Consider the following 288,358-nt stretch of genomic DNA (forward strand, 5'->3'; position numbering starts at 1 on the left):
AATACCCAGTAGTGTGATTGCTGGGTAGGGTAGCTCTATTTTCAACTTTTTGAGGAACCTCCATACTGTTTTCCAGAGTGGTTGGACCAGCTTGCATTCCCACCAACAGTATAGGAGGGTTCCCCTTTCTCTGCATCCTCTCCAGCATCTGTCATTTCCTGACTTGTTAATTTTAGCCATTCTGACTGGTGTGAGGTGATATCTCATTGTGGTTTTGATTTGTATTTCCCTGATGCCGAGTGACGTGGAGCACTTTTTCATGTGTCTGTTGGCCATCTGGATGTCTTCTTTGCAGAAATGTCTGTTCATGTCCTCTGCCCATTTCTTGACTGGATTCTTTGTTCTTTGGGTGTTGAGTTGGTTAAGTTCTTTATAGATTTTAGATACTAGCCCTTTATCTGATATGTTGTTTGCAAATATCTTCTCCCATTCTGTCAGTTGTCTTTTGGTTTTGTTGACTGTTTCCTTTGCTGTGCAAAAGCTTTTGATCTTGATGAAGTACCAGTAGTTCATTTTCCCTTTTTCCCCTTGCTTCCTTTGCCTTTGGCAATGTTTCTGGGAAGAAGTTGCTGCGGCTAAGGTTGAAGAGGTTGCTGCCTATGTTCTCCTCTAGGATTGCAATAGATTCCTTTTTCACATTGAGGTCTTTCATCCATTTTGAGTCTATTTTTGTGTGTTTTGTAAGAAATGGCCCAGTTTCATTCTTCTGCATGTGGCTGTCCAATGTTCCCAAAACCATTTGTTGAAGAAGCTCTTTTTTCCATTGGAGATTCTATTCTGCTTTGTCAATGATTAGTTGACCATAGAGTTGAGGGTCTATTTCTAGGCTCTCTATTCTGTTCCATTGATCTATGTGTCTGTTTTTATGCTAGAACCATACTGTCTTGATGATGACAGCTTTGTAATAGAGCTCGAAGTCTGGAATTGTGATGCCACCAACATTAGCTTTCTTTTTCAAGATTCCTCTGGCTATTCGAGGCCTTTTCTGGTTCCATATAAATTTTAGGATTATTTGTTCATTTCTTTGAAGAAAAAAGGGGGGGTTATTTTGATAGGGATTGCATTAAACGTGTAGAATGCTTTAGGTAGATAGACATTTTGACAATATTTTTTCTTCCAATCAATGAGCATGGAACATTTTTCCATTTCTTTGTGTCTTCCCCAATTTCTTTCATGAGTACTTTATAGTTTTCTGAGTATAGATTTGTTGCCTCTTTGGTTAGGTTTATTGCTAGGTATCTTATGGTTTTGGGTGCAATTGTAAATGGGATTGACTCCTTAATTTCTCTTTCTTCTGTGTTGTTGTTGGTGTATAGAAATGCAACTGATTTCTGTGCATTGATTTTATATGCTGACACTTTTCTGAATTCCTGTACAAGTTCTAGCAGATTTGGAATGGAGTCTTTTGGGTTTTCCACATATAGTATCATATCGTCTATGAAGATTGATAGTTTGACTTCTTCTTTGCTGATTTGGATGCCTTTAATTTCTTTTTGTTGTCTGGTTGCTGAGGCTAGGACTTCTAGTACTATGTTGAATAGCAGTGGTGATAATATACATGCCTGCCATGTTTCTGACCTTTGTGGAAAAGCTCTCAGTTTTTCTCCATTGAGAATGATATTTGCTGTGAGTTTTTCATTGATGGCTTTGATGATATTGAGGTATGTACCCTCTCTCCCAACAGTTTGAAGAGTTTTTGATCAAAAAGGATGCTGTACTTTGTCAAATGCTTTTTCAGCATCTATTGAGAGTATCATATGATTCTTGTTCTTTCTTTTATTAATGTATTGTATCACACTGATTGATTTGCAGGTGCTGAACCAAACTTGCAACCCTGGAATAAATCCCGCTTGGTTATGGTGAATAATCTTTTTAATGTACTGGTGGATCCTATGGGCTAGTATTTTGGTGAGAATTTTTGCATCTGTGTTCATCAAGGATATTGGTCTTTAATTCTCCTTTTTGGTGGGGTCTTTGGTTTGGGATCAAGGTGATGCTGGCCTCATAAAATGAGTTTGGAAGTTTTCCTTCCATTTCTATTTTTTGGAACAGTTTCAGGAGAATAGGTACTAATTCTTCTTTAAATGTTTGGTAGAATTCCCCTGGGAAGCCGTCTGGCCCTGGGCTCTGGTTTGTTGGGAGATTTTTGATTACTGCTTCAATCTCCTTACTGGTTATGGTTCTGTTAAGGTTTTCTATTTCTTCCTGGTTCAGTTTTGGTAGTTTATATGTCTCTAGGATTGCATCAATTTCTTCCAGATTGTCAAATTTGCTGGTATATAGTTGTTCATGATATGTTCTTATAATTGTTTGTATTTCTTTGGTGTTGGTTGTGATCTCTTCTCTTTCATTCATGATTTCATTTATTTGGGTCCTTTCTCTTTCCTTTTTGATAAGTCTGGCCAGGGGTTTAGCAAACTTATTAATTCTTTTAAAAAACCAGCTCCTAGTTTCATTGATTTGTTCTACTATTTTTTTGGTTTCTATTTCATTGATTTCTGCTCTGATTTTTATAATTTCTCGTTTGCTGGGTTTAGGCTCTCCTTATTGTTCTTTCTCTAGCTCCTTTAGGTGTAGGGTTAGGTTGTGTACTTGAGACCTTTCTTGTTTCTTTTTTTTTTTCCTTTTTTCCTTTCTTTCTTTTCTTTTCTTTTTTTTTTTTTTTTAGAGAGAGAGTTCACAAGTAGGCAGAGAGGCAGGCAGAGAGAGAGCCCAATGTGGGGCTTGATCCCAGGACCCTGAGATCATGACTTGAGCCAAAGGCAGAGGCTTAACCCACTGAGTCACCCAGGGGCCCCGAGACCTTTCTTGTTTCTTGAGAAAGGCTTGTATCACTATATATTTTCCTCTCAGGACTGCCTTTGTTGTGTTCCACAGATTTTGAACAGCTGTGTTTTCATTATCATTTGTTTACATGAATTTTTTCAATTCTTCTTTAATTTCTGGTTGACCCATTCATTCTTTAGTTGGACGCTCTTTAGCCTCCATGTATTTGAGTTGTTTCCAACTTTCCTCTTGTGATTTAGTTCTAGCTTTAGAGACTTATGATCTAAAAATATACAGGAAATGATCCCAATCTTTTGGTACTGGTTGAGACCTGATTTGTGACCCTGGATGTGATCTATTCTAGAGAATGTTCCATGTGCAGAAGAACGTGTGTTCTGTTGCTTTGGGATGGAATGTTCTGAATATATCTGTGATTCCATCTGGTCCATTGTGTCATTTAAGGCCTTTATTTCCTTGTTGATCTTTTGCTTGGATGATCTGTCCATTTCAGTGAGGGGATGTTAATGTCCTCTACTATTATTATATTATTGTCGATGTGTTTCTTTGATTTTGTTCTTAGTTGGTTTTGTAAAGTTGACTGCTCCCATGTTAGGGGCATAGATATTTAAAATAGTTAGATCTTCTTGCTGGACAGACCCTCTCAGTATGATATCATGTCCTTCCTCATCTCTTATTATAGTCTTTGTCTTAAAATCTAATTGATATGATATAAGAATTTCCACCCCAGCTTTCTTTTGATGTCCATTAGCATGGTAATTTGTTATCCACACCCTCACTTTAAATCTGGAGGTGTTTTTGGGACTAAAATGAGTTTCTTGTAGACAGAATATTGATGGGTTTTATTTTTTTATCCATTCTGATACCCTGTGTCTTTTGATTGGGGCATTTAGCCCATTAACATTCAGGGTAACTATTGAGAGATATGAATTTAGTGCCATTGTATTGCCTATAAGGTGACTGTTACTGTTTATTGTCTCAGTTCCTTTCTGGTCTGTTACTTTTAGCTCTCTCTTTGCTTAGAGGGCCCCTTTCAATATTTCCTGTAGGGTGGTTTGGTGTTTGCAAATTCTTTTAATTTTTGTTTATCCTGGAAGCTTTTTATCTCTTCTTCTATTTTCAATTATAACATAGCTGGATATAGAATTCTTGACTGCATGTTTTTCTCTTTTAGTGCTCTGAATATATCATGCCAGTCCTTTCTGGCCTGCCAGGTCTCTGAGGAAAAGTCTGCTGTCAATCTAATATTTCTACCATTGTGTGTTAAGACCTCTTGTCCAGAGCTGCTTTCAGGATTTTCTCTTTGTCACTAGGACTTGTAAGTTTTACTATTAGATGACGGGGTGTGGACCTATTTTTACTGATTTTGAGGAGGGTTCTCTGTGCCTCCTGGATTTTGATGCTTGTTCCCTTTGCCATATTAGGGAAATTCTCTACTATAATTCACTCCAATATACCTTCTGCCCTCCTCTTTTTTTTTCTTCTTCTAGAATCCCAATATTGTTTCATCTTATGGTTTCATTTATCTCTCGAATTCTCCCCTTATGGTCCAGAATTTGTTTGTCTCTCTTTTGCTCAGCTTCTTTATTATCCATCATTTGGACTTCTATGTTACTAATTCTCTCTCTGCCTCATTTATCCTAACAGTAAGAGCCTCCATTTTTTATTGCAGCTCATCAATAGCTTTTTTGATTTCAGCTTGGTTAGATTTTAGTTCTTTTATTTCTCCAGAAAGGGCTTTTAGTTCTCCAGACAGGGTTTTTCTAATATCTTCCATGCCTTTTTTGAGCCCAGCTAGCACCTTGAGAATCATCCTTCTGAACTCCAGATCTGACATATAATCAATGTCTGTATTGATTAGGTCCCTAGCCTTCAACACTGCCTCTTGTTTTCTTTTCTTTTTTTTTTTTTTTTTTGTGGTGAGTTTTTCCGCCTTGTCATTCTATCCAAATAAGAATATACGATCGAGAGAATAAAATCGTAAAAAGGTGGCAAAGACCCCAGAAAAATGTATGCTAAGGAAATGAGAAAAGACTCCAAATTGAGGAGAGAAGAAAGGGGGTAAAAATAAATAATAATAATAAAAATATATATATGTATATTTTTTAGACTGGTGAATAGAACAGAGCCACCCACTTAATTTTGGGTCTATTTTCATCTCTTATAAGAAAATACCTCCAAAAATTTTAAAGAGAGAAGAACTTATATATATACAAAAATAAGGTAAATGCAATGAAAGGTGGAATATGGCTGTAAAGATGAAAATTTAAAAAAGTTCTAAAAGAAGAATTGATAAGTTGGTTGGAAAAAGAAAGAAAAAAAAAAGTGGAGAGAATTTGCTCAGTTTGGAGACTAGAACAAAGCCCTGTGCTAGAATTAAGGTATACTTTGATCTATTAGAATAAATTGTATCCCAAAATGTTTTAGGAAAAAAAAAAAGCCCTATATGTATACAAAAAATAAAGTTAGATACAGTGAAGGACAAAATATGACTATAATAATGAAGGTTTAAAAAGTTTTTTTTAAGAAAGGTATTGTTAAGATAAACTAGTTCAAAAATGTTAAAAGAGGAAAGCAGAAAAGTTAAAAAAATTAGTATAATAATAAAAATCAAATCAAAAAAATTTAATTAAGTTGCAAGACTAAAGAATCATGGGGAGAAAGCCATGAATTCCATGGTTTGCTTTCCCTTAGTCCTGGAATTCCACTGTTCTCCTTGTTAAGTGAGCTTGGTCTTGGCTGGATGTTCTTGCTGATCTTCTGGGGGAGGGGCCCCTTGCCATGATTCTCAAATGTCTTCACCTGAGGCAGAATTGCACTGCCCTTGCTGGGGCCAGGCTAAGTAAACTTCTCAGGTTTGCTCTCAGGAGCTTTTGTTCCCTGAATACTTTCTGTAGAGCTCTGGAGGATGGGAATGAAAATGGTGGCCTCCCAATCTCTGGCCTGGAGGAGATGAGAGCTCAGGGCCCCACTCCTTAGAGCACCCTTGGAGAAAAGTGCTCAATCACTCCCATCTCCTTGGTCTCCAGCCGTGCTCTGAGCTCACCTTGGCCTGTGACCAAGCGTTTCTGTCTCTGGCACAGAGCGCTGTTTGGAGTCTTCTCACCCAGCAGATCCCTGCTGCACTGCTCTTTCGGTGGAGGAAGGTGGGTCTCCCCACATCTGCTACGTGTGGGGTCCTTGCTGAAAGAGCAGTGGCCCAACAGTGCTGTGGATCACAGTTTTAGGTAATCCTGAACTGAGAGCTCACTTCTTGGCTCTGTCTCTGTAGTCGGCTTGCCCGCTCTGATACCTGTGAGATCTGCTACACTCAGACACTCCCATCCTTCTGTGGCCCCGCAGGAACTTAGACCACACTGTTCCTGCAAGGGTTCTACCCCAACTTAGTCTTTGGAGCAATGTCCCTCAGAGCGGACTTCTAAAAGTTCAGATTTTGTGCTCTGTTGCTCCACCACTTGCTGGGAGCTGGCCCCTCTCTCCATGGTCTATCTTCCTGTTGCTTGGGATTCATTTCTCTGCATGTCCTACCTTTCAGAAAGTTGTTGATTTTCTGTTTCTAGATTTGCTGCTCTTCTTATCTTTGATTTTCTCTTTGGTTTGTAGGTGTTCAGAATGGCTTGATAAGTATCTAGATGAACTCCTGTGACCTGATGTCATCTCAGTCTGGTACTCCTACACCATGACTTGCTTCAGTGCTACATTCTTTCAATTGAGGTCTTAAAAGACTCTATCCTTACTTAAAGATTAATTAAAATTTCTGAGGTGCATAAATAATCCTACTATTATAATTGTACCAATATGTTTGCTCCTTGGTGAGTTAGAACCTACACCAGGTTGAGCTGTAGCACAATGAAAAGTTTATTTGCAGTGGATAAGGAGATCTGGGGGAATGACTTCCACAGCTGTGACTCCCCAACAAGGTTGGATGGGTTCCTTTTGTTTAGGGTTATGATGAATATTTAGATGGGAATATTTGTTATCATATGTAGAAGCATATGATAAGCATGGGTATAAGACCATGCATGTGCCTTAGGGAAGTGTGCCTGTTCATACATTGCATGGTATTTAAATGAGGCTGAGAGTCCTGAGGTGAGGATTTTTATACTATAATGAGCTAAATGTAGTTGTCAGTCATTCTCGAAGTTACTCCATTGTCCATCTGCACAAGTGGAAGTCAAGTGTTCTGCTGAAACTGGTCTGGATGGTCTGGGCCAGCTGCAAGAGAGACAGTTTCACTTTCCATTTGCATGAGTTAAGAGAAGCTAGAATGAAGAGCATCAGGAAAAATACGGGACAAACATTGACAGGTACAAGCAGGTGGGCAGTAAAGGTCAGGTCTTGGTGTCTAGATGGTGACACTATGTCACATGGTATCTTCTCCTGCTAAAAGGGACAATATCGGGGCGCCTGGGTGGCTCAGTGGTTTAAGCCGCTGCCTTCGGCTCGGGTCATGATCTCAGGGTCCTGAGATCGAGTCCCGCATCGGGCTCTCTGCTCGGCAGGGAGCCTGCTTCCCTCTCACTCTCTCTGCCTGCCTCTCTGCCTACTTGTGATCTCTCTCTGTCAAAAAAATAAATAAAATCTTTAAAAAAAAAAATAAAAGGGACAATATCAGAGACACAGCTGTGATGCCAGAGAGGAACAAGGGTTCAGGTATCCTCTCTTGGATATCCTTGTTATGAATATTTTGAATACCATTTTCCAGTTGCAAACTGGAAACAGATCACTGTGTTCCCTGCTTCCAGCACCACAACCAAATCCTCAGAAGTAGTCTTTAGGAGGGCTGTGGACTCATTTTATCTCATCAGAGCCACTTAAAACAATCTGGATAATATGTAATATCTCTGCATTTGGTGAAGTGTGATGGTTAGTGGTGGTCACAACAAAAGGACCCTCTGGGCTCATGATTATATATCCTGACATAGTAAACATTACATTTCCTTGTCAAGTGTCCATAGTCTTCTGCATGCTTGGTAAACATTATCCACTACTCTCTATGCATTATTTTGAATATGGGGTACATTTCTTTTGCAAGGCAACAGTAATGTCTACTCTTAGACTGAGTCTGTCCCTTCTTCTTTAGCTGCAGCATTTGTCAAGAGGGTGACTGAGGTGGAAGTGATAAGTAGGGCCATGACAGCTCACACATGCTCTTCGTTCAGACAGGACACTCACTCTGCCTTTCTGCTGTTGGAGTCTCACACCACCTGTTCAGCCTTGTTTGCTGGATAGCACAAAGTACATGTTCTGTGACCTCTCCTTAGTTACCACACACCTTGAGAGGATTGGCCCAGAGAAAAGATTGTGTGCTTTTCCTCCATGAATATAAATGACTCAGAAGGAGTCATTTCTCTAAACAGAAACTTCTTCTTTTACAGAAATATTTCTTTGCAACTATAGGGGTGGATATAGGTTGCGCTGTGCAGTTACCTTTGGTGAGGTGAATGTTTGGGATATATCTCTAACAGATTAGTTTCCTTGTCAGTGTCCCAAATGTGAAGTTGTTTCTGTGAGATTCTAGGGGTGCACTGCCCAGGTTCTCCTCGTGGCCAGATCATGACTTGAAGTTAAAGTTTGTAGCAAAGGGGCTAGGAGTTAAAAGGATGAGCTTTCACATCAGCAAAAAAGAGAATTTCAGCCCTGCTATTTACTAACTCTTATTTTAAGCAAATTGCTTAAAGTCTTTATGCCTTAGTTTCTTCATCTTAAAGAAGACCTCCATAGAGATGTCATGAGGATAAGAGTGAGGTGACCAGTGTAAAATGCTTCATATAGTGCCTGGTGCCCCATGAACTCTAAACAAATAATAGTTGATCTTATAATTACTCTTGCTCTTAAGCAGGACATTTTCAGTGTCTGGGTGCCAAAATTATTCATACCAGTATAAAGCCCTCCTAATTTTTCTGTTTATAAGTTCAGAGAATTTTACTGAAATGCAGAAAATCTTACTTATGCATTTAAAACTCATCTCATTTATTTTCCATATTTGAGAAGCACCTGTATGTACTTGTCTAGATTTTATGCATTGTTTCTTTGGGGTACTAGTTCAATAGGCATTATTGAGGAATTTTCCAAAAAATAGGTAAAAATTGAGAGACTGAAAATTATTCATTCCAGATTATTTAGTGTGAAATCTTGAAACTGATACAACATTTGTGGACACAAAATCTTATAATCAATTAGTAACATGTTTTGAATAATGTCTCTTCATTTTACTCCCTTGCTTCCATCTTCCCTGAACACATTTACTACCAGATGGCTTTAGGATGTTTTTAGGCTATTGAACAGACTGGACCACATTCTGCTCCTGGAAGGCTGTTACCCACATGTAGGTGGTTCATGAAACAGAAGAGTAGAGTAATACATTGTGGCAAAACAATTTTATATTCAAGGCAAAGAATATGTCTTAATTTATTTGCATTCATTAAATTAACATTCTTCTAAGTAGACACATTTCAGTTGAAGGATTAGGCTATGGACCTTGTAAATGTGTTTGTGCCTATGTTACCCGCCCCCCCCCCCCCCCGCCATGACTTCTCTAGAAATGCTTCCATTTTGATGAAATAGAAGAAAGAATTAGCAGTACTTGCATTCAATGCAAGCATTTCGTATGGACTCTGGTGTATCTTTATAGGCAGAAAGCTTAAACGTATTGTATACATCAAACTAACTGTCAATTTTTTAAAAGTCACAGTTCCATGTAAAATATTGCTTCAAGAAGTTCTTTGGCTTTGAAGTGGTGTCTAAACCTTTGCATCTTTATGAGGTCATATTTTTCAGACTGAATTTTAAAATATATCTAATATATGTATGTACACATGTCAAGGCAGAGGGATGCTTTGTATATGAATTTAATTAAGCAATAGGCCACTTTGGGACTTGTTTTATGGAGCCATTTGTTTCATGTGAGTTCAACTGCCCAAGCTACCGTGCAATAATGGTCTCATAAAATTACACTCTGGAGGGTCTTATTTCTACTATAATGTGCTTTTACTTAAAATTTAGTTTAATAGCAACATTTTTCCTTGTATATCAACTGCATACAAGTAATAGCTATCAGAAAATTTAATGGTTAAAGAGCTCATGGTTTTCTCTATTTACTATTAGAAATTGTTCATTCAAAAAGAAAAAAAATGAGAAAAGGAGAAATGTACATACTATATTAGTAATAATCTTCGGATTTGCTGTCTAATTATCTTTTGAAATACTCTCATTTAAATCACTTGGGGCTATTTTGCCCTCAGCATGTTCATCGCATATATGTGCTTGATCTGAGCTTAACCTTCTTTGAAACAATGCATACTTTACAGCAGTATTTCCTGTGTGTGCCAGAAGATGGGCTCTTTTTTAGGAAGGACTATGGTAATCAATTGAGACCTGATTCTAGTTTTTAGTAAGCTTGTAGTTTAGTAAGAATCTTTAGTAAAAAATAAAGGTTTGTAAATTACCTGCAGTTTACAGCAGTGTGTACTGGATATATTTTCAAGCCATGAATTGGTAGACCACAAATATATAATTCTTTGTTTTTCTACAACTGAGCTTAGTCTCTACCTAGAGCAAGCCTCCCTTAGATCTAGGCAACTGTGGCCTTTGCCCAGAGGCACTGTACTCCAGAAGACCTTAAATGTCTTATATACAGGTACACATCAATTAAAAAAAAAAAAAACACACACACACACAAAAAACCATAGGTTTTTCTTTCACTTGGAATTTAACACTCAATGCTTGTACCCATATTATCCCAAATATCTGCTCTCTTGACTAGTATTACGCCTGCCCCTGGGTAATATTTTTCTTCATTTCTTGCAAAAGCAACTGTGTCCAAATGCTATAAAATTTGTGGGCTGTGCCACAGATGACATTTTTGGAAACAGGCTTTGCTTCAGAATGAGGGGAGGATCAGAGCAGGGGAAGGGTTTGGGTAAAAGAAAAGATCAATTATTGACCAATCAAATGGTTGTATAAATCCAACAGATTCTTGCAAAATATAGTGTTATTTCTCTGTAGTGCTGAGCATTTATTTTCTTGTTGTTTTTCACATTTTAATTGTGTTTCCAAAGACATTCACAAATAGCAAGTATTGTTACTGATTGTTGCTTTACATTGGTAACTAGATGGAAATTAAATGCAAAATTGTGATGAATTGTACTTTTATAAAATATTTGATAAGAATTAATCAACATTTTTAAAATTAAAACATTTGGCCTTATTTAATATTTTTTATTTAAAAGTTATATTCATAACTACTTCTTAATAGTTCTTTTGAAATTCCTTAAAAATAATTTGAGGGAAAAATAATTTTAGGGATAACATATGAGGAATATTTTTTATATTCATTTCATTGTGAGTAAAAATATATCCATATTTGTGTACTTTAAATTTAATTACAGTCTATTTTTTAACAATTTAAGTCATTGAGAATGAGTAAAGTTGAAGTTATGGTAGAACTACAAAATAGCACTCAGAAAAATCTAAGAAAGCAAAAATTCTGAAAATCTAAAAGGAAATTTTAAAATATCCTCAAAGAGGTGGTCTGCTTAAATTTTTAAAACTTGGGAAAAATTAAAGTAAGCAGGTGACTGCCCATTTCTTTATTGTAATTTATCATAAAATTTATTAGTAAATCAAAGAGACAATGGGAAACACTCCTATGTGATCCTAGAAAATGTACTTAAACTTGCTATGACTCAGTTTTTCTTCTGTGAAATGAGAATAATAAAATGCTTACCTCATAGGGTTGCTGTCTGGATTGAGTTAACATTTATGTAAAGTTCTTACAACTGTGCCTGACACACAGAGCGTTCTAAAGTTTTTCATATGTATTAATACTTTGGGACAGGTAGATGTGATTTATAGAGTTAAAGTCCAGATGAAAGGAAACAGTATGTAGGAGATTTTCTATTTATTTAAAAAAAATATTTTTTTTCTTCTCCTCCTCCCCCTCTTTTTTTTTTTTTTTAAAGTAGGCCATGCCCAACATGGAGCCCAGTGTGAAGCTTGAACTCATGACCCTCAGGTTAAGACCTGACCTGAAATTAAGAGTCAATACTTAACTGACTGAACCACCCAAGAGTCCCAATATTTATCTTTATTTGTGTCTCTTATTTGACTATATTTTGGATTCCATGTATAGGAAGGAGTTAATGGAATTAGAAAGGTTGTCAGTACAGGACAATTGGATAATGGTTGGAGCAAAACTCTGGGGATGGGTGAGAAAGTGTTAATGAAAGAAGTGCCTGGGGAAAAAAAAGAAATGCTTTTTCCTGTGACATGATGAAGGTGAACGTGATGGTGAGGAAGCAGATGAAGTACTTTATTCCCCTCTGTAATGTTAAGTTGAAATTGAGTCAGGTGGAGTCCAGCCCATGTATTAATGGGAGGAGATAAAGGGAAAGAGAGCTGCCCTGAACCATCTAAAAGGATCGGTGGTGGGTAAAGGCCAGGACTTGTTAGCATCATCAGTCCATATAATTGTCATATTGACATGGTTGGGTTTTCAGAAGTCTGGTGGTAGAGGAGAGCATGCAGATGTTTGGATTTATGGGATCATTTCTCAGGATGTTGAACTAGAAACATATTACCGTCAAGAAATTGAGGGTGCTGGAAAGTGATTGGGTAAGTTGGCACACAGACTTAGGATGGACAGTTAAGGAAGTAAGGTGCTAGATAGGGCAAAAAAGAAGGGACAAAGGAATCACGATACCTTGACGTCAAAGAACACACTTAGTATAGAGTGCACGAGAGAATCAGCTTGTCAGACAGGGCATGACGAGTTTCTGCTTTTAAGGGTGCAACGATTCTGACAGAGGCTCTTTTTAAGCTTTTCCAGAGAACTGTGTAAAGGAGTCAGGGTATCAGATAGAAATCTTGTCCCCTAAAGTGAAACAAAATAAAAACAGCAATCACTTATTCACCAGCCATACCTATTAATTATAAAAATTAAGCTTTTAAACCAGATGCTTGCTTCTAATGTATGTGAGAGAAAATGAGTAATGAAGGAGGCTTTGCCAAGGCAGCTTGCTCACAGACCTTTCAGGTGAGCAGCGCCACAAGTCCCCAAGAGCGCTGAATATAATTAACGGAAGAGGTGTTCTTCACTTGGATTGAATCACTCATCCAGAAGCCGGGAAGTGCTTTCCATCTTGAGAAGGTAACCGTGCTCATTTGCAAACAAGGACTTCAGTGAAATAGGACCAGCTTAATGCAGAGCGTGAAGTCGTGGCGTCTTTTCCTCACAGAATCCTTTGTGCCTCAGTTTGTGAAGTAAGGATAATAATCGTATGCACCTTAGAGGTCGTGATGAGGACCTAATGAGTTATTATTTGTAAAAGCACTTAAGACCGTGCCAGGCACGTGACAAGACTATGTAAATAGTATCACACAAAGAGGTTTAATAATAATAATCATGATAATAAAGAACATCAGCAAGTATCATTAGCAAGAATACTGGAGTAACTAAAGGTCATATGCACAGTTCTCTGGTCTCTCAGAGTCCCATAATGTTTCACATAACACTTAACTGCCCCGAAGAATATGACTTCAAGTTACCTTAGGTTATTGGAGAACATTTTCTGAGCCCAGAGCCCTGAAGTCTCTAATGCTGGACTCTGCCAGTGGATTTATCTTACTGTCCCTTCTGGCCGTGGCTCTACAGTGTGCTCAGTATTTGCTTGGTCAACACTGTCTAAAAGGGTCTGTTCAGCTTGCTGGGCGCTGCCATGCCTTCTCTGCTGAGCTCTTGGTACACTAATAATTACTTCATTCACTTTCACATCCTTCCAGTTCCTGCTGCATTTCTCTGCTCATTTTAACATCCCAGTTTTGGGCAGGCATTTTCTATGTAAGCTATCTTCAGTCTCTGATAGCCCAGTCACTCATTAAGCGATTGTAATTTTGTTTCCTCTCTCATCATGTCAGTGAATCTGTTCTTTTCATGATCACCAATAATGCCATACTCAATTTCTGTTCTTTTATCTAATCTCTCAGCAAAATTGATATAATAGCCCATTTCCTCTTCATCAAAAAAAACATTATTTCCTCTTCGTTTCCAGCATACTGTTTTGATTTTCATCCTTTATCTTCAACTTTTTCTCAGTCTCCCTTATAGGATTACTTTTCTACCCAAACCCTATGAAGCCCAGAGTTCTATTCTGTGTCTTTTTCCTTTATATCCTTTCTGAGTAATTTATTTCTTTCCATGGGTTTTCATGCTTCCTTTGAATTCATAGTTTTCAAATTTATTTCTCATACCCAAACTACTTTTTGACCCTCCAGACAGTTTGCCAATTTGCAACCATAGGGTTAAGGTAGAAAGGACTTGAGCTGGAGAACTTTCTATTTTGTGGGCCGTGAATAGATCTTCATCTCACTAATGATGACTGGCTGTCCTAGGCAATTTCATCATTTCCCTACCACAGAAGAAGGAATATTCGGGGCACCTGGGTGGCTCAGTGGGTTAAACCTCTGCCTTCGGCTCAGGTCATGATCTCACGGTCTTGGGATTGAGCCCTGCATCAGGCTCTCTGCTTGGTAGGGAGTCTGCTTCCCCTCCACCCTTTCTGCCTCTCTGCCTACTTGTGTTCTCTCTCTCTCTGTCAAATAAATAAATAAAATCTTTAAAAAAAAAAAGAAGAAGGAATATTCAATTTCTTGGTGACAATTTAGGGCTATCTGACGCACCAGAGGAGGCAATTAAATATGAATTTTATAACAACCTTTTGTTTCCAGACCTGGACGGAAAAAATTTCCTGCTGGGACATCTGTCAAAGGAAGAAGGGGAACTAAGTCATATAGAATTGCCTTACTTTTAAGTTTAGTTGCAGAATCTATGCAAGACTATATTGATTTCCTGTCATAATGAGTTCTAGAACCTCTAAATAAAGGTAGCCTGGAGTATTCTAAAATTTGGAGAGATCTTGCGCTTTATTACTTGGAAGGTGCTTGATGGTAGAGGGTCAGATGCCAATGAAGTTTCCTGAGGCAGGGGCTACTTTAGCAGGGGAAAGTGGTGAAGTAAGCTCTTCTGTATGGAGAGAATCTGGAGGCCACCAAAAGCTTTTCAAACTTACTACATCGAACCAGATTCTGCCCCGAATCTTTGTTCTTCTAGTTTTTCCCATTTTGAGAACTACATTCCAAATTATTCAAACCCAAATTCTTCCTCTCACTTGCTACATGCAAATGATTAGTAATTCCTTTGTTCATACTTACAAAATATATTCTGGATTTAGCTTTGCTCTCCATCTCCAACTGCTACCATTCTTGGTCCAAGAAGGCATCCCGTCTCATCCAAACTATGGCAATGGTCTTATTGATAGTCTCTCTTCTTCTCTTGGCTCCATTTTATTCTATATTTTACTCAGTAGACAAAGTAAACATTTTGGAGAAAATGAGAACATGTTACTGCTTTGCTTAAACTTTTTAATGTGTTGGTATTTCCCTTAAAATAAAATTAAAATTCTTCAGCATGGTCTACAAACCCCAGGGTGATCAGCCTGCTCTTGACAGGTCACTGTCATCCTAAGGCCTCTTTCCACTTGTCTATTGGGCCAGCCTCTCTGAACTTCTTTCAAGTCAAAACATGTCAAGCTTTTCCTAACCTGCTTTGTTGATATAACTTGTGACCGTATTTAATATTGTCTCATCATTCATTCACACATCCCTCCATTCATTTATTGAACAAATGTTGAGTAAGCTCCCACTGTGTGCCAGGGATAGCGATAAGAGCAGTTAACAAAAGGGTGAAAAAAGATCTGCTAATAAAGATCTTACCTTCTAGTGTTGGGGTGATAAGGAATAAAAAAAAATAGATTAATATAGATCATGTCAGGTGTTGGTAAGTAAGTGCTATGGAGAGCAATAAGCCTGGCTATAGGAGTAAGAAATGCTATGGTAGGGGAGGTTTCTATTTATAGGATAGAGTGGTTCCATTTCTCTGATATGGTTATATTTCAGCATACACTCAAAAACAGTGGCAGAGGGGACCATGAGATATCTGGAAAAAGAGCATCCAGGCAAAGGGAACGGCAAGTAGAAATGCCCCGTGATGGGAGAGGTTTTGAAATGTTTATGTAAGAACAAGGGGGCCAGAGGGGTAAAACAGAGTGAATGAGTGAATAAGTCACTGGAGATTAGAAGAGAGTGGAAGATCTATGTATGTGAAGACCATCAGATAAGGAAGGACATTTTGGACTTTTACATATCTATGGAGTTTTTAGTAAAAGCATGGCATGATAAAATAGTCGCTCTGATTTATTAAAATAGTCAATTCCGAGAGCTCTGCAGAGCACAGGCCTTAGGGAAATATAGGCAGAAGCAAGGAGACCAAATAGGAGGCTACAGCTATAATCTAGAATTGTTATGACAGGGACTTGGATCAGGTGGACAGTGCTGGAGATACTGAGAGATGCTGGATTCTGGAAATATTTAGAAATATTTAGAGCTGAGATAACCTTTTGATGGATTGGGTGGTGGTTGTAAAGGTGTTAAGGAAGATTCCAGAGTTTGTGGATTAAACTCAGGAGGAAGAGAACAATGTGCGAGAAGAAAATTTGGTGATATAAGGATATGAGGTCAGGAATTTATTTTTGGACGGGTTAAGAATGAGATGTCAATTAGAAATCAACTAATGATTTGAGTAAGCATTTTTACTTGGATTCTGGAGATGAGAGGAGGGAATCCTGACTGGACATATAAATTGGAAGGTCATTATTAGTGTACAGATAAGAATTATGTCATGAGATACGTTAGACATTGAAAAAAATTAAATCTTTTAAATGAGTTGAAGATTAAAGAGGTGCCCTCTATTTCTTTCATAAAAGAAAAGAAAAAATAAATAAATCAAGTAAGATTCTTGTATATCCAAGATACCAATATAAGTATATTTTGAAAAAGAAAAATAAGGGTACCTGTGTGGCTCAGTTGATTAAGTGGCCGCCTTTAGCTCAGGTCATGATCCCAGGGTCCTGGGATTGAGCCCTGCATTGGGCTCCCTGCTCAGTGGGGAGCCTGCTTCTCCCTCTCCTTCTCCCCCTGCTTGTGCTCTCTCTCTCTTTCTGTCAAGTAAATAAATAAAAGTTAAAAAAAAAAGAAAAAGAAAAATAATGAGACGATGAGACGAGACATAATTTAGGGAGCAAAAGAGAAACTTAAATTATCTTGAGTTGGAAAGAATTGAGAAAATATTGCAGTCTGTAAAGGGAGAATAGGATGCTATAAAAAAAGTGTAAGAGATAGTGTAAAAGCTGAAGGCTTGTTAAGTGTACATTCAGGTGTGCAAAAAAGAATCATCTGACACTGTGATATTTTAGAATACCAATGGTTAAGATATGATCTTAAAAGTTTCTGTAGATAAAGAAAAAATAGATTAAAAGAAACAAGTGTGGGGTGCCTGGGTGGCTCAGTGGGTTAAAGCCTCTGCCTTCAGCTCAGGTCATGATCCCAGGGTCCTGGGATTGAGCCCCACATCGGGCTCTCTGCTTAGTGGGAAACCTGCTTCCTCCTCTTTCTCTGTCTTCCTCTCTGCCTACTTGTGATCTCTGTCAAATAAATAAATAAAATCTTAAAAAAAAAAAAAAGAAAGAAACAGGTGATCCCAGAGCTCTGGGATGGAACCCTCTCTCGAGCTCTCTGCTCAGCGGAGAGTCTGCTTCTCCCTCTCCCTCTCTTTCTGTGTTCTCTCTCTCTCAAATAAATAAATAAAATCTTTAAAAAAAGATTTTTACCATCCACCTCCAACCTGGTAGGAGGTAGATGGTAAAAAAATAACAAACAAACATGCTCTTCCAGAGATTTGAAACTATTCTTGAATATCTGGAACAACTTAAGAGGATGATAAAGATAATTCATACATACACAGTTAAGCAGCTGGTAATTCTAGGAAAAAATAGAATCACTTAAAAAAAAGCTGTAAAAGAGAGAAATCTCATCATACTCAAGTATGGTGACCAAAACCTCTATCAACAACTACTCTTTATTGATTTTCAGCATTTAGAATCAATCTATAGCATTTGGAGAACCAACTATAAATATTATGAACTTTAAAAATATAAAAGTAGAGATGACCAAAATTGGAAGTTACAAGTCAGAGAAGGACAATTCTGGGGGGTGGGAGGAGACATGCCTAGTTTTGTTTTACAAGAGCAATTGTCAATATTTTTGAAGTAAGGTATAAGGTAATAAGCATATTATTTAATTATAAAATTAACCAAATAGAGGAACTAATGATACTAGTGTATTGGGGAGGGGAAAGTGAGCGATAATGGGTGATGGCATGAATGAGTTATGTTGTCATGTAGCTCAATAGGAAGGCAATAAATAAGATCTAAATTTGATGAATTAAAACCCAGTTGTATGAGTTGTGTTATTCATAAATATGGATCACACAGAAAACAAAAAAAAACAATAAACAAAATAAAATAAAAATAAACAAAACAGTAAAAATTGTTGAAAGTAGTGTATTATGAGCACTAAAATTAAATGCAGAATGTGGAAGGAAGGAAAAAAGCTTCCTTCTAATCATTAGTTCTTCTGCTTCTTTTGATTTTCATCTATGTGTATGTAATAGTTGAAAAAAGAATTTTAGGATACAAGTTGATTTTAGATACCTCAGTTTGAAATTTTTTTGTACAGTGTGGGTATTTTTATAATATGTATAAGAGATTTGATATTTCTGGTTTTTACTCCATATATATGTTGTCCTTTCTCTGGAATATTGTTTGGAGGTTTTGATATGTGTGTGTGAATGGCACAAAAGATAGCGTATCTTCTTGTTCTTGTTCCTTATTCCTCTAAATTGTGAAGTTCATCATCTCTAGTTCCCTTTTATGCAAGTATGGATTTATTGTCAAAAATGATGGAATATTTCCTTTCATATAGCATATCTTGTGATTTGCCTGGGAAATGATGAACAAATATAGTGGTGCCATATATATTCTAGGTTATATTTAGTCTATACAAACCTGGCTCTTAGGTTACATACACAGTTACACAGAGCTCTTCTTTGTTTAGAGTAGCTAATGGCTTAGTATTCGTTTGAAGGAAGAAGAAAAAAAATCACGTCTTCAGCAAATGTGGCTTGTGGTGGTGTCTATCGGGCTTGCCAGTTTTATTCTAGCCAAGATGTCATTGTGAAAAAGAGAAGGCTTCGGGAGGGAATGGTGTTCAGGGCTACTCTTCTATGTTACCCCCTCTCTCCATTTCTCATGTTACCTTCAGGTTGCAGCAATTTTATCCTGAGCAGTGAGAAAGTAAAAAATCTCATTTTTCCCCCCCATGCCTCTGGCAGAAGACCGTGAATACTCTTCTTTGCTGTTTTCGTGCTTTGGATTTCTGTCTCTCAGAGATTTGTGAGAGCAGATTTTACAGACTGTTTTCTGTGTTTCTAGTTCCGGTACTAGGTGTGCAGATATTCCCTTAAACACGTCACCAAAATATCCTTGTGCAATATATGATCATGATGTAATCTGACTATCACTCCTTTAAAGGGGAAATTAGTTCTGTTTATATTTCATTAAGCAGGTTAGTTGGTTAGGCACGCCCTGAATCCAGCCAAAGATAGATATGTCTGCTTCTATGAACCAATATACCCCCAAAATAAAATCTCTGAGAGTGAAATTCATAGAATTTAAATAGAGTTCTCACAAGAAAATGTGAACAGTAATCTGTTTTCTGATCTGTTTTACTTGTCCTTGCTGAAATTTCTCTCTGGATTTACCTGGAATCCTTAGCTTGAAGGATTCAAATACATTAAATGTTTAAAGATTATTCTTTTTAAGGGCTAAGAAAGGACCCAAGGCTGATGCCTCAAAGACCTTTGACAATTTTGACATTTAATCTTTGTGATCTCATGAGTCTCCCATGACAATTCTTCTTGTGTATTCTTTTTTTAAAATTATTTTTATTGGCATATAATGTATTATTTGCCTCAGGGCTACAGGTCTGTGAATCATCAGGCTTACACATTTCACAGCACTCACCATAGTCTTCTTGTGTATTCTAATCACCTAGAGAAGTGGTTAGTGGTCTCTTGTTTGTTATCAAGGTTCTGTGTGGGAATCCTCCTTTTGTCTTAGTCTGCACTGTGTCTTAGTCCCTTCAGGTTGCTACAACAAACTATTATAGGCTTGTAAATAACAAATTTACTTTTCACAGTTCTGGAGTCTGAGAAGTCCAGGAATAAGGCCCCAGCAGATCTGGTGTATGATGAGAACCTGCTTCCTGGTTTGTAGACTGCTGTCTTCTAACTGTGTCCTCACATCAGAGGGAGGGAAGTAGGAGAGAGAGAAAAGGAGAGGGAGAAAAGGAGACAAACATTTATTCTGCAGCATTCTGCCCCTGATCCCACAAAATTCATACTCTCCTCACATGTAAAATACACTAATTCCATCCCAAAAGTCTTAACTAGTACCAACATTAACTCTGAAGTCCAAAGTCTTAACTAAATATCGCCTAAATCAGATGTAGATGAGTCTAGAGATATGATTCATCCTGAGGCAAAACTTCTCTCCAGCTGAACTTTTGAAGCCAGATTAGTTATGTGCTTCCAAAACACAATGGTTGGAAGAGCCATAGATAGTTATCCTCACTCTCAAAGGGAGAAATAGGAAGGAAGAAAGGGGCATTGGTTCTCAAGCAAGTACCATATGTAGCAGGGCAAATACCATGACATATTAGGCCTCTTTGGTTTGATGCTCTGCCATCCAGACCCATGGGGCAGCACTTCACATTCTAGATATACAATGGGGGTGATGGTCACATCATGGCCATGACTCAGTGGGGTGGCCCTGCCTCTTTGCCCTGGTGGAGCTCTACGTATGCAGCTTTCTGCAAGGGCCTTGCCCAGGTGGCTCTGCTGGGCAGCGCTGCCCTTTGAAATCAAGGTGGAGGCAGCCTTGTCCCCTGGGCCTGTGATGGGAATAGTAGCCCTGATGATCTCTGAATCACCTTTGGGGGACTTTATTATCTTGAAGATTAATGCATATTTACAGTCGGCCTTCATTCTCCTATTTCTCTGTTTTCTTAATCCCAGCAGGCAGTGTTTCTTTTGGTGTAATCCCATGTTATGATTCTATTAAGTCCATGGTTCACATCAACATTAATCTCTCTGTCAGATAATTGGTCGGCCAAATTTGGGTGTTCTCTCCTGAACATATTTTCTTATCTTTTACACTATGGACAGGCTGAGGATTTTCCAAATCTTTGTTTTGGTTTCTTTTAATGTAACAATTACTTCAATTAATTTCTCTTTTCTTACATTTAGCTGTGAGCAGTGAGTAGGAACCAAACCTCTCCAGCAACACTTCACTTAGAAAACTCTTCAGCTGAATACCCAGTTTCATTGTTCACAAGTTCTATCCACAGAACACTAGAACGGAGTTCAGTCATGTTCTTTGCCACTTTATAATAAGGATCGCCTTTCCTGTAGTTTCCAACAACCTCAATTCTGTCTGAGACTTCACCTTCAGAATCTCCCCGTTAACATCCATATTTCTAGCATGAACTTCAAAACTCTTTTAGCCTCTACCCATTACCCACTTCCAAAGCTGCTGCCTCATGTTTAGCTATTTGTTATGACAACACTCCATTCTTAGTACCAAAATCTGTATTAGTGAGAGTTCTTGAGAAACAAAATCTACATATGTATGAGATAAAATATTATTTTTAAGATATTGGCTCATGAGTGATTATGGAGGCTGGGAAGTCCCATGATATGCAGATGACAAATTGGAGACGTGGGGGACTCAGTAGGATCATTTCAGTCAAAGTCCAAAGGCTTAAGACCCAGGAGAACTGGTGATATAATACCATTCTGAGTCCTAAAGACTGACAACCAGGATAGCAGATGATATAAGTCCTAGTCCAAGGGCAGGAGAAGATCGATGTCCCAGATCAAGTAGTCAAGCAGAGAGAGAGAGAGAAAGAGAGAGGCAGAGAGACAGAGAGAAACAGAAACAGAGACACAGAGAATTCTTCCTTCCTCTGCTTTTTAAATATTATTCAGGCACTCAGCATATGAGATGAGGCCTGTCGACACTGGGAAGGGTATTCTGCTTTACTCATCCTGTGGATCCAAGCACTAATCTCATTCAGAAACACTTTCACAGATACACCAGGAATAATATTTAGCTAAATATCTGGGTACTCTGTGACTCAGTAAGTTAACACATAGAATTCATCATCACAATTATACATTTTATTAGACCAAATAATTCCGAATCTACCATTGACAATGAAGTTCTATTTTTAATTTTTTTTTATTTAGTACCTAATCTTTCAGAACTATTTCCTCTCCTAAATTCTTCCCATGAGGCAGGCCTTGATTGTAGAAAAGGAAGTGTAAAGTCAACCATGCAGACTTCTACACCAATCCTGACTGTAAGCTTCTTTAAAATATGCTTCTTTTGGAAAAGTTGATATTATATCAATAGCTGTAGAAAACCAAGAATGCTTCAAGATCCTTGTAAATACATCAATTTAATAATAACTATTAAGCTTTTCCAGGACTATTTTTGGATAGTTGCAACATTCATTACCCTTCCTTTGAAAACATCAAATTCTAAAACAATAGCATAATGGTTTTGTGAAGATTTATTTCTAAGACTAAATGGTGAGGCCCTTCTCCCTTTGCACATGTGTGTATATTATTTCTTTATAGCATGTAAATATGTGCCCATATTGAAATACCATACAAATCAAAACTCATTTTTTACTAAAGCAGAAGTGGTAATAAAATCACTACCTTTATGTGTACCAGCAAATAAAAGAGAGTATTTATTGGGTATGCATTTGTATTCTGTGTGATGTTTTTGTGCCACATCACCAACTGTGTTATGCAAAAATTAGTATTTCACATTTTAATCATTGACTTTGATAAAATAATGGCATTAAGAGTTTACTTAAAATAGTAATTTAGAGAAACAGTAAAAAATATACCTCTCTCAAACAAAACAATAATGAGCATGTTATAGGTACAGGAAATTTGGAATGTTTTAGATTTTCCCCAATAAATGGCAGACATTTAGAAAGGATTGCAGTTGCGACATGGGTATCCCAATTTTATTATGCCACCTTTCTAAGGGCAGTGAGCTACTGCTTCCTCTTTGACCTTGGTGTTTGCTGTAAAGGCATTTAGCTACTGCTCTTATGTGATGGCAGAAATACCTGATTTGGCAACTGTATACTTTATGAAATGTGATATGGCATCAATCATCATTAACCCAAATATCCCCATCACATGCAGGGACTGACCCCATCACATCTGGTTTCCTGTTTGAAAATCCTTCACTTTGTGGAGGTTTTGCTGATAACAATGCTCAGAATGATCTCTAGGCAATGGAAACTGACAGAAGATGAATTATCTGCCACTCAGGGGGATGCCCCGACCATGGAAACAATCAAGTACAACTGTCCATTATTATTGTTTTTTCCCCTTGGCTTTCTTTATTTCATGGATTAGTTTCGAGCTCAGCATCTGCTTTAAAAGCCTACTGAAAAATCTCAAGAGCACATGTGAAATAGAGGACTCTCAGTGAAATTATTCTTGGTTGATAGCAAATGCAATCTTCTCCTCTTTGTTGTCCAAATAATATTTTGAATCGTGACACATTAATTTTTCCAAAAGAGCACTTAAAGTTACACTTATACTATGCGTGGGCATCTCAACACAAGATTTTTTTTGTTAACTATTAAATTTCTGGACAGATTATACATTTGTGGTTAGGAATCACTGGTTTTATTCTCCTGGAAAGTCTTAGGTAATTGATGATGTGGTATCAGTAGCTAAAGCCAGCGGCATCTCAGATATGAAATATTTTTATCATTTAGAATTGACCAAAAGTGTTATTTTAATATATCTAATCATTTGCTCACTAAACGCTGATTCTAGGCTGTTTTACAGAGACTGAAATCTGAACACAGCTTCCTCTTCATCGAGAAGCAGCTTCACAGCAGGCAGGTAGCAGATAATCCTCCTTCTCTTTTTGGCAATTCAAGATTTCCAGATGTCTTTGAAGTAAAGGGGAATGAGTTCAATGTTAGGTAAAAGGATCAAATCAGAAAGCGATTTTTGCAACTTTGTGCATGAGCAAAGAGGACCATTTGAAAATTTAAGTCACTAGACAGAGAGTTAAATGGTTGTGGAAAGGCCAAGGGATTTTGAGGAGTTGGGAGAATTGTAAAGGCAAAGATTTCTAATAGATTTATATCTAGATTGTGGCGCTGAACTCAGTTGCCTATAGAGGCCAGACAGGTAGTATCAGTTAAGTGAGTTATGGACAAGCTTTGTTTGCACATTAGAAATCCAGCAATAGAATTATACCTTCACTTAACCACATGAGTGAATCTCACAATCTACTCAAAAGAAGGCAAACGTGGGGCGCCTGGGTGGCTCAGTGGGTTAAGCCACTGCCTTCGGCTCAGGTCATGGTCTCAGAGTTCTGGGATCGAGTCCCACATCAGGCTCTCTGCTCTCTGCTCGGCGGGGAGCCTGCTTCCCTCTCTCTTTCTCTCTGCCTGCCTCTCTGCCTACTTGTGATCTCTCTCTCTCACTGTCAAATAAATAAATAAAATCTTTAAAAAAAAAAAAAAGAAGGCAAACGTACAAGAATATATTCTGGATGATTCCATTTGCATAAAGTTCAAACAGACCAATCAAGTCATAGGCTTTCGAAGTTAGGATAGCAATTCCTTTTTGGAAACAGTGAATGGCAGAAGGCACGAAGGGGCTTCTGGGTGCTGATAATGTTCTCTTTCTTGATCTGGGTGCTGGTTGCATGAATGAATTCAACTTATGAATTGAGCTATATACTGAAATGGTTGTGTCATTTTATGTATATGTCTTACATCAATAAAAAGTTTAAAAAGTATGTCCCAACAAATATTCAAATTCACAAATTTGTCTTCTTTTTTTTTTAAACCTATAGCCTAAAGTTCTGATTTCCTTATTTTAGCCGTTAGAAAAGGCATGAGTATTGGGTGCCCAGGTGGCTCAGTTGGTTAAGTGTCGGCCTTTGGCTCAGGTCATGATCTCAGGATCTTGGGATGGGTCCCGAGTTGGGTTCCCTGCTCAGTGGAGTCTGCTTCTCCCTTTCCTTCTGCCCTTATCCCTACTTGTGCTTGTTTTCTCTCAAGTAAGTAAAATCTTTTAAAAAATTAAAAAAAAAAAAAGAGCATGAGTACTAAGAGTTGTTTCTTGCCCCAAAGAAAATAATTTGGTACATTGTGACAGTAAATGGTGACTGGTACTGGGCCTTGGTATGAAGAGAAATAATAAAGTGAGGTGAGGGCCATGAGAACTAGGGGCTTGCCTTTCTATAGAAGACATCCGCTTTTATATTTCAGCAGATTCGTGCCATGTGGTTATGTGTGCTGAGGGCTACCAGGTGTTCAAATTTTTAAATTAAGCCAGGAATCTTGATTTTATTTCAAAACTCCATATTTTCAGTTTTCCTTCTTTTTTTTCCCCCAGATCTTCAGTTTTTGAGTAATCTTTTTAAGTACTATGACACTAGAAGAAGCATAGCCACGGGTCAGATTTGACCTGCAGTTTGATCCCTTTGGTGTAGGAGGGTTGATTGACTTCTGGATTTTCTCTGTTGATGTTGACAAAACTTAAGAAAGGAATAAAAAGATGAATGGGGGCAGAAAGGAACGTATGTGTACTTTTTGTTTAATTGGATTTTGTGTGTGATTTATGACAGTGTTAATGGCAGTTTATTCATTTTTTCAACTTTGGGGGTCTAGAAAATGGGGTGTGAGTTACATGTTCTAGCATCTCGAATTTGAAGAGTAGTGGATTCTATGGCTCTCTTCATTTTCCAGACTGCTTTGAACATGTTTTCTCTTTGATTCTCCCAAATGTTCATGTATTGGTTGCTTCCCGTGTTCTAGGCACTGTGCTAAACATTCAGAATTCATGTTCTCATTTAATGCTCAGATACTGTGATTGTCCACAATTTGCTGGTGAGGAAACTGAAGCTTGCCTAAGTTTCCAGCAAGTTAGTGATGATTAGGATTTGAACCAGGGTTGTAGAGCTTGAACCCTTAACTACTAATCTATCACTGATCACTAATCTTATCATTTTACCTAGAGATATGCAAATCAAAGACTTCAAGCCTGTATTATACCTGACAAGACTGAGTCATAGAATCTTAAGAGACTTGTCAGAACTAGGGCTGCTATTTAGTGAAAGAGGTTTGCTGCAAGCATTTCGTTCTTGTTCCTGTCCCCCACCACTCCCTCCCACCCCCACCCCTCCCCCCAACACCCCCCACCACTCACCAAAGTCACCCAGGGAGGGAATTTCATTTTAGCAGATTTCTCTAACAGTGGATTCTTTCCTGTCACATAGCAGTATAATTATCCTTTATTTGTGAGTATAATCTAAATAAAATCAACTTAATCTTAGATGATAAGGTGTAGCCCAAACAAGAAGTACACTGATGTCTGATATGCATACTGAATTAATATTCTTGATGCTTAGGATAACAAGAATGGTGCATCTTCTTTCAACTACTGAATTAGAAAAGCCAGGCATTTGTCCAAATATGCAGATGTTTAGCCTTGTGTAGGTAAAATCTTTGAATTACTGATACAGTTTTCACTTTGAATTATATTCTTTGGTGCTACACAGTGGCAGAGTGTCAGGCAAATATGACTTTTAAAAGTATAATTTCAATCTTGACCAATAGCAGCCCCCAGATGAGTGGGGAAAATGTGTATTTTACGGCTTGACTTATATTATACTTATTTAAATTTTAATTGGTCCCTTTGAATTTTCTAGTTTTCCTCACTGAACAGTGATTAAGTTTCACAATTCTGTTTATTAGATGGAATTTAAGTGATCTCAACAATCAAAACAAAAATTAGTTTTGTCTGTTCCTCCTTCTCCTATTCAGTCTGGTCAGGAAGTCATAAAAAATTTAACGCAACATTTCAAATCCGAGAGTTGTAGAATTGTCTCTTGAAATAGGTTGGAATGTATCAAACAAAGCATTTTATTTGTAGTTTTGCTTCCTAAACGTTTACAAGAAAAATAGGGAGACAGCTTTATTGTATTTTTGCTAAATTCATTAGGACTTCTATTCAGTCTGTTAATTGTGCCCTCCTGTTGTGTGGTCCTAATGAAAAGAATCCATTTTTAACCAGCACCCTCCATTGTGGTCCTGACGTTTCCATGGAAATGAAATAGCTTGTTCTGACATTGTTTGCTGTACATATTTACAGCACATTAGGTAACACCTGGGCATTGAAATCTTGCAATATAATAGGTTTTTATTTTTAAAGAACACCAGCAATACCACGTTCTTGCCATTTGGGTGGATGAGCATGTGAACAATAATTACTAACACTGGTCTTAGGTTGGCAGTTCGATGAGATTTTTCATCAATATATATTACATTATATTATACATAATATACCATAACAAGTAAATGTACTAGAATCTTCACAACATAGAAGCAGAAAAGCTTATCTGAGTCTATTTTTGTTAAATCATAAAAATATATTCTTCTCCTTAGCAGGTGTCTCAAATACGTATGTGTAGTTGTGTCTGTAGTCAACATTTGTGCATGCCTACCAGGTATCAGATGCTACAATGATAGCCAGTGCTACAAATATGAATAAGATATATTTCCCTGACCTCAAAGAGCTTAAATTCAAGAATGTTGAATGACAAATCTGATTAATAATAATGTATAGTAAATATCTTCCAACTTGGGTAAGCCCCAGAGCTAAAACGCACTATCACATTTAGAGTCAGATGAAAGGTATAAAGATAAAATGTCGGTGATCACCTTTCTTTCTTAAATACAGTTTCTTAGGTGATTTCATGCCATGGCTTTGTATGGATACATTTTGGAGGATCAGAGAAGCCATAATCCCTGCCATCTACACATTCATGCTTATCTCTCCGGGCTACTTGGCAATACACACATAACTTTCCTTTATCTTTCCCTTGCATACCACACAACAATTTCCAAACAATTATTTAATCTCTCAAATTTATATTCAGTTCCCACATTGTGATAGGTATTTTTATCTATTTTCTGACAATTGTCTGACTCTCAGAAATCTCATTTCTTTTTTAAGGTTTATTTATTTATTTGACAGACAGAGATCACAAGTAGGCAGAGAGGTAGGCAGAGAGAGAGAGGGGGAAGCAGTTTCCCTGCTGAGCAGAGAGCCTGATGCGGGGCTTGATCCCAGGACGCTGAGACCATGACCTGAGCTGAAAGCAGAGGCTTAACCCACTGAGCCACCCAGGCACCCCCCAAATCTCATTTCTTAAATCAAAATTTCTACATATCTTTATTCTTTACATATTTTCCTCCTGCATCAGAAACAGAAGTAACTTTCTTATTCAAGGCTAATATTCTCCACCCATGGTCTTGACTCTATTATCTCTAACCTCTTTTAGGCTCCAAAGTCCCTTTGGCTGTGATAAGATTGTTTCTTATATGGTCCCAGTAGCACTTACAGCAGGATATAGGGCAATTCCAAAGGATTTACTCTACTTCTGGTAAGATTATGATTCCACAGCTTTGACACTGGCCAAAGCAGGATTTTAGGAAGCCCCAGAACTCCACATGCTTTTAGTAAAACTGTCACTTTCTATACCCATCACTAACCACAACATTTCTCTTAGTGTTACATAGTGTTGATGAGACCGTCCCAAGAATCAAGTTGATTCCTCACATTCCCTAAGAAACCATCAAGATTAATTTTATCATGCCCCCCTTTTTTTTTAAAGATTTTATTTATTTATTTGACACAGAGAGATAGGAGATCACAAGTAGGCAGAGAGGAAGGCAGAGAGAGAGAGAGGAGGAAGAAGCAGGCTCCCTGCTAAGCAAAGAACTGGATGCGGGCTTGATCCCAGGACGCTGGCAACATGGAAGTCAGAGGCTTAACCTACTGAGCCACCCAGGTGCCTCTGTCATGCCCTTCTTTGGGCACAAATTCAAGTCCAGGACTCCCAGGACATCCATTATGATTTTAGCTTCACATGGCTCAATTTGATCCTGAATCTAAATCAGTCTCCCTCCCCTCCCAGTTTGTCTATCCTCTTCCACTGTACTCTCAACAAAATTCCCTCTATCTTTTGCTCTAGGTACTTCTTCACCTTTTGTGCCAAATGGAGTCAAATATCCTCTTAGAAAATAGCTCTCTGAATGCTGACATCTTTTTCTTCCTTATTCTACTGGGACCAGAGGTAGATTGGATGTCTTCCATGTTTCCCATTATCTCTTCCAAATCCCTGTCTGTCCCTTTTTTGCCAAAACTCCCAGTTTGTTTGAAGCAAATGTCTATCACGTGCTCTATACTTCTTAAGCACTCATCCTCAAAAGTCCCACTTTTGTCTTCTCATAAGAGGACTGCTGTTTTATTAATTCATTCATGATGTCTGTTATTTTTCTTAGTATCTTGAACAGCGACATAAGCATTCTAACACCCTAGACCCTCAGTTTCCTGGCTGAATTATCCCTAATGATTATGTCCTCTACTTATCCTTAAGGCGTACTCTGAGCTCATCATTATGAAAAACTACAGTTTCCACAAAATCTTGATTTCAAGGATTCTACTCTCTCACTGCTAATATTTCTGGCTCACTTATTTCATTATGACTGCTACAATTCTTCTACCCTGGTGAGTACCTCTAAGGCATACCACCTTCTTAATCTACCTATAACTTCACAAATCTTCACTTTTCTTTTTATCTGGATTGCACTGCACTACCATTTTTATCACCTTGATACTCACTTGAATTCATTTCAACTCTGTTGTCTCTCTTTTTTTCCCAAATTGCCTCGTAGGAAACAAACACTGCATAGGTCCTCTTTTTAGGTATACGTGTACCATTGCAGCCAAAGGCAGCTGGAGGAGAAACATAAATATAGTCACTGCTTTCATTTTAAAATCATAATCGCAAGCTTCATGTGTTTCCTCAGGACTGCCTAGCTATCCTACTCCATTTTAAAATCAGTTCACCTTCTCATTCTTTGAGAAGATTATTGCACATCTTTTCCCCTTTCCTTAGGGTTTCAATATCCCTTTCACCTTCTCATTCTGAGTTGATGACTCTCTTTTTATAGCACTAAGAAAATAGAAATAATCACAATACAATACTCATATTTTTTCACACAAAACCTGCCCAGTCCACGCATCTGGACATATGATTATTGCTTATCTGCCTTTTGCCATGGATAAACTCTACATTTGTGCATTGGATTCCAGTCCTTCTGACTTACTAAAATTAATCCCACAATTTTCTCATTTCCTTTTTTTGTTTTGTTTTAAGTGGTATTGCTGCATAACAGATGGCTTCAAAACTTGGTGTCTTCAAACAAGCATTCTGTTCTCTCTCATAGGTCCTGTGGATCAGGCATTTAGGAAGTGATCAGCTGGGTGGTTCTGCCCAAGGATCCCTCCTGTGATTGGAATCCCATCATGGCTGGAACTAGCACAGATGGAGAAGTGTCAGGAGCAGCTGGGGATTGACCAAGTGTTTCTTTCACTTCAGATAGTCTTGAAACTATTACTATTACTCTGTGATATCTTTGCCTGGGTTGCTTTGAGTTTCCTTACAGTGCAGTAGCTTTAGGGCAATCAAAACATTACATAGCAGTTGAAGGCTATAATGGGAGTATCCCAGTAATCAGAGTACATTCCACTATCATTTCTGTCTTAGCCTCAGGACAACAATATGCTTCACACAGCAAAGATCTGCTGATCCTTTTGATTCTAAGATGGTCACAGACTACACAGATCTGGGAGAAGGGACATAACTCCACTTCTTTTTTCCGTTTTTTTATTTTTTAATTTTTATTTGTTTTTTATTTATTTTTTCAGCGTAACAGTATTCATTGTTTTTGCACAACACCCAGTGCTCCATGCAAAACGTGCCCTCCCTATTACCCACCACCTGTTCCCCCAACCTCCCACCCCTGACCCTTCAAAACCCTCAGGTTGTTTTTCAGAGTCCATAGTCTCTTATGGTTCACCTCCCCCTCCAATTTTTTTTTTTTTATAAACATATAATGTATTTTAATCCCCAGGGGTACAGGTCTGTGAATCGCCAGGTTTACACACTTCACAGCACTCACGATAGCACATACCCTCCCCAGTGTCCATGACCCCCTCCCCCTCTCTCAACCCCACCTCCTCCCAGCAACCCCCAGTTTGTTTGGTGAGATTAAGAGTCATTTATGGTTTATCTCCCTCCCAATCCCATCTTGTTTCATTTATTCTTCTCCTATCCCCCTAACCCCCATGTTGCTTCTCCATGTCCTCAAATCAGGGAGATCATATGATAGTTGTCTTTCTCCGATTGACTTATTTCACTAAGCATGATACCCTCTAGTTCCATCCATGTCTTCGCAAATGGCAAGATTTCATTTCTTTGGATGGCTGCATAGTATTCCATTGTGTATATATACCACATCTTTATCCATTCATCTGTTGATGGACATCTAGGTTCTTTCCATAGTTTGGCTATTGTAGACATTGCTGCTATAAACATTCGGGTACACGTGCCCCTTCGGATCACTACGTTTGTATCTTTAGGGTAAATACCCAGTAGTGCAATTGCTGGGTCATAGGGTAGTTCTATTTTCAACATTTTGAGGAACCTCCATGCTGTTTTCCAGAGTGGTTGCACCAGCTTGCATTCCCACCAATAGTGGAGGAGGGTTCCCCTTTCTCCGCATCCTCGCCAGCATCTGTCATTTCCTGACTTGTTAATTTTAGCCATTCTGACTGGTGTGAGGTGGTATCTCATTGTGGTTTTGATTTGTATTTCCCTGATGCCGAGTGACGTGGAGCACATTTTCATGTGTCTGTTGGCCATCTAGATGTCTTCTTTGCAGAAATGTCTGTTCATGTCCTCTGCCCATTTCTTGATTGGATTGTTCTTTGGGTATTGAGTTTCCTAAGTTCCTTATAGATTTTGGATACTAGCCCTTTATCTGATATGTCGTTTGCAAATATCTTCTCCCATTCTGTCAGTTGTCTTTTGGTTTTGTTAACTGTTTCCTTTGCTGTGCAGAAGCTTTTGATATTGATGAAATCCCAATAGTTCATTTTTGCCCTTCCTTCCCTTGCCTTTGCCGTTGTTCCTAGGAAGATGTTGCTATGGCTGAGGTCGAAGAGGTTGCTGCCTGCATTCTCCTCAAGGATTTTGATGGATTCCTTTCTCACATTGAGGTCCTTCATCCATTTGGAGCCTATTTTCGTGTGTGGTGTAAGGAAGTGGTCCAATTTCATTTTTCTGCATGTGGCTGTCCAATTTTCCCAGTACCATTTATTGAAGAGGCTGTCTTTTTTCCATTGGACATTCTTTCCTGCTTTGTCGAAGATTAGTTGACCATAGAGTTGAGGGTCTATTTCTGGGCTCTCTATTCTGTTCCACTGTACTATGTGTCTGTTTTTGTGCCAGTACCATGCTGTCTTGATGATGACAGCTTTGTAATAGAGCTTAAAGTCCGGAATTGTGATGCCACCAACTTTGGCTTTCTTTTTCAATATTCCTTTGGCTATTCGAGGTCTTTTCTGGTTCCATATAAATTTTAGGATTATTTGTTCCATTTCTTTGAAAAAAAATGAATGGTATTTTGATAGGGATTGAATTAAATGTGTAGATTGCTTTAGGTAGCATAGACATTTTCACAATATTTATTCTTCCAATCCAGGAGCATGGAACATTTTTCCATGTCTTTGTGTCATCCTCAATTTCTTTCATGAGTATTTTATAATTTTCTGCGTATAGATTCTCAGCCTCTTTGGTTAGGTTTATTCCTAGGTATCTTATAGTTTTGGGTGCAATTGTAAATGGGATTGACTCCTTAATTTCTCTTTCTTCTGTCTTGTTGTTGGTGTACAGAAATGCAACTGATTTCTGTGCATTGATTTTATATCCTGACACTTGACTGAATTCCTGCACAAGTTCTAGTAGTTTTGGAGTGGAGTCTTTTGGGTTCTCCACATATAGTATCCTATCATCTGCGAAGAGTGATAGTTTGACTTCTTCTTTGCCAATTTGGATGCCTTTAATTTCTTTTTGTTGTCTGATTGCTGAGGCTAGGACTTCTAGTACTATGTTGAATAGCAGTGGTGATAATGGACATCCCTGCCATGTTCCTGACCTTAGCGGAAAAGCTTTCAGTTTTTCTCCATTGAGAATGATATTTGCGGTGGGTTTTTCATAGATGGCTTTGATAATATTGAGGTATGTGCCCTCTATCCCTACACTTTGAAGAGTTTTGATCAGGAAGGGATGCTGTACTTTGTCAAATGCTTTTTCAGCATCTATGGAGAGTATCATATGGTTCTTGTTCTTTCTTTTATTAATGTGTTCTATCACATTGATTGATTTGTGGATGTTGAACCAACCCTGCAGCCCTGGAATAAATCCCACTTGATTGTGGTGAATAATCCTTTTAATGTACTATTGAATCCTATTGGCTAGTATTTTGGCGAGAATTTTTGCATCTGTGTTCATCAAGGATATTGGTCTGTAGTTCTCTTTTTTGGTGGGATCCTTGTCTGGTTTTGGGATCAAGGTGATGCTGGCCTCATAAAATGAGTTTGGAAGTTTTCCTTCCATTTCTATTTTTTGGAAGAGTTTCAGGAGAATAGGAATTAGTTCTTCTTTAAATGTTTGGTAGAATTCCCCTGGGAAGCCGTCTGGCCCTAGGCTTTTGTTTGTTTGGAGATTTTTGATGACTGTTTCAATCTCCTTACTGGTTATGGGCCTGTTCAGGTTTTCTATTTCTTCCTGGTTCAGTTGTGGTAGTTTATATGTCTCTAGGAATGCATTCATTTCTTCCAGATTGTCAAATTTGTTGGCGTAGAGTTGCTCATAGTATGTTCTTATAATTGTCTGTATTTATTTGGTGTTGGTTGTGATCTCTCCTCTTTCATTCATGATTTTATTTATTTGGGTCCTTTCTCTTTTCTTTTTGATGAGTCTGGCCAGGGGTTTATCAATCTTATTGATTCTTTCAAAGAACCAGCTCCTAGTTTCATTGATTTTTTCTATTGTTTTTTTGGTTTCTATTTCATTGATTTCTGCTCTGATCTTTATGATTTCTCTTCTCCTGCTGGGTTTAGGGTTTCTTTCTTGTTCTTTCTCCAGCTCCTTTACGTGTAGGGTTAGGTTGTGTACTTGAGACCTTTCTTGTTTCTTGAGAAAGGCTTGTACCGCTATATATTTCCCTCTCAGGACTGCCTTTGCTGTGTCCCACAGATTTTGAACTGTTGTGTTTTTGTCATCATTTGTTTCCATGAATTTTTTCAATTCTTCTTTAATTTCCTGGTTGACCCATTCATTCTTTAGAAGGATGCTGTTTAGTCTCCATGTATTTGGGTTCTTTCCAACTTTCCTCTTGTGATTGAGTTCTACCTTCAGAGCATTGTGGTCTGAAAATATGCAGGGAATGATCCTAATCTTTTGATACCGGTTGAGACCTGATTTGTGACCCAGGATGTGATCTATTCTGGAGAAGGTTCCATGTGCACTAGAGAAGAATGTGTATTCTGTTGCTTTGGGATGAAATGTTCTGAATATATCTGTGATGTCCATCTGGTCCAGTGTGTCATTTAAGGCCTTTATTTCCTTGTTGATCTTTTGCTTGGATGATCTGTTCATTTCAGTGAGGGGAGTGTTCAAGTCCCCTACTATTATTGTATTATTATTGATGTGTTTCTTTGATTTTGTTATTAATTGGTTGATATAGTTGGCTGCTCCCACGTTAGGGGCATAGATATTTAATTGTTAGATCTTCTTGTTGGACAGACCCTTTGAGTAGGATATAGTGTCCTTCCTCATCCCTTATTATAGTCTTTGGCTTAAAATCTAATTGATCTGATATAAGGATTGCCACCCCAGCTTTCTTTTGATGCCCATTAGCATGGTAAATTGTTTTCCACCCCCTCACTTTAAATCTGGAGGTGTCTTCGCGTCTAAAATGAGTTTCTTGTAGGCAACATACTGATGGGTTTTGTTTTTTTATCCATTCTGATACCCTGTGTCTTTTGATTTAGCCCATTAACATTCAGGGTAACCATTGAGAGATATGAATTTAGTGCCATTATTAGCCTGTAAGGTGACTGTTACTGTATATTGTCTCTGTACCTTTCTGATCTACTACTTTTAGGCTCTCTCTTTGCTTAGAGGACCCCTTTCAATATTTCCTGTAGCATTGGTTTGGTGTTTGCAAATTCTTTCAGTTTTTGTTTGTCCTGGAAGCTTTTTATCTCTCCTTCTATTTTCAATGATAGCCTAGCTGGATAGAGTATTCTTGGCTGCATGTTTTTCTCATTTAGTGCTCTGAATATATCATGCCAGCTCTTTCTGGCCTGCCAAGTCTCTGTGGATAAGTCTGCTGCCAATCTAATATTTTTACCATTGTATGTTATAGACTTCGTTTCCCGGGCTGCTTTCAGGATTTTCTCTTTGTCACTAAGACTTGTAAATTTTACTATTAGGTGACGGGGTGTGGACCTATTCTTGATGACTTTGAGGGGTGCTCTGCATCTCCTGGATTTTGATGCTTGTTCCCTTTGCCATATTAGGGAAATTCTCTCCAATAATTCTCTCCAATAGACCTTCTGCTCCCCTCTCTGTTTCTTCTTCTTCTGGAATCCCAATTATTCTAATGTTGTTTCGTCTTATGGTGTCACTTATCTCTCGAATTCTCCCCTCGTGGTTCAATAGCTGTTTGTCCCTCTTTTGCTCGGCTTCTTTATTCTCTGTCATTTGGTCTTCTATATCACTAATTCTTTCTTCTGCCTCATTGATCCTAGCAGTGAGAGCCTCCATTTTTGATTGCACCTCATTAATAGCTTTTTTGATTTCTACTTGTTTAGATTTTAGTTCTTTAATTTCTCCAGAAAGGGCTTTAATATCTCCAGAGAGGGTTTCTCTAATATCTTCCATGCCTTTTTCGAGCCCAGCTAAAACGTTCAGAATCATCATTCTGAACTCTTGATCTGACATATTACTAATGTCTGTGTTGATTAGGTCCCTAGCCTTCGGTACTGCCTCTTGTTCTTTTGTTTGTGGTGATTTTTTCCGCCTTGTCATTTTGTCCAGCTAAGAGGATATGAAGGATCAAATAAAATACTAAAAGGGTGGCAAAGACCCCAGAAAAATGTGCTGTAACCAAATCTTCTGATGAAGATTTCTGATGAAGATCTTCTGATGAAGAGACCCCAAATTGTGTGGGGACAAAGGGGATAAAAAGAGGTTCAGAAAAAAAAAAAGAAAAAAATTTAAAAAATAAAACAAATAAAGAAAAAATATAAAAAAGAAAGAAAAAATATATATATAGATAAACTAGTCAAAAAACATTAAAAAAGAAAAGGGTAAAAGTTTTAAAAATTTAGCAGAAGAAGAAAAAAGAAAAAAGAAAAAAAATTGAAAAAAGAAAAAAAAATTGAATTAGCCGCAAGACTAAAGAATCATGGGGAGAAAACCACGAGTTCCGTGCTTTGCTTTCTCCTCCTCTGGAATTGCACTGCTGTCTTAGGAATTGAACCTGCTTTCCTTGATAGATGAACTTCGTCCTGGCTGGATATTTTGTTGATCTTCTGGGGGAGGGGCCTGTTGTAGTGACTCGCAAGTGTCTTTGCCCGAGGCGGGATTGCACTGCCCTTACTGGGGGCCGGACTAAGTAATTGGCTCGGGTTTGCTTTGGGGAGCTTCTGTTCCCTGAACGCTTTCCGTAGAGTTCCGGAGGACAGGAATGAAAATGGCGGCCTCCTAGTCTCCGGCCCGGAAGAGCCGAGAGCCTGGGGCCCCCCTCCTCAGTGCGCCTCCAGAGGACAGCACCCAATCACTCCCATATCCCCAGCCTCTAGCTGCGCTCCGAGCTCACCCAGCCTGCGACCAGTTCAAGGTAACCCTGAGCTGAGAGTTCAGTCCTCGGCTCTGTCTCTGTAGCCGGCTTCTCTGTTCTAATACCTGCGAGCTCTGTGACACTCCGACACCCCCGATCCTTCTGTGACCCTGCGGGACCTGGGGCCATGGTAACCACGCGTGGGCTTCACCCTGGTTTAGCCTCTGGAGCAATGTCCCTCAGTGGAACAGACTTTTAAAAGTCCTGATTTTGTGCTCTGTTCCTCCGCCGCTTGCCAGGAGCCGGCCCCTCCCCCCACGGTCTATCTTCCCGTCGTTTTAGAGTCACTTCTCCACCAGTCCTACCTTTCAGAAAGTGGTTGATTTTCTGTTTCTAGAATTGCTGTTCTTCTTCTCTTTGATCTCCTGTTGGATTTGTAGGTGTTTGCAATGTTTAGATAAGCTATCGAGCTGATCTCCTGCTACCTGATGTAGTCTCAGCCTGCTACTTCTCCGCCATCTTGACTCCTCAACTCCACTTCTTGATAAGAGGAGTGTTAAGGTCCCATCACAGAATAGCATGTGGGAGGCGATCTATTGCTGTAGTCATTTTTGGAAAATAAATCTGCCTCATAGGTTAGGGAATATTTTCTTTGCTAATGAAGTATTACCATCCACACACAAATGTACTGTGAAAGCATCCATTAAAAAGAAAAAAAAAAATCCCTCTGTCTCCATTGGCCTCTCCCCCTGCCTGTATACCTTTACTCTCTTTTGTCGCAAATTTTTCAGAACAGTTTTTCGTTTTTCATCTTCTTATTTATTCCTTCAATGGAATCAGATTTCATTTCTGCCTCCACTAAAATACTCTTGGCAAAGTCATCCATTTTTGGAGGCCAATGGTTAACTCTCATTTGACTTCATTACTTCATTGTATTTGATATAAGTCATGATTCCCTATTGTTGGAATACTATTCTTTTATGATTTTCCACGCCCCACTGTGTCTGAGTTTTCCTCCCACTTTTCTGGTGATTCCCATTTCTCTCCTTTGCTTCCCTGATCTATTCAAGTTGGAGTGTACGGAGATTCAACCCTCAACCCTCATCTAGTTCCCTTCTGTAGCTGTGCCCTAGGTCTCGTCCAGTCCCCTGGCTTTAAACTGCATCTCTTAGTGATGACCTCCCAAATTTCAGTACCAGTCTCAAGCACTGTCTGTACTCTGGACTAATTTGTCTGATTGCCTTCTTCACATGTACACTTTGGTCATCAAATAGGTATATGAAATTTAATTATGTCCAAAATAAAATTCTATCACCACCCCACCCAAATATGCTAATTTCTCAGATTTCCTCATTGTATAAAATGGCACTATCCTTTACCCAGGGGCTGTGCAAACATCTAGGAATCATTCTTGAGTTCTTTCTTGTCCTCATCCTTGATAGCCTGTGTACCCAAATTCCTTCCAGTTACACTTTTAAAATACACCCAGACTTTGTGAAATCCTCACTATGTCCACACCTGTCATCCTAGCAAATATGTGTTAAGCTGACAGTACTTCTATATATTGGGGTCGACAGCAAATTTTGTCTATCCCACTTCCTTCCCCCCAATAACAAAAGTTATTATTATTATTTTTTAAATATTTTATTTATTTATTTGATATACAGAGATCACAAGTAGGCAGAGAGGCAGGCAGAGAGAGAGAGAGGAGGAAACAGGCTCCCTGCTGAGCAGAGAACCCGATGCGAGGCTCGATCCCAGGACCATGGGACCATGACCCAAGGTGAAGGAAGAGGCTTTAATCCACTGAGCCACCCAGGTGCCCCACAAAAGTTATCTTTAAAAAACATAACTAAAACATTTTTTTTTTTTTTTGCTCCTAATCCTTAAATGGCTTCTTCATGTATTGAAAATAAATGTAGCGTCCTTATTGTAACCTATGTATTTGTTCCTATCTGTGCTGGTCCCCATCCACCTTTCCTCCTCATTTCCTGCCACTCTTACCCTGCTTTCACCTTTCTAACCCCTGTGGCCTTCTTGTGCTTTGATCCTAGCAAACTCCTTTCCTCTGGCCCTTTGACATTAATTTTTTTTTCTGCCTTAACATTCCTATACATTTCCAGTCTTCTTTTACTGCCTTCACTGTTTTCTAGATTCTTCAAAGATCACAGAAAGCATAGTTTCTTTCAGTATCTAAGGAATGTAGCTATCCAGGTCACGAGACTGGAATTCTTTCAGACGTTCCCCCATCTAACTGCACCTGAAAATCATTCATGTAACTTTTTCTGAAGAACAGAATTTTAGGCTTTACCTTAGGCATACTGAATCATTACCTTCAAACATAAGTCCATGGATCTATACTTGAACTTGTCCTCCAGTGTTTCTTCTGTTGGCCAGTTTGTGGGTTTAGCACTTAGGAACCACCAGCAAAAGTCTAGGGAGTCTAAATTCTCTTTTGATGATATTCCATGTCTTGGCTTTAATTCCCTCTTACCATTATTTTTCTCATACTTCCTATTCCAACAGATGTTCTCCTGGAAAATAGAAAAAGGCAATAAAATAAGATATGAGACTGACATTCTTTCTGATATTCATTAATAGTAAGCCATTCACCAACTTCAGTAAATACCTTCTCTTTTATAATCTCATGTAAAGTGAAAAACACTTGTTTTGTCATAACACATTTCAAAAATCTCAACTTTTGTGACTTTTTATTTATTTCTGAAGTAACACATCATTTGGGTGCATTAACCATGTGTATTTTATATATTCTTTTAAAAATATAAGTTTGAATGTTTCCATATATTGGTACATCTGTTTCTGCATACAGGGATGTTTCTTCGTTTTACCTTACCAGTAGTAATTTGATTTCCATAGTTGGTTTCTTGGTCTTACATAACATTTCAGAATGCCAGACCATGAAAACATGCTTACTTCTTTGATTAAAAAAATATATGTTTCACCTCAATTTGGGACAGTGTTTTCAACTTTCCTGCATATAGGAACCCCTTTATAGCATCAACCTACCTAATGCACATCATGTTGTAAATGGTTATATTTTTACTGTTTGTTGGTTGAGAAAACCCAAATATGTCCATGCACTCATGGATCCAGTTGCTGTGTGCCTGTTATAGGTCTTTTAGAAACTGAGATATGAGAAACATAGCTAGTGTTTGGAGAAAACATGTTAAAATAATTGAAACATGCCACTTCCCCTGGCTGCTTACAGGGTTTCCCAAAAATCATAAAAATGAAAATGGAAATACTACTCTCTATGTAAATGACTTAGTACATATTGTCCCCAGTGAAAGTGTTGGTAAAATCTGGAAGCAAAGAACTATGTTTAAGGTTAGGTAAGTTGTCCTAGCATCCCCCAGCCTCTTTAATGGGATTGTTAAAACTAATCTTCTTCGACTATCTATATGCAAGAAACAAGGTGAAGATAGAACAACTGGTAGGACCTGTTAATGGGCAGATCTTAAGTTGGCTTATCCACATAACTGCCTAAAATAAAGGAGTAGAAAAAAAAAGGCGTGGCTGGGCATAACTAGAGGAGGCTGGTTTTGGCTAAGTTTAATTATCACATGAAGGGAGGAGTCAATAATTTAAAGAGAAAAAGCTTAATATAGGTTTGTGACTTCTTTTTTTAAAATTTTTTAATTAAAATATAATGTATTGTTAGCCCCAGGAGTACAGATCTGTGAATTGCCAGGTTTACACACTTCACAGCACTTGGGTTTGTGACTTCTTAACATGGTAACACTGCTCACAAATATCTGTCCTTCAAGAAGTGTCCAGGTAATAAATAAATAAGTAGCTTAACAAATGTGACTGCCATGTTTTCTGGTCAATACAATACTCTTCTTTCTAGCTTCTTTCCATTAGTAACGGCTTTATGACTCTTTTTCTAGGCAATGAATTACGAGTGGCTGTCACCTAGGTGGAGCTCACTGGCATGCTTTTAAATTCCTGATAAAATATGACATATTTACCAGGCATGCCGCTTTACCTCTGGTCCTTTCACTGCCTCCTCCCTGAAATGCAGATGTAGTATCTGAAGTTTCACAGTCATCTTGCAATTATGAGGCTCTGAACCAATAGGCTAACAATGGAAGAGCAGAAAAATAGGAAGCTTTTGGTTTCTTGTTGAAAAGAGGAACCAGTGCCAGCCACTATTAATCTCCAGACTTCTAATAATATAAGAGTAATGAATCTGTATTGGTTTAAACTACTGGTCGTTGGATTTTCTGCTATTTGGAGAACAAGCTCCAAGGGATGCAATCCTCCTACCCTATAGTAGGTGGAGCAAAGTTGGAAAGCGATGGGAGTAGAATCTGGTAAAAGTTACTCTGCTCCTACAAAAATTCTGGCCCTCAGTTTGCAAACAAGTTGTGATCTTATTTTCCCAAGCCAAATTCTTTTTTTTTTTTTAAGATTTTATTTATTATTTATTTGACAGACAGAGATCACAAGTAGGGAGAGAGGCAGGCAGAGAGAGGAGGAAGCAGGCTCCCCGCTGAGCAGAGAGCCCAATGCGAGGCTCCATCCCAGGACCCTGGGATCGTGACCTGAGCTGAAGGCAGAGGCTTTAACCCACTGAGCCACCCAGGCGCCCCTCCAAGCCAAATTCTTAAGAACGCAAATAACCACAATATCTTTGTTTTTATGTCCTATAACATAGTACCATACCCTGTAGGACATTATTCCTTTCTCTTTTTTCTTCCTGTCCAGATTGGAAAAAGAACCCTATTGATAATAGGTTCTGCATTCAAGGTGTTATAATAGGGATAGAAAGAGAATAGTGATAGCTCCTGCCTGAGGGAATTTCACAACTTAGTAGCAGAGACAAACGAGAACACGCATAGCTGTGACATGTCGTTATAGATGCATATACAGGGAAATAGTGGAGAAGAAAGGAGCCATATCTAATGGGCAAGTGAGAAGGGTTATAATGATTTCCAGATTTTTTGCAATAAATTACCAGGTTAAGAAAATTTCTTTTGTAACATATGTATAAGGAGATTAGACTATTTTTAGTGTTATGTGTCTTCATGAGTTGGATAAATTGCTAAAAAAACTCAATGGTAGAACAAATCTATTTGACAGGAGAAGTGATATTCATGGACCTTGCTAATATATATATTTTCTGAAGCATTCCAATTTTTTCTATGTGTGTGTGTATGTGTTATGAAATTAATGTCAGGCTGTATCATATAGTGTGTGTTTCTCTGTAACCTGCATGTTCACTATTTCTCATAAATATAATTTCATGAAAAAACATAGATATCTGCCTATTATCATTCATAATGAGTATAGACTATTTCATAATATGAATGTATGACAATTTATTTCAAATATTAATTTATCATATATTTAGGTTGTTTAAAGTTATTTGAATTCAACATGCTTGTACTTAAAAAAGTATCCTTTTACCCAATTATTTCACTAGGGCTTGAAAGAAAAGAATTTGCAGCAGTCCTGTGCCAATTTACTTTCTCCTGGAGATGTCCAGGCACAAAGAATGACTGCCTTAAAGCTTCTGGCAAACATGCTAATCACCCCCTGGCAAACATGGTAATGACCTCTGGTAAACAAACAAATGACCTGATAAACTCACTCATGATATTTACTAGCAGAAGGATAATGGCAACTTCTTGTCAATGAAAAGATTTTTAGCAGGGAAAAACAAAACAAAACAAAACTATTCTTTTGAAGCTGATTATTGTGAATAATCCGGCAACTTATAAATTTATGGGGGTTGGCTAGCTGAGGAAGGTCACATAAGCTGTAATTAATGTAAGATAGCCCAAATGGCTTCTTCTGTGTGAGTGATGTGTATGCACACATTGCTCAATTGCTTTATTTGTTAACCTGGAGCCAAACAGTGTCCTGTTGTAGGAGAAGAAGTCCTTTTTTTTTTTTTTTTTTTTATTGGAAGCTGTATCTGAGGTCTCAGAGTCCTCCAAGGAGAAATTTTTCTTCTGTGTCATTTAAATCATTGATGAAGTTTGATATTGGGTAAAATCTAAGATTTGTGTAGTTTGATTTGACAATATGATCTTCGTATCATCACAGATAAATTCCAGAATTGTCATTTCTGGGTGGAGGAGAATACATTATTTTAAAAACATATAACTGGTCTATTGAATAGTCTGAACTAGGTATGGTCAAATTTCCTTGTTCTGCGCTCTCTCAGATTTCCTTTTTTCATTCTTTGGGGGCATCTTGGACAGTTCGCTCAGCTTTCTTGTTACACTCAAGTATATGTAAGAAAGTCTAGTCAATTCAAGTCCATTTTAAAAGTCCAATTGCATATCCAATTTATTGCATATCTCCTTTGCTCCTAGTTACCCCCCAGGCTAGGCTTGGGGAACTTGGCGTAGAGATGAAAGTCTTCTCCTAAGACATCTATTCCACCTCTGTTTTCCCTCTTATCAGCTAGTAGAATGGGGAGGTATAATAAAAAGCAAAAAAGAGGGGCGCCTGGGTGGCTCAGTGGATTAAGCCGCTGCCTTCGGCTCAGGTCATGATCTCAGGGTGCTGGGATCGACCCCCACATCGGGCTCTCTGCTCTGCAGGAAGCCTGCTTCCTCCTCTCTCTCTGCCTGCCTCTCTGCCTACTTGTGATCTCTCTCTCTGTCAAATAAATAAATAAAATCTTTAAAAAAAAAAAAAGCAAAAAAGAGAGAGAAAGTGTTTTTTACTTAAAAATTTCTGTTGAGGTAATTTCTTGGATCTCCTGGTTGTTATTTCTCATGTGACAGGCATTTCATAGGCTGTCTCTCTTGTGGTGTTTGTGTGATTCTAGAAGGGGATCTCCTCAGTGCTCAGTTCTTTGACATGCGAAGTTGGCTCCATTGGTATCTCTATCAAACACACCTCAGGTCTTCCCTCTGGTCATCAACACAGCCTTTTGCTTCCGAGTTCCCCTTGCTTGATTGTATGCCTTCAAGACTTTCAGACAAACATGATGTTTCATTTTGTTGCTTTCTGTAATGTCCACTTTCTCTAAGACAAAACTGGTTGGAGTACAGATTACACCACTCTATTCCTCTTCTGTTCTACCTTCTCTCTCCACTTTTGTTTCCACTTCCATTCAAATATTCCTATATGCAGATCACTCAATATACTGTATGACAAGATCCCCAGCTAATGAATGAGACGCCAGTCTCTTTAATTGATTCTCTCAGAGATTCATGATTTGGCTTTAGGGGAAGAGCTGGGCATATCTCTCTCTTATATTAAATACTCAATACTTCCCTGATGTGCTGTGTTTATCAATAGGAAGAAAGTGAGGATTGTATGAAAGATAATTATTTGTTTACTTCTCAATAAATACCAAAAAATTACCTGGCCCACCAATGCTTTTTCATATTTATTGCCCTTGATTTTGTGCCCCTCAATTCTTCAGATATCAAGAAAAATCTCATTTGATGTCCTTATTCATATGAATAAATTATCTTCCTGAAAGTTACTACTTTTTGACATCTGTCTTTCTGAGAATTGCTTACCAACAATGTATATTATCATTTATTTTTTACTCATCAGATAGTTCCAGAACTTCCTTTATTGATGTTCAGTAAGAATTTCTTCAGTTAGAGTTTTTAAAAATGTGTTTATTGGCCATTTGTGTTTCTTATGTAAGTAGCATATTCATGGAGTTTAACCCATTTTTCTTTTTTTTTTCCTAAAGATTTTATTCATTTATTTGATATAGAGAGAGAGTGCGTGAGAGGGAGCACAAGTAGGCAGAGCAGCAGGGTGAGGAAGAGGAGAAGTAGGATCTCTGCTGAGCAGGGAGGCTTATGTGGGGCTCCAGTCCCAGGACCGTGGGATCATGACCTGAGCAGAAGGCAGCTGTTTAACCAACTAAGCCACCCAGGTACACCTAGCCCATTTTTCTAGTGGATTATTCATTCAATACTCTAGTGGAATATTCATTTGAATACTGATTTGTGGAAGTTCTGTTTATATTGAAGATCCTGAATATTTTATTGCTGTGTAGGTTGTGGATTTTCTTTTAAAGTTTGGTTTTTGTCTTTTCAATTTATTAATGATAATTTTTCCTTTAACATATTTTTAGTTTTTATATAGTCAAACTATCAAACCCTATGTTTTATCCTTTGAAATAGCTAATTAAAAGTAACTTCTCATTCTAATATATATATGGTTTCTTTTTGTTATTTAAATATTTAATCCATTTTGAATTCATTTTGGAATAAAGTATGATATCAGACTCTACCATGATTTTTTTTCTTTTTAAGTTTTTATTTTAATTCCCGTTAGTTAACACACAGTGTTATATTAGTTCCAGTAGTAAAATACAGTGATTCAACAATCCCATACATCACCTGGTGCTCATCACAAGTGCCCTCCTTAATCCCCATCACCTGTTTAACCCATCCCCTCACCCACCTCCCATCTGGTGACCAACAGTTTGTTCTCTGTAATTAACTCTGTTTCTTGATTTCTCTCTCTCTTTTTTCCCTTTGTTCATTTGTTTTGATTGTTAAATTCTACATATGAGTGAAATCATATAATATTTGTCTTTCTCTGACTTATTTTGCTTAGCATAATACTTTCTGGCTCCATCCATTGCATTGTAGATGCCAAGATTTCATTCTTTTTTATGGCTGAATGTTATTCCATTCTATATAAATACCACATCTTCTTTGTCCATTCATTGGTCAATGGATACTTGGGTTGTTTCCATAATTTGGCCAATGTAGCTAATGCTGCTATTAAACATTGGGGTGGGGAGTCCCTTTGACTCAGTATTTTTGTATTCTTTCGGTAAATACCTACTAGTGTGATTGCTGGATTGTAGGGTAGTTCTAATTTTAACTTTTGAGGACTCTCCATACTATTTTCCAGAGTGGCTGCACCAGTTTGCATTCCCACCAACAGTGCACAAGTGTTCCTTTTTCTCCACATCTTTACTAACACCTGTTGTTTCTTGTATTGCTGATTTTAGCCATTCTGATGGGTGTCAGGTGCCACTACATTTTTCAGTGTTCTCAATAACGTCTGTTTCTTTAAATTCACTGGCATGAGGAATTATTTTCTTCACTGGCATGAGGAATTATTTTATACATTTGCTTGTGTCATTTATTTATTTATCTACTTACTCACCCATTTATTTATTCAGGTTTTAATATATCATATGATGTCTTCTTACATTATTTTTACTTCCAAAAATTCTGTATTAACTATCCTCAAACATTTACATTTCATAATGAAGGGTATACCTTTTCCAATTTTCTCATTCCAAAAAAGTCTCTTTCTTTCCTTTCTTCTTATCTCCCTCCCCCCTCCCTCCCATCCTTCCCCTCTTCCACAATTATGAACACCATCACTCTGTTTTATTGACGTGTTCAAATAATTAGTTCTGGAGACATGTTTTTTAATGTGTTAATTTCTCATCTTTAATCAATAATCTTCCTCTAATTTTCTTATTATTACATTTTTCTTTTTTTAACATATTGAATTGAATGCCCAGTTCAATTGTTTTTATTCTTTTTTTCTTTAATTATAAAGCATACAGCACTAGCTTTAGCTATAACCTCAAGATTTGGTATATAATCTTCTATCGTTGCTAATTTCCAAATAGTCTATAATTTTGGTTTCATTTTCTTTTTACCAAAGAATATGAAAAATTTTCTAACTGCCTGGTCTTTTAAAAAACTATTCATCTGATATGAATATCAATTTACAGTCAGAGTATGGCTTGTAGTAATATGGGTCCTTGTCAGGGATTTTATTTTCTTCAAAACCAGTTCTATTGTTATTTTTTTCCTCCAGTATAGGTGGTTTATGCCTTTTTATTATATTTTAAACCTCATTGTAATTTTTAAAAAATTTATTCGTCTTCCATTTTCTTCTAATATTATTGCCTTTCCAACTGAGCAAGTTCCTTTCTCATGATTTTCTCTCCGATATATAGTAGGTACATTTTGCAAAATTAGAAATTCGGTTCAGGAATTTTCTTCTTGTATATGGAGCTACTTCAAAGGGTATGTCTTTCCTGTAGGTCTTCTAACTGCTCTTCTTAGATATAGAGAATAAATGACAAGTTTTATGGTTAGTTCAGGGCTTGGGTTTCATGGCCATGGAAAGATAAAGAGACAGGTAAGAAATATTTCTGTACTCTCCCTCAGCTCATCTGCTTCACTTAGGAAATTATGGTGTTCCATGGATTGTAGAAGGATTTCTTTAATCAGATACACATGTTTTAAAATAAAAAAAAATAGTCCTTTCTAAATTTTGACATTAGTTACTTGGCAGCATTAATTTAAGTTATTGCAAAAATTTGTCTTCTTTTCATTGAAGCAGAAGTATAAAATACTATTCCTAGGAAAAAGATTGACAATTTTCATAGTTTATTATTATTATCAGCATTGTTATTTTCTGCAAAAGACTATTCATGTTTGCATTTTAGCACCTTGTGAAGTGCTTTGTATATACCATGTCCTTAATAAATATTTAATAAATAAATAATCCACGATTGCAGAGAAATAAAGAAAAAAGCAAATGATATTTTAAATTGTTTTGGTGAACTTAGATTTTAATATTTCAAGATTATACTGCATGTGAATTAAGAAATTAAGCAGATGGTTTAGAAGTAAAATATACTTAGGAGTTTGTTTTTTCAGATACTAGGACTAGCCAAGAATATAAAATTTCCAGTGGCATAAATAATTTTACTTGTTCCTAGTTTAAGGGATTTTTTTTTTTTTTTTTTTGGTGCTGCCCATGAAATTTTTAGACTCTGCCTGCAATATCTATCACTTCTTTCTGTCTTTTTCTGTGTCATGGACATGTTTTTAGTTTGGTAATAATTAGCAATAAAGTTGAAAGAACAATTAAATGAAGCATATAAATTTTTTTTTTTCCACAAATGCTTCATTTTCTCTTAGTACTTCCAGGGAAAGTTGTGTCCCTTCCTCCTAAGGGACTGAACAGCGGTTGATCTCTGTAGGGCTAATGCTTCGAACTAAGGACCATGGAAATTGGGGACCAACTCCCAAGCTGAAGTAACAGTTGGAAAAAAAACAAAGATAGAAAAGAGTGGAATCACTTGATAATTCAGATAAAGCTAACTGCCCATGAAAGTAGAAGGTGTTGGAGGTCTTAAGTACTTGGTCTATTTATTCCTTAGTCTGATCTGGACTTAAGGCTGAGCAACTCCTTAGTCAAGTAGCACTTCTCTTACTGTCCTAAGAAAACATTGTGCACCTTACACTGTGCTGGGAACTATGAAGGTGTGAAATACAAACATTATCTTTGAAAAGGAGACTCACTCGGTGAGTGGAAGAGTGAATATTTGTTATCATGAAATTCTAATAAAGTAAGTATCAGAAATGTGAGCAAAAGAATGAAACCTTCATCATGTGGTACCCTGAATTCTGCCCACCCGACTCATAGGTGGTACTTTCAAAGCTTCTGGTGAGTTGTTGAGTTTGTGGAGTCTAGACTGGAGTTTGAGCAAAGGGGCTATAAGAAATATTTACTATCTTTTATTCTTATTTTTTCATATCCCGTCAGAGCAGAGGACAGAAAAAAGAAAAAATAGGAGAAGTAAAATAAAAGAAGATGGTCAAGGGATATAGAATAATGACAAAGTGAACTTTAAAGTATAGCATTATTTAGTAGTGAATTTTGGCTATTATTTTGCATTTCATGCTAGGCAAATGAACGCTTTCTTTGACCTGTTTTTATGGAAACATAATAAAAGAATTGTGTTCCAAGTTTGAGTCCATAGTGGGATAGAGATAAAGGAGAATAAAAGACAGAGTAGAGCACAAAACTCTGGCAAAAAACAAGTCAGAGAGGGGCGCCTGCGTGGCTCAGTGGATTAAGCTGCTGCCTTCGGCTCAGGTCATGATCTCAGGGTCCTGGGATCGAGCCCCGCATCAGGCTCTCTGCTCCACAGGGACCCTGCTTCCTCCTCTCTCTCTCTGCCTGCCTCTCTGCCTACTTGTGATCTCTCTGTGTCAAATAAATAAGTAAAATCTTTAAAAAAAAAAAATGAAAACAAGTCAGAGACAAGGAAAGGGAACCAAAAGTGACCAGGGATTCGTGAACCCACAAACTGACAGTTATCTTATCAAAGGCATTGTACCGTCTGTAGCACATGGAAGGTAAAATATTATCTGGCTCTTACATTGGGAAGAAAACCACAACTGATATTTAGATAACATAATAGGAAAAGGAAAAATTTGTATGGCACACATAATAAATCAACTGGGAAAGTAAAATGGGCAAATAATTGGGAGTTTCAGTAAATAAAGTCATGAGACCTTAGTATTCAAATGGTGATTTGGATACTAAGAGATGACACAGAATTATATGAAAAACATAAAAAACATAAAGGCGCCTCTAATTTGTACCAAAAATACCATAATTTAGAACAACGGCAAAGGCAAGGGAAGCAAGGGCAAAAATGAACTATTGGGATTTCATAATTTAGACAAATAAATGAGGTAACAGGTATGAAAATAGAGATGGTCCCCTACCTACAATGGTTTGACTTTTGATTTTTTTTTTCTTGCTTATAATAGTGAGAAAGTGATATGAACTCAATAGAAACCATACTTCAGATTTTGGAATTTTGGTTTCTTCCTGGGCTAGTGATAAGCAGTATGATGCTTTCTCATAATGCTTTCTCAGCAGAAACTACAGGGGCAAGTCAGCCCCCATGATCATGAAGGTCAACAATCAATAAAATTCCAACCATTCTGTACCCATATAGCCATTCTGTTTTTCACTTTCAGTACAATGTTCAATGAATTACATGAGATATTCAGAACTTAATTTAAAATAGGTCTTGTGTTAGATGATTTTAGCCCAACTGTAGGCTACTACAAGTGTTCTGAGCATGTTTAAGGTAGGCTGAGTTATGAGGCTCAGTAGATTAGATGTATTAAATGCATATTTGACTTATAATAGTTTCAAAGTACAATGGATTTATCAGGACATAACCCCATAGGAAGTCAAGGAAGATCTGTATAATGACATTCAGAGTTGATTTCTGGGCATTTAATATCAGTTGCTGCCTAGGGAATATGATTTGAAGAATGTCAGAATAGTTCTTGTCTTCCCATCATGAATGCCTTAAATTCTAGTTAGATATTAAAAATTATTATCAGTTCTTATAAGTGACATCCCTCTTCTCTGTCTTTAGAGGCAATTGAGAAACAGACGGAGTTAGAGAGATAGAGAACAGATTAGGTCTTATAGATGTAATTGCAGCCCAGTATGTGCTAGATCGATCTGATCCTACTCCCAGTTTTCCTATTCCAGGCCTTTGAGGAATAGACACCATTGCCTATTCACCTAGGGATAAGAGGACAGAAGGTGTATGAAATCCTTTTTTTTTTAGAGTTTGTGATGGATTAGTTCAACCAGTCCACCAAGTGTCACATTCTATCCCCATACAGAGGAGTAGGGGAGAAACTCTAAGTCAGGAGTATTTAGATAGGATCTTTCTCATGGAAAACAAAAGGGTATCAGATAAATCCCCAAACTTCAATCCCAACTACTTTGTCCCTTTTGAACTCTATACAGCCGTTGGAGGAATAGAACATGCAGTTATTATAACTTGATCATACATTGGTGTCAATTACTTTATCAGTTCTATTCCAGTGTGGTCCCTAATGATGCCGTGCAAGCATCTGCAGCCTTCGTAGTGCATCTGTACCAGGAGAAGGACACCATTCTCTGCCTGGTTCTAAAACAATGCTCTTGTTCTTGCTCCATGGACCCTACCTTCTGTCCTGCTGCATTCAATTTTCCTGACTCCACTCCTGTCATGGTGCCACCCATATGGGTAGGGGAGATCTTCTCATTTGGTTTATTTAACAGCTAAGAAAAGCTTTGGTAATCAGAGGGTAGAGAGAACATGAGATCACTGGAGATAGATTTTCTAACATGAAAAAGGCATTGACAGGAAAAATGGGAAAGGAACTGAAAGATGAGATGAGAGAGATTCTGCTGAGAGCCTCTACTTAATTATTTTGCCTCAGGGCCAGTTTTATGACATTAAATTATTTTTATTTGAAATCCAGATAGATGAGAACCCCATAGAAAATATTAAGAAGTGCAGTGATAAGGACAACGTGAATATGCTTCATTCTAGATATCAATTATTGTGAATAATGGACAGTCAACAACTGTGAACAAAATGGTTTAATATAAAAATGTGCATACTTAATATAGCCAATCAAAGGAGATAACTCTCTCTCTCTCTCTCTCTATATATATATATATATATTTGTGTGTGTGTGTGTGTGTGTGTATGTGTGTGTATATATTCTTTTTTTCAAATCTAAGTAGGCTGAGAAGATCTATGAGCCTATTTACCTAACATATAGAATTCTGGAATAAGAAGCTTTTCAACTTTTTGTCTTCTAATGTCATTAAAAGATTACATGTTTGTGCTCTCTGTGATGTTATTGATGACTTGAATGGTAAGACATTTATATAAATAAGTGAATGCAGTTAGAAAAAGAGGAGAGATATTGAGGGAATCTGCCTGTTTTTTTTAAAACATTTGAGCTGAAAATATTCTATATGTTACAGCTCTTTCTCTACCATATACACATACAGACTGTCCTATGGTTGAAAACTCATCTCATCCTCTTGGTGGTTGGCTGGTATTTTTGTGAAAGCAGCCATTTCATTTCAGCTGGACATTAGCTCGAGCCATCTGCTGTAAGGGTTTCCCAGTGGTCTATAACCATGACAGTGTTTGAAGTTAGGCTTCAGGGTATCTTTAAAAACATTCTGCTTCTGGGGCGCCTGGGTGGCTCAGTGGATTAAGCCGCTGCCTTCGGCTCAGGTCATGATCTCAGGGTCCTGGGATCGAGCCCCGCATCGGGCTCTCTGCTCCACAGGGAGCCTGCTTCCTCCTCTCTCTCTGCCTGCCTCTCTGCCTACTTGTGATCTCTCTCTGTCAAATAAATAAATAAAATCTTTAAAAAAAAAAAAAAACATTCTGCTTCTAATCTCTGTTTGTAGATACCCTACTTTGCTCCTCATCCATAAGGTGCTTGATTATCCTGTACACATCTATCCTCCTACTGATTTAACTTAGCAGATCAACGAAGCAGTCCATATTTATTGAGCTCCAATTAAGTGCAAAACACAGAGAGGTGGCTCTGTTGTATCAAGTGTCAATGTATGTTGGCTGGCTGCATTCTAAATCCACCTTGTTGGTAATTCTAACTGCCATTATGATATGTAGAACTTTTAGATGCTGCTAATGAACTGTCAAAAACAGAAAGGTTCATCTAGAAGAGATATATGAAAATTATAGAAAATAATTAAATAATATAGAAAATAATTAAATGCAAGATTTTTTTTCTGGGAAAAAAACAAAAAATTATTTTGATGAGAATCAGAATTATCAAAACTATTATGGTAATTACATGAACTCTAGTTTTCTGAGACAAAAATATCTAAAGAGCTTTTCAGGATGAGAACAGTACTTCCACTTAGGTGCCATAAAACACTTAATCCTTTTGCATTTCAAATTTTTCCAAATTATTTTAGGGTTACATAGCTATGATGAGGCTTATGAATTAAGTATGCAAAAAGCACATCATAATTATGGCTTGAGATATGAAGGTAGATAAACATATTTAAATAGTCTACCATTAGGATAAAGTTAAAGTTTGTATGAGTTTACTTTCTGGGGTGTTACAGAGAGATAAATTATTAGAGATGTCTCAGATTTCATCTATATCAATATATCTATATGACATAGAGTTGAGGTCATGGATGTCAGAGCCTGACACATGCATCGATAACTGCCTCTTATACTCAATAACCTTGGCAAGGCACTGCTAGTTTCTAAACCTCATTGTAAAACTGGGGATAATAATACCATGACTTCATTCAGTTGTTTTGAAGCTGTTCTCAGACAGTAAAAGTACTTCGTATAGTTCTTGACACATAAATGTTAAGTAGTATACCTATTATGATTCTTACCGTTTTTGAAAATTACCGTTAAAATCGGTAAAAAAAGGTACTAAAAAATAGTAGATACATAAGCACATCATGCTCAGTAGTTACAGTGAACAGATTAAAAATAACAAACACTATTCATTACAAAATGACTGATAAACATCAGATGAGGAGTAGAAAATACCTGACATTATTAATGATAATAAAAGTGGTGGTGAGGGCCACCTAGGTGGCTTAGTGGGTTAAATGTCTGCTTTGGGCTGAGGTCATGATCTTGGAGTCTTGGGGTTGAACTCCTTTCAGGCTCCTTGCTCAGTGGGGAGTTTACTTCTTCCTCTCCCTTGCCCCCCCCATTGTGTTCTCTCTCTCTCAAATAAATAAATAAAATCCTCAAAAAGAGTGGTGGTGGAAAGAGCAAACTCTGTGTTCTTTGAAAGTTTATTAAAACTTGATAGTCTCAAATTTATTTTATTTTTTTAAAGATTTTATTTATTTATTTGACAGACAGAGATCACAAGTGGGCAGAGAGGCAAGCATAGAGAGAGAGGGGGAAGCAGGCTCCCTGCTGAGCAGAGAGCCTGATGCAGAGCTCGATCCCAGGACCCTGGGATCATGACCTGAGCCAAAGGCAGAGGCTTAACCCACTGAGCCACCCAGGCACCCCTGAATGTCTCAATTTTGATGTGAGACTATAATTGTAGTCCCTACCTCATAGACATATGACAGTGTGGTGAGTTAATACATGTAGGTCAGTTATGGGCAGCATAGTGTTTGGTACGTGGTTGGTGTCAAAACATGCAGCATCACCATCGTCATTACTGGCATCATTATCACTAGGCTGAATCTTGTGACGAGGTATCTCTTTTGATTGACTTAAACTACTTGATAGGATACTCTGTAGAAGTTTTGAAGTGTCCATCATATGTCTCCTTCTATTTTCTGAACCAGTTGAAGGGTAGTCATAAAAGATGACCAAAACAACAGCTTCATAACTAATACAGCTCAGGGGGAGGATTCTACTTAAACCTGTAGCTGAAATCAGGATTCCTGCTCTTTCTCCAGCTGAATTGACTTCTCCACCCTAAAGTGTAGGTTTCTATCCTTTCTAAGCAGAGCCTACTCTGACAGACTCACCACCTGGAGCAGAGCAGAGCATTTATATTCAGAAGAAAGCTACAGGAGAGTTCTACACCTGCTCAGAGCCTATTTCTCAATCTCATCCCTAAAAAGAGCCATTCCTCTTCTCTAGCTAAATTGTGAATGAGAGGACATGGAGATCTTTCCTTCAATACCATTCCCTCCTGGGAGGACACTGTAAGTTCCTTCCTCCATGTAATTGGGGGATAAAAGGAGGTAAAGCCATACATATCAGTCTGGACCAACACAACACACTTCAGACAAGCAAGCCTCTCCTAACCCCCACCCCTTTTCCCTGGATCATTAAGTAAGACCTAAATTTCTTGCACTTGAGAATTTACTGTCTGGAAAATGGGGCTTTGATGGACAGCACTTCTCTCTCTTGCTGCAATAGTTTGGAGATTAAAGAAGATAACTGCTTTGGAGATACTCCAAGAGCCTCACATAAAAGGGACCATTATGTTCAGGTATCATGGACTAGATTATGGGTCTTGTAGAATGCTAACAATTTTAATAGCTAGTTTGTTTTTCTTAAGCAGTGATTCCTTCTGATATTTTCCATTTTTAATCAGGCAGAAGTTACCTCCAAATTTCCTTTGTTTGTCGGAACCTTGTTTTCTCAAAAAAAAAAAAAACAAAAAAAACAAAAAAACAAAACTGAAGCATCTTTCAAGATTAGAAAAATATAGTCTTTAAGATTTCTTGACATTTATTCCAAAATAGCAATGTAGCTGAAATCAAATGGGAACACTTAGAAAGCTAGAATGATAATTGCAAAAAAGGAGAGGGAATGAAACAATTTTCACCGCTTTTGTTAAAAAGTTTATACTTGTCATACTATGCTACATCTTATTTTTGAAATGCATTGAAAGTTGTTGCTGGTTTGATCTCAGATAGTATGGCTGCCAATTCCTTCCCCAGCACTCTGCCACTTGGCTTCTTTCCAGTGATGCCATGTGTAGTTTTCCCTTCCCTCCTCCTTTTTCTAAACAGAGAGGAAAACAAGTCCATTCGGTATTAGCCTGCAAGCTGTATAATTGGAATTAAAATTCAAGACATGAATATCTTTTTAACTCGGAGGGCCAATTGCATTCACAGTTCCTCATGTTTCCATTTTTAAAAATGTAACTTTATCTTTAAACGTGATAGTCTTAAAGTTTATAAGAGTATGGTCTGTGTTGAAGCCAAAATTGGAGTGATTTTTCTTTATCAATTTTTGGCTTATTATTTTATTTTTTTTTCTTAGCTGCCTGAAAAGTGAGATGTTATTGCACTCTTCACTGGTTTCTAATTTGTCAAGTTCCCTTTTTAAAAAAATATATGATCAATTTACCAGATGATCTTTATATACTGTATTTTATAAAAGTTATTTCCTAGTATGTGAAACTTAGAGAGGGAACTCAAATTTTCTGTCTTGATGGTATCCACATAAATCTTTCCTCCAGTGAACAGAGCATTGATTACTAGGATATTAGGAGACAATAGTGTTTCATATTTTTTTCTTCTAACCTTGTCATTTATTCTTACATGTTAGTGAGAAACCATCTCATCTATGGGTCAGTAGCTATATCCACATATTATGGGTAGGGCTGTTGGCTACCTGCTAACTTCTAAGGAAAATTAATGTACTTATCACATGTCCTTCCTTCTAAGGAGCTTGAATTGATCCAGACTTATGTCATTAGTCTTCACCAAATCTTGGGGGGAGAGTTGGCAGATGTCTTTATGTTACAAATGGTTCCTCATCCAGCCTCACTCTATTCGCCACCTGGAAAACTTGCAGTGGCTACAGTGCATCTGTCACCAAGACAGAGGTACTGTCTGTAAACCTTTGGGGATGGAGGAGGGCAATGAGCACAATGGGGACCCATTTTCCCTGGGTTTTGCAACCCCTTTGCGACATCTGTTCTTATTTAATGAACTGAACCACTGATGCTCTTTATTGGAAGAATTTCTGGGTTTTAAGAAGGGGAAAAAGAGGTAGATAAAACAGCTTCTAGCTTTTTCCTCTCTCATTTATTCTTTGTCTTCCCCTCCCCAAGGGTAAAGGCAAAGTAGGAGAGCAAAGTAAATGGGCATTCATTCTTGGATACTGTAGAATGTACACCACAATGATGAAGGTTTGGGTCTGTGAGATGTTGGCCCTTTTCTTTATAATGCCTTCCTTATATTGAGTCCAGTGCTCGCAGTGATCTTAAGGGCAGTGAGTCAGAGTACATAACAATCTCCTTGAGCATAAAGATGTCAGAAATTCAGTCCACAGTAGTTGATCTAATAGCTGATGATCAATAAGCATATTAGCCAAGTAGACTCTTCCTAGACAGTTCCTATCAGTGACTGGATGCTCCTGCTGCCACTCACTGAATAAGTTTATGGATGTTTTGGCTCCAAATTTTTGAAAATTAACCCCTCTGGATGCCAGAATTGCTGGTCTGCCCCTGCATGTTACAGGTAGGAGACGGGCTGTCTGTAGATGTAAGTGAATTTGAGAAGCAGCGAAGTGGAAGGGACTCGAGGACTGTACCAGCTTGCTGCTTGGAAAGTCTCCAACACAATGTCAGAACAGCAGGGACTCTCTGTGCACCTGCCCAAGCTGCACTTAAAATTAATGATTATTTGTGAGAACAGACAAGAAGGAAAATGTACTTCGTTCACAAGTTTGTGGTGTGGATTAGCTTCATTGGTATCTAATGGCTGACTGCCACTGAGCTGATCTTTTTTCGTACTTTCTGGCTCCTTCCTCAGGATGCCAGAAGCTCTTTGTTTAGCTAGTGCTTTATCTAATTCTGGCACAATCAATTCCACCTCATTCTCTTTCAGCACAATTGGCAGGACTCTATTGTTTATAGGGAAGGTATTTTCCCTCTAATTTAATATCTGGAATCTTTCTATGTTCCTTCCATTAAAAAAATGTTTCTTTGTGTCCCTTTCCTATTTTCTTTTTTTCTGTCTCTCCTTCTTCAAGCTATATAAAAATCTGTCATGTAACTGGATTCCCAACTCCTATTGTTCTTTACCTTTTGGGTCTATCTTTTTACTTATTTTTCAAGTAAAACTAAAAAAAAAAAACAAAACCTCTCTCATCTCAATGTGTTTCTTTTGCTTTAAAACACATGGTGAAACAGTGATTTATGCATAAACATACAGCTTGTTCATTGTTTAGTAATAAATATATAATGAGGCTGGTGTATAGAACATTTTAGTGATACAAATTAAAGGCCCCATAGTAAGTACAAAGTTATCTATTATAATGTCCCATAAAAATATTTTTATTGCAAGTCTAATGGGAGTCCTGCTCATCACTTTTATTTTCATAGTTGTGCTTATCTTTAGTGAGAACTTGCATGTTCCAGAAGACCAGATAATAATCTGTCTCAGTACCCTTTAGGGTTGTTGCCTCCAAAACCCTTGGCTTGCAGTTACCTCTCAGTTAAAATTTTGAAAGTATGTCTCCTACAAATCAGAATGGCTAAAATTAACAACACAAGGAACGACAGTTGTTGGTGAGGATGCAGAGAAGAGGGGAGCCCTCTTACACTGTTGGTGGGAATGCAAACTGTTGCAGCTACTCTGGAAAATAGAATGGAGGTTCCTCAAAGATTTAAAGGTAGAATTACCCTTAATCCAGCAATTGCACTACTAGGTATTTATCCAAAGGATACGAAAATGCTAATTTGAAAAGATACATGCACCCCAGTGTTTATAGCAGCATTATCTACAATAGCCAAATGATGGGAAGAGCCTAAATGTCCATTGACTGATGAATGGATAAAGAATACGTGGTGTGTGTATACACACACACACACACACACACACACACATTTCATTTTATATATGTGGAATATTACTCAGCCATAAAAAGAATGAATTCTTGCATTTGCAATGACATGGATAGAACTAGAAAGTCCCATGCTAAGCAAAATAAGTCAGTCAGAGAAAGACAAATATGATTTCACTTATATGCGGAATTTAAGAAACAAATGAAATGATCAAAGGGGGAAAAATAGAAGCAAACCAAGCTACAGACACTTAACTATAGAACAAACTCATGGTTACCAGAGGGGAGGTGGGTGGGTGGACAAGTTAAATAGGTGATTGGGATTAAGGAGTGCACTTGTAATGAGCACTGGGTGTTTTATGTAAGTGTTGAATCGTATGTTAATTAACCGTAACTTAGATAAAAAAAGAAAGTATGCCTCCTATATATATATTCTAATTTATAAATCTCATACCTATATATATCCATATATACACCTTTATATATGTGATTACTACTGTAACATAAGGTACATTGTGAAATATACATATAGGCAGACATTTAAAAATCTACAGTGGAACGAATAGCAAGTTTTGCTTTTTTTTTCTTGCATTTCAGTAGATTATATTCTGCATACCCAGAGGTGCACACTACTCTAGTTTTGTGATTCTCATATCTGAGTGATCATTAGAAGAGTCTGGAGAAATTTTAGAATTTACATTGCCTATCTCCCTCCCCATATCTACTCATTTAGAATCTCTAAGATTGGAAGGTACTGGTGTATTTATTTGTGAACACTTAGTGATTCTGATGATCTGCTGTGGATGGGACTCACTGCCCGAGGACAGATTTTTTTTTAGAGTTACGGTTTGGAGCGTTGACATGAAATCCATCTGGATGCAGTGAGTAGAATGTTGGGATTCCCAAAGGTTTTTCGACATGAATGAGGTACGAGGCATTGAATTGGCTCACCCAAAAAGATACTGAAGTTCTAACCCCCAGTAGCTGTGAATGTGACCTTACTTATAAATAGATCTTTGCCAATGATCAAGTTAAGATGAGGTCATCAGTGTGGGACCACCTAATCCAATATGACCGATATCCTTGTAAAAATGAGAAATTGGGACACAGAAGTGGACATACATATAGACACCATATGAAGACTGTAATTATGCTGCTGCAAACCAAGAAACTACCAGAACACATCCTTCTCTGCCACCCTTAGAAGGACATGCCTTATTGTCCCCTTGACCTTGGATTTCTAGCTTCCAAAATTATGAGACAATAAATTTTCAGTGTTTGAACTACCCATTTGTGCTACTTTGTTATGATAGCCCAGGGAAACTGATGCAGAAGGAAAAGAACCGTTTGCAGCCAAACCAACCAAAACAGTTCAAATGCCAAACCACCTTGCTCTCTACTTTTTTTCTACTCCTTTTTGTGTGTCTTTGCAACATGAAGACATGAGAGAGTGTCTACTTTTAGGATGAATACTTTAAATATAAAATATTCTAATATAATTGTGCTTTAAGGAACAATATAAATTATATTCCAATATGAAGGCAAACATGCACGACTTCAAAAACTTAAAAAGAAATAAAAATGAAAAAAGAAGATGAGCAACTATACCAGTACAACCACTATAGACATTTGGTATATTTCCATAACTTTTACCTTTATGTACTTTTTAAAAAATATATTGAAGAACATCATTGAAAATGATGTTATCTATATTCATATATTTTACAAAATGTCTATGGACTTTAACTAAACATATCTGTTTATCTATGTTCCCTAAGAGTAATAGAAAAGAAAATAAATCCACATGGGCAAAATGAATGGGAGAAGATGGCAGCAGAGAAGATGTATCAATAAAATAATGGAAAGGAGAAAACAAAGAACAAACGGTAATTGACTTAACATGTCAGAAAAAAGGGAAGTCGGACTGCCTGCACTGGAGGAGGACAGTGCAATGAAGTGAGTCATTTCCTTCTGAGAACATCTTGAAATAACAGGAATTAGAGCCAGCAGGTATATCTAAAATTGGAGGAAGGACTTCAAACAGGAAAACAATAGTTGAAAATTCTTATTCCTTGTGGGCTTCTCATAAAGAAAGTGATTCTCTCTCTCTTTCTTTCTTCTTCTTCTTCCTCTTTTTTTTTTTTTTTTTTTTTTACAAGGCACTGGTTCTGATAAAATGAAATCTTGGCTTAACTAAAACGATTTATAATCAGGGCAGTTGAATGTCTTAGAAAAGGCCCCATCATTTTTTCTAATTCTATTTCTGCCTGCTTTTAAAGTTGATTTTTTCCCATCATCTGGTGAAACTTATTAATATGCAAATAGTGATTTTGTAATAATTTTTTCTCTTAGATATTAAAGGGATAATGTAGAGACTAAATTTCATTTTATCAGGAAGAAATTTTACAAAATATAAAATAACAAAATGATATATTTTTTATAGGATAAGCCATGCCTCAAAACACTGAAGTGTACTTGTTAGAATAATGAATGCAAAGTACAATATGACCTTTTATGTGAATTAGATAAAATTAATTCTATCTTAAAAATAACATTACCCCTATTTAGAATAATGCTTTTAGGTAAATAATCAACTATTAAACAAAGGATGCTTACTTTGTGCACAGTTAAAATATCCTAATGCCAGTATTTGCCAATAATTTAATACAGATAATGCTCAGTTGGTTTTGTCAGATTTGGTTCAACCTAAAGACATTCCTTGGGAGAATAGTATTTTGGTTGTTGCAATTTCAATTATGTGTTAGAATCATTAATTGACAGATCTTGGGTAAACTTTGCTCGAGGTAAACTCTTGCGGTTTGTTCTCTCTGATTGTACAGAGATGAAGTTGTAGTAATACCTATCATATACAGGGATATAGTTAGTATGATTATAATGATGATTAAGTTATAAAAGAGTTTGGGTTGGGATTTAAAAATAAATGAATCTACATGATTTAGTATATCCAAAGTTCAACAACTCCTTAGAGATACTCCATCCATTCTGATTTTAACAAATATTTTTTTAGCATCAAGTATGTACAGTGCTTTTCTAAGAGATTGGGGTGTCTAGGAGTGACCTGCATAACATGTAGTGACTGTCAAATAGTGAATTAAACCAACTAACATTATGAGCTTACTTTCAAATAATTCAATTCAAAATAAATGGATGGTCTTATACTTCCCTGATAGTTTTTTTTTTTTTTTTTTTTTTTTTGATAAAGAGAGGGAGAGCTGCAAACGGGGGGGTGGGGCATGGTGGGGGAGGGGCAGAGGAAGCGAGAGCAAGAATCTCAAGCAGGCTCCACACACAGGACTCAATCTCACAACTCTGAGCTCATGACCTAAATTGACATCAAGAGTTGGAGCTTTAACTGACTGAGTCATCCAAGTGCCCATATTTCTCTAGTTTTCCTAATGGTCTTTTAGAGCAGAGCTATCTGAAGCTGATGAATTTTTTTTTTTAAGATTTTATTTATTTATTTGACAGAGAGAGATCACAAGTAGACAGAGAGGCAGGCAGAGAGAGAGAGAGGGAAGCAGGCTCCCTGCTGAGCAGAGAGCCCGATGCGGGACTCGATCCCAGGACCCTGAGATCATGACCTGAGCTGAAGGCAGCGGCTTAACCCACTGAGCCACCCAGGTGCCCTGATGAATTTTTTAATTGTTGAGTATCTGAGTTCCAGATAGGAACTGAAATAGGCAGAGATGATAAAGTATAGACGGCTTCTCCTATGGACTGTATGGGTTTTGGATTCCTTTGCATTGATTAAAATTGTTGGAAATGTTACAAATGACATTGGAATTTGTCTAGAGGAAATATCTGTTACAAAAAGTAAGAATCAGTCATTTCCTTGGAAATACTAGTTCCTCTTCCTTTTTATTTAAAATTAATTTTTTTTTCAAAATATGATCAAGGATGTCTGCTTGGATTAATTCTATATTGATACACTTCCCTTTTATATTCTGATGTAGAATTTAAAATCTTTTAACGGGTAACTAATTCCTAGCAAAAAGTCATTGATATTTGATACTATTTTTATTTTAAGATACTTTGTGACCTATACTTTTTCCCTCCTTTCTTGTCCTTTCTTGCTCATCATCTAGGTAAAATATGTATATTATTATGTTAAAATTCAACCAGGTTTGCAGTTTTTTAGTAAAAACTCAATTATATAGATATTATTTAAGAAAGCAAACATTCTATTGTTTTTGTCTATAAAAAGAATACACTAAAGGATATGCTCCTGATTATTACAGTCTTAAGATATTTTAAGTGGATTATTTGGAAAGCATAATATAAGAAAAATGATTGATCAGGCACTAGGACCAAACTTTATATTTGAGTGTAGTTTGTGCATATTTTATAATTTCAATGAACTAAATTTATTGGGGGAAGAATAAATTGTGAAAGGAACTATTTAAACCTTCTCAAAGCCAATTGCCTTGAACTTTTTCACCAAGTATGTCATTTATCATTCATACTGAGTGCGTGGAAGGGTAGAAAATTGTTACATTGGTGTCAGCACTGAGTAAATTTTTCTGAGGAAGAAGATTAAGCAATTATTCAGCAAGGAAAATCTAAGATAGCAGATTAATACATATTCAAACAGAATAGGTTTCTAAATATTGCAAATTCATTTAAAAATACTTAGTTATGATCATTTAGGGTTGTTCTGCTGTGGCTTGAAAATGAACAAAATAGACATGACCTCTTGCCTTCTATCACATTCTAATAGGAGTAACAGACTATAAAACAAGGAAACAACAACAAGAAAAAATTAATGAACTGCAAATTGTCATCAAGAGCTAGTTAGAAAAAAAAGCAAAACGGAGTATTTTTTATTTTTCCTTTCTCAAAACTTAACTTTCACTTTAAATAAGGGTAAGGAAGATAGATCTTTGACAATGGCATTCCAAAACTGGTGGAATGGAACTAGATATGCAAAGAAAAGGGGGAAGTACTTTCCACAGAAGGAGCATCCTGTTCAAAGACTCCAACCAGAAAGAGCTTGGTGTGTTTTGGCAACAGGAAGAAGAAACATGCAGCTGTAGCTGAAAGAGAAATGTGACATTCTAGGGGCTTGAAAACTGAGGACAAGTTAGTGGTTAGAACAGATGGGTCCTACAGGCCAAAAAGAAGGCTGTGGGTTTTATTCTAAGTGCAAAGGAAAAGCCTTTAAGTGAAGTAACATTATCCAATATTAGTTTTAAGAAATTCTTTCTGCTCTTTGGAAAACAAATTTGAGGGGAGTAAGAATGAAAGTACAGATTTAACAGGGTCATTTGCTAAACCTTGGCCAGAGACTTTGGTAATCTGGACTAGGGAGGTTTGATTGGAAATGAAGTAAAGAGGATGAAATTGAGACGTTTTAGAATCAGAATCATAAGTAGGAGTCATTGATGTGTTTGGTGTGATGCAAATAGGATGAAGTAAAAAAGAGGAACCAAGGATGATTTAAGCTTCAGACTTGTCAAATTAAAGTTCGGTGTGAATTTCTAAATTGGGAAAATATTGAGGGGCAGGTTTTAAGAAAGGAAGAATAAAAAAAATCTATTTGGAACATGTTATGTTTGAGATATATGAAACCTTTGAATAGAAAGTTAAGGAAGATGGTGAATACACACATTTGGATCCCAGTGGATGGGTTTGTCTCAAACTCATGTGAATGAATGAATTTGCTTAAGAAGACTATAACAGGAGAATATAAGAAAGTCTAGGATCAAGGACTTTCCATCATTTCAGATTGTGAAGATGAGCCGGAGATAACAGAAGGGCTGAACCACAGTAGGCAATGCAGGAGAAGAACCCTTGGAGAGAGTTGTGTCATAAAAGCCAAGAGAAGAGATTATTCCAAGAAGGAAGTGGTGGCCATCTTTCATGAGAAGGCTGCAGACAGAACAAGGGAGATAAAGAATATTTGGTTACATGAAAGTGACTTTGACAAGAGCTGTTTTGGTGCCATGTATTTTTGCCATTCCACCGAGTCAGCTTTAGTCATCTCCTTACTAAAAATGATAGCAAATAGTATCCTTAAGTGAGCATATGGAATTGCCATGGGAAGCTACAGATTCGTGTGAAAGAGAAATAAACTTGATTTTATTTAAATATAGCCATTTTTTTCCAGAAATTTGGATGCAAACAACTTATGAAATTTTAACTCAGTTGCTCTGAATTCATAGGCCTTTTCCTAACTAGTTTGCTAAAATATTTGAGATTGTTACTAATACCATGTTGATCCCATTTTTAGATATAGAGATGGCAAAGAGTCAAGAAATAGTCAATGCTTGGTTGGGTTATTGTTTTGTCTGTATCTATTTACTAGGTTGTAAAGAGAAGTAGAATTTATCTCAAGTGGCTCAAATTAAGACAGCTTTGTGAGCAAATTATTTGCAGGAAGCACATATTAATAGCAAGACACATGAAGACCTACAAATATGGGAAATTTTTGCTACCCCTAGAGCTCATGGGAAAAGAAGAGGAAAGGGTGTCATTGGCACCCAGAGAGCTGGTATTGCGGATGAAGACAGCTCAGTGGAAATGACAGTTGTGGAATGCCAAATTATTGCCAGGGACATTGCAATGAAAGGGAGGGGGAGTTGGGAAAGAATCTCTTCTGCCTCTCATCTCATCCTCTAATTTCCCAACTGTGTCCTCTCTTTGACCAAATGTAAGCAGAGACAACTATCATGATGATAAAGTCTGGGGAGTTCAGCCACTTAGAATTCAGCTCAAAAGAGAAAAAATTAGAAAAAGAAGGTGGGTGGCTTCCAGTTTCTGGTCAGCGTGTAAAGTCTGTGGAAGTCATCACTTGATCCTAACAATAAGTAAACTGCAGAACAAAGTGAAAATTAACAACACTTCTTAGATCCATCAGAGAATTGAGGTCACAAGGCAAACCATTGCTCTCCATATCAGAAAGCAGACAGATATGGAGAGTAACAAGTTACCAGAGCAGAGACCCATGAGCAGAAACGTCTGTGGGAACCTCTGCTGGGGTGAGAAAACAGAAACTGTAATTGACAAATTGCAGGAGGCTTAGTACAGACAAACTGGAGAGTTAAAACTCCAGGTGGGCAAGTCTTGGGAGGGAACACCTAGGATTTTGCTAGTTTTACTTCCAGGATGTCTGCCACATTATAATAATGAAGGTTGGAGAAAAATCCTCTTGGGCTTCCAGGAGAGGTAGGGGGAACTATCTGAAATACATCAGAGCCTTCTTTTCTTAACAAAGCCAACATTCAAGAGAAACTATTTTACCAGAGCCTGACTTACTAGGTTTAATCAGAGCCTAACTTACCTAGGGAAGGGAAATACTCAACTCTAGCCCCTCTGGCCATCCTCTTCCATGTTAAGGGTGGGTGAACACTGAGAGGTACTTGTGAAGTGCAGTCCAGTACAGGCTTATTACGAGATTGAGACCTAATAAATGTACGATAGATTGCTTCCCCTCCCCCACACCTCACTGCCATGTTGCTAAAGGCCTATTTACCACAATGCCTTTCACCCAGTATGTTGTGTCTAGTTTTCAAAAGTAAATCACAAGGCATTTTAAAAGGCAAAAATCATAGTTTGAAGAGACAAAGCTAGCATCTGATCCAAACTGCAATATGAAAGGAATGTTAGAATGAGCAGACCAGGAATTTAAAACAACTATGATTTATCTACTAACAGCTCTAGTGGAAAAAGTAGGCAACAAGCAAGAGTAGAGGGATAATATAAAAAGATAGATGGAGGGTGCCTGGGTGGCTCAGTTGGTTAAGCTACTGCCTTTGGTTCAGGTCATGATCCCAGAGCCCCAGGATCCAGTCCTGCATTGGGCTCCCAGCTCCATAGGGAGTCTGCTTCTCCCTCTGACCTCCTCTCCTCTTGCTCTCTCTCATCTTCTTTCTATCAAATAAATAAATAAAATCTTTAAAAAAATGGATGGAAATTCAAAGAAAGAATAAAAAAAGAAATGCTAGAGATAAAAAATACTATAACAGAAATGAAGGATGGCTTTGATGGGTTAATTGGTAGACTCGACATGGCTTAGGGCAGGGTCTCTGAACTTGAGGACATGTCAACAGAAACTACCAAACCTGAAAAGCAAAGGAAAAAAAAAAAGATAAAAAAATGGAATATCTAAGAACTATGAGGCAACTTGAAAGGTATAACACACACAATGAGAGTATAAGAAGGCAAGGTAAGAGAGAAAGCAACAGAAGAAACATTTGAAAACGGAATTTTCAATTAGCAATAATCGCGCCTCGGATAAACCTCATTGGCTACGATACTGCCACTGCGCAAAGCTTAAAAAACGGAATTTTCAGTTGGGGGACAGCAAATTGAGAATAACTAGAATACTGAGTTATTTTACTCCTATTTTTTGCAAGAGAAAAATAGCAAAAATATCTTCTGCCTTTCGACTGCTTGTGGTTTGGCATGGGAGGTTAAAAGGAAATCAATACAATTTATGTATGAGATAAGGTAGAGAGTTATTTGCTATATTTGGTGATAGTAGAGAAATGGAAGGAAAGAGAAAGTGCAATAGAAGTAATGTGATAGTGAAAGATAGGGCAATGTCCTATGTCACCCTTTGTCGCAACCCTTAAATCATTAATAAAATGTGAAATTCTTGAAAGTATTGGTGTTAGGGGGTCATTTCTGTATAACTGTGACAAGATTGAGACTTGCACTTGGATAGCACTAGGTAGACACAATTCATAGAGGAAGGCATTAAGAAAAAATAGAACCATAAGAAAGTCAAGCGTAGGGAATGAACCCAAATTTTGGGTTTGGTCTGGAATTCTTTAGTTCGCAAATTGCAGGTTAGAATTTCATTTACCTAATTCAGATGATTCTAGGTTCCTTAAGTGTTACAGCCTTTCCTAGATACCAAATCCCTCCGTAAATTGCGTCAGTATTCACAAACCACGTTTGTTTGTTTATCTTAAGTAAGGAGATAAGAACCCATTGGGAATTAGAAAATTAAATTGGGTCCTGGGACTTTATACTCAAAGGAAACAATTTAAAGCAAAGCAAAAAAAAAAAAAAAATCAACAGGTTTGGTGAAGCTGATTATTATTAAGTTTTTGTATCTTTATCGGTAGAGTTTAACCCATGGGTTAAACTTTGACTAGAACAATATTCAGGTTTTTTTTTTTTTTAATTACTTTGTTCTTTTCATATTGGGCTGGTGGGTTGGCATGAGGAAGGAGGAATGTTACTCTGTTAAGTTTTGTCATTCTCGTCTTGAAAGTTTTACTGTGTTTCCCGAAAGTGTATATTAATTATATGGCTAGAAATATAGCAGTAGTTCTTGGAAATCACTTCAAACCACCCATTCATGGGATCACCTATCTGTATTTATTATATAATTGTATCATCGCATTAGCTTCTTATGGACAATTCTGGAGATTTGTGCTCATTCATCTAGATGTTCTTTCCATAAATATTTATTACATCCCTATGGTGTCTGAGGCACAGTTTTCAGTGCCATATTGCCATGGGCAGATATGCCATATTCATGCCTAAATGATAATACAAGAATTAAAGCGAAATACTGAAGACATATCAGTGAAAGAGAAAGAAAAAAGGAGTAGATTAATGAATTTCTCATCCATTTTCCTGGAAAGTTGACTCCTAAAGGTATTTCCAAGTTGTGTTTGTGATTTTTAATTCAATTTTTTATTTACAGTGAGGTTATTGATGACTTGCATTTATCTAACTAAATTATGGTTTTTAATATTAATGGCTATATTTTTTCTGATCTACATAAAATAATAATTTCATTATAAGAAGATACAAACATTTAGAAAATACATAAATCAAATGCAGCAGTTCACATATTCTCCCTTTGTAGATTTAACATTTAGCAAAATGGAATTTTAATAGTACATTAGTTAGTAACACAGTGAATATTTGAGTTAAATTATTGTGGGATAGTTTTATTATAAACATTTTTTTTCTTTTGTGTCTATGATAGTAATGGTTTGCAGGCTTCTAATTCTTCAAAAATATTTGTTTATGCTGCTGGATACTTGCTTTTCTGGAGGAAACAGAGGCTTTCTCTCCTCTTACAAAATTGTTGACCGTGTTAAAATTTCAGTTTGAGACTGGAACTAGCCTATATACTTTATCTCCTTTAGGGCTTTTATTGCTAGGGTTTGGCATGACAGTCCATGGTAGTAATACTCAATTCACGTCTAGTTGGCAAATTAACACATCAGCTAATTACACCGGGCTTTGGGCTGCAGCTCATGTTAGCAAATTTATACAGATTTTCATTAACTCAAGTGGAAAGATAGGGACAGACATGATTACGGGCACCAAGGTCAATTCCTATTTGGTACTGGAAATGTGAGAAATTATGATTTACTTCTGTCAATTGATTTCTTCAGAGTACCTCACATACACAAATTTTTCCTTTATTAATCATTTTTCTACTATCGTTTGAAAGATAATGTTTTTAAATATTTTTTACATTCTGTAAATTAAACTCAGTGCTATATTTGTTTAATGGTCTATTATTTTCTCTCTTTTAAAATGTTAAATAAATGGAAAATAAGAAGTGAATTCTTCTCCCCAAAGTAATTCATATACTTGCAGTTCTTAGCTATATTGATAGCACTCCTCAATATTGTATAATTAAGGACTTATATTATCATTGTTCAGTTGAGAATTGTTTACTTGCCTAATGTCCCTCTCTTTCTCTATTTCTAGAAAGATGTTATAAAATGACTTATATTTCATATGGGTAAATAATTACTGAAGGTGCTTCAATATAAAGTTCCAATTCCAAAATCAAGTTTTTCTTTAAGCGGCTTTGAAATTTTTGGATTTCTGTCATGAAAATCATGGCATCTTATACTTTCTTTTTGTCTGTACTCATTTCAAATAAATTTCTTAAACTTGTATTCTATTCTAGACTGTATGTTAGACTGAGTTCTGTGGAATCAGACACTATATTTTATTCTTCATGTGTTCCCTAGTATTTTGCTCAGTTTCTACACATGGCATGAAATGGAAAAGCATGGGAAGTACACTTAAGTCCAGTAGTGGAATTGTGTCAATTAGGCAAAAAAAAAAGTACACCTAAACCACACTTTGGATTTGAAGTGGACCAGAAAAGATATCCTGGATTAGGACACACTAGAATTGACCCTTAATGATTTAATTCAAAAAAAGAGAGTGTGGGAGGATAATTTGGGTACTTAGGACAAGCTATTTGAAAGCACTGATGTAAAGAAGACCATTATTATTGTGTGACTTGCATAGCATCCAATATGACTATGGTGTCAAATGAATAGAAGAGGCTTGAAATATTTGTTGAGGAATGATTGCAGACGGCTTGTATACCATGCTCGTAGAGCTTGAATTTTATCCTGAAAGCAATGCACAATCACTGGTTTTATGCAGATTGGTGATAATCAATCTCCTTCCCTCCCTTTTTCCCTTCCTCTCTCTCTCCCTCCCTTCCTCCTTCCCTTCCCTCCTATCTTCCTTCCTTCCTTCCTTCCTTCCTTCCTTCCTTCCTTCCTCTGTCTCTTTCTCTTTAATGCTCAATGCCATGCTAGGGTGTATATATTAGGGCTGTGTAAGATTGAAGGAGATAAGCCTTTACAGAAGACCAATTTCTGCAATTCATGAAATAATGATTAGAACCTAAAATAAGGTATAGGTTATGGTAACATAGAAAATGGGCAGATTTGGGAGATGTTAAGATGTTAAAATTGAGAGATTTTGGTGACAGGATATGGAGAATAAGAGAAAGAGTAAAATCTAAAATGGTACGCAAGCTTTGTTTCCCAGTGTGGATGTTAGCGCTGTTTTTTGATATCAGGAATATTAAAACTAGATAGCTAGAGAAGGTGAGCTTGATTTTGTGCATTTTGAATTTTAGTTGCCTATGTAACATCCAGATATAGAGGCCCAATAGATAGATATTTAATTGAAACTTGGGTTTGAATACCTGGAGTATTTGAAAGCATCATTATTTCACTGGTAAGTATTTCATTTATGTGTCTTAAAGTGTTTAAGTAGTTTATTTGGGGATCAGTTTCAGGAAGCACTGGTAGAGGAGAGCAGTGAGAAAGGATAAGTAAGTAAGTAAGTAAGTTAGTAAGAGTGTGCTATTAGCAATTTCCTTGGGTGATGCAACCGAGATTTTGTCCCACTGGGCTCTTATGACAGACTGTGTAGAATGTGCCTCAGAGTAGTTCCACCTGAAAGGTGAGGCTGCTGGATTACTTACCTACTAACTATGGTCTGTTTCTGGTAGAGGCTGCTTCCTTGGAGCTACCTTACCACCCTTATGTCCTACCCTCCGTGCAGGACTCTAGCATACTCCTGCAAATAGAGTATGCCCTCAGACAGAGTCACCGATCCTGGTGGTAAGAAGCTATGCCAAGGGGATACAGCTATCGGAGGTATAAGATCTTGTCTGGAAAGCTGGCTGTGAAAGCCATCAGCATTTAAAAAATAATTAAAGCTAACACAGTATCATAAGATCATATAGAGAAGACGGTCTAGAATGGAAGCCTAAAATATTTTTTTATATAGTTTAAATTTATTTATTTTTTTCAGCGTAACAGTATTCATTGTTTTTGCACAACACCCAGTGCTCCATGCAATACGTGCCCTCCCTATTACCCACCACCTGTTCCCCCAACTTCCCACCCCCGACCCTTCAAAACCCTCAGGTTGTTTTTCAGAGTCCATACTCTCTTATGGTTCGCCTCCCCTTCCAATTTTTTTTTTTATAAACATATAATGTATTTTTATCCCCAGGGGTACTGGTCTGTGAATCGCCAGGTTTATACACTTCACAGCACTCACGATAGCACATACCCTCCCCAATGTCCATAACCCCCTCCCCCTCTCCCAACCCCACCTCCCCCCAGCAACCCCCAGTTTGTTTTGTGAGATTAAGAGTCATTTATGGTTTGTCTCCCTCCCAATCCCATCTTGTTTCATTTATTCTTCTCCTATCCCCCTAACCCCCATGTTGCATCTCCATGTCCTCATATCAGGGAGATCATATAAAATTTAAGGGAGAACATGGGGAAGGAGAAATCTGGGAAAGAGAAAGTTTACTATCTTTATGCGCTTAATATGTCCAAGAGACTTTCCTTGAATATGCTTAAAACAAAACAAAATAAGCAGACCAAAAGCTAGTGGAGTCACCATTTACCCACTTAGTATTTCTTGGATTGATGTACCCACAAATATATTTGCTTCATAGCAGCTGTGACCACATGTAACTCATCAATGCATCTTATTACCTTGTATGTATCTTTAGTACTTGACCTAGATTATATACCAAGTATTTTTTCTTTTAAACAAGTTATTTAGGATTACTAAATTTACATATTACACATTTTAAAATAAAATTAGAAAATGCAGTTTAGGATATGTTTATATTATCGAAACATACATATTTTAAAAAGAATATTTTAACTCCATATTTTTGTTTTCAAATACTTGCTTTTTGCTCTTATATTTTCTTTTAAATCAACAAACTTAATTTTTTAGAGAAGTTTGAAGGTCACAAAAAATTGATTAGACAATGTGGAGAATTCCCATATACTCCCTATCTCCACAAACACACAACTTCTGCTACTATGGTCATTCTATAGCATATTTATTAAAATTGATGTACCTGAATTGGCACATCATTATTATTCAGATTCCATAATTTACAGTTGAAGTTGACTTTTGGAGTTGTACATTCTGTGGGTTTGGACGAATGTATAATGACATACTACCTTTATAGTATCATACAGAGCAGTTATATTGCCCTAAATATCCTCTGTGCTTTATTCATCCCTCCCTGCCCCCTTCAGTTACTTTTCAGAAGGCAGAAACTGATGAACAGAGACTTACAGGGATTTATTCACCTAGTTCCTTTTCATAGATTTATTTCATAGTCTTGAGGATTTGTTCCAAATTGAGAGCACAAAAATGAAGACATAAGAAAGAAAACATATGTTTAACCTGTAATGAAGTGTTGGTTTCCTCAGTTCATTTTTGTATTTTTGATAATATGTGTTTCAAGTTATTTCTCCAAGCCAAAATATTTAAGTCAGAAAACTGCCAAGAATGTTTCCAAATATTTCTGGCACAATCGATCATGGCTTTTCTGCCAAAATATTTCTTTTCCTTAGATGTATGTTCTTCGCATCATTTTGCCTGCATTCTGCTTCAAGTCATGAGTTGTATTTATGTGTAAGGTCTTTCTGTGATTTGCTTAGTAGCAGCTGGTGAGCAGGGAAACCCCTCATGATGATTTCTGTGATTATTATTATTTTTGAAAATGACTCAGAAAAGAAAAATATGTACTGATAAAAGACATGACTCAAATGAATTCTTTTTTTTTCCTCCCCAGAGAGCTTCCTAGCATTGTTGTTACATTATGAACACACATGGAAATCTTCTCCATCCGGGGGGACTGGCTATGGAATATCAGGAAATATAAACAGAAAATTTAGAAAAGGATTGTGGTTTTGAAAGGGATTACATCCTACTTTTTACTGAGGGTCAAATGAAAAATGGCATTTATAGACTGCAGCAAAAATCATTTTGGAATGTGTGTGGCATTTTGAGATGGGGTGGACATTCTGTGTCCCCATTTCCTTTGTTCCTCTTCCAAGTGAGCGTTCTTCATAGTGTAGTCTTCTGCAGTCTTTACACACCTTTTTTTTTTTTTTTAAGATTTATTTATTTGACAGAGATCACAAGTAGGCAGAGAGACAGGCAGAGAGAGAAAGATGAGGAAGCAGGCTCCCAGCTAAGCAGAGAGCCCGATGCGGGGCTCGATCCCAGGACCCTGGGATCATGACCTGAGCTGAAGACAGAGGCTTTAACCAGCTGAGCCACCCAGGTGCCCCTTTACACACCTTTTTAAAGGAACAGTTCATCTGCACCTGTTATGTTTGACAACAACAACAAAAGCTTAAAAAGTCTTTGTATTTTTTTCTTTTACCTAACACATTTGCTGTGTATTCTCACTTCCTTTTATTTTTTTAACCTTTCGCTAAGAATGGAGATGATTATGTTAAGTAAATATTATTACTATTGACTTCTAATTTTTTGTAGAACATAGCAGTTTGATTCTTAATTTCTGTACAGTCCTTCACAATGGTGTCTCATTGACACTTGATTTAAAAAATTTGACAGCCCAGAAAAAGTCTTCTGAGAGCTTATTAGCATGAGCAAATGCTTCTGCTTTCCTATCTTTTAGAGATATGAAAGCTCATCTACCAATTTTTCCCTCTTGAAAGTTAAAGAACTTTAGAATGAGAAAATCATCACCATTTTTTGAATAGTGACACAATTAAAAATTTTCATTTTAACTTCTGTGAGACTTAATTTCCTCACTGTAAAATTGGGATAATGATCATTACCTTGGGGAGTGATGGTAAAAAAAAAGAATGTATGAAGTACCAAATGCACTACCTAGTACACATAAGATTTCGTTAATGTTGGATGATACTCTTTTTCTCCTCCTTAGTCTTTTCTATACATGTTTGATCTAGATCAGTGGTTCTTAAAGTTCAATGTAAATCTAAATCACATAAAGTGCTTATGAAAACACAGATTACTGGGCCCTGTCTCCAGAGTTACTGATCTAGTAGGTATAGGGTAGAGTTGAGACTGTCTACGTCTAAGAAGTTGCCAGTCTTGTTGAGTGAAGAGAACACTTTGAGAGCCACTACGCTGGAAAAATAATGCAAATGTAGTGAAGAGAGCTTTGCCGCCGTCAATATATATTTTCTGTAGTATCTCTGACTAATAAATATTATCACTTTATATTTTGAAAATTAGTATGCACGCACTATAAAATATTGACTTATCTATTTCTAAATAACTCTCCCCATGTCTTCATTTATGGAGACAATAGTGTCAAGGTTGCTCTTCTGAAATTATGGAATATTTTTGTAAGTGTTAGGATTCAGGTCAAGTCAATTAAAAAAAAAAAAGGAGGGGCGCCTGGGTGGCTCAGTGGATTAAGCCGCTGCCTTCGGCTCAGGTCATGATCTCAGGGTCCTGGGATCGAGCCCCGCATCGGGCTCTCTGCTCCGAAGGGAGCCTGCTTCCTCCTCTCTCTCTGCCTGCCTCTCTGCCTACTTGTGATCTCTCTCTCTGTCAAATAAATAAATAAAATCTTAAAAAAAAAAAAAGACGCCTTTCCTCAGTTGGGCATGTTTGAGACAAAATGAGAGTGGTGGAGTTTTTTTGTTTTGTTGGAGCAATTGACTGAGCAACAAGCAACTGCCTGAAACTTGAAAAATCTGTTACCTATATTTCATATTGATGTAAGGAGACCTGCTCACCACAGTAGGTATTGTTATTACACTTGGATATAATTTAGAGAATATTTATTTAAATTGAATGATACTTCCATTTTCATTTTATCTGTCGGATTTATTTTTCTTGTTCAGTGACCTATCATGTCACTGGTAATGAGAATGTGGATAACACAATTACCATCATAACTAGCAAAAAGGAAAGATGTCCACTTTAAAAGATCACATTTAATCAGAAATATCTTGTCATAAGTTAACAAAATCCTTCACTCTTTTATTCAGTCAATAACACTGTGAAGTGTCCCAAATCTAAATGTAGTACATGACACATACACAGTGTAGCTGCAAATAAGAATAATTCCTGGTGGAAAAATAGATATCGCAAATGCGAGTGTCAACTTATGTCTTTGGTATCTTCTGAGTCAGCTTTTATGATGTAGTGTTAGTGTACTCTCAAGCTACATGTTAAAATATTGTTATGGTTACAAAAGAACACATGTAAAACTCTCGTGATGTGGTTGGACTCTGGTTAACATCAGGGACAGATTTTCAGAATTCCTCTTTTCTCTATACTCACACCCTGGGTAATCTCATATTACTTTATCATTTTAAATACCATGTACAGGCTTATATGTATGGCTTGGATTAGATCTAGGTCCTGAACACCAGATTCTTGTAACTAATGGTATATTGAGCATCTCCAATTGATTCTTGAAACGGAATCTCCATTATGACATGTCATAATCTGTTCTTTCTGCATACTTTCCCAGAAGACACTTAATGGTGGCTACTCTCTTTAAACCACTAAGTTAAAAACAATGACTGCCACCTTTGTCTCTGTATTTTTCTTCTACTTTATATCCTCTCCACAAACAAATATTATCAGTTCTACTTCAAAGGAGTAAGCAGAATCTGACAATGTGTCACTCTCCATTGTTACCACATGAGTTCAAGCCCCATCATGTCTCACCTAGATTACTATAATAACCTCTCTACTTATCTGTTCATATATATAACTTCCTCCATACTGTATCTTCCAAAGAGCTGTAGAAAGAATGTCTTAAAACATATGGTAGATCATGTACTTTTCTTCTCAAAAGCCCACAGTATATTCCCATCTTTCTCAGAGTAAAAGTTAGTATTTTACACATAATTGAGGCCATCAGTAAGTATGTGAGCTCAGCTCCAGCTACTATGATGTCCTTGAAGTTCTGATGCCAAAATCATAAAAAGACATTACAGAAAAAGGTAACTATGAAACAGTATGTTTCAGCATACAGATGCAAATATTCTAAACAAAATTTTATGAAGTAAAATCCACTAATATATGAAAGGATATTAACTGATGCCAAGTGGAATTTAGCCCTGAAATGCAAGCTCATTTTAATATTTAAAATAACCAATCAGTATAATTTAACAGATCAATAAAAGAGAAAAACCTATTACCATCTCAGTAGATGAAGAATAATATTTGATAAAATGTAATATCTATTCCCATCAAAACCACACAGTAAACCAGAAATAGAAGGCAAGCCTCCTACACCTGATAAAAGGCAGCAGTGAAAAACCCATAGCTAATATCATACTTCATGGTAAAAGACCAAGTGCTTTCCCTCTAAGCTTAAGAAAGACAGGTATTTCTGATCTCACCACTTCTATTCAACATTGTACAGTAATTCAAGTAAAAGGATGAAAAAACACCTAGATTGGAAAGAAAGAAATAAAAACTCTCTTTGATGGCAGATGACATGATTGTATATATAAAAAAGCCTATGGAATATACAAGGAGGCTAGAACTGATAACCGAGTTTACAAGGTTGCAAGATATGAGATCAATATACAAAAATCAACTGTGTCCATATACTAGCAATGAACAATTAGAAATTGAAATGATAAAATAATGCCATTTATTATAGCATCAAAAAGAAGAAATATTTAGTGATGAACCTGACAAAAGGTGTGGAATCCATATGCATTGAAAATGATAAGCTATTGCTGAGAAAACTCAGTAAAGATCTGTATAAAAAGAGATATATACACTGTTCATAGGTTAAATTGATCTTTGGATTTAACACAATCTCAGTAAAAATCCCAGAAGTCATGATTTAGGGGTAAAAGCTGCTAAGTTGATTTTAAAATCATATCAGAATGCAAAGCATGTGAAATGCCAAAACAACTTTGAAAACAGATCTTGAAGCTGGAGGTATAACACTCTACAAGACTCATTATAAAGGTACATTAATCAAGGCAGTGTGAGATTGGCATAACGACAAGCAGATAGATCAGTAGAACAGAGACGAGAGTCCGAAAATATATGTAATCGGACAGCTAATTATTGACAAAGATAAAAAAAAGCAATTTCACGGATGTCATAGTGTTTTTTTTCAACCAGTGATTCTGAAACACTCGCATATCTATATATGAAACAAAACAACACACTTCATACCTTACACTATAGACAAAAATTGACCAGAACTGGATTATCTACCTTAATGCAGAATCTAAAACTGAAAAGTTCCAGGAGAAAATGTTTGTGACCTTTGTTTAGTCTAAGATTTCTTAGACAACACATAATAATATATAGCAACAAAAATTGATAAACAACTTCATCAAAACTGAAAATGTCTGCTCTTTGAAAGACACTATTAGGAAAATGAAAAGGCAAGCCATAGACTCAGAGAAAGTATTTGTGAATGACGTATCTCACAAAGACCTGTGTCCAGATTATATAAGGAGTTTTTGAACTCAAGAAGGTTCAACAGCAACCCAATAAAAATATGAGTTAAAGGTTTGAATACACACTTCAAAAAAGAAGATACGTGAATAGTTAACAATCCCATGAAAAAATGTTTAATCTCATTAGTCGGTAGAGGCGTGCAAATTAAAATCACAATGAGAGACCATCAAAAAATTACTAGAATGGCTAAAATTAAGAAGATATCAAGTGTTGGAAAGGTTGTGGAGGAATAGTACTCTCATCCCCTGCTGGTGAGAATGTCAAATGGTAGACACCTTGAAATATAATTTGGCACTTTCTAGAATTTAAACATGCCCCTATCATATGATCCAGTCATGTCCTTCTTAGATGTTTACTCAGGATAAATGAAGGCATATATCTATTCAAAGACATGTACAAGAATGTTTATAGAAACTTTACTGGTAATAGCCATATATCTGGAAACAACCCAAATGTTTATCAGCAAATGAATGCTTGAATAAGTTGTGATACTTCTGTACAATAGAATACACTCAACAATAAAAAATATGAATTATTGATACATGCAAATATATGGATGAGTCTTAACATAATTATGTAGACTAAAGCCATATAAAAGAGTACATGCTATATTATTTATATAAAATTCTATAAAATGCAAACTAATCTGTAATGGCATAAAGTTGGTTGGTGGTTGGCTGGAAATGGGGATGGGATCAGGAATGGAAGTGGAGACATTACAAAAGGGCACAGGAAACTTTTGTAGGTGGTAGATACATTATTTTCTTTGATTATTGTGATGAATTCACAGATATATACAAATGTCATATCTGCTCAGACTGTAAATGTTAAATATGTACAGTTACTTTGTTAATTGTGTCTACTATATGTTGTTAAAACAAGAAATAGTCAATGTTTGAATTCAAAGTTTTTTTTGTTCAGATGGCCAAATGTAAAAATTGAAAAATTATTTAGGATTATACACATTGTAACCAGTGCCAATCTCAACTTTTTAGTGTTTTTAACATTTTGGTTTTAAGAAGCACATTCTTCTCATGATTATTATGTAAATCATAAGCAACAAGGGCTTACAAAATTTTCCTTTAGTTGTGTTTTTTCCCCTAACTGAAATGTAATTTTAGCAAAAACAATGTGTTTTTGCAAGTGAAGCATACCAATAATCTATCCACAAAGCATGGGCATGTCCAAAAACCACGAGTGTAGGAGGCCAGGTCGTCAGCTTCTAGTTCACCATCATTGGTGACTAGTCACTCCAATAACAGGGTAACCTGAGGAGGGCCATTTAACAGTGTCCCTCGAGGTTTAATAAGGACAGCGGGGCTATATATTACTGGGCGGACAAATGTGACAACAGGTAAGCCTTTGGCCTTCCCTTCAAGGAAGGTAAATTTACAAAGGAGCTTATTGGATGCTAGCTATTTTCGGTTGCATGTTTGGCTAATTTAACCCAAGAGACTTAACCTAGGTGTGAATAGCTGCTGTCTTTGAGATAAAATGCACACACTTGTATTTCAATATGTTTAGTGTGACCTGTATAACCTTGAGGGGAAAATGTGATGGCATAGATAACTAATCTAAGAGATTCTTCATGCAATAAGGAGGGAGTAATGTAAAAAGAAAGCAAATTCACTCAAAAAAAGTAAACTCAATATTGGCTTCAAAGTCATTTTGATTCCTTTTATCATTTAGAATAATAGGGGCGCCTGGGTGGCTCCTTGGATTAAGCCGCTGCCTTCGGCTCAGGTCATGATCTCAGGGTCCTGGGATCGAGCCCCGCATCGGGCTCTCTGCTCCGCAGGGAGCCTGCTTCCTCCTCTCTCTCTGCCTGCCTCTCTGCCTACTTGTGATCTCTCTCTCTGTCAAATAAATAAATAAAATCTTAAAAAAAATAGAATAATAGATACGTGGTTAAATAATATAAGAAGAACTATCCTATGCGGTGCCTGGCTGGCTCAGTCAGAGGACCATGTAACTCTTGATCTTGGGATTGTGAGTTCAAGCCCCACATTTGGGTGGAGAGATTATGTAAAAATAAAATCTTAAAAAGAAAAAAGAATAACTAGCCTATAACATGGACACTGTGCCCCTGGATAGTTCAGCCTTGGAGTCCTCAGGTTGATGAGGATCTGGAACACTGCACTTTTCTCTAACCCTTCTTTCTCCTCAAGCTATACACCTGGAGAAGGTTCAGGTTTCCCTGCGTATGCATTTAACCCTTTTGTTGCTCCTCCATGAATTCTTTTATTATTATTATTGAGGTATAATTGACACATATTAGTTTCAGGTATACAATATGTTTTGATATTTGCATATATTATAAAATAATCATCACAGTATCTAGTTAACTTTGTTACCATGCATCATTACAAAATGTTTTTCTTCGGATGAGAACGTTTAAGTTTGCACTTTCAAATATACAGGATCATGTTATTAACGATAGTCGTCATGCTTTGCATTGAATCTCTATGACTTGTGTATTTTATAACTGGAAATTTGTATCTTTTCACCTTTTTCTCCAATTTCTCCCACCTGCCATCTTCCACCTCTGCCAACCACCAATCTGTATCCACAAGTGTTTTTGGTTGTTGTTGTTGTTTGTTTGTTTTTTCAGATTCCATATATAAACGAGGTGATGCGAGCGCCCTGGGTGGCTCAGTTGGTTAAGCGACTGCCTCCGGCTCAGGTCATGATCCTGGAGTTCCAGGATAGAGTCCCACATCGGGCTGCCTACTCTGCAGGGAGTCTGCTTCTCCTTCTGACCTCTCTCCTCTCATGCTTTCTCTCTCTCTCTCAAATAAATGAATAAAATCTTTAAAAAAAAAACTCTTCTTAAAAAAGAAATAAATGAGGTGATGCAACATTTGTCTTTCTCTGTCTGAGGTATTTCATAATGCCCTCAAGATCCATCCATGTTGTTGCAAATGACAAGATTTCATTCTTTTTTTTTTATTATGCGGATGAATAATATTCCACTGTGTATTTATACCACATTTTCTTTATCCATTCATTCATTGATGGATACTTATGTCATTTCCATGTCTTGCCTATTGTAAATAATGCTGCAATGAACATGGAGATGCAGATATCTTTTTGTTAGTATTTTCTTTTTTTCCTAAGAGAGTGAAAGGGAGAGAGCACACACATGAGTGGGGAGTGGGGAAAGGGGCAGAGGGAAAAGCAGGCTCCCTAGTGAGCAGAGAGCCCGACACAGGGTTCTATCCCAGGACCCCGAGATTATGACCTGAGCTGAAGGCAGATGCTTAACCGAGTGAACCACCCAGGCACTCCTAAGTTAGCATTTTCATTTCCTTTGGATAAACCACCAAAAGTGGAATTTTTGGATCGTATGGTAGTTCTATTTTTACTTTTTTGAAAAACTTCCATACAATTTTCTGTGGGGGTTATGCCAATTTACATTCTCAGCAACAGTGTACAAGGGTTCCCTTGTCTCCACATCCCAGCCAAAATTTCTTTTTTGTCTGATAAGCTTCTTAATGCATGTGTAATTTTAGTCTGAATCTCTTGTACGGTCTTTGTGAGGTTTTTTTTTTTTTTTTTTTTTTTTTTAACCTATAGTTCCCTTTCATTACTCATCACTCACTTTGCAAATTGGACAGAAATAGGCCATTTCTAAGATATTTAGACCGAATTACACTCTATTAGTTGACAGTTTCAAGCCCCAAAGCATTTGATCAATTCTTCTTACTGGAGCTGCTAATTTTGAAAATGTTTTCCTATGATCACAGTTATTTCACGTAGTGTTGGATATGCATTGGAATAGTCACTGTGTTTGATGCTAATGGAAAGACTCTAATGTTTGTATAGTGAGGCTGTTCAGGCCGATCAGCCCAAATTCTTCCATTTTGACCTACATTTGAATCTGCTTTCAATTCTGATCTGTTTAGCGCAGTACTACACCCCAATCAGCTTAGTATAAGGTGCTTTTTGTTTATAGTTTTCAGTGATGAGGAGGTGTGATTTGCTTTATGGGGTGTGTGTGTGTGTGTGTGTGTGTGCACAATAATGTGCCACATTATTGTTGCAGCATTTATAGGATCATCTGTGTGTTTGGCCAAGTTTGTGGAATACAAGTACAAAAGTGTGCTTTTTTTTCAAAAAAAGATTTTATCATATTTAATGGATTTTGAAATTTTTTAAAATTCTGAAGTTAGAACAGGGGCTAATCCTTATGAGTGTCAAAGATGTGGAAATTGAAGCAAGTCCCATCAGTGCCTTCATTCTGAGAATAATTTTCCATGCTGGTTGCTATTCTGTGCCCTGCATGAGTGACTCAGTGTGTATCTAAGGACCATTTCAATGTGTGGCATCTGGATGGACACCTGGAAGCTGTGAAGCTTTGAACTAAGGAGCCATTAATGCTAAAAAAAAAATTAACATTAATGTTGATTATCCTCTTTAACTTGTTTCACCCACAACTGCTCAATCATTCTGCAACCAGATTACTGGCAAGTCCATATGTTTCTGTGTCACTTAGGCCTGACTAATTAAAATATTCCGCTGTCGGTGCTGCATAAATTTTAAAAGTCTGAAATGTCTCTCTAACCAACTGAAGAGACTTTTAATGTTTTATGAGAATTAATCTATACATTTCTTTTAACCTTCCAAATACTGAACATATGACCTAAAATTTTATGTTCTGTTTGGTTTTGATTCAGAACAAAAACAAATCTATGCATATCAGCTGTGTTCTAAACTTTGCTAAACTGAAATACTCTTTATAATCCTGATACAGTTTCCTTAATGTTTTCCTTTAGATTGACTCTTGCTAATGAAATAAAGATATTTTTTAGCCGAAGGTTCTATAAGAAAAAGATTAGTCTTCATTGGTAAGGAAAGAAATGCAAACTTAAACATCAATCAAATACCATTCCCTTCTTTCAAATTGTCACTGATATGAAAAGATAATAATCAGGGTTGGCATTCTCAAATACCGCTAATGTGAGTGCAAATTGGCAAAATATTTAAAACACAATTTGGCAGCCTAGACTGAGTGCCTTGATGTTTTCATTTTGTTGTTTCAGTTTCATTCAAAAAGTATTATGAGGAAATAATCAGATATGTACAAATATTCATTAAAAATACTTATCATAGTGTTATTTTTTGTCATGGTATTACTTAAAACAGCAGAACTTAGAAATTTGGATGAGTAATAATGCAAAAATTGTTCAATAAATCAGCTCTTCCCCATGACAGACAAATGCCTTGCTTAAAATGTTTTTGAAGACTAATGTCAAAGGAAATTTTCTTTTTTTAAATTTATTTAATTTGCTTTCAAATTTTAAATTTTTAATTGAAGTGTAGTTAACATATAATATTAGTTTCAGGTGTACCTCATGGTGATTTGACAATTACATTCATTGCAAAATGTTCACCTTGATGAGTGTGGTTACCGTCTCTCACTATGCAAAGTTATTACAGTATTATGTATTAACTGTATTCCTTATGCTGTACTTTTCATAACCATGACTATTTATTTTATTTTTATTTATTATTTTATAACCGAAAGTTATGCCTCTTAATCCCCTTCACTCATTTCACCTATTCCCCCACCGCCACAACTACCAGCTTGTTCTCTGTATTTATGTCTGTTTCTTTTTTTATGTACTTTTTTGTTTGTTTGTTTTAGTTGCACATATAATATAAATGATATCACATGGCATTAGCCTTTCTATGTCTTATTTCACTCATTATAATACCCTTTAGGTCCAACTATGTTATCACAAATGGCAAGATTTCATTCCTTTTTATGGCTCAGTATTATTTCATTCACACACACACACACACACACACTTTTTCATTCATTTATTCATGGTCACTTAGCTTGCTTCCATATTTTATTTTATTTTTTATTTTTTTAAATTTTATTTACATATTTGACACAGAGAGAAATCACAAGTATGCAGAGGCAGGCAGAGAGAAGGGGAAGCTAGCTCCCTGCTGAGCAGAGAGCCTGATGCAGGGCTCGATCCCAGGACACTGAGATCCTGACCTGAGCTGAAGGCAGAAGCTTAACCCACTGAGCCACCCAGGCACATTTAATATGTCTATTATGTCACTAGGGATTCTGGTGTACACAAAAGCTGAGTCAGGAGTTCCCCATTTCAATTTAATTAATGTTAGTGAAAGATATGATGCTATTACTTACTACCTCATTAATGGAAAGTATTTATTAAAACTTAGTTTGAGTTGGTTCAAATAGGTTCATTTGGATGCTGGTTCACACTGTAGGAATACCTTCGTATAGAGATTAATTTAAAAAATAGTTGTCTCAGTTCCTTTTGGAGGCTAATAGGGTATAAATAGATGCACAATAAAAATAATGTTTCTCCATCATTAGATTCCAAAAAAGAACCAATAAATTAAGTCAGGTCACATGTAATTTGTTTAAGAACATATGCCTTATTTTCATTTTCTGTTATGGAACAAGGCCATGTATTTCTGGATTTTTTTTTTTTTTTAACTTTTCATCCACTTCTTCCAGCATCACTAAAGAAAATAATTTCAACCTATTCTCTGATACTTCATAAAGTAGAGCAGCAACAAGAATCAACACAGTAACACAAACACTGAATAATTCGGTTATGACATTAATTGTTTGAAAACATACTCCCCAAACACACACACACACACACACACACACACACAGAGGTAATAAATATTTTTCCACTTTTGATAATTAACTGATTTGTGTTAGTAACAGTTGTCTGCTTATAGTTTCTGAACAGTCAGGCCCCGCTTCAGAGTCAAGCTTAAAAGACAGTGCCCCTTTGACACAGTCTTAAGTGGTTTAAGGAGATTAAAGAAGTGATCTCCCTAGCCCTAATTTGATCCCATGGGAATATACTCTTGTTAATTTTGGTACTCTCCACCTTTGACTATGGAAAATGAGCAAACTATTTTTAGTTAATGTAAGGACATAAAAACAGAATGTTTGCCTTGTAAAAGGTGATTAAAATTTAAAATGTTATTGCTAGCTCTACCTTAAATTCATTGCTCTTGAACTATTCATTTATTAGTTTTTAGGAGTGAGCTTTTAGGAGTGAGCTGTTAAAATAGCTAAACAAGGAAGCCGTTATACCAAGATAGCTCCGAGGCGGCACTGGAAACCTAGCTAAGCAAACCAAAACCTAAATGGGAGTCAATGTGCTTTGGTCTGAGAAAATGAAGCTTACCAACCAATGACAGGCAAGTAGACTTTCCCACAGAAAGCAGCTGCTCAAGCCATAGCCAATCAGTTTCCTTGCTTCCCTTCTGCATCTTTTCTATGAAAACCTCTCCCCCAGCTCCTGTCCTGTCTGGGAGTGCTCTTAACCTCTTGTGGTTTGGGCATTGACAAGTTGTAATCTGTACACTCAAATGCTTGAAAATTTTAATATGCCACAGTTTATCTTTTAACAGAGCTTAGAGCTTATGTTAAGCTTCTAAGTAAGACTTTTGATGCTGAATTGATACTTACAAACTTATTGATTAACAAATAAAAATATTTTCGGGGACGTTTCTTTAAATATTTCCAGAGGTATTTCTTTCATAAATTTCTCCAGTGTTTAAAGTACTACTGTTTTCCAATTCTTCCTTGAGTCTCCTCAAAAAAGCAAGCCTCCTGACTTAGTGTAAAGCCTGCTAATCTCAACTTTTTTGTTGTTGTTGTTGTTGTTCTTGTGTAGTAGGAACATAGCTAGTCACCACTTTTATCAGAATATTTTAGAATTTAAATATCAAAGAAAATATTAAATGTTCCTGGAGAGGGTTGTTCTCAGTAAACTGAATGGGAATAAACTTGGCAGGTAAGTAGTCTTTAGAAATAGGATTAATTCACACCAACACAGTATGGTAGTTAATTTAGAACCTCTGGGTGGGAAGAAAAAAAACTGTGAGGCTCTATCAAGTTTACTGTGTGGCTGGAAACACAAAGTGCAGATCAAAGGCCCTATAGCAAAATCTGGGAAAGCTTATTTAGTTAACCTTTCGTGAAATTTAGAGCAAAGCCCATGGTTCTTCAGCAGAGAAACCTACTTCCATGTTAGTTCATCATTTTTTAAATAATAAGAACTTTCTGTAATAATTATTTTTCTAGACATCCAAAATTGAGCAAAATGCTCCAGTATCTCTCTCTCTCTCTCTTTTTTTTTTTTTTTTTTTTTTTTTTTAGGAGAGAGAGTGTGAGTGGAGGTGGTTGGGGGGAACAGAGGGAGAGGGAAAGAGAATTCTAAGTGGTTTCCATATCCAGCACTCTGAGCCTAACCTGGGGCTCAGTATCATGGCCTTAAGATCATAACCTGAGCAGAAATCAAGAGCCAGCCACCTAACTGACTGAGCCACCCAGGCACCCTAAAATGCTCCAATATCTTGAAGGCACATCAATTAGCTTTGTGTAGATGACATTAATCTTGAATACAAATAATCTGCTGCAGACTGTCATGCATGTGGAAGGTATGTGGGGGGTCCTCACTTTGCACAACAGTACAGAACCATAAAAAATGATTGTACAAGCTGAAACTGGGAAAGTGATTCTAAAACAATGGGGAAAATTATAATTGTTTTTAATTTTTTTGCAAAAATATTTAAAAACTCTCTGATTTGGTTGTCAATCTATAGAGAAATGAACAAAATATTAAAACTATTATTTAGGGCACTGCTATTTAAAAATTAGAAACAAAATTGTTCTTTTTTTGTGAAAATCCTATCAGTTTGAACAGTGCTTGCTTTCTTTTTGTTGTGTAAGTTACGACGCAGAGTATTTTTTAATGGTTTGGTAATTATTATACTCTTTTCTAAGTTTGGATCAGCTTTCAACAGAATATAGTTTGTGTTGTCAACGTCGTAAAATAGCTTCGAGAGTTTCTTTAGTGTGAAGTGTTTTTGCCAACATCACTGCTTCTGGGGCATCTTTATCCCCTTCTTCAGAAGTACCCTCCTCATTAATGCCCCTAGACTCACCTTCTCTGCGTTCCTCTGACTGCATATGCGTAGTCTGTTAGCAGCACGGTCAACATTTCCAGTCAACTCTTTCATCTAAAATTTCATTTATGTACAATTCAAATCTGACAAAGTTACTTTCACAGTGAGGTAGAAGTTTCTACCATATTGCATGCATTTTGCTTCCTGCCATGATGCTTGAGTATTTTCAGTTACATGCTTTATGTCATGTATCTTCCCAAACTCTGCTAAAGAAATGACATGATCTCCAGTTGTAGCTTCAGGAGTCTGTCCAAAAGTTCATCTAAGATAAAAAGCTTTAAAAGTGGGCGCCTAGGTGGCTCAGTTGGTTAGGCAACTGCCTTCAGCTCAGGTCATGATCCCAGGGTCCTGCGATCGAATCCCACATCGGGCTCCCTGCTCCACGGGGAGTCTGCTTCTCTCTCTGACCTTCTCCTCTCTCATGCTCTCTCTCTCAAAAAAAAAAAAAAATCTTAAAAAAAAGAAAAGCTTTAAAAGTTGAAATATCTTCTCAGACCAGATGCTGGCTTAATCAAGTCTCACTTTTGGTGGTAGAAAGGCAGTTTTCACATTTTCATGCAAGTACTCTAGAAAATTAGAGTGACCTGGAGTATTGTCCGCCAGTATTAGTGCTTTAAATGTTCTAGATTATTTTGCCTTTTGTTACCTCTCTACCCCTGTGAGATGAGGAGACAACATGACTACATGTTTTGTTGTCTATGCATAAGTAGCAGATACACAGTGACCAATCACTACCAGAATTTGAAAGAAAGGACATGATTTGTCCCTGGTCATGATTTGCATCTGTTATTTATGTAGTGATTTGTGGAGTGAAGAGATAGTAGCCAATAGTTCTTTATGCAGTCACTCACAGTTAATATACACTGAAATTTGAACAGTGTTTAGGGAGGACTGGTGTTATTTAATTAAATCAGAAAACTGAAAAACTGTTGAAAAGGAGAACTACTTTTACTAAGCTTAACAAATTTATCTGAAGATTCTGTACTTAATTTTTCTCTTCACAAAAATGTGCTTAGCCTCTTATTTTTTTCCCAAATGATGGCAGTGAGCTTTAAAATGTAAGAAATAATTTTAATTTGGTAAACTTTAAAGCATAAATTACTTTAACTACCTTATACTGATAAGCAGGATAGTAGGTGGAATCTCCCTTCCATCCTATGTGCAGCTCAGGAAGGCGATAGGACAAGAAGATTGATTTCCATATCTCCCTGCACACGGTCAGCCAAGCAGCCACTGAAGATTGCATCTCTAGTGCTCTTGTTTGTATGTAAAACAGTCAACAGCACTTAGGACTAAACACAGACCTTCATTATGTTAACCAGCCAGGAGTGGGGTCTTGAAGAAGAAAATATACCCATAATTATATGCATAGCATCCTTAAGAAAATATGGAAATTTGGAAGAGTAGGTAATAGGCCTACTTCTTTTGGAAATTGGAAGTATCAGTCTGCCTTCTGGCAAATCAACAAAAAGGAAAGTTTTCCTCAGGTTCTAGTAACTTAAAACATTTTTAAAAACAGGTTTGCTGAGATATAATTTGTACAATATAAAATTCCCCATTGTAAGTGTACAGTTCAATGAGTTTTAAAAACAAGGAACACTTGATAAATTTGCATGTCATTCTTGTGCAAAGCCATGCTAATCTTCACTGAGTTGTTCCAATTTTCGTTCCAATATATACTGCCAAGTCGAGCACTCTCAAAGAGAGAGCATTCTCTCTCAGAATTTTAATTTTTGGCAGAAAATTGCCACCCAATATTTTTCAGAACATAGGGGAAGGAAATATTAGACTTTTTTATGATGGACATCGTATGTATATTTAATATTTATTTTGGATGCATTTAAGATAATATATGGATAGATAAATAACCAGATTCAATCAAAATGTAGTGAATCTTCATATTAGTTTTAGTATGTAGTTGTAATCCATATTCTATAACTGAAAGAAGACATTTCCTCAACATTAAGAAACATGACTGAAGGGAAAGACTGGTTCATTTTGGAGCTAGGATATGGCCTCTTATCTTTTGACTTACATCGCACTGGGATCCATCAAGTATAGTAATAATAGGTATTATTTATTTTGGTCTCACATAAATCATTCTAAGTTCTCTGCATGTGGCGTTTTGTGTGGTCCTTATGAGAGCTCTATAAAGTGAATGCTATGATTTTCAGTAGTGCATAGATGAAGAAATTGAGGTACAGTGACTTTAGGTATACTGTCCAAAGTCATAAAAATAATTGGGACACCATTGTGGCCCTAGTTCCAGAGTCCATTATACATACTTCTCATTGTCTCCCCTAATGGCCATTGAGCACAAAGGGAAAAGACAAAGACTGGGGTCCATTGTTAGAATTTTCCTTCTGGGGGCGCCTGGGTGGCTCAGTGGGTTAAAGCCTCTGCCTTCGGCTCAGGTCGTGATCCCAGGGTCCTGGGATCGAGCCCCACATTGGGTTCTCTGCTCGGCAGGGAGCCTGCTTCCTCCCCTCTCTCTCTGCTTGCCTCTCTGCCCACTTGTGATCGCTGTCTGTCAAATAAATAAATAAAATCTTTAAAAAAAAAAGAGAGAATTTTCCTTCTGGAGTAGAAGGGGCAAAAGAAAGAATGGAAAGGAAAATTTCCATTATTCTCTGGACAGGTTTTTCCAAGTATCTCACAAACCACGTTCTAATAGTAAATCGTTTTGATGTAAAGATATTTATTTCTAAACTTTTATATTTTCAGATTTGGGGGCTTGATTTATGAATTTTTTAAAAAAATTGGAAATAATTGTCCACAATTCCAAAGGAGAATGGAAAATACAGACAGAATCACCTGTGCTCAACACTGAGCTTTAGGATGGTTTTACCTGTTGCTCTCTCTGCTTGACATTGCTCTGCCCCAGATGTGACACGGCTCATCCGCTTGCATCATCCCATGTCTTTTCAAGAGTCCTCTTCTTAGACCTTCCTATTTACAGCAGTAATGCTCCATATTCTGCCTTGATTCTGTTTTATTTTTCTCTCTTGTACTACCGAACCTAAGTTCAGACCGATACTTCCAACTCAAATCCCAGACCTCAAGGCTATGGCTTAACCTCTTTTTAAAACGATGTCTGCATCTTTATCACTGAGAACGGTGGTTTTTAAGGCCATGGAAAATAATAGAAAATCTGATAACTGCACGTTTTTTTTCTATCTAGAGTTGCACGTGAAATATTCTTAGAGTAACAACTCTAATACTACCATCAATGATTACTGAAGAGTTAGCATTGTTTTGCTTTTGCTCTCTGTGTTAATTTCCATTTTTTACAACTGTTCAATACCTATTGTCTGAGAATATAGCCATTTCATACCATCTTCTCTGCCCTGTCCCTCATTTAGTCTTAGTGCCACAGGTAACTTTGTATTTATGCCCTACCAGTCTTTACATCAGTGTGTCTCTACTCATTCTGCTTGTCAGAAGGTTGTTCTCCATTGGATTCCTTAGTAAGGGCTCAAGGGAACAATATTCCTGGAATTATTGCAGACTGGTTAGAATTTACCTAAGTCATTTGAACTTGAAAATATGCTTTGCTGGATAAAAATAATTCTTGGCTCACACTTTTCTTATTCTTGAATATTTTAAATATGTTAATCACATTTTCTTTCCTCTAAAAGTCATGTACTCTTTTACCTTTGTTTTCTAGGTACGTAGATGATTATTTCTTCCATCCCTCCTTCCCTTCCTCTCTTTTAAACTCACTTAGTTTTACTGGAATATGTCTTTGTTGTTATGGCTCATTTTCACAGTAATGCGATGTACAGTTCCAATATGCAGTTTTACATCTTTTATTTTAGGAAACTTTTATGCAATTATTGGATTTGGTATTTGTTCTGTTTCCTTACTTTTGGTTTCATCTTCTTTCTTCTCCTACTATCCATATGCTCGACTTTTTATTTTTTTTGCCTGTCTTCAATATTTTTAACTTTCTCTCGATTCCTTCTTTTCTTTCATTACTTGTTGAGTTCTAAAGTTTTTCTCTCTCACTTTTTATTTTGCTGAAGCTATCATCTGCTGTGTTTATCCCCTATTTATGTTATTTCTCATTTTTGGAATTCTCTCTTCTTTTATTTCTAATTATATCCAGAGTTATGGAACATTGTTTCTGAGCTTTTCTAGTTCTGATTTATGTTGTTTTCTTTCATGTTTTATAGCATTTTCTTAGTGTTTCTTAGCTAGTTTTGAAATAGTAGGTTACTGTTTTGTGGGCATATTTTTTGGCAGGATTTTATTGTCTGCAGTACATTATTCTGCTTTTTTCACTCTTTTTCTTATGATAATTTTCTATGGGAATGACCTTGATCCTTATGTTGCTCATGTTTATATGAAATGAATTTTTCTAAGGCAAGGCTTAGGAAAGTTTATATAACTTTACAGAGCTCCCTCTTCTGTTGTTTTTATGTTGTTTAAAAATGTGGTAATGTGCTCTCTGGGATTTCATCTGGACTTTTACCCCCTTTTTCTTTGTTGCTTCTATCCTGTTCAGTTTTGGTTTCTCTTCTAGCAATTCCTTTTCAGTGTGGGTTCCCGTCCTCGAACGGCCAGTTCTGGTGGGCCAGTTCTGAGAGCTAACAGGTGTTCTCTGTTCCTGGTTGTTCAGTGTTCTTGGAAGGGGAGAGATTATATTCACAAGCTCCTTATACTTTCAGCTGTTGTTCCCACATTGCTCTCTGCTTTCCAGTGAATGTGTGTTGGCAGTTTTAGTTCCTATTCTCAGACTCTGAAGATACCGCTCTGTTATTTTCTTCCTCTTCCTCCTGTAGAGATGCAGACATCATGAAGTTTTAAAGTTATAGGTAGTTTGCCTCTGCCCCAGGTATTTTGGAGCTTACAGGGATAATTATTCATCAAGTTTTATTATTTTATTTTATTTCTTAAATATTTTATTTATTTATTGAGGGGAGGGCAGGAGGAGGTCAGAGGGAGAGGAGAAGCAGACTCTCCACTGAGCAGGGAGCCTGACCAGACCACTTGGGGCTAGATCCTGTTACTTCAGGATCATGTGCTGAGCTCAAGGCCCAGGCTTAACTGACTGAGCCCTCAGGCACCCCTCATCTAATTTTATTTTATTTTTAAAATTAAAACAAATATATTTATTTATTTGAGAGAGACAGTGAGAGAGCACAAGCAGGGGGGAGGGGCAGAGGGAGAGGGAGAAGCAGGCTCCCCATTGAGCAGGGAGCCCAATGTGGGACTCAATCCCAGGACCCCGAAATCATAACCTGAGCCCAAGGCAGAAGCTTAATCGCCTGAGCCACCCAGGCACCCTCTAATTCTATTTTAAATGCTGTTCTGCTTTACTGGTTTTGCCATCTAAGTGCTCTGATTTTATGTGGGGAATTTGGTGGGATTAAAAGTCTGCAGAGCCTTCTCTACCATCTTCCTAGAATCCTACCTCCTGTGTCGGATTTCAACAAGTACCTTTAATTACATGGCAGCCATTGACTATCCTCAGTAAATTCTTTTTAATATTAATGGATTACATAATACATACATATATATTAATATATTAAAGCCAAAAATTATCAATCACTTAACCTGACACTTTTATTTTTTTTTTATTTTTTATTTTTTTAGATTATTTATTTATTTTTTTGACAGAGAGAGATCACAAGTAGGCAGAGAGGCAGGCAGAGAGAGAGGAGGAAGCAGGCTCCCCACGGAGCAGAGAGCCTGATGCGGGGCTCGATCTCAGGACCCTGAGATCATGACCTGAGCCGAAGGCAGCGGCTTAATCCACTGAGCCACCCAGGCACCCCTAACCTGACACTTTTAAAGATCCTTTATAAGTAGAGTTATTTTGGGAGACTCAGGTCCATCTTGAAATCAATTTATATGAATTTTACCTCAGAGTAAACAGCAAACAACATTTTTTTTTTTTTTTAAGTGATACAGCTTTCAGAGTCATAATACTTTCTGGTAGAAACAATTTTGTGGGGGGAAAAAAACTCCATCTCAACTGATTGAACGCTCAGTTTTCCCTTCAAACGATCAAGTTTGAAGTGTTTTAAAGGACAGTTTTACTCAGATGATGGAAATATGAAAAAGAATAAAAAGGAAAGCATTGCACTTACTTGGAGGCAGTTCTTTTTCTTTGAGGTATGGTGTTTGTTGTAGGCGATTGGAGACTATTGGCCTGTTCATGGCATTAGTGGTAGCCATTTCCAGACAAGGGAAGGCTTTCACAGATAACTCTTAGAGTGCTGTGAAATGATCCAAATTGGAAGGCAAGGAAATGAAAACGTGTACTTGCTTGAAAGACCGTGAATGCTCATAAAAATGAGCTGTTATGGTGGTCTTTCATCCCAATCCCTGCAGATAAAAAGCTATCTCCACATGATTTGCTAAAGCCCTCTTACCTCACTTCCACAGAGCAAGGAATCATGATTCAAAACAGGGTAGGATTTTTCTTTTCTTTTTTCTTTCTTTTTTTTTTTTTTGGTCAAGTTGCTATGGTGAGATAAAAAAAAACAACTCTAAATGTTCATGCAATTGGAATATTTCTTTTATTATGCCTTCTGATAAACTACATACACACTTTTTTTTTTCTTAAAAGGAAATGCTTAAGTGAATTCCTACTCCTTTAAGAGATTCCCCTACTCCTCCCCCCACAGACCAGTAGCTAGGTTTTGCATATTATGGACAGATTTCCAATGTAAATCTGGTTTTCTTCTTCATTCTTTTTTTTTTTTTTTTAAGAATAAGCAGTAGAAAAGAATTCTTTATCTGTTATAAAGCATACATGAATTTTGTCTCATTCTGCTAAGTGTCCTTATTTGTTAACAAAATAACAATGAACAGAGAAATGCTTCTATTACTCTTGATCCCATGTACTCTCCCATGTTAATTCATTTTTCTTCTAAATGAATTTGGATTCCATTGGAAGGGAAAAACAGACTTTAAATTTTATTTATTTACTTATTTCTGCAGTGCTTTTTGAGATGCCTATGTGGATGTGGATGTAAGAAACAAGAAAAAAGCCTGCTCATTGTTTTTTTTTTTTTCTCTGCAATTCCATGCAGACATTTGGGGGCCAGGATGATATTTTCATTTTGTAGTTGCTTTACATGAGGAGTCAGAGAGGTGGTGCATCTAGAGTCTTCTCAGGCTGATATTATTAATGAAAAATAGACTCATGGAAATAATAATGTCCAGTATCTAACCTGATACACAGATTGTTGGACAATATTATCCTGGATGGATGCATGTTTTTTGTATACTCAAATCAAACATTCCTTAAGATCGCGTAGGTTTGGGATGAAACCATTTACTCTATAGATTTAACCAAGATTTTATCAAAGTATAAAACTGACACAGTATTTTCATTTATTCGTCCATTCCGTAAGCACTTACTAGGCATGAGTGTTTTGGGTTTGTTGCAACATATGCTTCCATCCTGCTCTCTTCAAGTTTTGTTTATAGAGATATTTTTTACCTAGAATGTATTTTGCTTTGTTTTTGTTTTTGTTTTTTTGTGACTATTTGCGCTGATAGTTATGGCGCCTAGCTCTAGATCTGTATTCTGCAGTGAAATTTCAGTGTGATCTCTCACCAGATATCTAATCCATTTTCATCTTCGAGGAAAAAGGGGGGGAAAAACTGCTCTTATTATCTGCTGTTTCTAGAAATGAGATTAGAGCAGGTATAAGTTAGCCAGAACTTGGAAGCATCTCACATTACTCAAATAGATGATACTGAGGAGTGACAGTGATTACGAGGATCAATGTATTTTTTCAGACAATGAAATGGGGATAGTTGACTTTTGACTGCATTGGTTATGTCCAAAAATTGACCTCAAAATGGAGATTAGGTAATAGAAACAAGTGAAAATTGTGAAGTTTTGCTAGGGATCAGTGAGATAAGCATGAGAAGGCTTTCTCATATAAACTTTAAGTCTTGGCTCTAACCTTAGCTTTAGCCACAAAGGCAGGTGCTACAGCTAAGTTAGCATCTTTTCTTCCATCCTGCTCTCTTTCCCAAATTAGAGGAGATCCTTCAAGGGAAAAGGGACAGGGGTGGGGGAGCACCTATGATGGGGGTACCTTATGATTGGCCAAGAAAGAAAGAAATGATGACCATGTTTCCTGTCAGTGGCATATTACAAGGACCTGAAGCAAAATAATATCTCAAGGAAAGGGTTGCTTTCTAGCTGGGTCAGAGAAAAGTTAGGGATTCTACCTAAAATATGACTTCCTCGAGGAAAAACTATATTAACATGGAAAGTTAATGAGGGAATTGAAATTATCCTTCGATAGATGTCTGCCTTGCTTATATATTTGCAGTGAGGTAGTAAAGTGTGAGAAATGTCCCCTACTGGCATTGTAAAAATATGGGTGTTATAATTAATTAAGATGATATATTGAAACATTGGCAAAGTTTAGTGTTTGCTAATACATATATGGCACAATTTCAGCCAGGGTTATTGTTGTTGTTATCTAATCTCACAACATATGCTTTTTTAGGACTGTCATCTTTTTAGAATTTCCAAAGGAAATAAAAATCAGGCCATTATCTGACTTTTGTTCCTGAGAAACTAATGAGCAAGAGTCATTACTCATAACAGAGTAATTAATTGGGTTTCCACTCTGTGCCAGACAGTGAGCTGGGATCTGGGCTCACTTAGATAAGAAACAGTTCTTTTTCTCATGGCACTCACAGTGTAGGGAGAGACAGGTAAACAAATCATTGCCATATAAGTTGATAAATGCTATAATAAATGTATGAACAGATGCCATGAACATAGAGGAGGGTGTATTTAAGTGCCTCCAGCAGAAAGCAAGGGTTATCAGAGTAGCTGGTACATGCCTTGTAATAAGACTTCACAAAGTTGAAGAGGAAGGGAGAGGAAAAGCAACTTTAAAGCATTAGCAGCACAAAGATACACGAAGTTTGAATGAAGACAGGGTCAATTCGAAAAATAGCTTTACTATGCTGCCAAAGACAAAATTTTTTAAAAAATTTTATTTATTTATTAGAGAGAGAGCATGAGCAGGGGGAGTGGCAGAGGGAGAAGCAGACTCCCCACTAAGCAGGGAACCTTATGCAGGGCTTGATCCTGGGACTTCGGGATCATGACCTGAACTGAAGGCAGATGTTTACCTGACTGAGCCATCCAGGTGCCCCTAAAGAGTTGGAATTTTATCTAAGAACATAAGAAGATATCCTAGTTTATAGATACAGTCGACATAGCTTACTCAAAATTTAATAAATACTGATGGCTCATCTACTATGTGCCATGTAGTATACTAAAGTTCGAATGGAAGAATTAAACAGATTTGACAGTTACATGGTGGAAGAAGAGACTATGACTGGTAATAGAAAACTAAAAGAGGCTTAAGCAAAAGAATGTTTATTCCCACAGATCGATGAATCAGCAGATGAGCAATGCCTGGGTGGATTTAGGGGTTTATGCCGTCGTCAGCACCAAGGATCTTTCCATCCTTTATCGTTAGCTTGTGACTTTATTGTCAAAAAATGACTCCCAAACCTGCTAGTATCATCCCATTATACAACCAGTCCACATATAGCAAGGACCAAGAGAAAGGCTGAGAGTTTTAGTCTCCCATTTTTGAGGCATGTCTTTCTGGGAAGGCTCCTAGAAGAGTCTTCTCTGTTTCATCTGTCTCATTGGAGGTAACTTACTATACAGACATACAATTTTCAAGGGAGGTTGGGAAAGGGAATAATATTTATGTTCAGCCTTTATTGTAGGTGGTGAGATTTGCAGTAAGGGAAAGTGGGTAGAATATGGCTGTTAAATTAGTAACCAACAGTGTTTGACTCTTCTTAGGTAACATTCGTATTTGAGGGTCAAGAGGAAGAAGACATGGTGTTGAAGTAGATGAGGAAATGGGAGAAGACCAGATACTGGTGGTGCATTTGACAAATGGGAGGTCACTACTGATTTCTACTCTGGAAATTCCAGTGGAGTTTACTATTAGGAGCTAAAATTCAGTGTGCTAAGAAGTGAATTGGTGGTGAGGAAATAGATAAAGAAACTGCTTTTCTAAAAACAACCAACAGACCAACAGCTCCTAGTGAAGAAGACAGAAAGAAGCAGCCTCTGTTGGGGTGAGATTAAGGAAAAGCTTTTTATTCAGGGGATGGGAGAGATTTGATCATATTTACATGCTTTGGTGGGGGATGCGCATAGAGAGGAAAAAATGTCATTTATAAGAACTGGGTGTGGTCATGGATAGTTTAGAGTTCTAGAGTAGATTACGATAGATGAATGCAGGGAGGAGGAATTATTTTTATATTCAGGAGGAGAAGGAGGCTAGAATATGGAGTTAGGCATAGTTAGCCTATAAATGGTGATTAAAATCCAGCCTAAGACCGGAACAGAGATCAATTTGTAGATGAGTTTGGAAATTAAGGGACTCAGGAGCTACTGCATGGTGACCTCTGTTTCTACTGAAAATTTGGAGATAATGTTAGATACTGAAACTCTGTATGTGTAGAAGGGGAGAGGGTGTGATGGGTGATAGCAGTGAGTTGAATAGTTTAAGGTGTGGGTATAAATTTGGAATAGCCAAAGCATGAAATTAGAAATAGTTTTATTAGGGATCAGTGAAAGGACTGTTGGAATGTATTCAGTACCAGACTGTCATTAAAAACATACCTTTAAATAATGCAGACTTATAGGAGTACATTTTCTTCCACAGTGCTCAACAGCCAGTAAGCACATGTAGACGAAGCCATTAGTTTGGACGAGCCAGGGTTAAACATTATCCAGGAAGAGAGGATGTGACTATAAGAGAGCAACCTAGAATATCATTAAAGAGAGATCAGGACATTGAGTGTAAAATGAGAAAAATGAATCTATGAGGAATGCTACCAGACTGGAAAAATAGAAAAGGTCTGTAATTTTATATTGTGTCTCTATTTGTCCAATTTATTTAGCACTTAGTAGTCATATTTATCTGGCTGTATAGTCAATCCTCAGCCATAGTTAATTAGCCCAAGGGTCAATACTTGGTGGTTTTCATTGGCCTGTGAATCAACAGCAGATTATTGAGAAATAAGTTTGTTTTTTCTGTGAACTGGAATTCAGAAACAGTCATTAAATTTGGGTTAGGCTGGCATTGAGGTAATGCAAATAAAAGAGATTTATAGTCAGATTCTGCTACTGCTACATGGCATAGCAGAGAATGCTGATGTCCAGTAAGAAAAGAAACACACAGAGAGATCAGAGATGAACAAATAAAGAAAATACCACTTGGGACCTTGATGCCTTTGCAGCTTCTTATTCTAACAACTTTTGAAGTTTAGTTTTATTTATACCATTCATTTGATTCTGTGAGATATGCCTGCATTTTAGATTAAGTTTTCCTTTTATACTTGAGCTAGTTTAAGTTAGCATTATTTAAATCCCAAAGGGTCTTATGAAGGACTAGATCAAAGGACTGGAGGTCTACACTGGTCAAAGAAGAGATTCAGTGCTAATGGGTGTTCTGGAGAAGTAAAGGAAAGTTTATGAGAGACCTGTTAGAAGGACGGCATGAAATTAAATGCATTTTTTCATTTTGAGAATTTCAGAAGTAAATTTAGTAGCTATATATGATGATACTCTATTTTAAGGCAGTAGAAGAATGCACTGAAGAGGAGTAGAACTCAAGTGTTTAGGTCAAAGGAGCCAAGGAACTATTAGGACAGATTTTGAAATTAGCTAGGAGTTGTAGTGAAACACAGTGAGTTGGTTGACAAACACTTGACTGAATACGGAATTGCGATCTAAAGTTTGGTAGACAAATTCAAGTATTGTGGAAAGGGTTAGCTAAGATAGGATGAACCTCAAAAGATGATTCCTGGAAGTACAAAATCACAATGGTATAGAAAGAACAGTGAGGAAAAGAGAAAGTCTCCCTTGTATTCTATCTGTGAGCTGCTTGGCCACTAGAGAGTAAATCAACTCCAAAGAATAAATTGTTTCCCACTCAGTGTATTTGAACATCATTATTTACTGACAACAAATCCTAAGGAAATCTTATGGGGTACAAACAAAACAAAACAAAACAAAACAACATCAACAACAAAAACAGGAAATCATCAGAAAGGAGAAAACACAAAGAAAATAACCAACTATTAATACTAACATGGTGTTTGGATATAGAATTGCTTGTAAATAGTCTATACAGAATCATCTAACTTCATATACTACATATACTATGTATATCATCTATACGTCTATACATCTATACACTTTCTAGAATGAGAATACTAATGTTGGTTGTCAGAGTAGAAACTCTGAGGGAGTCCCAGCTGCGTATCAAATCCCGGGCATCATGGAATGATCACCCACATAAATTATATTGTCCAAGAAGTAAGGAAAAGCATTTTGGTGCCATATAGTCAATGCAACTATATTTATTTATCCAATTCTAGCAGTTGCTTAGTGGTGGTGTCCTATAAGTAAAGTGGTCAAAGAGAACAAGAGGACAAGAGGAGAGGAAGACAGACTTTTCAAAAATAGTGCTGTAGGCTTTAAGTTTAGACTTAGAATTTTTAATATTTTCAAAACTTGCTTTCACAATGCTTGTGATTTATTTTGCTTCATATGCACTCCTCCATCACTTTGTATAATTGGCTTTGGTTTAAACAAGCTCAGCATCCTGTCCTCTAAGCAATTAATAAAATTCATTTTAAGTTTTGGGTTATTTTTGTGAATGTATACCCTGCCTTACTAATGGAATTGTAAGATCCTCAAGAGTAGGACATTTTACTTTTATAGTCACAGAGATTCTAAAACAGTGTTTGAGCATAGAGTAGGTGTGGGGCAAATGGATATTGCCTAAGGGATTGACTGATGGAATTACCAAGCGCAAGGCAAAGATGTCCAAACAGAATCTATGAGGAGAGGATAAAGGAAAGGTTATTGTTGTTAATTGTGTTTCTGTATCAGTTCTACTTCCAAGAAGATTTATTATTATATTCTTTGAGAAGGGAAGGATTTTAACCAAATCTGATATTGCTAACACATCCTTGTTCTGGTAACCAAGGTGTAAGCAGCGTAAATGCAGTTAGTACATTTTGGGAAGGGTAGGAAAGATTTTTGTTTATTTATTTTGTTGGAGCTTTTTTTTTTTTCAAAGTCTGTCTCAAGTAAATGCTTGCAAGAGGAGAGTAAGTATATTTTGATCTGTGATTTACCCTCAGTGTACTAATCATTTAGAAATTAGCACATCAAAATGAGCCCCAATAAAAGATTGGAAAAGCCTTTTTATTCCACATCTGTAACATTGTAGGCAGAGTTAATAATTGATAGTATTTATATACTATATTTAATTTCACAATATCCTTATTATAATAATTCTTGAAAATATCATTATGAAACCTTTATTTTAAAGGCATTATTTAAGGGCAAAGAAAGACAAGTTGCAGACGTTATTTGGCTCTCCCAGAAGCACACAATTAAGTGGCAAAGATAAAAGTCTAATTTAGATCTCATTTCAAAGGTGGATTATTTTGTTGCTTTGTGCTATTGGAGAAGATTCTGTATTCTCCTCTCAAAAGCTTACTAAGGTCAGAGCGAGTCACAGTGGTGGCAGTAGCAACAGTAGCTCTAAGAGTAAATAGCAGGTGCAGACACAACAGCAGCAACGTAACCCATATTTATTAAATGCTTGCCATGTGCCAAGTACGGTTCTGCATGCTTTACATGCATTAGGAAAGGAGGATCATGATAGGAAAGGAGGAAACTATATTCCAGGATCATAGCTTAGTTTATCTACATGTGGGCTTTGTTTATCTAAAGCACCTTTCTTGGCTGTCACAAGTAAATTAACAGCAGGCTGTGTAGTCCCATGTGTAATTTCCAAGCATTACTTTCCTCCAGCCTCTTAAACTTGTCCCACTCTTCGTATATGTGGGAGAAAAAGCAGCAACATGTCTTTGTTCCATATATATCGCCTGTTGGAAAGCAGTTTGCCAGGGTCTGTTCTTAATAGTCAAGGGCACAGATTTCATTTTCATGCCCATTATGCATCAACAGCTCGAATCAGATACATTATGAGTCACGGATGCCTTACATTTCCTAAGCTGCTGTGTTAATGTTCCTTTGCTTAAGACTGCTACGTGCTTATTAGTGTCCAGTGGTAACTGGTTCCTACTGAGTCAATGCATCTCTAAAGAATTATCAAGGATGTTATATACTGAGTTAAAAATGAACACAATTTAGGGCTGCAACAAAAGTCATAAAAAGACAATCATGTATAAATTTAAGAGCCTTGTGAAGTGTAAAGAATAGGAAAACTCAAAATTACATGAAGAGTTACACATATTTACAGAAATCTTTCTCCTTTGGCATTTCTGAAAGTGCTAGTTTTCCTTCTGCTTTCTGCCTTGAAATTACTTCAACACCAACACATGCCAAATAAAACCATCTTTTCCCAGTCTCCCTGCAATTTCATTTGAACTTATTTTACCTATAAAATGTCTCTCCAGGAAGCCTACTCATTCCTGTGTACAAAGGCAGCTAAGATGGGGAAAGATGGTAGGTTGTCTAGAGATACTAGAAGTGGGCTTGAAGGAGAAAATTAACTCACCTGAAAGGTTTGAATAAATTTGATTGAAAAACAATTACGAAAAGTTGAAGTCATTGTGGGATGCACAACAAATGCTATGGACAGCAAATCCCTTTTATATTTTATTGGAATAATATGTTATTTTATCTATTGCATTCTGTTCATTAGAATTTGTCAGTTGAACCTAAAATGATAGTTGAAAAATTAACTTTTATGTTTTAAGATGGATAATATTTCACCTATATCCATTCTGAAATCATGTAAGAGGTATAAAAGTAAATAGTAGTGATATGGGGAACATTTTGTATAGTAATTCAAATTTGCTTAATTTTAATTTAGCATAATATTTAAGGTACAATTCTGACTGTAGATCTGACTATAGTTTGAATTTATTTTTATATGAACACCCTGTGAAAATTATTAGTACTCAATTTTTTCTATTATCAACATTTACTAAGCTATTATCTAATTGTGTACAATTTCTTGCTTATTCTAACTACCCATAATATTGAAAGTTCCACAGAAGTATATTTCCATGTTCCTTAGTTTGATTATTTCAAGCAAAATGTATAATGGAGGAAAAGGTTTTGGGTATAAATGTTAGGAAGGGCATGTTTAGGGGTGCCTGGGTGATTCAGTTGATTTAACATCTGCCTTCGGCTCAGGGCACGATCCCAGGGTCCTGGGATCAAACCTCACATTGAGCTCCCTGCTCAGTGAGGAACCTGCTCCGCCCTTGCCTCTGTCCCAGATTCATGCTTGTGCTCTCTCTCTCTCTAGAGCTCTCTCTCTCTCTCAAATAAATAAGATCTTATAAAAGGGCATGTGTATCCTGAGGGGAATTAAAGATAAAAGGTCTAAAGAAAGGAGTGCTGATTATAAGCTTGAGTAGTATGGATCCTAAAGTTACCTCTAAAAAAATAGGAATATCTGAACTGATCTCATGTTAGTAATCAAAAGTTATATATATTCCATATATTCTGATATATTTATTCCATATATTTTTCTCTACAGAATAGTAAGAATAGCATAATATACACCATATCAAGGCTTATCAAACACTTTCCTATACATGATCCAATTTAATAGACAGTTACTGATAAACAAGACCTACTAATTGGTGGAAACATTCCTTTTAGATTATTCATGTCAAGCTTCATCATAAGAAGAAAGGGTAATTGCTACTTGTGATGTCAAACACACAAATTCACCACAACAATTAATATTTTCTTATTGTTGATTTTAAGGAGTCGATTGTACCCAATTAGCATTCTATGCTTCAATTTGCAGTTGAACTTATAGACTTGTGGTATTCTTTCTTTTTGTATCTGTTTTATAAGGTAGATAGTAGATATAAGAAACATAAAACTCATGGTAGCATCAGCCCTGTTAAAACTTTTGTGAACTTTCTTGCAGTGTTTTTCCTCTTTGTCTTTATTTATAAAATTGTGATAGCAATGTTTATATAATATTTCATCTGATTATTTTGCTTTATATTAAGATATTTTTCATATGGCACTTTTCATAATTACTATAAGGTATGCATAATATTTTATCTAATAGATGTATAATAATTTATATGACTGTTTCTATATGTAATGATATGTATCTTTATATAAAAACATATTTTCCTATTTTATATTAGATCATTGAACTAAATTAAATGAAGATGTTTTGACTTGTGTTATATCATTCCCAATATTTTTCTAAAATACAATACCACCTTACTGTTTCTCACAAAGTAGAAATGAACACATACTACCATACTCACCAGCTTTAGGTATTAATATTTTAAGTTAACACTTCTTTATCCAGTAAGTATAATATATTATGATTATTTATATTTAAATTTCATTTATTTCCATGTGTGGAAGTATTCCCCTATGTTCATAGACTAGTTTCCATATTTGTGAATTTTCTGTTCTCATATTTCATCCATAAAAAGGATGGAAGATAGTGCTGTGGAATGAACGCAGGCTTAGAAAGCTTGTATATAATTTGATACCCCATTGACTAGTGGTCTTTAACAAATAACTTAGCTTTTTTGATTCTCCATCCCTTATCTGCAGGATGGAAATAATAATACCCACTTTATAAGGCTGTGTTGAGGGTTAAGAATATAATAATTAAATACCCAGCACAACAACTAGCAGATGTTTAGTAAATGTTGACTCTTTTTCTCTGATAAAATTACTCTTGGACTTTATTTTCATGACTACTAAAGGAGCTGTAATAATAACCAATTGATGTTTTGACTGTAAATACCAAGAATTCATTATTAATTTTTATGCTTATTTACCTATGTTTTGGCCCTTTCACATATTCAAAGTGTTAAAATACTCAGCATTCAGCCTTAGGGGAAAGAGAAAACGTAAACACAATTTTATTACTTTTCTAGGATAAGCATCATTTTTGATGTGTTAGTAGAGCCTAATGAAGACAGCAACAATAGCAAAATTTAAAAGGCATGCAATGAAAGAGATATATTAAACATGACCAGGACACAGTTTACTAACTTGCCAATCATTGATGGACATTAGTGGGTTGATGGATTTTTAAGCATTAATACATACCAAGTTTATAAAAGATGATATCTTGTGAAAAATTCAGACAACAGTTTCATTGAATTTACAAACTGGCTTCTTGCAGGCAGCTAGTTAACTGTAATCATTCTCAAGATTAAAAATACTCAGGGTTAAAATGACAGGCACTAATTAATTTTCCAATTAGTTAAGGATTGATTCAGGATGTCATTCTTAAACTGTTCCACCATTTAAAGAGCCAATCATTTATGTTGACAGAAGTTGCTTTGTGTTTAACATTTCCATTAGATATGCAGCCTCACCCCACAGCCATCAATCATCATAGTTTTGACCCAGCCTGTCCTAAGTGAAGTAGGAAATGGTTGGTCAGCTTTCATACATATATCATTCTCTTAAAAGGGAGACAGTTTATATTAACAATTTTGATCTAACTCTAATTACTAAGGTTTTTTAAAATGCAGGTTTTTAGATGTTCATGGAACACTAACTGACTACATAGTAAGATGATGGAAACTCATCTTCTAGAGTATGATTTTTGGGGAAAAAATTGAATCTCAAATTTTCTGAACTTAATTTTTTTCTCATCTGTCAAAATGGAATATTAGTATTTTTTCTGCTTGGAAAGATCATTTCTTACTTCTAAATGTATAATGTGTTATTATAATCCTACTCTTAGTACCTGACACAAACTAGTCCTTCAATTGAAGTTGTGAATGAATGGTTGATTCCTGAATCTGTTTCTTTAAACTTAGTTTCCTGTAGAAAAGAACTAACGTAAAATGTGTGATTCTCATATGTATGTCATATAGACCTGTGTCATGGGGTACCAACAGTATTATATTTTCTATTTAAATTAAAAGCTGCACATCAATTTTGAATGTTTATTTTCAGTTATTAACAGTTTGTTACTCAAACATAATACAGATACACTTGAAGTAATACATTACTTTTCTAAAACATTCTTTTAATTTTGAGGGTAAAAATATTGTACATCACATTGGTAATAAATTAATGAGCCTAGCCAAGATTTTTACTTACATGATGACCATTTCCATTGGCACAGATAAAAGTTCAAGGAAGGATGACATTTTTTACACAATTTTCACATGAGAATTATCCACATAAGTGCCTAAATCATAAACCTGAGCACTGTATTTTATCCTTTTTCTAAAAAATGTTTTATCAGTGTGTAAGTCTCTTACATAAAATTCACTAATGGTAAATGTCATTTCACTACTGTAAGTGATCCCCACTCTTTTACCTAAGTTTGGTTGTCACCATTTCTTTTTTTTTTTTTTTTTTTTTTAAGATTTTGGTTATTTATTTGACAGACAGAGATCACAAGTAGGCAGAGAGGCAGGCAGAGAGAGAGAGGGGGAAGCAGGCTCCCTGCAGAGCAGAGAGCTGGATGAGATCACGACCTGAGCGGAAGGCAGAGGCCACCCAGGTGCCCCTCCCTGGTTGTCACCATTTCTTATCTGGATCTTTGAGTGTCTTTCAGGTGTTTTCCTCTTTCAGGTTTTGCCTTTCCCAGTCTTACCTCCATAATACAAATATTTCAGAGCCATCTTTGCAAAAGAAAATCTTAGTGTTCTAGTTATCCATTGCTACATCACACACGTTCTCAAAATTCAGGGGCTTAAAGTCAATAATAATAAGCTTATAAGTCTGTAATTTGGTCAGGGATGGTAGAGAAAGACCCATCTCTGCTTCAAGCAGTACTTGTGAAATAACTTTCAAGATGGCCAATTCACATGGCTGGCCAGTCAGTTCTGGTTTGAAGCTCAGCAGAGAGCTGGGGACTTTGGGTCTTCTCATGGACTTCTCTGTGCCGCTTAGAGTTCCTTTAAGATCATGGCTTGTTTCTAAGAGCATCTTTCCCCAGACACAGGAAGTATCTATTGGCTACAAAGGCAAAAGACACAGCTTCACTTATGCTGCATTTTATTGCTCATAGTCATAGTTTTTTTTGACTCAATGGGATAGTGTCAAAAATTTGGGACCCTGTTTTAAAACTGTCACAATCAGTGTGTCACTTCTCTGTTTCAAGTTCAGCAGTGCATCCCTATATTATTTAAGTATTTTGACCAACTGCAGAAGCATAATTTGTCATGTTCTTTATACAGTTTATCTCTGTAGGCTCATTTCTTACTACTTCCATGTTTTCCACTCATGCTCTTATTCCATTCTTTTAAAAATTATTTTTATTAACATGTAATGTATTATTTGCCCCAGGGGTACAGGTCTGTGAATCATAAGGCTTACACATTTCACAGCACTCACCATAGCCCATACCTTCCCCAATGTCCATAACCCAACTACCCTATCCCTATCCCCCACCCCCCAGCATCCCTCTCTTTGTTTCCTGAGATTAAGAGTCTCCCTCCAAATCCCATCTTGTTTCATTTTTTCCTTCCCAACCCCCCACAACCTCCCACACTGCCTTTCAAATTCCTCATATCAGAGAGGTCATATGATAATTGTATTTCTCTGATTGACTTATTTTGCTCAGCATGATACCCTCTAGTTCCATCCAGGTTGTTGCAAATGGAAAGATTTCATTTCTTTTGATGGTTGCATAGTATTCCATTGTATATATTTATACCACTTCTTCTTTTTTTAATTTTATTTATTTATTTGACAGAGAGAGAGATCACAAGTAGGCAGAGAGGCAGGCAGAGAGAGAGGAGGAAGCAGGCTCCGCGCGGAGCAGAGAGCCCGATGCGGGGCTCGATCCCAGGACCCTGAGATCATGACCCGAGCCGAAGGCAGCGGCTTAATCCACTGAGCCACCCAGGCGCCCCTATACCACTTCTTCTTTATCCATTCATCTGTTGATGGACATCTAGGTTCTTTCCATAATTTGGCTATTGTGGACATTGATGCTATAAACATTCAGGTGCACATGCCTCTTTGGATCATTACACTTGTATCTTTAGGGTAAATATCCAGTAGTGCAATTGCTGGGTCCTAGGGTAGGTCTATTTTCAAATTTTGAGGAACGTCCATGCTGTTTTCCAGAGTGAATTCACCAGCTTGCATTCCCACCAACAGTGTAAGAGGGTTCCCCTTTCTCTGCATCCTTGCCAACATCTATCATTTCCCGACTTAATTTTAGCCATTCTGACTGGTGTGAAATGGTATCCCATTGTGGTTTTGATTTGTATTTCCCTGATGCCAAGTGATGTGGAGCACTTTTTCATGTGTCTGTTGGCCATCTGGATGTCTTCTTTGGAGAAATGTCTGTTCATGTCCTCTGCCCATTTCTTAATTGGATTCTTTTTTCTTTGGGTGTTGAGTTTGATAAGTTCTTTATAGATTTTGGATGCTAGCCCTTTATCTGTTTTGTGATTTGCGAGTATCTTCTTTCATTTTGTCAGTTGTCTTTTAGTTTTGTTGACTGTTTTGCTGTGCAAAAGCTTTTTATCTTGATGAAGTCCTAAGAGTTCATTTTTGCCCTTGCTTCCCTTGCCTTTGGCGATGTTTCTAGGAAGAAGTTTCTGCAGCTGAAGTCGAAGAGGTTTCTGCCTGTGTTCTTCTCGAGGATTTTAATGAATTCCTATCTTACATTGAGGTCCTTCATCCATTTTTAGTCTACTTTTGTGTGTGGTGTAAAGAAATAGTCCAGTTTCATTCTTCTGCATGTAGCTGTTCAATTTTCCCAACACAATTTGTTGAAGAGACTGTCTTTTTTCCATTGGACATTCTTTCCTGCTTTGTCAAAGATTAGTTGACCATAGAGTTGAGGGTCTATTTCTGGGCTCTCTATTCTGTTCCATTGATCTTTTTTTGTTGTTGTTGTTTTAAGTTTTGATCAATGTTTTTGTGCCAGTACCATACTGTCTTGATGATGACAGTTTTGTAATGGAGCTTGAAGTCTAGAATTGTGATGCCACCAAATTTGGCTTTCTTTTTCAACATTCCTCTGGCTATTGGGGGCCTTTTCTGGTTCTATATAAATTTTAGGATTATTTGTTCCAGTTCTTTGAAAAAAAAATGATGGTATTTTGATAGGGATTCCATTAAATGTATAGATTGCCTTAGGTAGCGTAGACATTTTCACAATATTTGTTCTTCCAATCCATGAGCATGGAACTTTTTTCCATTTCTTTGTGTCTTCCTCCATTTCTTTTATGAGTAGTTCATAGTTTTCTGAGTACAGATTCTTTGCCTCTTTGGTTAGGTTTATTCCTAGATATCTTATGGTTTTGGGTACAATTGTAAATGGGATCAACTCCTTAATTTCACTTTCTTCTGTGTTGTTGTTGGTGTATAGAAATGCAACTGATTTCTGTGCATTGATTTTATATCCTGACAGTTTTTGAATTCCTATATGAGTTCTAACAGTGTTGCAGTGGAGTCTTTTAGGTTTTCCACATAAAGTATGTCATCTGCAAAGAGTGAGAGTTTGACTTCTTCTGTGCTGATTTGGATGCCTTTTATTTCTTTTTGTTGTCTGATTGCTGAGGCTAAGACTTCTACTACTATGTTGAATAACAGTGGTGACAGTGGTCAGTCCTGCCATGTTCCTGACCTTAGGGGCAAAGCTCTCAGTTTTCCCCATTGAGAATGACATTTGCTGTGGTTTTTTATAGATGGCTTTGATGGTATTGAGGTACATCACCCATACCCCTACACAGTGAAGAGGTTTAATCAAGAAAGGATGCTGTACTTTGTCAAATGCTTTTCCTGCACCTATTGAGAGTATCATATGGTTCTTGTTCTTTCTTTTATTAAAGTATTGTATCACATGATTAATTTGTGGATGCTGAACCATCCTTGCAGGCCAGAAATAAATCCCACTTGGTCTTGGTCAACAATCCTTTTAATGTACTGTTGGATCCTATTGGCTAATGTTTTGGTGAGAATTTTTGCATCCGTATTCATCAAGGATACCGGTCTGTAATTCTCCTTTTTGATGGGCTCTTTGGTTTTGGGATCAAGGTAATGCTGGCCTCATAAAATGAGTTTGGAAGTTTTCCTTCCATTTCTGTTTTTTGGAACAGTTTCAGGGGAATAGGTATTAATTCTTCTTTAAATGTTTCCTAGAATTCCCCTGGGAACCTGGGAAGCCATTGGCCCTGGGCTCTGGTTTGTTGGGAGATTTTTGATGACTGCTTCAACCTCCTTACTGGTTATGGTTCTGTTCAGGTTTTCTATTCCTTCTTGGTTCAGTTTTAGAAATTCATAGGTCTCCACGAATGCATCCATTTCTTCTAGATTGTTAAATTTGCTGGTGTATATTTGCTCATAATATCTTCTTAAAATTGTTTTTATTCCAGTTAGAATGGCCAAAATTAGCAAGACAGGAAACAACATGCGTTGGAGAGGATGTGGGGAAAGGGGAACCCTCTTACATTGTTGGTGGGAATGCAAGTTGGTTCAGCCACTTTGGAGAGCAGTGTGGAGATTCCTCAAGAATTTAAAAATAGTGCTTCCCTATGACCCTGCAATTGCATTACTGGGTATTTGCCCCAAAGATACAGATATAGTGAAAAGAAGGGCCATCTGTACCCCAATGTTGATAGCAGCAATGGCCACGGTCGCTAAACTTTGTAAAGAACCAAGATGCCCTTCAACAGACAAATGGATAAGGAAGATGTGGTCCATATACACGATGGAGTATTATGCCTCCATCAGAAAGGATGAATACCCAACTTTTGTAGCAACATAGACAGGACTGGAAGAGATTATAAGTGAAATAAGTCAAGCAGAGAGAGTCAAGTATCATATGGTTTCACTTATTTGTGGAGCATTACAAATAACATGGAGGACATTGGGAGATGGAGAGGAGAAGGAAGTTGAGGGAAATTGGAAGGGGAGGTGAACCGTGAGAGACTATGGACTCTGAAAAAGAACCTGAGGGTTTTGAAGGGGCGGGGGGTGAGAGGTTGGGGGAACCAGGTGGTGGATAATAGGGAGGGCACGTATTGCATGGAGCACTGGGTGTTGTGCCAAAACCAATAAATACTGTTACATTGAAAAAATAAATAAATAAAAATTAAAAAAATTGTATTTCTTTGATGTTGGTTGTGATCTCTCCTCTTCCATTCATGACTTTATTAATATGGGTTCTTTTTCTTTTCTTTCTGATAAGTCTGGCTGGGGATTTATCAATCCTATTAATTCTTTCAAAGAACCTGGTCCTCATTTTGTTGATCTGTTCTACTGTTCTTTTGGTTTCTGTTTCATTGATATCTGCTCTGATCTTTATGATTTCTCTTCTCCTGCTGGGTTTAGGCTTTCTTTGTTGTTCTTTCTCCAGCTCCTTTAAGTGTAGGGTCAGGTTGTGTATTTGAGATCTTTCTTTTTTCTTGAGAAAGGCTTGTATCACTATATATTTTCCTCTCAGGACTGCCTTTGCTGTGTCCCACAGATTTTGAACCATTGTGTTTTCATTATCATTTGTTTCCATGAATTTTTTCAATTCTTCTTTAATTTCCTTGTTGACCCATTCATTCTTTAGTAGGATGCTCTTTAGCTTCCATGTATTTGAATTCTTTCCAACTTTCCTCTTGGAATTGAGTTTATCTTCAGGGCATTGTAGTCTGAAAATATGCAGGGAATGATCCTAATCTTTTGATACCGGTTGAGACCTGATTTGTGACCCAGGATGTGATCTATTCTGGAGAATGTTCCATATGCACTAAAGAAGAATGTGCATTCTGTTGCTTTGGGATGAAATGTTCTGAATATATCTGTGATGTCCATCTGGTCCAGTGTGTCATTTAAGGCCTTTATTTCCTTGTTGATCTTTGGCTTGGATGATCTCCTCTCGTGGTCCAGTAGTTGTTTGTTTCTCTTTTGCTCAGCTTCTTTATTGTTCATCATTTGGTCTTCTATACCACTAATTCTCTCTTCTGCCTCATTGATCCTAGCAGTGAAAGCCTCCATTTTTTATTGCACCTCATTAATAGCTCTTTTGATTTCAGCTTTGTTAGATTTTAGTTCTTTCATTTCTCCCGAAATAGATTTTATTTCTCCTGAAAGAGATTCTCTAATATCTTAAATGCTTTTCAAGCCCACCTTGCACCTTGATAATCATCATTCTGAACTCTAGTTCTGACATATTACCAGTGTCTGTATTGATTAGGTCCTTAGCCGTCAGTACGGCCTCTTGTTCTTTTCTTTTGTGGTGAGCTTTTCCTCCTTGTCATTTTATCTAGATAAGAATATATGAGAATGTAAAATACTAAAAATATGGCAAAGACCCCTTAAATATATTCACTAACCAAATCAAAAGAGACTGAAACTGAGGGGAGAAGAAGGGGGGCAAAAGTAAAACAAAAACAAAACTATATATATATATATATATATATAGGACTGGTGAATAGAACAGAGCCACCACTTGATTTTGGGTGTATTCTCGTTTCTTAGAAGAATTTTTAGAAAATGAAAAACATATATGTTTTAGAAAAAGAAAAACGTGTGTGTGTGTGTGTGTGTGTGTGTGTGTGTGTGTGTGTATGTATATACAAAAATAAGAGTAAACACAATGAAGAAATGAAATATGATTGTAAAGATGAAAATTTAAAAGGATTCTAAAAAAGGAATTGATAAGTTGGTTTGAAAAAGAAAAAAAAAAGAGAGAATGTGATCAGGCCAGAGCTAGATATATAGTATATTTTGATCTTTAGACTAATCATATGTCAATATTTTAAAGGGAAAAAAACCTATATGTATACAAACAATATGGTTAAATACAATGAAGGGATAGTATATAACAATGAAAATTTAAAAAGATTTTTTAAAAAGCTATTGATAGGATAAAATAGTTAAAAAATGTTAAAAGAGGAAAGAGGAAAAGTTAAAAAATGCAATAAAAAAATATAATTGAAAAAATTAACTTTTCAAGACTAAATGATCTTGGGGAAAAAGCCATGAAGTCTATGTGTTGTTTTCCCCTAGCTCTGGAGTTCCACAGTTCTCGTTGATTGGTGAACTTGGTCTTGGCTGGACGTTCTTGCTGATCTTCTGGGGAAGAGGCCTCTTGCAGTGATTCTCAAATGTCTTTGCCTGAGGTGGGATTGCACTGCCCTTGCCAGGGACTAGATTAGGTAAACTGCTTGGGTTCACTCTTGGTAGCTTTTGTTCCCTGAACACTTTCTGTAGAGCTCTGGAGGATGGGAATGAAAATGGCAGCCTCCCACTCTCTGGCCTGGTGGAGCAGAGAACTTGGGGCCCCTCTCCTCAGTGCACTTTTAGAGAAAAGCAGTCAATCCCTCCATTTCCCTGGTCTCTGGCCGCACTCTGAGCTCACCCAGTTGTGACCTAGTGTTTCTATCTCTGGTAGATGGCCCTGTTTGGAGTCTCCAAACCCAGCAGATTCTTGCACACTCCCATGCTGCTTCTCCCAGAGGAGGAAGGAGGGGGTCTCTGCTACTTGTGGCAGCCCTGCTCGAAGAGCATTGGCCTGACTATGCCTCAGATCACGGTTTAAGATAATTCTGAGCCGAGAGCTCACTCCTTTGTTCCATCTCTGTAGCCAGCTTCCTCACTTCAATACCTTGGAGCTCTGCCACACTCAGACAGCCCTGGTCTTTCTGTGACCCTGCAGGTCCCAAGAGAACAGTTTCTGTGCAAGGACTCCACCCCCACTTAGCCTCTGTAGTAACATCCCTCAGTGGAGTAGATGTCTAAAAGTTCTGATTTTTGCACTCTTCTGGTCCATTGCTTGCTGGGAGCCAGCTCCTCTCCTACGGTCTCTCTTCCCATTGCTTCTCCAGGTGTCCTACCTTCCTGAAAGTGGTCAATTTTCTGTTCCTAGAATTGCTGTTCTTCTTCTTTTGTATCTCCTGTTGAGTTTGTAGGTGTTCGGAATGGTTTGATAACTTTCTAGCTGAACTCCTGGGACTTAATGCTATTTCAGTTTCCTACTCCTCCACCATCTTACTTCCTTCTCTTATTTCATTCTTGTTAATACTTGGTGCTTGGCTTCCTACATCTGTCATCCCTTTACATTCTAATTGTTTAATCATTGCCTCTCTCACTCTCTCTTCAGAGCTCAGCTCAGAGGCCTGTTATGGAGACATTCATATGACCTCAGCCTCTGCACTTCCCACTCTACCCCCACCAAGTGACATAGCTGTCTCTTCTATCCATCCCTGTGCATGTAAATCAAAAATATATTTTTACTATATTTTACTTATTTGACTGTATTGCTAGATTGTGTGCTTCAAAAAGGCAGGTATGATGTCTTTTGTGTCATGGTATCCTCAAAGTTTATTGAATGAATAAATGGAAAAATGATCAAATATATACATCATAGGGTATAGAAATGATTTGTTTACACATAGACAAGACTGTTACATATTAGGCATGCATTTCTGGAGCGCTTCCTTAGTTGAAAAAAAATGAGTTTTTCAAGATGAGTTTTCAAATAGAAATTAATATAAACTTTGGTTGATGTAGTCTCAGAACAAATAAGCATACAACTATGATAGCAAGTTTACTTAGTACTTTTTAAATGATCTCATAATTATCTCTAGCATTTTATAAAGTAGTTTCTAGTAAGTGAGAAGAAGGGTTGTTTTTGCCTTGTGTTTTAACACATTTAACATCTACTCCAAAGTTGGGGTAGGATTTTTAGCACTAGCACTAGTATTAGTGAGAGCACTTCATATATGTTTGAATTACATAATTAGAGCATGTACAATATTTTTAATTATCATTAATCACAAGAAAGCACAAAAGTCACAAAATCACTTGCACAAATTCCAGTGTCTAAACAGTTGATTCTCATTATTCATTGATTCTATATTTAGAATTCTCCTGCTGGTTAAAAGTTATTTGTAACCATAAAATCAATACTTGTAAGGATAAGGCTTTTCCAATCAGTTGCAGACAGGGGCATATGCAGAGTGGCAAACATCCAGTCATCTGATGGCACATATTCCAGCAAAGTTTGAACAATGTGATTGGCTGCATTCTGGTTTCAGCTTTCATAGTGTAAACAACTCTCCATTTGCAATTTATTTAGTGCCATGTTTTTCATATTTTGTGCTTCATGTTAGTGACCTGGCTATTTAAATTGGTGAGCAAGCATAGTGCTGCAGTGCTTTCAGTATTCCTAAGCAGAAGAAGGCTGTCATGTGTCCTGTGGAGACTATACATACGTTAGAAGGGTTTTGTTCAGGCATGAGTTATAGTGCTGTTGTCCAGGAATTCAAAGTTAATTAATCAACAAAATATATTAAATAAAGTGTCATTACACAAAAGTACAAATAAAACAAGGATATGTATTGCTCAGTTGATGAAATATTGAGACTGGAGGCTCATAAGGAAAGTAATCCTGTATTTTCTTTTTGGGCAATGATTCTAGTACTTGCTGAGTCAATGTTTGTGGTGACTTTATAGACCATAACTAGAACAAATAACCAAAACATGGTACATGGAATATTGACAAAGAATGAGATTACTTCTGCTTAATCTATAAACTGTTTTGCCAAACTGCTAAAGATAAACACAATTTACATATCACTTGGTCTACTGATTTTAAAATGATGGGTACTTGAATATAATTTTCTATCCAGTTCATAATGCTTTATATTTTGTGCAAAAAGCAATACTTTATTTAATACTATATATATATCATGATATTTCAATACCACATAATTCAAAAACACAGGGGATACAACTAACATTTTTTAAGTTCAAATATTTTATTAATTCAAACTATTTTGTTGTAGTTCCAAAAAATGATTATTTTCCTATAAGAGCTGCTTAAAGAAGACTTTCTCTCTTTTCTTTGATGTAAATAGATATTTGTTAACTGGAGATGACTAATTGGTGTGAATTTAAAAATTTCAAATGCAGCTTCTTTCTCTCCCCCCGCCCCCAAATTTATTTATTTATTAATTTGAGAGAGAGAGAGTGATTGAACATGGAGGGAGAGCCTGGCCTGGTGCTAGATCTCATGACCCTAAGCTCAGACCTGAGCCAAAACCAAGAGTCAGAGGCTTAACTGACTGCATGACCCAAGCACTCCTATAGCTTATTTCTTAAAGTAGAATAAAGTAGAATAAGAATAATAATATCTTGGGGCGTCTGGGTGGCTCAGTGGATTGGGCCACTGCCTTCGGCTCGGGTCGTGGTCTCAGGGTCCTGGGATCGAGCCCCGCATCGGGCTCTCTGCTCCACAGGGAGCCTGCTTCCTCCTCTCTCTCTGCCTGCCTCTCTGCCTACTTGTGATCTCTCTCTGTCAAATAAATAAATAAAATCTTAAAAAAAAAAGAACTAATGTTCCAATATTAAAAAAAAAAAGAATAATAATATCTTAAAATAGAATAATACAAATTGAAGATTGACTCTGATGAGATATTAAATGTTTTAGTATGAGTAAAAACACTGTTATATTACATTTTTACAAGCAGATTATGGTTCTAAGGTGATTTTAAGGGTAATTTGGGGGTGTAGATAGAATTATCTGGCCCTTAACTCATTAGAAATGGGCTATACATGGGTCTACTTGACTGTTTATTCCCTATGAGCAATATGTGATAGAGAGATTTAAAAAAATGTTATATATCACTAGATTATATTGATGTGAATCCTGGCAAAATTTCAGATTGGGATTTCCCTTAATACTTTTGAGCCTTTATTACTCAATAGAAGAAATGATTAGTGTATCTATATTCAGAGACTTAGGTTGGAAATAGTAGGTTGGCTTGGTGGGAATTGAGATTTACTGTCACTATGCTATCACAAAAGATAACTTTTTGTCCATTTCATAATAATTTTGCAATGAATATGGTTTATCAGTCCAAACACTTGATGTTTCACTGGAATTTTCTAAAATTTATTTGGCATATATTTCACACACACACATTATTATTATAGCAAGGCAGTGATGATTGAGTCATTTTGCACTTTTGGATGGGAAAACTGAAACATACATTCAGGTGCTATAAATATAAAAATATAATAATCCAAATTATTATAAACAATTATTAGGAAGACATTCAAAGTCTTTAAAAGAAGAGTAATATTGAAGAACTTTATTATTTTTACTTAAAGAAGAGAAAGCTTTTGAAACTTAATGGAAAAATGTTTCCTAATATATACCACAACATTTGATCCAGTGTTGTGAGTATGAGTTTATCCTGGGATGCTTCTGTAGGGTATACACTTAAAAGTCCATTTTACAATAAACCATAATGTGATGGCTGGGTGGCTCAGTCGGTTAAGCATCTTCCTTTGACTTGGGTCATGATCCTGGAGTCCCGGGATCGAGTCCCACATACGGATCCCTACTCAGAGCTTAGTCTGCTTCTCCCTCTGACCCTGCCCCCTCTCATACTCTCTCTCTCTCATTCTCTTTCTCAAATGGATAAATAAAATCTTAAAAAAAAACATAATAAGTCCAATATTCATCTCTGTTAAGCCATAAAATATATCCTACAGGAGTCATATTAAAGCTACCTACAGTCATTCTGAAATGTACTCTTACACAGAAACATGGAAATTTAATTAGGTCTGAGTCCCCCTTAATATGTTAAAGTAATGAAAATATCCTCTGACTTATGAGAAAAGAACTAATTTCTCTTCAAATTATAGGGGTAGAGGGAAACAACAAAGTAATAGGACACATTAAATTTTTCTGGTTGATGCAGTAGAATTTTATTTTCTGTAATCAAAAGTACATTAATTTGGAAAACTTGTTATCAATTTGGGGCGAAGACAGATAAGATCTGTGGCTTCTAGACATTTCAGATACTGTGAGGCAAAAACTTGGGCCTTTTGTCACTCTCTGTCCCCTTGAGATTGCAAACAAAAGAGTAATAAATCCATAATTTTTCCAGAGAAAGGAAAGTATCTACTAACCAGCTAAGTACAATGGGTATAATAAAATCAGGGAATTTGTCTGGCTTTCATCTGATAAAATACTTCAGAAAGGCCAATGATGCTTTTAATGAGTGGCCTTGAGCAATTCATTTAACATGTTTCAGTCTCCATTTTACTCTTTTCTAATCTAAAAGATTGAGACACATCTACTTCCCAGCAGTGTAGAGGCTTAATTTTATTTGATTCAAAAGCCTTTGGGCTTTTTCCATGATCAGCTGTGTTTGGTTTCAGAAAGTTTTGAACTGTCAAAATTAGTCACACAAAAGTGATGTCACAGAGTATCTCCTTTCCTAAAAGCTCTAATTCCTGTATTATTGTTTAAATTCCATGTTGTGATAGGTACCCTACATATCTTTAGTAATATACACATGTCACATATCACTTTTGATATAGTCTGACCTGGGAAACTCTTTGTGACTAATGTGGTTTTCCTCACTGGTTTGATTTGCAATTCATCCCATAATGAGGAAAACATCAGTGCTTTCAATTCCCTTTGCCAAAGCCCTTGGGCATTACCTGTGAGGAATGAATTTTCAAATATGTTTGACCACATGTAAAAGAACACATAATGTGCTATGTCATTTTTTTAGTGTTTCATTCAACTTCAATATAATGACTAAGCATGCCACATATAATCAATATCCTCAGACAACTGCATGAAAAAAGGCAATGTGATACAGATATTATGATTACAGAAACCTGTTAGTCTGAGAAAAAGATATGCATGCTCTTAATCAGTAATGATCTATGCAAAAAACAATGGATTACATATTAACTTCCTTCGCTGAAGTTGCAGATATACTTTTGACTACAAAACAAGCAGATTAGAAATCTGTTTCTCCTGAACTGGTTTGTATTATTGACTAAATGTTTGTGAACTCCACTCCCACCCATTTATATGTTGAAACCTTGACCCTCAAGGTAATGGTATTTGAAGATGGAGCGTTTAAGAGAGGATTAGGGTTAGATGAAGTCATGAGGGTGGGACACATTCTGAATTTAAAGGTCCTAGAGCATACAGTGAGATGGCAGCTGTCTACAAGCCAAGGTAAGACCTAAAAGTGAAACCTACTTTACAAATACCTTAAAATAGAAAATGACTGATTCAAGGTAACTCATGTCTGTGTTTTCCTCTTTACAACCACTGTGATATCATCATTTATTTCAAATTAGCTCATAAATATAAAAATGGGTAGTATCACAAGGGCTGGAGACACAACCTACACCTGAATTGAGTTCAATGATTTGAAATCATTAGGTAGTTATTTTCTAAATAAAGGCTCATGGCTGAGTCTGTATGTATTGGAAGCTGGCTGTTTAACTGGAAGCTTGCAAAATTAACGATGTAGAAGAAATGTTTATTAAAGGATAAATCACTTTAAATCCTTAATTTGACACCTATATTATTAAATCTCAATAGTAATCACAGAAATTGTTTAGAACATAAACTGAGAAAAAACTTTTGTGGAGGAGCATTCTATCATTGACATTTAGAATTGACGATGCAGTGATTAAAAAAATGATGAATTCTAATAGGTTTTTAAATTGTTTTAAAATTTTCTACGTGCAGTGCACTCCTTTCATGCTTACATTTGGTTGCCTACACTTGCTTTTCAGGGTTTTTTTCTTTTGTTTGTAGTTATAACTAGGACATATAAATAAGTACATAGTTCAGTTCTAGATGTTTCCAATAGATGTCATCTGTCACTATTATAACAGTATTTTAAAAGAACATTCTTGTACAAAACATTTTCTATATCCCTGAATTTTGCCTTTGATAAATTTCTAAAACTGAAATTTTGGTATTTAAAGTTTCCCTAGAAATATAGCAATGCTCATAGAAGAAGTATACGTTCCCAAATTATGGTAACTATCCTTAAAGGGTGTTTGCTAACATTGCAAATGAAAACTGTCATTTGCTTTGATCTTTTTTTTTTCCCCTGGATCACTGGAGGGATTGAAGAAATAGATATTTATTGTCCTCTCACTTATTTTGAGAATTTATTTGTTTTTAATTTATTTATTTTTTCAGCATAACAGTATTCATTGTTTTTGCACAACACCCAGTGCTCCATGCAATACGTGCCCTCCCTATTACCCACCACCTGTTCCCCCAACCTCCCACCCCTGACCCTTCAAAACCCTCAGGTTGTTTTTCAGAGTCCATAGTCTCTTTTTTTATTTATTTATTTATTTATTTATTTATTTTTTATTTTACCCTTTTTATTTATTTTTTTATTTTTTTCAGCGTAACAGTATTCATTCTTTTTGCACAACACCCAGTGCTCCATGCAAAACGTGCCCTCCCCATCACCCACCACCTGTTCCCCCAACCTCCCACCCCTGACCCTTCAAAACCCTCAGGTTGCTTTTCAGAGTCCACAGTCTCCCATGGTTCGCCTCCCCTCCCCAATGTCCATAGCCCGCTCCCCCTCTCCCAATCCCACCTCCCCCCAGCAACCCCCAGTTTGTTTTGTGAGATTAAGAGTCATTTATGGTTTGTCTCCCTCCCAAAGAAGATGGGATTGAGTCCATAGTCTCTTATGGTTCGCCTCCCCTTCCAATTTTTTTTTTTTTATAAACATATAATGTATTTTAATCCCCAGGGGTACAGGTCTGTGAATCGCCAGGTTTACACACTTCACAGCACTCACGATAGCACATACCCTCCCCAATGTCCATAACCCCCTTCCCCTCTCCCAACCCACCTTCCCCCAGAAACCCCCAGTTTGTTTTGTGGGATTAAGAGTCATTTATGGTTTATCTCCCTCCCAATCCCATCTTGTTTCATTTATTCTTCTCCTATCCCCCTACCCCCCCCATGTTGCTTCTCCATGTCCTCATATCAGGGAGATCATATGATAGTTGTCTTTCTCCGATTGACTTATTTCACTAAGCATGATACCCTCTAGTTCCATCCACGTCGTCGCAAATGGCAAGATTTCATTTCTTTTGATGGCTGCATAGTATTCCATTGTGTATATAGACCACCTCTTCTTTATCCATTCATCTGTTGATGGACATCTAGGTTCTTTCCATAGTTTGGCTATTGTAGACATTGCTGCTATAAACATTCAGGTACAAGTGCCCCTTCGGATCACTGTTTGTATCTTTAGGGTAAATACCCAGTAGTGCAATTGCTGGGTCATAGGGTAGTTCTATTTTCAACCTTTTGAGGAACGTCCATGCTGTTTTCCAGAGTGGTTGCACCAGCTTGCATTCCCACCAACAGTGGAGGAGGGCTCCCCTTTCTCCACATCCTCTCCAGCATCTGTCATTTCCTGACTTGTTAATTTTAGCCATTCTGACTGGTGTGAGGTGATATCTCATTGTGGTTTTGATTTGTATTTCCCTGATGCCAAGTGACGTGGAGCACTTTTTCATGTGTCTGTTGGCCATCTGGATGTCTTCTTTGCAGAAATGTCTGTTCATGTCCTCTGCCCATTTCTTGATTGGATTGTTTGTTCTTTGGGTGTTGAGTTTACTAAGTTCCTTATACATTTTGGATACTAGCCCTTTACCTGATATGTCATTTGCAAATATCTTCTCCCATTCTGTCAGTTGTCTTTTGGTTTTGTTAACTGTTTCCTTTGCTGTGCAGAAGCTTTTGATCTTGATGAAATCCCAATAGTTCATTTTTGCCCTTGCTTCCCTTGCCTTTGCCGTTGTTCCTAGGAAGATGTTGCTGCGGCTGAGGTCAAAGAGGTTACTGCTTGCATTCTCCTCAAGGATTTTGATGGATTCCTTTCTCACATTGAGGTCCTTCATCCATTTGGAGTCTATTTTCGTGTGTGGTGTAAGGAAGTGGTCCAATTTCATTTTTCTGCATGTGGCCGTCCAATTTTCCCAGCACCATTTATTGAAGAAGCTGTCTTTTTTCCATTGGACATTCTTTCCTGCTTTGTCGAAGATTAGTTGACCATAGAGTTGAGGGTCGATTTCTGGGCTCTCTATTCTGTTCCACTGATCTATGTGTCTGTTTTTGTGCCAGTACCATGCTGTCTTGATGATGACAGCTTTGTAATAGAGCTTGAAGTCCAGAATTGTGATGCCACCAACTTTGGCTTTCCTTTTCAATATTCCTTTGGCTATTCGAGGTCTTTTCTGGTTCCATATAAATTTGAGGATTATTTGTTCCATTTCTTTGAAAAAAATGGATGGTATTTTGATAGGGATTGCATTAAATGTGTAGATTGCTTTAGGTAGCATAGACATTTTCACAATATTTATTCTTCCAATCCAGGAGCATGGAACATTTTTCCATTTCTTTGTGTCTTCCTCAATTTCTTTCATGAGTACTTTATAATTTCTGCATATAGATTCTTAGCCTCTTTGGTTAGGTTTATTCCTAGGTATCTTATAGTTTTGGGTGCAATTGTAAATGGGATTGACTCCTTAATTTCTCTTTCTTCTGTCTTGTTGTTGGTGTACAGAAATGCAACTGATTTCTGTGCATTGATTTTATATACTGACACTTTACTGAATTCCTGTACAAGTTCTAGCAGTTTTGGAGTGGAGTCTTTTGGGTTCTCCACATATAGTATCATATCATCTGCAAAGAGTGATAGTTTGACTTCTTCTTTGCCAATTTGGATGCCTTTAATTTCTTTTTGTTGTCTGATTGCTGAGGCTAGGACTTCTAGTACTATGTTGAATAGCAGTGGTGATAATGGACATCCCTGCTGTGTTCCTGACCTTAACGGAAAAACTTTCAGTTTTTCTCCATTGAGAATGATATTTGCGGTGGGTTTTTCATAGATGGCTTTGATAATATTGAGGTATGTGCCCTCTATCCCCACACTTTGAAGAGTTTTGATCAGGAAGGGATGCTGTACTTTGTCAAATGCTTTTTCAGCATCTATGGAGAGTAACATATGGTTCTTGTTCTTTCTTTTATTAATGTGTTCTATCACATTGATTGATTTGCGGATGTTGAACCAACCCTGCAGCCCTGGAATAAATCCCACTTGATCGTGGTGAATAATCCTTTTAATGTACTGTTGAATCCTATTGGCTAGCATTTTGGCGAGAATTTTTGCATCTGTGTTCATCAAGGATATTGGTCTGTAGTTCTCTTTTTTGGTGGGATCCTTGTCTGTTTTTGGGATCAAGGTGATGCTGGCCTCATAAAATGAGTTTGGAAGTTTTCCTTCCATTTCTATTTTTTGGAACAGTTTCAGGAGAATAAGAATTAGTTCTTCTTTAAATGTTTGGTAGAATTCCCTTGGGAAGCCATCTGGCCCTGGGCTTTTGTTTGTTTGGAGATTTTTGATGACTGTTTCAATCTCCTTACTGGTTATGGGCCTGTTTAGGTTTTCTATTTCTTCCTGGTTCAGTTGTGGTAGTTTATATGTCTCTAGGAATGCATCCATTTCTTCCAGATTGTCAAATTTGTTGGCGTAGAGTTGCTCATAGTATGTTCTTATAATTGTCTGTATTTCTTTGGTGTTAGTTGTGATCTCTCCTCTTTCATTCATGATTTTATTTATTTGGGTCCTTTCTCTTTTCTTTTTGATGAGTCTGGCCAGGGGTTTATCAATCTTATTGATTCGTTCAAAGAACCAGCTCCTAGTTTCATTGATTTTTTCTATTGTTTTTTGTTTTTTTTGTTTTTTTTTTTGGTTTCTATTTCATTGATTTCTGCTCTGATCTTTATGATTTCTCTTCTCCTGCTGGGTTTAGGATTTCTTTCTTGTTCTTTCTCCAGCTCCTTTACGTGTAGGGTTAGTTTGTGTACTTGAGACCTTTCTTGTTTCTTGAGAAAGGCTTGTACCGCTATATATTTTCCTCTCAGGACTGCCTTTGCTGTGTCCCACAGATTTTGAACCATTGTGTTTTCATTATCATTTGTTTCCATGAATTTTTTCAATTCTTCTTTAATTTCCTGGTTGACCCATTCATTCTTTAGAAGGATGCTGTTTAGTCTCCATGTATTTGGGTTCTTTCCAACTTTCCTCTTGTGATTGAGTTCTACCTTCAGAGCATTGTGGTCTGAAAATATGCAGGGAATGATCCTAATCTTTTGATACCGGTTGAGACCTGATTTGTGACCCAGGATGTGATCTATTCTGGAGAAGGTTCCATGTGCACTAGAGAAGAATGTGTATTCTGTTGCTTTGGGATGAAATGTTCTGAATATATCTGTGATGTCCATCTGGTCCAGTGTGTCATTTAAGGCCTTTATTTCCTTGTTGATCTTTGGCTTGGATGATCTGTCCATTTCAGTGAGGGGAGTGTTAAAGTCCCCTACTATTATTGTATTATTATTGATGTGTTTCTTTGATTTTGTTATTAATTGGTTGATATAGTTGGCTGCTCCCACGTTAGGGGCATAGATATTTAAAATTGTTAGATCTTCTTGTTGGACAAACCCTTTGAGTAGGATATAGTGTCCTTCCTCATCTCTTATTATAGTCTTTGGCTTAAAATCTAATTGATCTGATATAAGGATTGCCACCTCAGCTTTCTTCTGATGCCCATTAGCTTGGTAAATTGTTTTCCACCCCCTCACTTTAAATCTGGAGGTGTCTTCACGTCTAAAATGAGTTTCTTGTAGGCAACATACTGATGGGTTTTGTTTTTTTATCCATTCTGATACCCTGTGTCTTTTGATTGGGGCATTTAGCCCATTAACATTCAGGGTAACTATTGAGAGATATGAATTCAGTGCCATTATTATTCTGTAAGGTGACTGTTACTGTATATTGTCTCTGTACCTTTCTGATCTACTACTTTTAGGCTCTCTCTTTGCTTAGAGGACCCCTTTCAATATTTCCTGTAGAGCTGGTTTGGTGTTTGCAAATTCTTTCAGTTTTTGTTTGTCCTGGAAGCTTTTTATCTCTCCTTCTATTTTCAATGATAGCCTAGCTGGATAGAATATTCTTGGCTGCTTGTTTTTCTCATTTATTGCTCTGAATATATCATGCCAGCTCTTTCTGGCCTGCCAGGTCTCTGTGGATAAGTCTGATGGCAATCTAATATTTTTACCATTGTATGTTACAGACTTCTTTTCCCGGGCTGCTTTCAGGATTTTCTTTTTGTCACTAAGACTTGTAAATTTTACTATTAGGTGACGCGGTGTGGACCTATTCTTGTTGACTTTGAGGGGGGATCTCTGCATCTCCTGGATTTTGATGCTTGTTCCCTTTGCCATATTAGGGAAATTCTCTCCAATGATTCTCTCCAATAGACCTTCTGCTCCCCTCTCTGTTTCTTCTTCTTCTGGAATCGCAATTATTCTAATGTTGTTTCGTCTTATGGTGTCACTTATCTCTTGAATTCTCCCCTCGTGGTCCAATAGCTGTTTGTCCCTCTTTTGCTCGGTTTCTTTATTCTCTATCATTTGGTCTTCTATATCACTAATTCTTTCTTCTGCCTCATTGATCCTAGCAGTGAGAGCCTCCATTTTTGATTGCACCTCATTAATAGCTTTTTTGATTTCTACTTGGTTAGATTTTAGTTCTTTAATTTCTCCAGAAAGGGCTTTTATATCTCCAGAGAGGGTTTCTCTAATTTCTTCCATGCCTTTTTCGAGCCCAGCTAGAACGTTCAGAATTGTCACTCTGAACTCTTGATCTGACATATTGCCAATGTCTGTGTTGATTAGGTCCCTAGCCTTCGGTACTGCCTCTTGTTCTTTTGTTTGTGGTGATTTTTTCCACCTTGTCATTTTGTCCAGATAAGAGGATATGAAGGATCAAATAAAATACTAAAAGGGTGGCAAAGACCCCAGAAAAATGCGCTGTAACCAAATCAGAAGAGACTCCAAATTTTGGTGGGGGAGAAAGGGGATAAAAAGAGTTTCAGAAAAAAAAAAAGAAAAAAATTTAAAAAATAAAACAAAAAAAATATAAAAAAGAAAGAAAATATATATATATATTTAGATAAACTAGTCAAAAAACGTTAAAAAAGAAAAGGTTTAAAGTTTTAAAAAAATTAGCAGAAGAAGAAAAAAGAAAAAAAGAAAAAAAATTGAAAAAAGAAAAAAAAATTGAATTAGCCGCAAGACTAAAGAATCATGGGGAGAAAGCCATGAGTTCCGTTCTTTGCTTTCTCCTCCTCTGGAATTGCGCTGCTGTCTTAGGAATTGAACCTGCTTTCCTTGATATATGAACTTCATCCTGGCTGGATATTTTGTTGATCTTCTGGGGAAGGGGCCTGTTGTAGTGACTCTCAAGTGTCTTTACCCGAGGCAGGATTGCACCGCCCTTTCTGGGGGCTGGACTAAGTAATCGGCTCGGGTTCGCTTTTGGGAGCTTCTGTTCCCTGAACGCTTTCCGTAGATTTCTGGTGGATGGGAATGAAAATGGCAACCTCCTAGTCTCCGGCCCAGAGGAGCCGAGAGCCCAGGGCCCCACTCCTCAGTGCACCCCCAGAGGATAGCACCCAATCACTCCCGTATCCCCAGCCTCTAGCCGCGCTCCGAGCTCACCCAGCCCGCGACCAGTTCAAGGTAACCCCGAGCTGAGAGTTCAGTCCTCGGCTCTGTCTCTGCAGCCGGCTTCTCTGTTCTAATACCTGTGAGCTCTGCAACACTCCGACACCCCCGATCCTTCTGTGACCCTGCGGGACCTGGGGCCACGCTGACCCCGCTCGGGCTTCACCCTGGTTTAACCTCTGGAGTAATGTCCCTCAATGGAATAGACTTTTAAAAGTCCTGATTTTGTGCTCCATTCCTCCGCCGCTTGCTGGGAGCCGGCCCCTCCCCCCACGGTCTATCTTCCCGTCGTTTTAGATTCACTTCTCCGCCAGTCCTACCTTTCAGAAAGTGGTTGATTTTCTGTTTCTAGAATTGCTGTTCTTCTTCTCTTCGATCTCCCTTTGGATTTGTAGGTGTTTGCAATGTTTAGATAAGCTATCGAGCTGATCTCCTGCTACCTGATGTAGTCTCAGCCTGCTACTTCTCCGCCATCTTGACTCTGGACCGAGAATTTATTTTTAATGTCTTTTGCCAGTTCTTCTGTTTGAATATGACTCTTTTATTTATTATTTTATAATGAGTAGTCAGTAATGATCTTTTAGAAATTTTTTTTAAAGATTTTTATTTATTTATTTGACAGACAGAGATCACAAGTAGGCAGAGAGGCAGGTGGAGAGAGAGAGGGGAAAGCAGGCTCCCCACTGAGCAGATAGCCCAATGAGGCTTCATCCCAGGACCCTGAGATCATGACCTGAGCCGAAGGCAGAGGCTTAACCCACTGAGCCTCCCAAGTGCCCCATAGTCAGTAATGATCTTTACTAGGAATAGTAACAAACTGCTTCTCCTTTAGACCAATTACAGAATTAAAAAAAAAAGATTTTATTTATTTGAGGGAGAGAGATAGTGAGAAAGATAACATGAGCAGGGAGGGAGAGGGGGAAGCAGGCTTCCAACTGAGCACAGAGCCCGATGTGAGGCTTGATCCCAGAACCCTGGGATCATGACCTGAGCCAAAGGCAGATGATTAACTGACTGAGCCACCCAGATGCCCCATAGTTACAGAATTTTAAAGAAGATTTTGGCTTTTTTTGAGTCTGAATTGAAGTAGATATAAAATATGGTCCAATTATAATCTATGGTAAAACTTTGTATTTGATGCATACACACATAAGATTTGTTTGAAAAATAGCTCCTGGTAATAAGTCTGTTAGTTAAAATTTGTCCCCAAAGAGCCACTCTAATAGCATTTATCATACTAATATCATAATAAAATAAAGATGAAAGCTTCATAAGTGATGGTAAAGACTTTAATTTTGTATTAGATAAGATGAATGGACATAAAGAAGGACCTCAATCTTGTTGGTATTTAGCAGATAAGCTCTAGAGTAAAATGGTTAAATGAGGAGAGAAACTTCAGTAACAAGTCACATAGAGAAGAGGCCCATAAATGCCTCTCACTTCTGGGTAATTTGTAATATTTTGCTGTGTTTCACTTTCTGCATTCAGTTGTTGTTACTTGTTTTTGTGTCTGTCTCTTCCTTCTCCCTGAGCTTTTACTATCTGCTACATATTCCTCTATTGGAATTTTCCCAACAGCTATCATATAGTAATTGATTAATAATGTTGAAAAATTGAATAAATAATTGAATTCCAGGTCCACTGTTCTATCAAATGAACTCTGTTGCTTTCTGTGATTACAAGGGCATTGGGTGTTCTTTTGCTGATCTAGAGTTCAGAGGTGCTGGGAGCAGCAGGCAGAAGTCACAGTGACATCAGTTTGGCCATGGATGCTGCTTAATGGTGTGTTAAAACTCTGCAGTGAAGAATAAGTTGCTGACATGATGCCTCCTGAAGGGACACACAAATGCTGACGCCTTTGTTTTTTTAATTGGTCAGTTGTGTCCTATAAAATTTGGCATGAGAAATACTTTGCCCTTTCAGGTTGCTATGGACAGAAAATCCCTACCTAAGCAAAATCCGGGTTGCTCATCTGTGATTGAATGCATTTCTTCCCTTTAGGGGGAAGATGTACTTTCCTTTTTTGAAGCCATGTGTAATGTTCTGTTTGGTAAACATGTACCAAGCTGATCCTTTCACCAACTAGACCGTTGAGATTACTAATTTGTATATAGGACGGTGAACAACATGATAATCCAAGCCACAGGGATTATGAGGAGAGGAGAAGTGAGGAGTCTGTTGACCCATGATGTCTAAAAGAAAGATTTGCACTGGAAAAATGGAAATAACCAGATGCTAATATTAAAAATAAATACATAAGTAAAGCCATCTAGAGACAGAGGAAATTCTCAGATTTTATAAAGTTGAAGAAATCATTCTGCTCTAAGTGGCAGAGCTGTTGTGATACTCATTGTAAATTTATTATAGAGGCTGTAATTTATATATATTCATGTAACAAATTTAAGAGTCTATAGTGTCAAAACATGTTGGTTATAAAGTGAACTTCTAATGAAAACAGATGTTTTTCTAATATTAGTTTTTTAAAAAATCTAATAGTTAAGGAAAATGAAATGAGCCATCTATTAATTGATCAGGTAGTATATGAAGATTTAAGAGTATATTATTATTTTATCCTTTTTAACGATAAAAATGGAGGATTAGACAAATCTCTATTATATAGTTTTGCTACTAGAAAATAGAGGAGTGAAATTTAAACTCAGATCTGAATTTTTAGCTAATGGTTTTAACCATTTTTCATTGTCCTGCATCTTCTCCCACCAGGATTTACATGTAGTTCTCACCTCTGCCTCATGGTAAAAAAGTCAAGACAATTAACTAGAATATGTGAAAATATAAGAATTAATGTAACATAAGGCAGACTATAGTCATTTCGACTGTAAGAAAGCATGAAAGGAGAGAATGTTCACATTGGCTATTGTTTCATTACCACTGTGAGATTTGAATAACCTTGGAAGATGTAGTAAATAAAGATCATAGTAAATGAAGATGGGAGAAAGGTATTTTAGGCAGAAAGACAAAAATTAAAAGGAAATATGAGACATAATGGCTTTTATCAGTGAACATGAACTAGTCCAGTTTTACTAAGAATGTGAGCTATAAAGAGAGAAGCAGTGAGGGTAACATTAAATACTTAGATATAGAGTGTGGAGAACCTTGAATTCTTGGCTAGAAAGGGAAACGTTTGCACTGTGGGTATTTGAAGTTTCCTGATAATTGGAATGCCATGATCAGAAGGTTCCTTTAGGAAGGCTATCTTGGCAATAGAATGCAATATGAGATGAAATTGGGAGACACCAGAGGCAAATCTACCAAGTAGACATTCTTACAAGGATACCTCTTAGAGATAGCTACTTAAAATAATATTAAAAGCCCTATGGGAAAGCAAAAATAATTAGAATTGAAAAGCTACTGTGGACCAGTACTCTACTGGCCATCCTAGATGATTAAATATGTTATATCATTTATATTAATTACTTCTGTATTATGATAGTACCCTTAGAAACTGATATAAAGGGGCACCTGGGTGGCTCAGTGGGTTAAAGCTCTGCCTTCAGCTCAGGTCATGGTCTCAGAGTTCTGGGATGGAGGATCCTGATCCTAATCGAGGATCAGGCTCCCCGCTGATCTCTGCTCAGTGGGGAGCCTGCTTCCACCTCTCTCTCTGCCTACTTGTGATCTCTCTCTGTCAAAATAAACAAATAAACTCTTAAAAAAAAAGAAACTGATATAAAGACATGAGAGAGATGCTGTGGAGAGAGAATGACCAAAATTGACTGTGATAAGGTATAGAAAATTTCTAGTCAAAGATAATTCTCAAGGTTCAAGTCCAAAGTTCTAAATAGTGCTATGTCAAGATGGTTTCAGTTGCAGATGACAAAACCACTCTTGGAAATTTTGAGTGTGAGAGGTCAGCTTCTTTTTCTTAGGCACAGTGGCTATGTGTGACCTGTGTCTGGTTCAGGGAAGTTAGGGTCAGCAAGGACATTCAGTTGATGGTAAAACAAAAGTGATTACAAAAGCAGCACAGGCATTGTGCTAAATGATTTATCTTACGTATTTCCCACTATAGTCCAATGAAATATATATATTATTTTTTAAAATTTCCACACCTATTACACGTGTATTATTCAAGTTAGAGAATAGAAACTAGGTATTGTAGAAGAAAGGGATTTGATATAAAATATACATACAAAAGGCTTCCAGGGGTTCTAGAGGCAAGTAATAGAAACAATATCTAAGACCAAGTTTAACATCAAAATTCATGGTCTAACTATTAGATGGATATATTGAACCCAGGAGTAACAAAGTAGGCACGGCCATGTTAGCCCTTTACATGAGAGAGCTAATGAAAGACTTCAGTGGAAGTCTCTAAATGATCCTAAATGATCCAGAAAAATTTCCCAGATAGAGTCAGCTTTAACTATCTTCCAGGCCTAGAAAGTTCAAACACTTGACTCTAAAGGGATCTAAAATATCACCAAGTGAACGGGGCAAGAAATTAGTGGGGTAAGAGCTCTTTCCCCACTGTAGGCAACAATCATCTATACGACAGAGTGGATGGGCTAAAAGAAAGTCTTACTTTTGAATGAAAATGTAATCATAGAATAATAGTTAATATTGGAATTAATGGATTAAAGTTACCGGGAAATTTACATTACCCAAGACTGGAAATAAAACTGGAGACATTGACCTTAGTTTCCTGTTAGGCCAATGGAAGATTACCCTCACTGAATAAAGTTTAAGGAGGGAGTGGAAGGTAAAAATGCTGCTGCGTTTAATCACATTGTACATGTTGTGTGTTCAAAACATTAGTTACATATAACATTTAAGAAACTTAGACCCACAAAGAAGATTGGCACTGACTGAAAATTAAGGAAAATAAGCAATGATGGGGGAAATATTTTCCTAAATTCCACAGATTAAGTATAGATTAATCCACTTTAGTTATTTTGATGGACTTAACAAGGCTATCTGGGGCTTTGAGAAACAGGGACAAAATATATAATGTGACCCAGGATCTATGTACTACTGTATAACATGACACAAAATATTCTATTCATTTGTAATTCTTTAAAAAAATAATAATATACTGTTAAAAATATAAAACAGAATTTTGTATCTAGAAAAAACTAACCTCATGAATGTTTCACTTGTTTTGGTGCTCAAATTACTAAGAATGTTGATAAGCAAATATCTTTTTTGCTATGTCTTGCCTTTTCTTGCTTAGACAAAACCTTGTTTTTTTCCTCTTATATTTTCACAGTATTATTCTATCACCGATAAAATTCCATCGACATGTTTTATATTTGAGAAATTTTAAAGTCATGTTCACTGTACATCTTGGCTATAAAACATGTTAATAAATGCATTCTTATTTATTTTTTTCCCTCCCAACAGGTTCTGACTAGTTTTAAATGAGAAATTATTGGAAATGAAAATAGGAAAACGTGAATATTTTCTTTTTAAGAGTTATGTAGCTCTGGCAGAAAACAGCATGAGTATTACAATTATGATTTAATATAGCTATGTATATGTACATGTGTTATATAAGGAACATATATATATATATATATCAAATATGTCTAGTATCCATATGGACATAGACTTCATTTATCAATTATTTTGATTAACCCACCCTCCAAACTTCAGGATTTAAATGAAGATAATTCCAACTCTTTTTTTTTCTCTTTCACTTACAAAGTGCTAAAAAAATATGTTTAAAAATCAGGGGTCACCTGGGTGGCTCAGTCAGTTAAGCGTCTGCCTTTGGCTCAGGTCATGATCTCAGGGTCCTGGGATGGAGCACCACGTCAGGCTCCCAACTTAGTGGGGATTACTCTCTTTCCCTCTGCTTCTCCCTCTCCCTCTGCCTCTTCCCTCCACTTGTTTTTTCTCTCAAATAAACAAATAAGATCTTTAAAAAAATCAATTCTCTTTAGTGATCATTGTCAATAAACAGATTATATTTTAGCTGTTTTGGAAGAAGTGCACATATTGAAAGTAGCCTTTAACTACTGTAATTATCACCCAGGCTGTAATTAGCTGGGTATACATTGAAACAGTTATAATATTTTAAAAATTCCATACTGGATACTAAAACTCCACTGTGTCTCTCTGAGAGGACTCCACTCTCAGCTGCCACGCAGCCTTCCCCACATCCTGCTAGACTTCTGTAAAGTTCAAGAACTAAAGGATTTACCAGCACAGCAGGGTTTCTAGAACTCCTTCCATATGTGTCTGCTTAGGTTATACTGCCTGTTAACTGTAAGATCACCCCTGATTATACAAGTAAAAATGAAGGGGAACACTTAGAAAAAAATTATATGTTATACATTAAACAAAACATTTTATAATCCATTATAAAAGTCTGCAAAGGTTATTAGCTGCTTTAAGATTCATTCTTATTTTTTTCTTTTTAATACTGCAATTCTCCCTGATGCTGTTTTCTTTTTCTCTTTCTTTCTTTTTCTTTTTTTTGAAATGACCACAGATATCTTTTGTAGGCCAAATAGCATATTACACATCTGTCAAAACCATACTTTATTAGCATATAACTGTATTTACAAAGCCTCTTAGAACCCTTTTGAATTGTTCTGGCTGCTTGCTTTATGTTCATTTCTTTCTTTAATGTGTTTATATTTTTCCAGTCGTTTGTATAAATGAGAATGTACTAGAATGAATAGTTTCACTCCTCTGAGACCTAGTTTAAATTTCAGGGTTAATATTGAATCCTATTCTTTATTTCAATATGATAGCAAAGTTCAGTTTGAAGCAAAACACTAGTAATACATGTTTCGGATAAAAATACTGCATTTACGAAGCCTTTAATAAATAATAGGACATTAAAGAGATAGATGGCCTCACCATTAGAGAAGCCCATGTTCTTTATGGTGAATTTTACTCATGTATTGGAATAATTGGGCCAAATTTTAAATTCCCTTCACATGGTATTTAGACAATTTGCTTTGAGATTGTTATTGGGTTCACCAAGTATTCACTGTGCAATAACTGTGCAATCTATAATATCTTCATAGAGATATTATTTCAGGTGCTTGTACTGACTCTAAATCAATGACAAAATTATAGTCCCTAGGATGAAAAGGGTACATGAGTCCTCTTTAGGGTCCTGACTACAGAGGTGAATTAGAAGCAAATGTGAAAAGGAAAAGGACCATCCATGATGTTTTGATACGAAAAGTAATCCAAATTACTAACCATCCACACCCCATTGCTGTTCTCCCAGTCACCACCTGGCATTGTTATCCTTTCCTTTTTTGCAGTAGAAGTGAGGTGTTCACTTAGATTTGCATGATCTGAAAGGAGGGGAATATCACACACACAAATGGCAATGTTAGTACAGATATTCAGAGACTAAGGATATACTTATTCATAGATTACCCTCTCATCACAAACTGTCTGGGTGGTGTAAAGGTTTATTTATTTATTATTTTTAATGAAGTTAGAAGTTTGGGAAGGTTAAGGTAAATACATAAGATGGGATTAATGAAGAATTAGTAAAATGGGCAAATCATCAGCCATGACTATTTGTATCCCTAAGAGAGGGGCAGTAAAATAATAATGATATTGATGATAAATCAGAAGGATTTTTAAAATTTAGAAAGCATGGAAATATGTTCTAGTGCCATAAAACTAGATTTAGGGATATTTTAAAAGGAAAAAATGGCAGAAACTTTATTTTATTATAAATTATGTAAAAATAATTTCTATAATCACAAAAATCAGTGAATAAAAAGTGTTCAAGGGAGGATGGTCAATAACTAAAAATTACAAATACAGAAAAAATTCTCCCAAGATGCAGACTTTAGAACATGACCTAATGGTTTGAAATAGATAAGACAACTTATGCTATGTAACAGTTCAATACAGAAATTTACAATCCTGAGAATCAGTTTTACGTGAGGAAAATCAAGTTCACCTAGAAGAATAACATTTAAATTCCACACAAATTGCTTTCTAATTTTAAGTCCCTTAAGAGATGAACTATAACATCCAGTGAAGAATTAGATTCAGAAAGAAAAATTGAAAAATGATTAATTTATGAATGGCTAATAATATAAGTTCATGGAAAAGAAAACATATTTCAAAACTCTAATATAAAAGACCAAATGCAAAGTGTTGGTTAAGGAAACTCAGTATAATCAGAGAAGTCTGGAGTTGGTAAGACATGTTATACTTTTCCTGTAGATTAATTATCAAAACTATTTGAAAGTTAAATATATGCAAAATATTTTGGTTCAATATAAGCTTTTCATCTGAAAGACTCTGTTGGTTGAACTGAATCAATTTTAGTAGAAATGAATGAAATATGTGGTTGGATTTATTCTAGTTCGCTCTAATGAATATCACCAGCTGGTCCCTGTCAAGAACTGCCTATCTATTGCCCAATTTATTAACATAAGGGAAATTTTCTATATTATAATTTTGTCTTGCTTCCCCAACATTTTGGGCAAGCAGATGAAACATTATGCCACTATAATACCATTAACTCTTACTTCTAAAATAACTATGGCTTGAGGTTTTAATAACAATAATAGAAATATTTATCTTCTAGAAATCATATTAATAGCCAACAGATAAAACACTTATAATTTACTTATGCTTTACATCAATCCTAAGAGTGAAATACTGCTGTTACTGTCTTCAGGTTACAGAAGAGAAAACTGAGGCACAAAATCGTAGCTTGCCTGATCACATAGCTAGTAAGTCTCAAATTCAGGTAATTTGGTCGAGCATCAGATTCCAAGATGGCTCTTAATGATCCCTACTTCCTGATATGCATATGTATTCATTTTCTATTGACTCCTTAACAAATTACTACAATTTTAGCAACTTAAAAATACTCGAGTTTATTTTGTTATAATTTCTTTGAATTATAAGTTTGGACACAGTGAGTCTTATAAGGTTGAAGTCTTCATATTAGCAGGTTTTGTATTCTTTCTGGAGGCCGCAAGAGAGAACCTTTCTAGACTCTTTGAAGTTTGTAGCAAAAATTATTTACTGTGGTTGAGGACAGAGGTTCCCATTTTCTTGTTGCCTGTAAGTCAGGGATCATTTTGAATTGTCTGCAACCCTTCACATGTGTCTCACTTTCTTAATCATTAAATCCAGAAAGAGCAGATAGTCCTAAATATCTGTGACCTCTTCTGCCTCACTTCTCTCCTTTCTTCTTATGCCTCATGTCTCTGATAAGAGCCAAAAAAAAAATTCTTGTCTTTGAAGGGCTCATGTAATTAGCTTGAGCCCATCTAGATAACCTTGCAGTAGTGCCTATGTTAGTGTTTGATTGAATGCTTAGGGCATGAGAATCTTGTGGGGAGATTTAAAAAATTCTGTTGTCTACACAATCCTTTGTCAAATCTCCTCTCTTTAAGAATGCGCTGGCCTAGTAACTCACATGACCAATACAACAAATGTGATAGGATGCCACTTCCATAATAATATTTGTGACCTTGATCTACTAGTGGTAGTAGCTGGCTTTGGTGAAACCAGCTGTCATGTTTGAGAGGATGAAGTGTTAAGGAATTAAAGGTGGCTGCTAATCTTTAGGCATCAAAAATTGATGCCCTTAATCTAGCATCCTGCATGGAACTAAACCTTCCAAGAAACCACATAAATTTAGAAATGGATCCTTTACCAGCTAAACCTTCACCTCTATCTCTGGCCAACACATTAACTGCAGCCTTTTGATAGTATCTGATGCAGAAGACACAATTAAGTCATGATGAAGTCCTGACCCAAGGATCAGCACTTGGGATAGTAATAAGTGGAGAAATATAAATGCAAGTGGATAATATAATATCCACTATAATAACAAAAGTAATTAAGTGGTTAATAATAAATGTGTATTGTTTAAAGCCACTAAGTTTGTGGTACTTCATTATGCAGCAATAGATAACTAATGCACCTGGCTTTAGAGGTTATTTTGTTTACTACTAAGCTGTACTTCAAGTATGAGATGCAATTCAGTTCACATACAAAGGTTTAGATGTTGCTTTACCCCCTCCCTTTCTATTCCTATACTCATTCATCAGTATATTTGGCAAGTACTAAAGGCCATTATAGGAATTCCCTGTGTATTTTTCAAATAAAAAACAATAAAACTGGATTGCAGCATAGTGGTGGAGACAGACAGAAAGAATAACATGTGCTACAGTAGAGATTTGTACACAGGGCTATCAGAAGAAAAATGAGAAAATGCTTAACTGTGTTTATTCTCAGAGAAAGCTTTCTGAAAGAGATGACATTTTCATTGGGCCTTAAAGGATGCTTAGTCATTCCTTAGACTGATTAAGGCCAGGACTGATTCACATAGGGAGGATAGAACACAGAAGAGAAGACTGCTCTGGGCAACTCTAGGCAACTAGGTATCCATAGTAGAGTAGCCTGAGGTAGGTAAAGGCAAGATCATGAAGGGGCTCTTTGGGTTTTCATTTTTAACACTCACTGAAGGAGTTTAACCAGAGAATAAGCAAGATGAGGTGTCAGTTTTAGAATGGGGTATCTGAGAATAACAGAAGGAATAAATTGACAAGGTGGGGATGTGAATGAATAAGCTAAAAGTAGAGAGATGAGCTGACTATGGTCATGATCCTAAGTAAGAAGTATCAATCAGAGGGCCTCCTGAGGTGATATTAAAGAAGAGAGAAAATAAAGAAGCCTTGACTTCAGAGGTCAGTAGGAGTAAATTAATTTAGTAACTAATTGGTTGTGTTGTGAGAGAGAGGCAGAAATCTAAATTTCCATCTTATGACTTGAACAACTGGGTGCATGACATTAATTAAGACAGGGAAAACAGGAGGGTAACAGGGTTTTTAGGATGAGGTTGTAGCTTAGTTGGAGATAATTTCAGTTTAGGAATAGTTGAGAGGCATATGGGCTAATGGACATTTAGTAGGCATTTGTTATCATGGTGTAAGTCAGGAGCTTGGAAAAATAATAAATCAAAGTTGTAGCTATAGATTTAGAAAGTAGCAATGTTGAGGTGGTGGGTATGCATAAAACCTCTTGGAGATGTTTTAGAGAGAGAAGAGAAGATAGATGGATACAGAATTCAGTACAGTAGTAACATATGGAAGCACGCACAAAAATAATAGCATGTAATAAGGGACTCTATACTGAGATAGGTGTAGAGAACACAGGAAGGAATGGTCCAGCAGAGGTTGGAAGAGGAGACATTGTCAATAAATTGTACCGTCTCTCATTAATTTATCATATATTTTGTGCAACTCTTTATGCTAATTTTGAAAAAAATGGGTTAGAGTTGATTTATCCAGAGTTATAAAATTGTGGCATAAATAATTCAAAAAGAAAAAATAATATACATATATTTTATTTTTATATTGGAATTTTCTTTGGTTTATTCATTTAAAAAATGAGACAGTATACCTTGGGTATACTGTCTTGGCAGGGTATACTGTCTTGGGTGCTTACCATATAGCCTGGTTAGAACAAAAGCTTACTAATCTCTAGTCATATGGATTAGACAAGTTTACCTAGTTGAATCTCAATTTCTCCATCTTTTAGAACATGAATCATAATATGCATTGAAGGTTAAAAAAGATTCAATGTAAAATACTTGGGACAGTGCCTATAACACAGTTATTACCCAATATTAACTGTTATAATTATACATCTCAGTAAAAATCATGTCTTAAAACAGAGAAACCATAAGGTGTCATAATGATTTGGAATCATTCTGAATTTATTATACTATACTTTTTCTCATTGGCTCTATAAAAAATACATTTTAAAATTTGATTTTCAGTGGTAACTTAAACTTGAAGCTAAGGAGTCAGCCAAGGGAAAGAGGTACAGTGTTAATGTTTGGTTTACATGGTTTTCCTGGAAGAATACAGGATAAAGATAGAAAGCCTATGTGTCAACAAAAAGAGCAACTAAGTACAAGTATATACTGTCAACTTATTAGTATAATTTTCCAGAGTTACCATTTACAAAATCCCCATGTGAATATTTAAGATGATTGAAAATCATGTTTGAAAAACTCCAGTAAATATCTCAATATTTATATATGATTATAGAAAAATATTTGTTGAAACTTAATTTCTTTAAAAGTTTTTATATTAGGAGAGAGAGTTAAGATGGCAGAGTAGTAGGAGGGTCTTATGCTTGCCTCATCACAGGTAGATAAATATCAAATCATTCTGAAAACCCAGAAGATTGATCTGAGGACGGACAGAACAAACTGCCCAGCTAGAGGGAGAAAAGAGGCCACATTGTGGAATGTGGGAGATGTGGAAATTTAATTTTGGGAAGAAAGGAATAGTGGGTGCTATGGAGGGGAGAGAACCACTGATTACAGGGTGGGGGAAGAAAAAACAGAATACAGGAGATTGCATAGAAAACTACTTCCCCAAAACCACTGACTTAGAAAATGAGAGGAACTGATTTATCATAAGTGTTTACAAGCAACAGAGTTGAAGTCTGAAGTTTTAGAAGTCCACCCCATCGCCAGAGTTGGGACTGGTGGACAGAGTGGTACTCCTATGGAGAAGGGTGACAGAGGCTCAGGAGTGGACAGCATGCTCCAAGGATCCCCTGGGTCATGCTGGGGAACGAAAGGAGGGGCATGATACAGTCAATGTGCTGAATGGGAAAATTATGCAGGCAAGAACACTTTATCAAGAAGGTTGTCATCCAGAATAGAAAGAGATAAAAAGTCTTCCAGGCAAACAAAAACTAGAAGAGTTTGTGATGACTAAACCAGCCCTGCAACAAATACTAAAGGGGACTCTTTGAGTGAGAAAGAAAGACCAAAAACAAACAAAACAAAACAAAACAAACAAATAAACAAAACCCAAAGCAAAGCAAAGCAAACCAAACCAAACCAAAACCTGGAAAGGAAAAGAGGAATTCTCAGAAACACCAACTTTATAGGTAATAGGTAGCACTAAATTCATATCTATCAATAATCACTCTGAATGTAAATATACTAAATGTTCCAATCAAAAGACATAGGGTATCAGAATGGATAAAAAACCAAGACCCATCTATAAGATGCCTATGAGAGATTCATTTTAGACCTAAAGACACCTCCAGGTAGAAAGTGAGGGGGATAGAGAACCATCTATCCTGCTAATGGACATCAAAAGAAAGCCAGAATAGCCATACTTTAATCAGACAAACTAGATTTTAAAACAAAAACTGTAATGAAAGGTGAAGAAAGGCACTATATCATGATAAAGGGGTCTATCCAACAAGAAGATCTAATGACTGTAAATATTTATGCCCCCAACTTGGGAGCACCCAAATATATGAATCAATAACAAATATAAAGAAACACATTGAAAATAGTATACTAATATTAGGGGACTTTAACACCTCACTAACAGCAATGGATAGATCACCTAAGCAGAAAATCAACAAGGAAACAATGGCTTTGAATGACATGAAGGACCAGATGGACTTAACAAATATATATTCAGAACATTCCACTCTAAAGCAGCAGAATGCACATTCTTTCAAGTACTCATGGAATATTCTCCAGAATAGATCACATCCTGGGTAACAAATCCAGCCTAAACAAATCCAAAAAGATTGAGTTAATACCATGCATATTTTTAGACCACAGGGCTATGAAACTTAGAGCTAACCATAGGAGGAGCACCTGGGTGGCTTACTTGGTTAAGTGTCTGACTCTTGGTTTCAGCTCAGGTCATGGTGGCACAGGGCTTGTGATTAAACCCCAGTGGTCTTCACTCAGCAGGAAGTCTTCCTCAAGATTCTCTCCCTCTGCCCCTCTCTAAAATAATAAATAAATAAATATTTTTAAAAAGTAAACCACAAAGAAAAAATTTGGAAAGGAGGTTAAAGAACATCCTACTAAAGAATGAATGGGTTAACAAGGAAATTAAAAAAGAAATAAAGAAATATATGGAAACAAATGAAAATGAAAATGGCAGTACAAAACCTCTGGTATGCAAAAAGGCAGTCATAAGTGGGAAGTATAAAGCAATACAGACCTTCCTTGAGAAGTAAGAAAAGTCTCAAATGTACAACCTAGCTTACACCTAAAGGAGCTAGAAAAGGAACAGCAAATAAAGCCTAAAGCAGCAGAAGAAGGGCAATAATAAAGATTAAGGCAGAAATAAATGATAAAGAAACAAACCAACGAACCAGTAGAATGGATCAATAAAACTGGTTCAAAAGAACCAGTTCTTTGAAAGAATTAATAAAGTCGACAAACCTCTAGCCAGACTTATCAAAAAGAAGTGAGAAAGGACCCAAACAAATAAAATCATGAATGAAAGGGGAGAGATCACAACCAATACCACAGAAATACCAACAATTATAAGAGACTATGATGAAAAATTATATGTCAACAAATTGGGCAATTTGGAAGAAATAGAGAAGTTCCTAGAAACATGCAAACTACCAAAACTGAAACAGGAAGAAATAGAAAAATTTGACCAGGCCCATAACCAGCAAAGAAATGAACTCTGTAATAAAAAATCTCCCAAACAAACAAAATCTATCAAAATATCACTAAAATTTTCCCCAGAACTCGAACAAACAATCCTAAAATTTATATGGAATCACAAAAATCCCTGAGTAGCCAAAGCCATCTTTAAAAGGAAAAACACAGCTGGAGGCATCATAATTCTTGACTTTAAGCAATATCACAAAGCTGTAGTGATCAAGACAGTATAGTACTGGCATAAAAACAGGTAACAAAGATCAATGGGACAGAGTAGAAAACTGAGAAATAGACTCACAACTATATGATCAACTAATCTTCAACAAAGCAAGAAAAAAATATCCAATGGAGAAAAGACAGTCTCTTCAACAAATGATATTGGGAAAACCAGAGGGGCGCCTGGGTGTCTCAGTGGGTTAAAGCCTCTGCCTTCGGCTCAGGTCATGATCTCAGGGTCCTGGGATCGAGCTCCACATCGGGTTCTCTGCTTAGCAGGGAGCCTGCTTCCTCCTCTCTCTCTGCCTGCCTCTCTGCCTACTTGTGATCTCTGTCTGTCAAATAAATAAATAAAATCTTAAACAAAATGGTCAGAAGACATCATTTCTCCCAAGAAGACATACATGTTGACCAAAAAACATATGAAAACATGCTCAACATCAGTCATCATCAGGGAAATGCAAATCAAAATCACAATGAGATATCACCTTACACATGTCAGAATGGCTAAATCGAAAACACAAAAGCCAGCAAATGTTGGTGAGAATGTGGAGAAAAAGGAACCCTTAAGCACTATTAGTGAAAATACAAACTGGTATAGTCACTGTGGAAGACAGTACACAGGTTTCTCAAATAATTAAAAAATAGAACTGCCATATGATCCAGGATTCACACTGCTGGGTATTTACCCCCAAAATATGAAAACACTAATCTGAAGGGATATACCCACTTCTATGTTTATTGCATTATGTACAATAACCAAACTGTGGAAGCAGCCCGAGTCCATTGACTGATGAATAAATAAAGAAGTTATGGCACACAACACACACACACACACACACACACACACACACACACACACAGAGGAGTATTATTCAGCCATAAAAAGAACAAAATCTTGCCTTTTGCAACAACATGCTTGGATCTAGAGAGTATAATGCTAAGTGAAATAAGCCAGCTAGAGAAAGACAAATTCCACATGATTGCACTCCTACACAGATTTTAAGAAAAAAACAAAGGGGAAAAAAGACAGAGACAAACAAAAAACCCAGAGTCTTAAATATAGAGAACAAACAGATGGTTACCAGAGGGGAACTGTGTAGGGTGATGTTGAGGAATAGGTGAAGGGTGTTAGGAGTACACTACACTAATCATTTGAACACTGAGTAGTATATGAAGCTTTTGAATCATTACAGTGTACATCTGAAACTATTATAACACCATGTAAATTATACTGGAATTAAAATGTGATGGAGATAAAATATATAAAACAAAATAATCAGTCGTTACTGGATCTCTCAATCATATATCACACATTGCTTTTTGCCATGTTAGATATTGATCCCTACTCTGTAAGAACTCAACTTACATCCTAAATTCTAAGATTACATTACCTTTATAAGTCTCAATAAATGCAACAAGAAAATAATCACTAATAACAAGAATTAATGAAGCATTTAGTGTGTGTTAGAATTTTTGCTAAATGCTCTACATCCTTCTTTCATCAGAGTCAGAAAACTCTGAGATAGACATTATCATGAGTCCATTTAGATCAGAAGACTCAGAGCAAGAAAGGGAGGTTAAAGAAATTTCAGTGTCACATTGGCAAATTTTGTAGCAGTCTTCTGGTGGAAGGACTCTGTAGCACTGGGACTGAGGCCAACGTGGCTGAAAGGGTGAATCTGTTGAAGTATACATGAGAGGGAAGGGAGAAATTGGTATAAGCAAGTTAGGTAGTGAATGCAGGTGCTGAGGTGGTTCCCGTGGGTGGCCCTGTGTTTGTGCTTTGGAGTGGGGGAGGGTAATGGTGCCTGTTAGTTCTTTTGTTCCTGAAGGTTCTCTTTCTGGGATTCCTGCTCACCCCTCCTTCCCCAGGACATGCTCTGAGATAAGTAAACAGCTCTCCTTTCCATATGTCCCAGAAGTTTTTCAAACTGCTTCTTCTATTCTGTGTCTCTGTGGGTTGTTTATGGTGCTGTCTCTTTAAGAGTGGGAATTCAGTTGGGCTTTCAGAATGCAGGCTGCTGGTTTTTATTTAAAAACATTTTCTTTTTTCTTTTTACATTTTTTAAAAGAGAGAGCACATGCATGGGGTGGGGGGAGATTGAGAGGGGAAGAGAGAGAGAGAATCTTAAGCAGGTTTCATGCCCAGCATGGAGCCTGAATGGAGCTTAGTTTCACCATCCTGAGATTATGACCCTAGCCAAAATCAAGAATTGGATGTTTAGCCTACTGAGTCACCCAGGTGCCCCAAGGCTGCTGAATTTTAAAACTCCAGGCTTTAAGTCCCTCTTGTTGTAAGAACTCATGAAATTTGGCCCCATTTGCTTTGAAAGCCAAATGTTATGGGGATTTGTCCTTTCTGTATGGGCTTCCTAGTGTGATAGTTTTTTTCTTGCCCTTCTCTGTGCTGGGCTCCCCCCAAACCATGGCCATGATACATTTCAGTCCTTATTGTGTCTCCATCTTTCCTACCCTACACATCCTACCTTCGATGTGGCCTCTTCTCTATCTTTAGTTGTGGAGTTTGTTCTGCCAGTCTTCAGGTCATTTTTTGGGTTATTTATGCTGATGTGAGTATTATGTAGTTGTGTTCATGGGATGAGATGAGTGTAGGGTCCTCTTATTTCACCATCTTCCCCAAGAGACCTCCATTAACTTTTAAAAATTATTGTTCCTGCCATGATATTCTTACAATGGTAACTTGCCATTTAAATATATGTTTATTAAAAATATCTAAAAAATATTTCTATCCTTCCCATCCAATTATTATTTTCAGTTTGCCTGTTTTCCTTTGTCTAGCATTTAAAATCAAGTATATCACATTTGTCTAACATGCATTTTGGAATATTTTCTATGATAAACTTTGTTCATTATTTCTTCAATAGTATTTTATTGTTCAGAATGTTTAACTTTCTTGAGTGTGAGAAACATAAATATTGACATATTCATCCTAGATTTCGTTGTGATAAATGCTGTAATGAAGCATTCAATGCATTTATTTTTAAAACACATGGCAATTCTATTTTTTGAATCATCATGGACTTAATTTACATATTATGTAAATTCACAGCTTAGGTTCTGATTTGCACCCTTTACCTTATTGTATGCTATAAATCTTTCAACTTTCATGGGTACCAACTAACCTGCCAGGCTACTTGCTGTCATTTTTCTGACCTTATTTGCTTCTTCAATTAGAGGAGATCCCTAACTTCCTGCATATTATCTTGTCTTATGTCTACAGTGATTCTGTTTCTCCACTGTGGCTACAGAACCTCAGGATGCTTTGGTCAGAACATTGTTTATCCAGATCTGAATAACAACTACTTTTATTTCTTTTCTCCTCCCTACCTTCCTTTATCCCCTCCTTCTCTTCTTAAAGTTTATATATGTATGTAGAATTACCCTGAAATATTCATTTCTTCTTTTGCTCAATATTATGTTTTGAGTTTCATTTACCTTGTTGTAGGTGTATTTTATTTTATTGCGGAAGTATACCAGCATTTATTTAACTGCTTTACTGTTGGTGTACTGTACCTTTGGAAGTTTCTCTACTTAGTGATGGAACTATTGGGTTAAAAGTTTTGTACACCTTCTACTTTAATGAGTAATGCAAAACTTTTGTTTTGTTTAGTTGCAACCATTTCCATTCCTACAAGAGGGGTATGAAGTTCCTCATTATTCTGCGTACTCACTGGTAGGTTAGTGTTGTTAAATTTTGATTTTTGCCAATCTTATATGTGTGTGCTTTTATATGTTGTTTTTTCTTTCTGGCAAATCATAGATTTAAGGCTATATAAGAGATTAATTATGCAATTTATTTTATCTTTAGTAGCTTTCTGAGGGTGTGTTTATTTATTTATTTATTTTTATTAGCTCCCGGTTTTATTGATCTGGTATTTTAGTCTCTATTTTATTTATTTCTGCTGTAATCTTTATTATTTATTTCCTTCTACTGGCTTTGAGCTTGTTCTTTTTTTTTAATATTTTATTTATTTGACAGAAATCACAACTAGGCAGAGAGGCAGGCAGAGAGGCAGGCAGAGAGAGAGGAGGAAGCAGGCTCCCTGCAGAGCAGAAAGCCCCATGTGGGGCTCGATCCCAGGACCCCGGGATCACGACCCGAGCCAAAGGCAGAGGCTTTAACCCACTGAGCCACCCAGGCGCCTCTGAGCTTGTTCTTTGTGTAGTTCCTTTAGGTGTAAGGTTAGGTGATTTGAGGTTTTTCTTATTTCTTGAGGTAGGCATGTATTACTATAGTTTTCCCTCTTAGAACATATTTTGTTGCATCCCAAAGATTTTGAACTGCTGGATTTTCATTTTTATCTGTCTCCATGTATTTTTTCTTTCCTTTTTGATTTCTTAATGGATGGATTCATGTTTAGCAGCATGTTACTTAGCCTCTATGTACTTCTCTGTTCCTTCTGGATTTTTTTTTTTTATGATTGATTTCTAGTTTTATACCATTATAATCAGAAAAGATGTATGATTTAATTTCAGTATTTTAAAATTTATTGCAACTTGTTTTGTGACCTAACATGTGATCTATTCTGGAGAATGTCCCATGTACACTTGAAAATAATGTATGTTCTGCTGTTTATGGATGTAATGTTCTGAATATATCTGTTGGGTCCATCTGGTCTATGTGTTATTAAAGGCCATTCTCTCCTTGTTGATTTTCTGTCTGGATGATCAATCCATTGAGGTAAGTGGAATATTAAGGTTCCCTACAATTATTGTATTCCTGTCTATCTTTTGCAGTTTTTGAATATAATAGAGTACCAAGTTATAGAATAACTGCCACTGTTTTTTGCTCTTTGTATACTCCATTTTATGGTGACTTATTTCCTCATATCCTTCTAACACCTCAACTTCTCTTAAATTAAAAGAAGCCTTTCTTTCCCTTCAAAAGGAGTCATCCTTTCCACCAATTCTTTCAACTCACATATCCAGGAAGGGGTCTGATCCAATGAAGTGAGTGAATTTTGCTTCTACATCATGATCATATATTCATTCATCATCACTAAACACCTCTCCTGAATACTGTCCTTTCCTCCTCCTTAACATAATTGCTTCTAACTCTAGAATAACATCTTTCCATCATTTTTTACCTGGTCTGCAGTCTTTATTCTTAATAATATTTAAATAATGATAATTGAGAAGTGGAGAAGAGAGAAAAAAGGTAAATTAAATAGAATTTTCAAAACATAGATCTGGCGGTTGCCAAACTGTGGAAAGAACCAAGATGCCCTTCAACAGACGAATGGATAAGGAAGATGTGGTCCATATACACGATGGAATATTATGCCTCCATCAGAAAGGATGAATACCCAACTTTTGTAGCAACATGGATGGGACTGGAAGAGATTATGCTGAGTGAAATAAGTCGAGCAGAGAGTCAATTATCATATGGTTTCACTTATTTGTGGAGCATAACAAATAACATGGAGGACATGGGGAAATGGAGAGGAGGAGGGAGTTGAGAGAAATTGGAAGGGGAGGTGAACCATGAGAGACTATGGACTCTGAAAAACAACCTGAGGGTCTAGAAGGGGCTGGGGGTGGGAGGTTGGGGGGAAAAGGTGGTGGGTATTAGTGAGGGCACGTGTTGCATGGAGCACTGGGTGTGGTGCAAAAACAATGAACACTGTTATGCTGAAAAGAAATTTAAAAAAAAACCCCATAGATCTGGGAACACTTTTTGTAATTTCTTTTTTGCAAGGTAGAAGGAACTGGACATGTGTAAAATATTTGGATGGTGCCAAGTAAGAATGTACAGTGAGGTTCTGATATTTGCTGGTATAAAGTTTTCATGAATTGAGAATTGCCCTTCCAGTGTTTACAGTTTTTCCTCTTTGCTAGTGCAAGCAAGTCTATTAAATCATAACAAAGCTTATTTTAAAATTTGAAGTTACACAATTCAATGAATCTGAAACCAAGAGAGAACTATTTCCATCCTCCTCCAATTCTCTGCTGTTATCTTTAGTGATTAACCATGTTAAAACCCTATCAATCTGACATCTTCTACCATCCTCAACATTTGAGTACTCATTTCTCTTCTATGTTAGGCACCTATAGACATGACCACCTCAAGTAGATCTCACTGTCACTTTGGATCACTGTGTACCTTATACCTTATATCTTTCCTCTTTAATCACAGTCTCATGCTCCTTTATCTTCTCTACTACCTACTACTGCTACTTAGTTATTCTGTCATGATCTACTTTTCATTACTGATGCACCATTGTCAGTTGACTTTCCCCTTTCCGATCTTTCCTGCTTCTTTTATCCTCATGTTCCTAGAATACCTGGATTTCTTGACTTTCTGATATACTTTATTTACTTCAAACTTAAGAATGCCATTGGATTTATCAAGACCAATTCCTGGTATGTGGTCATAATTCTAGAATAGCACACTATTAAACCCTAGTGGACCCTCTACTGCTGCTCAGCAATTCATTTGATTATATCTTATTGCCACTATATTCCATGTTTACTTTTGCTAGAACTTTCTATAGTAATCTCTCAGCTAAATTTGTTTTCTCAGAGGGATGAGACTCTTGCACTAGAATCAATTCTTCTTAGGTTAAGTAGGGTCTGAGACTCTGCTTGGCTTTAGTGAGCTAGGACAGAATAGTGTATTTTACTCCTATTATTTCCTCAGAAATTTCTTTCCTGTTCCTTACATTATTCTATGATCTTTATTTCTTTATAAAAAAATGCATCTATTTCTCTCCATTTCCTAATGTGTTGTGCAAAGTTCTTTTTTCCTCTCAATAAGTTTCATCCACTAACATAATATCAAGTTTCTTCTAAATTAGAGTAGCTGCAGGTAGATGTTCTGAGCCTTAACTACCTTCCAGAAATCTAGATTTAAATTTTATATTGATAACACACCATCTCTACCAGAATGCACTAAATATGTAAAAAATAAAACTCAGTATTTACCAGTAAGCCATTTAGTCATCTTGAATTTTTTCTGATGTCTACCTGCTCCTTGTTATTAATGGCACTGCCATCTGTAGAAACCAAGAACTGACTGCCTTACCAAAAATTATGTTAACTTTCCCCTCTGTGTCTAATTCTATCTCCCAATACCTAACAAATAATAAGTACCATTGATTCTTCCTTTGTAGGAAGTTGTCATACCCACAATTTGATTACCACTCACACAAACACACATGCTTTATCATCCTAGTCTTTAATTTCTTCTGACATTATGATGTCTTTTTTCTGACCACCTTCCATCTGAATTATTTGTAACAATAATCTCATTTTTCAATTGACCTAATAGGAACCCAAATGAACAAATACGCATGGTTCTATGAATAAGGCATCATTCCAATAATTTCACTCTCACAAATAAACCTTTATTTTTAGTATATATTTTTCCAACTTTATCTTTCAGTACTCTGCTTCATTCGTACTTTTGTGTGGACTCCTTATTTCTCTTCATTCCACATTTTCCAACATCATGTTGTCCCTCTGTCTCCTATAACAGTCTTCATTATTATTCAAGGGCATCCCAAAACATTTTCAATTATGCATTTTTTTTTATACACAAAAAGCTAAAATCGAATTCTCTTAACCAATCAGAATTAATCTTTACATTCATATGAATTTTTTTGTGATTTATCACCATTCTTCTAGAAATTATTATATTCATTATTACTGTGGATATTTATGCAGATTTTTCTCCTATATGCAATATTAGTATAAGTTTGAAGAAATTATTTCTACTAGATTTTCATATCATTCAAAAGAGCATCCTTCATACTTGGAATAAAGTCATCAATATTTTCAACTGATATTGACAAGTTCCACACAGACACACAATTCCATAAAACAAAATTTTCAGCTAAATTAATTAAAATGGACAATTTAGATAAATAGTTGTATATGCTAATATTTTGGAATCATGTAAAAAAAAAGCAACTAGTAAATTGACGGAATGGTGTCACTCTTAACACTGATTTGACGCTGTAAAGAGATAGAAAAGATAAGGAAAATAAAGGGTATAACCTGTCAAATTGAGAAATTTTGCTGTTATGGTGCTTTATACATGTAATGGTGGCTTCAAGAAAGCAGGCCACTTTATTGGATTATATCTAATACTGTTTGAAAATAAACCAAAGACCACATTTTTAAGTATCTTGGAAGCATGATTCTAATTTTGTTGCCAACATTCTGCTATCCCATTTGTTATCAGTATCTATTATAGTCTGTCATTTTAATGGATATGAAACATGTCAGAAACACAGCTCTAATGACAGCAGTGAAATTGTCTAATTAGGAGTGATTTTCATTAAAATACATTTATTTCTGTGAGTCATCAGTGGCATTTTATGTTGTAGGAAATTGAAGGATTCTTTTTTTTGTCATTTTTCAATCAAAGTGCCATTTTATTTAAATCTTGTCTATACCAATTACCCATTGTGTACCTTTGGATCAGGTAGTCATTTTCTATTGAACTTTTCTTCATCTGTAAAAGGAGGATCATCATTTTAACTATTTGTGAGGACTAAGTTGTTTCATACATGTGAAGTTTTTCAAATGGCTCTTGGCACATGGTAGACACTCATTAGACAATAATAAATATAGCTATGTCTTTTGATAATTGCACTCCTCAGTTATTTTGACTATTTTCATTCATATCAGTTATTATTCTCTTTAATCTTTGCCTATAATCAAAATTGGGCACACATCTTTTTTTTTTTTTAATCTTGAGCCATGATTGAATCAAAGATAAATTTTGCAGTAATTACTACATTGTGTGGAGCTTTACCTTTTAAAGATCTGAACTATTATAAACTTTTTAATGAATAGAAAACAGAGTATGTTCGAGAATTTTTTAAAATCAGTATTTGACTGTAAGCAGATATGTGACTTCGTTCTTTTTACTTTTAGTGAAATAGTGACATCTGCACACTATTTTTATTTACTCTGAAATACGAGAATTCTAATCTAGAAGTGTCAATTACACTTTTAGCAACTTGGAAGTCAATTTAATGTGTTTATATTTTTGAATTTTACTCTGGGGGGAAAGGGAAAAAAACAAGTAAATGTAAAAATAACAAAAAATTATTCATTAAATCTTATGAAACATGGTTATTTAGAACTAGATTGGGAGTTAGGAGGCCTGTTTTCTAATCTAGCATTTGCTGTAAAGTAATCTTGTATTCTTGGGAAAGTCATTTATTCTTTTTAAACCTCATTTTTTTTTTCCTCATGTGAAAAAGTACAGATTGAACTATATGGTCCCCAAACAACTTTTCAAAAAAGTTCAACTATTCACACTTTAAACACCTTTCTTTCTAGAAAAATTCTATAGGGGAAGCTTTTAAGCTAGGACAGCACCTGTCTATCAAGGATCTTATGGCACCTGGAACTGCCATGAAGATGCCCTTTGGAGAAGAATATCTAACACTGCTGGGTTGGCATGCTTTGCTCCTTTTCTATGTCTTTTTGAGTTCACTGGTGCCAAATGTTCCCTGTAGTGGTCTTGTGAGTGTGAGGAGTCAAGAGAACCTACGAAGACCCCGTATTCACAGTGATGTGGAGATGGGATAGAATTTAAAACTATCTGGAAAAGGCACTATGACATTAAAAAGGATGGAAGGAAAGATACTGGCAGGATGTGATAACTACATGGAAGGGCCAATATACTTATTGTTTGATGGAATGCTTTGTGACCTTGACAAGTGATAATTCCCATTGATGAGTAAAGATTGGAGAGAAACCATTAGAAAGTACCAAGAGGAAAAAGTACTCAATTCCCTTAACCTTCATGAAATGGACCTAAAATCCAATCAATTGTGTCTTTGTATATATGGATTTCCTTTTCACATATTATAAAATTTTGAGGTTGTTTACATGGGCTTATCCACTCCATGATAATTTCAAGATCCTAGGACCTTTCTGTTTTTCCAATATGCCATGCTTAGTGTATTGATACTCTGTCCTTCAGTAGACACTTCCAAGTTTGCAACATAGCTCCTTCAAATATAGTATCTTATTCATATTCAGGAAGGAAGGAATGAGGGTGATATTACCATTGAGCCTGTTTTAAGGAAGCATATATTTCCCAAAAGTTCTTCATAGACTTTGCTTATATATCATTGCTCAGTGAGGCCAAGAATGTTCACTTTTAGTTGCAGAAATGAGTGGGAAAATGGGCATTTAGATATTCTAGTTTCCATGGTAGAAGCAGACAGGAAAAAAAAAAAAAAACAACCAGTGTTGGAAATGACTGTTGGTATGGCCAAGAAAAAGGAGTTGCCACAGTGAGGGATATGTAAGTTATATCACATGAGAAATGGTTGCAAATGCTTAGTATCTTCAACTAGAAAGGGAAGATTTAGAAAAGACATACAAATATTTTCAGGCCTTTAAATTTATGTTTTATGCAATAAAGATCATCCATACGTTCTGTAGAAATTAGTTCTATATCAGACAGAACTTTATCAGAAGAGCTATTCCACATGAAATAGATTTTCTTATAAAGAAAAAAAAATCTTGGGGCACCTGGGTGCCTCAGTGGGTTAAGGCGTCTGCCTTCGGCTTGGGTCATGATCCCAGGGTGCTGGGATGGAGCCCCGCATCCGCCTCTCTGCTCAGCAGGGAGCCTGCTCCCCACCCTCCCGCCACCTCTCAGCCTGCCTCTCTACCTACTTGTGATCTCTGTCTGTTAAATAAATAAATAAAATCTTAAAAAAAAAAGAAAAAGAAAAAGAAAAAAAATCTCCAGTGTTTGAAGTTTAGGCCAAAAATATTTTAAGAACAATCTACAATACATACTATAGAGAAAATTCTTATATTATTTCAAGGAGAGACAAATTTCCTTCCAAATTTCTTTCAAACATTTTTATATGATTCTAGTCTCCATTACATCTCCTCACCCTACTTAAATGTCATTTGTGATCTCTGGAAAGAGTTGCTATTCTAACATAGTAGTAAGTTACCATAGAGAGAATCTTTTTTTTTTTTTATATCATTTTAATTTATTTATTTTTTCAGCGTAACAGTATTCATTGTTTTTGCACAACACCCAGTGCCCTCCCTGTTACCCACCACCTGTTCCCCCAAACTCCCACCCCTGACCCTTCAAAACCCTCAGGTTTTTTTTCAGAGTCCATAGTCTCTTATGGTTCACCTCCCCTTCCAATTTTTTTTTTTTTTTATAAACATATAATGTATTTTTATCCCCAGGGGTACTGGTCTGTGAATCGCCAGGTTTACACACTTCACAGCACTCACGATAGCACATACCCTCCCCAATGTCCATAACCCCCTCCCCCTCTCCCAATCCCACCTCCCCCCAGCAACCCCCAGTTTGTTTTGTGAGATTAAGAGTCATTTATGGTTTGTCTCCCTCCCAATCCCATCTTTCATAGAGAGAATCTTAAAGTTACCATTGACAAGGTTTTTCACTTGACTCTCAAAGGAAAGGCCAATTATTTTTCTGATTTTAATCAATTAAACATTTAATAAGTTTTGCTTTATATAAACCCACCACATTTTGCAAATGTGTAAAGTTATAAATAGGCAAGGTGACATATTAGAAATGTCTATTGTTTTAGAAGACTTCTCATTATAATCTGACCATTGGATGTACTCCAGAGTTAGACTGTTGCTCTCATAACTCATGGAATATAGTTTGTAATAACAATCATCTTCTCAAATTGGTCATTACCAAAGTTAATGACCTGTTTATTAGAACATCAACCTTGGCTTTGCCTCAGTCTCTTAATTAACACATCTGTCATTTACTACTAGTGGCTAAGAATTTCTGTGTAGAGGAAAGCTCTAATAACAATGGTGCCATTAAAGCGACATCTCTATATATTTGGATGGATCATCAAATTTGCATTGGCCTATCACAAGCAAGATCTTGTGAGGCTTTAAATAGTTTTGGCAGCCCAAAATGGTGAAATCTAAACGCAAATGGAAAGCATTAGCCTCCTTCGTGAAGCATTTGCATTGAAAATTATTTATTATCACTGTTGAGAAGATAATCTCACAAAACAATTTGCTGTACCTTCACGTGCAGAGAGCCATTCTTACCCACACTGGTAAACAAACCCGCCCAAAGTACAAGACCTTCCAGATACACACATTTTCTCCTGCAATCTCCATTCATTTAATCATTCGACAAATATTGTCATATTACATCTATGTCCATGCCTTTAGCAAGCTAATAACACACTGGCATTTCCAGATGAACATCTGTAATATGCATGGGCATTGCAATGTTGGCATTTTTTAAAGAAGGAAATATGGTATTATGTTCCTAAAATGAGCCAATACTAGCTTCTTAAATATTCAGTTGAAAATTAGACTGGACAATGATGACACATTGACAAACAAAACAAAACAAATCTAAAATATAGTTGCCTATATTATTAACTTTTGTACTTAAAATGTACTGAAAATTAAATGCTTATTAAAATTTTGATGTTGAGGGAAAATGTATAACTTTGGAATAACATTTATCTTCTCAAGTAACCATGTAGGAAACATAAGACACCAGGAAGTTATATTTTGCCCTCTCTTTTTAAAGATAAATGCATTTTATTATTATTCAAGATCCACGTTTAATATCATGGAAAGCCTAATGCAATAAAGTGGTTTTATAAATTGCAAGTATCCTGGTTTCACATGTACCTTCATGATTCCTTCAGGTTTGGGAAGGAGACTGGTCCATAAAATGATACTAAAAACTTCAAAGGAGAGGTTAAAAAAAATGGAAATGAAGCAACAAAGGCACAATAACCATTTATTTGGTGCATCTTTTACTCTCTATGGCTTGAAATTTATATTAGAAAAAGATTACTAGTATCCTTCAGTACACATTTCTTTGGGTAAGAATTTACAATATTTTTAAAGGAATCATGAGATAAAAATTTTGTCTATTTATAAATTTGGGGGCAGTAGACATGAAAACTATACTTAAAACTCACTCACTTACAGACTGTGTTATAATTCACTGAATTATAAACCTACACCCAACTCATTTCTCCCACCTCAATTTCTTCCATAACTTTATTTCTAATCAGTGTACTTTGTGTCCCTTAAAAAATCTTACACCGTACACAAAGATAAACTCGAAATGGATAAAAGACCTCAACGTGAGACAGGAATCTATCAGAATCCTAGAGGAGAACATAGGCAGTAACCTCTTCGATATCAGCCACAGCAACTTCTTTCAAGATATGTCTCCAAAGGCCAAGGAAACAAAAGCGAAAATGAACTTTTGGGACTTCATCAAGATCAAAAGCTTCTGCACAGCAAAGGAAACAGTCAACAAAACAAAGAGGCAACCCACGGAATGGGAGAAGATATTTGCAAATGACAGTACAGACAAAAGGTTGATATCCAGGATCTATAAAGAACTTCTCAAACTCAACACACACAAAACAGAGAATCATATCAAAAAATGGGCAGAAGATATGAACAGACACTTCTCCAATGAAGACATACAAATGGCTATCAGACACATGAAAAAATGTTCATCATCACTAGCCATCAGGGAGATTCAAATTAAAACCACATTGAGATACCACCTAACACCAGTTAGAATGGCCAAAATTAGCAAGACAGGAAACAACGTGTGTTGGAGAGGATGTGGAGAAAGGGGAACCCTCTTACACTGTTGGTGGGAATGCAAGTTAGTGCAGCCACTTTGGAGAACAGTGTGGAGATTCCTCAAGAAATTAAAAATACAGCTTCCCTATGACCCTGCAATTGCACTGCTGGGTATTTACCCCAAAGATACAGATGTAGTGAAAAGAAGGGCCATTTGTACCCCAATGTTTATTGCAGCAATGGCTACGGTCGCCAAACTGTGGAAAGAACCAAGATGCCCTTCAACGGATGAATGGATAAGGAAGATGTGGTCCATATACACAATGGAGTATTATGCCTCCATCAGAAAGGATGAATACCCAACTTTTGTAGCAACATGGACGGGACTGGAAGAGATTATGCTGAGCGAAATAAGTCAAGCACAGAGAGTCAAGTATCATATGGTTTCACTTATTTGTGGAGCATAACAAATAACATGGAGGACATGGGGAGATGGAGAGGAGAGGGAGTTGAGGGAAACTGGAAGGGGAGATGAACCATGAGAGACTATGGACTCTGAAAAACAACCAGAGGGTTATGAAGGGGCGGCAGGGGGTGGGGGGGTGGGGTGGGAGGTTGAGGAACCAGGTGGTGGGTAATAGGGAGGGCACGTACTGCATGGAGCACTGGGTGTGATGCCAAAACAATGAACACTGTTATGCTGTAAATAAACAAATAAAAAATAAAAAAAAAGAAAGAAAAAAAAATACTACATCAATTACCACATCTAATAACTCTACTCTCCCAGTGTTTGGAATGCTCCTTTCTATTTCTCTTTATTAAACTCTTCACTCAGATGTCACCTCGCCACAGATTTCTTCATAGAATCAATTACTATGTGATATTATCTTATCACTTATTTCCTTTGTGTTTCTTTTCTCTTTATCTCACTGGAATATAAATTCTTTGAAGCAAAGTCTTTGACTCTCAGGTCTCTATTGTATCCCCAGTGTCTAGAATAAATTTTGGTACAGAGATCAAAACATATATAGATCCCCAAATATTTGTTAACAATGAACTGATATAAGTCTTTGCAGAGTAACAAGTTTTTTTAGTGATGTATAATTGTATATAGTCCAAATGAAAATCTTAATTTTATAGTTTGAAAGTTTGGCAAATTTATATTTACATTTATTTATATTTATATTATATCCATGCAGCCAATACCCAAATTAAGATTTAGAACATGGCAAATGATTTTTAAACTTAAATAAAAATGATTTCCTTTTAAGTACACTATGGGTCAAAAATTTTATTTCTCACAGAGTTCTAAGTGATTACAGCTGGTATCTTACCCAGTTGGTTGACTTGAACTTTGATATGTAGATATTCCTAGTCTTTGGGATTCTTGCAAATTCACTTAAAACTACTTTTTAATAAAATTGATGGATTGATGGTAAATTAAAAAAAGGAAAAAGAGAGGGGAAAAACCCCCATAAAATTAAGTTCATCTTTGCAAGTTAGTTACTTTGATTGTTTTTGGTTGTGGTTGGATTGAAACTTCTAAAATTACCAAAAGCAGTTAAGTGTCAGTGTGGGCTCCTTGGATAAGTTTCACAAGGTCCGTTATGTTCAAAGATTTAACTGAAAGCCCAATTTGAAACTTCTAATGGTTGTCGAACTGTAAAGAAGAGAATGCTGTCTTTGATGTTCCCTTAGCACAGGGTAACCATATATCTCAGTTGTCCAATAGAGTCCATGTTTGCACATAGTTATTCCAGTGTAACTATTAGTGGTACTCCCTTTTTTATTTTAAAAAGTGTCCTTGGATGATAAATTATTTGGTCACCCAACTTTTGTACCCTTTTTTTGAGAAAGATATATACTGATGTTTTGGTACAATGAAACTCTCTTTTTCACCTAGATGATAGATTTTGACTTAAAAAAGCAGTTGTACTCTCAAGAAACAAGAGACAGCACTGCAGACGTTGATTGCTGCCTTGACCTCATTATGCCGATAAGGGCATTGGTGAATATTGTCTAAGTTAAGGTAATAAACACCTAGGTAGAAGGTTAATGACACATTTAGCATCAGTGGGGTGCCGGACAGTTTTTCACAGAAAAACCAGTTCAAGCTGATAAACCTTCTGTCCTGTCCGTGTAGAACAAAAACGCATCATGTTTCCACAAACCGAATATAATTCAAAAAGAGGCTAACAGCGTGCAGAGAATTGAGCAATTGGTTGACTACATTGTTTTGCCAAAAAATAACAAACTTAAAATGTTGTCAAGTCATTTTTTAACAACAATTTTCTGTAATCTTTTGGGCCTCCTGCTATGTCTCTGCTAATCTGGGCCTTACTGCTGGCTGACGCTAAAGAGAGCATTATGACAAATTTATGAACTGATGAGTCATTTTCCACATTCATTCAGCTAATGAGCAAAACAAGTCATTATTTTTTAAGCCTGATTACCACTCCCTTATTTAATACAAGAATCACATACAAATGCTGTTTAAGCATTTCTCATGAAATAACACTCTGCTAAGACTAACAATATCTATATGCTAAAATGCCAAGGATAATCAAAACTGGAAAGAACTGATTCAGAATTTCTCAATGATGTTTATTAAATCCTTTTATTTTGGCATTAAGACATACTGCTATCATTACAAATTAGGATTCCAACGGTTTAAATAATATGAATTATCAGTAACTTTCACATGCATGGGCTTTCATTTAATTAGTCAAAAACCATTGAACACTCACTACAGAAATGAATAATGTGGGGATTACTGGGTGGGACATCATAATAGAGGGGAGAAGTGTACAGTGAAGTAGAGGACATCAAAGAGTAGTTAAAAGTGAGACAGTGAGGAATAAGAACTGAATAAATGAAGATGGCAGGATATTCAGAGGAATGCTGGGGAAAGAGGGTTCACAGTGAATTTAGAGGAAATGTGGGTTGAAAGATGGTAACAGCAAGATTGACTTTAACGTTCAACCATGCTTAAATTTCCACAGCAAAGGAAAATGTGACAAGTGAAATGCTTTATTTCACTTTTGACAGGTCATGAGTTGTTTTTTCCCCCTGCAACCTCTTCATTTGAGCTTGATGTAAGAGATTGTGAGGAGGTGTGGGAGGTTTCAGTGTCAAAAACATGATTTCTGGCCTAGCATGCGATTAGATTACTGCTTGATTCTTCAATGCACTATTGAGACAAACTAAAAGGAAAATTTTAATAATTATTATGAATAGCATAAAAGGCACTCAAGAAGGAAAGAGAGACACCTTGAATAACTGATTAAAAATTCAGGTCTTTCTGGGGGGAGGTGGGATTGGGAGAGGGGGAGGGGGTTATGGACATTGGGTAGGGTATGTGCTATCGTGAGTGCTGTGAAGTGTGTAAACCTGGCGATTCACAGATCTGTACCCCTGGGGATAAAAATACATTATATGTTTATAAAAAAAAAAAATTGGAAGGGGAGGCAAACCATAAGAGACTATGGACTCTGAAAAACAACCTGAGGGTTTTGAAGGGTCAGGGGTGGGAGTTTGGGGGAACAGGTGGTGGGTAATAGGGAGGGCACGTTTTGTATGGAGCACTGGGTGTTGTGCAAAAACAATGAATACTGTTATGCTGAAAAAATAAATAAATTAAAAAAAAATTCAGGTCTTTGTAATAATAGGTCTTAGAACTGCACTGAAGGGTATGACTTGAAATTGTCAGATTCTAAGGTTAAATAGCATGAATCTTTGGTGGGACAATATGAGCATACAAGCAATGATTCTTGAAGAATGTGTACTGTAAGTATTTTTATTAATTCAGAAAGTGATTATGCTTACCAAGATTTAAAATCTTTCTATAACATGAATATTTTTATGTTGGTAATAAATCAAACAATTTGGTAGTAAACGCAATGCAATTTCATTCACAAGTCAAGATCTTGGGATACAATTACCTGTACCATCACTTTTGGTAGGTGGAGCAATGCCCATTCTGCTTCCCCCAAAATACTTGCATCCTAATCCTTAGAATCTGTCAATATATTGTTGACATTACAAAATGCAAGTTACAATGTGAATAAATTAAGGACCTTGAAATGAAGAGACTATCCTGGATTAATGTATTGGGTCCAATCTAGGGTACAAAATCGGAGAACCTTGCCCAGTTGTGTTCAGAAAGAGAAGGTGATATGATTACAGAAGAATGGCCAAATGCAAAGTTGCTGGCTTTCAAGATGGAGGAAGAAGACCAGAGCCAAGGAGTGGAGGGGATGGTCTTGAGAATCTGGAAAAGGCAAACCTCCAAGAGAGATGGTAACATTGCAAACACTTTGGTGTTATCCTGGTGAGACGCATGTCAATCTTCTAGTTTGCAGAAATACAAGATGATACATTTGTGCTGTTGTAAGACACTAACTTGTGGTAGTTTGTTATGGCAGTGATTGAAAACCAATGGCACATCATTTCTCATAGCAGAGAATTTGTGGCAGAAAGAATTCTAAGAATGATGTCACCCATTAAAAAACTTCCTTACTCATCCCTGAAACTCAAAATATGATGAATTATCATGCCCTCAAATACATTAGAGTTCAAACCAAAGGGGACTCAGCAGATGTGATTAAGGTTACTAATCAGTTAAGTAAAGGATAGGGAAATTATCCTGGATTTTCTGAATGGACTTAATCTAATCCATTCTAGCTATTTCAAAGCAGAGAGATTTTTGTGTTCAGTGGAAAAGGAAGTCAGAGAGACTGGAAACATGAAAGAAACTTGGCTCCCTGTTTTGAAAATAGAGTCAGTCTTGTGAAAAGAAATCTGGGTCACCTGTAAAATCTAAGGGAAGCCCTAGTTGACAGCCAGCAAAGGAATGGGACTTAAATCCTAGAGCTTCAGGGAACCAAATTCTGGTACAACTATGTTGTATTCAACTGACACCTTGTGATAATTTTTTTCTAAAGATTTTATTTACTTATTTGAGAGAGAGAGCAAGAAGGGCATGAGAGAGAGATCACAAGTAGGGAGAAGGGTAGAGGAAGAAGCAGATTCCCCATGAAGTGGGGAACCTGATGTGAGACTCAGTGAGTCAATCCCAGGACCCTGGGATCATGACCTAAGCTGAAGGCAAAGGCTTAACCAGCTGAGCCACCCAGGCAATATGATACAGTGAACAATGAAGTGAACTGAATCTACCCAGACTTTCTGAACTACAGAACTGTGAGCTAATAAATGCGTATCATTTTAAATTACTGATTTTCTGGTGATTTGTTATATAGCAATAGCAAAGTAATTCAAAGTCCTAAAATTTATTGACCATGCTTTCATACCAAGCATCGCACAGGGCCATCCATATATTATAAAGCACAGTGTGGCAAGAAAGACAGAGTGGGGTTTGAGGTTAAGCCTGGGTGAAATCTATTTCTCCCAATTATTAACTTTATTACCTTGGGCAAATCGGTTCACTTTGATAAACCTCATTTCTACATTTTTAGAATGAAGCCAAATGTGGCTGCCTGTTAGGGTAACTGGGAGAATAAAATAACTCTCTGAAACACATCCATGATAATGGCAGTGAATAGTAGATGATCAACAAACAAAAAATGGATAAGTTGATGTTCAGGGAGACCTCCAATTTGAAAGAGCACTCTGCTTTCAATCTTGGGTTGATAAGTGAGAAGCAAATAAAAAAAGATGAAGGCCAATCTACCACCTTTTTTATTGGTTGAAGCATGTGACTTTAGGTCTACTCACTGTCTGGATTTGCTGAAACTGAACCCTAGAATTAAGAATTAATCATCTAGTCACATAGCAGGCCATGCAAATTCCTCACATCCCTCACATGGAGGAAAAACAGTAGTTGTGGCCCCGGAAGCAGTTTCATCTTAAGAGAAAAAAGGTAGGGCTGAGTTAAGGGTGAAAGTTATTCAGAGAGAAGGACAATGCAGACAGAGGGCAAAGGTTTGCTTAGAGAAAATTCTCCTTCATTGCAATCAGAGTTATGGTGCAGAAAGGGCACTAGTATTTATTCCTTATCATGACACCAAATTTATCACAAAGACTCCCTTTGGTACAGCATCTGGCTAAAGTATATTTGTTTTCTATAGGTTTTAGTTGGTTATTCCTATTATGAGTAGGAGCCTCTTACATGGGTTCAGATTCTCTCCATTCACAAATTTTTCTATTAGTGTGACTCTACAGTACCAATTCCTTTGTACCAATTGTTACAAAGAAGTTCAAGTTCATTAATTGGGGAGAAATTAAATTAAAGTTCATTAATTGAGGGAGAAATTTCAAAGAGCTAACTAACATTTTCTCTTATTTAACTATAGGATTACTTACCTTTTAAATAGTCTATTTATATGGTTATTTTTAAGATTTAAAATTTCTCATATAATGTCTCTTTCAAGTTTTAATCTGAAATAGAACAGTTTTCTTTTGGAAAGATTTGTTATCACTATAGATTTATCTCTTTGGTGAAAAATATGCCAATAAGCTTTTCTGAGATGTTATAGATGGAGTATATTTAGAGAGATGTACATATTCTAAATAAATTGTACACCTACATATTGGGAGTTATATCTCCTTTACTTATATTAGTGGGCCATAAGCAAGTTCAGGAAATCATTTAGAATTTAATAAGTTGAGTTTTAGCTAAATAAATAGAATCAACGATTACATTCTATCATTCATTCAAATCTCCATCCATGATATATATGTTGAACATCTATTATATGCCAGGCATTGTGGTTAGGTGCTGGGGATAGAGCCAGGAATAATCCAGAAACAGTGTTATCCATTTTTCTTGGCAATACATTTCTACTTCTCTTTTCCTGTTGTTTTTCATGTGCATCTATTGCCAGAGCCTCCCACAACATCACATACTTATTATCACATTTATTGCAATACTATGTACATTACTACATAATAAACATTATTGCTATGCTCAGTTAATTGATAAAGGAACTAGGATCAAAGAATCCAGAAGTTCAAGCATCTAAACAGCAAGCCTATATACTCATTGGACTCAACTTCTTTTTCTCCAAAGCTCCGTTTTTTAAGCCATTTCTACCTTTTCTCACATACACAAACTCCTCTGATTTTTTTCTATTTCTTTATTTTGAATATAGTTTGTTATTTTTTATATAACATTTCCTTTCCTCTAGTTGCACATAATTAAGAAAACTTCCTCCTTTCTTGCTTTCTTTTCTTCCTTTTTTAAATATAATGAGTAACTTTTGTGAACTGAACTCTACAAAATTTGATCCGTAATCCTTTGCCGTAGATATTATTATTAACCATATTTCAGGAATTAAAAAGCCTCAAAGATACAGATGTAGTGAAAAGAAGGGCCATCTGTACCCCAATGTTTATAGCAGCAATGGCCACGGTCGCCAAACTGTGGAAAGAACCAAGATGCCTTTCAACTGACGAGTGGATAAGGAAGATGTGGTCCATATACACTATGGAATATTATGCCTCCCTCAGAAAGGCTAAATATCCAACTTTTGTATCAACATGGACGGGACTGGACGAGATTATGCTGAGTGAAATAAGTCAAGAAGAGAGAGTCAATTATCATATGGTTTCACTTATTTGTGGAGCATAACAAATAACATGGAGGACATAGGGAGATGGAGAGGAGAGGGGAGTTGAGGGAAATTGGAAGAGACTATGGACTCTGAAAAACAACTTGAGGGTTTTGAAGGGGCGGGGGGTGGGAGGTTGGGGGAGCCAGGTGGTGGGTATTAAGGAGGGCACATATTGCATGGAGCGCTGGATGTGGTGCAAAAACAATGAATTCTGTTACGCTGAAAAGAAATTAAAAAAAAAAAAACAAGACTCAGAAAAATTAAGTGAATTCCCTAAGAATACAGAACAAGGGAAAGACAATATAGACTTTTACAAAAATATCCTAGAAAAACGTGCCACTTAAATTGTTTTGATGCATGGAATCATATGGACTTTTGTGAAGTAGTGAGGTTTCTCAAGATTAGTAACATTATAATAAATTTTTATTATCTTAGAAGTTTATTAAGATGTCTTTTTGTTATTGAAATAATGTGGTAATTTGCTATTTAATCAGTTCATAGAACTAACACATGCCAATATAATTTTATTTGATCTGCAAACTATTTATTGATCATTTTAAAGATTCTCACTTGGTTTTAACCTGTAATGTCATCTATTTCTCCTTATATTACTTGACTATGATATTAATATGATCAATAGAAAATAAATCCATAATAACAATTTTCCTCTTAAGAAAGAATAAAACAGAATACAGAATTAAAGTATAAAAAATTTTTCCAATGGCAACTAGTATTTCTCAAGCCTGTTTGTTTTATTAGACATTGATTCATTATTTATTTCCAAATGTCATAACTAGATTCCTTATTAAATATCTTTATGCATTGCCTAAAAATGGTTTTTAGAGTTTAAACATATAGGCATTTATTTTACATAAGAAATTAATACAATTTATTATCTTAGTTCTCTTTTTTCTAAGTAAAAACAATTCACATTTTTTTCTGATAATCTGAAGTGTAGTCAGCTCCTGAGAGTGCATTTAAATAATTTTTAATAATTATTGCAAAATTAATTTTGATTAAGTTAATTGTAGGAATAAAGCCTAGATTTCCTTGTAAGGTATTCTCCTTCCTGTAGTATATAATATTAAATATGGGTAATATAGGTCTGAATGAGGTTTTTACAACATACTCTGAGTAAATGAAATTCCACTTCAGAGGATGAAGGTTGTGTGATTATATAATAAAGCATGTTGTCTTCTGTAGTTGGCGATTAAAAAAAAAGTTTTATAGAGAAAAGATTTCCCAACACATTATTGCAAAGATAAAATCACCAAATATCTCAAGTCATCGTAAAGCAGCGTTCATGATGGGAACTGGGACATCTTCTGAAATTGTATTTGTGGCAGATGTTAAAAGACTGAAAGGATAAGACATATCTGGATTAGTCACTGTGAAAAGGTGACCTTTGCTCTTTTTAGGGGCATTTCCCTTAACGTGGTATTATTTAAAGATTCAGGGCTTAGGGATAGTGGTGGTGGTAATAGCAGACCCATAGGCAGAATTCTTTGTTGTAATAAAGTTTTCACAATTGGTCAGCACTTTTCCCATAATTCCTTGACCATCAGTTATTTATGACCAAGGAGTTTAAGGAATAAGGAATTTCAAGAACCACAAATACATTTTCAAAAAATAATAAGTAAGATGGATAACAATACTTACATCACTGCTAAACTCTTTTAATATAGAGAATTTCAGTATCTATCTTATTAAATGCCATTGAGTGGCTAATTGGATCAAAAGAGGAACAATAGTGGTGGAAAGAATGTACTAAGTGAAAATGATCTCTAAAGTTCCATTTACCTCTACCATTTTTTGGTTCTCATGGTGCATTCTGTATCTGAAACGATTTCAACCTTGAGAACTTAGGTCATTATTGCAGCATTATTTTGGAAAACCAATGCTATAGCAAAGTGGCTCTGTTACAGTGTAAAATAAGTCCCTGCTGTTTGTTCCAGGTATTACTACCTGAGTTACTGCAATGCAGCAGAAGATTATTTATTTATTGACCTGATAAAAAACAGTTGGAAGTAGAAGTTGTGTTCCCTAGAAGGTGCCCTGATCCATGAATCAACTAGGTTTTGATATAACTAGAGTTTATACAAGTAACACAGTGTCCAGAATGTGAGACGCACTGAAGTCATTGTGGTTACAGTGTTGTTAAATCCCCACGGAGGATTCTAAGAGACATTCCCCACTAATGAACTTCTCACAGAAAGTGTGTCACATAAAAATAAGTGGAGTTGGATGACCGAGTAGAATGAAAAAGACATTTGTATTATCTAATGGAGAGAGAAAATTGTTCTCTTGCCAAATCAAGTGAAGTGAGAGAGAGAAGTTAAGAAGGAGTGGGAGGGTAAATGCTGGGAAAAGTAATTATTTCATTTTCTTTGTGTCAGAGGGGAACATTTTCTTGATTTGTATGCTACAATAGCTACTTCTATTCTATGACCTCCTGCAGGCAAGAAGTGAAAGTACTACAGGCTGACGCACACAGGAATCCAATGCCCATGAAAAGAGTCATGAGTGTTCAACTGACATAACCCTGAGATGTAATTCGGGGACATTTCTTGTATTCACTTACTAGTGCTGCCGTAACAAATTACCACAAACTGGATGATTTAAAACAATACAGATGTATTCTTTTGTAGCTGTGAAAGGCAGAGTCCCAAATTAGGGTGTTGATAGAGTTGGTTCCTTCTGGAATCTCTGAGAAAAAAATCTACCTGTTCCATGCCTATCCTAGCTTCTGGTGTTTGTGGGAATCTTTGGCATCCCTTACCTTGTAGCTCTATCACTCTAATCTCTACCTCCCTTGTCACATGGCTTTCTTCCCTCTGTGCCTCTTCACATGATCCTCTCTCTGTAAGTCTGTGTGTCCTCTCTTCTTATTAAAGACACCAATCTGTGCCTTTTGGTCTCACTCTAATCCACTGTGATCTCATCTTAAATTAACTAATTATATCTACAGAGACCCTATTTCCAAATAAGATCACATTCTGAGGTTCCAGGTGGATATAAATTTGGGAGGTGAAAACTTTTCAACTCAATAAATTCGGCACAAAGTGTAAGGTGGTGGTTGTTTTTTTTTTAATGTTCAGTTAGGTAATATAGAGTACATCATTAGTTTTTGATGTTCAGTGATTCATTAGTTGCCTCTAACACCCAGTGCTCACCCCAGCATGTGCCCGCCTTAGTACCCATCACCTGATTACCCCATCCTCCCACCCTTTCCCTTCTGTAACCCTCAGTTTGTTTCCTGGAGTCCAGAGTCTCTCATGGTTAGTCTCCTTCTCTAATTTCTTCTCATTTGGTTTTCCTTTCCTTTCCCTGTGGGCCTCCGTGTTATTCCTTATGCTCCGTATATGAGTGAAACCATATGATAATTGTCTTTCTTTGCTTGATTTATTTCACTTAGCATAATCCCCTCCAGTTCCACCCATGCTGATGCAAATGGTGGCTATTCATCCTTTCTGATGGCTGAGAATATTCTATTGTATAGCAAGGTTGTTTTTGAAAGGACACCTGATCAATCACATTCCTTCTAATCTCGTATGGATTTTGGGATAGGAATACCTGTCAGTAGTTGTGGATATAGGTTTTCCCGACTGAGATTGTCCAGAGATTCAGTATGCATTGTAGCGATCCCTTAACATTGGCTCTATACGCTCTATGTGGTATGTTTCTAATAATTAAATAACATCATGTATCTATATGTGTGTTCTATATTTTAAAGATTTCTGAGAATGGTGAAAAGAGGGAGGAATCATGGCTTTAATAATTTGGAAGAAAATATTTAAAAAATTTGACAGATATAATTTTTATACTTCAAGACTTATTACAGAATACTTTTATATTTTGTGTTATGACAGGACATTTCCCTTATGAATAAGGAAAAAAACACTTTTTTTTAAATTGGTTTCACTGGGTTGAACATATATTTAGCAACAGAATAAAAACTTTTCACCATTGCCTTTTTTTTTTTTGATGAGCCGTTGTGTGTGCTCTCAGTCTCTCTCTCTTCCCTTCCCTCTCTCCCTCTCTCCCTTTTTATAATACAGAGCTTACCTGAGAAGGTATCATCCAATCAGGGATAACAGGATTTCCCAGTTACTCTTTCATTTATGTGGGGACATATGACTAGTTCTCACTAATGGAATGCAATGAACTGGCTTAAAAGTGTGTATTTTTTCTCCATGTGCTCTTTCCCCATGCAGAAAATCATGGTGACTCTTCAAGCCAGGAGTTGTGCATAGCAGACATATAATATTGGAATGAGCCCACATCCTAGAATTACCATTTTGAAGTGCACTACCAACAAAGAGGAGGATACACAATGGGCTTTACTTAATTAGAAAATAAACTCTTATTGTGATTGAGGCATTATATGTACATCCTAATTTTGTTGAGTAATATAGCATAAGGATATGTTCACACAGAGGGGTCACTTTGTTTTATAATTTAAATAGGAGCTTTATTATAAGTAGAAAAAGTAATCCTTGTTGGAATACATATGATTTGTACAAAACAATAAGAAAAAAATCTTGAAAATCTTTGGGAGTAGATTTTTTAAAAAGTCTATAAATCAACTCATTTGCAAGAATTTGAGCCATTCTGAAGCAGCAACTTCAAAGAATTCCATAATTTCAATTCTAATTTGTTGTTTTATGATGAAAAGTGAATATTCCTGTTGAACTATTATTTTAAGTTTTTCTCACCCTATATACAACCGTTGCAATTAATTGCTTTGCTCTTTAATCCTTATGAAGAATTGTATACTTGTTTGTTAGTGCTCCCTGTTATTTCAAAACAGAAAACCAACAGTTTGAGTTAGCAGATTCAAGGGCAGCAGATACAGTCTTGTACCATGATAGTATTGGTAGTCAGTCTCTGAGATGTCAATGTGAAGTGAATATGATTCAGCGGTATGGTGTACAGTACATTCCTAGTCAGGTGACTAGCACTATATGCTGCAGTTGGTAAAGGCTTGTTAAATTGATGAGATACTCAAATATAAATTTCTCTTTTTCAGTGTGAAATCAAGAATGACTTCCAGCATTATTTTCAGAGTTTCTGTAGCTTGTAGAAAGTAATGGTAGAATATAGGCTATAGGTTATGAATTGATCTGGAATAGTAAGATAACGATTTTGACAGTTCTTTCACTTAATAACATGTAATATTAGTTAATTTTTTATTTTTCCATCTTGCTGTTTTGAAAAGTTATAATAATAACACATACATATATAAGGATTAAGAGGACGGACTCTGTTCAATGTATTGCATTCTTTATAGAACACTTTAGTATAACATTATAAAAACATCACTTTAGTGGAAGCCAGATTGAATTTCAACCAGCTGTTTTTCATCAATTTCAGAACGTCTGTTTCAGATCTAGAAAACTGGAAAATAGTGTCATTAACTAGCTTACATTGCTAATTAAGGAAATTCTTGAAATTTGCTCTCCAGACTTTCCACAAACACATTTAACCATTGTGCACATGTATGCCTCTACCTGTCTCTTAAAATAATTGAACAGGTTTGAACATAGATATGCATCCTCCTTGTCCTGAGGGAGGCATGGAGGAAAGCTTATTCAGCAGCACATTTAAAGTCACGGAGGTTTGCTCTTGGAAGCTAAATAACTTCCTACGTTCTAGAATACCTGAATTTCTCCCTGAGGTTAGCAGAAGAGAAAAGAAATGGTAGGGGAATAGCAAAAACTATTACTGCTAGATATATCTGCTCCTATTAGCGAGATTTAGGCTATTCCTATGTAAAGGGCAACATGATGTTACATTTCAAATGACTTTGCTTTTATTGTTTCTAACACTGTATTTATGTGATAGATGAGTAAGAAAAAATTCAGGAAGATAAACTATGCCTCAATTTATACATCTGTGCTGCTTTTTGAAATACAAATACATAGAATTTTAGAGCTTAAAAATGTCCTTAGAGGCATTCATGCTCATTTAATGGAGCAAATATAATATTTGAAATTACTTGCTCAGGATCACACAACTGGTCAGTGAGAAAGGTGGGACCAGTTTCCGTATATCTTACATCTGTTTTGTCCTTTTCTTCTGCTTTATCTTTTAATTAGTTTATTCTAACGAGCAATTTTAGTAAAGATTTTTAATTGTTTTTCAGCCAAATATTTAACATTATAATGGTCATGCTTTCTCTAACTTGCTACCTTTAGGAACCTTTATCAGATTAAGGAGGAATACAACATTTTGACTTGCTGTTGTGACTTGAATTTTTAACTTTTATAACTGCTGTTTAAGACGTCTGATGAAAATTGGTTTTCTTCAAAATAAAAGCATTTATTTCAGAGGTGTTGGGGAGATTTTCCCATCAGAGAATGTCTGAGGCTACTAGCACGGAATTCAATGAAGCCATTTTACATTTTGGTAAAAATTTGGCCTACTCTAGGCATACTCTGTAATTATGTAACAACAACAACAAAAACAATTTGACAAAACTCTCTAATACAATCTATTTTTCTTCTTATTTTAAAATCTGTATAAAAGTCAAAATGTTTATTTATTTTTTTTTTACTTCCCTGGGTAAATATCTGAATTAAAGTAGGTTTAGCATTGAATTTTTTGGTCTTTGTCAGGTTGTCACAATATTAGTATTACTTAAATCTAATGCTTTTGTTTATAAGTTTGAATTAAACATGAATTCTAGTCATTACCAGCACATGCCTGGTGGCCAGTTTCTAAACTATATTGCTGTTAGGTTGAGTTATTGTAAATAAGACTGGGCCAAATGTCAATTGATTATTCTCAGGTAATCAATATATTTTAAAAAGAGAATCTTTAGTTGACTAACAAGCAAATGATTTTTATTCCATGGTTGTGCTAGCAGATGATTTTTAAAAATATATAAATTTGAAAATGTACTATTTTCAGATTAACACAATAGTGTGGATAGAATAAGTTTTCTTGTTCTTATTTGCAAAAGCCATTAGGCTGAATATCTGAAATTATATGTAACCAGGGGTGCTATAAATTATTTTCCTTGTGATGAAGGTCTGATCCATCACTGGCTGTGTGATGTGTCAACATCAATCAATCAATCTAACCGAACACTGGTCATTATATTTAATCATGTTTTTGTTATTTCACTAGGTCACTTTTCATGAGCAAGAAGAAAGACTCAGACCTTAAAAAAAATTAAAAACTAACTATCATTCTTCTATAATCCAAGGAAGGGTTGGGAATTGCTATTAATTTTAAAGGTAAAAAAATTCTAACTCTGAATCTCCCTTTATTTGAGTTTAACATTTCATCAAAGATCTTGAGCTTTGCAATTATTAGGTTTCTAGTTCTTATGTGAGGAATATAATAAATAAATACATTATGCATCACACAGGTCACACATATAATATGTCTGTCTATCTATCCATCTATCCATCTGTTATTTTTCTATCATCTATCTATCATCTATCTATCATCTCTTCAAATCTTTATCTTCTTTGCTATATATTGGGGATGTCAGAAAAATGGTTTTTTTTGTTTGTTTGTTTGTTTTTCCTGCTCAACCATATTATCTCTTAGAGGGACTTGAAAGAATTTCAAACCCAGTCATAAATTCTTCCTTAAAGATATTGTGCTGCCTTTTGGGACTATGAGAAGATACCTTGATGTGGTGAGTTTCATAGGGTCTGAAAACAAAGGTTTTATGAGGTACATTTTTTTTCTTGGTACCAAGTCTGTGGGAAACCAAGACATCATTTAGTTCCTGTAAGTATTATACAAAAGTGTCTATTTCAAGACACTTTAGCTAAGAAAGACATGCATGTATGTGGGAAAATGTCACAGATTGACTTACTACTCCGTGGTTAGTATTCTTTAAGGTTTTTTACAAGATTTTCAATATCTTATTATCTGAGCTTGAATCCAGATGGGAGAAATTCGTGAGTTATGTACAGTTCAGTACAACATGATTATGGTAATCACATATTAACAGCAATTGTTGTGCTGCTTTTTCAGAATTTGCAAAATCTTGTAAAGTTGTACCCTCTTTCTTGACTGCCTTTTTGTCAGTAGGTGCACAGAAAATTTTTAACCTATAAAAGATAGAAAGGAAAATGTGTGAAAATCGCAGGAGTGATGGGTTCCTTTTCATGGGTAGATAAATCTGCACACATTCAAATACAATACAAATAGTCATAAATGCTCTTATTCTCCCTTCTGCCTTCTACCAACTAAAAACTGAAAAGTAATCTCAGAAAAAAATGTGGATAGAGCATAGTAAAATAATTATCAACATGTAAATACATTTTTCTGTCCTTTCCCACTCAGTTTTTCCCATGTCCTTTTCCAAATGTAGAAAAGTTCTCTCAATTTCTATTTTTCCTCCTTTCAGAAAAATTAGTATGAATTAACATGTGCACAGTGGAAGTGATACGGAAGTAGAGCATATGCAATTGCAATTCTGGAAGGTTTCTCCTGTCTATGTGGAAATCAGCTTCCCCATGTAGTAGTGTAAGACACAAGGCCATTCCAATGCTGGGCCAGGTAAAATGTCAGTGGGGCCTTCTGCTAACCAGGGTATGTTACTATATGATATAGACATACTGCATTCTGTACAGTACAGGACACACACTATATAACATATAGTGTATAATGAATAATGTATAGTATAGAGTATGTCAGTTTCTGCTTGAATATTCATAAAGGAAATCTCAAAGATTTAAATTTCAGATAAAACTTCAAGTTGAAAATGACATTCTCTTCTGTGATGATATTCTTGACGTTCTCTTCTGTGATACACTTATAATACTTTCCATTTTGATATGTATTTGTTTAGGCTTCTGATTTAAAGAGCATACGGTACTGCAAGTATTTCCCCCAAGTTGCTGCTTCCAGAGAGGGCCAGTCCTGTTTCTCAGTTAGTGCTGATCTGAGAGACTATAATGATAAGTCAGCCAATGGCCCAAGGTGCAACTGACAAGTCTTCAGCGTTTTGAGGATTGTTGGTTTCCATCTGTGTTAGTTTTCTAGGACTGCATAACAAAATAGCATGAACTGCCTAGTTTTAAGCAACAGAAAGTTCTTGTATGAGATCTGGGAGTATGAAATCAAGGTGTCAGCAGGGTAGTTTTCTGGAAGCTCATAAGGATAATCTCTTCCTAGTTTCTGGTGGTTACCAGCAAATCCTCTTTGATTTGCCGCTACAGCACTCCAATCTTTGCCTCTGTTCTTGTATGGCTTTCTTCCCTCTGTGTATCTCTGCCCAAATTTCCTTCTTTTTGTAGATCACTGGAGTAGGGCCCTCCCTAATCCAGTGTGACTTCATCTTATCTGGGTTACATCTGCAAAGACCCTCTTTCTGAAATTTTCATTCATGGTATTGTGGGTTAGATCTTCAGTTTATCTTTCTGGGGGACACATTTCCACCTACCGCAGTCCAGCACTGCACACATCTAGCTGTATTTCTGAGAGACTCTTGTGACATTTATGTGACTGGTCCGGTATAGCATTCAGGATTTATTACAAACTATATTGGGAATAGCACACACTTCTTATAGCTGATACTTTAAAGTTGATTCTGCTTCACAGGAAGATAGTTTAGACCCTTCTTCTCTCAGAATAAACACAGAATATTCCATACAGTAAAGTCCCTCTCTGAGTTGCTGTTGTCTTCTGATGTAATCCATAATTTTCCACTTTTTGCACACCTTGGCACATTTATTAAATAACAATAATATGGCACACTGAGTTGTAAGGACTCAGTGGAGCACTTGTTCCCTGCAGAATCCATGGATCCCACAGTTTTGCATCCATTCCTGCCCTATATCTCCATATACCTCTGCACAGTACAAAGGTGTTTGGAAATATTCAGACATTATTTTTTTTTTTTATTCTCTTTTCTCAATGTGAGGGATCAGGGATTTGTTTGTTTTAATCTAGAAAATGTCTTTATCCTTCTATAACTTTGCAAAAGAAAATTGATATGAAGAATTTGGAATATAGCAACAGAAATAGTGATAGAAATATGGTTCCAAAGGAAATGAGTCTTTGTATAGAGCATAGGAGTTAGGGACTGGATGCCTGATGATTGCTAGTCACCAATGGAATAACAGGTACCATGTTTTAGTCCAACCAAACTATTCCACTACATAAAGATGAGGAAAGTGAACCTCAGAGCATATAAGTGATAAATCAGTATTATAAAACAAACCATAGAGAGAGAAAAAGCAAGCGCACAAGCAAAGGGAGTGGCAGGCAGAGGGAGAAGCAGGCTCCCTGCTGAGCAAGGAGCCCTTTGCAGGCCTGCATCCCAGAACCCTGGGATCATGACTTGAGCTGAAGGCAGACGCTTAACCAACTGAGCCACCCAGGCATCCCAAGCAACTATGTCTTCTAACTCTGTTTAAGGAAATGAAGATTCTCGAACCATAAGAGACTATGGACTCTGAAAAACAACCTGAGGGTTTTGAAGGGTCAGGGGTGGGAGGCTGGGGGAACAGGTGGTGGGTAATAGGGAGGGCACGTTTTGCATGTAGCACTGGGGTGTTGTGCAAACACAATGAATACTGTTACGCTGAAAAAAATAAATAAAATGGAAAAAAAAAGAAATGAAGATTCTCTAGACTTTTAGAATAAGGTTCTCTTTGGTGGGGCCTTGGAATCTCCATTTTTATCAAGCAGGTTAGGTGATTTGCTAATAGATTGTCTTTCTGAAGCTACCTTTTGAAGCTAACTTGTGCTTTGAATTATTTCTTCAGAAATATATTTAAAGAAAATCTCATTCCATTTTAATATATGCACATGTGTTCTTAAAGTATTCACATATTGCAGCTAAAGCTTTCATGAATATTTCCTGGTATTATTAAATAATTCTGGATTTTTGGGATAGAATTTTTATTGCTTGCATGTTTTCTATCTTATCAATATACATTAATATAATTAAGATATTTTATTACTGTAAATTTAAGTTGTTTCTAATTTTTTTACCATCTTTGGGCATATTTGAATGAAATCCCTTATTATTTAGTAAGGATAATTTCTAGTGTTGAGAAATATAAAGTTTAAAACATTGTCCAAAAAGTACAAAAGTCTAAAAATATAATGCCAAAGTGAAAATACTTAAAGCTTTATATATATATATGTATATATATGTATATATATATATGTATGCATATGTGTGTACATATATATGTATAATTGTTTTGTCTTTTGGAAATCTATATAAAACCACATTCCCTGCAGTAATGTGTGACTTACTTTTTTTTTTTTTTAACTTATCAAAGACTAGGATATATGCTTTATTCATGTGTAGGATATAGTATAAGGTGCAGTTTTGCATTGTGGGGATTTTGTCAATAATTTTATATAAATATATGACCACAATTTCAAAATTATGTTCCATGAGACAATAGGCAAAATGGCTTTGTGGTCTGAAAAGTTTGGAAAGCACTAAATATGAGATGTTCCTTTTGGAGATTCAAAATTGCACATTTATTTAATAAAGACTGAATCACCTGTAGTAAATAAATACATTGGAACCAAGCTAAACTCAGTGCTTCCAAGACTTAATGGAACAGAAAATTCTTTCCTAATGTAACATGCCATAATTTGGATATTTCATAGAATAAAAATTAGAATATGAAATTCTTGTCAGGTCTATCTTAGAAATAACCATATGGTATCATCAAGGAATTTAGAATTATTTATTTTACTAGTGTGCATTGATAAGAAGATTAATCTCTGCATGATGTCCTAAAACACAAGCTGGGCTATATTGTGAATGAATGTATTAAGTGTTTGGGTCTTAAATGACTTTTGACTATATTTGTATTGAAAATAAGTGCACTTACTCATTCATGAAAACTTTGTAGAGGCACTTTTTCTTATGAATTGGTTATTTTTTGCTTTTCTAGGTGTAAAATGCCAATATTTTAGTTTTTTTAATTCCTCAAAACTAGCTCAACATCTTAAAATAAAAATTATTTTACTTTAATTATTATGAGAATATCAAATGTTGGTAAGGATGAGAGCAGCTGGAACTTTAACACACTAGTGTTAAGAACATATATTTTTAGGAGCACCTGGGTGGCTCAGTCAGTTAAGAGTCCCACTCTCGGTTTTGGCTCAGGTCATGATCTCAGGGCTGTGAGATCAAGCCCCATGTCTAGTTGGCTCGGTGCTCAGTATGTGTCTGCCTGAGATTCTCTCCCTCTCCCTCCCTCTCTGCCCTTCTACCCCCTCACATGCTGTCTCTCAATCTCTCTCTCTCTCTCTCGAATACATAAATAAAATCTTAAAAATGTATATTTGTATAATCACTGTGGAAAACATTAAGGCATTATCAGGAAAAGGTGAGATATCTACAATGTATTACCAACAATTCAACTCCCAGTCATATACCTTGAAAAACACTTGTATATATACCCTTGAGAAATTGTTGCATATGGGTACCAGGAAACAGAAGCATATAAAAGAGTATTTCTAACAGAACTGTTTGTAGTTTAAGAGAACAAGCAAACAAAAACCTTGAGTCAATGCTGTGAACAGAAGATGTGATATATAAATTGTATTATGTTCATACCATGGAATACCACAGAATATGTTCATCCAATGGAATACCGCAGAGCAGCGAAAATGAATAATGATGATTCTAGCAATACAATGGAGATCACTTTAAGTATATACTCCTTAAAAAATATAGACTCTACAAATTCCAATCATATAAGATCAAAACAGGCAAAACAGCGATTTTTCCATGAGAGATTTTTCCATGAGAGATACAAATATATATGGTAAAACTATAAATAAAATAGCAATGTCCTTCTGGGACATGAAAGGAAAAGAGGGTGGAATTTTGGAGGGGCACATGTGAAATTATTTTTTTAACGATCTCCTTCTTAAACCAGTAGTGAGTTAATAGATATTTATTTTTATTCTTTACACATCTTTATAATTTATATATATATTATAAATATTATTTTTTGTTAACATTCAGTACAGTCTTAAAAAATTACAAAAGTTTATTTTACATGATTTAAAAAAAAATTATTACAAGTTAGTTTCATGACCTTGAATAAATCTAACTCCATATGACCTGGTAAGAATTTTTCAGAAAAGACGGAGGACATCATATTGAATTAATGACTTCAAATATTGCATGATTTGAGGAATATAACACAGAAGAAATGATTCTCCCATTCCTATTTCCTATTTTAAGAGAAAAATAATGTTGATATTCATATGTATCTATATATCTATAGTTAGAGGTATATAGATAGGCATGTTATATTTTCAATGCATATATCAAATACCTATAGTTCTAGATGCTGTTTTGGACATTTGAAATACATCAGTGAATCCTTTCCATTGGAGTTTACACTCTAGTAGGAAGACAATAGAATATAAACATAATACATAAATATGGTTATGGTAGATTAAGGAAAATGTTCTGTGGAGGAAGGAAAGCAGAGCAGGGTAAAAAGGTTGGGTGTGATGAGAGGAGGTGTTGTGATTTTTAGAAGCAGTCAGAGTAGGCTTTTATTTGGTTCAAAGCAGTTCCTCACCCCAAGAATCTTACATGAGAGTTGGAATACTCCTGGAAGGCAAGTTATCAATTATCTCTATTGCTGGGATTGGTTAGCTATTAGTTTAAGCCAAGGAGGCCTTACTAAGAGTGGGACAGAGAAAGAAAAGAATATGAGGATAAAAACATACATAGGGGAAGAAGATCAGCAAAAAACTTCAGCTACATTGATTTTTTTGTTTTATTTTGTTTTTTTTTTGTTTGGTTTTTACTGGCAGGTCATCTATACCAAATATCACCACAAACGGTTGAAGATGAACCTTTAAAACTCAGTGCATCTGATTGTTACAAATCTGAATTCTGCAACAACTGAAAAGACCAGGACAAAAAATTATGTTTTTGTGTCCTGTTTACTCCTGATAAAATTAACGACTCATTTTTAAAAGGTAGTACTTTTCCCTCGGAAAAGCCTGATCTTGAGCTTTAGAAGAAACTTCGTTTCTTCCATAAGATGACCAATACCACCTGAAGCTACCCTAGAGGTTGTGTACAGACTGGAACAGAAAATGAGTTCCATGTTAAAAAGGGATAGAAATCAGCCTTTGCCATACCCTCCCTCCCAACCCCCTTGAACATAAAACAAAGGAACGTCTTGATAAAAGGAGTAGGGCAGGAACCCAAATATGAAAGAAGGGAGTTTACCAGTCTGCATGATGAGAATACTGGATGGGCAGTTTGGAACATGTTTTCTACTCAGTCTTGTATTTGTACTTAAGGTTGTAAACATTTTGCAGCCTTTTCCTTACTTTTAAAATAAAGGAGCTAGAGGATCCTGACGATTTTTTGAAATTTAGAGTGCTATAATTTCAATGTAAATGATCTTAATAAATAATTTATAATTGTGAACTATGTAGGTCTTTCATCTGTGACCAGATAGATGATCTACCCTAGTTAAGAATCCTAATTATTCCAGGAATGAAAAGCAAGAGTTAAACTTTCTTGACTGTTTACTGGGGGATGGAGGTTGCATTCTGGATAATTATATTATTTAACTCTGTCCCCTAATACTTACTTGTGAAAAATTAAAATGTCTACTCATTTCTTAATTCAGGAACTACTTGTGGACACCCACTGCATGTCATGTACTAAGTGCAGAGAATATATGTGTGCAAATAAGCCCAATATCTCATCTTATCTTTGCTTTATTTTCTTGGTGTGAAATAGAGAAGTCATTTCTTTTTCAAGCAGCCGGAGCCTATGGATTTGAAAACATGATAAATTCATTTACATGAGAGAAGCAGATGTGAACAATGTGGAAGTTGTCCTGTTTGAATTATTGTGCTATATTACCTATAGAAATTTTTATGTCTCATCATATTTCAATATTTACTGTAGAAAATCTATGAAAAAGCAAAACCTGTCAATTGCTGGTATTTATGATAAAATTTAAGAAAGGAAAATAAAAGCAATTGTACCAATTTAAAGAAGAACTCCACATTTCCCAGCCTATGCAACAATAATGATTTACATCTGTTATTATCTAAAGTCAAATGGCTACTAGAATCTTACGCTGATTGACTGTCATCACTGAAGACAACATAGAAACAAATGCCCAGATCAAATCGTTAAGTGCTGTCAGAGACACTAAAGGTCTTTGACAGATTACAGTATATGAGCTAAGAACACATATATTTACCTCCACTTAAAGGGCCATGGTGCTCACCAACAGATCATTTTGAAATATGAAATATTTTGATAAGATATGAGCATTTAAAAATGTGTTTTACACATTTGAAAAATCTTATTGAAATACCTGAAAATTTCTTATGCAGTCCATAGATTAAAGAAATGAATTAGAATTGGTTGGCTTGAAATGCACTAGAATAATTCAGGAGAATTGGGGCTTTTAGAACTGACATAAATCAATGAGCATACGTACTCAGGATTATCTACGGGCAGGAAACAATCAATGAGTTGGGGGGAATGCTTTCTGAAAGCGCAGCACCTTTCTTAGTTTACAGTCTAATATTAGTTTCTTTGAAAAAGGAGATTTTTTAGACAAAGCATTTTAGCCTCAATTTTTGGTCTAGCTGAGAGGAGAGAAAATAGCTTTTCCCAGGATAACTAGCAAATGCTTATTACATTTCTAGGCCCAAAATGTGTAAAGTGCAAAGAGGCTTCAATAAAACCCTTGTTAAATCTTTCTCTCTTTTTCTTTAAGTCTTTCCTTGTAGGTTGATTTTTAACTGAGAATTGATTTTAACTGACCTAGCTGTAGGGTTGGTCACTGAAGGTGGGTCACTGGGGCTGAAGGATTCCCACAGAGGTGAGGAGGATTTTTAAAAATGACCCTTGGAGATAAAGCACTGCAAATATCAGAATGAGTCCTGTTTGACAAATCAGTGCTGACTAGTAGCATTTTCCTTTCTCCTCACATGTCATTTTTGACTGCTTTTTTTTTTTAAGTTTGCTTGGTGTGTGTGTGTGTGTGTGTGTGTGTGTGTGTGTATGTGTGTGTGTGTGTTATTTTACCTTATTAAATTAATTTGGTTTAACTTATCATCATTTATTAGATCATCCATGCAAGGGTCAATGTTCACTAGTATCTTCAACACCATTTGATATGTCATTTAAAAAAATAGTCAATAGCGGTATTGTAACTTTTGCTATTCTTGGGTATTCCAGTTACATATCACTACTCGACATTTTACCCTAAAACCCAGAAACTCAAAACAACTATTGGTTTTGATTATAATTTGGGGAGTCAGGAATTGGGCAAGGACTCAGCCAGGCAGTCCATGCCTGATCCTCCTGGCATCAGTAGGGTGGCTGGGACTGAACAATTATCTTCACACACACACACACACACACACGTGTTTGGAGCCTTGCTACTTTGTGGACTTGCTCTCTCTTCACATGCATCTCATTCTGGAGGATATCTCCAACTGACTTGAGGATCCTGAAGCTTGGTGATCTTAGAGAGTCAGGTTTTTATATGGTGGCTACCTTTCCCCAGAGTGGGTATTCCAAGAGACTTGGCAGAAGCTCCATGGCTTATGACCCACCCTTAGAGAATATGCAGTGTCATTTCTGTCATATACTATTGATCAAAAGGAGTCACATACCCTGTACACATTGCAGGGAAGGTAAAACTAGGCTCATCCTCTCTATGGGAGTGTAGCCACGAACTCATGAAACTCTTAATCTACAACACTGTTATTCAAACTTGCTCTCCCATATAGTCTTCTAATTAGCTTTCTTGAAATAGGTGTATCACAGAATGTAACTTTTGTTATAGTAGAAATAATATTTTTTTTTAAGAATAAAGTTGGAATTAAATCCTGTGTAAAAAAGAAAACCACAGGCCCCAAATGGTGTCACTTAGGCCAAGTCCTTAAACCAGGGCTTAATACCTAATGTAATTGAAGTTTTAACTTCCCCAGAAATGTAGTCCTAGTCAGTCAGTTATTTTCTGATCAATGACAATGAAGTAGTCTGCCACTGGGGCCCTTTCCATTCTCCAAAGGAAGATGAGGTAATCTGTATGACAAGATCCCCTGTTTTCCCCCTAAGGGAAAGCAACCTTGCCTGGAACAATCCTTTTGTTTTGCTAATAACTTTCTTGCCCCAACCTTGTTCCTATGAAAACCTTTCATTTTGTACAACTCCTTAGAACTTCCCTCTACTTCCTAAATGGAATGCTAAACAATTCATAAATTGTTTTAAAAAGCCAGTTAGATTGTCAGTTACTCAATTGAATTTTGTTTTTTAGCATCTATGTTTTCTTACTCTCTATGTAACTTTCATTACTTAAAATATATGGGCTCTCTACTCTGTTCCACTGCTCTATGTGTCATTTTTATTCCAGTACCATGCTGTCTTGGTGATCACAGCTTTGTAGTAAAGCTTGAAATCAGGTAACGTGATGCCGTCAGTTTTATTTTTGTTTTTCAACATTTCCTTAGCAATTTGGGGTCTCTTCTGATTCCATACAAATTTTAGGATTATTTGCTCCAGTTCTTTGAAAAATACTGGTGGAATTTTGACCAGAACGGCATTAAAAGTATAGATTGCTCTAGGCAGTATAGACATTTAACAATGTTTATTCCTAGCCCAGATATGGACCCTGAACTCTATGGCCAAATAATCTTCGACAAAACAAGAAAAAATATACAGTGGAAAAAAGACAGTCTCTTCAATAAATGGCACTGGGAAAACTGGACAGCTATATGTGGAAGAATGAAACTCGACCATTCTCTTACACCGTACATAAAGATAAACTTGAAATGGATAAAAGACCTCAATGTGAGACAGGAATCCATCAGAATCCTAGAGGAGAACATAGGCAGTAACCTCTTCGATATCAGCCACAGCAACTTCTTTCAAGATATGTCTCCAAAGGCAAAGGAAACAAAAGCAAAAATGAACTTTTGGGACTTCATCAAGATCAAAAGCTTCTGCACAGCAAAGGAAACAGTCAACAAAACAAAGAGGCAACCCACGGAATGGGAGAAGATATTTGCAAATGACAGTACAGACAAAAGGTTGATATTCAGGATCTATAAAGAACTCCTCAAACTCAACACACACAAAACAGATAATCATATCAAAAAATGGGCAGAAGATATGAACAGACACTTCTCCAATGAAGACATACAAATGGCTATCAGACACATGAAAAAATGTTCATCATCACTAGCCATCAGGGAGATTCAAATTAAAACCATATTGAGATACCACCTAACACCAGTTAGAATGGCCAAAATTAGCAAGACAGGAAACAACGTGTGTTGGAGAGGATGTGGAGAAAGGGGAACCCTCTTACACTGTTGGTGGGAATGCAAGTTGGTGCAGCCATTTTGGAGAACAGTGTGGAGATTCCTTAAGAAATTAAAAATAGAGCTTCCCTGCAATTGCACTGCTGGGTATTTACCCCAAAGATACAGATGTAGTGAAAAGAAGGGCCATCTGTACCCCAATGTTTATAGCAGCAATGGCCACAGTCCCAAACTGTGGAAAGAACCAAGATGCCCTTCAATGGACAAATGGATAAGGAAGATGTGGTCCATATACACTATGGAGTATTATGCCTCTATCAGAAAGGATGAATACCCAACTTTTGTAGCAACATGGAGGGGACTGGAAGAGATTATGCTGAGTGAAATAAGTCAAGCAGAGAGAGTCAGTTATCATATGGTTTCACTTATTTGTGGAGCATAACAAATAACATAGAGGGCATGGGGAGATGGAGAGGAGAAGGGAGTTGAGGGAAATTGGAAAGGGAGGTGAACCATGAGAGACTATGGACTCTGAAAAACAACCTGAGGGTTTTGAAGGGGCGGGGTGTGGGAGGTTGGGGGAACCAGGTGGTGGGTAATAGGGAGGGCACGTATTGCATGGAGCACTGGGTGTGGTGCAAAAACAATACTGTTACGCTAAAAAAAATAAAAAAAAATAAAATTAAATATCTGAACCTCAGATTTCTCATATAGAAATGTGTATGAAAATATTTTTGAGAAAGAGAAGGAAATCAGAAAATGTTCTTGATGTGTGTAAGGTAGTGCCTGGCATTTTAAAAAAAAAAGTAAATTTCAGTTTTCTAGTCCTTTCCTTCTGTTTTTTTTTCCTCAGATGAGTGGTTTTCCCTGACAGAAATGACAGCTATAGCTTGAAAACTCTTACTCCAATCTGTTCTGAATGCAGTCTGTCCTGAATACAGCTATTGAGGACATCTTTCTAAAGTATTTCTTTAAAACATGATTCATGTTTCAAAATGTTTTGTGATGCTATATGGAAATCTAATAAAACCTAATCCATCTCAACAGTCAGGACCCCCCAGTAGTCTATCTCCAAGTTGTCTTTTACAGGCTTACATCCACTGCTATCCAGCATGAGCCGAGAATAACATTGAATACTCAGTTCTCAATTAGTAACCATTTCTCAAGCTCATGCTAAGTTCCCTAAAATTACTATAGGTTCCTGAGATATAAATATGAATAAGACATGTCTTTCCCTATGCTACATTTTGCATCTTATGTTCTTAGCTGAAATTCTGGCTAACTCTTGAGCCTAATGTGGTTACCACCCATACATTATATTCATAAATTAAAATCTAAAAGATGAGTACCTTCCTAGCTCTTCCTGCCTTCCAAGTATCTTGACCATCAACATTTATGTGAATTCTTTTCTTATGCTTCCACCTCCCATTTTACCATCTTTTCTTGTTTGACTTTTATTACTGTCAGCCGTGTTTCTACCTCTATTTCCTAATAAGACAACTTATAACTAACTTTGATCCTCTATCCTCCCAGTCAAAACAAGTCTTCCAGTCACTTCATATTCAGGTACTGTTCTAAGGATAATTTTTTTACCTGGTTCATTTCATCTCCAAGGGAAAAATTCAGTTATTCTATTCTCTCCCGTTATCTTATAGGTACCTATCAAACTCTTATATATATGTCTTTTTTCCATAGATGACCAAATCAAAAGTAATACTTCCTCTCTCTGGAAACTACCATAACTTTGGATCATTGTCTTATATTTTAGTTATTTGCATGCATATCTCCTATGAGTTATATTCAAATCTAGCTTTTTCTTATATTTGAATCCCTTGGAGTAAAAGGTATATTAATATGTATAATTAATATGTAGAAAAAATATGAATAAACCATTTTCACCAGTATAAAGTAAATAAGGTAAGTTGATCATTTAACAAATTATTTTTATGTAATTTTATTTCTAATATTTTCATTTAGATATGACTTGCACACAATCAAGAATAATTCTAATCAATTTATATGATATAGCAATAGCTAGTAATAACATCTACATATACACAAAAATAAGAGTAAATATGATGAAAGGATGGGATATGACTATAAAGATGAAAATTTAAAAAGATTTTTAAAAAGGAATTGATAAAATAAGAAGTTGGTTGAAAAAAGAAAGAAAAAAAAGAGAGAGAGAGAATGTGATCAGGTGGGAGACTAGAACAAAGCCATACACTAGATTTAGGGTATATTTTTGTCTGTTAGAAGAAACTGTATCCCAAAATTTTAAAGAAAGAAAAACTTGCATATATATACAAAAAATAAGGTTAAATACAATGAAGAGATAGAATATGACTGTAAAAATGAAAATTAAGAAAGATTTTAAAAAAAAGGAACTGATAATATGTTTGAAAAAGGAAAGAAGAAAAATTCAAAAAAATATAAAAAAATTAAGAAAATCTAAAACATTAACTTTGAAAGACTAAAGAATCATGGGGAAAAAGCCATGAATTCCATGTGCTCTTTTCCCTTAGCACTGGAGTTTTGCAGTTCTCATTGATTGGTAAACTTGGTCTTGGGTGGATGTTCTTCTGATCTTCTGGGAGAGGGGCCTGTTACAGTGATTTTCAAAAGTCTTTGTCCCAGGTGGAATTGCACTGCTCTTGCTGGGGGTCAGGCCTAGTAATTTGCCTGGGTTTGCTCTTTCTAGTTTTCTCTGAAAGGTTTCTGTACAGCTTTAGAGGATGAAAATGAAAATGGCAGTCTCCCAATCTCTGGCCATGGAGGAGCTGAGAACTTAGGGTCCCACTCCTTAATGAGCCCTCAGAGAAAAGCGTCAATCACTCCTGTCTCCCTGGTCTCTGGCCATGCTCCAAGCTACCTAGCCTGTAACTGAGCATTTCTATCTCTGGCACATGACCCTATTTGAAGGCTCCAAAGCCAGAAGATTACTGCAGTGTGTTCCCATGCAGCTCCTCCCAGGGGAGGAAGGGAGTCTCCCCAGATCTGCCACTTGTTGGGTCCCTGCTTGAAGAGTAGTGGCCCAACTGTGCCACAGATCACAGTTTATGGCAACCCCAAGCTGAGACTCCCTTCCTTCGCTCCGTCTTTGCAATCAACTTCCCCACTCTGATACCTGGGAGCTCTGCCAAACTGATGCATCCCCAGTCTTTCTGTGACCCCATGAGTCCTGAGATCACACTATCCCAGGGAGGGTTCCACCCCCCACTTAGCCTCTGGAGCAACATCACACAGTGGAACAGACTTCTAAAGTTCTGGTTTCATGCTCTGCTGTTCTGTCATTTGCCAGAAGCTGGCTGACTGAGGCTCCCTCCCTGCTGTGGTCTATCATCCCAAATACTTCCTCAGATTCACTTCTCCACAAGTCCTTCCTTCCAAAACGTGGTCACTTTTCTGTTCATAGAATTGCTGTCATTCTTTTCTTTGATCTCCTGTTGAGCTTGTAGGCGTTTAGAATGGCTTGATAACTATCTAACTGAATTCCTGGGACCACATAAAATTTAGGTCTCCTACTCCTCCACCATTTTGCTCCTCCCCTAGGAAATAATTTTTAATCAAGCGTTTAAAAATGTAAAATTCATCTGTGGCAAGCTTCAAAGGAAAACTACATGGGTTATATTTTCTTATAATATTCTGATTTGACCTTAGGGAGAAAGACGTGAAACTTTCCCCTGAGAAGTTACATTCAAGCTGAAATATGAAGGATTCATAAGCATTTCTAAGATGCTGAGTGCAAAGAGGATCACACAGAGACAAAGTTGGAAAAAAGTCCTATGGAAGGAGGAAGCATGAACAAGCAAAGTAGACAAGAAAGACCCATGGAAGATGAGTCTGGTACAAATATAGGTATAGCAGTGTGGATGGAACCAATATAACAGATTTAGGTAAGGAGGATAGTAGGGAAAATACTATAGAAGATTTTATATACATATTAAAGAGAAGTATAAAGCCACCAAAACGTTTAAATCAGGAGAGGGATCATGAAGGAGTCTTCTGGTTCCATTATTTAGTCTGTGGGTATGTGAATGAGTGTGCCTATGAGATGATGAAGATTGAACCTGGCTGGTAATTTTCTAGAAATAAGAGAAATAAGGTAAAACTGATGTAGCTTTTCAATAGATAAGATATGGGGAAGGATGATAGGATTACAAACAGACTTTCTTTAATTAACTCATATATTTAAGAAACATTTAAGAATTTAAGAAATTGATTGCCCTTAGAGATTTCTGCACTATGCAACTAGCTGAATGGTGTTACATTTCACTTGAGGAGGGGAAGCACTGACACGTAAAGGCCTAGAACTTCTTTGGGCTAACACACATGGGCCTAAAACTCTACAGTAAAGAATAAAGATGATGAACGTTAAACTTCAGGCTAAATGAGACTAACAGGCCAGTAACATCACTCTTACTGAAACGTGTTGTTTTATCCTCCTGGAATAGAAACATAAATCAAGGCTCAGTGGTTTTGACATCTATTGTTTTAATAGTCCTTACTTCACCTTTTCCCCTATTCTCTGTAGCTAAGCACACTAAGGATCAGAAATTGTAAATTGTAAATTTTCTCCCTCAAATCAGTTCTTATTGCCTTCATTTACTTAGTCACCAAGAATGAGCATTTAGAATGTATTCTGTTACTTGTATTTTTTTCTTTCATTTTTTTGTGTTCATGTAGACTAACAATAGTATCAGTAAGTCCCCATCAGGTATCCTTAAAGAGTGTGTGACGATGGAGAAGACCAGGCCCATGCCAGGCCATCTGCTTCATATCTGGAAAAAGATTCACCCAGGTCAAAGACATTTGAGTCAACCCTCAGGCACCTTCCCTGTCCATTAAAGTTGAAGAAAACTGTAAAAGAACCTGTGGAAAAGTGTTAGAACCTGGGTTTCGAGGATTCCTCGATGAGCTAGCTATTCACACTGGAAACTTAGAGACAAAGTTGCCTTTGGAATCTTTCAGAATTCTATTCTTGGTATGACTTAATGACATTTCATGGGTTGAATTGTGGTGCGCAGGATGTGAGAACCTCAGTCACTCTACAACTGATTGGATTTCTTGATTGAGAAGTTGATTATGGTTGACTTTCTTAGGATTCTTGCATTGCAACTTGCCCTCTTCTTGTTTTTAAGAGATATTTTTTCTTGATAGCCCTACCTGTTTAACATCATAATCATAGATTCCTTTATTCACTTTGTCACACATGTAACAACCTGGTATTGTACTTTTCCATTTGAGGAGAAAACTCATCCTCTTAACAGTTAGAATGATTGTTCTAGATTCTTCCATGACCAATAATACTTGTGACAATTAATTGATTTGTGTTAAGAATTTTAATTGATTGCATGATGATAGTTTTCAAAGTATATAAATCTTAGCCTCTGGTACATATATTGTTAATGTTTACCTTATCTCTAGTCTTTTCAAATGAATGTTTAATATTTGAGTCAAATTACTATATCTATTTGCCCCATTTTGAGCTTTACTATAAATCAACAAAAGTACATTAAATTAAACTACATGGGACTGGAATGTAAAGCAATTTATATACTTATTGATTTGAAAATATGAAATGATGGGCCTTTTCAATTGAAATACATTACAAGTGATGTAAGCCTATTGCAAATTAGATTCCTTGAAATTAACTTACCTGTTTACTTGTTAGAATTGATTTATGTCTTAGTTCTGTGCTATCCTCTTTTATTCTGAATAGTGTTTATTATTCCTTAGATGATTTTTTTTTCTACCTGCATGATATCAATTTTAGTATCACAAAAGCAAAAGAAGCAAGTTGATTTGTGATCTTATTAAGGAAGTTTTGAAATCTACATTTTCTTCATTTAGTTGGAGGTACATTCCATTTTATAGCCCCACAGATGTTATATCAAAATAACCAATAACAACACACTTAATTTAATAAGTCATTTTATAAATATCAGTTTGAAACTATGTCAAGCCTGATTATCTTCAGTTTTCTAGCTATCCATATACATGTGTTAGCTTATAAGAAACAACTATTGTATTGAAGATTGTGTCTGCTAATGTTTTTCTATCTGTAAGTTGATGGAAGTAAGAATTTTCAAAAGAAACACACACACAAACCAAAAAACAACTATTAGTTGGCTTTTCCTTGACAGTAAATGAAGCAAAACATTATTTTAAAGGGAAAATGGAAGTGACTGAAAAGACTGTTTAGAGTTGAACTCCTCTGCATGAAGGCCATCCACCCTAAGCCTATCAATCACATATGACTACCAGCCAATCTTCACAGGTTGTCATTTCTCTAGCAAAGGATAAGGCAATGAAGCCATCCCAGGTTTGATGAAACTTTTATGAAGGAAAATTTATACTAGTTGTACCTGATGCTCAGTTGGGAGCTGATTAAATGATTTATATTTTGCCTGATCAGAAAGCCAGGCAGATTAAAAATTGTGGCAATCCGCTTTCAGAGTACACATTGTTGTCTTCAGGTCATTGCTGAGAGAAATTGTGAATGTAGTTCAAGGACAGCTCAGCACTTTGTATTTTCTGAAGGCAAGTCATTACTTAAGTGGCTGGATGTGTATTTCTAAGAGCAATACTTTGAAAGCTGACTTTCCCCTGTAATTACAGCTCTGCCAAATAAGATGTTAATTTAGAATTGTTTGGAGTTTTAAGAAACAGGGCATACATTGAATTTACTGAAATATATTCCAGAAGTCTTTGCTTTCAATTTGAAGACACACATAGCTTCAAAGTAGAATTTTGAGGATGCCAATAATTTGCTTGGAAACTGGAGAAGAACTGAAGCCCATCAGCAGAGAAGATCTGGTGAAATGAAGGCAGGAATAGGAGAACCTAGTTAGGCAGGAATAATCTGCTACACATTATGGGCCAGGAAGGCAATGATGGAGACTGGAAAGGCCGAAAGACTTAAAAAAAATTTTTTTTCAGCTACTATTTCTTATTCTGATACAATTTCTGATGAATTAAGAGTACAATAATAATACAAATTCTGATGAATAAAGAATGAATCATCAACAATGTTTTAACAAGCCATTTAAGTGAATATCAGTAACAACACTTTTTGGGGATTCACCTTATCCAAAATTCAGTGGGTTTGAGATTTAAAGAAATAAGTTATAATAGGCCTCCGATTTGCTGTCAGAAGGGTTCTTTTTTTTTTTTTTAAAAAGATTTTATTTATTTATTTGACCAAGAGAGATCACAAGTAGGCAGAGAGACAGGCAGAGAGAAAGGGGGAGGCAAGCTCCCTGCTAAGCAGAGAACCTGATGTGGGGCTCAATACCAGGACCCTGGGATCATGACCTGAGCTGAAGGCAGAGGCTTAGCCACTGAGCCACCCAGGCACCCCAGAAGGGTTCTTTTACTAGAGATAGATTTGGGGCATTTTTGCTAAGGGAACAGGACAAAAAAGTAGTTCACACATGGTTTGTCCCTGTCTTCATTGATGACATTGCCATTGTTGTTTGCATGTATTTATAACTCTAAGCTTAGCTCTTTGGATGATGATGATGATGATGATGATGATGATGATGATGATGATGATGAGATCTCTACCTCACTGCATGATTGGTTTTTATCCATTTCTATTCCCAGTGTCTACAACACTGCCTGGAACAGAGTAGATTCTCCATAAACATTTTCTGTGTGATTGGAAGAATGAATAAATAAAACAAGTAAGTCATTAACAATCTTAGTAATCAGAGGTCATAGATTTTCTAGGGGATTGGAATCCAACCAGGGAAAAAAAGAAAAAGAGATTTTAATTGAACCAAGGTAGGCATCTTACTCATTGGACCTGCTATAAGAGATAAGATTGGGTGGCTTATAAGCAGCAGAAATTTATTTCTTACAGGTTGGGAACCTAGGAAGTCCAAGATCAAGGCGCCAGAAGATTCAGTGTCTGGAAAGGGTCTACTTCTTGGTTCACAGTGGTTTTCTCACTGTAAACTCACATGACTGAAGGGGCAAGGGATCACAGCAATGTCTCTTATTAAAGCATTACTCCCATTCAAGAGGGTACCACATTTATAATCTAATCACGTTACAAAGGCCCCACTTCCAAATACCTTTACTTTGGAGATTGGTTTCAATATATGAATTATATATATATATATATATATATATATATATATATATATAAGAGATTTTATTTATTTATTTGACAGACAGAGATCACAAGTAGGCAGAGAGACAGGCAGAGAGAGAGAGGGAAACAGGCTTCCTGCTGAGCAGAGAGCCTGATGTGGGGCTCCATCCCAGGACCCTGGGATCATGACCTGAGCCGAAGGCAGAAGCTTTAACCCACTGAGCCACCCAGGTGCCGCTCAACATATGAATTTTTGTTTTTTAAAGATTTTATTTATTTATTTGACAGACAGAGATCACAAGCAGGCAGAGAGAGAGGAGAAAGCAGGCTTCCCGCGGAGCAGAGAGCCTGATGTGGGGCTAGATCCCAGGACCCTGGGATTATGACTTGAGCTGAAGGCAGAGGCTTTAACCTACTGAGCCACCCAGGTGCCCCCAACATATGAATTTTAAATGACACAAACTCTCAGTCTATAGCAGCTGGTGAAAGACTCCACATTATAAACTGCCTACCAGGATTCCATACAGTTGTACTTTTCAAATTGGACTATTTGAGTACTTAAGGCTATATAGTAGTGTAGACGGATTTTTTTGTCAGGAGTATTTGATAACATTGCCAAAGCTGTTAATTTTTTTCAATAGTCAGTAATTAAAATATGCTCAAATTTGAGCCCACCTATTAAATAGAACAGAATGAAAAAAATATTTATGAACTTGTATGTTAAAATGAGAATTTAATTAAATTTCTCACTTGCAGTCATCTTCTTGGCCTGTACCTCTACACTTCTAGTGGACATTAAGTTCATTCTTCTCTAATATTAGGTATATTTCATCCATCAAGCATTTATGTGGCAACTACAGTGAAAATGTTAGTAAGGACTACTGTACTATAATTCTAATACAGACTGAAGGTCTTGGTAGACTTTTGCATTCTCTGTAGATCAGGGTGTGGGGTTAGTTAATACTGTCAAGTGACTGGTTTGGGAGTCATGAAAAGTGTGTTTGGAAATTGAAGGCAGAGTCTAATAATCCCTTGTTCTTTTTCTCATGTATTTCAGGAAGTAAGGGGCTCAATTTAATATATGATTTTGTTTGCGGGTTTTCCTCAATTAATTTGGACTACTTGAGGTATTTTTAGGTTTTATTTGTCAACCAATAAATACCTCATCTCTCCCTACTCTGTTCTGTGCTCCAATAGAGGTTAAATTAATAATGGTGGCCTAGTTAATCATACTAGATAATATCTGAAGAATTTACATCTGGTGGCCATTTACATTGTACCCCTACTATACCTCAAAAACCCCTGAGAGAAGAAAATTAATTATATTTTTAGGGTAATTATTCTTCAAAATTGCTTGTAAGATTGAGCAGGAACAGATTTAATGATTTAGAATGCTGTCTGTTTTGGCATTGGACAATTGAGAAGAAACTCTGGTCATTCTGGTCACTTATAAGCCTTACATATGTCTTAATGGAGGAATATATATATATATTCTCATATATTCAGGGTTAGCAGAAACCTATTTGTTTCAAAAAAGGGAGAACATAAATGGGCTATCATGCTATAGGTTTCTGGTTCAGTATGGCATGTCAACTTTAAGATGCTGTAAGAGCTAAAAGAGATAAGGAGCATCTCGAAATGGGAGGACAGGATTGCTGCCTGGATTCCTGACATGAGGTACCAGTTACATTGTATACTGCTGTTTTTTATGAGCACCATCAACATATTTAGTCATAAAATTGAAAAGGTGTAAATGTTATGCAAGAGTCCTAGAGGATGCCATATTGAACCAACAGATGGATAAGATGTATTTAAGAGGCTCAGAGAAGTGACTTCCAAAATATTACATTTGAGAACTTTTTAGAATTTTTACATCTTTCATACCAACATTTTATTTGTAAATTCATATTTCATTTGGAAATAAATGTCATGAGCAATATGATGTTAATAAATGTTATTTTCATTTCTTATTTTCGCATACATAGTATATAGTAGAGGTATAATGGAGAAGAACTGGGAAGAGAACTCAGATGGAATATATATATTTGAAGTTATTTCACTATATTCGCCTATTGTTTTAAATTTAAAATATGTTTATCAAAAGCAGTATGGTGTCCAGATACACAGTAGGGATAATTTGACTCTGAATTCCAATATTTTCTATATTAATGTAAGCTATTCATGGTCAGTTAAACAATTTCTTTCCTCTCCTGTCCTTCCCCAGTCCCTTTGGAAGCCTGTGAGTTAAAGCAATGTAAATGGCACATGCCTGTTGTGATTTGAATGATGAACAAGGTGACAGAGGTATTTTTGGATAGTTTAGTAGAGAATGTTTTAAATGATAATATTTATGCATCAATTTTCAAAGAGCTGTTAGAGGTAGCATTTAAATACATTACAGGAGACAACTGGCTGGCTCAGCTGGTAAACGTGACCTTGGGGTTTTAAAGGTTGAGCCCCACATTGGGTGCAAAGATTACTTAAAAATAAAATCGTTAAAATAATAATAATAAAGTAAATAAATACGCTGCTAACCACTTCTCATACAACTTTAAAAACTATTATCTTTCTATCTATCATCATCTATTACTTTAATTCATTAACATACAGTGCAATATTGGTTTCAGGAGTAGAATTCAGTGATTTATCACTTACATATAACTGCCAGCACTCATTGCAACAAATGTCCTCTTTAATACCCATCACCCAACTAGATCCTCCCTCACCCACCTCCCTCCTTCAAACCTCAGTTTGTTCTCTATCATTAAGAGTATTTTATGGTTTGTTTTTCCCTCTGCTTCCCCTACCCATCTTCCCACATGTTCATTTGTTTTCTTTCTTAAATTGCACATGTAAGTGAGATCATACGGTATTTGTCTTTCTCTGATTGACTTATTTCACTTAACATAATACACTCTAATTCCATCTGCATCATTGCAAATGGTAAGATTTTGTTCTTTCTGATGCTTGGGTAATAGTACATTGCATCTATATACCACACCTTCTTTGTCCATTCATCAGTCAATGGACATTTGGGTTCTCCGTAGTTTGACAATTTTTAATAATGCTGCTATACCCATGAGGGTGCATGTACCCTTTTGAACCTGTATTTTTGTATCCTTTGAGTAAATACTTAGTAGTGCAATTGCTGGATTGTAGGGTTGTTCTATTCTTAACATTTTGAGGAACATTCATACAGTTCTCGAGTGGTTCCACCAGTTTCCATTCCCCTAACAGTGAAAAGGGTTCTCTTTTCTCTGCATCCTCACCAACACTTGTTGTTTCCTGTGTTGTTAATTTTAGCCCTTCTAATAGGTGTGATGTGGTATCTCATCATGGTTTTGATTTCTTTTTCTCTGATTATGAGTGACATTGAGCATCTTCTCATATGTCTGTTGGCCATCTGGATGTCTTCTTTGGAAAAATGTCTATTCACATCTTCTGCAACTTTGCTGAATTTATGTATTAGTTCTACCAATTTTTTGGTGGGATTTTTTTAGGTTTTCTATATAGAGTATCATGTTGTCTGCAAACAGTGAAAGTATGACTTCTTCCTTGCCAATTTGGATGCCTTTTATTTCTTTTTGTTGTCTGATTGCTGAGGCTAAGACTTCTAGTACGATGTTAAGTAGTAATGGTAAGTGTGGCCATCCCTGCCTTGTTCCTGACCATAGAAGCAAAACTCTCAGTTTTTGTCCATTGAGGGTGATATTAATTGGGGGTCTTTCATATGTGGCCTTTATGATGTTGAAGTATATTCCATCTATCCCTACTTTATTGAGGATTTTTATCAAGAATGGATGCTATATTATGTCAAATGCTTTTTCTGTATCTATTGACAAGATCATATGGTTCTTATTTTTTTTTTTTTTTTGATAAGTCTGGGTAGAGGTTTATCAGTTTTATTAATTCTTTCAAAGCACCGGCTCAGTTTTGTTGAACCGTTCTGGTTTTGTTTATTTCTATATCATTTATTTCTGCTTTAATCTTCATTATTTCTTGTCTTCTGCTGGCTTTAGGCTTTATTTGCAATTCCTTTTCTAGCTCCTTTACGTTTAAGGTTAGGTTGTGTATTTGAGAATTCTCTTGCTTTTTAAGGAAGGCCTGTATTGCAATATACTTCCCTCTTAGGACAACCTTTGCTGAAGTCCAAAGGTTTGGACTGTCGTGTTTTGATTTGCATTTGTTTCCATGTGCTTTTTAAATTTATTCTTTAATTTCCTTGTTAACCCATTCATTCTTTAGTAGAATGTTCTTTAATCTCCATGTATTTGTGGTCTTTCTAAATTTTTTCTTGGGATTGACTTCAAGTTTCATTGCATCATGGTCTGAAAATATGCATAGTATGATCTCAATCTTTTGTATTGTGTGTATTGAGGGCTGATTTATAACTCAGTATATGATCTCTTCTGGAGAATATTCTGTATGTATTTGAAAAGAATGTGTGTTCTGCTGCTTTAAAATGAAATGTTCTGAATATATCTGTTAAGTCCACCTGGTCCAGTGTGCCATTTAAAGCCACTGTTTCCTTGTCGATTTTCTGCTTAGATGATCTATCCCTTGCTGTAAGTGAACTCTTAAAGTCCCCTACTATTATTGTATTATTGTCAACAAGTTTCTTTATGTTTGTTATTAATTGATTTATATATTTGAGTGTTCCCAAAGTGGGGGCATATTTATTTACAACTGTTAGGTCTTCTTGATGGATAGACCCCTTAATTATGTTATAATAATCTTCGTAATCTCTTGTTACAGTCTTTGTTTTAAAATATATTTGATATAAGTATGGCTACTCTGAATTCTTTTGATATCCGTTAGCAGGATAGATTGTTCTCTATCCCGTTAGGCAGGTGGCTTTAGGTCTAAAATGAGTCTTTTGTAGGCAGCATATAGATAGATCTTTTTTTTTAAATTAAAATCTGATACTCTATGTCTTTTGATGAGAGCAATTCCTTCATTTACATTCATAGTGATTATTAAAAGATATGAATTTAGTGTCATTACGTTACCTGTAGAGTTGGTGTTTTTGGTGATGTTTTCTGGTCCTTTCTAGTCTTTTTTTTTTTTTCTCCACTCAAAGCATCCCCCTTAATATTTCTTGCAGAGCTGGTTTATTGGTCACGAACTCTAGTTTTTATCTCAGAAACTATCTCTCCTATTCTGAATGATAACTTTTCTGGATAAAGTATTTTTAGCCACATATTTTTCCATTCAGCATGTTGAATATATCCTTCCACTGTCTTCTGGCCTGCAAACTTGTGCACAGATCTGGTGCAAACCTAATCTGTCTTCATTTTAACCTTCCTAGGTTAAGGACCTTTTTTTCTTTTGCTCCTTTCAGGGCTGTTTCCTTGTCTGTGGGTTTTGTGAATTTGACTATTATATGCCTTGGGGATGGTTGGCTTTTGCTGAATTTAATGAGAGTTATCTGTGCTTCTTGGATTTTGATGTCTGTGTTCTTTCTACGATTAGGGAAGTTTTCAGCTTGAATAATTTGCTTGAATAAACTTTCTGTTTCTTTTTGTCTCTCTTCATTTTCTGGTACTCCTATGATATGAATGTTATTCCATTTTACTAAGTCACTGAGTTCCCAAAGTCTACCATCATGATCCATTACCTTTGTTTCCCTCTTCTTTTCAGCTTCATTATTTCCCATTTTTAAAAAAGATTTTATTTATTTACTTGAGAGGAAGAGAATGAGAGAGAGCACAAGAAGGGCAAAGTCAGGAGAAGTAGACTCCCTGCTGATCAGGGAGTCCAATGCAGGACTTGATCCCAGGACTTCAGCATCATGACATGAGACAAAGGCAGTCACTTAACCAACTGAGCCAGCAGATGCCCTCCCATAATTTTATCTTCAATCACTGATTTGTTCCATTCTTACATTTATGACATCCATTCCAGTTTGCATCTTGGTTATAGCATTTTTAATTTCAGCCTGACTAGCTTGCTTTAAGTTCTTTTATCTCTGAAGTAAGGGATACTCTAGGACTTCTATGCTTTTTTCAAGCCAAGCTAATATCCTTATAATTGTTGTTTTAAATTCTGAATCAAGCATCTTACTTATATCTGATTAAATCTCTGACCATCATTTCTTCCTGTTCTCTCTTTTGGGGTGAATTCTTCTGTCTTATTGTTTTGGAAGGGAAGAAAAAAAAGGAAAAGAAAGATAAAATAAAAATTGTAAACAATTAAAAAGATAAAAATAAATTAAGTAAGCTAGCTCTTGGGTGTGTTTTAATCTGCTTGTTATGAGAAGCTTGATAGAAAAAGATGGAAAGAAAGCAAAAGAAAAAGAATTAAAAATTTTTTAAAAATAGGGGTACCTGGGTGGCTCAGTGGGTTAAAGCCTCTGCCTTTGCCTCTGATCATGACCTCAGGGTCTTGGGATCAAGCCCCGCATCGGACTCTCTGCTCAGCGGGGAGCCTGCTTCTCCTTCTCTCTCTGCCTGCCTCTCTGCCTACTTGTGATCTCTCTCTCTGTCCAATAAATAAATAAATAAATAAAATATTTTTTAAAAATTAAAAAATATATAAAAATAAAAATAATTTTAAAAATGCTCTTTCTGTAACCAAGAAATAAATAAATAAACCAAACAAAGACAGAAAAGAAAGAAAGAAACCCAAAGGAAGCTGTATTTTGATTCCTCTACAGCTGAAGGTTTCCAGCACTCTGTGATTAGTAGATTTGCTGTGGGTGAGGGGTTTTTGCTGGTCTTCTGCTTTGAATCTTGGGTGTAATTACCCTTGTGAAGACCCTGGGGCATGGTGCAGGGGGCCAGCGCTTGCCATGGAAGCTCTGTTCTCCAGTTGGTGATGCTCTTTTGCACACTGAGGTCAATCAAGGTGCTGGGTTTGGGGAGAAAATGGCTTTGCCACCATCTCTCTTCTCTGGAACAGGAAATGTGTATCACCTATTTTCAGAAAGCCCTCATAGATGGGCAAAAATGACCCCTCTTGTGTCCCCAGTTTCTGTAAGATCCCAGCCTTCACCCTCTCTCTGTCTAAGCTGTTCACCTGCCAAACAGTGTTTTATCTCAGATCAGCTGTGTTTTAAATCCCCATATTTTAGAGACCCACCCCTGCAACCCACCCCCACCCCACCCAAGCATGCACTGCACTGATCCTTTGGGGGTAGGTCTTGTTGTGTTGTGGTGGGTGTTGGCTTGTCCCAGAACACAATTGCAGGACTAGGAAGGTGTTCTGAGTTTATGATAAATAGCAACACACAGGCTGCCAGGGTTGCTGCCCTCAGCTGGAGTCTTTGTTCCTAAACTGGTAAGCAGGGCAGCTCAATGGTGTCCATAGGGTCCTTTGCTGGTGGGGAGGCAGTATGACTTCTACCAAATGCATTCCAAGCAGGGGAACTACTTCTTCCTGTGTGAGCCTGGAGATGCTCAGGCTGCCAGCTACAGGGCCTCCACCCTGTTTCCCCACTGGAGCACTGCTCAGCTCCCCAGTCATGACCCCGACAGTGTCCCAGACCTCTGAAACTTCAGACTCTGTGCTCCAATGTTTATTAAAAAACTGGCTTTTTCGTAATCCTTTCTTTTTTCCTTGTCAATGGTTTTGGTAAATAGTTTTCTTGTGCAGTCCCTTGCACAATTTCTCTCTCTCTCTCTCTCCCCCTGTACTTTCTCTCTCTCCTCCTTCTCTCTTGCTCTTCTTCTCTCCCTCCAGGATCAGGACTCTCTCCCCAGGGCAGTGCCCAGAGCTCTTTTCTCCCACTAATCACCTTTCCACAGTTTTCACCTTCCATGGGGCCTTTTTCAGTTTATAGATGTGCAGACTTCCAATGGATTTCTTAGGTGTTCAGATTTGATATTTATCTAGCTGTGTTACTGATATTTATCTAACTGTGTTCAAGGGAGGAGTCAAGCTTAAGGTCACGCCACTCCTCCACCATCTTACTTCTCTCCCTACAACTTTAAAAACTTAATAATTGTAAATCATTTTTACACACTGAAAATTTTTCATTCAATGGGATAAAAATCAAAGCCTGTTAGTTTGGAAAGAATCTGGTATAAATATAAGATTTGACTGTGAATTTATGAAGTTTGTGATTAACAACTTCCCTGCTTTTTTTACATTGGAAATGACCAAACTTTCAGTCAGCTCTGTTGAGGTTATTATTTGGAATCATGTCTGTGTTTGTCTCTTTTGATTCTTTAGTTTAATTTTTAGTTCAATTTGTTATGCATATATACCACTGTAATGAAAACTGACATAATGGGCTTTTTCAAAATTAAATGATTCAGGAACTTAATATAACCATGTAGGAAAATAAACTTCCAAATGATGCAGCAGAGAAAAGACAAATTGCTTATGACTCAATTTATTTTGAAAAAAAAATTGATGCAGCATCTTGGGAAGAAGTAATTATTTCTTCTATATTTGCAGACAGTTTTTTTTTTTTTTAACTATAGCCAAAGCTTTCTTACCAGTTTTATTCTTCCCAACTTCCCTCAAGTCCTCCTAGCTCTCTTTATCTTTTATTGCTTCTATGAAAAATATTGTTGTGTATAACATGAAATGATGAACCAAACATGAACTAAGGTTACAATTCAGTATGACCACCTCTGTAACATTTAAGTTTGTAAATTGACCATCTCACAAGTCCATGAAAATGACAAGTCAGTGCCTCCTACTTAAGCAAGGTTTTATTTAGGTATCTTCTTTCATAAATGGTAGAGTGACTGGAGTCATAATGGACCCAAACACACATGAGTTCACTCCTTGGTGAGGCACAGATGCCCCAGGTGGAGTGGTCACACAAAGTAAATTTATTTGAGGCAAATAAGAAGATGATGAGGAATAACTTCCAAAGCTGTGACTCTCCAAGCAAGGGTGAATGGGTTTTCTTTAATTAGGGTTAGGATGAATATTGATAAGGGAGCATTGTCATTGTATGTAGAGGCAGGCATAAGACCATGCATGTGCCTTAAGGAAACATGCCTATACATAGATTGAATATTATGTAAATGAGGCTTAGGCTCCTTAGGGGAGACTTTAGCATTACAATGAGGGAAAGATAATTGTCAGTCATTCTAGAGGTCACTCCATGGTCCATTGCTCAGGCGCAAGTCAGGTGTTATGCGCAAACTGGTATGGCTGGTCTGGGCTGGCTGGAGGTTTTGTCCAGCTATCAACAGAGGGACAGTTTCATTTTCCATTGCCTGAGTTAAGAGATAAGATGGAAAGAAAAGCTTAAGGAAGGATGTGGGACAGAGGTCAGTGAGTACAAGCAGGTGGGCAGGAAATGTCAGGTCATGGGGTCTAGCTGGTGACAATAAAGGAGGGTATTTAAGAGCATCTCCTAGGTGGTATACAAGAGCATGTGGGGGATACAACTATTACGGGGTCCCTGAGGTAGAGACAGGTTTGTGGACGTGCTTGAGGAAGGTGGTCACTGCCTGTGGTAGCAGCCATTTCTTCAAGTATCAAGGAGGATAGCCAAAGCTAGTATTTTTTTCCTTCTTTTACACCGAGAAGAGAGGCAGAAAAAAGGGACAAAGGGAGGAAGAAAGGAAGGAAGAAAAGAAGGTAGACAGGCAAGAAGGGAGGGAGGAGAGAAAAGGAAGATCTAGGTCCATCTCTAACACAGAGGTTTTCTCCCAATTTATAAAATTCACATGAAAGATTTATATTAGATTCAGAATTCGATCCAGTAAACTTGAGCGAGTAAGTACTCTGTATTAGATGCTGGCCCGGAAATTCTGGTATGTACCATTATACCAAGTATGACTATTCCGGGGATTAGCAAACTTACTATTAAGAGTCATAAGATAAATGTCTTGCCTTTGTGGTATATATGGTCTCTGTTTCAACTGTTCAATTTTGCTTTTATAATGCAAAAACAGTCATAAGCAGTAGAACTAAAGAGCATGACTGTGTTCAAATAAAACTTACAAAACAGTTTTGGGCAGGATTTGTCCTGCAGGACACAGTTTGCCTACCCCTGAGTATTCTGATTGTGAGTAATCTGAACAACTGTAATGTCTCTGGATAAGAGATCCTGCATTACTTATGTTCAAACTGTATCTCAATTGTAGGTTTTAGATTTTGTTTTGTTTGGAGGAGCATAGGTTAGATTTTAGTTATATTATGTCTAATGATTTTTATGATGAGGGACTACAAAATGACTAAATTCTGCCTTGGTCTAGTCTTTCATTTTTTATGTGAATCTGTGGGTTCATTATATACAGTGAATACTATCATCTAGGAGGCAGGAGTATAATTAATTACTCTAGTGCAGAGCTCTGTGAAACTGGATTTGATGCACATGTCACAGTCCAACGCGATATGAGTGACTCTGCAACCCCGTAAGTCCAAATCGACTTCTCTTCTCACTGACCATATGATACATGAAAGTGAAAGAGTAGAGCTCAGGTTTAGGCACAACCAAGCAAACCCAGCTCTGCGAACCTGCCTGCTAATAAAGGTGGGCCAGTGATCTTTAATATTACCAACCAGAAAAGTATCCTCTGCCTTGGCAAGAACAAACAAGACTGGGAGATGAAAGACTGACTTTCTTGGTGTGGAAGTGGTAGCAGGAGCTACCTTTTCTTCAAAAAGCCTGAAATTTGTTTATTTATTTTAATTTCTTTTTCCTTAAACAATAGAAATTTATTTTCTCATTCCTCAGGTTGGAATGCTGAAGTTCAAGATCAAGGTACCAACCTTGGTTTCCTCTGAAACCTCTTTCTTGGCTTCAGAGGGCTGCCCTCTTTTTGCCTCTTCACATGGTCCTCACCCCTATTCACAGGCATGTCTCTGTTGTCAAATATATTGGAATAGAGCCCTGCCTTAAAGGTGTTAGTTTAACTGAACTACGTCTTTAAGGACTGTCTTTCCAAATACAGTTATATTTTGAAATACTAGGAGTTGGGACTTCAACATATGAATTTGGGGAGGTACAAAATTCAGCTCATAACACCTCGAGTTAGGGTAAATTGCCCCCTAATGGCAGATCTGAAGTTCTAGCTATTTTTTCTCTTTTGTTTTGTTTTAGGTTTTCTGAGGGATTGATTATTGAGGTATAACTGATAAATAAAATTGTATATATTTGAGATGTGCAACGGTTTCCTATTATAAAGAGAAAACCTAAGTCCTGAAAACTACCAAGTATGTTTACTAGGATTTAATGGGACCTTATCTAAGTTAATATGAATATAAAATGTTGAAGTCTATGATATAGAAATAAAAGAGCCTATAAGAGACTATGTAGTACATGGCAGTATTAAAACTTTGAATGCTATTTCTTACAGAAGACAAACAGAAATAAATGGTACTACATAGAAAATGTGTGACTTCCAAAAGTGCTTGAGTGAAGGTGCCTTTGCAGAAAAGCAGTTAATGTTGCTCAGATTTGATTTTAAGATACAGATCTTGAAGTTCATGTCACTGACTAGTCATATTAATAATAACCAAAACAAAAGGAGCAGCATTGATTGCTGAACTAATTGGACATTGCTTGAAACTTGATAGTGCCAAGCCTGGCTCGTCCCAGGGAGAGAGACCAAGCACTAGCATAATAGGTTTACTATTCCCTTTGGGGTGTTATAAGCAGAATCAATATGTACTAATGACTGCAGTAATAAATTTGGTCATACTTCATAGGGTAACGTTCTGCACTTACCCAGTTGTTGGTCTGACATAGAGTAATAGAGTTTACCCTTTTTAAGTTGTAAATTACTATGAAAATGCTGAGCCTCACAGTAAAATGCATTTGGGATGTTTTTAAGCTTAGGAAATATTGGTAATACTTCCACTAAGCATACTATTAAAATAAATAAATAGTATTTATTGCCTGATTCCCAGCTGCAGCTGGATGAAAAGCAGTGGGAAAGGAGAAATAAGACATACATATTTATCAAATGCACAAGGCTCATGTTTACTTAATTCACTTCCTTAGAGTTGCTTACACCAGAGAACAAAAAGAGAACTTTCTTTTTATTTCTGAATTTCATTTCAATGAAGATGATATGGAAGATGGTACTAATAGTTATACTTGTTATGTAATTAAAAACTAATTGTTATAAAATATTACCTATGACTTTTGCCCAGCATTAATTTACCACTGCTTTGTCATGTTTTTTGGTTTAAGCTTCACCAAGACTTCTAGATGGTGTTTTGGTCTATAAGTTTAAGTGAAGAATTAGTCTCTTAGGATAAAGTAACATACCAACACATGTACACATGTGTACACGTATATGTGTGTGTGTATGCATATATTAAATCAAATTATATTAAATTAGTTTTACACATGTTGTATATATAAAATGGTATATTTGTGGGTGTGTGCATGTACATGTGTATATTCAGAAATACCATGAAATAAAGTAATTTTCAGCCTACATTTCATTATAATTAGAAATTATATCACATATGTTATATTTAGGAAATTTTTTTTGTCTTTGGTGAATAGAGACATTGATTTGTATGGATTTAATATACTACAAAAATGATCACTCAGTAATACATATATGATTGTAGAATGATGTGTGTCTGTGTGTGTGTAGACAAACTAATGTGTTCATTTTTTATAACTTAGAGGAAAACTTTAAATCTTTTACTTTCCTTGAATGCATGCATAATATGGGTAGCAAAGCAAAGAGAGTTTGCATAGAAAATAGGAAATAATAAAGAGAAGTCAATTAGAAATAAAATCAGATTTCACTGTTCTCCATCTCATCTTCCTTCTGAGTAATTTTCACTTACTCTTTTTCTCACAAATTTGAAATGTGACCACATTCTTTTCCTAGTACTATATGATGGACATATGTCTTCTTAAGATAATATCTTAATATTATCTTCTTAAGATAATATCTTGAAAGCCTAGAAAGACTTTATGTTCTTTTTAAATTCTCAGATAACTGGCACAGTGTTAGGTCTATAAATGTTTGATAAATACTTGTTGAATTAAAAATTATAGAACAAATAGGCAAATTATTTGGATCTGACCTGAGGCACAACTAGAAAAGTTAGAGATTATGGAGATCAGTTAAAATGAAAAAGAATGGGATGTATATATTTGGTTTATTCCTGATAATCAAAATTCTATGATTTTCTTTCAACTTTTTGAGAGATACATGTATTTAAAATAACAGGTTAATTTTTTATTTAACATATTACACTTATGTCATCTTGATAACAAAAGAATATCAAAGATATTTATTATTTTATGCAATGAGCTACATATAAGAATGCTGTGGGTAGGGGAAAAAAAAGCTGAATTATTTATGCACTCTGATGAACCTATTTTAAAACTTGTTCCAGTTGCCTCTTTTGAAAGTGAAGTCATTCTCAGGAAATTCTACCAAGCTATATGTTTTTATTAGGCACTAGAATGTCTATTGTTACACTGACTATCTGGTTATCTTGAGATATGGTTAACCGGGCAGAACGAGTATTTTTTCCTATCCAATCCACGGATTATCTACAAAAGAATTATTTCATCATTCTGGTCACCGTGCATCTTCAATGAGGTTTTGCATTCAAGTGTTGATACTTCCTCATTAATATGGAGCCATTCGGGACTGAAATTGCGGGTGGAGTGGTGTCTGTAGGTGGCATTCAATGTTGACAGACAGTCTCCCTGCAATGGGAAAGTAGAGCGAAGACAATGTGCTGCCAACTGGACTGGAAATGTGCATACTGAATCATTAATGGTTTTAGAGTGTAAAGCATCTGATCTGTTTAATTTTTAGGAAATGTATGCTTTTATGGGGATCAGACTCTCATACTTGCTCTTTAAAAGCATTCAGTAAACTCTGTACCTCATCTAAAATATGAACACTATTTTGCTGATTTTTTTTTGTCTTCAAATGAGAAGCATTCCAAACCAGTAACTTAAATGTCTGAATACATTAGCTAAATATGTGCCCAATCTTCTCAGAGCTTATATGTGTAAAAGAGATCTAAAATGTTTCACATAGATTGTGTGGCCTACCTGTAAGCAACTTAGTGTATATTTAGTAACAACGGATTAAACAAAACCATCTCCATTAATATTCAGGTTTAAGACCTGGTTTCTAATTATTCCAAGCTATTGAGGGAAATTTGCTCATGGTTATTTTAAGGCAGCACTATCTCTGCTGAGATTTGGTGTATAACCAAAACACTACAAGAAAGTAGTGATACCTAATGCCTGCAGTCATTTTTCCTATTATTATTATTTTTATGCCTACTTTACTCTTTACTTAGAATGTTAATATGCCACATGTAATACTTCATTTATCCAAACTCCATTTCAGAGTACCCAACAGTGCCATGGAAAAAATATTGACACTATAGTCAAGATATCTATATTTGAATTCTGGGTTTATCACTTCGTGGTTGTATAAACTTGAAAACCTCATTTAACTTCTCCTGTGCAATGTTGTTATCCCTAAATTTAAGATAATAATATGCACTTCACAAACTTATAAAAAGAGTAGTCTACGAAAAAGAATGTGAGCTTTGTAACTATCATATACTGCACAAATTAGAGACACCAGTATTCTTATTGACACACAGAAGGCAGTAACCACCTGATAAATTACATGTGGCTCTTAGGGGTCAATGAGTTCTGCAGATAGTAAGTCTGCTGACTTAACCATTTTCAATATTGAGGCTAAAATATGTAATGTCACTGCAACTTGATTATAGTGGTATATGGGCCCTACTTATTTGACACTGTGGTAGATGGCATTTCTATTTAATCTGGGGAGACTGTCAGAGAACAAAGCCAGTTCTATGCCTACAGCAACCCCTGACAATGAATTAATGGTATATCTATAGTACTAGCATGCAGTCTATTTAAATTGGATGGATGGCTGCTTTTCCTGCAACCCATCCGCAGCAGTCTATAAAGGAATGTAATTCAGCTGAATAACATAAATCTCTCTCTCCTGAGATCCTTTGTTCAAGTCAGTTGGTTTTTCTGCTTGAGGCTGGCTGTTAGACAACTCAATCTATCACTCATGTTTATTCATATCTTAATGCTATCTATATGCTTACTTTAAAATCTCAAAGTAAAAGTGGGTCTTTGGTATCATGCATTTCTGTTATAAGAGAAATAATTTATTTGCCTAGGTCATTTCTACCCTGATATGCAATTTATAGAGGCTTCTAGAAAAGCTTTGCAAAGATTATGGAGTTGCTATGGCAGCTCCATTTGATTAAGACTATACCCATTTTTGGTTAATTTGCATATTTTTAAATGAACATACAATTTCGTAACAACACAAAACAAAACTTCCTACTTTCACCATGCAAAGAATCCAGTGGTGCACTTCTAACCTAGATTTATTTATTTATTTTGAAGGATTTTATTTATTTGTCGACAGAGAGAGAGAGAGAGAGAGATTGAGAGAGTGAGAGAAAAAGAGAGCACAAGCAGGGGGAGCTACAGGCTGAGGGAGAAGCAGGCTCCCCACTGAGCAAGGAGCCTGATACGGAACTTGATTCCAGGACCCGGGGATCATGACCTGAGCCAAAGGCAAATGCTTAACCGACTATGCCCCCCCAGGCATTCCTGAATTATATTTCTTATAACTCTCCATGTGGAATAAGAAATTGCATAGAAAATTAGTTGCTCTATATTAAAAATCTACCTATTTCCTTCTTGGTTTATGACTTTCCCTATCCTGAGTATCCCTCCATAAAACAGGATAGCTTAAGAAGGTTGCATAGAAGTATTATGATATAAGCAGAATAACTCTATTTTCAATCTTAAATAAGCTGCTACCCACTAGGTATGAGCCAGATTCAAGTCATCCAATATTGCTGTTTCTCACTTTCTTCATCAACAGGCTAATGGGTGGTAGAGCTTGAATGAATGAAAGTATGTATATACTATGTACTCGTACATAGGAGGTCAAGTAAAGGAATAAAACTTATTTTTACAAAGGTAGTCTGTGGACAACACCATGTGGAAAAGAAGTTTGGGGTGATTTTGGGTGTCAGAGAGATGGCAATTATTTTAGGAGGAAATTGTATTAGTGACAGCTGAAGGAATGAAAGATATAATTATCTAAAGTAGAATTTGACCTATAGAATTATGTTATATAATATAAAAATCTTTTCATGAGGTTTAATGTGTAAGCTTCCACCTTAATTTGATAATCAAAAAAATGGCTATATTTAGCATCAGGATAATCTAAATACGCAGTTTCTCTAAATTAAGTTCACTAGATAATTAACAGACTTTCCTTAATGTGATACTATATATCCTTTATACATGTTGGGCTTATTAGGTGGAGGCTTTCTGTGGATACTCATGAATAAACTGGGTGAATTATAAAATCAAGAATATTTTTTGTCACATATATAATTACTTACAATTTTTTTTATTTATGTCTGAAATAATATGCTTCTGTCATCTTTTGGCTTTCTAAAAAGAGAGTGCATTGGCTCAAATCAAGTGGGAAGACCACTAAACGCCAGGAAGCAATATAAATATAATGAATATACTCCATTTACCCAACAGGGAACAAAAAAAGATATGATTGTCAACCACCAAACTGGAAAGCTGCAGATATTCTGAAAATTGCTTAGAGCTATAGTGGTACTATTTCTAAAAGGCACTTAAGAATCACTGAATGGTTTTTTTTTTTTTTTTTTTTTTAGTTAACTTAAATCTCTTGCTGAGGTGGAGGTTATGTGACTCACCTACCCGTTTACATTCTTTAGTAATTATTCCCAACTCACATCCCTCAACTCCAATCATTACTAAGTCAGAGAATAGACTTAATTCCTACTAATCATGCACTGAGAAGTATCATCCATGGACCATTTTGCCCATCGTCTTTACAACTTCTCAACTTTTCTGGATTGTTTATATTTGTCTGGCTTAGCTAAGACAAGTAAATTGAAACCACTGGGAAAGATTTATAAGAAAGCACTCCAGGGATATACACTAGTTGACTTGGATCTTAATGCAAGAAGCAAAAAATAACAGAACTTTCCTTTAATTGTCCAGGACAACATGATGAATTATGATGACAGGATCTACATAGAATGGTTCTTCTTCTTCTCTAACCCATCTTCTGGAATATGGTACATTAGATGAACTTGCAGCACCAGTCATGCATCATACTAATGCCTTTGCATTTTCGATGATTGTATTGCCAGACATGAGTTTCAAAACCAATTTTATATTCATCACTCACCTCAATAGGAAACAATTTTAGTAACTAAAAGATTCAGGAGTAACAGGAATTGACTGGCATTTTTCTCTCTCACTTTAATATTGAATGACGTGAGGAAAGAAAGTTGGATAGAAAAAAAAATCATATTAAGGGTTGATCTTTATTCATTGACCTATTAGTGTTTGTATTTTGCAAAAGAAAGGCTTTATAATTACTCAAAGAATTAAATTGCAAGTGATAATTCCATCAATGAGAGGCAATTTACTTCATGCCTTTACACATGAAATCATATGCAATCATGGATGAGTTAGTATGAACAGAATAGGGTTACAACTAGACAAAGTGAAGATCTATGATTTTTCTTGAACTCCTAAAGGACCGTGTTCACAAAAAAATCTAAAAAGACAGGTACATTCAGGGAGATACTGTACCTGAGATCTGCTTAAGTGGAACAAAAACCACTGACAGCCGTAGAAGTAGGACAACTTCACTGGTAATTTTACTAAGTTGCTTCTGAAAACTGAGCATGAAAAACAAACGTAAACTCTTAGAGGCTACAATCACAGGGATCTCCATGTTTTCGTGGACTTTCTCTCCAGGAACCCCACCAAGTTCACACAATGAAGATCCAAGAAAAATGTCCTCAAGGCCCTGGCAGAGGAAGAGGAAAAGTAGCCAACTTGTAACTCTCCTAGATTCTTCTCCATAATAAAAGCTCCCTCTCCAGGGAGAAAGTCTACCCACAAGACCATGCTGAAACATTGTTCTACCTATTTTCCTCTAATTCTTGTCACACTTAAGTGGTGAGGAGAAACAAAAACAAGTCAACAGGGATTCAATGAAATAGTTTGGGAACAATACCTAGGAAAAGGAATAAATGGTAAGAGAACAAAGACAAAAACCAACTCTGCTCCTAGAAAAGAAACAGTAACACCTGTGAAGTATGAGACATCCCCAAGATGCAAGCAACTGTGAGACTGAAACTTAATCAGAAGATCAGAAGATTAAGGAATGTCTTTTCTCCTCCTACCCTACCACTGTACCAGTGAAGCTTCTGTATTATAACAGTGGATTATAGTTAAAGGAGCTTCAAAACATAGACTTTCCCTGAAGAACAGTACAAAAGGAAGGCCAAAAGCCAAGAGGGGAGCCAAAAATAAGGACATTGGCATCTGAAGACTCTGGAACCTACAACTACAACAAACATTTAACACAGCCCAACTCCTAGCTAGATCAACACAAATCCTTGCACTAAAGGCCTAGTTACCTCAAAATATTTTACCCTATACAACAAGTGTTACTTTCCACAAAAAGAACAAATTCCAAAAGCAAGAAAAAGCAGTGTGAAGAGACAAAGCAAGCATCAGAACCAGATTCAGGTATGACACAGATGTTAGAATTATCAAATAAGGAATATAAAATAACCATGATTAATATGTTAAGGGTTCTAGTGCAAAGAAATAGAAAACATGCAAGACCAAAAGCAAAGTCATCGGATAAATGGAAATTATAGAAAAAGAATTCAAAGGAAATTCTAGAAATGAAAACCTCAGTAAGAAAAATAGAGTATGCCTTCAATGGACTCATCTATGGACTCCACATAGCCAATGAAAGAATAGAAGATATGTCAATGGGAACTTTCCAAACAAAAAGATAAAGAAAAAAGATGAATTAAAAAACCCCAGAAAATCCAAAAGCAGTGGGGAAATATCAAAATATTGGCATATTCACAAATGGAAAACCAGGAGACGAGACAATGGGGTAGAGAAACATTTGAATAGTCTTTTTTTTTAAATAAAGATTTTATTTATTTATTTGAAAGAGAGAGAGAGAACAAGCATGAGCAGTGGGAGGGGCAGTGGGAGAAGCAGACTCCCCACTGAGCAGGAAACCTGATGCTGCACTCTATCCCAGGCCCCCAGATCACGACTTGAGCTGAATGCAGATGCTTAACTGACTGAGCCACTCAGTCACCCTGAGGAAATAATCTTAAAGCTTTCCAAAATTAAAGACAGAAACAGAACCACAGATTCAGGATGTTCAGAGAAGATAAAAAAATTAAATAACAAGAAAATTAACAATTAAAAATAAAAACAGCCAGCCATATTATATTCAAGCTACACAAAACCAAAGACAAAGTGAAAATCTGGAAGAAATGAGAGGGAGAAAACACACTCTCTGTAGAGGACCAAGGATAAGAATTTTAACTTTCATTGTAAAACTTTGCAAGTGGGAAGAATGGAATGAATGGGATGGGAGAGTAGCCAGTGCTAATAAAAGTAAACCAAAACCTTATTTCATGAAAAGCTCACATTGCATTTAATGTGTTCTTATAACCTCTCGAAGATTGTTATAATGCTGTAATACGATACTCACAGAAAACTAAACAAATGTATATGAACAAGTGACAAGAAAATATTGATTGACTTTTTTGACATCAAATAAGAAAATATATATTTGCCTACCATATTATATTTATAAAATATTTTTATTTTATTTTATTAATCTGGAGACTACGTATTAGGAAAATATAGAAATAATTACTTTTATCAGTCTTTATCCCCTTATTGGATGCCTTGCTACCCAAACCTGAGAGTGAGGGTGTTATGACTGGAAATAACATAAAGGAATGAGCAAATATTCAAGTAATACTAGAACATTTATAAGGCTCTTGTGTACAACCTCTCATCAACACCATCTGACAACAGCACCATGCAGCTATTATTACAGTCCTTCTTTTCTAAAGTAAGAAACATAGAAAATTTATGTAACTTACACAAACATAATGGAGTTGGAATTCAAATTTAGAATTTTTCCCAGAGAGATTCTCAACAAAAGAGTCATAATCTCAAGGATCTATAAAGAATAATTACATGAACTAAATATTAATTGACCCAATTTTATCAAGATTTTCCACATAGGCAAAGATGAAAATTATGGATCAGAGAACTGTACATCCACAGTTGAGTCTCTCAGTTTGGAATGGCTTGCTTAGTGTGGAAATTTTTGTGTATACAGCTGGCTATCTCTTAGTCATCTGCTTTTTATAGAAAGCACTTCTCAGGAGTTGGAAATGAGACATTGCCTGTGAAGTGCTCCTTTGCAAATATGAATTCAGCAATCACCATCAGGGCAGAACTTTTGAACAAGAATATGAGTAACAGGGGCACCTGGGTGGCTCAGTGGGTTAAAGCCTCTGCCTTTGGCTCAGGTCATGATCCCAGGTCCTGGGATTGAGCCCCGCATCAGGCTCTCTGCTCTGCGGGGAGTCTGCTTCCTCCTCTCTCTCTGCCTGCTTCTCTCTCTACTTGTGATCTCTGTCAAATAAATAAATAAAATATAAAAAAAAAGAATATGAGTAACAAACTGAGGGTTTTGGAGGGCATGGGGGGTTGAGTGAGCCTGGTGATGGGTATTAAGGAGGGCATGTATTGCATGGATCACTGGGTGTGGTACATAAACAATGAATCTTGGAACACTGAAAAATAAAACAAATAAAATAAAATAAATAATGCTTAAATCACCAATGACTATAGTTAGTTAAAAGGAGATGAGAAATTCAGGACAAAAACAGATGTAGATGTTTAAATTTGCTAATAGTTTTCAATGACATACTTGTTTAAAAAATGAAAAGGTGATGTGTTATGAGCAATAATAAAACCATTACCAAAGAACAAGAAAGATTAAATTGGTTCTAGAAGTGTTTTGTTGTGCTACACTTAAAAAATGTGTTTTAAAGAAGAACAGAAAGTTTACCAGATGACCATTATATGACAGAAACCTAACTGTGGATAAAGAAATAATAAGCCACATAACTGAAGTACTGTTCTGGAAGAAATACACTTAAGTTAACACTTTTCTGAGAAAATGTAATGATAAGGTGAATATTCAGAGAAAATGACATCTTTGGAAATACCTAGTGATTGCAATCATTAAAGACAAAAGCAGAGAGAATCACATCGAACCACTTACAGCCCTTCAAAGAACTGCCACACCAACAGTTGCCAATTGGTTCATTTATAGAGGAAAGTTTTATTATGAGGAAGGGACAGAATTGGAGTTTTGGCAAAAGAATAGACATTTGTCATGTTCTCCAACACTCTTATGTATGTAGATCTAATGCTTTCAAAGCAGGTATTAGTTATTTCAGCCCACTCAGGGAAAAAAAAATGAATTGGCTGTATATATACATCAATGTCTTTCATGTTTAAATGTTTTCCTTTTAAATCTGAAAATCAATATGTGAATATAAAAGACTGCATTTATTTCATGCCAAAAATCAGGATGATTTAGTAAACTAAGAAAAGTATCAGTAATGTTAAAAAACTATAGTGTGGCCATGAGTAGTTAGATTATATGGAGCTGAAATTTTTACCTGATTTTATGTGGTAAGAAAGAAAGTGCTCTTGAAATATGCTATTCTCAGGATAACAGAAAAATGAAACAATAATATTGGAAAAAGTTCAAAAAATTTATGGAATGAATAGAAATACATAAATACATTCTATAAACTTAGCCTGTATAAGGGGGTGATGAGAAAATCTCAAAACTCTTATCATTGTTTTAAACTAAGAAAGCTATGCTCATGGTTTTTATGAACACACATAATCAACATTTGCATGATGCTAAAGTGTTCACAAAATGCTTTTCTACATTCTGTCTCATTTAATTCTCACAATAATCCCAAAAGACAGAAATGAAGGACATAATGGCTCAGAGAGATATTGGTTAGCTTCCTCAAAGTGACAGCAATAAAGTGTGGAGTTGAGATTTGAACTCAGGTTTTTTCTTTGATACTAATTGCTTCTTTCAATCCAACACTTCATGTTCCCAGTGCTTTAATTTTGTTTATAGGTTAGTCAAAGTTTAGCCAATAATACCAGACCACCTTCAAATTTTTTCAGTGTATTTTTCAACCTAATCTCTCATTTTTAAAAGATATGTATTCTGCTTCACTTTGTTTGCTTTATACTATCTTATGATGATTCTTTGATACCATCTTAAAATTCATTAATTAGTTGCATCACGTGGATTGATTTGTGAAAATTGAACCACCTCTGCAGCCCAGGAATAAGTCCCGATTGATTGTGATGAATAATTCTTTAATGTACTGTTGGATTTGATCTGCTAGTATCATGTTGAGAATTTTTGTATCCATGTTCATTAGGTATATTGGCCTGTAATTCTCCTTTTTAGTGGAGTCTTCATCAGGTTTTGGAATCAAGGTAATGCTGGCCTTGTAGAATGAATTTGGAAGTTTCCTTTGATTTCTATTTTTTGGAACAGTTGAGAAGAATAGGTGTTAACTCTTCTTTAAATGTTTTGTAGAATTCCTCTGGGAGGCCATCTGGCCCTAGACTTTTGTTTGTTGGGAGATTTTTGATTGATAACTCCATTTCTTTGCTGGTTATTTTCTATTTCTTCCTGTTTCCGCTTTGGTAGTTTGTATATTTTTAGGAATTTATCCACTTCTTCCAGATTATCCAGTTCTTTGGCATATAATATTTCACAGTATTCTCTTATAATTGTTTGTATTTCTGTGATGTTGCTTTGACCTCTACTCTTTCATTCATTATTTTATTTATTTGGGTACTTTCTCATCTTTTTGATAAGTCTGACTAAGGGATTATCAATTTTTTTTTAATTCTTTCAAAGAACCAGCTCTTAGTTTCATTGATCTGTTCTACTCCTTTGTTTGTTTCTACATCATTTATTTCTGCTCTTATCTTTATTATTTCCCATCTTCTGCTGGCTTTAGGCTTTATTTGCTATAGTTATCAAGACAGTATGGTATTGGCACAAAAACAGATATATAGATCAATGCAATAGGATAGAAAACCCAGAAATGGATCCACAACTATATGGTCAACTAATCTTCTACAAAGCAAGAAAAAATATCCAATGGAAAAAAGACAGTCTCTTCAATAAGTGGTGCTGGGAAAACTGGACAGCCACATGCAGAAAAATGAAACTGGACAACTTTCTTACACCATACACAAAAATAAATTCAAAATGGATGAAAGACCTAAATGTGAGACAAGAAGCCATCAAAATCCTAGAAAAGAACACAGGCAGTTACCTCTTTGACCTTGGCCTAACAAGTTCTCACTGGACAAGCCTCCAAGGCAAGGGAAAATATGCAAAAATGAACTCTTAGGACTTCATCAATATAGAAAGCTTCTGCACAGCAAAGGAAGTAACAGAACTAAAAGTCAGCCTGCAGAATGAGAGAAGATATTTGCAAATGACATATCTGATAAAGGGTTAGTATAAAAAATCTATGAAGAATTTATCTAACTCAATACCCCAAAAACAAATGATCCAGTTAAGAAATGGGCAGAAGATGTGAATAGACATTTTTCCAAAGAAGACATCCAGATGGCCAACAGACATATGAGAAGATGCTTAACATCACTCATAATCAGGGAAATACAAATCAAAACTACAATGAAGTACCACATCACACCTATGAGGATGGCTAAAATTAACAACAAAAGAAACAACAGATATTGGTGAGGTTGTGGAGAAAGGGGGAAACTTTTGCACTGTTGGTGGGAATGCAAAGTGGTGGGGCCACTCTGAAAAACAGTATGGAGTTTCCTCAAAATGGTAAAAATAAAATTACCCTTTGACCCAGCAATTGCAATACTAGATATTTACACAAAAGATACAAAAATACTTATTCAAAGGGGCATATAACCCTGATGTTTATAGCAACATTATCAATAATAGCTGAATTATGAAGAGAGACCAAATGTCCATCAACTGATGTATGGATAAAAAAGAGGTAGCATATATTAATTGAATATTTCTTAGCCACCAAAAAGAATGAAGTCTTGCCATTTGCATAGACATGTATAGAGTTAGAGTTTATTATGCTAAGTGAAATAAGTCAGTCAGGGAAAGACAAATACCATATGATTTCACTCATACACGGAATTTAAGAAACAAAACATTCATACTTTTATTAATTTGGGTCCTCTCTCTTTTCTTTTGGATTAGTTTGGCCAGTGGTTTATAAATCTTATTGATTCTTTCAAAAAACCAGCTTCTAGTTTCATTGATGTAACTACTGTTACATTATACTAGGGATACTACTGTACATAATGTAGGGATACATTATACATTACAGTAGTATCCCTAGTTTCTATCTCATTGATCTCTGCTCTAATCTTGATTATTTCCCTTCTTGTGTGTGAGGTTGGCTTAATTGTTGTTGATTCTCCAGTTCTTTACAGTGAAAGAGAGCTGGCGTATTCTGGATTTTTCAATTTTTTTGAATGAGGTTTGGATGGCTATGTATTTCTCCTTTAGGACCACATTTGCTGTATCCCATAGGTTTTAGACTGACGTGTCTTCATTCTCAGGGTTTTGATGAATTGTTTAAGTTCTTTGATTTCCTGGTTGATCCAAACATTCTTAAGCAGGGTGATCTTTAGCTTCCAAGTGTTTGAATTCCTTCCATACTTTTTTCTTGTGGTTGAGTTCCAGTTTCAAAGCATTGAATGCTTTCTGGTCTGAGAATATGCAGGGAATAATCTCAATCTTTGATATCAGTTGAGCCCTGATTTGTGACCCAGTATGTGGTATATTCTGGAGAAAGTTCCATGTGTACTTGAGAAGAATGAGAGTCAATTATCATATGGTTTCACTTCAGGAAGGACATTGGGAGATGGGGAGGAGCAGTGAGTTGGGGAAATCAGAGGGGGAGACAAACCATGAGATACTGTGGACTCTGAGTAACAAACTGAGGGTTTTGGAGGGGAGGAACGTGGGGGGTTGGGTGAGCCTGGTGGTGGGTATTAAGGAGGGCACGTATTGGATGGACCACTGGGTGTGGTGCATAAACAATGAATTTTGGAACACACACACAAAAAATTAAATTAAAAAAGGAAACAAAACATGAAAATAGAGGAAGGGGAAAAAAAGAGAGGGAGACAAACCATAAGAGACCCTCAACTATAGAGAAAAATCTGAAGTTTGATGGAGGGGAGTTGGGGATGGGCTAAATGGGTGATGGGTATTAAGGAGGGCACTTGGTGTTGAGTACTGGGTGATATTATATGTAAGTGATGAATCACTAAATTATATTCCTGAAACCAATATTATCTTATATGCTAATTATATATGATTTAAATAGAAATTTGGAACAAATAAATTTATTAGTTGTAAACTTAAAGTGGCTTTTAATGGGCCAATGGGATAGCCAAGCTTAGTTTTCTTTAGATTCTCCTCAAGTATTACTTGAAGAGAAGGATCATTTTGTATGTTTTATTGCTCTCCTCTATGTTACATTTCCATGTATCCTGCATACAGAACTCCATGAAAACTGGCAATATGTCTTAAGTATGGAATAGTCTATTTCTATTTAAATAAAGATGGTAAAACTATAGCTTCATATGTCCGCATAAAAAATCCTATTCATAATTTTCAAAAATATAAGATCATGACTCATAAAATAGAAAATTTATAAAATAAATTTCATACTCTTATAAATCTCTTATAAAATACAAAATTAACATGTATGTGCCAAAGATTTTATTCAACTTACTAATTGATAGGTTAACCACTAAGATGTTAAAAGCCTGTTCAAAATAGAATTTTAGTATGGATATTTATTACAGATTACATTTATTTGCATTGGCAAAAATAAGATTCATTTGTATTGCTGTACACAAAATAATAATGTAGTCAACAGAAATTCACTCAAATGTGTACTTCATCATAGAATCATGAAATACTCAGATAGAGCCCACTAAAAAATGCCCAGCACTGAGGAAGGAATACTCAGTACATTCTCTTAATTATTTCAAGTCTTGAACAATAGTACAAAAGCCATTCAACTTTTTATGTTCAAACAGCTGCATTCAAATATTCTAAGGAATGATAGATATGTACTTGGTCTGTATTAGCATAAATATAAGACACAATGTAGGTACTTTTTCCAGAACAAAAAGGACACCATCACAGATTTAAAGATTAAAGCATTTTAAGAAATAGATATTGGACACAATTTTAAATAATAGCTTTTTCCCCTAGTTTTAGAAATCTTATCTTTTGTACTTAGTCAAAAATGTGGATTTTACATAGGTATACTCTAAGACAAATGGGTTTTATTTTCTCTTTCCTTTTAAAAATTTGCAATAGACTGTACACAGATGATGTGTACTGCCAATAGAGATAAAGCATAAAGAATAGACTGATTTATGTCATGCTCATGTAACCTTAGTTCCATTATCTATCATATCTATTATCAGTAATGTCAATTATAAACTGAAAAATATAACTGCATATACAAATATAGGATAAAAGACATCACTTCTCTGGTTGTGTGGAAATAAAATTGGAAAACTATAATTTTTGTTAAATTGAAACTAAATTAATTGGAGAATAATCTTTTCCCTTTGCCTCATAAAATTTTTGTTTTTAAAAAGGTAATTACTCAGCAACTTGTTTAAAGCTATCATTTGTAAATTGTGTCATAGGCGGTATATTTCTCTAGTATTCTTACCACTTTATTGGGGAGGGGAGGCGAACCATAAGAGACTATGGACTCTGAAAAACAACCTGAGGGTTTTGAAGGGTCAGGGGTGGGAGGTTGGGGGAACAGGTGGTGGGTGATGGGGAGGGCACGTTTTGCATGGAGCACTGGGTGTTGTGCAAAAAGAATGAATACTGTTACGCTGAAAAAATTAATAAAAGGGGGAAGTAAATTGTCTTAAAAAAAAAAAAAAAAAAAAAAAAAAGAGGTACTTAATTTTGTTGTTTGTTTTTACATTTTTATTTCAGCAGAATGTTATTAACCATCAGTCTGTGATTTATTTTATCATCAGTGCATGATTTTTATTCTCTCCAAATACTAAATAATATAATCATTTCTAGCTCTGCTCACAGAAGAGCATATTTTTATTACTGTTGCTGATGAAATTAAATTTAAGAATACTTCAGGCCATATTTCTAAGTAAATTTAGAGTCAAATTTTATAAATTTTTATACATATATGGATACACGTATCCATATATGTATAAATATTCATATATATTTATATATGTGTATGTATGAAATCAATTGAATCTCATTTGTGGTATGTATGTTCTACAAAGTTTCTGTGAACACTGAATTAATAAGTACTAAAACATTGCTCCTAGGAAAAATGTGTGTTTGTGTGTTTGTGTGTGTGAGATACCTCCATAGATTATGATCTCAAGTCCTAAAATAACTCATCTTGGTAGATTCTGTTTTCTTGATTTTATAAAGAGAAAATAAGGTTCATAAGGGTAAAGTAACTCATATAACAGGAACCACCCTCCTAACAGTTGCCAGAGTTGGTATTCAAACCCTTACAACTGCCTAGACCCAGAGTTCTTGCACTACGCTATGCTGCCCCTACCTGCTTTCCCTCTGGTCATATCTGTATGAAAGCTGAAACAAGGCAGAGGGTTACATTATTGGACCTCAGTTGAGCACATGTGCATCAAGAAACTCAAATTTTTCAGTTCTGAGACTGTTTGAGAATAACCTGAAAGTACTATGAATATCGATATTAGTTTTCCTAACAAATTTTGTTGGATAATTTCAAAACAATTGAATCCACAAATAATAAGAACTGACTGCATATATGCAAATTTGATTTATTTAAATTATCAGTAGTACAAAATGGACATTTTCACATAGACACAGTTGTGGTTGGTCCACATCTATATGGTCTGTCTATAATAATAAGTGTTCACCATTTTTTTATGAAGCATAAAGAAATCTGATTGCATCATTCCTGCTTCCATAGACTTGATTTCTGTTCTTTTCTTTTCTTTTTTTTTTGGGGGGGGAGATTTTTATTTATTCATTTTTTTTCCATTTTATTTATTTTTCCAGCGTAACAGTATTCATTCTTTTTGCACAACACCCAGTGCTCCATGCAAAACGTGCCCTCCCCATTACCCACCACCTGTTCCCCCAACCTCCCACCCCTGACCCTTCAAAACCCTCAGGTTGTTTTTCAGAGTCCATAGTCTCTTATGATTTCTGTTCTTTTCTTAATTACACTTTTAAAAAGACATTCATATGTTAAATCTAGCATCAGAATAATATACAAAGCACATTTAGTGAATCAGATTTTTATTTATTTCTTTGCCCTCTCATTAATTTTTAATACAGTATTTGATATTTCTTATTATGTTATCCCATTATTTATATAAATTACCAGAATAAAAATAATTGCAAAGCACTTAGAAACATATTAGGTGAGATTACTTGCTTCATATGATAATTTTATTTCATAGCATAAAATTGTAGATCTGTTATAAATGTTATTAAAATCAGGAAAAGGATGTTTTAAGCTTTGCTTTGGACTGTCTGTCACATACTTTTTCTCAGGAATTTCAAAATAAGCAGGTGGATTCTCACATTTCTGTTATAAAGTGCATAAAACATGGAAAATAAGTAAACATATACACATTTTTATATACCCAACAATCCATTATCATTTCCAGGTAGAGGTTTAAAATGTGGAATGGCCATTCCATTTTTATTTAAAATTCACCAGAGTTTCACCATATTTCACGTAGCAATAAAAAAAGATCTAATACATTTAATAGCACATTTTAACCATTTCCATAAAATTAATTTGAAAAATTTCATTCTCCCAAAGCTGATGGATTGTTTTGTTGGACTATTGAGCTCTGAAATGAGAACAATATTTTTTAGGTATTCTTCCTTTCTTTTGCCTTATATATCATTACTTTTTTTTCAGGTCTTTTAATTTAGCTTTCAAGATTGTTGGTACTATAGATCAAAGGTATACATTGACAAGAAAATGAATAAATCAATTAAAAAATATTGTCAACGATGTTAGATTTGCCTAAGAATATAATTATGATATCCTAAGTAATATGTATGTATTTAGCATTATAGAACTATATAAGCAATAGCTTTCGTTGAAATAATGACCTGTAGATAGTAGCATTGCATTTTTAGTAGTGTGATGCAGAATTCCCTTACTTATCATCCTAATAAAAATGATTAAAATAATGCATAAAATATAAATTGCATTGATGAATTGACAGGAAAGTAAAGGCTTATTAGAAGTCAAATCTAAGTAAAAACAGACACTCTTTTGGGACTACTCATGTGGCTATATGTTGAGCTGAGGACTGGGCACTGTAAGTACAGAGGTGGATGATTTTGGGGACTGGGCCACTTCATCATCTAGATTAACTATGTTTTTGCTTCTTTTTGATCCTTAATATAACTTCCATTTTATAGTGGATTGCTGTTGACCCTACCCAACTTTATGAATACACAGGAGATCTGACAGAACTTGCTACTTGATGGATAGCTCTGGACATGGTCATGTGATATTCTATACCCAAGTATTTCATCTCTGCCAGAGACCAGTAGCACATAGGAGCTGTTATCTAGTGGCTTACAGTTTTCTGCTGCATAAAGCATAAACTTCCTCCAGAAACCTAGGATTTACAAATTGTGATTCTCTTATCAAGGCATGCCATAAACTCTACTGGGTATCTTTTGCAACCACAGGTTCCTCTGGTACCATATACCCTGCTTCGTTCTTTGGCCCAAGTAGAACAATGGTTTTTACCATAACGTAAACATGCTGCAGAGTGCTTTTCTAACCTGGTCTCACACAAACCTGCTGCCATCCATGACATGGTAGGTGAATGGATCAAAGTAGTATTTCCATGTGTGAATTACAATCCCTCCAAAACCTGAAGAATCTGACCAGGTTATTTGTTTCCTTCTTAATAATAGATGATACAAGATGCAATGATTTGTCCTTTACTTCATCAAGCATGTCCCAGCATGTCTCTTACTACTGTACTCCTAAAGCCCTTGACTGATGTGGGAGAACCCTGAATCTTCTTTGATTTGTTTTTAATCTTCTAGAGAACATAGGTCTTATTATCTCCAACACAATTTCCATTTCTTGTTCATCTAGTCTGATCATCTAGTCTATAACTGCATAGGTCACATTCCTATGAAGTCAGTCCTGATTTTTTTTTTTTTTTAGATTTTATTTATTTATTTGACAGATTACAAGTAGGCAGAGAGGCAGGCAGAGAGAGAGAAGGGAGGAAGCAGGCTCCCTGCCGAGCAGAGAGCCCGATGCGGGGCTCGATCCCAGGACCCCGAGATCATGACCTGAGCCGAAGGCAGAGGCTTTAACCACTGAGCCACCCAGGCGCCCCAGTCCTGATTTTATTCATAATCGATAAAGTGTTATAGCTACCCAAGTCAGCTGATGAATGGATGAACAACCTGTGGTACATCCTGTACAATGAATACTACTCAACAATGAAAAGAAATAAACTACTTATAAATGCAGCATCATGAATTAATCTAAAATTTATTATGCTAAGTGAAAGAAGCCAGAGACTAATGTCTACATATTATGCGATTACATTTATATTTCTTTAAATTTAAAACCACATCAATGAAATTTTCAGTCAGTTACATTAAATTCTATTGCTCTGTTTTTGCTCTATTAATAGATCTTTGTCCATGTATGATTTTATAACATTATGCATTGGTCATTTGAAGATATTGTATACACAGATTTTCTAAATGTTGACATATTACATTATAAAATATCCAAAAATCATATTTGTTGATAACACCAGCAATTTAATCATAAAAATCTTTAAGTATTGGGAGCTTTTGAGGCTTGTGGTGTTATATACAAGTTTCCCATTGACAGAACATATTGACAGTGGTTTTCCTTCAAATGATAAACTCATTTAATTTGTTTTTGAAAAATGTCTGTTATATATTCAAGTATAAATGGCAATAGTTCATCAATCATTTTCTTTAAGTAAATGGTGCTCCATGATTAGTGCAACTCATAATTCAAACAATTTCACAAGTATTTTCCTTTAGATAGTCATCATAGTTTTGTACATGGCAGAAATCTTTACATATAATTCATGTTTTAATATAAAACATTTGAAAATGCACCCAAAAGATAAAATTTAAGAAAACTAATAATATTTATTGCTCATTAAGGACATTTTTAAGTGAAAATGTCTTTTTTATTCTGTAGGTATGTGGCAATAAAAAATATAGGACTTCTACCACAGTTTGCTCTTGTAAAGGGGTCTTGGGGACCCTACTGTTAATCAGATCACACTTTGAAGACCGCATCTGATTTATTAATTGAGTTATCAAATTCTTCATAATAGTATTATGTTAAAGTCCATCAATACACCTTTTTGGTTTGCTTGTGTGTTTGCTTGTTTTTAAGTGTGAGTGAATGATAGTGAAAAATACAATTACTCTTAGTCCAGCTTGATGATACTTCTCTGATTTTGTTATTGTGCCACAATTTTACTCATTGGTGCTTTTGGGCCACCAGTACTCATGTCAGCTCTTTATGTTGTAAGCTAAAAAGCAAATAACATCTTGGAATTATTACAGAAGTCATTTTGAGTACCAGAACTTCTTAAATATTCTCCTGAGTCTACAAACTCCTATAGTCTTATAGACTCAATCCCACAACCCTGAGGTCATGACCTGAGCTGAAGCCAAGAGCCAGTCTCTCAGCCAACTGAGCCACCCAGGGAGCCTAGGGAAACAGACATTTAAAAAATCAATTATAAATTTGGTTATTTCTAGTTTTAGTTCTGTTAGTATTTTCCTCCATAACTTTGAGGCAATGATATTATTGTTTGCATGGCTATTTAGAATTGTTATATACTTCTGACAAACATATTATTATAAAATGTACTTATTTAATTCCAATAATACCTTTTGTCATAACATATTCTTTGCCTGACTTTAATATAACTACGCTAAATTCCTGTTGGCATTTGCTTAGGGTAATCTTTTTATCCTTTCACTTTCCTTCTTCCTGTAATCTTACCTTTTAGATATGTCTCCTATGCGCAGCATAAGTTTTAAGTCCAGTCTAGTCTGTTTTGTCTTTCCATTTCAGTATTTAGAACACATGAGAACCCTTGCAGACTTCTCTCTATGCGTGTTTCCTTTGAATAGTTTCTAATTTTGACTTGATTCCTTTTGCTATTGTAAAACTGTAGTAGTAACTGTGGTGCTTTTCTGAGTTCTGTGAGTTGTTCTAGTGAGTAATTGAACTTGAGAGTGAAGCGGGATACTCCAAATTTGTAGCTAGCTGATCAGAAATGAGTGTGGCCCTGGAAACCCCCAAACCTGTGGCTGGTGTTTGAAGTGAATGCAATCTTTTGGAAGACTGCGCCCTTAATCTTAAGTTTGGCTAACTCTGGGTAAATGGTTACTTAGAAAGGTCTTGACTTATAAATTATACTGTTAAATAATTTATATTTAAATAATATATAATTCATAATGTAGGTGTTAAAGTTGGAATACCTAACTCCATATAATCCCCTTTTCCCAACTTGTTTGCTATTGTTTTTCTGTATTTTAGTTCCATGAATGTAGCTTACAACTTGACATTGTTATTATTTACTTAGATGTATACTTATGTTTATTTTACTGTTGTTCTTTATTTTTTGCACTTAGAGCTTTAATGTATTTAAGTTAATCATTAAAAATTAAAAATAGATTGCATAATATTAACTAAGGTAGATAAATATAAATGAAAGAAGAAAAATCAATCCAAATGAAAGAATAGGGAAAAAAAGTATATGGAAAAGATGGGAGAAATTGAAATCATAAAATAAGACAGTAGAATATATACCTAGATTATTAGTTATATTAAGTGTAAAATAAGTAAATTATTTTTTAAAAAAGACAAAGACTGTTGAAATATATTGAAAGTACTGTTTATAGCTAAATGACAGGACTACAGAAAGACTGAAAGGAAAAAGATAGTAAAAGATACAAAAAGAAAGAACTAAACAAAGGAAAGCTGGTATAAATATATATTTGGCAAAAATAGACTTTAAAGCAAAATCTACTAAGCATTAAAAAGCATAAAGTTGTCTCCAGATAATGATAAAATGTTCAATTCAACAGAAAAAATTATAAGTCCTATCTACAAAATAAGATAGTTTCAAAAATATGAAAATAAATATAGGCAGACCTCTAAAAGTAAGTTTGAAAAACCACCATTATTTTGATGATTCTTAATATGCTTCTATCAATAATTAATAGATCAAGCAGGTAGTAGATTTTAAGAACAAAACATTTAATCAACACAAATTAAAAAATTTGATTTAATAAATGTATATATATTACAGTGAATCAACTGAAGAATATATATTATATCCAAGGACACATAGGACACATATTCAAGAAGGCTGATCACACACTGGAAAATAAAACAAATCTCAAAAATTTGTCAAAGAATTTATTATAAAGAAAAAGTATGTACCATAATCCATTTAAATTAGAAATCTGTAACAAAGAGGTATTTGCAAAATGTCATATGTCAGGAAATAGATAATTCATGGGCCAAAGAAAAAAATCCCAAAGTGCAAATTAAAATACTTTTCACTGGGTGCTCCTGGGTGACTCAGTCAGTTGAGCGTTACTCTTGGTTTCAGCTCAGGTCATGATCTCAGGGTGGTGTGATTAACCCCCCATGGGGATATGTGCTTAGCAGAGTCTGCCCCTTTCCCTGCTCATACCACTCTCCCTCTAAATAACTAAACAAATAAATAAGTATAATCTTTATGAAGAAATAAATAAAATATTTTTAAGCTGTGAAATAACATCAAAATAGCATAATACCAATTATATAATTCATTTGAACAACACTTTGGAGGAGATTTAAAGCATTAAGTCCATCTATTAGGAACAAATATAAGGTGAAAATAAATAAAGTAGGCATCAACTTAAGAAGTTAAAAACAAAAGAATAAATCGAGAACCCCAAAATTATAAAGAAAGGAAGAAAGGAAGCAGAAATATAACAAAATACAAGACATAAATACAGTAGAGAATACCAATGAAAGTATTAGTTTTTAAAAGTTGGAAACTTTCAAACTCTGGAAAGTTTGACCACAAACAAAGCAAAGATGGCACAAAAACATTCAGAATGAAAATGTGTAACAAGAGACACAACAGTTAATTAAAAATATGAGTTATTAAGATAAACTGCAATAGTTTAAAAATATAAAGTGTTTAAGAAACATAAATCACAAACAATAAATCATAATCCTATAATAAATAATCCTATATAATTAAATCTTGTGAATATAGTCACCATTATTTTAAATTTTTTAAAACTAAAATCTTGCATCCCACTTAGTTTCATTAGAAATGTCTCCCAAGGGGCGCCTGGGTGGCTCAGTGGGTTAAGCCTCTGCCTTCGGCTCAGGTCATGATCTCAGGGTCCTGGGATTGAGCCCCACGTCGGGCTCTCTGTTCATCAGGGAGCCTGCTTCCCCCTCTCTCTCCCTGCCTGTCTCTCTGACTACTTGTGATCTCTCTGTCAAATAAATAAATAAAATCTTAAAAAAAAAAGTCTCCTAAATATTCAAGAACAAATAATGATAATCTTAAGTGCTATATCTCAGAGAAAGAAAAAGGTTGTTTTTGTAATACTAACATGACCTTGATTACAAGAAAACCTAACAAGAACATTAGAGACAAGTAAAATACAGGCTAATCTCACACATGAACCTATAATCAAAAATTCAAAACAGTGTTAGCAAATGAAATCCAGCAGTGTATAAAATAAGTAAAATATTCTCGGGGCACCTGGGTGGCTCAGTGGGTTAAGCCTCTGCCTTTAGCTCGGGTCATGATCTCAGGGTCCTGGGATCGAGCCCCACATCAGGCTCTCTGCTCAGCGGGGAGCCTGTTTCCTCCTTTTTCTCTGCCTGCCTCTCTGCTTACTTGTGATCTCTCTCTGTCAAATAAATAAATAAATCTTAAAAAAAAAGTAAAATATTCTTAAAACAAAAAGAATCCTTTAGAAAACAATCTTTAGAAATCATTTGGCATCGTATAGTATTTTTTTTTCTCATTTTATTTATTTTTTCAGCACCCAGTGCTCCATGCAAAACATGCCCTCTCCATTACCCACCACCTGTTCCCCCAACCCAATTATCCTATGGCCCAACTATTCCACTCCTAAATATGTGTGCTATAACCCACTGAATATCGGTGCCACAAAACATGCAAAAAAATGTTAGTGACATTATTTGTAGTACCAAGAAAGAAACTAAACCATGCAAATCCAATCAGACCGTCAATACTAGAAGAGATACATTACATGCACTATAGTCTTTTTTTGTTGTGGTTGTTAAGATTTTTAGCTATTTACTTGAGAGAGACAGAGAGAGCGAGCGAGAGACAGGGCATGAGACAGGAAGGGGCAGAAGGAGAGGGATAAACAAACTCCCTGCTTAGTAGGGAGCCGGATGTGGGGCTAAATCCCAGGAACCCCGGGATCATGACCTGCGCTGAAGGCAGACGCTTAACGGACCGAGCTACCCAGGTCCACCTACTTGTGAAATACTCTTACAAAGAAATGACATACAGCCCATAAAAAGAACAGTTTTGTTCTTTTTATCAACATGTAAACAAAGATGATTCTCTGGAACATAAAGTTGAGTCAAAAAGCAATTATGGAAGGTTAGGTAGAGTATAATTTAATTATATGAATTCTGAAAATATGCAGAACAGTATAATTTTAGAGATAGAAACATCTAGTCAATTTAAGGAAGGAAAGTAAGACTATAGTAAACACAAAATTCAGAAGAGTAGTTACAGCTAAGCAGAGAAGTTTACACAGACCTAAAAGTCAAGATAGTGTTCTTTTTTCAAAACTGAGAGATTGTTTAGTTGTTTTTCATGTATTATTTTTATACCTTAAATATACTCTATAAACATTTGCATATACTTAATATTTAATAAGAATATATATTTTTTTAAAGTGCTAGAAGTCCCCAGGCTAATTGTTCATGCTTTATTAACACAGTCATCATAATATGTTATTTATGCAGGACATATTCAAAGATTTATCTTCTCAGTAATGTGTTAAATTAGAACTGTGACATTAGAGACATAGACTAATGCATTGCCATTTCTCCTCTCATTTAGAATTGGGACTATCAGAAGATAAATTAGTTCTGTGGTCTCTCTTTAGACTTGTGCTAGGTAAAATGAGTTTCTTTTACCAACACACTGTCAGTTACCATCCCGAGTTTAGATTCATGATTATGCCATTTCCTCTAGCTTCTGTAATAATAGCTGAGAGAAAGACACCAGGAATGTTAATGCTTAGCCTTAGCCGTATCTAATGGAAGAAAATTTATTGCTTTAACTTCTTAGTAACTGGGATTGACTGGCAATTAGCCACCTCTTTCATATCAATATAAATACAGAGATTAAAATGAAACCAAATATTCTAAAGGGTCATTTTCCCATTAAAAAAATCATTAAAATAAAACATGCTTACTACCAGAGCTTTAGAAAACATAGTACAAAGCGGCAGAAGAAAAAAGCCTAGAATATCGATTGCAACATTTTTGGTGCACTTCCTTCAGTTTTCTCTGTGTAAAAATATTAACATATTGGAAGTCCTTTTTCTATTCTGCTTTTTTTTTTTTCCACTTAGAATTTCCTCCTGTCATTCAAATACATGATTTTGAAGCACTGCATAAAATTTCCGGTGCGAATGGTTAACGGACTTAATCTCTCATCTATTAAGTGCTGCATGTGAATCTTTCTTTGAACAACAATCTTTGACAATATATTGATTTTTTTTTTCGTGGCAAAACAAAATATTAGTTTAGGACTCCATAAGTTTTTCATCAATCCTGCTCATGAAAGGAAATGTCAGCTCTTTTCCCTGAATGCATTTGTTTCTCTTAAACTGCCTCCCTCATGGCAAGCTCTTTCCTTGTCAGATTCATTTTTTTTTTTTTTTTCCATTTTGCTGGTGAGAATCAAGGAGCCACGGAGGTAATGTAGATGCCCTTGGACCAGTCTAGTGGGAAGCGCTTTTTCCTGGAGTGTTGAAAAGGGGCAGTTTCACAGAATAAGGGAGTAAATAGAAAAAAAGGGAATTTTTTAAGAACTGCTAATCTGGTCTAAGATAAGTAACTCAATAAGAGTGTTATAAAAATAAGAGAATTTGTTTTGTTTTGAAGTTACCTCTTGGTTGCAGACTCTTTTGGCTGTGACGTTATTCTAAAACTGGACTATGAAGGTCATGGCTTCATAAGCTTCATACATTTAGAAGGAAAAAGCACTATCCTCTTATTACTTGTCAAAATTGCTTTTCCAAAGGTTAGGTCTGTATATCCTCTTTACCAGCCTTATATAAGAGTACCTTTAGGACTGATTTCATAAAACAATGAAATATTATCATTTTGCAAAGATGTTGGTAAATTTGAAAGGTGGGAAATGATACCTGGTTATTTAATTTTTCATTTCTTCATTAGTGATGTTGGATATTTTCCAGTTTCTTCATACTTTAAATCTCACTGGAGAATGATTTGGTCATGATCATTGTTGATTCACTGGGTGTGAATAAATTATTTCTTTAATTAATTTGTAAATGTCAGTGTTTTTTTAAGAATATTATCTCTTAATTTTCATATGTTGCAGTAATTTTCCTCATGTTTGTCATTTGATTTTAATTATTTATTAGTTTTAAATGTAGATGTATTATATTTTATGTTGTGAAATCAATTGACTTCTTCCTTTATGGTTTAATTTCCTTCATGATTCAATTTATTGTTTCATTCTCAGAAAGTTCTTGCCCATTCTGAGTTTTCAACTATATGAATTTCAACCCAGGTCTTATTTCTTTTTATTTTTTTAAGAAAAGATTTTGTTTATTTGACAGAAAGAGAGACAGTGAGAGAGGGAACACAATCAAGGGGAGTGGGAGAAGGAGAAACAGGCTTCCCACTAAGCAGGGAGCCCAATGCAGGTGGCTGCATCCCAGGACCCCAGGATCATGATCTGAGCCAAGGGCTTAACTACTGAGCCACCCAGACGCCTCTCACCCACAGGCTTTAATGTTTATATTTATTACAATTGTTTTACCCACTTAGAATTTATTTGGGAATAAGATGTGAATAAAAAATTTAATTATTTTCTAAATGGCCATTGGTTCTACTATTAAAAAATTAATTTTTTAACTCTTATTATTGATGTCACTTTATTATATAGAAAATACCTAGTATATGATGCTACCTGTTCTATGCTGTTAATATACTATCTGGCATAAATTAAATAATTAAAAATGTAGCTTGTGTGGTTTTTTTTTTTAAGATTTTATTTATTCATTTGACAGACAGAGATCACAAGTAGGCAGAGAGGCAGGCAGAGAGAGATAGAGGGGGAAGCAGGCTCCACACAGAGCAGAGAGCCCGATGTGGGGCTCGATCCCAGGACCCTTGGATCATGACCCGAGCCGAAGGCAGAGGCTTTAACCACTGAGTCACCCAGGTGCCCCAGCTTGTGTTTTAATATATAAGAAAACATTTCAATAATAATCTTTCTAAAAATGTCTGCTATTCTCACTGTTTTCCTTCCTTATAATGTTCAGAATTGTTTTACCTTGCAAGTTATTAAAAAAAAAAATCTCTGTTAGAAAGTTGATTAGAAATAGATTAAATCTCTAGATTGATTTGGAAAGTGTTTTCTTTCCATTTATCAATATGTTCAATACCTCAATGAAATTTTAGAATTTACTTTGTTCATTTATTCATTCATTCACTCAGCGTATCTTTGTGCATCTTTTTGCTAACTGACACTGTGATGGGCACCTTGGATTTAATGACATACTTCTGTCTTCGAAGCCCTGGTAATAGATGCTTTGTATTCGTGAGCTAACAGAAACAAGATAAAATAAATATTTTTTGCTGATGGCATCAGAAAAATAAATCATTCCATAAACTGAAGACATAAGCTCGGTGGCAGTGAAGCTCAAATAGACATATTTAAAGCTTCAGCTGGACAAATTTATAGAAATGGGAATTCATAGCTAATTGTTGCATATAGAAAATATAGATTTTAATTTTGGAAAGTTTTAGTCACAAGATATCTAGAAATCTCAGACAAGAAAACCTTTTATTCTTGATGATGCATCTTGAATATGGTAGGTATTCTATGGATATATACAGGTTTGAACCGATTTTAAATGAAGAAGAAAAATAATACATAGGTTACTGTTCATTTAATGCATAGGAAATCATCTTTCTGCTAGTGTGTTGTCTATTTTGCCTCATATAACTCATATGTATAGAATTTCATTCTATACAAACTATTTTTTTTGTCCTGCAAAGAACCTAAATCAATAATTTTTTAAAGAAAAGATATTCACTCACAGAGCAGATTCCACTTTATGTTTTCAGTAGAATGATATTATCACCATGTTGAGAGATAATTTTAGCCTTTTTCATAGAATGTAATTTGTTGAAAATGTAGCCTCCAATTGAAATATTTCTGATTACAATGTACATGTTTCTATGTAATTTTGGTATCTTCCATTATTTCTGTGAGTGTACTCAAAAAACAATTTCTTTAAATTTTTCATTTCTTTTGAGTTCTCAATTGATTTTTATAGATTCTTTGGTATCAGAAAGATAAAAATCCCAAACAATTGCTTGCCTTTTCTGGGTTTTCAGAAATCATTTTTATCAGCAGTGTCCTGGTACCCCATTATGATTCTCTGTTCATTGTTGCCAAAATAAATTACTCATCAATATAACCTTTTGATACACTATCATTGTTAATGCAAATGATCATTGGAAATAAACTATCTTCTCTGATCACACGAAACATAATTTTCCATACACTACTGACAAAGAAATTGAAGAACAGAGAACTTTTTTGTCATAGTATTGGAGCAGATCTTCAGGTGAGAATTCCTTGTTACTTTTCTTACTATTAATTTAAGGCTAATGAAAAAAATCTCCCTCTATTAACACCTGCATTTATCTTTAATTTTCTTCCACATCTTTTTCTCTACAAAACGAATCACTAAATTTCTAGAGAATTATGTTGTAGAGAGTTCATAAAATGTTTTTCACAAACAAGATGTCAGTTAGTTCTTTGAGATTGTCAGAACAGGGTGTTACATTTTTACCTGGATGAAGAAAAGACTAAGAAATTAAGTGACTTCAGTAAACAATTATTTTCCTATTATGCTCAGGGAAATAAAGAAGGGGCTTACTGAGCAAAGGTTAGAGAGACAAGGGGCAAAACTGGAAAGCTAGTGAGAGGTCACAATAGGAAGAAAACTCTAGTATACAACATAGTAAAATTGGCTAATGTAATTTGAAATAAATAGTACTTTTTAAATTATATTATAGAGGCAATAATACCCTGGAGCATCATTTGTTTGCTTCTAGTTTGTGATTTTTAGTTTTGGTATTTTTCACTAAACATAGTAGTCAAAAGGGCATAATGGTTAAATAAATGTGTTATTTGAATCAACTTGCATCTTATGAAAGACTTTATACATAATTAGCTAGTGAATGATAAAATCATGGTTGCCTGCTATTCGATGAAGGACAATTAATTGATACATATAATATTTTAAAGAAATAAAAAGCCCAGAAAAGTGCAAAGAATAATATGAAAATTCCAGTTTTTCTACCATTATGAATTTAACAACTATTAAGTTTTTCTAATTTATTTCATCTTGTATTAATACATGTATGAAAGTATTTTAGGTAAGATTGAAATGACCAATGACACCATCCCCAAATCAGCTTTCTTTCTTCTTCCCCCCAAAAAACTACTATCAAGATTTGGGTGTATGTAGGAACAGTGTAATGCATGGAATATTTCCCTATATGTCTTAACATTTTGACATTTTGCATAAATAGTATTGTACACTATATTCTGCAGTATAATTGGTCTCTTTTTTTCTCATCAAATGAGTATTTGTTGAGTACATATTACATAACCAGTACCGTTAGAGGTGGATGAACAAGTACAAATTCCTGCTCTTGATGCACTTACATTGTAGATGGGCAGAGGAAGAGGAAACACATAAATGAACGTATAATATGTCCAAAGTTGTTAAAAGTTATGGTGGAAAATAAAGCATAACAGAAGAATGGAATGTATCAAGTGAAAGTGTTGCAAGAGTATTGCTATTATAAATAAAATGGCTCTTTACTGGTAAGTTGGAATTTTGTCAGATACCTTGAGGAAATAGTTGTAGACAAGGGTTGTTAGGATTCCAGGCTGAGGAAATAAAAGATGTAAATAAAAAGCCCTGAGACAGGAACATGCAGGGAGCGATGCTAATGCTGAATGGTTTTGAGGGAGGCGGGCACAAGTTGAGAAAAGTGATGTCACAGGGATTGAATTTTACCAAATTATATATTGATCATGGAATAGGACACTTTTAGGAAACAGGGAGAACTATTAATGACTGGGTTGGGAAACAAACATAAAATAGGACTCTGCTGGGTGAAATGGCATTTATAATCACCCTATGTTGAAGACTTTAACTCAGGTTGAGATGAAGAAAGCACTGATTTTGTTCGGAACTGTTACAATCTAACCCTTAATTTAACGAGATATCTCTGTTATGTCGAGTGGACTGAAGAGGAGAAGACTGGAAGCTGGTAGATGGCTTGAGAGGCTATAGCTATGATCCTGGCAAAAAAAAAAAAACGAAACAAAACAAAACAAAAAAAAACGATGGTGCCTTGTTCTAAGAAGATAGTAAAGGGGGTGAAAGAAGTTGTTGAGTTCTGGGTGCAAAATTTATTGACACATTTTCCTATATTACTTTTGATTGCTGTGTGTGTGTGTGTGTGTGTACTTACTGATTTTTTTTTAAAGATTTTATTTATTTATTTGACAGACAGAGATCACAAGGAGGCAGAGAGACAGGCAGAGAGAGAGGGAAGCAGGCTCCCTGCTGAGCAGAGACCCCCAATATGGGACTCGATCCCAGGACCTTAGGATCATGACCTGAGCCGAAGGCAGCAGCTTAACCCACTGAGCCACCCAGGTGCCCCAAACTTACTGATTTTAATTCCAGGCAATAATTTCTATGGAGTAGTGTACTTTTGGTTTGTCTATTTTTTTTCCATTTTATTTATTTTTTCAGCGTAACAGTATTCATTCTTTTTGCACAACACCCAGTGCTCCATGCAAAACGTGCCCTCCCCATTACCCACCACCTGTTCCCCCAACATCCCAGCCCTGACCCTTCAAAACCCTCAGGTTGTTTTTCAGAGTCCATAGTCTCTTATGGTTCGCCTCCCCTTCCAAATTTTTTTTTTTTTAATAAACATATAATGTATTTTTATCCCCAGGGGTCTATTTTTTTAAAACTTTTAGAATACTAATTCTTCATTGTTTATATTGTCAACTTTTTCTATGAGTATATTCAAATATTCCAATTTTATGTATAGTTCCTTCATTTGTTCAAAAATTTATGTAAATTAAATGCAATTGATTTAGTCAAATTTAATTATGATTTACTCTAAGGCTATGTTTTTTGTATCTTTTTAAGAAATAACCACCTGAAAACAAGATCATATAGATTTATCTTTTAACAGTTTTGCTTTTAAGTCTACTTCCTTAGGAATTTATTTTTGTTTATAGTGTATTCAGGTATTAGTATATTTTTTCTTTGTGGCAATTTACTTACATCAAAAACATTTATTGAATAATTTGAACGTCATACTGTATTTTCAAATTTCCATATTAGCATTAGTATATATTTGCTGTTTTTTCTCATTGACCTATTTGTCTCTTTCTGTGTCAATATACCACTCTAAATTAAGAAGTTTTGATAATTTGTGAGACAATTTTCCCTACCTTATTTTTATTTTAGAATTATGTTTATAGTTGTGGTGTCATTACTCAAATATATGAGTTTTAATATCAGTCTTTCAAGTTATGTTAAAAAATCTTTAGGATTTTCACTGATATTATATGGAATTTATAGATTTATTATTGGAAAATTGGCATTTAAAAATACTGAGTTTAGGGACACCAGGTGGTACAGTCAAGTGTCTGACTCTTGTTTTTGTCTCAGGTTATGATCTTAGGGTCAAGAGACTGAGCCCCCTGTCAGGCTCCACACGCAATGTAGAATCTGCTTGAGATTCTCTCTCCTACTTCCTCTGCCCCTCCAGTTGGTGCATGTTCTCTCTCTCCAAAATAAATAAGTAAATCTTTAAAAAAATACTGTTCTTACTACACTTTGTCTATAAATAGCATATCTCTATATCTTTTATATTTTTCATTAGCAATTTGTAATTTTCTGCATTTTGAATATTTCTTGCTGTTTCTTCTTACATATCTTTCAACCTTTCGGACAGTATTTTTTTCTATTCCTTTATTTATGACTAGTAATATTATTGCTTTTTTCTTAATTGAGGCTATGTAGAACGTTCTGCATGGAACACTATTAGAGGTTATCCAGTGAAACACTAATTAACACTTTGCATACTACAGTGATTAAAAATAGAGCACTGGAGCTAGGTCACCTGTGTTCATGTCTTAACTCGGCCACTTACTCGCTTTTGGGCCTTGGACAAGAAACTGGTTACATAACCATAGTTTATGCCTCAACTTCTTTATCTTTCTATACGTGGGGCTCATAGGATTATTTTGTGGAGTAAACAAATGAATATATGTGAACCATGTAGCACATTGCCTTATAGATCAATGTTATGTAATAGCTATTATGATAGCTGTAATGATTATTTTTATGGGTTGTCAAAGATTATAAATGCAAATTTTTGCTTCATTTTCTTTCATGACCTTAGGAAATGTAAATTCTCTTTTCAGTGTAATGATAGAGGTATTGAAGAAACCAGAACATATAAATATATTTTAAATGGTCATGGATGATGGAAGATAAGCATTAAGAAAGTCACCTGAAAATATTGAATAAAACCTTCAAAAATCATTTAAAACCACTGGAGTATTTAAGTCCACAGAAATTATGGTGCCCATTGTTTGCATTCTCAATTAGGTAATTTAAAATCATGTTACCTTTGATTATTTTTCTCTATATAATAATCCAGTCAATATTGTATTGGTTCTTCCTTGAAATGTCTACTTAACATTTTCCCTTCTTCAATATTTCCACTATCACTAGACTCTTATTATCTCTTGCATGGATGATTATAAAAGCCTTTATTTCCCTGCCTCTAGTTTCTTGTCTTGTCAAATTTAGACTTTTAACTCATACAAACAAGCTTATATCCACTATTTCTTAAAATTCCCTTTATGCTATTATGGTTACATACCTAAATTTTAGATTTGGTCACATCACTGACCATATGAGAAAGCTTTGATGAGCTTCCATTCCTTCCGATCCCACATCCAAACTTCATGGTGTCATTCTATTTGTACAGTCTCCACCATGACCTCTGTGATGTTAGTTCTCATCTCTGCTTGCTGCTTTCCTCAGAGTCACTGAAATTTCACGTATCTGTACCTTTGAGCATGACAGTGTATCTGGGTTGACTCTTGCACTTTTTACCTTTATTCAAGTCCACATTACCACATAAACTGCTCAACTAGAATAATTTATCTTTTATGATTTAGGTTACATGTCATTTCCTGTCAATTTTTCCCTTCCCTTGCCATAATTATTCTGTCCCTCCTCTATATTCAATGAAATTTCTCACATTACATATACTGAGTAAATTAGTATATGTAATTTTCCACAGAAACCCAAATCACCAATCAGTATGTAGGCTGTTAATTTTTGATTACTATTTTATAAATATTTAAAATACTTTAAATCTATTTTAACTTTTAAATAAGTATTAAAATTAATATATTATCCATTTACATATGACACATATGTCCAACATAAAATAATTAGTATGGGATGTTTTTCAAAGTATTTGGTTATTTACCAGGTAAATATTGCTGACACTAGATTACTATCTCATGACATAAAAAACCAGACTATTATCAAGACACAAAATTTATCTGGTAGTTTTGTATTTGTTGGGCTTCTAAAACAGTTTTCATATTATTACTTCATTAGTCTTACTATGATTGTTAATGTTTGTGCTAAAACTTTCCTAGAGAGATCAAAGTGTTTCTAATATCCTGAAAATATTAAACAAAGTATTTCTGAATTGTAAGAAATTTAAAGGCGTATATCCTTAACACATCTTTTCATATTCCTGTTTCAATTTCCTTAATATTGCTAAAATGTAGTGTCATTTCTGTTAAATACATGCTGAATCTGCACAGCCATATGAAGAAATCTACAACTGATTCACACACTCATTTATTTTGAAGACACACCTTGTTAAAATCAAGCAGATTAACAAAAAATGAACCAACCTAACTTTTTAGTTCCAAATCTAATTTGCTGTGATGAGTCTAGGTCCAACTTGAATCTAATCCTGTTAAGAGGGTTAGTGGTAGCTCTTGAGAACTCATCATTAGAAATATGACTTTAACAAGTAAGTTTTCCTCGTCAGTTTCTACGACATCTGCTTTCATTGCACGTTCACTTAGTGAACATGTTCACTGTATGTTCATTTAGTGCTAAACACATCCCTTATAGTCAGGTACCTTTATTATAAGAAAGAGGAAATTTCTTTCTGAACAAAATTATGTAATAGTTATGGTGTACAAGCAAGTAGAATTAAAAGCATTGTCATCTTTCATATCATTCTCTTTCTGGGTTACATGGTTCTTGTTCCAGATGCACCAAAGAACTGGAGATGCAAGACCAGATGGGGAGATAGAGTTTATTGAGTAGATAGGTATAGTGTACTTGCAAGAGTGAAAGTGGGCCACTGCCAGAGCAAAAGTGACAATGGCCCCAAGAAGCTGGGCTGCACCCTTTTAAGCCTGCTTCCTGCATGTATGTATTTGGCTTTGAGTGACAGCTGGTGGTTATACAACATTTTTGAGTTCTACACCTGTGCCTTCCCATGATGCATTCTGTTATTATTTATTTATTTATGTATTGCACATTTATGAGTTTCTAATTAGCTTTTGCTGTGACCTTAAGGGCAAGTTGCACTTTTGTGTGCATGCTCAGCTCTAGGAAGTTCCCTTGTAGCTTCTGAGCCAGCTCTGTGGCTAGGCCTTTCCTCTTCTGTTAGCCCTTCAAGGTGGCTCTGAAGGTGTGGCTATTAACTCTGGGGGCAGGGGGAAAGGGTGGCCCAAGGGTGTGGCCAGCACCTTCTTTATCCCTCGTCACTCATGTCTAACTGCCTAAAAATAATACTTGGAATTTTTGGCTCCCCTTTATAAATAGATCTTATTTTTCAAAAATTTCTATGATTTCTTCTAAAAAGGAAGTGTCTTGTTTCAATATTATCTCAAATAAGTTTTTAAGAGCTCAAGGTTTTTATTTCTTGGACTATGTCTATTTCTCTATTTAAATTAGTTTTAAGATAGCATATTTATTGGCACTTGAGAAGGTCAATACAAAAATATTCTTTTCTTCTTTTTTTATTTTATAGATTTTTATTTATTTTTTAATAGCGAGAGAGGGAACACAAGCAGGGAGAGTGGGAGAGGGAGAAGCTGGCTCTCTGCCAACCAGGGAGGCCAATGTGGGGCGTGATCCCAGGACCCTGGGATCATGACCTGTGCTGAAGGCAGATGCTTAATGACTGAGCCACCCAGGCACCCCAAAAATATTCTTTAATGCTTTACGTAAGTTCTTAACAAATTGATAGATAGATGAGTAGGTGTGGTGGTGGAGTGTAAGTCAATTTTATTGTTTTAGAAATGTTGAAGAACTGGCCACGTGTATGACCAAAATGTGCGTCCTAATTAGCTGAACCACACATACAGACAGACCAATCGAAAGCAGTGCTAGACAAATCCCAGCACAAAGTCCTCCCCAGGCAAGGGCAAAGACTTTTCCACTGTTTTCTACAGCTTGGAGCACACCAAAGAAAATGCTGTCCATGGGCAGGCTTATAGGAAAGAGATTCCCAGTGACAGCAGTTGGTGCTGTTTTACTGTATTGGCTATGCCTTCGAATTCCAACACATCACTTGAGAATACTCTTTCAAGATACGATGCCCCAGTTCTTTTTGTTTTAATCCCTAAAGCAAAGATCTAATTCTCAAGCAATGTCTGTAGTTCAGTGGGGGTGAACAATGAGTAATTCATGCTAGGAATTTGTGTATGTTGTTGTACTTTACAGCAGCAACATGAGTGTAAACAGTAGAAAATAAACCTTTATTTAATAAAAAAAAAAAAAAAAAGACGGAGGGAAGGGAAGGCTGGTTAAGCCTGGCATTCCCACAGTCCATTCCCAAATTTATGCAAGGAAAAATGTATTTCTCCCCTTTGAAGAACTGAATTATGGGATAGAGAAATAGTAAGAGAGTTAAACTAATTGGTGTTTCTCTAAGCTGAAACAAAGTCAGGGGAAAGGAGTTCACTCTAACAGTATTTATGTCATTCAATTTGTAATGTGAATGGGGATCAGTAAAACTTGTTAAATTATGCCAAATTTTACTACCCAGGCTGTAAATGGCCTTTGGCTCCTTGTCCTTGCCTTCAAAACATGGCATCGTCAGGGCTGGTCATCAAAGCCAAAATAGACTCATTAACTGTTGCTTATAACCAGGAGATTCCCTTAGCGATTTCATCTCAAATTCTACTTTAGTCACAATTTGGTCAAAATCATAGTCTTGGTAGCTTTGGAGAAGGATATCATAAGCTTATGCATTTAATGCCTCACCAAAGCATGATATTTGAAACATTGTCCCACTGAACTCTTATTCCCAAGAATTTCAGTGCTTAAGGAGTTGGAGTTTGAGCGGAGCAACTTATGATACATGAAAATTAGGAAAAGTAGATCATCTAATACCTGTATTCAGCGCCTGTTAAATTGATTCCCTTCAGATGCCACGCTTTCCTCAATAACTGTGCTCTCTGAGCTTCTTTTCATGTCTTTTGATAGTAGATAGATCATTAATTTAAAGATAGATATACGGATATTCTTTATATTATAGCTTATACACTTTGGGGTTTTTTTTGGAGAACCCACAGGGGTGACAATGCTGCTACCTAGCCTGCAACCTGCATCTTGTTTATTTATTTATTTATTTATTTCTTAAGAAAGAAGGATGTAAGAAAAGAAAAACCTACCCCCTTAACAGAGCTGGCTTTTCAGACGAATGTGGGTTAAATGGAAGAAAAAGTGCTTATCTGCATAAAAAGTGTTATCTGCATAAACTCTGTGTGTGGCTCTTCTTTCAATGGTGGGTTGTGCTATGGAATTTCATTCCTTTTGAGCACACCTTTCTTGGGGATTTTTTATTAGCAACTCACTGGGGAGATGCCACTGAAAATAATTACTGACACAACATAAAACCCTTAAACACTATTTAGGAGGAAGAGATTTTAAGCACATTAGGGCTGGGGAATAAAGGAAGTACACAGGCATGGGTTGAAAGACATTTTTAAAGGAAAAATGAGGTCACTTGATTGACTCTCCTGTTTGCTGGGCTTATCATTAGGAAGTATGACAGACAGGGCGCCTGTCTCAGTGGGTTAAAGCCTCTGCCTTCGGCTCAGGTCATGGTCTCAGGGTGCTGGGATCGAGCCCCACATCAGGCTCTCTGCTCAGCAGGGATCCTGCTTCCTCCTCTCTCTCTGCCTGCCTCTCTGCCTACTTGTGATCTCTGTCAAATAAATAAATAAAATCTTTAAAAAAAAAAAAGAAATATGACAAACATTCCATACCTCTAAACTTTCACAAATGAGACCTGCTTGTTTTTCTACAGAGTAAATTTCAAACTTTGTTTCACATTTGCTACTTTTCTCTCCTGTTTGCTTCCTATTGTTTCCAGATGATACAAGTATCTTTTAAAAACATGGCTAGTTAATTTCTTGTGGAGGCTGAGCTATTGCAGGGTCTTAAAAACAGTGGAGTTTTTCAAAGTACTTTCCTTTTCTTAGAAAGTCTTTGCTCCATTAGTATAGAGATTATTATTCTAGGTCCAATTTATGAGAGTGTTATCATGTGCAATTTATAGTATTCTGTAGCACATTAAATAATACTTCTTAATATCACTGATAGATTGCTTAAATATCTTTGCACATTATATGGTCTCACTCTGGAACCACTCACTTAGAAATAGCGGTTCAAATATATGTGTGGTTGCACAGAAAGTGAATAATGCAGCATCTCAATTTATAGTTTTAACAAGTGTCTGATTTTCCCTGTTCTAAGAGTCCATTATTCTAGCTCCTTGCTTGGTAGTATTTTTTTCTTCTTCTTTATTGTCTTTTTCCCCCTTAAGGAGATCATTTCTAGTGACATAGAAACACTTACTACTTGCTTTTAATCTTATGGAATGGATGGCTTTCAGTTTCTGGTAAAACTTAAAGCTTTATGTAAAATGAAATAAAGTGAATTCTTTTTTAAAAAATTCATGTAGTCCCACTTTCAATAATTACCCTTTTAAGGGGGTGGCAGTAATTGAAGACCAATTAAGTATATTTATTACTCCTAATCTTAAATCTTTCTAACCACTTTTTAATTCATTTTCTAAGAAGAATTATTTGTTTATTTTAGAGAGAGAGAGTGAGAGCAGGCGGAGGGACAGAGAGAGAAAGAGAAGAGAGAAAATCCCAGGCAGACTCCCTGCTGAGCCAAAGCCTGATGTGAGCCTTGACTCTATGACCATAAGTTCATGATCTGAGCTGAAACCAAGAGTCAGAGATTCAACTGACTGAGCCACCAAGTCACCTTTTTTTTCTTTATTTCAATTCTTATTAACTAGTATTTTATTAACTTATTTTTAACTATTATTATTAACTATTAATTTTATTTTTATTAACAATATTTTATTAACTGTTTTATTAACTAATGTACTATTAGTCCCAGGGGTACAGGTCTGTGAATCGTCAAGTTTACACACTTCACAGCACTCACCATAGCACATAGCCTCCCCAAAGCCCATAACCCAACCACCCTCTCCATACCCCACTCCCCCCGGCAACCCTCAGTTTGTTTTGTGAGATTAAGAGTCTCTTATGGTTTGTTGCTCTCCCGATCCAATCTTGTTTCATTTTTACCTTCCCTACCTCCCAAATCCCCCACTTTGCCTCTCAAATTCCTCATAGCAGGGAGATCATATGATAATTGTCTTTCTCTGATTGACTTATTTAGCCAAGCATAATATCCTCTAGTTCCACCCATGTCATTGCAAATGGCAAGATTTCATTTCTTTTGATGGCTCCATAGTATTCCATTGTATATATATACCACCTCTTCTTTATCCATTCATCGGTTGGACATCTATGTTCTTTCCATAGTTTGGCTACTGTAGACATTGCCACTATAAACATTTGGGTACACATGTACCTTTGGATCACTACATTTATATTTTTAGGGTAAATACCCAGTAGTGTGATTGCTGGGTTTTAGAGTAGCTCTATTTTCAACTTTTTGAGTAACCTCCATGCTGTTTTCCTGAGTGGCTGCACCAACTTGCATTCCTACCAACAGTACAGGAGGGTTGCCCTTTCTCTGCATCCTCACCAGCATCTGTCATTTCCTGACTTGTTAATTTTACCCATTCTGACTGGTGTGAGGTGGTATCTCATTGTGGTTTTGATTAGTATTTCACTGATGCTGAGTGATGTGGGGGCAGTTTTTCATGTGTCTGTGGCCATTTGGATGTCTTCTTTGCAGAAAATATCTGTTCATATCCTCTGCCTATTTCTTGATTGGAGTATTTGTTCTTTGGGTGTTGAGTTTGATAAGTTCTTTATAGATTTTGGACACTAGCCCTTTATATGATATGTCGTTTGCAAATATCTTCTCTCAATCTGTCAGTTATCTTTTGGTTTTGTTGACTGTTTCCTTTGCTGTGCAAAAGCTTTTGATCTTGATGAAGTGCCAATAGCTCATTTTTGCCCTTGCTTCCCTTGTCTTTGGTGACATTTCTAGGAAGAAGTTGCTGCAGCTGAGGTCAGAGAGGTTGCTGCCTGTGTTCTCCTCAAGGATTTTGATGGATTCCTTTCTCACATTGAGGTCTTTCATCTATTTTGAGTCTATTTTTGTGTGTGGTGTAAGGAAATGGTCCAGTTTCACTCTTCTGCATGTGACTGTCCAATTTTCTAGGAAGAAGTTGCTGCAGCTGAGGTCAGAGAGGTTGCTGCCTGTGTTCTCCTCAAGGATTTTGATGGATTCCTTTCTCACATTGAGGTCTTTCATCTATTTTGAGTCTATTTTTGTGTGTGGTGTAAGGAAATGGTCCAGTTTCACTCTTCTGCATGTGACTGTCCAATTTTCCCAACACCATTTGTTGAAGAGAATGTCTTTTTTTCATTGTCCTGCTTTGTCAAAGATTAGTTGACCATAGAGTTGAGGGTCTATTTCTGAACTCTCTATCTGTTGCATTGATCTATGTGTCTGTTTTTGTGCCAGTACCATATTGTCTTGATGATGACAGCTTTGTAATAGAGCTTGAAGTCTGGAATTGTGATGCCACCAACTTTGGCTTTCTTTTTCAACATTCCTCTGGCTATTCAAGGTCTTTTCTGGTTCCATATAAATTTTAGGATTATTTGTTCCATTTCTTTGAAAAAAAAAAAGATGGCATTTTGATAGGGATTGCATTAAATATATAGACTGCTTTAGACAGCATAGACACTTTCACAGTATTTGTTCTTCCAATCCATGGGCATGGAACATTTTTCCATTTCTTTGTGTCTTCCTCAATCTTTCATGAGTACCTTATAGTTTTCTGAGTACAGATTCTTTGCCTCTTTGGTTAGGTTTATTTCTAGGTATCTTATGGTTTTGGGTGCAATTGTAAATAGGATTGACTCCTTAATTTCTGTTTCTTCTGTCTTGTTGTATAGAAATGCAACTGATTTCTGTATTTGATATTATATCCTGACACTTTACTGAATTCCTGTAAAAGTTCTAGCAGATTCAGAGTGGAGTCTTTTGTGTTTTCCACATAAAGTATCATATAATTTGCAAAGAATGATAGTTTGACTTCTTCTTTGCTGATTTGGGTGCCTTTAATTTCTTTTTGTTGTCTGATTGCTGAGGCTAGGCCTTCTAGTACTATGTTGAATAGCAGTGGAGATAATGGACATCCCTGCTGTGTTCCTGACCTTAGTGGAAAAGGTCTCAGTTTTCCTCCATTGAGAATCATATTCACTGTGGTTTTTCATAGATGGCTTTGATGGTACTGAAGTATTTACCCTCTATCCCTACACTTTGAAGAGTCTTGATCAAGAAAGGATGCTGTACTTTGTCAAATGTCTTTTCAGCATTTATTGAGAGTACATATGGTTCTTGTTCTTTCTTTTATTAATATTGTATCACATTGATTTGCAGATGTTGAACCAAAATTGTAGCCCTGGAATAAATCCCACTTGGTTGTGGTGAATAATTCTTTTAACGTACTGTTGGATCCTATTGGCTAGTATTTTGGTGAGAATTTTCGTATCTGTGTTCACCAGGAATATTGGTCAGTAATTCCCTCTTTTGGTGGGATCTTTGGTTTGGGGATCAAGGTAGTGCTGCCCTCATAAAACGAGTTTGGAAGTTTTCCTTCCATTTCTATTTTTTTTGGAACAGTTGCAAGAGAATAGGTATTAATTCTTCTTTAAATGTTTGACAGAATTCCTCTGGGAAGCCATCTGGCCCTGGGCTCTTGTTTGTTGGGAGATTTTCAGTGACTGCTTCAATCTCCTTACTGGTTATCGGTCTGTTTACATTTTCTATTTCTTCCTAGTTCAGTTGTGATAGTTTAAACGTCCAAAGGACGGCATCCATTTATTCCAGATTGTCAAATTTCCTGGCATATAGTGGCTCATAATATGTTCTTATAATTGTTTGTATTTCTTTGGTGTTGGTTGTGATCTCTCCTTTTTTGTTCATGATTTTATTTATTTGGGTCCTTTCTCTTTTCTTTTTGATAAGTTTGGCCAGGGATTTATCAATCTTATTCATTCTTTCAAAGAACCAGCTCCTAGTTTCATTGATTTGTTCTACTGTTCTTTTGGTTTCTACATCATTCATTTCTGCTCTGATCTTTATGATTTCTCTTCTCCTGCTGGGTTTAGGTTTCCTTTGCTGTTCTTTCTCCAGCTCTTTTAGCTGTAGGGTTAGGTTGTATATTAGAGTCCTTTCTTGTTTCTTGAGAAAGGTTTGTATCACTATATATTTTCCTCTCACGTCTGCCTTTGCTGTTTCCCACAGATTTTGAACCATTGTGTTTTCATTATCATTTGTTTCCATGAATTTTTTCAATTCTTCTTTAATTTCCTGGTTGACCTATTCATTTTTTAGTAGGTGCTCTTTAGTCTCCATGTATTTGAGTTCTTTCCAACTTTCCTCTTGTGATTGGGTTCTAGCTTCAGAGCATTGTGGTCTGAAAATATGCAGGGAATGATCCCAATCTTTTGGTACTGGTTGAGACCTGATTTGTGACCCAGGATGTGATCTATTCTGGAGAATGTCTCATGTGCACTAGATAAGAATGTGTATTCTGTTGCTTTGGGATGGAATGTTCTGTCTGGACAGAACATCTGGACATCTGTGATGTCCATCTGGTCCAGTGTGTCATTTAAGGCCTTTATTTCCCTGTTGATCTTTTGCTTGGATGATGCGTCCATTTCTGTGAAGGGGTTGTTAAAGTCCCCTACTATTATTGTATTATTGTCAATAATTTTGATTTTGATTTTGTTATTAATTGGTATATACTTGGCTGCTCCCATGTTAGGGGCATAGATATTCAAAATTGTTAGATCTTCTTGTTGGACAGACCCTTTGAGTATGATATAGTGTCCTTCATCATCTCTTATTATAGTCTTTGGCTTAAAATCTAATTGATCTGATATAAGGATTGCCACCTCAGCGTTATTTTGATATCCATTAGCACAGTAATTTGTGTTTGACCCCCTCACCTTAAATCTGGAGGTGTTTTTGGGTCTAAAATGAGTTTCATGTAGGCAGCATATTGATGGGTTTTGTTTTTTTATCCATTCTGATACCCTATGTCTTTTGATTGGGGGCATTTAGCCCATTTACATTCATGGTAACTATTGAAAGATATGAATTTAGTGCCATTGTATTGTCTGTAAGGTGTCTCCTACTGTATATTGTCTCTGTTCCTTTCTGGTCTACTACTTTTAGGCTCTCTCTTTGCTTAGGGGACCCTTTCAATATTTCCTGTAGGGCTGGTTTGGTGTTTACAAATTCTTTTAGTTTTTGTTTGTCATGGTAGCTTTTTATCTCTCCTTCTATTTTCAATTATAGCCTCGCTGGATATAGTATTCTTGGCTGCATATTTGTCTCATTTAGTGCTCTGAATATATCATGCCAGTTCATTCTGGCATACCAGGTCTCTGTGGATTAGTCTGTTGCCAGTCTAATATTTTTGCCTTTGTATGTTATAGACTTCTAGTTTCAGGTTGCTTTCAGGATTTTCTCTTTGTCACTAAAACCTTCAATTTTTACTATTAGATGATGGGTTGTGGGCCTATTTTTATTGATTTTGAGGGGGGTTCTTCTGTGCCTCCTGGATTTTGATGCTTGTTCCCTTTGCCATATTAGGGAAATTCTCTACTATAATTCATTCCAATATACCTTCTGCTCACCTCTCTCTTTTTTTTTTTTTTTTTAATATTTTATTTATTTGACAGAGAGAAATCACAACTAGGCAGAGAGGCAGGCAGAGAGAGAGGAGGAAGCAGGCTCCCTGCGGAGCAGAGAGCCCGATGTGGGGCTCGATCCCAGGATCCTGGGATCATGACCCGAGCGGAAGGCAGAGGCTTTAACCCACTGAGCCACCCAGGTGCCCCTGCTCACCTCTCTCTTTATTCTTCTTCTGGAATTCCAATTATTGTAGCCTTGCTTCATCTCTTGGTATCACTTATCTCTTGAATTCTCCCCTCGTGGCCCAGTACTTGTTTGTCTCTCTTTTGCTCAGCTTTATTCTCCAACATTTGGTCTTCTATATCAATAATTCTCTCTTCTGCCTTATTTATCCTAGCAGTAACAGCCTCCATTTTTTTATTGCACCTTATTAATAGTTTTTTTTTTAATTCCAGCTTAATTAGATTTTAGTTCTTTTATTTCTCCATAAAGGGCTTTTAGTTCTCCAGACAGGATTTCTCTAATATCTTCCATGCCTTTTTTGAGCCCAGGTAACACCTTGAAAATCATTATTCTGAACTCTAGATCTGACATATTAACAATGTCCTTATTGATTAGGTCCCTAGCCTTTAGTACTGCCTCTTGTTCTTTTTAGTGTGTGTGTGTGTGTGTGTGTGTGTTTTCAGCCTTGTCATTTTATCCAGATAAGTATATATGAATGATAGGATAATATACTATAAGGGTGGCAAAGACCCCAGATAAATGTATGCTAACCAAATCAGAATAGACCCCAGTTGGGGGAAATCTTTCTCCTTCCCCCGACCAGGGGAAAGAGAAGTAAAAAAAAACAAATATATATATATTTGTTTATATATATATACATATATATATAAGTATAAAATATATATATGTATATATATATATACAATGTTAGACTGGTGAATAGAACAGAGCCACCCACTTGATTTTGGGTGCATTTTGGTCTCTTTGAAGAAACTACCTCCCAAAATTTTAAAGAAAGAAAAACTTATATATACATAAAAGTAAGGGTAAACACAATGAAGGGATGGAATATGACTGTAAAGATGAAAATTTTTAAAAATTCTAAAAAAAAGAATTGATAAGATAAGTTGGTTGGAAGAAGAACAAAAAAGAAAGTAGAGAGTATTTGCTTAGGCTGGAGACTAGAACAAAACCCTGTGCTAGAATTAGAGTATATTTTGATCTATTAGAAGAAATTGTATCCCAAAATTTTTTTAGAAGAAAAACCCTATATGTATACAAAAAGTAAAGTTAGAAATAATTAAGGATAAAATATGACTATAATAATGAAGGCTTAAAAAGATTTTCTTTTTAGAAAGATATTGTTAAGATAAACTAGTTAAAAAATGTTTAAAGAGGAAAGAGGAAAAGTTAAAAAAATTAGAATAAGAAAAAAATAAAATTAAAAAGATTTAAGTAACTTTACAAGACTATAAAATCATGGGGAGAAAGCCATGAATTCCATGTTTTGTTTTCCCCTCCTCTGGAATTCCACTGTTCTCCTTGATCAGTGAGCTTGGTCTTGGATGGATGTTCTCGCTGATCTTCTGCAGGAGGGAGGGGCCTGTTGTGGTGATTCTCAAAATGTTTTTGCCCAAAGTGGAATCGCGCCACCCTTGGCAGGGGCCAGGCTAAGTAATCTGCTTGGGTTCACTCTTGGTAGCTTTTGTTCCCTGAACACTTCTGTAGAGCTCTGGAGGATGGGAATGAAAATGGTGGCCTCCTAATCTCTGGCCTGGAGGAGCCAAGAGCTCGGGGCCCCACTCTTCAGTGCACCCTCGGAGAAAAGCACTCAGTTACTCCCATCTCTCTGGTCTCTGGCTGTGGTAAGGCTCATCCAGCCTGTGACTGAGCCTTTCTGTCTCTGGCACACAGCCCCTTTGGAGTCTCCAAACCTAGGAGATTCCTGATGCTCTGCTCTTCTGGTGGATGAAGTTGGGTCTCCCCAGATCTGCTACTTGTGGGGTCCTTGCTCAAAGGGCAGTGGTCTGAGTGTGCTGGGGATCAGAGCTGAGAGCTCACTCCTCAGCTCCGTCTCTGTAACCGGCTTCCGGGCTCTTATATGTGCAAGCTCTGCTACACTCAGACACCCCGACCCTTCTGTGACCCTGTAGGACCTGAGACCACACTGTCTCCGTGAAGGCTCCACCCCCGCTTAGCCCCTGGAATGATGTCCCTCAGTGGAGCAGACTTTTAAAAGTTCAAATTTTGTGCTCCATTGCTCCACCACTTGCCGGGAGCCAGCCCCTCCCTCTGTGTTCTGTCTTCCTGTGGCTTCGGATTCACTTCTCTGCATGTCCTACCTTTCAGGAAGTGGTCGATTTTCTGTTTCTAGAACTGCTGCTCTTCTTTTCTTCGAACTCCTATTAAGTTTGTAGGTATTCTGAATGGTTTGAGAACTATTTAACTGAACTCCGGCTTCCTGATGTCATCTCAGTCTGCTACTCCTCTGCCATCTTGACTCCTCCCCACCAGGTCCCTTTTTTTTTTTAATATTGTATTTATTTATTTGACAGATAACAAGTAAGTAGAGAGGCAGGCAGAGAGAGGGGGGAAGCAGGCTCCCCACTGAGCAGAGAGCCTGATGTGGGGCTTGATCCCAGGACCCTGAGATCATGACCCAAGCTGAAGGCAGAGCAGAGAGCCTGATGTGGGGCTTGATCCCACGACCCTGAGATCATGACCCAAGCTGAAGGCATGAGCCACCCAGTCTCCCCCCCAAGTCACCTTTTTAATGTCTTTTTTTTTTTTTTAACATAGCAAAAGTTTGTGTGGAAAAGAGAATTTGGACTGCCATCAGAGAAGTCCTCTTTAGCCAATTTTAAAGGATAAACAGAAAAAATTAAAATATTTAGGGAAAAGCCTTGATCCACTTGAGTCAGATCCAATGAACCACTGGTGCCTTGTAAGGAACAAACTTCCTTTAGAAAATGTTTGTATTTAATTCCATTAAAAATTCTGAAGACTCCCAAATTTCATTTTTAATAATTTCTTAGTTAAGAAATCTTAGTTATTTCAGGTTATTAGGAAATATTAAGTAAATTATCAACAAATTATAGTTGCATGTTTTCTCTCTTCTTCCTTTGTTACTCATTTTATGTTGTTGTTAAGATTTCTATGTGATGGTACGTATAAGAGGTTTTATCCATTCTATATTTAAGAGGGAGACAACAGAAAACAATAGAAATAAATTTGGAATAGTTAATAGGATTATTTTTCTGATTCTTTTTAATGGTACTATTTATTTTTCTGAGCAAACTACTTACCTTCTGTGCACTTGAGAAGAAAAATTAGTTGGTTTGAGGTAGATTTCTCATGTTTTGTGTGTGGGTGTTTCTGTGTGTGTTTAATTATACAGAACAGAAACATATTTCACAAATTATTGAATCCTTTCTTAAGTCAAATATCTGTGAAGGTCAAGTTGTAAGCTATTTAAAACCAAATCTTTAGTTTCATTGTATCTGTGAGGCACCCAGAAAATTTGGGACTTTAATGATAGTATATCTTCATCATAATCTCACAATGTCTTTTATTAGGCCAGAATTTCTGAATGGGTACAAACTGAACATTTCTGATATGGTCCTTTATTTTATAGAAAGTACTTGATGTTAGTATGTTTGATTGAGAAAGAATTCCAATAGCTGCACATCAACTCTGTGTAAATAAAGAGAAAGCAGAATGGCACTTAAATAGCGCTGGTTGTTTCAAAGAACTCATGAAGTGCCTTAAAGTGCCACTTCAATTATTGATAAAAAATCTAGACCAGAAGAGATAGATATGAACTAAACTCTAGAAGACAAAAGAAGTAGAAGAAAGTCGAAGGCCGTTCTACTAGGTGAGCATGAACCATTTGCTTCTCCATTATATAAATTACATCACCAGATTTATGTAATGCTTGCGTGTTTCTGAAATAACTATGTGGAGATCAGGTTTCTAATCTATGCCAAGTAAGTCAGAATAGCTCCTCGTTAGAGGAGTTGCTATGTGCCTTATCAGTTTGTCCTTTTGGGACCCTTTGATGGGAGAGCAAATTTGAGACATGATTTTTAATTCAATTGAAGATATTTTGCCCTTGAATTATTTCCAAAACTAAGATATTTTAGCCTTTATTTGCTAATTTATTTATTGTTTTATTTTTTGAGATTTTATTTATTTATTTGACAGACAGATCACAAGTAGGCAGAGAGGCAGGCAGAGAGAGAAGGAAGCAGGCTCCCTGCTGAGCAGAGAGCCCGATGCAGGGCTCCATCCCAGGACCCTGGGATCTTGACCCGAGCCAAAGGCAGAGGCTTAAGCCACTGAGCCACCCAGGTGCCCCAATTTGCTAATTTATATTATCCCTTTTTTTTTTTTAATGTCAGAGGCATGTTAAAAACTGATAAATACTCCAATATGCTTTGACATTTTTCTCTCTGTTTTATAGTTGGATTTTTGCAGCTATTTGTGTGAACACCACTAGTTAGTATTGTTAATATATACATTTTTGTTTTTGTAAAAGCTAATTATAGGACATTTTTATCAAGTGGAGGAGATATCAAGGAACTGAAGGTCATCAGTAGCAGGGCTCCAACAGCAAAAAACAAAACCAGTAAAAAATTCTATAATCAGCAAAATTTTATAAGAAAGCCATATAGAAATTTATAAACTCCTCTAAATTACAAATTAATGAGCTACATATATTTCATTCTATGATGATATTTTTCATATTTTGTTGAAGTATAAATGCAAAACTTTCAATATTTGTCTTCAAAAATTGATACTAACAGTTCTTTGAGACTTTACTTTTATTTTGGCATAGTGAGCTTTGTTAGCAATAATTTAAAACATTTCCATGACTTTTCTGGTACTTTCAGTTATTGAAACAATTTAGTACAGGTAATATTTTAATTTTGTGTTGGATGCAATGCTTCCTCATCTTGCGGCCATTACTAGTTTAATGGTACTGTTAACTTTCTTGCTATGCAACTTGACCTATGACGGGGATAATATGGCAGGATTCTTTTTAGAGTTTCCCCTCCTTGTTTCCTCCACTTGCCTGTCTGATGTAGCAAGGAAGGGGAAAAGGCCCTTGTTAAGCTGCCTGCCCTTTCCTATAGTTGTAATTGCTGGTTCCTTACATGAACATCATATGTATATGGTGAAAGGTCATTTGGCTTTGAATCTTTAATCATTTATCTTTAGAAAACAAATCTTGTTGTGTATGTTTGTGTGTGTATTTAAACTGATTACTTAGTTGCATGCATATTTTATTTTTAGTAGTATATGTGAAGTCCCTGACCATAACAACCATCTATTTCACTTGCTTATATGTTCCTATTCCCTGGTATAAGTCTGAGCATGTAAAAAGACTAGATGAATGATAGGTTAACAACTCCTTTCTAAACCCCTATTAAAACAATGATTAAGTGGTTAAATTGATTGTGATGCTTATTGATGCTTATTCAGATTTGCTGTGTGTATAATTATCTGGCTACTATGCATACTTTGTAAAGCTGTGATCTATATAGGCATGCTAATATAGTCACCAATTTTTACTGTGTTATATTCAATGCGACATGACAATTTTATTTCCTTTAACTCATCTCCATAGGGTTTTTAAGTTGATAATAATGTACATACACATTATATTTTTCAGTTTACTTTGGTGGAATGTCCTAGAAATCCTCCTCTGCCTTTCCAGATCAAATCTCTTCACTTCTCTATTTTGCACCAATCATTCTGGAAACTGACCCATAGAAAAGACCAAATGACTCCTTTGACTTCCAACTTCTGATTGGGATCAATAGAAGGCTTTGGCAGGAGATCTTGAAGGAAGGATTACTGTGAGGTCAGGGTTTATATTGACCTAATCCTTTTTTGTTAGATAAGTTTAGGTTGACTGCATTTCTGTATTGACTACCTCAGCTTCTCTTAAGGATAATTCTTTCTCTATGTCCTATAAGTAATCTTTCTTCCACTTTCCGGTCTAGGGTGGCAACAGCTCACCATCTGTTACTAATCTTGAGATACTGCTACATTCAGTTCTTGTTGCTTTTCCTAAACAATGTTCATATTTTGCTAAATGCTCCCCTTATGAAGTTCCCCTAAAATCATCTGATTTGAGTGTACCAGCTGTTTTCCACTCATAACCTGACTTCTGTGAAGGATGGCAATAATTATGAATCCTACTACTTAACTTGGATCACATTTCATCTCCCAGATGACTTAGATGTTTATCACTAGTAGAGCAATAACTAGGATTAGATCTTTGAAAATGAGTTTCTCTAGCAGAGCCTTTTCACTTGTGGTTAAGATGTAGTAGTCGGGTCTGGGTTTTACCCTCTTGTATGAAACCATGAAAGAAAGAAAGTAAGAAGGAGAGAGAGGAGGGAAGGAAGGAAGGGAGGGAGGGAGGGAGGGAGGGAGGAAAGGAGGAAGGGGAAAAAGAGAAGAAAGAAAGGAATAGAGGGTGAGAGAAAGAAAGGAAGGGAGAGAAAGATAAGAAAAGAAAAGAAGAAAAGGAAAAGAAAAAATGGTTTGCGGATTTTGAAAAGCAACAAAGAAAAATGCTTCCCGAGTAAAGAGATTCAAACAAACAAAATTTCAAACAAAATTTTAGGGAGCCCTAAAATTTTTCTCCTTTCATTTTTGAAGTTTCCAGGTGGCAGAAGAGGGAAAGTGAAGCCCAGCAGAGCCAGTGGTGTTCCTGAGTTGAGGAGATGGAGCTAAGAATTCAGGAAGACCTAAATGGTTAGAGTTTTCAAGGAGGACCAATGGGAGGAAAGAGCTGTACAGAGAGAGTTCTACAGATATGCAGGCAGTTCCCTAAGTCTTTAAATGGGTAATTGGTGAATGGATATGAGCAAATGATGTGGGAAAGGGGAAAGAATCATCCACGGAAAAGAATGCACAGAATAACGGTCAGTCCTCAGATGGGTCAGAGCTCTTTTATGTTCTCACCAACCAAAGTGGAAAATTTTTCATTACAAATGGGCCGGGGTTAGAGTACTTGTAGGTATTACATCAGTGGTAGAGCAAACTTAGCTCTAGACTCATGGCTACATTGGTTCTGTCTAACACAGCTTAAAAGTAAGTCTCAAAAGGCTAAAACTATTTCCAAGAAACATAACAATTCCACAATGAGACTCAAGGATTAAAGGAGTATAAAAATCTCTATCAAGACAAAATTCATGTTGTGTGATACCCAGTAAAAGATGATCAGTCATGCAAACAAGCAGAAGAATATGATCCATGATGAAGAAGAAAATAGTCCAAAAAAACTGCAACAGATCCAGAAGTGGAATTGATATTATAATTGGTAGAAAAGATATTAAAAGTTATTATAACTGTTAATAATAAATATAGGAATATTCCTCAAATATCTTGGGTTCACATCTTAATATCTTTGAAACCTTGGGCAAATTTCTTTACCCTTTTATAGTTTAGTATACCTCATGTGTAAAATAGAAATAATAATATTCCGTACCTCAGAGTGTTATGGTTAGGAATAAGTGGGAACATATAGAAAGCTCATAAAAATGTGCCTCACATATAATTTTTAAAAACCCATTAAATTTTAGTTGTATTTGTGGTCTCAAGAAACTCAGGTTATCAAGGAGGGTTGCAAGGATGCATTTCTGCAAAGTTTTGAATAAATGACCTTTTGAAACAATTCCTTATTTTTTCTGTGTAGTCTCATAATACCCCTAATCATAATATTTTTTCTTGACTACTCCTTATTTAATGAGAGAAATGATGGAAGAGGCAAGATTCTGATTACTGTCTAAGTCATCTCTTTACTATTCAGAAAAACCCAAATCTGAATTGACTTGAAAATTAAGCCTTTAATAATATGGAAAGGGATTATTCACAGTCGTCTTTTTCAAAGACATTTTCTTTCCTCCTAATGGTCTCTAAGAAACAATTTTCAAAATTTAGATCATTAAATCCTTTAATTGGTGACCTACTGTCTGATGTTTCAAAAAAATTGATACGAATATTAAACAGAAGGCAGAGATGAAATGGATCTCAAATTCATGGCTTCATCCTTTTGATGGTTGTAAATGCTTGAAAATAATACTGATTTACTGAGTTATTGAATAGTGAACTATTGAATGCCGAATTATTCACTGAATAGCTACTATATCAATAATCATTATGTGAGGAACTGTTCTGAGTTGTACTCCTGTCAGGTCTGTTTTCTCATCCCTTCTGTCTTCTGTCCTTAACCGCATGTTGTTTGATCCCATCCAAACTTTAAAAATCTTTTATGTTCTGTTCAACCTCCGTCTTCTCAGCCAAGGCATCAATAATGATGAGGTCCTCTTATGAACTTCTAGCCCTTATTGTCTCAAGCTGTCATTTCAAAATAATTATATACAGTTATCTGGTGCTTTTTCTAGTATTTACATTTTGATATGCATATTCTGACTGTATGAATTAAGTTCTGTAATGGCAAGGTTTTTTTTTTTTTATTAGTGCAGTACTCAACATTCAAAGTGTTGAATTAATAATTAATATCTTTCCTAATGATGGTCTCTTGGACAAATTCTACTCGGATTTCACTACATAAAATGCACTGAACCACATAATTGCATTCTTATAGCAATTCTTGGACATCTTAAAAAATTTAACAAATTCTGCTTTGAGTTCATTTTATTATATGTTCTAAAGTGTATATACTCTCTCTTCTTTGTTATTCTGGGTGGCTAAAATTATAATGCACTTTACTTCTCCATGACTGACTTTAAACCTGGACGTGATAACATACCAATCTTTTCCAATTTGGAATGCTATTTGCGATCGGGATAATTGCATGCCCTTTGGAAAGTACTTGATCAGACGTCTAACTAAATTTCTCATGCAAGTTAAAACTTTTCCACAAAAAGAGAGAGAATATGCTTCAAACTCTTTGAGGATTTGTGTTTGGCATGTCCTTTGCAAGTCCCTTACTCAGAAGGAATATATATGAGATGGATTGCTGCCTTTACCAGACTCCAAACACTTTTAATCCATAAAATAGGAACGAAAGTTTGTCCACACAAGAGAAGCACTAAGTTTGTGGGCTAGTTGAGGTGGACTTTTGGTTATAAACATTTCAGAGTCCAGATGTTCACTCTGTTCTTTACTCTTTCATTTAAGAAACATACCAATCCAAGGACATAGCTAGATGAATCAAAAAAAACAACCTGGGGTTTCTTTAAATTCATAAAAGAGGTTAATTATTTTCAAGTTTGGGATCTGAACCCTTATTGGTAACACATTAGTGTTGCACATCTCACAACTGGCTATGTCATATGGTACTAGCAGAGTCATTGTGAATCCCTGCCCCAGGTAAGTATTGGAGGGACTGCACACCAGGGTTTAGGGGATAAAGTGTTAAAGGCTGATGACCACACTGTACTTATTAATGTAGTCTTCATCTGAGCTTAAGAACTACTAGCAGATGCTGTCAGTTTCCCACCTACATCCCTTTGACATTCACTATCTTATAAATGTGAATATATTCAGGTTTTACTGTAAAGGTTTTATCTGACGCCAAAGGTCTGAGGCAAGGCAAGCCAGAAGTGCTAGGGAGTTAACGACCAATGACCCCCACCCACCAGCTGCCCACAAATGACAAAAGGGTATTGGTACATAAATACTCTAGCTCTCTCTTTCCTCCCACTGTAAAACTCTAGGACATTGTTCTCACCCTCTGCCAAAAAGTATGAGGCCAGATTGAGTCCTAGCTGTCCACAGTGTTAACCCGCTTATGAAACACCCTCTCTTGGCTTTCTTCCCTCCTTGCCTCACTCCCCCACTCTCTTGGGATTATCACCTCAATAAACTACTTGCACATGAATCCTAATCTCGTAGTCAAGCTTCTGAGAGAACACAATATAAGCCAGACACCAGAAATGATTATCTTTTCTTTGCATAAATCGTTCTCAAAGCTGAGCACACTTGAGGTCTTACAGAGGAACGATGAAAGAATAGCAAGAATTGTTAGCCCCTCAGTGAATAGGCAAATTGTAAATCACGATGGGTGTTTTTCTCAGGAGTCGGTCTTCATTGTGTTTCACTATTAAAAAATTTTTTTTAAAAGGTAGTAGAGAAAATTAGTATGCTGAATCATTGCATTTCATGTTCTAAATGTATTATCTAGTTGTTGTCAATATTTGCTTAGCACTGTAGTAATAAGCAATGTCATCCATAAGCATTTATGTCTGGCAACTTGATTTTCATAGGTTTATTGCTTAGACAAACTGACTTTGATATTTTTCACTGGGCCTCTCAGTATAAATAAACTTCTTTTAGATTTAATATTTTATTTGATTCCTCAGAAGACAGTTATATTGATATTTTAATCTAAGATGCTTTTTTCATTTTGGAATACTGAATTTATACTATCCGGGGTTTGTGAAGGAGATTTAGGTTGATTTATTGTTCTTTCTGAAATGTAAGAGATGCCATTTGGTTCTCTGACTTGACAATATGAATAAAAACATCACTTGGATTCCTTTCTGGGTTTTTTGTGATTTATAAGTCTAAGTACAATCTAATTAAGTTCTATATCTCTCAATTTCTCTATATGCCAAGGGGAGAATACTACCTACCTTCCATTAAAACATTATTAAAAGATTCATGAGATTGTTTGTCAGAGGACAGTGTCTAATATGTCTAATAGGATTGGTTGACTTAACCAACAGTTTAACTAAATTTTAATTTAATTTAAATTTAAATTTAATTTAATTTAATTTAGAGGCTTAATATATAGCTGCCCTGCCCTTAAATTCCTCAGATTTAGAAGGAGATGGGCATAGTTTAACGAAATTTTAATTTTCCATCCCTAAACTTCTGGTAAGAGTGACAAATGAATGATATGGATGACATTATATTACTAGGGTGTGGTGGGGTAGGGAGTTTTATGAAGTTTGTGTTCATATAATCTTCCTTGCTATTAAACCCAAGATACCTGAGGTGCTCATCCCTGCTGGGTACTCCAGCTGGCCGCCTCCTTCTTATCCCCCCCACCCCCCGCCAGGACTGTGATTTTTAGCTCTGCTAACATTTTGGCTACTGACAGTAAAGTGGCAGCTGCTTCTATATTGTCATAATAAGCAGAGGCATTGCTCAACTCCAATATACCCAAGGTTGGGTATTTTATATATTACACAGTCAGGACCCCCTGTGGTTGAACTACACCGACTGCAGTCCAAGAAGCAATCTCTTCTAGGTGCTGGGACTGAGTGCTCATTCACTCCTCCCTTCACAGCCCTTTTAGAGTTGTGAATGCTGTTAATAAGTGATTCTAAAGGCTAACAAGGATTGAGTATTTCCCATATGCCAACCACTGTGCTCACTGTGTTTCCTGAATGCCCTTATGTAATCCTCAAAACAATTCTGAGAAGTGTTACTTTATTTCCATTTGATAAATGAATTGAGGCACATACCTGAGGCTTAATATATAGCTGCCCTGCCCTTAAATTCCTCAGATTTAGAAGGAGATGGGCATAGTTTAAATCTTGTTTTTGCCATTTACCAGCTAAGTAGCCAAAAGCAATTTTCATAATCACTCTAAATCCCATTTGTCGCTTCTGAAGCATGGGTCTAATAGTAGCTGCCTTGCATGGCTTAGGAAAGTTTGGCAAGTTCAAAAGAGGAAATCATAACTAGATGACGTGTTGTGTAGAAAATAAATTGTAACTTTATATTTATTATTCACACATTTTAGTTAAAGGAACATAGCTGTATTTCGTTCTCACTCAGAATCTCAAAAATAGAAAAGAAAATCTCAATGCATTATACCCAATGACAATTTCAGTTTCATGGATTGAAATATTCAAGAAAATCACCTGCCTCCTTTTTGTCTCTTTCTTCTACTTCTTCCACATACACACTATACCAATCATCCTGACTTTTTAAATAACCAGGACTAAGATATTAAATCTAAGGCTAACAAGATCTTGGAAAGTCCCCAGGTTTATGGAGGAGCAAAAGCAATTGCTTTCATTTAAGTCAGTTCCCTACAACTGGCAAGTTTGTTAGGAAAAGTAATTTTGAATATTAAGAGAAAAAAAAGGTGAAATTTTTTTTGGTCTTTCACAATTTTTTTTTTTTTTAAATAAAACAGCCTTTAAAGAATATGCCTGGGACACAGAGTTCATAAAATTTATTTTGAACAGACTTCCACAGAGAGCATGTATTTTCATATAAATGGAAAAAATATGGGTCCTTGAAAAAAAAATTCTACGGAGGTTCATTCCCTTTGAAGTTAAATAGGAGAGTGATTATGTGTGCTGATTGTTTTTAATGTGTTAACTTGGTTAGGGCAGGGCACGCAGATATTTAGTCAAACACCAGTCTAGACGTTAGTGTATTTTTTAGATGAGATTAATAATTAAATTGGCAAGTTTAGTAAAGCAGATCATCTTCCATAATGAGGGTGGGCCTCACTCAGTTAGTGATGGTCTTAAGAGAAAAAAGACATGTCCTACATGAAAGAGAGAATTTTGCTTTCACCCTGCCTTCATACCTGAGCAGCAGTATCAACTATCCTCGGAATCTCCAGCCTATTGAGCTACTCTGGAGATTTTGGATTTCCTTAACTCCAAAATTACATGATCCAAGTTCTTCAAAATTCATCTCTGTGCATTTACCTACCTACACATATTATTGGTTCTGTTCCTCTGGAGAACCCTGACTCATACACTGTCTTTGCTGTCCTTCGTAGCTCTCAGCAGCACACAGTGGGTGCTCAGGAAGTAAAAATGAGAAGTAGCAAGTGCTTTAAGATGAGGCCTGGAAACAAAGTCTGTCCCACAGAATACATACATGTAGGAAGACCACCTCTCCAGGAACGCTTATCCTGGTTCAGGAGAAGCCCCCGGTCTCTCTTCAATTTTTGTGGATACACCCTGACTGCTCCCCCCCTCCACTGGCCTTTTCAAAATCAACACTGAGCTTCATTTTATTGATTTCTCATGAAGTTAAACATAGCCTTTTCCAACCCCTGCCCTTCCGTATTTCTTTTCTCTTTCCCCCTCTCTAACCCCAAAAGTCATCTGAGCTTTTCCTGGCTGCACCTTCTGAAACCTATGAATGGTGAAATTACATAATTAATAGAGAGTTGAGTAAGTAAGTCGTAGCGTGCCAGAAAGTCCACACTACATTCTCTTCTGTCCCTTCACCCCCAGCTTTCCCCTTGGACAAACACAGTTATGGCAGCAGATACAAAGGCAATTAGCTTTGAAAACTCTGGCATGCAGGAAGTCCCCATACAATAGCTTGGAATAAGGAGTGGTGTGTATTAAAAGGCTTTGTGAGTATTCACCACCATCTGCTCCTATCAGGACTGTCAGTTCTGCATCAATCCCTCTCTCTCTCTCTGCTGCCCTGCTCCTACACACTGTGGGGGTGTCCGGTGTTATCCTTGGAACAGCCATCATCTGGCAGCTTTTTAACATATGTGCAGCCAGTATTGCTGCTTTAAGCAGCTCATCCACTTAGAAGCCCACTAAAACGAGGAAAATATTTTTACATGGGGGAATGTTTGCAATAAAAGGGTCCTCTATTTTTTCTTAAAGCAGGAATACCATTCTGTCCAGTCTCAAAGTCCACAACCTTATTTCACTTATGTGCATGGGGCATTGACTCCAAGAACAAGAGAAATCATTTCAGTGGGTTCACTATGGTGATTCCTATTTTTTTTTCAAGATTTTATTTATTTATTTGACAGACAGAGAGCACAAATAGGAGGAAAGGCAGGCAGAGAGAGAGGAGGAAGCAGGCTTCCTGCTGAGCAGAGAGCCTGATGTGGGGCTCGATCCCAGGAACCCTGGGATCATGACCTGAGCCGAAGGCAGAGGCGTTAACCCACTGAGCCACCCAGGAGCCCCAGTGATTCCTATTTAAAATTAACATTTTTATTTTTAAAGGTAAAGGATTTACATATTTGCTTCAAAGACAATCGTATATTAGTATTTTGGAATAATACCTATACAGACAAAATGGGAGAGGTATTGTGTTTGGGAGTCTTCTGAAGGATGGCAAATAGATAAGAAAAAAGCAATGTGACAAAGAGTATGGGTTCCTGCCTTAATTTTGTGAAATTTTCATATTGAAGAATGTGTAAAAGCTAATTCTGTGGTCTTCCTTGGAATGAAGAATAAAGACCTGAACCCGACAGCACTATCTTTGAGAATAGCAAATAACTTTCTATCTGTTGTATGTGCCTGAAATTAGAATTACTGCATGTAGCAAAAATGAAGAGGTTCACTGATTTGGATGATGCTGAATGATGGGGGGGAAATGTGTGTGAGGGGCTGTACATTTTGTTCCAGGAATAGAAGGCTAATGGATATGCTCTCTATCCATATTTTGCTTAAGCCAAATAGGAGAGATCACTTGTTTTATAAGGTGTCAGAGTAAACTGTTGTCACATAATGTGAAAGCTTCCTAACATATGTTATCACTGGTCAGAAACAGGGAGTCTAAACAAAGAGAGGCTTTTTCACAGATGACTTATTTTATTTTTACACTTCTTATTTTGATTTTCTAATATTTCTCTTAATGAGCAACATAAGCCAAACGATTCTCTTACTGTACTAATGAAAATAATTTTTGGAATGAAAAAGCCCAATTTTATTTCATACAACATTTATTGAGTTGATTTACTTTGTTAAAAGAAAATATATTGAGGTGCCTGGGTGGCTCAGTTGGTTAAGCATCTGACTCTTCATTTCAGCCTAGGTCATGATCTCATGGTCATGAGATTGAGCCCTGCATGGGGCTCCAGGGTAGATGTGGAACCTGCTTAAGATTCTCTCTCCCTCTCTCACTGCTCTTCCCCTACCCCAACTAGTGTGCATGCTGTCTCTCTTTCTCTCTCTCTCAAAAAACGAAAAGTATATATTATATATATATACATATCTATATATGTATATACACACTCATGAGTATACACAAATAGAAAAATAAGTAGAATATTTTATCCTCTTGACTCCATGTCTATGATTGTTGATAATGAGCTGATGGCTGTCTAATTTTTATTTTCAGAAATTAATATAAAGACTTATAGTATTTTATATATTAAATATAATTACATACTGACTTTCCATTTAAGTTAAATTTCTCTAGTTAAAAGTATAAGGAAGAAATTTCATAAAGGGAGACTTCCCTATTAATTTTTTAAATCTTATTTTTCAATTAAATCCTCTTACAAACTAGCCACCAAGAAATTGGGGAACTAGCACTTCCAGGCTCATCTTGACCCCTAGTTCCTGGATTTCTCTGTATCCTCTTTGTCTGGACCCTTGTAGTTTTGTTTTTCTCACAGGCAGCTGAGAGAAATAACAACATTTTTATTCTGCTTAACAAGCTGATTTGTCCGAGTTATGATGAGTCCCATCACTTCTTTAATTGCTGCTGGATACATTCTAATTTTAAGGAATTCAGATGTTTAGCTTAAACAAACAAACAAAAAATTCCTTTGAGGCAATGACATCCACAAAAAATTTATATAGACCGGCAAGGTATGAGATACAGATAAAAAGGGAATTTGAGCTGTTTAGAGGTTTTGGAGAATAATTATTCCTCTTAGGGTAGAATTGAGCTGAGACCAATGCAAAGGAAAAGTTGATGTTATAAGAATGAGAATAATGGAAAGAAGAGGGTCCCAGAGAATCATGAGTGAGAGGCATTAACTTTGCCAATGAGGGTGATGGAAGATTCCTGAAGACACAGAGGAGTGTTTAGAGAAAAACTGCGGAGGAAGTCAAATGAGTTCACGTGGAATACCTACAATTTTCTCAGAAAGGAAGAGGGTAAACTGTGAAGAGGGGAACAAGAAGGTAGGGAGTTTAGAGAATGAACAAAAAATAGGAGTGCCTGGGTGATTGTCTGACTCTTGATTTTGGCTCAGGTCATGATCTCAAGGTTAATGTTGGGTGCCATGGTCAGTGGGGAGTCTGTTTGAGGATTCTCTCTCCCTCTCCCTCTTCCCTTACCCCTGCTTGTGCTCCCTTTCTTTCTCTGAAATACATTAATTAATTAAAAAAAGAATGAACAAAATAGAGAGAATGTCTGTCAGATATGAGAGAAGTCAATGTGAGAGAAATCCAGTAATTTCTAAGAATTCTGAGGATATGGCTAAGCGGAGACAAGCATGGATAGCTTAGTGATTCAACCTGGACTAGTTTTATGAGTTTTCTAGTTATTTTTTTCAAGTCTGGATTAATAGTAAGTAAGTAGATAAGGGAGGTTAAAAAAAAGAAGAAGAAAAATAAGAAGAGCAATTATTGATATCTCACTAAATTCCAGGCACTGAGAGAGACCTCATTGCCTCAGTCAAGTTGGGGCTATGACTTATGTGTGTTTGAAGTTTGATACTGGAAAATCCTCTGAAAGAATTCAGGGAGGAAGAGGTGATTGATGGGGGTTCCAAGGTACGTAGGAGCCAGGGAAACTGTGAATTGGGAGTATGTGGAGAAGCCAAGGAGCTAGAGGTCTTGTTGAAGCTAGAAGTGGTAGAAAGGAGAGTGAGCAAAGAATGAAGACACAACAGGAGGTCATGATCAAGAGACAGATTTAATCTTGGTGTTGTTTTTTCATTGATGAAGTAGCCCAGGAAGTGATCCTGCTACTGAGAGAGAAACTTGAGGACACTATTAGACTTGAGAAGACCAGGGAAATTTTTGCCTTTTTTTTTTCTTTTAATCTAAGAATCTCTTACTTTTTGACAAATGAGTTGAAGAAATTATTGAAAATTGGCTAAAAAACAAAAACAAAAAAAATCCTCCAGCTCATTTGGAATGATTAAGAGGTTCCTGTGTTATGTTTCCAAATCTCTAGTAAATGAGAGTGTTCTAAATTAATCTTATGCTTAAAACTTAGAGTGTTACAACTCCAGATACAGGTTCCACTGTATTCACAGCTAAAATTCATCATCAAATTGTTTAATTGGCAATTGCAATGGTTCATCTGCAATTTCTAAAGCCTATGAAGACTATAACAGCACATAGTATGCATTCGCTTACTCCAGATGTTGATCTGAATCCATAGAGTGAATCATTTTGTTGTACACCTGAAACTGCTACAATGTTACTTATACCTCAATTAAAAATAAATAAAATATTGATTTGAACATTCTACAATACAGTAAATTCTAGGAATGCAGACAAATGCTTACTGTAATGGACTGAGATTAAACAAAAACACAGGCAAAAATCTACCAGCTTCTGATTTCTTGTGAATTTTGCCAGTAAATTTGTTTTTTTTTCTGGCACCAACAAGCTGGTTCCACAAAAAGAGCCCTCATCTTCCTCAGATCATCCCTATTGTTCTGCCACTTTCCCCACCTCGTTTCCATATTCATTTGTTCAGCTCACTGAAATACAGATTAGTGAGATATGGTATATAATTATTTTTTGTAGGTTATTAATGTTTTCCTATTATTATTTTCTTTGAAAATTCATGGGGAAACAACTACCATGAAGGACAGTGTACGAATTCTTTAGTACCTTAACTTTTGAGGCTTTTATTTGATATTTTTAAGATTATACATGCACACTTTTGTTTAGCTTCCTCTGTGTTTCATCAGTCTAGCATGATTACCTTAATCACACTGATGTAGCCTCATCCTAGGGGGATCCCCTTGATCCAGCAACAGACCCAATAAAACAATGGGGAAGGAAATACCAACAAGAAGGGTGAAGTCATACCTTTGATGAAGGGAGATTTTGCTAACTTCGCTAATAAGTGGTTTGTGGTGAAGTGCAACTCCATCACTGGGAACTTAGAACCACAAAGAGATTCTATCCCAAGCCAGGGGATACAGATCATGTCCCCTCATACAAGAAGGGGTGAGTTGGGATGATGTTGCCTGTCCTCGGTTCAGATGTGGAGAGCAAAGAGAAAAGACAAAAAGAAAGCTGGGGTAAGATCGATCAATCAATCAATCAATCAATCAATCAGAAAACTTGAAACTAAGCCCTTAAAATGCATAAAGGAATTTTTTAATATCGTACTGTAGTAGTTCATAGCCCAGATACCCTTAATTTCCACTCGTATGCTTTATTCCTTTTTTCTTTCAGCACAAAAATATTTTGGAGCAGCTGACAAAAATGAAAGTGAGTTTTTAGAAGGCTAACCTGTAGTGGATTATTAGCATGATCCCCAGATGATGTGCGTGGTTAAGTTAAAGTCCAGATTCTGATCCAGTAGGTCTTTTTTTTTTTCTTTAAAGATTTTACTTATTTATTTGACAGAGAGAGAGATCACAAGTAGGCAGAGAGGCAGGCAGAGAGAGAGGAGGAAGCAGGCTCCCTGCGGAGCAGAGAGCCCGATGCGGGGCTCGATCCCAGGACCTTGAGATCATGACCTGAGCCGAAGGCAGCGGCTTAATCCACTGAGCCACCCAGGCACCCCAGGGTTCAGCATTTCTAACAACTTTCCAGATGAGGTTGAAACTGCTAATTGCTAATAAGATGTCAGTTCCAGTCTTTTCTTACTGTTTTTATTTATCTACTGATGCTTCCTGAGCTATGAGATAAACAGCAGAACCTAGAGACATTCCTGGATCACCTGTATTTATACCTGTATTCCTAGAGAGTTTTCTAAATGAGCACCAGTGTATACATTTGCAGGTGTCCTTCCGTGCAGCAGTTGCACTGTTCTATAAAGTGTGGCATTATAAGTTTATTGTCATAGGCCACATAGTAATAGCAGAATCAATATTGAGACGGTGTCAGGATGCTTGTATTATATTTATACTCTGCATCTAACCGGTTATGTTAGACTAATAACCTTTCAGTACCCTTTCAACTTGGTGATTCAAAGCCAGTGAGCACAAGATAGACCCATTTAGCTTAAGATGTCATTCTCTAGTATTTATTGGCTTTGAATAATAAATGCAGCTTTTCCTGCATGTCTCTCTGCTGAAGTTGCTTTTTCCAGTGGGAAGATATTTCTTCAAGATCACTTGAAAGCCCAATGATTTTTAATTCCTCCTAAAACTACTTTTTCCTCCCCTTATCTTTCAGTTCAGATCTATTTTAAGAGGAGAAACCACACCCACAGGCCCCCGATGATCAATTATTTCCTCTGCCTGGATTTTTGTTATGCAACCCAACTAGGTTGCTCTGCCACAGGGAGGCTCACAAGATAAATTGCCTCCCTTTGGCTGTGTCGTTTTCTTCAATTACACAAACAGCAGCCAGAGAAGCTGGAGGAGATGAGAACTATGAGATTTCTGGGAGATGCTAACGATTAGCACTTGCATTATTAGTCTCTGGAGGTTCTTAAAGTTCAGCGTCCCTCATGGCATTGTCAGAATAGCAAAGTGACACAGGGGCAGGCAGCAGTCAGGCACCATTCAGCTGCCCAGGATCATGCTCTCCGTGGGTACAGGGCAGCTGGCCTCCAGAGTCCCAAGATCTACCCAGGAATCAACAGACACTGCATGGCCATGATGAGTTTAACTGTATCTAATCAGTCTGGAGGGCTGATAGCTGTGAAAAACCTTGTTACCCTGGGAGGGAGGCCTATCTTTCTCTAATAAAACAGAATGTAGTTACTGTACCACGCATTTTCTAAAGCACTCTCCTTTGTATTATTAATTTTTTTGAAAGTACAAGTTTGAGAAAGTCTTTAGGGACACCAAGCTTATCAACTCTATTCATCTTCTGAGTGAATGAATTTCTTTAGGAGAATAATGCTCTTGGAATGCTATTTTGTTTGTGGTTCTCCTAGGAGGGAGCTTTCTATCTCTCTGCCTATTCTGCTCTGTTTAAGAATGAAGCTCATAATGATACGATTGTCAAAAGAAAAGAAATACATCCCCAGATCTCCTGGACTGAAGTATCCAAGAAGAGTCAAAATTTTCTGGTCAAACCTTCAGTACTGTCATCGTGCAGGCGCTTTTTCTGCTTGCACTCTCGGTGGGCTCTGAAGTACACTCTGAAGTAGAAGTTCATGGACAATAGGTAAGTAAAATGCAGAGCAGTCCACAGACCGAGAGCCGTGTTCACCTCAAGATACGAAAAAGAGAAGGAGACCTCTGTTAGCATACATCGTGTGAAGAACATGGGGAAAGTATGGGCTTTGGAACGGGACACCTACACCTTAAAATATACATCTGCTTTGTGACTTTGGGCACATTTCTATTTGTGTTTTCCATTTTTGCCATTTGTACCCTAGGGATAATGGTACCTTCTGCACAGGGTGGTTGAAAGGATCAAATCAGATTGGTTATGTTAATTTCCTGGGATGTAGTACATGACCAAGAAACGTTAGTTTGCTAACACACTTTCAGAGGCAATGTGTGCTGCTCCTGCCTTCATTTGTAGCTCTTTTATGGTTCTTATTCCATCTCAATGAAATTATTTTTTCAAGTCTGTTTAGGTTTCGATTTTCTCTTAAGTAGGGATCATACAATATTAAGATCACTAGATTTGGGGTCAGAGTATTTGGGTTCAACCAATAGTTTTTTACACCAGTGGAGAATGGGAATACTTCTTAGAGTAGCTGTGATGATTAAATGGGTACCTTCTCTTGGTACAGTGCTTAGCATGTCTTCTTTTGCATGGTCAGTGCCTAACAGTGCCTGACATACATCTAGTATACACGCTGCCGAAGCAAGCACTCCTGGCATGTATTTTATATGTATAATGCCACGGCTTAATGAATAAAGGAATCTAGGGATGAGCGTGTGCATGTGTGAATAAAAAAGAGCATTAGATAGAAAGTCAGACACTTGGGTTCTAATTTTGCCTTCAACTTTGCCTCTGTCACTGTGTGACCTTGGGAATACATTTTGACGCTCTCGATTCCGGTGTCTGTCATTGTAAAGAAGGACTGATTTGGATGAACTACTTAATATATAATGTGTCTTTTAGCTTTAATCTGCAAGACTTAAAAATCTGAGATTTTGTCCAGATTCAAGGCTTCTGATTTATATGAAAACTTACATTTCAGCAACACAAAAGTGGCATGGTACATGGTAGGACACACGCATTTTATTCTAACATCGTCAGTATGGTAAGGGTGGCTGCAAGAGCAAGAGGTCCTTGAAAGAGATCACTCAATGGCTTCATTCACCTGTGTAATGACAAGTGATTAGTTCTGGATAATGGAAAACAAGACCGTAAAATAGCAGTCTAACATTTCGGGCTTGCTAAAAGTTGGTATCTTTCTCTGAGGAATCCCTTCACAGTGAAGGACCCATGGGCCCTTAGGATGCAAAAACTTGCCTTGGCTACTTCTACAAAACAACACACACTGCTGTACCGCATGGCGATTTTAAGATGGTGGTTCTCAAAGTGTGGACCAGCTGCAGGAACGACGATAGGAAACTTGGAAATGAAAATTCTCAGGCCTCACACCAGATCTTCTGAACCAGAACTTGTGTGGGTGGAGCCCGGCGACCCATGATCCAGGTGATTCTGATTCACACTAAAGTCTGAGAATCGTCGGTTAAGGAAAACGAAATGTTCCATGCTGACCAGTCTTCGGAACCTCGGTTTGTCAGCTGTTCAGAACTAATCCCGGTGAAGTGCTTTCTCATAAAACAGAAGCTATTTCAATATGTCACCATATATTATGTATAAATGTTCACATGCTCAAAAATATATCTTATATTCTTCCACTTTCTAAACATAGCAATGATCCTGTACCTATTTTTGGAGAAGAAAAATCATCTGATTAGTGAGGTCATTCATTTTTACCTATAGTTAGCCTAGATACATGTATTCTTCTCTCTTTTCCTCTCTTAAAAAAAAAAAAATGCTCTCAAGTATCTAGCCTAAAGAAGACTTCTGGAGACTTTGAGATGAAATTACTTTGTTTCATATGCCAAGGGCCCAGCAGCCATGCTGCCTTTGAGTTTAGAATGTCCACAAAGCCTTCTCCTCATCCTGTTTCCCTTTGTCTTTGTTGAGGCAGAAGGAGAGATCAGTAGCAGTGGGAACGACTGCTTCCCTTTTGCAGGTTTTCTGTGTGATTCTGTTTCACTTCCTTCACTCTCCCTTAGTTACAGAAATAATGAGGAAAAATTTCTCTCTCCTGTACTTTTTATCGTAGAGCAAAGAGAAAAACCTCATTAAAATAATGAAGTGATTCCAGCATGATTAATCATGTCCCAAAGCCATTGATGTCCACAGGCAATGAAAACACTCAGTTACCCTAAGCTCTGGTTATAAGATAAAGTTATCTGCACCTTGTTCGGCAACTGTGGATATGCAGGAGGGAGCAGGCTTTGGTACCGCCAAACTTAGATGAATGATCTGTTTCATCTTGTGCTGCAGCTGGATCAATTTGGTCACCAGGAGTAGAGAGATTTCATCCGAGCCTTTTGACAGAAATTCATTTGGCACAGAGGAATCATTGAAGAGTTTGCACTGTTTGTTGTCAATGAAATGAATTTAAACATGGAAAAAGGAGAAATCCTGCACTTAGGCAAACATAATGGAGGGGAGGAAAAATGAAGGCTCAGTGAACATTTAAAGCTAAAAGAAGTACAGTTTATGGCTAATCGAGCACTACAGTTGGAAGATAGTGGGTAGTCAGTCACTTGCTTAACTTGGGCCAGGCCTTTGTTTCTAAAGAGTTGAATTTAAAGACATTAAGGGACTTTATTGATGTAATTGTTCTCAATTATAGGAGGGAATATATATGAAATTCATTTGTACATGGTATCTGTTTGCTCTGATTTATGAAATGGATTCTGATCAGCATTTGCCATAGGGAAACAGTTGCTTATGTTATTCCTGCTTTTTTGAACTGAAAGTAGACTGAAATCACATGAATCATCCTATGTTTTTATGAAGCTCTAAAACCAAAGGTACAACAGCAGATGTTTGGGTTTTAGTTAATAGGGATAAGATGCTTTATTGTACTACAAAAGGAAGTTCCACAGTCACTGGCAATGGACGAAGATATTTTGAAACACATAACTTCTTCCAAAGTGAAACACACCAATAAATAAGTTATTAGAAGAGACCGAGAAATATGGATTGACTGTAAATGGAGTTTACAGCTTGATATATGTGAACTGAGTTGCAATACCAATAACACAAATGCTCAGCCATAATAGGATTCCTAAGAGAGTGGGTGGTTATAGGTCTCCAAAGCCATAATAGTAATCCCCTCTCTCTTTAATGGCTAATCTTTTCCAATCATGTTCTGTAGGTAATGCTGTGGATGGGATTTGGTCATTTAATTATGAGGCTAGGGAAGAAAGGGCCATAAACCAAAGCTCATGTTACCCAAGTAGAAATAAAAACTGGCTGTCTTAAATCCATCTCATTGTGGTGAAGGCAGAAGGTTACTAGGAGATATTGACGTATTTCCGTTCTAAGGTAAAAGGCAAGAGTTCATTCTCCATATTTTAAAATTAGACCTTTTCCAAGTTTCTTGGTATTTCACAGATAGTCCTTAAGGCTTACTATGTAAGCTACAAGTATCATTATCTTTTAGAGTATTTACACACCTCAACTATTTCAGTGAAGATCTGTTTATTTAGCACCACGTGAGGTATTGTACTTTCAGAATACCCATTTTCCTATCACTTATATTAAGCCCTTGGTATAAAGTCAGTGGACTCAGATGATATTTGAATCTGTTCTCTAAGGAGCCAGCCCTTACATCCACAGGGTAAGCATTTTTGTTTTACACCATCTCTCACACAGCTTATAGGCTTTTCAAGTTTTAGAGCAATGGGTCTCACCCCTGACTATGTATAGAATCACCCAGGGAGCTTTAACCACTATCAGCAATTGGTTCCTCTTGCTTACCAGTCAAATCAGATTTGCTTGAGGTGAGTCCTAGGCATTGATATTTTTAAAACTTTTCAGGTGATTTTAATGCGATCCCCTACCCATGATTGAGAGCCAGTGTTTTCTAATCTTGATTAGAGAAGAAAATGAACATCCAATTTTGTTTCATCTTCACTTGTTTTCTTCTGGGCTTAAAATAATTAAGTGATGGCCAACTCTTTGCATCTTTGCTGTACATTTAAACATCTCCTTTATTACAGTACTTACTAGTGGCCAAATATATTTTCATTGATTGAAATATAACTGAAATTATTTGAGTCTTGGAAAACACCTAAGATTCAAGTTTTTGTTTCTAGGTTGAATTCTGTTATCAAGTATTCTATCTCAGGGCCCACTGCTTGGGGGAAAAAAATGCCATACAAATGAAAGATATTAATTACACAAAAATATAGCATTATACCACTTTATTACCCTTATTTTCATAATATTTCATATTTTCATAATATTTCATATTTTCATAATATTTCAATTTTATATGCTTTTGTTATTTTTTACCTTTCATCTCCCTCCCTGATTCCCTGTGTGACTTGGCTCTTAGATGTATCTTTTAACTAGAGATTTTCTTCTGGAGCAGGATTCATTTTTGCCTGTTAATATTTTAACATACTATGAAATATTTAAGACTTTGGAAACAGCATAAAGAAAAATGTGACAAATACCCATTTACCCATCACCCAACTTAAAAACTAAAATATCATCAATACAGTTGGAGCCCGTCTGCATCTTTCTTCTTCACTGCGTTGCCAGGTTTAGCAAATTAAAGATACAAGCCACCAGGAAAATTTGAATTTCAGAAAAACAACCAAAAACCTTTTAATATTTCCAAATATCGAATGTGACCTACTTATACTAAAAGCACCATTGTCATTTATCTGATATTCAGATTCTACTGAGCGTCTTCTATATATCTGGCAATTGTACTCTCAACTCTACATACATTTTTAAAAATATTTGCTTTAGATAAGCAATGATTTAAAAGTTTATATAACTGATATCTTAGTATATATCTTATTATAGGTATATCTTTGTAATCTTTTATTGACCCATTAACATATTTTTGAGTAATCCATTTTATTCATGCAAGTTTAGTTGATTTATTTTCAATGCCATATAGTATTCCATTGAATGACTATTCATGTTATTTACACATTCTTTGGGTGGTTTCTAAATTTTGCAATTACAAATAATGCTGCTATGAACATTCTTTTAAGTCCTCTTATAGTTATTTGAGGTTCTTTGGGATTTACATCTAGGAATGGAATTGCTCTGTTGTGAGTTGTATATAACATCTTTTTTTTTGGAAAGTAGTTTTATCTTTTTATTAAAAAGTAATTGTTTTCTAATGAATTTATTAGATTTTATTTTTATTATATTTTTATATATTTATATTTATATTTTTTATATTTATTCTTTTTTTAAAATTTAATTTTATATTTTTCAGTGATCCAAGATTCATTGTTTATCAGGGAGCACTGGGTGTGCATAAACAATGAAACTTGGAACCCTGTATATAACATTTCTGTTCATCAGTTGGCCAATATTTGGAATGGAAGGGGAAATAGGCTTTTGAATATATTGGAAATGATGTCTCATTTATTGACAATTTGTATTTTCAAGTTCTTGTCCTAAATGACATATAGAACTCAAGTTATGATCCAAAAATGCTAGAAGTAGGTGCTATAAAATATGGCTAATGGTGAGGACTCTAGTTTTGACAACAGATGCGTTTTTAATTTTTTCTCATTTGATACACATTACACTCCTGGGAGGAGGTATTTTTATATTTATAGATGAGAAATAGATGAGGTTTAGAGAGGTTATATAATTATCTCAAGTCTTTCAGTATATCAGCACATGAAAGACCCAAGTTTGAAAGCTGAATTTTCTAAATTCAAACCTCAGGTTTTTCCTCTTTGTTATAACTTCTAAATGCATACAAGTATACGTAAAGTAATTTTGGAATTTCATGTTCAAAGGCATATTTTTAAATGCTTTCTCACATTCAACAAATTGTTTAGGTAGCATGCATTAATAGTCTAATTGCTTTGAGAAATGTGGCAGAACATAACTGTATTTCTTAACTTGGAATACATTTTGTTTTAAAATAAGTTCCAATTTGCATTTAACTAATGGGACCAGATGCAGGCATGCTATCTCTTCACCGCATGGTTCCAAGCCTGATTAGTAGACTGTGCTCTCTCCTCACTGACAGTGATCCACAAGAAAAATAAATGATGGCAATCATCTTGCAAACATTGCTGTTCCTAATGTTTGCAAATACCCAACAAAAACGCTATGAACAAAGTTCTTGATATTATTCTATATATACGGACATTAATTTTTTTGGATTATAAACATTTAAATTTATGTCTCTTATTATAGATAGAACAAAAATAGGTATTTCAAGACATTGGGCAGTTTACCCCAAATTTTATTAAACCAATGAAACAGAAACAAAGTTTTTGGCTTGTAACCCCCTCAGGACCTTCCCTGGGGTAATCTGAAACTGGACCCTGTCTTTAGAGGGCAATATACCCTTAGAATGAGATACTTCTCAGGAATAAAATGGAATTTTAAAATTACAAACTAATAAATGTGGTGATATGTATGAATCTCAAAATCCTTAAATCAGGCACAAACAGCAAAATATGGTATGTTTCCAGTTATATTTTTAAAAAAAGGTAAAGAAATCAAAAAACAGAAGTCAGATCAAAATTGCAGAGACTGAAGTTTGGGGGAGATTGATTGCAAATGATGGTGAGAAGACTTTGCAAGATGATGAAGATGTTCTATGTCTTTATTGCGGTAGTTATAATACCACTGGTGTTATATACCACAGTGTATATTTGTCAAATATACAACACAGTGTATATTTGGTAGTTACACCACAGTGTATATTTGTCAAAGCTCATTGAAATTTAAGGAAGGTGAATTTTACTATATGTAAATTATACCTTAGTAAGCCTGACTTTAAAAAAAAATGTGAAGTCTGTTTAAATGTATTTTACTCAGTGTTGTACAACCTCAGCTAAAACTGAAATGTACTTTTTAAAACTACTTTGTCAGTTTTATTGAAAAATAACTGATATATATCACTGTATTAGATTAAGGTGTACAGCATGATTTGACTTACATTTATTGTGAAATAATTAGTACAATAGGTTCAGCTAACATCTTTCATCTCCTGTAAATACAATAAGATGAAAAAGAAAATTTCTTGTGATGAGAACTCAGGATTTATTTCCTTAACACCTTTCCTATAAATCATAGCGAGGTGTCCTCTATAAGCATCAGGTTATACATTACATCCCTAGTACCTACAACTAGTACTTATTATTATAACTGGAATCTTGTATTTTTTTTGTTTGTTTTAAGGTTTTTAAATTCCAGTTAGTAAACAAAGTATAATATTAGTTCTGAGCATACAGTATAGTGGTTTGGTGCTTCCATACATCCCCAGGTGCTTTTCACAAATGCTCTCCTTAATCCCCATTACCTATTCACCCATCCCCCATGGACCTCCCCAAAACTGGAATGTAAATCAGCTACAATCATCTCACACAATTTAGGACACATTAAACTGATAAATCTCAGGGTAAGAAACAGAAACCAAGTTCTTTTACTTGTGTCCTAATCAGGTACTAATTAACCCATAAATCCCCAAAGAAAATTGCATAACAGGAATTGTCTTAAGGCTGTTAAAGGACTCAACTCTGATCAAATTTTTAAACTATATTCTAGGAGAGCCATGAATTTCAGTCATTGTATGCATAGGGTTAAAAAGAGTATCCTGCCCCAGCTAATCTTTACAAAAGTGAGGGAAAAAAAAATTCCAGAGTGTTATAAAGAAACTTCAGAAATCATGTTTTCCTTCTGTGAAATAATGCAATCTTGTATTATTAGTTCATTTTCTAAAAATTCCCTCAATTAACGAAGTTTATATAAAAAAGGGAGAAGACTCTTGTCTTTAGTACAATAGACTGATTTTTAAAATGACATTACTTTAAAATTATTCTGTATCCTGTAAGGAGTTAGGAATTCTGTATAGTAGCCTTTGCTTTTTTACAAAAGCCTGAAGTGTTGTACAAGACATATTAAAAATATTCATTTTCCTCTCTTCTTTCTAATAGTGTCGTTCATAAATATATAAATAGAACATAGCACACTTTATACATTATATATATAAATATATATAATATAAATATAAATAATATAAAATAAATAATATTAATATTATTTATAATTTTATAAAATGTATATTTTATAAAATAATATAAAATAAGTAAAAATAAATAATATAATATATATATACATATATATATATTCATAGCACATAGTAGTCCAATAAGGTGTGCTGGCCTCTTCTATAACATTCTCCTGATCCAGAGACCTATTATTTGGTCAAGGATTTCTGGGTGAGTCCTGTTATTTATGGTCCCCCATATGGTGTGAAGTGATTATGTATATATAACCTTTTCTGATTCCTTGAGTGTAATGGAATAAACGAAGTTTCCAAAGACTTTCAGAATCAGTGAATTTAACCCAGCGTTCTAAAAATATCAACATTGATAGGAGTATGGTTTATATATATATTTTAAAGTAACTTTAACAGATGTGTAAAGGATGCATTAACACAGTCCCAGGGTTGGGGGGGTGGGGGTTAATTGCAATAGTCCTGATTGGAATTACCTGAGTAATTAGGATGTATTGCAGTGGGCCAGGTGAGCAATGATGCAGTGTCAGTGAGAATAGTTAAGAGGGAATTTAGCAACTTGGTGACAATTTAATATATAGCAAGACAGAACTAGAATTTAGGGATGAATCTTAAGGTTATTAGATATTCTGAAGTCAATGATCTTAAACTGCCAGTTCCTGGAGCAGTATTTTCAGTTTTGTTTTAAAATACTGGTTTTAGAGCATATGATGTGCCTCAAGTTTTGCACAGGTGTACCACCAAACTTTAATCAACACATGAATATTAATTTTGTTCTACCTAATGTTGTGGGAACTCCATTTGCAGTCAAATGCTCTACCACTGAGCTATACCCCTGGAACTCCATTTTAGAAGACATTTTCCTAGGTTCCTTATTTCCATGAAATACGGTGTCTCTTCCTACTTTTTCACATAATTCCATTCTCTGGAGTAACTATGTACATCCCTAAGACTGACAAGTTCTTATGGAATAAAGTCCATTAATCTTAATACCTCTTATTATCTGACTGGAAAGTTTTTTCCTTGAGTCATTGTCCATTCATGCGCTCCAAACCTCCACATGTTAAATGGCTTTCTTAAAGACATTTTGACTAAATTTTGTCAGTGGAAAAAAAGCGAAAAAAAATCTGAGAATAAAGCCTAATTGTTTGATTTCAGAACTTTGCCCTTCTACCAAAGTCAACGTCTACAGAAAGTGCTGACAATCTGATCTGTAATTAAAAGAAAAGGTATTTACAAGAACCTATTCATATACTTTATTGTATCCCCAGGGATCGTTTAACTGACTAATTTGGACAGACTAGACAACAAATTGAGGGCCTGGTCTCCTCTCCTTTTATAACTCTGTAAACATAATCCCAAATTGATTGGTCTCTAATACATGAGAACCAAATGAAAAATTAATTAGATTGGTTACAACTCTGAAGTGAGCACTTTACTGCTTTGTTGCTTTGTCTATTTGATCTTTCTCCTTTTGATTTATCAATAAAGTAGCCCATGTGGAAAAAATAATAGAAGAAAGGTAAGCACAAGATCAAATGAATCCAGACTAACTGTAAAACCGAGCAGTCTCTGCAAAATACAAGACTTAGAGTTGGTCTCTAGGGATTAGCTGCATTATAAACAATGTATTAACATGACATAAAATTTTTTCAATTATTAAACTTATGGGCTTTTCCTATATATGTTTTCGTTTGTATTAGAAAATAATTTGTGGGGTGCCTGGGTGGCTCAGTGGGTTAAGCCTCTGCCTTTGGCTCAGGTCATGATCTCAGGGTCCTGGGATAGAGCCCCACATCAGGCTCTCTGCTCAACAGGGAGCCTTCCTCCCCCACCTCCTCTGTCTGCCTCTCTGCCTGCTTGTGATCTCTGACTGTCAAATAAATAAATTTAAAAAAAAATCTAAAAAAGAAAGAAAATAATTTGTTACTGTTTACTCTTCATTTCATTTGCATCTAAATAGTCATTAAAGAACTGACTTGAAAGCAATTATAGTCTTAGGGAATTAGAAGGGTTCATGTAGAGTCACCCCCTTATTTTTATGACTATTGACTCTAAAAGCCTTGGAGACTATGGCAGTGCTGGGGAACCAAAAAAGAAGTCCTTTTCCTTGATTTCCATTCCTGCATTCAATAACTTTACTTACAATTTCAATAATTATCACTAGTTCAAGATCCTGCCAGTAGAAGGGTTGTTGTGGAACTAAAATACCTTCCCAAGGGATTTATATAATTTGTTCTCAAATATTTTAGTCAATGTCAAACTTGATTTTAAGTAAAATTATTTTATTTAATTCTAGACCCCAAAACTGAGTCTATAGAAATCCACACATCAAACGTAAAACAAATACTACAAATTGCTTTATATTATACCAAAGTACATTGTAAACACGTATTTAACCTGTGGGCATCAAACTTTTTCATTAAATACTGTATTTTTACTTGGTGGATATTCAATATTGAGTGAAACTCATCAGGTAATGGCACTAACAGAAAGAGAATAAAAAATCCCTTAATGTTCAAAGAACCAGGGGTGTTAGTTACTTGTGAGGTAGTGAGTATTAATCCTTATACTATGCCAAACCTATTTCCAAGCTATACTCTTGGGATAGTACATGTTATTTGCTTCCTTTCCTGCAAGTAATGTAAACTATTGACTTGGTCTTGTTTACTTATTTTCTTGTTTGTGTTCAAGTGGGAAATGGCTCTGTGGAGCAGATTGATTGAATTATGAGTAAGGAAACTTTTCTCTTAGTTTAGGTGTTCTGAGAAAAATTAGCAAGATCTTAGTCTTGCCTACCCTTAGGCAAAATTAAGGAAAACATTTCCTCTAGTCTTTCACCTCACCATTAGATGCCTCAACCAAGAATTAAAGAAATACTATAATGAACTGTAAATAAGAGTTTTACTCATAACTCATTCACTAAGTCCAATGTACTGAGTACTTTCTGAGCAGATCATGGTTAGACAATGAGGATATAGTAGCAACAAAACAAATGCTTCATAAAGCCCGAAATCTAGAATACAGACAAGTAAGTATGTATAATTGAAAAATCTAACCATTTCCCTCTGTGTTGGAAGGGCTATATTAAACACTGAGGTAAGGTGTGAATAACTTACCTACTTAGTAGCTGTGAAGAAAAGATGGTTTTGAAAATTCATTCTAGATCTGTTGAATCCATTTAAGCACAGACCACTGGCTTAGTTAAATGGACTACACAATTATGTAGTCTTGATTGAAACAGAGGAAGTGCTAAGTGCTCTCTGTGGAGAAGGCAGTCATTACTAGAACTTCAACTATATGAAAACCAAAAATGTACTTTAAAATACTGAGGTAACTTAATTTTCAATGTGCAATAGCTTTTAGCATCTCTCCCATGACTGATTATAAACCCTACAAATGAGAGAGACATGCTGGATTTCTTATGGACTATGATGAAAGGGGAAGGAACATGGTCTCTTTATCAACTGGTTTGAGACCAAGTCATACACTATGATAGCTGAAGTGATAAGGAAAGTACAAGATTCTTACATAGTAAGTGCTCAGCTGAAATTTAGGGGATTACTTCTCTGCACGTTGGAGTGTGTGTATGTGTGTGTGTGTGTGTGAGAGAGAGAGAGAGAGAGAGAGAGAGTGATGTAATGGGTGTGTGAGATTGTACACACAAAAATACTCCTAATTTTTGCATATGTATTTCTCTTTAGGTAAGAACAAGGTTCATTCAGAATTATAGTAGGCCAGAATGACAACATGGGCTATAAGTTACATATGTATAGAATTTCTCAATATGATTACTTAAACTAAACTTTGTATAGGAGTTTGAATTACTAAATTATGATGGAGTATTTGAGATTAGGGAGACCTGATAGATGTTCAACAGAAGAAACTTAAAATAATGAATTACTAACACAATGAAAGCTGTGGTCTATCCTTTCTTTCCTTCCCCCCTCCTTCATAAGAACTTATAAAACACAGGTTATAGGTCACTAGCTCTATGGGGTATCACACATACATAATAGAAAACCAAACACATAATAGAAAACCTAATGTGGCAAATACTGTGATAGGATCCTACTGAGTGCTATCTATTCTACTTGGTCTATGATGTAGGTTTATGGTAAGCTGCCTACTGATGGTGACACAATTTGAATCAAAGAAGATGACTGAGGCTCAGCCAGGAAGAGAAGGGTAGCGGACTATGCTAAAGCAAGCTTAGAGAACTATGTGTAAAGATGGAGGTAGGAACAAGCATGGTTCATTTCAAGAATGTCAGCAAGTTGGATTGCATTAGCACAGAGTGGGAAATAGGGTATGAGGAGACAGGTTTCAAATCATGAAATACCTTGCATGCTATTTTTGGATTTAGCCCATGAAACAAAGTAGTTGGAGTATCTTTTAAATGGGGTTGATAACAATAACACATTGCAGGTAGTATAAGAATTGTATATACATTGCCTTCTTAAATCACTTTTATAAAGAAGGGACTAGTTTTTGTTTTCAAACATACGGTGTAAGAGAATTCTAAAGTTAAATTCTAGAAATTCAACTAACTGAATTAATAGCCTGTTTAAACATGATTCTGTGCTGACCCATGGATTTATTTATTTAAAGATTTTATTTATTTGAGGGTGTAGGAGCATGAGTGGGATAGGGCAGAGCAAGAGGGAGATACAGACTCTCCATTGAGCATGGAGCCTGATGCAGGGCTCTATTCCAGGATCCTGAGATCATGCTTGAGCTGAAGTCACATGTTAACTCACTGAACCACCCAGGTACCCCAGGATTTATCTTTCTTTGATAATCACTATATGGCAATGTGACGGGTGCCCTAATGCAGGGTGGAGGGAAAAACAAACCAACAAATAAAAACAAACCCAAACATGGACACAAATTAGGGGCTATTGCCTTAATCATTGTGAAAAATAATCATTTTATTACCTAAAGCAATTGCTCTTGATATTGGAAAGATTGGCATTTCTTACATACTTTAAGGAAGCAAAGCTAATAGCTTCCCTTCCAATCAGTTGTGAAGTATTAAGAGAAGAGCAGAAGTTGAGCACTTCCATTTTTCTGAATTTTGTAACTGAAGGATAATGGTGTTTCCCAAGCCATGGAATTTAGCAAATGAAGAGAGGGTATGGTGGTGGGAGAAAGATGGAGTCACATTCAGACATTCAATGTAAAGACTCTTTTGGGATTTCCAGTTGTTTCTTAGTACAACGGATAGAAGGATCTAGAACTGAAGAGAATTTTTAGAAGGAGCTAAAGGTTGGATTATGTATCACTGGGGGTTCTACTCATGAACCTCAGCTTTCTGTGGCTCCTGGATTTAAAAGAGCAAAATGGATGCTCACTGTTTTTTATTTTTTATTTATTTATAAAACCCACATCCCTCAATCTGTCTTAAATGATCTTGTTCTGATCTGATCCTCTTGTGTCCTGTTTCTATCTCACTAATATTCACTCCAGCAACACCTACAATAAAAGGCTCTTTGGCCTTTCTGAAGTATTTATTTTCTTGTTAATCCAATACACTATGTTCTCTCTCACCTTTGGGTATTCCTAGATAGTCTTTCATCTCTTCTGGATATTATTCCTTCCCTTCCTTAATTGGTTAACACTCAATCATCCTTCAGACTGCCATTTAGACGTTACTTTATCTGGCATGTAATTACTGAACCCTCACTCCCCCCACATACACTTACTTGCATTGGAATCCTGCTATATGCTCCATAGCACACAATACTTTCCAACCATATCACAGTTTAATGATGCCTAATGTCTGTATCCCCCAAAGACACTAAACTATAAAACTGTTGAGTTCTTACGTCTTTTATTAACCATCTCATGCTAAGATTCTAGCACATTTTTGATATTGGTATACAGAAAGATACAAATTTTTGTTTTGAATTAATAAACAAGTAAAAAATAAGAGCAAGGAAGGAAAGTACAGGAATCACATTTTAAGATAAAGAGATGATCTCAAAATGGGTCTGTGAAGGAAATAAGAGGGAGAGTACACAAACCAGAGAGGATTTCATAGGATCCAAGAAAGGAAAGAGCTTGCAAGAAGGAAGAGTTCAGCAGGTTAAACACTGTAGATATCAAATTAAGATGCAACAAACTGCCTACTGACTTTTGCAATTTAGAAGTTAACTTTGGAACTTACACTGATGAATGTGCCCTTGATCTCAACATCATATTATCATGGTTTTTCTTTTGAATAAATAAAAGTAGGTTCTCTCATTAAAACACATATTGAATCTTTTTCCCCCAACATGAAAGAGAATGGGTAGCCATAAATCTAGTCTGTGCTAGCTTAGTATTACAGATTTTTAATGTACACTAAAAATGCCTAATAGTTACATATAACATAACCAGACATCAAAAAATACTTAAGTAGTTGTAACTACAATATCAATTTGATACCAACATTCTTTGTATGTTAAGGAATATAAGAAATAATTTATCCTGAAATTGCAAAGGGATTCCTACTGGTCCTAACACTGTTGTAAATTAATATGTTCTTAATAAAATGAAAAAACAAGAAATCAGATTAAGATATAGTTAATATGTACCTAACCAAACAAATATTCTTATAGGCTATTCTTCTTTTATGTAGAATTAATTTTCTTAAAATTTCCCATAGGATGTCCAATTTTAAAGGTAGGTACAAGCATATTCTTGCTATCAATCTTTGAAAATGTCTGTTTCAATGCCTTCTGAGCTATGTCTTTTTTAAATTTTATTTTTGATTAAGTAAAATTTTTAACTTAAAATTTTATTTTCCATTCTTTTTCCAATTAAAACTTTAAAATAAAAGTTCAGGAATAAACAACTCCAGGTACATCTGTGCCTTAAAGGGAAGGGACATGATCTTATTTTTATATACACATTTCTAACCTTTCCTTTCCACCAGGGTGTTTAATTGATACTAGTCATTCAAAATAAAAAGCTATACTGAGATAAACCTTTAAGACATGTGTGTCTCTACCAAACACATTAGCTAAATGAAGGCAAGAAGTATCATAATCAATATGAACATTATAAAATGTCACAATAGGGAAATGTCTAAGCAAGATTAAAATGTTTTCAGTTAAAATGTTTTAACTTCAAGATGTTCTAGAGTACAAAACATGTTTTAAGAATATACTTACTCTTGGGGCGCCTGGGTCGCTCATTGGGTTAAAGCCTCTGCCTTCAGCTCAGGTCATGATCCCGGGGTCCTGGGGTCGAGCCCCACATTGGGCTCTCTGCTCAGTGGGGAGCCTGCTTTGCCCTCTCTCTCTGTCTCTCTGACTACTTGTGATCTCTGTCTGTCAAATAAATAAAATCTTAAAAAAGAAAAAGAATACACTTGTTCTAATAGTTAAAATGTTTAATAATGCTAGTTAATAACCTGCATTTTATATACCATTCTTCTTTGTAGAAAATTAAAGTTACTAGTATTTTTAAAGAAAATCGATAAAAGGTTTTACCTTGCTCAGTATTTAAAGTGTTTGAAACTTGGTTTGCATGGCTTTTCTTCAGCTGTGTTAAATTAATTTATATGGTGATCTTGAGAATAGCCCCAAACTCCATTTCTTTCAATCTCCAGGTGTGTGGTAGGATTTCAGTGAAGCTCTGAAAAATAAATATGTGCATAAACAAAGAATATTTAATTATGGGAAAAAACCGTTTGTATGAGCAATCTCCATTTCATAATGAAAATCTAAGGAGTAAGAATGGAACAGCACAATTATGAAAACCAGGGGTCTAGGATTTAGTCCAAAATCTGTATTTGCATAAACCTTTCGTGTTAGGTGTCCTCATTTGTGGAAAGTAGAGAATTTGTTAGATTTGGAGAAGGTCCCTTCGAGCTCTATGAATTTTCAGTTTGCCATTGCTACTGAGCAAGGCAGTATGCTGTTGAGTCCTCATCTGTGAGCACTCAGGTGAACATCTCTAAACATCTGACTTTTCTGTAATATGCTATTTCTTTGTGGTAACATCGAAGACCATTCAAACAATCACTGTGTGTAGCTTAAGATAGGAATCACAATGAACGCACATGAAACCAATGCTAACTTATGCATCTAATAGGTGAGGTTACAAAGGCAACCACTTTGCATATGTATAATGTAATTATTATCTGCAAGATTTTATGATTCCAATAGTCTCAAGAAAACTGCTGGTTGATTGTTGGATTTTGAGGTCCATGATTTTTTAAAGATTCCAATGTCAAAATAAACATAAGGCTGAAGATAATATAGAAGATGCTACAGGTTAGAACCTCTGAATTATAATGCTCCTTTTAACACTGAATAACCACATTAACATTCATTTACATTATTAGTATAACTAAAAAAAAGGAAAAAGGGAAGGAAAGAAAGAAAGGGGAAGAAAGGAAAGAGTAGCAAACACTTACATAGTACTTAGTGCCAGGAATGCTTCTAAACACTTCACATATAAGAAATACTTAGTCTTCAGAACTCTGAGTATATTTGTATGCATCTGGTGGACACTTGTCAAACTGCCTATTCTTGGCTGGTTTATTTATTTATTTATTTATTTAAAACATTCTTTCTACAGTTGGGGAATTTCCCACATAACAAGATTAACCGCTCTAACCTGTAATATTGGAGTTTAATTTTTTTTTAAAGATTTTATTTATTTATTTGACAGAGAGAGAGTACAAGTAGGCAGAGCAGCAGGCAGAGGGAGAGGGAGAAGCAGACACCCCGCTGAGCCGGGAGCCTGGGATCATGATCCGAGCTGAAGGCAGCCACTTAACGGACTGAACCTCCCAGGTGCCCCTGTAATATTGAAGTTTAAATTTTAACTGGTTTTTTTTTTTTTTCCAGTGATACAAACATAACTGAGTCTCAATCTAGATGAGGCTTCCTTCTCTGGATGGGCGGTGAGTGCAGGGGACTAAGTTCTTTGTGCAGATGTGACCCCTTTGCTGGCAGTGGTAGCTTTCACAGAAAAGTTGAATTTTGGGCAATTTGGTACTTGGTCATTGCAACTGCAGTGGTGACAGTATCTTTACCACACAGTTCCTTGGATGTGATTATATCTCTGGAAGGGTTGCCTCAAGAAAGTTCTCCAGGCTTCAGTGATTCTGTGACTCAGCTAAATCATTTATTTATTTTTTCTGCTTAACTCAGCCATAGTGATTCTGTTTACAATCATGGCCACTAACCAATATTCTGTATGTATATGTATAAATGTACAGACACAGGCATTTATATAAATTTCATAAGTACTCAGGTGTTATGTGTGACCTATGTATTAGCAAAACTATACTCCCTCAGGACAATTCAAAGGTAATATTTATTGTTTATGTGATGCTGGGCACTTGGCTAGGCACGTTGGGTGAGCACTGTAACAATAAAGTCTCATAGCCTGGTAGGAGGAGACAGTGGGTTTTTATTCCCACCCCCCTCAAGATTATGAGTAACTGAGTATGAGAATCTCTTTATCACTCATGAGAATCCTGAGGAAAGAACTGGGCTACATACCCCTTACAATGAAGAAAACAGTACTTTGGGGCATCCCAGCCTGCAACTAATTTAAATTATCGTTTTTATTCAGAGATGAGATTTCCTGGAAACATGATTTGTTGACTTTATAATCTGATCTGCAAAATACAGTTTGCTTATTAATTTTTTTTTAAATCTTTGATAGGGGACCCACAGGACTGTCTGCTTTGCCGCTCCTTTTGTGATGGTGTATTTGAGGCTCCCTCATTGTTTTCAACCCATGCAATCTCTTTAGAGTCCCTTCTTTATGTAAGCCTGTTCATATTCTTATCCCTATGAATGTATTTGTCCATAAGGAAGATGTGAGAATATAAAGGAACAACATTTTTAGTGTATCTAGTCTTTGTTCTAACACTACCCTGGATGAAGTTTGACCTAGGTAACTGCTGCAGGAGGGTAGTACTCTTTAAAAGCCCTGGTTCTAGAGTCTGGTTGCCTGGAGTCCAATTTCAGTGACTCTACTCTCTGGATGTGAGAAGGTAGGTGGATTACTAAGGCTTCTAGTGCCTCTCTTTAAGCATTATTGTCTTAATTTTGTAATGTTAATCTCTCATAGAAATAACCAACTTAGTACTGATACAGCACCTTGAGTGGGACATTGGGATGATGTCTAAATGTTAGCTGTGTAATGATTATTCTGATGGAAGACCTGCAGCCAGACTCATGCTAGATCTATCCGAGGCATCTCAATTGTACTATCCCCCTCCTTCCATGTCTATAATACCAGTCTCCTTTTAGTTACTCAACTAGGAATCTAAGAGCCATCCTGAACTTCTCCTTTTTCTTCACCCACTATATTCAGTTAGCAACAAGTTCTACTTCTCTCCTAAGTATGTCTTGGACGCATCAAAATCTCATTTACATTTCCAGTTTATAGTGGCATTGGCCTCCTACCACTTCCTTCTTCCTTTGGTCAGTATCAATCTAGTCTCCATAGGACAGCCATGATGGTATGCTAAACCTGTTTAATAAAGATGCAACAACGGTTAAAAACCCTTTAATAACTTCACTTGCCTTTGAAATACAATTTGATAAACTTTCTGTGGCACACAAACCTTGCATGACTTAGGTTTCTATCTCTAGTCCCATGTCTTGACCTCATTTCTTTACACTTCTACCATACAAATCTCTTCTCATTTTCCCCCTCAAATGTATTATGGACTTGGTTATTCAGGTCCTACAGATACTTTCTCTCTTCTATGGGTCGTCTTACACCTATCTTCTCACTTAGCTCATTTCTCACATCAATAAAGGTATGTTCTTAGGGCATATTCCCCTATATTAGACCAAATAAAGTTTCATTGAACCCATTATTTCCCCCCTTTATATCCTACATCAAGCTTTTATTTTCTTTGTCAAAGCTTGCTTTTCTGTGTGCTCTGACTTATGTGGGCTAAGATATATCCACATTGGTAAATTCTATATAATGAACATTTTACATATAGGGGCTCAGAAAATAATTTTGTATGAATTACAGATTGAAGCCAGACTAACAGACCAACCTCTGAGTCCCCTGCAGACCACTATACATTCCTCCTACTAGAAGCCAAATAATTTTTAGTTTTCAATGATCTTGAGGCTGGAGAAGTATATTAAGTGACTAAATGGAAAATGGTGGGGCCAGAGATCTCTGGTGTGCCACAACATTAAAAAATGTAAAATAAGGAGTGGTCTGTTTCGTTGAAGTTGAAAGGTGAACATAAGTTGGCTTTCGTGAAGGAAAAAACTATTACATGTTAAGAAATTTTTTTAATGCTACCAAAGCAAGCAGATGCCATTACAGTATAGCAGGGATCACAGAATCAGCATACACTATGCTTACCTTTGGGAGGCAAGACAAATGTGGTAAATGCATGGGGTGGACTTGTCAAACTAATCTGTACAAGGCTTTGGGGAGACTTCTTGGAACATTCTGGAATATAGCTCCAAGTAATCAGCATTTCTAAAGTGAAACTACCAGGTTATAATCTGAGCACTTCCTGCCTCACCACATGATGGCCTATTCTTTCCAAAAGTGTTTTTAATAACTGAGACTCACCACCGAAGTGTTCTTGCTGCATGTGTTCACCACGCTTGATAGTGGTAGATCTTTAAAATGTGCTAGTTTGCTGTATGTGATGTAATTCCTTATTTAAAAGGCATTTGACCTCTAGATTTTGAAGTTTCTGGCCATTTTGGTTTTCTTTACTTTGTGAAGTTTCTATGCCCCCCTACGTTTCTATAGTTTTATTCATTTATTTTTTTTGTGACTTCTGTTTATTTTCATATGACTTCAGTTTAGTAACTTGTTTCATGGTGTCTTGGTAAGCAGAAATTATTTTTAATAATTAAATTTGACTGATCTTTTATTATGGTTTGTGTTTTTCTTGTACCTTATAGAAGAAAACCATCCCCATCTTAAGGTTAAAATATATCCTCTATATTCTATAACTTCACCTTTTTTGTATTTGTATCCACCTGGAATTCATATATGTAAATCCAATTTCCTTTATTATTTTTATATTAGCATTATTTACTAGCTATTTTTTCCTAGTTCCTGCAATGATATGTCTACCTCATGTGATTTCCACATATGCATAGGTTTCTTTCTTTCTTTCTCTCTCTCTTTCTCCCTTTCTTTCTTCCTCTCTTTCTCTCTTTCTTTCTTTCTTTCCTTTGTTGTTAAAACAGGCAGTTTAAATTTCAGAATCTGGGCCATGGGTTAAAAAGCTGAATCTGCTACTTGTTACCTTGAGCAGGTTGCTTAACTTCCTTACAATTCTAACTTCTAACTTATAAAATACAGTATCTTCATCATAAAGTTTATGTTTATAATAATGTTCTGCATCTAGTAAGAGCCATATGTGTAAGTTACAACATCTTAATTGTTTCCATGATAATACCATACTGTCCTCACTCAAATAGCTGTAATAAGTCAAGACATTTTGTCCGATCCCTTTTACATCCTTTTTAGTATTTATTACCGGTTTGGCTACTCTTAGCCTTTTGATCTTACATACATATTTGAGAATAATGTTGATGGAATCTTTGGAAAACCATTTTTATTTTTTTTAAAGATATTTATTTATTTATTTGACAGAGATCACAAGTAGGCAGAGAGGCAGGCAGAGAGAGAGGAGGAAGCAGGCTCCCTGCTGAGCAGAGAGCCCAATGTGGGGCTCGATCCCAGGACCCTGGGATCATGACCTGAGCCAAAGGCAGAGGCTTTAACCCACTGAGCCACCCAGGTGCCCCAACCATTTTTATTTTAATCTGAATTATATAATATAGGTTTGTCATTTCAGAAAATTTACTTTGTTAATGAGACTTCTATTCCTAAGCACTGTATCTCTTTTTAGTTATAGCTTGCAAAATTTCCTTTTCTATGGAAAGGTCATAACCTCTTTTGTAATTTTATTCTTACATAGTTCATTTTTGTTGCCATTAGAAAACTTCTATTTTTAAATGACATTTTCTTAAGTACTTGTTTCTGGATTTGATGCTATGTTGACTTATAGCAGGAAGGAAAGATACAGGTCAAAAGAGCATCTGATATAGTTTGCATTTCTGTAGGAGCTTTTTTCTTTTCTTTTCTCCTCTACTTTTCTTGCCAGCTCATGCTCTCTCATTCCATTTTATTCCTCATACCTTCTCTGAGCCTTTATCTTTCATTTTTGAAATATTGAAATATGCAGAGTTCATTGTTTTATTAAAGTTTTGGAAGTTCCCCCAATATCTTTAAATATTTTACCATAAGTCCCCTTCAACTGTTTGCTTGTCCTGTTCCTTTTACTCATTCTTTTTGAACTGTTTCTGTATAGTTTCCTTGACACATATTTTTTAATTGTTGCTCATCTTTCATTTCCTCTTGGGCCTGTTTGTTGGAGATATTTGTGTGTGGGTGCCTATGGGGCATGTCAGAGATAGGAAAGAACCAGAACTCTACTATCAGCTGGCAGGAGTTATTCCCATGGCACAGGGTTGTATGTGAGAGTACATTCTTGTCACATCTTCTTCCTCCCAGCCCCCTTTCAGCTTTGCACAGCTGTTGATAATGTGGAGCCTCTCTCACTCCTGACTCCTGAATCAACAGACTGCTTTCTGTAAACACTGCTTGTTGTGTTCCTCCCTTCTTCTACAATCTGGTTTCAGGGGAAATTCTCATTCTCCATCCATGCACATTGTTTCTGTTGTTCTAAAGAAGGAATTGCTAGGTTTTATTCCTCAGAGATTTTGCCTTCCTCCTGTAAGCTGAAAGTCTTACAGATCAGCAGTCTAGGACTATTTGCTCATTCATATAGGAAATATTACTAAATACAACATGCCAAGTACTTCATTAGTTTCTGGACAACTTCTGACAACATAAAAATTTATAGAATATTCCCTCAACACATTCATTCTTGCAAAGAGTTATACACACACACAAAACTATAATACAATAAATTAAGTGCAATGATGGAATTATGTGCAAAATGTTGAAAGGCAAAAGCATGTCTAAATGTTCATAACTGAATAAAGGCTTCAGTTAATTCGTAACACAGGAGATAGACCTACTACATGTAAGCTACTGTGCTATGCCAAGAAGCAGCAGCGACTAAGGTAAGTGTGAATCTTGTCCTGATGAAGTTCATAAGCTAGTTGGTTACAGTGACCTCTAAGCTGGTAATCTTAAAGAGAATGTTCTAAACAATGGGAAGAATGTGGATAAGAAAAGAAACTTAAGAAAATGTGGCAAGTTTATGAAACCACGAGAAGGCTAAGTGGATCATAAAAATTCAGGAGTGCTTATGGCAGATGATACAGTCGGACAGATAGGATAGGGCCATAGAAGAGAGGATAGAGCATACAATCAAAGCAGTTTGATTTCATAGATATGGAAGTGGGTTCATTGAAGGACTTTTAATAAGACAATATGGCCAGATTAGTATGTTAGTGATAACACTCATAAATAAATATGAAAGATTGATTTAGAGAAGGTCAAGACTAGAGGCTAGACCATGAATAAGTTGTCTATATTGACAGACAGGAAGAGGGAAATTCTGAACTTAGGTAGTTGAAATAGGTTGAAAGGAAGAACAATGGCAACAAAAATGGAAGGTTTTTTTGTTGTTTTTGTTTTGTTTTGTTTGCTCATCAGCTCTGGGGGACAGGACTTCAATCCCTTTCAGGTTTCTGATTGAAATAAAAGGATATGTTTTGGTGTTAACCATAGTACATGTCTTATGTTTTGCTTGGTGATAGATATAACACTTATAAAAAGGTTTCAGAGAAATCTTACAAAAGCAAGTTTCAAAAAGTGGTAATTAGAATAAAGGGAGCTAGGAAGTACTTAGATATGAAGTCGATCCTTCTCTATCACTTTCTTCAGCTGAATGAGTTCTCATTTATGTTTCCTTCTACAAATTTTTTATTCCCTTCATAAGGTGGCTTCTTCAGTAAGGTTAATGATGTTGTTTTCATTTTCCCATTCTACAGCATCAGATTTGGCTTGATTTGGGTTTTGCATGAAATAAAATCTTGCCCCACTATTACTCTGGAGCCAAAGGATGGACTAGATATCTGTTTTATGTCCTATTATAAATGACTGATTGATAGAAAAAAAGGACCACTTCTGGTTGACTTGGTGGTAGTTTCTGCAGTATATTGGCTTACTCCTTTGAGACTGTGGATGAAGTAAACCCTTTTCAAGAAGGGTAAAGGGGAGTGTTAACACTGGAATGAGTAGTATATAATATTCCCAAAGGAAACATAAGTAGTCCTATTGGTGGGGGGCAGAATGAGCTTAATTTTGAGAATCTTGACTTTGAAAAGCCCTTGTTATTCAAATAGAGGGGGTCTGTTCTAGCTGGATACTGTGAAAGGTCAGATTACCTCCAAAATGTTCTGAGATGGAGGTTCCTATGCAGAAGGATTATTGAGAAGTGCCCTCAGAATCAACTTCTACTAGAGGGGTGAAGAAAGTAGAATCGTACATGTGGAGTAGAACTGAGATGCATTTCCAAAACAGACTTTAACCCATCTCAGGAAAGGTGTGGACCTGGGATGTTTCTTCAGAATTGACCTACATTGACATAAAGGACAGACCTTTATTTAACAGTTATTGGATGCAGGGTAACTCAAGAAGGGGGCATGACTGATTAAAGTAACTTTTTTTTACTTTTGATATGCAGTGCTACATGTGAATGAGAAGTTTAAGGTATGCAGCATCAGGACTTACATACTGTGAAATACTACAATTTTACTTAACATCCATCATCTCTTATAAACATAAATTATTTTTCCTTGTGATGAGAATTTTTAGGATCTTCTCTCCTAGCACAATTTTTAAACTTCTAAAAAAATTTTAAAAATCTTATTTAAACTCCAGTTAACATACAATGTAATAGTTTCACGTGGACAGTATAGTGATTCAGCACTTCCATACAACACTTGGTGCTCATCACAGTGCACTGCTTAATCCCCATCACTTATTTCCCTCACTCTCCACTCCTCCTCCCCTCAGGAAACCCTCAGTTTGTTCTTATTGTTTTGGTTTGCCTCTGTCTTATTTTGTTTGCTTATTTTGTTTGTTTCTTAAATTCCACATATGAGTGAAATCATATGGTATTAGTCTTTCTCTCACAGACTTACTTCACTTAACACCTTATTCTCTAGCTTCTTTTACGTCATTGCAAATGGCATGATTTCATCCTTTTTATGGCTGAATAATATTCCATATCATCACTTCTTTATCTGTTCTTCAGTTGATAGATACTTGGGCTATTTCCATAATTTGGCTATTGTAGATAATCCAACATTTATAGTAGCATTATGTGTATCCCATTGAATTCCTAGTTCTGTATTCTTTGGGTAAATACCTAGTAGTGCAATTGCTGGGTTGTAGGGTAGTTCCATTTTCACACTTTTAAGGAAAACTCCATACGTGTTTTCCAGAGTGGCTCCACCAGTTTATATTCTCACCAACAAGTGCAGGAAGATTCTCCTTTCTCCACATCCTTGCCAATACTGTTTCTTATATTGTTGGTTTAACTATTCTGACAGGTATGAGATTATATCTCATTGTAGTTATATTTGTGTTTCTCTGGTGATCAGTGATACTGAGCATCTTTTAATGTGTCGATTGGCCATCTGTGTCTTCTCCAGGAAAATATCTATTCATATCTTCTGCCCATGTTTATTTTAGGTATTAAGTTTTATAAGTTCTTCATATATTCTCAATACTAACCCCTGATCAGACATGTCAATGCAAATATCTACTCCCATTCCTTAGGTTGTTTTTTAGTTTTGTTGATTGTTTCCTTTGCTGTGCAGAATCTTTATCTTGGTGAAGTCTCAATAGTTCATATTTGCCTTTATTCCTTGCCTTAGGAGATATTTCTAGAAAGAACTGCTGTGGCTGATATCAAAGAGGTGACTGCCTGTGTTTTCTAGGATTTTTGTGGTTTCAGGTGTCTCATTCAGGTCTTAATCCATTTTGAATTTGTTTTTATGTATAGTAGTAGGAACTGGTTCAGTTTTCATACTGCCATCCAGTTTTTCTAATACCATTTGTTGAAGAGATTGTCTTTTTCCCATTGGAGAATTTTTCCTGTTTTGTCAAAGATTAGTTGACCATATGGTTGTGAGTTCATGTTGTGATTTCCTATTTTGTTCTGTTGATCTATGTGTCTGTTTTGGTGCCAGTACTGTACTGTTTTGATTACTGCATCTTTGTAGTATAACGTGAAGATTGGGGTTGTGATGCCTCCAGCTTTGCTCACTCTTTTCCAGGATTAGTTTGGTTATTTGGAGTCCCTCGTGGTTCCATACAAATTTTAGAGTTGTTTGTTCTAGGTCTTTGAAAAATGCTGGTGGTATTTTGATAGGGATTTCATTAAATATGTAGATTGGCTTGGGGAGTATAGATATTTTAACAGAATTTGTTCATATAATCCATGAGCATGGAATGTCTTTCTACTTCTTTGTGTATTATTTTCTTCAGTGTTTGATAGTTTTCAGAGTACAGGTCTTTCACTTTTTTTGGTTAGGTTTATTCCTAGGTATCTTATTATTTTTAGTGCAATTGTATATGGGATTGATTCCTTAATTTCTGCTTCATTATTGGTATATAGAGATGTGACAGATATCTGTACATTGATTTTTGTATTCTCCAACTTAATGTGTTTATCAGTTTGTTGCAGTCTTCCAGGTGTTCTGTATAGAGGGTATTGTGTCATCTGCAAACAGTTGAAGTTTGAATTCTTCCTTGCCAGTTTGGATGTACTTAAACTCCTCATGTTGTCTGATTGCTGTGGTTACGACTTCCAGTACTATGCTAACTAACAGTGGTGAAAGTAGACATCCTTGTCTTGTTCCTGGCTGTAGAGGAAAAGCTCTTGGTTTTTCCCCATTGAGGAGGATATTAGCTGTGGGGATTTCATGAATGGCCTTTATTAGGTTGCGGTATATTCTTTCTAAACTTACTTTGTTGAGGGTTTTTTTTTTCTTTCCATGAGTGGATGTGGTACTTTGTCAAATCCTTATTCTGTGCCTATTGGAGAGGTCATATGGTTCTTATCTTTTTATTGTGGCGTATTACATTGATTGGCAAATATTGAACTGCCCTTGCAACCCAGAAATAAATCCCACTTGATCATGGTGAAGGGTTTATTTATTTATATTTTAATGTATAATTGGGTTAGGTTTACTAGTATTTTGAGAACTTTGCATCTATGTTCATCAAGAATGTTGGTGTATTCTTTTTTTAGCGGAGTCTTTATCAGGTTTGGATATCAGAGTAATGCTAACCTTAGAGAATGAATCTGGAAGTTCTCCCTTTCTTCTTCTTCTTCTTCTGGTCTTTTTTTTTTTCCTTCCCTTTTCCCCAATCCCACCCCACACCCTACCCCTGCTCCTCTCCCCACTCCTTTCCTCCCTCTTTCTTCACCATCCCTCACTTCCTACCAACCCCCTCTTTAATTTGTAACTTCTCTTTCTAAGTTGAAAGCTTTTTGAGGACATGAGGCTAATATGAATTATTACCATGATATTTGCTGGGGAGTTATAGGAGCTTCTCTCATAGCTAGCAGGTACCAAATAAGTAATCATTGCAATGTGAGTGAAAGAGAGCTATAAAAAAGACTTAAACTTGTAGGGAGTGTGGAGGTGGGAAATGTAAAAAGTTTAGTGCTAACCAAACTGTCTTGCTGGTGTCTGTAATGAGCTTCTGCTAGTTGTATTGATTTTTGTATGAGCAAATTATAAGAAAACAAAACTTTAGCGTTAGTTTATTGATTTAAAAGTTACCAGTTAAATAACTTGGATTTCAGGGAACTCATTTGATTGCTTTAGAGTAAGCTAAATGGCTAGTTGGGGCGCCAGTAGATGGAGCTTCCTTTTGAGGTGAAAAATGCCAAGATTACTCATCAAAGTTTTTAAAATAGTTTACAAGTTCCTGTGGACAGGATGGAAATTGCAGGTTAAATCTTACATTCACTTTTAAAATGTTTTCTTTTTACTGTTTGAAGATACAGAATTTGAAAAGTTATTCTAAAATAGAAATTTTTAAAATGAAGGAAAAACAGTGACAAAATACCATGGGAAGTATGATTTCTTTTTAGTTTAACAACTTGAAAATATAGTATTTGATTCTCACTCTGGTTTTAGTTAAGTTCTTAGCATCAGCTATTTAACAGGTCCTATTCCTAATTTTAACCGGCAAGCTAATTTTGATCTCAAATGATTTCTCAGGTAAGCAATTTTATCAATATTTTAAAAACAATTTAACAATAAAAATACTGAAATAATATTGTGAAATATTTCAGGATAGAAAATTTTAGTCTCTCTCATTGCCTCAATGCCAACTCAAGGAATATTCACAATTTTAACATTTCTTTTCAAATATTACTTTAGTTTGGTATAGTAGGAAGAATATTTGAATTCTCTTTATTCTTGATTTGACTCAGCAGCTAAGTCAATAGAACCTAATCTTATTGTCTTGATTCTTCTGTTATAAGTAGGGAGAGTGATAATATCTGAAGATACTGTCCTATCAGTTAAAGGAAAGCTTTCTGAAAATAACTATAAACAATGTACTAGATGTTTTAAGTAATGGTAAATTGAAACATGCTTACTACTTAAATTTGTAAAAGTTAAAAAAAATAGTAACTGTGATAAATTGTAAATTAGGA

The 288,358-nt window shown here is 36.0% G+C and overlaps 1 non-coding gene and 1 pseudogene across 1 annotated transcript; both read right to left on the minus strand.

The window, feature by feature from the left end:
- Nucleotides 1–65,705: 65,705 nt before the first annotated feature.
- On the minus strand, nucleotides 65,706–65,792 carry LOC123937677 (annotated as a pseudogene).
- A 21,297-nt stretch (nucleotides 65,793–87,089) lies between these two features.
- LOC123937807 lies at nucleotides 87,090–87,199 on the minus strand. Its single transcript, XR_006817594.1, has one exon. It is a non-coding gene; the product is annotated as a U6 spliceosomal RNA (small nuclear RNA).
- Nucleotides 87,200–288,358: the final 201,159 nt, after the last annotated feature.

Source organism: Meles meles, chromosome 2 (assembly GCF_922984935.1).
Source record: "Meles meles chromosome 2, mMelMel3.1 paternal haplotype, whole genome shotgun sequence".
NCBI lineage: Eukaryota > Metazoa > Chordata > Mammalia > Carnivora > Mustelidae > Meles > Meles meles.